Source organism: Cydia amplana, chromosome Z (genome assembly GCF_948474715.1).
Source record: "Cydia amplana chromosome Z, ilCydAmpl1.1, whole genome shotgun sequence".
NCBI classification, from domain to species: Eukaryota; Metazoa; Arthropoda; class Insecta; order Lepidoptera; family Tortricidae; genus Cydia; species Cydia amplana.
Window position 1 is genome coordinate 37,244,198 of NC_086096.1, and position 285,696 is coordinate 37,529,893.

General features: G+C 39.5%; 14 protein-coding genes across 19 annotated transcripts; 7 read left to right on the forward strand and 7 right to left on the reverse strand.

Annotated features, from left to right (window-relative positions):
- Positions 1 to 7,274: 7,274 nt before the first annotated feature.
- LOC134661237 (casein kinase II subunit beta) lies at positions 7,275 to 31,785 on the reverse strand. 3 transcript variants are annotated; one of them, XM_063517224.1, is made up of 8 exons: positions 31,643 to 31,785; positions 31,335 to 31,410; positions 31,155 to 31,257; positions 28,471 to 28,570; positions 27,828 to 27,919; positions 24,525 to 24,714; positions 24,295 to 24,392; positions 7,275 to 7,395 (listed from the first exon to the last, which is right to left on the reverse strand). In XM_063517224.1, the coding sequence occupies exons 2-8, from the start codon at positions 31,404 to 31,406 to the stop codon at positions 7,376 to 7,378; spliced, it is 675 nt and encodes a 224-aa protein (XP_063373294.1). In that variant the 5' UTR covers positions 31,407 to 31,410; positions 31,643 to 31,785; the 3' UTR covers positions 7,275 to 7,375. The 3 variants fall into 3 exon arrangements, with proteins under 3 accessions (XP_063373294.1, XP_063373291.1, XP_063373293.1); XM_063517221.1 differs by having other exon boundaries at positions 7,275 to 7,398; XM_063517223.1 differs by having other exon boundaries at positions 7,275 to 7,398; positions 31,583 to 31,726.
- Positions 31,786 to 33,255: 1,470 nt separating this feature from the next.
- LOC134661031 (glycine--tRNA ligase) lies at positions 33,256 to 35,788 on the reverse strand. Its single transcript, XM_063516931.1, has one exon. It carries the CDS (start codon positions 35,648 to 35,650, stop codon positions 33,452 to 33,454), a length of 2,199 nt encoding a protein of 732 aa, XP_063373001.1. The 5' UTR covers positions 35,651 to 35,788; the 3' UTR covers positions 33,256 to 33,451.
- A 336-nt stretch (positions 35,789 to 36,124) lies between these two features.
- On the forward strand, positions 36,125 to 55,472 carry LOC134661224 (homeobox protein extradenticle). 3 transcript variants are annotated; one of them, XM_063517197.1, is made up of 9 exons: positions 36,125 to 36,606; positions 37,384 to 37,536; positions 40,385 to 40,545; positions 40,889 to 40,989; positions 41,493 to 41,643; positions 42,424 to 42,520; positions 44,409 to 44,471; positions 46,708 to 46,897; positions 55,055 to 55,472. In XM_063517197.1, the coding sequence occupies exons 1-8, from the start codon at positions 36,348 to 36,350 to the stop codon at positions 46,887 to 46,889; spliced, it is 1,167 nt and encodes a 388-aa protein (XP_063373267.1). In that variant the 5' UTR covers positions 36,125 to 36,347; the 3' UTR covers positions 46,890 to 46,897; positions 55,055 to 55,472. The 3 variants fall into 3 exon arrangements, with proteins under 3 accessions (XP_063373267.1, XP_063373268.1, XP_063373269.1); XM_063517198.1 differs by lacking the exon at positions 44,409 to 44,471 and having other exon boundaries at positions 36,127 to 36,606; XM_063517199.1 differs by lacking the exon at positions 44,409 to 44,471 and having other exon boundaries at positions 36,127 to 36,606; positions 46,714 to 46,897.
- A 7,056-nt stretch (positions 55,473 to 62,528) lies between these two features.
- Positions 62,529 to 66,353, reverse strand: LOC134661753 (small ribosomal subunit protein uS12). The gene is made up of 5 exons (XM_063517936.1): positions 66,221 to 66,353; positions 65,719 to 65,878; positions 63,472 to 63,670; positions 62,958 to 63,037; positions 62,529 to 62,618 (listed from the first exon to the last, which is right to left on the reverse strand). Exons 1-4 carry the CDS (start codon positions 66,222 to 66,224, stop codon positions 62,969 to 62,971), a joined length of 432 nt encoding a protein of 143 aa, XP_063374006.1. The 5' UTR covers positions 66,225 to 66,353; the 3' UTR covers positions 62,529 to 62,618; positions 62,958 to 62,968.
- Positions 66,354 to 68,126: 1,773 nt separating this feature from the next.
- Positions 68,127 to 68,640, forward strand: LOC134660611 (DNA-directed RNA polymerase II subunit RPB9). Its single transcript, XM_063516379.1, has one exon. The coding sequence runs from the start codon at positions 68,220 to 68,222 to the stop codon at positions 68,598 to 68,600; it is 381 nt and encodes a 126-aa protein (XP_063372449.1). The 5' UTR covers positions 68,127 to 68,219; the 3' UTR covers positions 68,601 to 68,640.
- Positions 68,641 to 71,682: 3,042 nt separating this feature from the next.
- LOC134660702 (uncharacterized) lies at positions 71,683 to 101,749 on the reverse strand. The gene is made up of 41 exons (XM_063516482.1): positions 101,037 to 101,749; positions 100,420 to 100,543; positions 99,013 to 99,222; positions 98,420 to 98,482; positions 95,984 to 96,108; positions 95,283 to 95,485; positions 94,620 to 94,822; positions 93,992 to 94,191; positions 93,677 to 93,787; positions 93,519 to 93,629; positions 93,204 to 93,314; positions 93,047 to 93,142; positions 92,258 to 92,422; positions 90,599 to 90,768; positions 90,103 to 90,282; positions 89,765 to 89,935; positions 89,274 to 89,597; positions 88,767 to 89,090; positions 88,260 to 88,583; positions 87,753 to 88,076; positions 87,246 to 87,569; positions 86,908 to 87,062; positions 86,074 to 86,235; positions 84,885 to 84,948; positions 79,387 to 79,520; positions 77,475 to 77,615; positions 77,295 to 77,435; positions 77,111 to 77,255; positions 76,931 to 77,053; positions 76,751 to 76,873; positions 76,571 to 76,693; positions 76,391 to 76,513; positions 76,211 to 76,333; positions 76,031 to 76,153; positions 75,855 to 75,973; positions 75,671 to 75,815; positions 74,485 to 74,643; positions 74,215 to 74,331; positions 73,152 to 73,271; positions 72,349 to 72,533; positions 71,683 to 71,810 (listed from the first exon to the last, which is right to left on the reverse strand). The coding sequence occupies exons 1-41, from the start codon at positions 101,734 to 101,736 to the stop codon at positions 71,705 to 71,707; spliced, it is 7,194 nt and encodes a 2,397-aa protein (XP_063372552.1). The 5' UTR covers positions 101,737 to 101,749; the 3' UTR covers positions 71,683 to 71,704.
- Positions 101,750 to 102,288: 539 nt separating this feature from the next.
- On the forward strand, positions 102,289 to 111,378 carry LOC134661316 (xaa-Pro aminopeptidase 3-like). The gene is made up of 10 exons (XM_063517318.1): positions 102,289 to 102,433; positions 102,683 to 102,951; positions 103,514 to 103,663; positions 106,029 to 106,165; positions 107,308 to 107,537; positions 108,333 to 108,503; positions 109,151 to 109,257; positions 109,661 to 109,798; positions 110,550 to 110,670; positions 111,206 to 111,378. Exons 1-10 carry the CDS (start codon positions 102,400 to 102,402, stop codon positions 111,373 to 111,375), a joined length of 1,527 nt encoding a protein of 508 aa, XP_063373388.1. The 5' UTR covers positions 102,289 to 102,399; the 3' UTR covers positions 111,376 to 111,378.
- A 7,873-nt stretch (positions 111,379 to 119,251) lies between these two features.
- On the reverse strand, positions 119,252 to 149,740 carry LOC134661545 (amidophosphoribosyltransferase-like). The gene is made up of 14 exons (XM_063517676.1): positions 149,587 to 149,740; positions 140,395 to 140,507; positions 130,338 to 130,446; positions 129,315 to 129,461; positions 128,679 to 128,802; positions 127,988 to 128,118; positions 127,582 to 127,700; positions 126,642 to 126,677; positions 125,558 to 125,647; positions 125,144 to 125,302; positions 123,628 to 123,755; positions 122,930 to 123,151; positions 120,974 to 121,094; positions 119,252 to 119,404 (listed from the first exon to the last, which is right to left on the reverse strand). Exons 2-14 carry the CDS (start codon positions 140,501 to 140,503, stop codon positions 119,253 to 119,255), a joined length of 1,647 nt encoding a protein of 548 aa, XP_063373746.1. The 5' UTR covers positions 140,504 to 140,507; positions 149,587 to 149,740; the 3' UTR covers position 119,252.
- A 1,318-nt stretch (positions 149,741 to 151,058) lies between these two features.
- LOC134661697 (bifunctional phosphoribosylaminoimidazole carboxylase/phosphoribosylaminoimidazole succinocarboxamide synthetase) lies at positions 151,059 to 163,247 on the forward strand. Its single transcript, XM_063517863.1, has 8 exons — positions 151,059 to 151,092; positions 152,758 to 152,961; positions 154,803 to 155,060; positions 155,755 to 155,880; positions 156,698 to 156,783; positions 157,309 to 157,477; positions 159,053 to 159,270; positions 163,053 to 163,247. Exons 1-8 carry the CDS (start codon positions 151,074 to 151,076, stop codon positions 163,242 to 163,244), a joined length of 1,272 nt encoding a protein of 423 aa, XP_063373933.1. The 5' UTR covers positions 151,059 to 151,073; the 3' UTR covers positions 163,245 to 163,247.
- Positions 163,248 to 178,253: 15,006 nt separating this feature from the next.
- On the forward strand, positions 178,254 to 181,587 carry LOC134660703 (uncharacterized). The gene is made up of 4 exons (XM_063516483.1): positions 178,254 to 179,255; positions 179,634 to 179,940; positions 180,625 to 181,061; positions 181,564 to 181,587. The coding sequence occupies exons 1-4, from the start codon at positions 178,254 to 178,256 to the stop codon at positions 181,585 to 181,587; spliced, it is 1,770 nt and encodes a 589-aa protein (XP_063372553.1).
- A 12,494-nt stretch (positions 181,588 to 194,081) lies between these two features.
- LOC134661903 (small ribosomal subunit protein uS13) lies at positions 194,082 to 194,968 on the reverse strand. The gene is made up of 3 exons (XM_063518147.1): positions 194,846 to 194,968; positions 194,526 to 194,711; positions 194,082 to 194,382 (listed from the first exon to the last, which is right to left on the reverse strand). Exons 1-3 carry the CDS (start codon positions 194,846 to 194,848, stop codon positions 194,113 to 194,115), a joined length of 459 nt encoding a protein of 152 aa, XP_063374217.1. The 5' UTR covers positions 194,849 to 194,968; the 3' UTR covers positions 194,082 to 194,112.
- A 628-nt stretch (positions 194,969 to 195,596) lies between these two features.
- Positions 195,597 to 208,746, forward strand: LOC134661076 (importin subunit beta-1-like). The gene is made up of 10 exons (XM_063516979.1): positions 195,597 to 195,797; positions 200,171 to 200,412; positions 200,974 to 201,154; positions 202,946 to 203,205; positions 203,523 to 203,709; positions 204,118 to 205,259; positions 205,673 to 205,843; positions 205,957 to 206,082; positions 207,290 to 207,582; positions 208,530 to 208,746. Coding segments are annotated over exons 1-10 (2,661 nt in total). The 5' UTR covers positions 195,597 to 195,739; the 3' UTR covers positions 208,531 to 208,746.
- Positions 208,747 to 216,329: 7,583 nt separating this feature from the next.
- LOC134661539 (uridine-cytidine kinase) lies at positions 216,330 to 232,137 on the forward strand. 2 transcript variants are annotated; one of them, XM_063517670.1, is made up of 6 exons: positions 216,330 to 216,535; positions 219,351 to 219,610; positions 220,056 to 220,195; positions 222,499 to 222,596; positions 223,503 to 223,551; positions 231,953 to 232,137. In XM_063517670.1, exons 1-6 carry the CDS (start codon positions 216,350 to 216,352, stop codon positions 232,096 to 232,098), a joined length of 879 nt encoding a protein of 292 aa, XP_063373740.1. In that variant the 5' UTR covers positions 216,330 to 216,349; the 3' UTR covers positions 232,099 to 232,137. The 2 variants fall into 2 exon arrangements, with proteins under 2 accessions (XP_063373740.1, XP_063373741.1); XM_063517671.1 differs by lacking the exon at positions 231,953 to 232,137 and adding an exon at positions 225,279 to 225,452.
- A 13,544-nt stretch (positions 232,138 to 245,681) lies between these two features.
- On the reverse strand, positions 245,682 to 282,644 carry LOC134661796 (receptor-mediated endocytosis protein 6 homolog). The gene is made up of 33 exons (XM_063517986.1): positions 282,345 to 282,644; positions 279,162 to 279,385; positions 277,078 to 277,245; positions 275,083 to 275,295; positions 274,698 to 274,881; positions 274,047 to 274,238; positions 273,016 to 273,122; positions 272,476 to 272,610; positions 271,948 to 272,132; positions 269,756 to 269,873; positions 268,959 to 269,100; positions 267,961 to 268,064; positions 267,228 to 267,333; positions 266,036 to 266,159; positions 264,129 to 264,229; positions 263,088 to 263,189; positions 261,848 to 261,921; positions 261,325 to 261,448; positions 260,136 to 260,230; positions 259,260 to 259,442; positions 257,833 to 258,063; positions 257,166 to 257,375; positions 256,463 to 256,599; positions 255,681 to 255,843; positions 254,308 to 254,419; positions 253,652 to 253,884; positions 252,767 to 252,912; positions 252,546 to 252,635; positions 252,071 to 252,185; positions 250,593 to 250,740; positions 247,549 to 247,662; positions 246,200 to 246,361; positions 245,682 to 245,769 (listed from the first exon to the last, which is right to left on the reverse strand). Exons 1-32 carry the CDS (start codon positions 282,636 to 282,638, stop codon positions 246,218 to 246,220), a joined length of 4,818 nt encoding a protein of 1,605 aa, XP_063374056.1. The 5' UTR covers positions 282,639 to 282,644; the 3' UTR covers positions 245,682 to 245,769; positions 246,200 to 246,217.
- Between the last annotated feature and the right edge of the window lie 3,052 nt (positions 282,645 to 285,696).

The following is a 285,696-nucleotide window of genomic DNA, read 5'->3' on the forward strand; positions in this document are numbered from 1 at the left end:
GACGCGACGAATTCGCGGAGTGAGCCACGCCTGCCATGGTTCCCACTTCCCAGTACAATTTGACACTGGGTTAACGGTTTAACCCCGGGTCGATGGGATGGTGCAACTGGGCCTAAGTGAATCAACTTTTTTTGTTGCTATTCTGTCCCAGCCAGGCGATAATAGCATATTCGTAGTTTGACCCCTTGACAGCCAATGACGTCAGCTGTCGCGCGCGGCTACAACCCAATATCAACCTTCGTGCATTCCGATAAGGTTCATGAGGTAGGTAGGTTCATATATGCCGGATATTATATGTATTCAACTCTATTGACCGCTATTAAAGTTCAAATTTAAATAAATATTTTTATTAAATGCAGTAAGGGGACTGACCCAGGCGACCGTGACTTTGGCAACAAGTGACAAGAAAAAGTTGATTCACCCAACTCATCAAAAACTGTATAATAATTTAAATCAGAGAACATTGAGAAACACAGACCTTAGGGTGGCCACTAGACGCAGCATATAAGACAATCGAGGTCGTCACATATAAACGCTCCCATACAATTTTAGTATGGTTGCGCGACCGCTTAGTTTCAGTTGCGCCCACAATTACGACGAGTAGGTACTTGGTAAGTTGAAAATATTTACAAAAAATTAAGCTTACCTAAAGGGGCCCACTGATTACCAGTCCGCCGGACGATATCGTCAGTTAAACGCAAAAGGTGACAGCTCCGAACAACTGACAGGCCGATATAGTCCGGCGGACTGGTATAATGGTTATAATCAGTGAGCCCCTTTAGGGGTGTACCTGGACTTTTATAGTATAAAATAGCGTAGAATACAACTCAGTTGTGCTGCTCGATTCATAGCATTTTACAAGTCAGATTGCGCCTACATTTGGTGACCTTGTGCTATTTGTAGACGCATAATAATGCGGTGTCTGTGAAGTCTGTGGTGAGAACTAAGTTGAACTAACCTAATAAGAAAAACATTGTAGTATAGGTCGTTGATTCAAAGAATAAGTCGACGCAACCGTTCATCGCTAGTCAATGAACGAAAAGTTACGTTGCACCGATTTAACTAGTTGATTTTTCACAAAACAAAATTAAACTCTAACGTCAAGCAGTAAAGTCGATATCACATGAAAAATAACGGTTTTGAAAAATAGGTAATACTTTCTTAAGCAAGGACTGAAACGTACATGGTTTTGATAAAAAATAGAAAACTAATTATTTTGGGATATATTTGACGCCCCGCCACTGATGGCCATAGTCATTATTGTAATTCACTAGTTATAACACCACCGAAATTGTTTGTACAGTCGCCAATCAGATGTATCGGAGCGGCCAAGGTGGTCACAAGGTCATATCTGAGCACGCCTCTATTGTCAAGGCGTTAGAGTGCTTGTTCAGGTATTATGAACACCTTGGCCGCTCTGATATATCTGATGGCGACCATACAATGTTTGTACTTAGCTCAAAGTTGTGTTTAAATCTCAACTTGTATGAATCAATCAATCCCTCGGCCGACCACCATACTAAGTTTAAGCTATTGAAATTTAAATCAAATTATTTGAAAAATAGAGTTCATTTTCCTTTGTATATTAACACTGACTTAATATAAAAGAAATAGACACACAAAGCAGAACAAAAACGTCAACAAATGTGGATCCCAATGACGTTTCGCACCATTTGCATTGATGATAAAAACACTTACGTAAATTTTGAGTCAAGATAAATGTTTCGTACAGAAAAGAGCTTAATGTCGTAAGCATTAAGTATCAAATTTGCAAACATAAGTACCAACACTGTTAATAAATTTAGTCCGATGGCACTAAACGTAACGTATTTATGTCAAACAACGTCAAACGAGAATAATGAACGAATGGAGTCACTTTGGTACACTTTAATATGTATTACTGTACAGGAAAACCAATTGAAGTAATAAATAAAACAAATTTAATTTAATCGGGAGCTCAAATAAAATTAATTCGTGGTTCAAATTCAAACAAATTAAATTTTTAATTCGTATACGTCTTTAAATACTAATTTCCTTGAAATAAATTCTACTTATTAAATAACTGTGTATTTAAGATCTACATTTACTCATAGCACGGGTGCACGGGGACATTTAGGTACTGATTGTTTTTTTTTTATAAAGTCTACCTATACTTTATATAAAAAATCCTGTGGTTGTCACTGTGTTCAGACAGGTTTAGCATTTACAGTTAATCGATATAAGCCCTTATTGGTGGTGTATGTGTCGGAAACACGGAAATGGGCCGAACACACAAGTGCCGTTTTGCCTTGTTTAAAACTGCATCACCCCTATCTCTTGCTATAATTAAATAGCAGTCCACTTTGCACGTCGCATAGGTTTTCTTGGAAATCTTGAATTTAAACATAATATTATTCCTTATGAATTCCATATAAAAATATAAAAAAATATTGACCTCACATCGACTCATTAGATTTTTGTTCCTTGACATCCCTTCTTTGGTACTAACAAATTAATTTATTCAAAACCATAAAATTACCACCAGATTACATAAATTATGTAATGCTATCCAAAGAACTAACCGAAAGAAATACATTCCATCCTTTTTCCTTGTTTTATCATTGTTATTTTTACATATTTTAACGGCTCATTTCGTAATTGTTGACAACTTCACATTTGAGCGTTTCAAACAAGACTAAACGAAAAAGTGATGCGTGATCTGTTTTGACATTACTTTTGTGGGGCCATTTTTGGCGGCTGATTGGGTATCCAGTTCTTTATACTATATCAATGACCAAATCCATAAAAGGATTTTACCTACGTTGGGTAGTCCGTGTCCTTCCTAGGGAACGATTTGACTTTGCGTAAATGAGCGAGGCAGGACATGCATTAAAGATGCACCTCGCCCTGGAGTCCCGAAAACAGCACTTTTACCCGAAATCATCGATAAAATCCATGATTTAGTTTTAGCCGACCGAAGATTCAAAATACGCGAATTAGCTGAAGCCACAAACATCTCTTCTGAGCGGGTGCATTTTATTTTACACGACGATTTGCACAAGAAAAAGCTTTGTGTAAGGTAAGTGCCGCGATTACTGACTCCAGAACAAATGCGTATTCGCATGTGAACATCTGATGAAGATTTGCAGGTGTTTAAAAAAAATCCAACAGATTTTATTCGCCGTTTTGTTACTATGGATGGAACCTGGATCCATCACTACATCCCGGAGACGAAACATCAGTCGAAACAATGGGCTGGTCATGGTGAGCCAACTCCAAAGAAAGCCATATGCATTCCGTCTGCTGGAAAGGTGATGGCGTCTGTGTTTTGGGACGCAAAGGGATACTTTTAATTGCCTACCTGGCCAAGGGAAAAACTATAACTGGAGCATACTACGCATCACTTTTGGATCAGTTACAGGCGGCAATAGCTGAAAAACGTCCAGGTTTGGCAAAAAATAATGTGATTTTTCACCATGACTACGCTCCGGTGCATTCAAGTCGTGTCGCTGCACAAAAATTGTCGGAGTTACGATTGGAACTTCTTCCACACCCTGCTTATTCACCAGATTTGGCTTCGTCGGACTATCACCTCTTCCCGAAACTGAAAACATTTCTCTTAGGGCGAAATTTTAAGTCCGATGAGGAGGTTATATGGGAGGTCAATGCGCATTTCGAGGCCCTTGAAGAAACGCACTTCCGTGAAGGCATAGAGAAGTTGCAGACTCGTTGGGACAAGTGCGTAGAACTTCGGAGGGATTACGTAGAAAAATAAAATAAATACATTTGCAATATTATTATTTTTTGATATGAAACCAAGTTACTTCTCAAACAACCCTCGTATCTATATGTGAGCGGCTGAGGTGGTCTAAAACTGTACATCGATATCTTCATATAGTTTATATGTACCTATAATAATAAAAATCAAAAATAATAATAAAAACCTCAGTGCTTGTAATATAGACCATAATTATGAAGAATATTAAGTAATTTTTGGTTCAAAATTACTAAAACAATTGTTAATTAGCTTATACGTTTAATTCGTTTTCTTTACTTAACGTTTTTAACAAGTTATTAAAACATATTTAATAAAAAACCTTTACTTACTTAATAGTTTTTTTTACGTTAATTATTTCTTGTCTACCGCCACTGCGCCTGGTTGTGTACAAACGTGCTTTCTCTATGGCCTTAAATGATTTAAATTGTATAAAGTGCAGTTAAATGTGCGTATTATATTTCAAAACAAATATAGTTGTGTGTATTGCTGGATTACAGCACCTAAAATAATATCAAAATAAGGGCTCATTTAGACAACGCGAGAACTCGCATGCGAGTTTCATTACATTGCGCCATTTGATCGGTCGGTAATGTAACCTCAATGGTCCGCGATGTAACTAAAATCTCCTGTAATATAAAAAAAAATTGCCCTTAGTAACTTTATTTTTCGTTCCTCTAAATTTCTCCATGAGTGTATCACATCCTCTAGCATATTAAAGTTAGCTATTTTATAAAACGCTAATGATAACAAGAAATTTGTATGGAAGATTTTATATGTGGGTATAGATATTTAATCATGTTTTGGGTCAAAATCTTTAAGGGGTTTTGGCACTTTCATTCTTGAGAGTCGCCGCTTTCAATAGTCGCTATGTATGAACTGGTTACTGTTAAATTTAATTTAATATTTTTTTCGTGTATTAAATAAAGGAAAATCATTTGAGCGTTTTCAGAAAGTTAGTTAAACTAAAATATCTCTCAGCTAAACTAAGAGCTACAGAAATTAATTACATTTTAATCATACAGTTGATACTTATTTTCTGAAAACTCCTGGATGCCGTCCGTGAATATTGACAACTTTGCACCAAAATTTCAATATCTAATTGCTCACTTATGCATAACGTCATCTGTACTTGGTCATTGTATATTAGAGTTTGTAATGTAACAAAGCCGAGAATATACTAGTATATAGTGTTATTAGTCCTTGTGACATAATACTGTGAAATTAACTCTCACCCTCTGTATTTCCGGACCGAAGGTTTCAAGCACGTGAAACCTTCAAGAGCGTACTTCCATCTTAAATGCCGCATCGCTCTTGCAACCCCTCTGGACTTGCAGGTGTCCATGGGCGGCGGTCATTGCTTACCATCACACGGTTCGTCTGCTCGTTTGCCTCATTTTACAAAATACTTCTTCGAACTTGTTGAAAAAGCAAAGTTGTCAGTTTTGACGCTACACAATAACATAAGTATGACGTCGTCACATTTTTATCACCTGTCATGCTATGCGTCACTTTCGCACTTATATATTTGTTAGAACCATGTGACAGCCATGGTGACAAATGATAAAGAGCCGGCTATCTTAGCCCTACAGACGTCTTAGCCCCCATTCGCACGGGTGCTTTTTCAACGCGCGTTAAAAAAGCGTTTGAATGACACAAATGGATACATGTGTATTTATTCACACGACAGCGGTGGCGCTTTCTATCAAGCGTTGTTGGATTTTCGACTCTAAGCGTTGGTCGTTAAATCAAATTTAGCGTGTGGACGGATTCAAGCGCTTTTTTAACGCGCATTGAAAAAGCGCTCGTTAGTAGAGGCCTTAGGCTTTATAAAGGTTAATTTGGCCATAATGTTGTTCACGCGTTGCTGCCTCGCTGCCTCGACTTACATTTATTGTACATCAATATAATATCAATAGATTCTAACCGATTTCTAGAAATACAAAATGTCAATCATTTATTTATTTACATAAGATAAATGGATATAATTTTTATCGAATATTGTTTATTTATTTCTCATAAACATATATCACATTTCTTTGCCCTTCCTTTGTTTAGTTCTTTGTAGAGTTCAAGTTTTGCAGCCATAGAAAAGGGAGTGGGAGGTGGTATATTATTCCCTTTGGTTAGTTCCAGAACAGCAGCCATGGCACTAACGCCCACGCACGACGAGAGAGACGTAGGGAGTCACTCTTAGCAAGAGAGTAGCGATTATTTCCCGAAAATAGAATTTTACTGGAAGCAATATATCCATTCGCAAAATTTACCATTTTATTCTTTCTCACTAGCTTCCTATCCCGGAAGCATTTTTAACCAATTCGCATATTTTCCTAGTACATATAATTATATTTCAATAGCTTATTTTCCTAGTACGTTTTTAAACCATTCGAATAGTTTGGATAACTTTTCTGTAATGTAAATCAATATTGTTCAATAAAATATGTTGGTTCTGGCGCTCGCCGGCCGCTGCCGCGGTACGCTCGCTTCGCTCGCTCGGCTTCACGCACTGTTTTGGTCGCAGTTCACCTAACACACTCCTCGCTTCGCTCGTCATCGTACCTAACTAGGCTCTGTCAAATGACCCTCTTTAGTGATTGTAAACAAATAAAATATAGCGGGAAATTATGCGAATGGTTAGAAATCCTGTTAGGGAAATGATCTATTGAAAAATAAATATATAGGAAAATATGCGAATTGGTTAGAGATGCTATCGGGAAAGGAACCTATTGAGAAATTAAAAAGTGGTAAAATTTGCGAGAGGCAGAAATCGCAACTAGGAAAAAACGATTTTTGGAAAATAGTAGCACCACTCCTTAGCGATTGGTAAGTAGGTACATACCCGTAGCTATTTTAGAAATATATTTATAAAAATAAATCAAAACTGCAGTGTAATAGTGACACAGTATTTATCGATGCCGAATAGTCTTGCAGATGACTTTTCATACTTCAATGTAGAATCAGATATACTATTAGTATCCTATAATAATTATAGGATCGCGTCGTCTTAATTTTTGTATCACTATATAGCAAATTTAAACCTTCAATCGTACGCCATAAGGGTTTTTAGTGTTCTTTGGCGCTATCAGCACGCAACATCCAACGCTTAATTTTAACCTTTTCGTCGCCAATGACTTGATATAAAGTCAGTACATTTCGTGCCCCACACCACACACGCCACGACTTTATATGTTAATATACGGGTTGTTTACGTGAAATTTGTGGCTTGGCGTTGATGACATTTTACTACTTCATTGACGTGGTGGCGAAATGGTTAAGCATTCAAGGGTTAAGCCCATTCAGGCATCGATAAATGGGGTGACACCGCATACATAAAAAAAAAACTTTAAAAACTTTACAATTTATTTATATTAAAAATAAATAATATTTGTATTTTAATCTGTCAATATCATACATTAAGTGGGGGAGTGTAGTCCACGAAATAAGTTAAGAGTGTAGGTAATCTAAGCAATTCTCAATACTGTTGTTTTGGATTTACAGGACTGATTAACTATAAACGTATAACGTTTTAACTGAACGCTGTTGTAAATAGGAAAATATGTAGTACAGTGCAGTGATTGTGGGTCAGCGTCGGGAGTAGGTATCCGCTTCATCTCGTTACAATCATTTTGGAATCTTCGAATCTGCTGAAAAAAAATCTCCGTTCAAAATGACATTTTTGAACGTGTTCATTTCACCTTGGCACACCAAAGCGCGAAAAAGTATGTGACGCGTAACCCTTTGACCGCCAAAGACGTCATCTGTCGTGCGCGGCTACAGCCTAATATCAACCTTCGTTCATTGCGACATGGTTCACTATGACGCGCTGTACAAAATTAGCGTCTACAATTACTTGTCAAATATTTTTGCGCGTTTCGCTTTGCCATTGTAGTAGGTGACGACACTTCAGCAGATATTAGCCTACAGTCACCATCTAAGATAATTATTATCACTTGAGCTGTGTTAGCTATCCATACAAGGTTTATCTTATGATGGCCCGTATAAAGTTAATGTTAACTCAGTTAACAGTCGGTCTAGCATACGTTGCGTTCGCGCGCGCGACTCCATACATCTAGCGCGACTTCAAGTATGGACTCGCGCGCGAGAACGCAAGTCATGCTAGACCGTCAGGATAGGAATGTCATTACTGTAACGGAATTTTCTTATATTGCGACGACTTTAGGGCGTTTTTGACTTTAAACCAATTTGCCAACGACGTATATAGTTATAAGTATACACGCGCCGAGGCAAATAACAGTGTCGATATGTGAATCGCCTTAGGGCAGGGCCAAAATATGTCTACGTGCATTTAGACAAAAACAGTTTAGGTATATAGCAACTAGCTTACAGTGGCAGCGAAGGAATACGTGGTTAAAAGCGGATAGCAATAAAAAACCATCTACAGTTAAAATATTTATTGATTATCCGAACTGATACAACGGAACATAGGTATACCTACTCAACATAACGCGACTACAATAGAACAATTATCCTAGTCGTAACGTATATAAAAATAAAAACTTACGTGTGCTAGTCTTAATTAGATTTTCTTACTATCGCGTCTACTGGGGCCTCGGTATGAAACAGTTTTAATACTACCTACTGAATAAAGCCGTACGTAATATACCATCCTCACACTATTAGATAACGTAACAAAGTGGAGAGAAAGTGCCGGGATAACGCGAGGAAGATGATGATTGATGATGAATCTAAGACACTACATATATTGTATTACGCGGTAAACGCATTGTAATTTTTCATACATACCGTTAACGCATGCGTTCAACGCTGCGTTTATCGCATAATACAACCGCGCGCTTCATACCTACAACACACAAGGCCGTGTTTATCCCAATATTCGTAATTCATCTCGTTTCTTAACCTTTTGGACGCCAAGAACGCCTAAAGTCGTCGTGCACGCGGCGCCAAGGACGCTTATAGTTACGGCGTACTTACATATGCTGTCAATTATTTGATATACTTACCTATTTAATCTTGTCAAATAATTTAATAGTGGTGGGTACGCTTGCCGACGTGATCTTGGCTTGAAAGCGAGGTTTTTGTACATGACGAATAGCGTTCAAAGGGTTAAAATTGGCAGCCCGAAGTGTGTTGCGGGTTATGTGGGTGGATCAACTTTTTTTAGTTTTTCTGGCCCGTCAGCCAGGCGACAATATTAGCATGGGCAAAGGTTGTTCTGCTATTATATGCTACGTAGAAGACCCATTATGGAAAGGGTTTGTAACCATAAAAAACTATGTTTGGTTAAAACAAGGATTTTAAGAGTGACCATGGCAAAGAGTGACGTGAAAAAGTTGATTCACCTGTAAAATAGGTGACAGATGTATAGTGCATAGATAATATTTCCCATCGTTTTTTCACGGAAACGTATGAACGTGTCTTGCTATTTCAGTCAGTCTCGGTACAAAAAGTACTGAGGTTGACTGAAGTAGCAAGACAAATACGAACGTTTCCGAGAAAATACGATGGAAAACTATAATGCACTATATGCATCTGTACACGTGCACGCGCTGTTACTATGTACACAGCATTTCTAAAACAGGCACAATCACTCAATCAGACATAGACGCACTTACGAGGAACTTTGGTGTGGGTTAAAATTCAGCAAACTTCAAACTATATTGTAATTAAAACGGTGACATACCATCCCGTCCCCATTTCTACAAGGCTGCTATTTAACTGATCACCAGATTTAGTAAAATTTAATACCAAAAAAATGTATTTTACCACCCTAAAATAATAAATGATCACCAAAATTATAACTCCATTTTAATGTGAAATGATTACCAATTTTATTACATTTTACTATACTATTAAAGGAAATGACTCCAAACTAATCATTATTAACCCAAAAATAGTAAATGATTACCAAATTTCAAACCCCATTTTAATGTGAAATGATAACCAAATGACACCAAAATAATCATTGTAAAAATTGTAAAAAATCATTGACCACCAAAATTGTAACCACATTTTAATTAAATGTGCAAATATTTAATATATCGTTATCCTATTAAATTAATTAATCCACTTCGTCACCTTTTTCTAGTAGCATTTTATTTCTGTAACAATCGTAGTTCTAACAACCTAACCTAACCCACTTTTCTAGTAGCATTTCGTTTCTGTAAGGGTCGCAGTTCAAACCTAACCTAACCCACTTTTCGGGTTATTCCCACTAGTTACCACCAAGTTGTTACCAGTGGTAACTACTGGGAATTTTTTTCCCACCTTTTACCACTGGTAACTACTAGGAAAAATAATTCCCAGTAGTTACCACCAACTCGGTTTGGTGGTAACTACTGGGAATTTTTATTCCCAGTAGTTACCACCAAAATTTTGTTTGAGTTAAATTCGAATAAAAACAGTATAAATAGTATATAGTATAAATATAGGGTGATGTTAAATTACCTAATAAAATCACTTGAAAAATAATCTAAATGGATTTTTACATTTATCCTTATAGGTAAACCAGAACTTTGGGAGTATTGTCAAGAGGGCGCTCGTTTTGAATTTTATATAGCAACAATTTGTATAGTGGGGACAATGGAAATTGGCAGATAATTTTTGTTTTATTCCGACAACTTTAATAAGTGCGAAGTTTGATGTTTGGATATTTCTTCGGTTTTTACGCTTAAATAGCTGACTCGATTTAGATAAAATGAATAGCGTAAAGTCAATAAGTAACGCAAGAGTTAGGTATAAGTAAGAATTTATATAGATAATTTTACAAATAAAATTATTTAACGTACCAAATATGTTCTAATCAGCATAGTTGAAATCGGGATCTAAATATTCTTCAGTCATCAAGGAATTTGACTCGTTCTCAACACTATACTCAAAATCGGGATCTAAATATTCTTCAGTCATTAAGACATCAACGAAATCGTGACGACCTGACTATAGTGACATTTGTCTATAAGTTTGAAACTTACCCGTCAATTCAGATGCTAATTTCGTTATGTTTTCTAATGGAAGAAATTTCTCGGGCTAGGTTAGGTTTGAACTGCGACCCTTACGGAAACTAAATGCTACAAGAAAAGTGGGTTAGGTTAGGTTTGAACTGCGACCCTTACAGAAAAGAAACGCTACTAGAAAAGTGGGTTAGGTTAGGTTTGAACTGCGACCCTTACAGAAAAGAAATGATACTAGAAAAGTGGGTTAGGTTTGAACTGCGACCCATACAGAAACGAAATGCTACTAGAAAAGTTGGTTAGGTTAGGTTTGAACTGCGACCCTTGCAGAAAAGAAAAGCTACTAGAAAAGTGGGGTTATTCCCACTAGTTACCACCAAGTTGTTATCAGTGGTAACTACTGGGAATTTTTTTCCCTCCTTTTACCACTGGTAACTACTGGGAAAAAATATTCCCAGTAGTTACCACTAACTCAGTTTAGTGGTAACTACTGGGAATTTTTATTCCCAGTAGTTACCACCAAAATTTTGTTAGAGTTAAATACTAATGAAAAAAGGGTATAAATAGTATAGTATAAATATAGAGTGATTTAATAAATGATTATATTAGTGTTTTAGTAAACTGCCTTAAAAGTGACCAAAAATATTGAAACAGTTTAACCGGTACTAGTACAATAACTTGAATATATGTATAGGTGAACCAGGATCTATTGAGGGTGCGCCATGTTACGGAAATTTGTTGGTACTAATTTCTAGCAATGGCAACAATTTTAATAATAGACAACATCTACCCTCTATGATAGTTGTCAATATTGACAATGTAAACATTGCTTTGTCTAGTTTCGTGTGAATTATTATTAGACTGCAATAATCATGCCGAAAGTTTTAGATTTTACAAAGAAAAAAGTTGTAAATAGTGTGTATATAGTTATTTATTGGAAAAAAAACGTGCGCGAGAGAAATTTCTTCCATTAGAAAACATAACGAAATTAGCATCTGAATTGACGGGTAAGTTTCAAACTTATAGACAAATGTCACTATAGTCAGGTCGTCACGATTTCGTTGATGTCTTAATGACTGAAGAATATTTAGATCCCGATTTTGAGTATAGTGTTGAGAACGAGTCAAATTCCTTGATGACTGAAGAATATTTAGATCCCGATTTCAACTATGCTGATTAGAACATATTTGGTACGTTAAATAATTTTATTTGTAAAATTATCTATATAAATTCTTACTTATACCTAACTCTTGCGTTACTTATTGACTTTACGCTATTCATTTTATCTAAATCGAGTCAGCTATTTAAGCGTAAAAACCGAAGAAATATCCAAACATCAAACTTCGCACTTATTAAAGTTGTCGGAATAAAACAAAAATTATCTGCCAATTTCCATTGTCCCCACTATACAAATTGTTGCTATATAAAATTCAAAACGAGCGCCCTCTTGACAATACTCCCAAAGTTCTGGTTTACCTATAAGGATAAATGTAAAAATCCATTTAGATTATTTTTCAAGTGATTTTTGGTGGTAACTACTGGGAATTTTTATTCCCAGTAGTTACCACCAAAATTTTGTTTGAGTTAAATTCGAATAAAAACAGTATAAATAGTATATAGTATAAATATAGGGTGATGTTAAATTACCTAATAAAATCACTTGAAAAATAATCTAAATGGATTTTTACATTTATCCTTATAGGTAAACCAGAACTTTGGGAGTATTGTCAAGAGGGCGCTCGTTTTGAATTTTATATAGCAACAATTTGTATAGTGGGGACAATGGAAATTGGCAGATAATTTTTGTTTTATTCCGACAACTTTAATAAGTGCGAAGTTTGATGTTTGGATATTTCTTCGGTTTTTACGCTTAAATAGCTGACTCGATTTAGATAAAATGAATAGCGTAAAGTCAATAAGTAACGCAAGAGTTAGGTATAAGTAAGAATTTATATAGATAATTTTACAAATAAAATTATTTAACGTACCAAATATGTTCTAATCAGCATAGTTGAAATCGGGATCTAAATATTCTTCAGTCATCAAGGAATTTGACTCGTTCTCAACACTATACTCAAAATCGGGATCTAAATATTCTTCAGTCATTAAGACATCAACGAAATCGTGACGACCTGACTATAGTGACATTTGTCTATAAGTTTGAAACTTACCCGTCAATTCAGATGCTAATTTCGTTATGTTTTCTAATGGAAGAAATTTCTCTCGCGCACGTTTTTTTTCCAATAAATAACTATATACACACTATTTACAACTTTTTTCTTTGTAAAATCTAAAACTTTCGGCATGATTATTGCAGTCTAATAATAATTCACACGAAACTAGACAAAGCAATGTTTACATTGTCAATATTGACAACTATCATAGAGGGTAGATGTTGTCTATTATTAAAATTGTTGCCATTGCTAGAAATTAGTACCAACAAATTTCCGTAACATGGCGCACCCTCAATAGATCCTGGTTCACCTATACATATATTCAAGTTATTGTACTAGTACCGGTTAAACTGTTTCAATATTTTTGGTCACTTTTAAGGCAGTTTACTAAAACACTAATATAATCATTTATTAAATCACTCTATATTTATACTATACTATTTATACCCTTTTTTCATTAGTATTTAACTCTAACAAAATTTTGGTGGTAACTACTGGGAATAAAAATTCCCAGTAGTTACCACTAAACTGAGTTAGTGGTAACTACTGGGAATATTTTTTCCCAGTAGTTACCAGTGGTAAAAGGAGGGAAAAAAATTCCCAGTAGTTACCACTGATAACAACTTGGTGGTAACTAGTGGGAATAACCCCACTTTTCTAGTAGCTTTTCTTTTCTGCAAGGGTCGCAGTTCAAACCTAACCTAACCAACTTTTCTAGTAGCATTTCGTTTCTGTATGGGTCGCAGTTCAAACCTAACCCACTTTTCTAGTATCATTTCTTTTCTGTAAGGGTCGCAGTTCAAACCTAACCTAACCCACTTTTCTAGTAGCGTTTCTTTTCTGTAAGGGTCGCAGTTCAAACCTAACCTAACCCACTTTTCTTGTAGCATTTAGTTTCCGTAAGGGTCGCAGTTCAAACCTAACCTAACCCGCTTTTCTAGTAGCATTTCTTTTCTGTAAGGGTCGCAGTTCAAACCTAACCTAAACCCACTTTTCTAGTAGCATTTCTTTTCTGTAAGGGTCGCAGTTCAAACCTAACCTAACCCACTTTTTTAGTAGCATTTCTTTTCTGTAAGACCAAGACAGCCAGACAGACAGACAGGGGCTAGTAATTTTGGCATCATTTTACTTTATTTGGTAATATGTATACATTTTTTGGTAATCATAGTGGTTTAATTAGGTGAAAATATCGCATTAATTTGGTCTTCAAGATTTGGTGATCATTAATGATTTTTGGTAATCGTTCAATATATTTGGTATTTGAATACAATTTGAAGTGCAGTCGTAATTAAAACGGTGGTACTTTTGTAATTTTAGGCCTTATTTTTTTGGTGTTCAGTAATTTTTTTGGTAAGCATGATTTTTTTATTTAGGGTACCAAAGTATTTTTTGGTGGTCATTATATTTGTAGCCTTTCTACAATACATTGGTTATTCTACTGTCTATACCTGCGCAAGCGCAATGCCGTACAAATAACTTAACCCCATATTGGGGTGCCATTCCAGGGTACGGTCAGCAGAAACGACGAAGCGGGGGTGTCCAAAAAGGTTTACATACGCGATTATTCCCTTAACCTTTTCGACGCCACGTGTCAAACACAAAAGTTGTCATTCGGACGCCACGTCACCGAAGTGTCAAAACTGAAAATCAACTTTATGTATATGAACGTAGGTCTATGTTGGTCTGTGACGGTTTAATCCGTCTTTGGTGTTGGACCTACGGTGCGGATATATCGTCATTGGCGTCGAAAAGGTTAACAAAAAAGTTATGTTTTGATCATATTGACCACTTTCGTGATCGCCCGCTCAGGCACGTCTGTTGCTGAAACTCAACAAAACTTTTTGGGAAAATGCTCATAATGTAAATTGTAAAGTATCTTTTTTTGAGCCGTTGAGATGGGATGGAAACTGTAGGTATATTTTGCAGCAATAGTCCGCACACGAAGATCGAGGATTTTCCACGATATCATACCTCTCATATATCAGACCAGGTCCTACTCTCAGGTCAAAGTTCCTCGAGAATTCGCCCGCGAAATTGCACTAACGATCTCTAAACGGGCCGATTTTAATTATGCTGTCGTTATTTTTTAGCTGGTTTGAAAGCTTCTCATTCTAAACGGAACAAATACGAAATATAATAAACATGTCCCGAAAAGGGTTAGGATAGGTACTTGTATCGTTACTCAGATGAAGATTTTTAGGGCATACGTACATGTACAGGATAAATAACTATCTATCCACCTAAGAGCCACCACACACTAGCGTCTTTTGAGCGTCGGCGTCTAGTCAACGCTATGGAAAATGGCGTCGCTGCGCACAGTTGCGCCAACGCTGCGTCGAGCGGCAGCCATAGAGTTCACTAGATCCCGACGCTCGGGAGACTAGTGTGATGTGGCCTTAATTTTGTCGAAATCTGACAAAAAAAATCGGCAAAAATGAACTAATTTAAATATTAATTATAACAAGAAAGCCGGATACAACTAACCTACCAGCGTCTAAACTATGCGTACAAAATATTCAAAAATATACATGAACAAAACTACTACGGCAATCTACAATGTGTTGGATGTATTTAGTATTGTTATTGCTTCAATGTTACGCCCTTTGCCCCAGTTTCTAAGGCAGAGTATCAACTAGTTGAATTTCACTTTAATAATGTGCCAGACACAATAATTTCATTATTAGATGTATATTAACCCATTAAACCAGGGATCGGATACCGGTATTTTTTGTATGGGAACGGAAACGGTATTTTTTCGTTCTTTGCTAATTACTTCATTTCTAATTGGGCAATCTAATAATACGAAGTCGTAACCTAAAAACACAACTGAGTGCTACATTTCGAGTATAAAATAATTCGAAAAATATGGTTATTTCTGTTTTTGCAAAAAACCGGTTCCGATCCCTGCATTAAACGCCACGCTAAATGGTGCTAGTTCAGTGGTGTCACTCACGAATTCGAGCCAATCGTGCAGTCTAACGCAACTGGTTGCGGCCAATCGCGCGCGTGATGCGAACTCATCAACCAATCGCGTTGTGGCGTTAGACTGCACGATCGGCTCGAAATCGTGCGCGTGCTCGGAATAATAAACCAACAGGAACCGCCATTAACAGGCGTTCCCCTCTGCCAAAAGTCGGCGGCCGCCGGTCAATGAGGTTATATAAAACTAGTTGCCATACGTCATACGCCATTCAGCAAACGTCAGTCTAAGCGGAATGTTAGGAGCAGAAAATGCCGAATTGTAGCGTTTTCTCCTGTAAAAACCGATCGGAAACATCTAGCGTACTTACAAAACACGTTTCTTTTCATATGTAAGTACTATTACATGTAAATATTATGAAATAGTGCACTAATTTAGCAAAAAACTAAAAAACATTGTCAATCTGAAAGTGATACCACTTCATGGTACTAGATCTAATTTAGGGTAAAATTTAAAGAAGACTTTCTAAATATTCATTAGGTATACCTAACTTCTAATTTGCGTTGCTTATTGTTATATAATTTATATAACACATTATTTTTCTATAACACCTTATTTTTATATCAACATAATCCATTCAATGAAATAAATAGTATAAAATCATAAATAACGTGATATTACCGATATAGGGTCATTGTGCTAGTTTCCGTCCATGCTCTAGTTCGTCATGCTCGTCCACATGACAGATTAGCAAATAACATATTTGATATTTAATTTGCTACTTGCCAAATACATTTTTTATGTAGATAGATATATATGTTGTCTCGACATTAAGGATTGCATTAAGTCCAAATTTGTGCAGCAATGTAGATTTATATTCAATTTCGTCAAGTGGACGAAAACTAGAGCTGGACGAAAACTAACGCACCTACCCTACTACTGTTTGAAAATTCATTTTTCTCTTAGTTTCTATCGTATATTTTTTATTTGACACGTCCAATGTTTGTATTGCAATCTATTTATTTTAAGGTATTTACTGCCGTCATTTTCCATAAATAGGCACTTTTAATTTATTACTCTGGTATCACTCTACCATAGTTAGTGATGGGACACCATAAAAACCAATATCGATAAAATCTATATGAACATTATAAATATATTGTTATTTTGATTTATTTTTTTAGATTTCCAAAAGATGCAATAAATATTAAACATAAGTAGTTTTCAGCTTATCAAGCCATCGAAAACCTAAAAATATTGCAATATCAGTCACGTTTTAAATATCTAAGAACTGCATAAGTAAGTTTGTAATTCCATATAAATATATGCTATTACAAAGTTACTGTTGCAGTTCCTACAAATAGTAGGTAAAGTAAAGGTACACTACGATGTATGTACGATGTGAGTATGAATAAAGATGTGTTTAGTTATGATATGTGTATACATAGTATGGGTATGAGTACCCGAAAGAAGGACTGTCTACAAAAAGAGATGAGATCCCATGAAAAACATTAGTTTACACTACAAAAAAGTTTTGACATGTAATGCTAATGTGAAACCAAGTCGGATAAGATATCTTTTCTTTGTAATACATATAATGACTTGGCAATCGCATATAATGCTTTACTCTTACCGTACTCGTAAATATATGTAATGCTCAAACTGCAATTAGCGCTAGCGTTATGTTCAATTAGAATTATTTTTAATAGGTGACGATGATCCTTATGTCATTATGCAGCCGTGCGATGGCCAAGTCATTATACGTATTACAAATTAAAGATATCGTATTGATACGGTTTTAACACCCCCTGGCACTGATTAAAATAACCGACTTGGTTTCACATCAGCATTACATCTCAAAACTTTTTTGTAGTAGAAGCGTTGCGAGACTTGCACCTTTTTACATGTAATGTTTTTGATGGTTATAATTGACTAAAGCAGACAGTTAAAATTCAGTCAATAAAATATCGACAATATTATCGACAAGTCCCTCGCACTTCTACGATTACTTAGAACTGACATCATCTCGTTCACGGACAGGGTTGTCTGTGTTTGTTCTTGTATTTGTGTGAATATAGTTTGTGCTAGTGTTTGATAATTTTGTCGTGTGCGTGTGTAGCGACGAGTGTTTACATTATTTGTGTGCGTTCCTCGCCCCCCGTGCCGAAAACGGCAGAATTTTTCACATAGAAATTAGTGCGTGTCACCACTCCATATTGGATTATTACTCCGAGTACGCGTGACTCCGCTGTAGGTACTGGCACCATTCTTAGTGCCCGTAAGGCCCGTCTTTACGAAGTAATATATAAATCAATGGAGATTAAGTATTTTAGGTAAAATGTTTCTGTTCTAGTATATAGGCGTATATGTAGATAGACATATTTACGTACTATAGAGTAATATTGGTGTTTCTTTTCTATAGGGTGGCATAATTATAGATTAGCTTATACACAGGTAAATCGGCATAAATATGGTACATTTTAAAAGTATAGTTTACTAATAACGTAGGTTACGTCAACGTCAAAACAAGTATTTTAACTTAGTTTTTCTATCACGTTCAAAATATACCTTATACCTACCACAATTAACTAAAAAAGATACATACGAAAATGTTTAATAATCTAAATCAATTATCAACGACTACACAAACGAGATTAAAATGTTTTTTTTTGTATGTTCACAAAAAGGCCTGTTGCTTGGAATCTGAGGGACACATTTGTCCAAATTTGGTTATTTATACGGAGATGATTTTTTATTCTACATCCCGAGTGCCTGAGCCCCTGTAGGGCCTAGCATGATACACGAATATCGAAATTTCGGATAACGAAATCAGAGCTTATCGACATAATATATTGCTTTGGTAGCGCGCGGGCCTAAACTAGCTACGTAAATACAATGAAAGCGGATTCTTACGGACTTAGTAATAAAATGTATCCATTTTCATTGCTTTAGTACAAAGTATAGACTAACGAATAATACGACGCATAAAGAGCGAGGCATTTTAGGCGCTTCAGAGCGGATATAGAGGGCGCTGCACGTCTTACGTGTTATGGTAACTGAATGTACCTATTATCAAATCTTAACAACGGCGTGGTACGCCATCTAGTACATTTGCCAAAACCATTCCTATCATAGGTATAAAGCTCTAATGTGTCTTATTATTACCTCGTCTATGTTTTAATTAAAGTAATTAAACTACAGTACGCTAGCGTGTGCTAACGGTACGTTTGCACTATTTTATAAGAAAATTGCTATTTGCGTCATTCTAGGAACATAAGTAGAAACTACATTAGACATGCATAGTTGAAGATTACATACACGAGTGTCGCGGTAGAATTTGCTATTGCGAAATGTGAGTACAGAGTAAATAATGTTTTTTTTTTTCATACATTTGTTTTCAACCTTATTTTAATGAATATTATAAGGTCACTATTCAAATAACATTCGATTAAAAGACGTTAAGGTAAATAAAGGAATGGATTAAAATAAACTAGCTTTGATAAACCTAAGGGCCTACCGCGAACCACGTTCGACGTGTTGCCTCTCTGTCGCACTTGCAAATTCGTACGTAAGTGTGACAGGGAGGCAACACATCGAATGTGGTTCGCGGCCCTCTGTTTCGTAAACCTCTTTCGATCGTTGACGCTGGCGCCATCTAGTTTAAACCGATCAAAATTATATACAACTATGGATGTCTATTATACTTTTATCTATCTATCAACATAACACAACGATTCGAGCGACGTATAATCTAACCAAGGTATTTACTTTCATAAACTTAATTATTAGTCATATAATCAATTTTAATTACAAGTAACGTTTTATTAGACAAATAATGCTTTCTTGTTATATTCATAATTATTCCCGTGATCTTGGCGTGCCTGGTGCGTTTTCACAGGCATAACAAATATAGCAGTTACTAAAGCCGTAAGCATATTAACAGCGTTCAAACACTAAGGATTCTCTACTCAACCTTTCACTAAATATTAGTCAGTTTTTTCGCGCGGAATCGACGCCAGTGTGATAGCCGCTTAAGATTCTATGGAAAATTTGAATGAAATGTGTCGAAATCTTTGTCGCTTACCATAAAGACGAGATTTGCTTGTCTCTTTACACGAATAACCTGTTAAAGCGTCTTTATGGCAAGCGACATACCGGGACATTTTGCCGGCCGCGGACACAAATGCTTAGAACACGAAGTTCACATGGAAGTATCCTGCACAGCGATTCTATATTTTATTTACAACCTTACCACTTAATGCAGACGGTTTTCTAGTAGAGAACACACTCTAAGGTTGAAATGTAATTTACTTACTCAAGTCACAACTTCTCATCAACCATCTGGTGTGTTCCCTTTGTCACCGCCGGGCACAGATGGGAATAGGTGCATTCATACGAATTAGGGAATACTCCCGGTACTGAGTTTGTATGGCGAGAACCGGGAATTCCCGGTTCCGGTACTATATTTGTATAGAAAACCAGTACCGGGAGCACTCCCTAATACGAACCATTCCCATCTGTCCCCGCCTCATGTGTGGCAGCGGCCACGTGGGGAGGCGACAAATGGGAATATACTAACCATCCGAGTTAAGCGGTAGACTAAAGAGATTGGCATCAAATACACGCACACAAAGGGACACAAACAGTCAAAATGTTAGACGGACTTAAACAACACCCCACACCATGTATGGAAATGGAAATAAAACGCACATTATTAATAAATATACATGAAATTTTATTGCATATTATACATTAATTAAATGTTAAAAACTTAAGTATTGTTTTGCATACGTAGTGTGCGGTGTTCGTCATATAAAACTCGACTTGAGAAAGACGATCATACAAATGTCAATGTAATTCGTTCGTGCACCGTTCTAAGAAAATAGCATGTGATCCAATTTTAATTGTCCATTATCCAGTTAATTATATTTCTTTAGGACGGTGCCTGAGCATACATTGGTTGACATTATACACTAGGGTAACAACTAATGTACAGCGTCGTCTGGGCTGATTGGTCGACCGGATCCCGCACTTGTGATACAGTCGCCATCAAATATATCAGCAATATAACAGGATGCTCAAAACTGAAATCTGTAGCATCTTAGATAAAGGATGCTTTCAACTTTTAGCAATACTCATGGTGAATGTAATATGTATATACTGAAAATTAAAACCATGGGACCGACCCCAAAATCACAAAAAAATTGCAGTTTCGTACATTTTGGTCTAGGTCTCAGAATTATTTCTATAAAGGCTTGTGTCGGTCGCGAACTAAGAACTGTTAAGAATGAAATCCCGTGAAGGACCGAATCGGTCTTTAGGTCCTTTAATTCAGTGGGATTGGAGAGCGCTTGACTGAGTGAAACGGTTCAAAATGTCGCTAGCACAAGTGCGAATGAGACAAAGAACGACGTCCGCGCCAAAGTCCGAAATGTCAAATCCAATATTTTTCTATGTATTTAATTTTTGTTTATTGTGTTAAGCCTTTTAATGTTAAGGTGTTTTAATGTTTAATATCGACAATCTTATCGTACAACTTGAAATATATTTTTTCTACTCCCGTACTTTTATTTGTCATTTAAAGGGTCGTGCACACACCTTTAAACCCCTCTCTTATAGTTGTCAAGACAAGTCTTTAGTCTATTCCCCAAAAAGTATTTGTGCATACACGCAGTATCTTTTTGGCACTTTTACGATACTTCGTGTAATCACCACTTAAACAATATTGTATGGAATACATTGTTGCCAACCTAATTTTAATTGTCATTTCTGACAGATGAGTGAACCATAGACATCTTTTGGTTAATTTGGCTGTATCTCCTAAACCGTGCGTCGTAGCGCAAAAATAATCAAATTTTCGTTCCCCTTTGAAACCCGTAAGTAATATTAAAAAAACACAAAAAACTAAAAAAAAACTAAAAAAAAAAATAAAAAAAAGAAAGAAAAATGTTTATGGGTTGTATCTCCTAAACCGTGCGTCGTAGCGCAAAAATAATAAAATGTTCATTCCTCTGTAAGAAACCCCTAATTAATATTTAAAAAAAAAACAAAAAAAAACTTTATAATGCTGTATCTCCTAAACCGTGCGTCGTAGCGCAAAAATAATCAAATTTTCGTTCCCCTTTGGATCCCGTTTATAATATTTAAAAAACACGAAAAACAAAAAAAAAATAAAAAAAGAAAGAAAAATGTTTACGAGTTGTATCTCCTAAACCGTGCGTCGTAGCGCAAAAATAATAAAATGTTCATTCCTCTGTAAGAAACCCCTAATTAATATTTAAAAAAAAAAACAAAAAAGGAATAAAAAGAAAAACAAAAAAAAAACTTTATAATGCAGTATCTCCTAAACCGTGCGTCGTAGCGCAAAAATAATCAAATTTTCGTTCCCCTTCGAATCCCGGAAGTAATATTTAAAAAACACGAAAAACAAAAAAAAAAAATAAAGAAAAATGTTTATGGGTTGTATCTCCTAAACCGTGCGTCGTAGCGCAAAAATAATAAAATGTTCATTCCTCTGTAAGAAACCCCAAATTGATATTTAAAAAAAAAAAACAAAAAAAAATTATAGGGCTGTATCTCCTAAACCGTGCGTCGTAGCGCAAAAATAATAAAATTTTCGTTCCCCTTAAGAATCCCACGCACTGAACAACCTATCATATTAGGAAATTAAACAATCATCATCATCCATTTTTACTATTATTTCATTGCATTTCAAAGTAAGTGCTTGGTCGTAGAAAAAGTATTGTATGCAACGTTGTTTAACTGAGTCAAAAAATACTCGTGGCGTCTTTATTAACAATTTTCGGCTTCGCCTCAAATTGTTACTCACGCCACTCGCCTTTTTTGACCCCTCTTAAACAACGGTTGCATAAAATACTATAAGTTACCAAAGATTGGAAAAAAATCGAGTGTAAAACCAATTCATATTCATTCCCGGCTCCCAACAAGTTCAACGACCGACTGAACTAAAGGAACTAAAAGATCGAACTAGTTCATTTGACCGAGAGTGGAGTGCTCTCTGTAGTGAACGAGCAGGCACAAGCCTAATTTCTATCGGACAGCTATTTCTTTACGAATTCAGGGTAGGTCGTTCAAAAGGCTATATAGACCAGGATCTCTAGAAAAGTGTTGTATGCATAATTGTTAGACCGCAGTTGGACTTCTGATCCTTCTAGTAGGTCTCCCGGGCTACAAGAAACCTGATGTTGCCGGGCTGAAAAGTGGTGCCATTCCCCCCACCACCCCCTTGAAAATCCCCTATAAAATGTTCAGTCTTCGAGATTCTAATGGTTTTAATTAATTTTTAATAACTTATTCGTATTAAAATAAGCTGCTATAACATATACCGTGATATACAGCGTGGAATTTGACGACGGACCTTTCCGGAAATGGGAGATAGTTTAGCCTTAGCTCTATATTTTCTCCATAGAAACCATGTTAATATGGGCAACCGTTTCTAAATTATGGCCTTTTAAACATCCATGCAAAAAACTACTTTGTTCTAACCCTAACAGGTGACAGGGTCAACGAACTTACTTGTAAACAATCATTAGACGACAGAATATTATGTTAATTTGTTTTTCCATTCCTGGGTCTGCCTGCAATGCCGGTAAGAATCGTTTCAGGATTTGTCGAGACGATTATCTGTGTGGCTTTATTTGTTACATTTTTGGATGGAGAACTTGTGTTATTCCCTAATATTAATATGTAATACTAACCACAACATACAGATCGAGTAGTGACATCTGACAACCACTGACAACCACCCAAAAGAAAGTCAATCGGCATTTCAAGATGATATCGTAACCTCTTTCATCATAAAAAAATCTGTTTCCCTTACTTAGAATGCGGTCTAACAATTATGCATACGACACTCTTCTAGAGATCCTGGTCTAATACACATTCACGTCGCTTAGCAAAAGCATCACCAGGAGGAGGGGAGGGGGGAGGCCAAATATTACTTACAATATATGCCTCTTCTCCCCTTCGCCAGCCCTTCGGCGACATCAACTTGTTGCCCCTAGGTCCATCGGTTGGCGACGCTCTTGCTACTACAGCTTAATACTTCAGGCGCCTATTTTTAATTGACAATTAGCACCTGATAATGACAATTTTCTACACATTTCTGGAACGGTAACTAAGTTTACTTGTTGAACCAACAATTCACAAAGATATATTGTGTCAATTTTTCATTAAAATAAAGTCATAATTGTATACTTATTTAAAACTTTCGACTGTAAGACGAAGTGTATATGTCATAATCATAACGCTTAGCATGACTTGTGTCGTCTCGCGCGACTCTGTACTTGAAGGAGTTGCGCGCAACAATGCAATGCATGCTAAGCGGTCAGATGGCAATTGTCAGCAAGGTTTAATTCCATATATGAGATGGCGGCAGCGCAGCCCCGCACCCGGGGCCCCGTCGACCAATCAGCCCAGCCCAATGCTCAGTCTAGGGTCGTCAGCGGACAGTGCGCCTGAGAGCGCGCGGGAGCGCGGCGCGCCCCTAGCGTTTACCGTTGTTGTAGGAGAGGCACCGCAGCGGCGCTTTGAAGTTGGCCGCCGCTTGCTGCTGGATCTGGTAGGCGAGCGGGTGGATTTTGAAGCCGTATAGTCTGCAATAGAAACATGTTTATGGACCCGCTGTCTCATACCTCGGTAAGTAAAACAAATGAAATACATAAACTAATTGTAGTCTCTAAAATAAGCTGCCGTATCTTAAAAAACCACCGCTTTTATTAGCTAACCTCGGCACGAACTGCACGGTGGCCCGCTTGGGCCGGTACTCGGGGTGCACCATGAACACCATGTGCGGGAAGCCGGTGCCGAAGTAGGCGCCGTCGGTGTGGTGGTGGCGCGACGACTTCGGCGTGTACACGTCCATGCACTTCGGGCAGTACACCTTCACCATCGCCTCGCCGGGCACGTCGGACAGACCTGCTCGCAAAGTTTACATTGCATATCATACCCCGGGGTTGTGGGTGCGGGAATGTTGGCACACCAACAATAGGTTGAAACAGAAACTACAATTTTAACATTTCTATGTAGGTACATTTGGACCTTGCTAACTATTGTTAATTCATAGTTTGGGAACTAAATCCTAACCTGAGCTAAATCCACTTTTGTATTCACAATATGTGTTAGCAAAGATAATGAAAAACTTCAAATCATATAATTAGCTTATGCTAATACTTAAAAACTATGCCCTATGCTTATGCTAGTACTTATATACTAGCAGTGGCGGATTTGCAGTCTTTGCCGCCCTAGGCTCAGACCCTATAGCCGCCCCTTCAGCATCAGCACCCATCATATTGACTACATTTAGGTCAGGCAACGAAAAGGTATAGAGGGAAATGCTTGAGACACATTTTTAACTTAGTAACTTTGTTTGGACTTGTTAGGAGGTGAAAATATCAAAAGTCCCCGGCCGTAGCCCTTGAGCGGGGGTAGGGGGGTTTGATTTGAAGGTTCCATTTTTTCGGTTTTTCGCTTATAATATCTTAGAAACTATGCGTCGTTGTGACATGATCATTATACAAAATGAAAGCTGATTAAATTTGCTACAAGTTTTACACAGTTGTGTTTTTCGATAGGTATCTTGTTTAGTTTTTGAGATAGCCGTTCTTGAATGTCTATAATTTTGCATTAAATTTCCATCAATAATATTCACGGTGCTCACGAGAAAAGGAACCCGAAAGATTTTAACAGTGTAGCAGATCTGCGAAATCGACTCCACACTCGCGATTCGCGCACGAGAGTGTGGAGGGCCCTATACAAGCCCCCTCCAGACTATTGTGCATGAATCGCGGCGCGACTTCGCCGAGCGAACATATCGCGACGTTGTCGTATGACTCCACACTCGCAAACTTCTCGGTGATTTCGCAGTTTAGTTCGGGCCAAGATGGCTGAAAAGTATCAGCTGATCGAGTTTAACTGTCATATATCCAAGGCATCATACTTGCTGTAGCTACTTTTCCATTTTGTTTTGTTGTAAAAACGTAAAATACTTATAGCCGCTATATATAATAGAATTAATATTTATCTTGCAACTGATGAGCCAAAATAGTGTGTATTGTGGAGTCTTGCAAGTTCGCGCTTCACGCCTCCTTTGACGCTGACCGAAAAACCGACAAAAAACGGCGAACAAGGCGCGAAGGCGTGAACAATCTGTGAAATCGACGCCAGACTCGCGTTCGCGGCTTCGCGCCACGATTCGCGTACAACTGTGGAGGGCCCTCAAGATATCGAAAAACTGTACTAAATAAAACTTGTAGTAAATTTAATCAGCTTTCATTTTGTACAATGATCAGTCGTTAGAACTTAGAACGCATAGTTAGTGCATATGTAATTATGGGAAACAATATAATGGCTGTTGACTATTATGGCAGATGAAATTATGGCAAATGAAATTCTGGCAAGTGGATGTATACCGTTTCCGAGATATAAGCGAAAAACCGAAAAATAGGACATTCGAACCTCCCTCTTCCCCCGGCTCAAGGGCTACGCCCAGGGACTTTTGATATGTTCACCTAACTAGTTCAAACAAAGTTACGAAGCAAAAAATTGTGTTCCAAGCATTTCCCTCTATACCTTTTTTGAAAATTCGTTGCCTGGCCTAATTTTAAGTTATTTCTTGTTATCATCAGTGATTTTTTTGTCACAATTTGCCGCCCCTAATATCTCGCCGCCCTAGGCACGTGCCTACTGTGCCTTATGGCAAATCTGCCACTGTGTACTAGAACAAATTAAATTATTTTCAGAAAATATCTTAATTTGTTATTATTTCGAGTAGTCACACTACTATATAAATTATAAACTGAAATAAATGTCATATACTCAGAAAAAAGTGACCAAGTCTCTAGTAGTAGTAGTAGGGGGCGCCATAAGCCTTCAGTATGAAGTGCATATACTTGGAAAAATTCGACCTATGCCGCTGTCCCCCGGTGGCCGAGAGGTAACAGGCACCTGCCGCGATAGCAGAGGACGCTGGTTCGATTCCAGCCTGGGGCACTAGAGGCTTGGGTCACTTTTTCTGAGTATATGACATTTATTTCAGTTTATATAATTAGCAATTGTCCAAGTCTATTTATGTGCTGGTAATTAATCTGTTGACCTGTGATTACATGGTTTATAGACATGTGCAAGCTAAAGTTGTATGTCCATATACTATACATACTGTACTTCTAATAGCCATATAATGTTTTAGCAAGTATAATAGTTATAATTGCAAGTATAACGCTACGCTACTAAGTGTTGCTAAACTAAATAGGAACAAATAGCAAATGTACAAAATAATAATAATAACAAATAATTTATTTATCATTTTCTTTAAATGAGCAAGTCACTCGTCACTGAAACATGCTTTCTGAAAGAAATTTCTACATCCTAGGGAATAAATTTGTGCTCATCACATGTAAAAGTATTATTACTAACATTGTAGACATTTTTTGTCACTAACATATATGACCCAAATTATAAGGAAAAAAGTCTTCTTTCTCCCCTCAGGTTGGTAAAAACAGACTGGCAGGAATTTGCTAATTCAAATAGTTATATCATATTGTTGTCAAACATAGCACCTCTCTACAATGTCCCCATTGTTATACACTAAGTATTGTTAAGTACAGAACTGTCTTTTGCCGAAATTATTTACCTAAAGTTAAACTATACACAATAGAATCGTTCAAGCCTCTACGAGAGTTACCGCGTAAGGAAATGGCGTTTGTGTCTATATAAATATAAAAAGCATAAATTCACAGTGACCTTGTTCAGTAATTTAATGTCTCTATGTGTTGTTTATACATTGAAGAAAAATAAATGTATGAATGTATGGTCGCTCATTGCCCCGCTGGATGGTATGAGATATCAGTGCTTAAATTATCAATTTGTCTACCCCGTAATTTAATTTGGACTAATGTAGAGATAACCATTTTTTGAAACAAACATAATAAATTGGCTCTGGCGATTTTATACATATGCTTACCTACATAATTGAATATTTTCTCATTTATTATAATTCTCATATTTACAGTTAGAAACATGACAATACTTACCAAGCGGCAGCATAGGGTGAGTCTCACAGTAAACTCTGGGACAGTGTCCGAAGTCCCCGGCTTGGAATTTTTCTAACATCTGACCAATACCTCTGTTGACAACACATGATGATAAAGAAAATGAAATAATCCAGAACAGGAATTAAATAGAGAAAAGAAGAAGAGACGAAATGGGCAAAGCACAACATAAAAATATTTGTAATAAAAAGAGGTCTTGCTACCTCTGTTTTAATTTATTATAATAACATTAAATGTAATTTTGATAATTATCAGTACGTGATAATTGATAAGCAACTTAGGATAATTATAGAGATTCTTGTCATTCACAACAATAGTCCAATTACACATTGATACTGATCAATGTATAAACAGGCCCCATATGCCTAAACCCAAGTAGCAATGGTACAAACTCGCAATAACACTAATCATTGACCCCCTTATCCATAAACGCCCTACAAACCTCAATTAGCTAATAATCGTTTGTCGTTATCTGTCATTTTGACTTACGTATTTGTAAGAAAGGGATAAAACCTAATTTAACTAAATGAGGCCTGTAAAGTTTTATGAATAAGGGGGTGAGTATTTGATTATTATACATAAGATAAAAGTTATACAAAGTTAGGTCAATAGATATAGAACTAACCTGTTGGTCAATATGTAGCGGGCGTGTATCAGTCCATACAGTATCTCAGAAGCCTGCTCCACGAGGTCAGACTGGTTGGGATTATCATCCAAGTCGTCATCTGTAGAACCAACCACCAATATAACTTACTATCAACTAACATTAGTCAATAATGTTGTGAATAAAGCCACAATTGTCTTCACCTCCAATCTTTGGGTTACGAATTTAAGATAGAAGGGTTCATCCACATATTACGTCACAGCAACAGGGGGAGGGGTCATTCCAAGTGTGTGTACATATTAAATACCTATCTCCTTCCTATGAAAAAGTGTGATAAGGAGGAAAGGGTCTAAAAAATCGAAAGTTTGTGTGATGTAATTAATGGATGACCCCCAAATATTTGAATCACACCAAGCTAAATCTGCTGCTGCTAGCTAAGAAAAAGTATGGGGCATATGGTATTATACTGTATTTAAAATAAATTATTTAACACCACATGCATGAAATAAAGCACCAGATAATTATTAGAAAAATATAGATAGCAGTTATTTTTAAACACAAGTTCTATTTAATAAATTGTAGGGATGTAACGATACATGATTTTGCCGATACGATACCGATACCGATATTTAAAGTAAATAATCGGCGATACCGATATCGATAGCCTGGTAGTTAGTTAATAAATCAAATAAATAAATAATTATATCCTTTATTTGCATAAAACATACTTATGTTTAGTAGACACACGATCTTAAGAAGTGTGAGAAACTGAAAAATAAAAATAAAGAAAAATGCCAAATCAAAATCAAATAAACATTTTATTTAGGTAATCAATCATCCATCAAGTAATCAAAGCACAAGAAAACCAACATCAGTAATTAAAGTTCACGTTTGGTAGATTTTTGTTAAGAAAAAAAAGTTTATTTGACACATCAAGTTAAGATTGAGGTGAAGAATATTGTTGCCCAATGTTATGATATCGGGTGATTTTAAATCGGCGATGCCGATTATATCGGCCGATATTTCGTATCGGTATCGGTATCGTTACATCCCTAATAAATTGGATAAAAATATAAAATGTAGGCGAGTTAACCGTGACGTCAGGTTATAATGTTTCATATAAATTCCATATTAGCAAATTGTTTTGAGTTCTAAAAAGAAACTGATTTGACAAGTTGTAAATTACCCTATTGCCAGACCAAAAACAGCCTAGTGCCCACTAGGCGGGCTCCTGGCAGGGAATGTGTTGAATGTCAAGTTTCTATAAAAACATGGTGTTTTTAATGACACTAAACTGCGCTATGTCAAAGTTGGTGCAGAGATAGCTTAGATTAGTTGGACTCTTTAATTGCTTTTGCTGACCCTACATCAAGTTGGTGGGAAGTCAGAGGTTAAAGGCTCCATGTCTCCAGCAAACTTCCTGGAGTAGTAAAAAAGGAGATATCTTAAATATTATAGACTACTGAGAGTACTTAGGCTTTGTCCACAACACAGTGCCAGATTAACCAATAAGCAAAACAACAACGTGCGTAGGGCACCACGTCTAGGGGGGCACCAAAAACGTAGCCAAAAAAACGCACAGGCTGCATTAGCATTGCAGTCTTGGAGGAGTATGTACCTAAGTACATACAATATGAAACTTTTTGTACGTGTAGAAGTACCCATCTAATAACGAAGGGTCGTAGGAGTAAGAGAGTGAGAGCTCGTAAGAACGTCTCCAACATAGGCTTTTGATTTGACCATACACGGGGGCCTCCTCAAGCTCATGACCAAAAAATCTTGCCGTCGGGCTTGCGGCCAGCCGATTTTTTCGACATAATTTACCGATTTTATAGCGAATTATGCTCTCATGCACGCCAGATTTGTCGGCCAGGCCAAGTGGCTGCATTATAGCCGCGATCCTGCGACCTAATTGTCAGTGTTATAAGGGGCCCCGTGAAAGCCGAAACTAAAAGCATCCTATCAAGTCGCGCTTTCGAGAGTCGTGATTAAATAGATTAAAGATTCGTTTCCAAGCCACTCTTTTGCAGTTTGGCGTTAGGTCTTATGCGAGGCCTTCTCCCTCACGCCAAAGTCGATCTTATGTCGAACGGATCGGACGCTCCGGACGTCCAGCCTTATGCGGAGTAGAGCCTTTCGACCTCGTCCAGTAAAAATGTACAATTGTCTATCGAATTGCGTTTTTGCTATCGAAAAATTTTCGTGTCGCTACGCTCGCGTTTCAAATTCCGTGAAAAAATTATGTGACGAACGTCACTCAATTTACCAAGAAAATTCAATATAATCTTGTTGACCCAAGGGAGAGGGGGCACTATGGTCTAGAAATGCTTAGGGCACCACAATATCTTAATCCGGCACTGCCACAACATTAGTGTTAACATAACAACTCAAGGAAACTATATCATTTTTGTATATGACCGTTTTAAAACATGAATTTTTCCAAGCTTATCAAACATACATGACTGGCATATACAGTTGACACGAAAAAATCGAGTGACAACAATATCATGCACTGTAATGCTGACGATCTTCTAAGAAAATTACATAGTAATATTAAATTAATGAAAATGCTAATTGCAGTGCTCATTAGTCATGATTTTCAGTACATTTTTAAAATTGATACAAAAACTTCCCATTTTGAAATCGCATTACACTCAAAGATAATAAAATTACGGCAAGTAGGCAAAAATAAATATGGGTCTTACCAGGCTCAAGGTCCAAGATCATATCCAGGGCTTGTCTGTAGTGCGGCACTTGCTCGTTCAGCCCAGTCAGATTAAATTTATCATTAATATAATCCTCGTCCACCTAAAATAGAACATAACGATCAATAAGGACATTATCGTGCATTGATGCTCTCGGTTTCCCATGTTCTATTTACTCACCTCGCAAAAGAATTCGTTCCCCCGCAGCCCGCAGAACCATGAAATCCATGATACCTCCTCCGAGCTACTCATTTTCCTGGAACACACAAATATTCACTAACTTGGTTGTCAGTTTGTTGCATACAAAACCAACGCCTGACTGGCCACACTTAATCAAATTCGCATTCCTAAGATTGCAACGATGACTTGAACTATTAGACGGTAATTTCAAGTTTAATTTATAACGCAGTGTTTCTGGCAGGACTTACTTGGTCGTATTTGGCGGTTTATAACGTGTTAAACAGGGAATTAAAGCCGAGAAACCTCACCTTTTGGTACCTTGATTAGCCACGCTTGACGATCTCCTCAGAGGGAGACAATTTCATTCATTCACTATTTCGTGTAGTGATGCGGATATCCAGCTTTGTCTATGGTCGTTCACAGATAAAGTAGGAACGACACTAAAGTAAAATCGTTGGTGAAGCCATAACACACTACCGCACCGCACCACGACCTTGTGCGCCGCACCAAAAATTGGGAGCGGGAAGAAGCTCTTTCTCGCTCTCACTTATGAGTGCGACGCATAGTGACCTTAGTGCGGTGCAGTAGTGTGTTACGGATTTAAGATTGTACTTACTTGTTTATATTATTATATTTTATATTTTAAGTATTATTTACCGGATTTACCCCCTCGCGTCTAGAAAATCACGTATCGAAGTAGGTAGGTTGCTGTAAGCGATTTTATCTCTTATTACAACGGGGCAAACGCGTTTTTTTTTGTCGAAAATTGCCCGACAGTATGCGTCGGTCAGTAAACACGCGCTCTAGTTGTAACTCCTCGTTGTGGTTTGGTTATGGAGCGAAACATTAGTGTAAGACTCACGGAATTTTGATATAAAAAATGTAACTTAATAAAGCAAGCAAAGGGTATCCATTTCGATTTGGGCAAAAATGGTTTTATATGTCCGTCCCGTCCTGCTGTTCTCCTCTACATGTAGTAGATTTCAACAGATTCTCGTGAAATTTTGATAAATTGACTATAGCAGTTAAGATCGGTTTTCCTAGGATAGCGGTGCCGTCATATAGGGGCCGTCTCCATACTAAATAATACGGCTAAATATGGATGTCGTAGTATTTGTATGGAGACGGCCGCTATATGACGGCACCGCTTTCGGAGGAATCCAAAGGTTTATAGGGACAGGGGACGTCGATTTCCTCTTTATGCAGTTCTTTATGTATATAACGTAAATATACAGTAACTGTGTTTTTTTTAAGTGGATGTTATTGTTATGCCTTTCATTTCATCATAGATGAACTATTACGCGTATATGTGGCATTTCATTGAAGAAAGGTCCTTAAGATCGGTTTTCCTAGGATAGCGGTGCCGTCATATAGCGGCCGTCTCCATACTAAATAATACGGCTAAATATGGATGTCGTAGTATTTGTATGGAGACGGCCGCTATATGACGGCACCGCTATCGGAGGAAACCAAAGCTTTAAGGCTTCGTCATACAGGCGCGCTTTCCGGGCGGGGCGCGCCGCTTTTACATATAAAACGCTCACGCCCCGCTCGGAAAACGCGCCTGTGTGACGGAACCTTTAAGCTTCATGTGTAGAAGGACCTTTTCATCCTTGGAGGATAATATAACCAAATTTCCATCTTATGATCCATATGCATAAGGACTCTTTTCTGATAAAAAGGGCACATGAAATATAAGGACCTTTATCTAATGTAAAGCCACATATAATCTGCCCTAATGTTTCGAGTATTCTTTGCCGAATTTTTAAATTGCTTTTATAATGTTTAATTCTGTCTCGTAATCGTAATGTAATAGAATAGTACTTAATAGACCTAGAGTCAATTATGTTATATTTATCTGCTAGCTGTAAAACAATTATGTATGCTAAAAAACCTAGTAAAAATAGTAACGCAACAGGTCTTTGATGTAATTTTAAGTTTATTTGTAGACTGCAAAATAAATACAAAGATTGTTCCAACTGAAAATATGATTATGTAGGTGAAAATTCTGAAACAAATGCACAATTAAGCTTAAGCTAACACTATAGGAGAGTGCACCTCGATTGCGTCACATAGGACACTTGGACAAACATCTGTTTGCGTCAGAATGCCTCATACTACGCGGCCGCTCCCTTGGTCTCTTGTTGCTCGAATTTAGGGTATTTCCCCTCAACATCGGCCCACGAGATCTTGCTGTTGGACAGGTTGCGAACGGCGTTCGGGACGTCGGCTAGAGGGAGTCGGACCTGCGACATGCTGTCCCGCTCTCTCAAGGTCACCGTGTGAGGCTCCTTCGTCGTGTCAAAGTCGACGGTGATGGCGTATGGCACGCCGAGCTCATCTGTGCGCGCGTAGCGGCGGCCAATCGAGCCGGAGGAATCGTCCACTTTGTGGGACACATCTGCAGATGTTAGCTCCTGAGAGAGCTCGCGAACAAACGGTTGGAACTCGGCGTTGCCGCTCAGAGGCAGCACTGCACACTTCATGGGAGCGACGGTTGGGGGCAGCGCAAAGTACGTCCTCTGTTCATCACCTTCGCGCATCTTGAAATTGTGCTCCAACAAGCAATATAAAATCCTTCCAACCCCAAAGGATGGCTCAATCACACTGGGTATGATCTCTTCTACATGAACCGTCTTTTCAGACTTCTTGACGCTGACGAGATCGGCCGTAAGCTTGAACTCGCCATTTGGTGTAATGAGATTGTATGCTCTTTCTGCATTCAGTTCCTTCTGTAGTTGGTCCAAAGCAGCACTATCCATGGCTGCCAGGGTGTCATTGATTACTTTAGCATCTTTCTTGAAAGCTTTGCCAATAGCTGCTTTGTTAGCAACTGCTTCTACTACCACTATTTGTTTAGGAGCTGGCAGTTTCTTTTCAGCAGCTAATCTGACACCAGTAGCTTTAGTGTGTTGTGTCAAGTCATAGGCAGATCTATCAGCACAGCCGACACACTCAATCCAGCCATAACTGGACAGGCATTCTGCGTCCCAGCAGTCACAAGCATAGTGAGCCATCTCATTGCCCATATGCTGTCTAAACCTAAGCTTGTTAGCATCAATACCTACTGCTAACAGATACAAATGAATTCTGGCCATGAAGTAGCCAAGGGTCTCGTTGTTAACTGTACCTCTGGCCACAGCTTCTCCGATAGTGACAATTTCAGCCGGCCGCCCCTGCTCCTGGTTGTCGGCAGAGTACAACAGCATCTTAGTGTCCTTGACTGTCTCAAACTTGGGATGGTTTTTGGAGTCACAGAAGTGCTCAATCTCACACATGGTGAATTCTCTCACTCTGAGCAGGCCAGAGCGGGGAGAGATCTCATTTCTGAATGAGTTCCCAATCTGTGCTGCGGCAAATGGTAGGCGGCCCTGGTTGAATTCAAGGAGGCGTTTGAAATTAACAAAGATGCCTTGGGCAGTTTCAGGCCTGAGGAAGCCCTTGATAAGACCTGATGGGCCAATCTGAGTATTGAACATGAGATTAAACTCAATTGGTGGTGTCAGCTCATTCCCGCTGATTGGAGACTTCATATCAAACCTCTTCATCAGTGCAGCCATCTCATCAGCAGTCATGCCATCGAGCTTCACAAGGATGTCTTCAATCTCAGCTTTCAGCTCAGGTTTTGTGTTCTTCTCACTCTTGATCTTCTCTAAATGCGCCTTGATCAAGTGGTCCAAGCGGAAGCATTCCCCAGACTTCACATCTTTAGTCATCAGATCAGCAAATCTCTCCACATGCCCAGAAGCCTTCAGTACAGGCTCTGGTGTGAGAATAGAACAGTCGACTTCCAACATTTGCTCATGGAGGATGAAGTACTTCCTCCACAGCTGGATCATGTTGCTCTTCAGCGCGCAACCCATCGGCCCGAAGTCGAACTGACCAGTGATGCCCCCGTAGATAGCGAAAGATTGGTCGTAGAAGAACCTCCTCTTGATGAGATCTTCCATCTTGGCGCGATCGAAAGACTCTTCATTAGGCGCCAGCGCCAGTTCTTTATCTTCTAAAATTTTCTTTCTCGCTTTGAGCTCAGCGACGGCTTTCTTCACATCGATTTCCGGAGCCTTCTCTTCTTTCAGTTTACGCACTAAATCTCCCTGCTCTTTCACGCTCGCGCGGAGCGGTGCCAGAATCTCCTCGATCTTGGGGTCAGCCATGATTATTTCACGAAGAGGATTGGGTATTTTGATCTTCCTGTGGAACTTATTGCTGCCCCACTGCTGCAGCTGGTGCGACAGGCGGCGCGGTGCTACGACAACTGGCAAAAGTTTCCTAAGTACACTACACTTATGAAATAGGGAGGAAAAGTTTCTCATTTATATGAGCTGTGTGCGTTTACATATTATTAACATATGTTCGCCGGTAATTAGGTTTTTGTTCGCGTGGTGGCTGATGGTGAAAGAACGTGAGTGACGAAATTCATAAGCCACGTTCACGGTACATTCTTTTTCAACAGCTGTCAAATTTGTGCTGCGCTGCGTTCATGTGCTATGAAATTTTTGGTGAACAATAACCTTAAATCGGTTCTTTAGCAGTCCTGAAATTTGTGTTTTCATGTTTTCATTAGTAAAATGATCCATAATACAAACCACTGTAATTTCAAAATAAAAACAAAAGTGAGTAAATTATAAAGTTGTTGTATATTGGCAAATTGTATCTGCATCCAAACAGCTTTATGACGCGGCGACAAGCCATGAAATCAATTTTGTGCGTCTGCTGTATGGCAACATTTATTTAACCATCTCTTTCACTCTTTAAATCACAGCTTAAACAATAATGAGATGAAGCGTGATAGGAATAGTTTTAATTATTTGTTTTCTTTTCGGATACATATCTCAGATTTGACAGCACAAAGAAGTCGGCCATTTTATTGCTTGAGAAGCTGTAGCTTTTCTGCCGTCGGGAGACTGTTGTATTTTTTATCTAATTATTTTTATTAGGCAATCGTTTTAACAGCGTACAAATTGGTATACGTATTTAGTGTTTAAGGATAGAGTTTATTTACGTGAAGAGATGGACGATCCGAATAGAATGATGGCGCATAGCGGCGGGCTGATGGGTCCGCAAGGGTACGGGTTGGCCGGGGGCGAGGGCGCGCCAGCGGCAGGGGATGGCGAGGCTCGCAAGCAGGACATCGGGGAGATCCTGCAGCAGATCATGAACATCACGGACCAGAGCTTGGATGAGGCGCAGGCCCGCAAGCACACGCTCAACTGCCACAGGATGAAGCCAGCGCTCTTCTCGGTGCTGTGTGAGATCAAGGAGAAGACAGGTCAGTTGACAACTTATTCTTTACCCTAATATTGTCTTTGGAGTTTAAAAACGATATTTAACAATTGTTGTGTTTATTCTTCACTTGGACAAAAGCCCACGAAATGTTAATTCCAGTAGCTGCAGTCACCTGAATAGTTCAATGACTGTTGTTAACTGTCCTGTCCCAAGTTTTTATTACTATAGTGTGTTACGTGGTGGTTTACACGCATTGCTGCAGATATTGATGTCTACATGTACAGATATAATTATTTGGGCATCTATATAGCACTGGTTCCATATTATACCACTATGAGCCTGTTAGTACATGCACTGAAATCCTTATACATCTAAAATACCATGTTACTTTTGGTACAACAAGTTGGCCTAATTAAACTGTGTCAAGCATAGTTTCAAAGGGTATTTTTAGGTAACATTTTACTTAATTTTAAAGGTAGAGAGTCCAGTAGGTATTGTTTTGTATTTATCTTGTTTAAATAAGGCCATGGCCATTTTGCCAATAATTAGGTAATGCATGGCCACAACAGGAAATGTTTTGTAAATAAAAGTAACTCGAGCCATTTTTGAATGAAAAGTGATTTAAATAATTTATCTGCTTGACATAGTCAAATCCAGTAGCAAAATTGCCATGCTACATATATTGTTTATCACTTTTCTGTTCTCAGTTTATAATTTCAAATAAAATAGTAGTAAATATTCCGCTGATACTGCTGACCCTAATCAGTTTCGAGATCATTATCTATGACTCTATGTGTGATCAATTATTTTTTTCCTACAGTACTGTCACTCCGCAACACTCAAGAGGAGGAGCCCCCAGACCCACAGCTGATGCGCTTGGACAACATGCTGATTGCAGAGGGTGTTGCCGGGCCAGAGAAGGGTGGCGGTGCTGGCGCCGCTGCCTCCGCCTCCGCTGCGGCTGGAGAATGGGGTAATTTGCACTTTTGTATTACAATGGACTTACAACAAGACATTTGCCTTTGGACAATGTCTGAAACACATAGAATTGCTGAGTCTAGAACACACCGGCGTGTGTGCGTAGATGTGCATGTGCGTGTGCACTAAAATGGTGGAGCCCTGCACAGGCCTTTAATAATAATATTTTTTGTAGACATAATGGGGAAAATGGGTAGTTTAGAAATGCATAAAATATATACTGAATGCACTTTATGTGAAACTGAACACCAACATTGGCAAATTCAATCTGTTCAAATTTGCAGGGGTTAAAGGCAGATGAAAAAATATTGAAAGTTTATAGATTAGATTAGATATATTTATTTCTTAAAGAAAACGACACAGTATTTTACACAACAGGATAAAACAAAGGCTTTCATTAAAAGATCGTCAATTTAACATTAAAAACAGAAAGAAAAAATTAAAGAATATAAAATTTACAAATAAAACAATGTCATAATATAACTAATTAACATGTAGGTATAGTAACACAATATTTGTTTGCTCACAATCAACATAGGTTGCATAGGTTAGAATTGTTCTCTAATAAAAATGATAGTTATATGGGCTTTATAAGTGTACATTAATAGGGATGATGACACATGTTGAATTTTATAACAAAATCTATTAAAATAGATAGCAAATGAGCAATTTATCGCAATAATGTGGATATTAAAATAAAATATTGAAAAATTACAAAAATACAGGACCTGAAAGTTTCAGAATTTAAGTTTTTTTTAACTTCCAAAAACGATAAAAGTAAGGGTACCATTCGATTCCTTAAATTTCATCCAAAAAAATATTGTATAGCAACTATATACATAAACGCAATATTTCACCGACAAAAACGCAATTTTCTTGTTTTGTCCATACTACAAGATGGCCTCCTAGAGACCTTGACGTCACATTCTCTTCTCGTTTTGTTTAGGGCGTTTCGCGAGTGAAGTGCGACTGTCGGCCTTTGACTACAATTTCTGACTTTTGTGTTACTTTAATGCAATGGGTCCCATATAGACATTTGATCCTAAAAACAAACCCGATTGATTGATACCATAAATGAAAATTTGTCATGTAGCCTATTTATCTGCAAATATTATTAAGATTGGTATAGTGTAGTAACTTGTGTATTGTAACTTGTATGTTAGATTTGATCAGAGGCTGTGGCCATGTTATATTTGATAGGTCAAGGGTTGAACTCTCTAAAACAAATAAATAAGACCTTATCATATTACCTTTTCTAATCTAATTTAGTTCTACCTAGCAATTAGTATAAGTTCATGTTTTATCTATGTTTGATTCTTACTTTATTGATATGAATACTTATGCACTTTTCCTTTTGGTCTCAATGCTTACCTATTGGCCCAAAAAGGAGGTCAGTACTAATTCTACTATTACAGTGTCTGTATCATGTGAAATGAAGCCACCATCTTTCACTTTCATACATTCTGGTTTAATGTATGAAATCTATTCATTTTATAGTGCTGAAATAAAAGGATATGGGAATGGTAACAAAGATATTAGGCAAAATGGATCACCAAACCCTTTAAAGAAACTCGTCAAGTTAACATTTGATCAGATGAGACAAATATGGGAATTGCACAAAGGGTTACAAGAAAGGCAGAGGATATAAATAGATACATATTTTACGTTATATTTAGGTTATAGGATACACATTTGGTGGGCAACATGGATTAAGTTTATGTTAAACTAATATGCTTCATTCACATTATGTACCTGTGTTCTGACTTTCCTATGAAGCTGCAAAGTAATTTCTAATTTTCATATGCACTTTTTAATATACGTATTTATTTTTGATTTGTTATTAAACTTATAGAATCTGCAATTGAGGATATTAATAATTTGTCATCATTTTCAAAGTGCAATGTAACCCGAAAATGAGTGCTAATATTAAGTTAGCAGTGAAAAGTACCCTCACCCTTTTATAGATTTTTAGATTTGACATTTCCGTGGTTGTTAATTAGCGATGGAGTGCCCAGGTTCAGTTTCGAAGGTGTAAAGGCCGAACCACGAAATATACGCCAATCGCGCAGATGTAAGCGACGTGACATTATATACAATAGTGATGGCGTACGCTGCACACGCAACTGGTGTGTATCGGCTATAAGATGGGAGGTTTTTAAATAACTATTATTAATAAAGTAAGAAACAAATAAATTTCAATAAATACCACAACAGTTGTTGCTTGGCGATGGAGATGACAAATAAATATTTGGTTGCTATTTATTTAATAACAGAATTATGTAGTAGCAGTTAGAATAGAAAGTTTTACTATGTACATAACTAACAAATATAGACTGTAATTTTGGTCTGAAATAAATATTGATTGATTGATTTAGACGAATGCAAATGTATTTTGAGTTTACTTTTTTTGTAAAAATAATAAAAGTTCTTTAAAAAGGACTCCAATCTCTACAAAACTGTCCGGTCTCTAACAAGTTGAAAAGAACTCGAGTCTAACCTAATTAATATGAGTCTGAATGCAGCACTCGAGTCTTAACCACTAATAAATGGATGATCATGACTGAAAGTGTTATTACTCAGATTTGTAAGATCAACAGCACAGATGACATAATTCTGTCTATACATCTGATAATTTATTTATTGCTCTTGGCGAATTATTTTATAAAACATTAGCACTGACACTGACCCTCTATTCTTGATTGCCTAGCGATTGTATAGTCAATTACGATGATAGACCATTAGACCTATTTTATTATATCTTTTCCCAAACGAAAGTGTATTTCTAAAGGTTTATAACCCTTAATTTTACGTAACACACGTCTAACCTAACCCATCTATTGCAGACAACGCGATCGAGCACTCGGATTACCGCGCGAAGCTCGCGCAGATCCGGCAGATCTACCACCAGGAGCTCGACAAGTACGAGAACGCGTGCAACGAGTTCACCACCCATGTGATGAACCTGCTGCGCGAGCAGAGCCGCACGAGGCCCATCACGCCGAAGGTCAGTGACCTCTTTTACACGCAGATCTACTAAATGTACAAGATTGCCTGTCAAATATCTAAAGTGCGACCAAAATCGAAATGATGTCAAGTGTCATTATCAAGTTATATGTGTTTTTTTTCGATGTCCTGATTTAGTGTCCCACTACTGGGCTAAGGCCTCCCCTCATTTCCCCCACTCAACTCTGTCGTTTGTACGTTCCCGCGAATCCTGATAAAATGCGTCCAAGTCGTCCCGCCATCTCCTTTTCGGTCTATTTGCTAAATAAATGATATAATGCTAAAAAAAAAAACGATTACTCCCGTCAGTTGCAACGTATTGACCGTGTTGTCTGTATTGGCAGGAGATCGAGCGCATGGTCCAGATCATCCACAAGAAGTTCAGCTCCATCCAGATGCAGCTGAAACAGTCCACCTGCGAGGCCGTCATGATTCTGCGCTCCCGGTCAGTACACCATCAAATACAGCATCATAATTATACATCAGAGGGGCTACCGCGAAAACCGAATTTCCCAAATTGCGGGATCTTTCTCTTTTACTCCAATGAAGGCGTAATTAGCGTAACAGAGGAAAATGCCCGCAATTTGCGAAAGTCGGTTTTCGCGGTAGCTTTTAGGGTTTTTGGTGCGGGAATGTTTTACACTATGCACTAGCCAAAAAATTGTTAAAAACCAATACTGTTTTAACATTTCTAAACACATTTGGAGCTTACTATCTATTTTTATTTCATAGTTTGGTAATTATTTTACAATAAACAAAGTTATAAATACACGAAATCATTCCTGTACCAACAACCACGATGTATGATCATCATTTATGTTGAACCTTTTATTAGTCTACTTTATAGTTGGCCTTGGCCTAAAGTTTCATACATTACTAATAAAATTATTACAAAGAATAGTACTATTACAAAGTGTAGTTTTGTATATATAATATTTTCTCGTGTAGTTTCTTGGACGCCCGTCGCAAGCGGCGCAACTTCAGCAAGCAGGCCTCCGAGATACTCAACGAGTACTTCTACTCGCACCTCTCCAACCCCTACCCGAGCGAGGAGGCCAAGGAGGAGCTCGCGCGCAAGTGCGGCATCACCGTCTCACAGGTACCAACTTTATGATTCCGGTATTTTATCATTTAGTTCCCTACTCCTTCCAGTTTTATACGGGTTTGAATATAGAAATTGTGTCTAAAAATAACTGCTGTCTACATTTCTCTATTAACCTTCTAGTGCTTTGTTTCATGCATGGTGTAAAATAATTTATTTTTCTCAAAAATGGACGGCAAAGTCGACGTTGCCGGTAAAAAAATAGGTCGCGAAGTGCGTAGTTTATGGTCATTCAAAAAAATAAAAAGTTAAAAACATTGCAGTCTCGATTTCGGGACTGCAATGTTGCATACAAATTCCATTATTTAACGAGTTCCAAAGTTTTTAAAATTTTAAATGGCCATATCAAATGAAGGCATAGGTCCATTAAACAGCCAAACAGATGATCAGCACTCATTATTATAATGTTGGTACCGCGACTATTTAGGTATCTCAAATACGTTGGCGTATTTTCAGCAGAAAAATACACTTCTTTTTTTTTTAAAGCCGGCAAGCAAATCTTTTTAATGGTTTTACTTTTTTCTGTGAAAATTAGAACGTTGCTTCTGCAAAACATTTCTATTTCTTGCACCATTTTTGAGAAAAGCACTATATATGACTCGGCTGGAAGGCTACTTGCTGGCTTCGGATTCAATTAAACGGACTCCCAAGGTCGTCCGTTTAAAACGAATCCTCAGCCTGCAAGTAGCTACTTCCGAATCTCGACAATAATGTACTATTATACACTCAAATACCCTATTAGGCTCGCTATAATAATAAAACTTCCTACGTGTGCAGGTGTCCAATTGGTTCGGCAACAAGCGCATCCGCTACAAAAAGAACATTGGCAAAGCGCAGGAGGAGGCCAACCTGTACGCCGCCAAGAAGGCCGCCGGTAAGGGACAGCACTTCACTAAAGGGGCCCACTGATTACCTGTCCGCCGGACGATATCGGCCTCTCAGTTGTTTGGAGCTGTCAACTTTTTGTTCTAACTTCTTCTTCTTCTTCTTCCTCGCGTTGTCCCGGCATTTTGCCACGGCTCATGGGAACCTGGGGTCCGCTTGGCAACTAATCCCAGTAATTGGCGTGGGCACTAGTTTTTACGAAAGCTACTGCCATCTGACCTTCCAACCCAGAGGGTAAACTAGGCCTAGACCTAGGTATTGGGATTAGTCCGGTTTCCTCACGATGTTTTCCTTCACCAAAAAGCGACTGGTAAATATCAAATGATATTTCGTACATAATTTCCGAAAAACTCATTGGTACGAGCCGGGGTTCGAACCCGCGACCTTCGGATTGCAAGTCGCACGCTCTTACCGCTAGGCCACCAGCGCTTCAACTTTTTGTTCTAACTGACAGGCCGATATCGTCCGGCGGACTGGTAATCTGTGAGCCCCTTTACTGCCCATCAGTAGGGCTAAGATGGTCACTTTTTTATCATTTGTCATCATGCCTGTCACTTTCTTACAAGTATGTAAGTGCGAAAGTGACGCATGACATGACAATTGATTAAAATGCGACCATGATAGGCTGAACGTTCGTCTATATCTAGCGACGCCCCGCTAGCTTGCATTACCTGGATAGACTTGTCCACATAGAACGAGCGGCTTCTAGAGGATACTGCTGAGCGTAACAGATCGGCCTTTGTATTTTCAATCGTTAATAGCTAAATTTAACGAGGTGAAAATAAAGGGCAAAACTGAGTAATTTTTACTATGACTTCCATGGAAATTAAACGTCTTTATTTCGGGGTTGATAACCGGTGTCGGCTTTAAGAGCTTACCCCTCCGTCGAAACCCTTGCACAAATGTGCAAACTTTTGTATGGACTGACGTCTATCTGACATGGCTACTTGTACGTTACGTACAAAAAGCCATACATTTTACGTGCCCCTCCCCCGCAAAAATCGGCAGACTGTTTTGTACAGAAAATGACAGACAAGGCGTATCCAGTTACTAAATGCTCTAAGGACCCATATAATAAATGGCTCAGTATGACCTTCATATTCACTTCGCAAAATTTCGCTAAAGCTTGAAAAAACAGGCTCGCCCGCGAAAGCGTGAGGCCGCAATGCCTCGGGCAAGCCACGTTCACAGCTTCACACACTGAGCTAGTACGCGCGGATGTATCCTCGCGAGGCCCAATCTCTCTCGCACTGCGAGCGCATTGTGAAGCTACGTGATTACAGACAGATGTGCAAATTGAGGAAACATTCCAGACTTGGAAATTTCTTGAATATTTCACAGAAACGTAATAAATTTCCATTTAATGTTTAGGAAACTTTCAATCCCCATACAAATAATGTGATCAGTATACGCGATGCAGGTGAGCAGTACCTACGTAAGTTTTTCGCGAAGTGGCGCGATCGCAGAAACTAGATGTACGTTTAGCCTCGCCTCGTGTCTGACTGAAAGCGTGTCGAGAAAGCCAAGCGACTAGTGACCATTTTCTCATGCAAGAAAACTAAATCCACTTGCACTAGCCCTTTAACCCAATTTGACACTGGGTTAACCGTTGCGTTGCGTGTTCCATTTTCGAAAACTTTTGGCTGTGGCGGCGAACAATTATTTCATAACACGACATCGTGCCATCCGCACCGAAACGGTTAATGGTTTAACCGCTTAACCCAGGGTTAGTGGGATGGTGAAGGTGGAGCTAAGATGAACATCATCTCTTGTCGCTACTCCTACTCGCTTCTCGCTAAACTTCAGTGGTAGGATAAGTGAAGTTGTAGCTGTAAGTTATTTTTTATATAAATAGTAAAGTGATGGTTTTCACGCAGACTTGTCCTGGATCGGTGCCGCGCGCGAGCGCTCGCCCCCCGGCAGGGCTACTTCAAATTACAGTAAACGAGAATAATCAGTCATATCTAAACTATAACTCAATATATTTTCTAAAATAACCTTTAAGGAGTCTTTGACGTATCCCTGCATTTAGAAATTGGGGGAATGGAGCATTCCACTAAGTCCCTTACGAACGATACTCTTTTGATTTTACTGAGGAGGAAAACGAGTGATAATATGATATTGTAAGTTTTAAGCCAAGCCATAATACGAGTACACTTTGACAGTTAGGGCTCATTTAGACGGTGCGAGAACTCGCATGCGAGTTTACATTGCGTCATCTGATCGGTCGGCTGAATTGATGTAACCTCAATGGTCCGCAATGTAACTAAAATCGCATGCGAGTTCGGGCGCCATCTAAATCAGCCCTTACACCAAAAATACGCTTTGCATTATTTACAACAATAGCGTTCGTAAAATACACTATGTTTGAATGCTCCAAATATTGAAAAAGCTTCATTCATATTGTTTTAGCTAACATGAATTATACTTGTTCTTAGGCTTTTCTAAATAATGTGAATTGAACATATTTTATTCAAGACAATTTTGAATATATATCTTTGTTTTAGCTGGCAACTTTACTATATTTAATTAAAACTTTGTAGTATTTTTCAAACTGGAAGGGTACGCTGATAGGTTTCATCTCCATACAATCTATAACTTAAAAATGAGTCGCTTAACTTCAAACTCGGGTAAATCCATCTGTCAGATTATGCGATTTTGGTATTAAGAAAAGGTAATAGGGTAGATATTTGCTGAGAGGGTCGCATGGATTTACCCGAGTTTGAAAGTATCGTCTTGGGTCGTCCCATTCGTTTTTCATCAAGTTCTTAAATTAGTCCTATTCTGATTTCGTCACCCATTCTACATTCGTCACAATCGTCGGTGGCTTTCAATGTAGAATGCGCGACGAAAGCAGAATAGGACTAATTTAAGAACTTGACTAATAACGAATAGGACGACCCAAGACGATACCAGTTTGAAGTTAAGCGACACAAATGGCAAAATTGTATTGAATTTACATCTCATCATCAGCCTATCCTTCGAGTTTGAAAAATGCTATAGTAATACACATCCACAACTTAACACAGTTCTGTAACTAAAATTGCAGGGGCCCGTTTTTCAAAAGCTTGCAAGCGGATGTCACTTTTTGACAGCGTTTGTTAGAAAGGGACTGCCACTTGTATTACAAGTTACAAGCTTTTGATAAAGAGGGCACAGGTCATTGGTTAATATACAGGTTAGCCCAAAAATAAATTGTAATTATTACGCGGCATATTCTTGATAACTTTAACACGCGTTTGAGTTTGCGAGTTAAAGAAATATATTTTGAAGTATTTGTTTAGTTAAATGATAGTAGTTTTAATTTTTAATGACGTTGTGTAAGTAAGAGAATATGTTTCTAAAAATGTTTGTCAACGTATTTTTGGGCTTCTGTACTAAATACATCATTCATCTTGCTTTTGTAGTAAAAAAATACAGATTGGCTTGACCAATTGGGACAAGCAATCTGTCATTTTAGTATCACAGTTGTAAGAACAAGTCCGTTGACATTTTTGGCGGTCAAAGGGTCCAGTCCCAATCCTTGGGCACAGTATTATAAGGTGTCTGTTGGACCCAGTAGTCCAATTTCGAACAATTTATAATCCTCGTTCGAAATTAAAAATCTTGAACACATTTGCTTGCGCGCAGTGGTCCGCCCGGGCGCCCCCTTAGGCCCACTTGCACCATCCCACAAACCCGGGGTTAAGCGATTAAACCGTTAACCAAGTGTCAAATTGTACTGGTAACCATGTTAACTCCAAGTTTAACCGGTTAACCCCGGGTTAGTGAAATGGTGCAAGTGGGCCTTGGAAAACTTGCGCACAATCTGTCGCGTCGTCACTTGTTTTTACCCGAGGTCCGCTCATCTTTAGGGTTCCGTACCCGAAGGATAAAAAAGGGACCCTATTACTAAGACTACTACTGAACCGTGCAGATAGCTAGTTGTTGAAATTTTCACAGATGATGTATTTCTGTTGCCGCTATAACAACAAATACTAAAAACCAAATAAATATTTAAGTGGGGCTCCCCTACAAAAACACAAACGTGATTTTTTTGCCTAATGGTACGGAACCCCTTTTGCGAGTGTACGACTCGCGCTTGGCCGTTTTTTGTTGGAAGTTGGATTACACACTGTGTGCATGTGTACACTGGCTTGTATGTGGAGTGAGGCTACATGAGGACGTTCTCCCTAGCCGCAGGCGCGTCCCCGTACTCGATGGGCGCGGCGTCCGGCACGGCGACGCCGATGATGTCCCCGGCGCCCACGCAGGACTCCATGGGGTACTCGCTGCCCGCCCCCGGCTACGACCAGCCGCAGCCCTCCTACGACGGATCCATGGGCTACGACCCCATGCACCAGGACCTCTCGCCGTAGTCGCCCAGGTCACTATCACCATAAAGTAAGTATAGTATAGAGTAATCGGCCCATACAAGCCTCGCTTAGTTCCACAAAAATCCAAGAGATGTCACTCAGAGCACCATTGGGCCTAAATATATATTTGTGTTATTTCAAATCTTGCCAATTTTTAAATTAACATGTATAGTTCTAATTTATTTAGCATATTACAACAAAAACCTTTTAAAACATCCATTTACACATAGTAAATCGACGCAGAAAAAAATAAATAAATAATGGCATGAACTATTCTAAGCGCCATCTATCGCATTACTAGACAGTTAGTTTCTTGCCGTTGTAACACACTAAATAGCTCGATTGTTTGAGAAAGACTATCAATAGATGTCACTGTAGTAAATCCTCATACTTTATGATCATATCACAGACAACATATCAACATTATTAAGTAATAAATAATATAATTTTTCTCAAAAATGGACGGCAAAGTCGACGTTGCCGGTTAAAAAATAGGTCGCGAAGTGTGTAGTTTATGGTCATTCTAAAAATTAAAAAGTTAAAAACATTGCTGTCTCGATTTCGGGACTGCAATGTTGCATACAAATTCCATTATTAAACGAGTTCCAAACTTTTTAAAACTTTAAATGGCCATATCAAATGAAGGCATAGGTCCATTAAACAGCCGAACAGATGATCAGCACTTATTATTAATATAATGTTGGTACCGCGACTATTTAGGTGTCTCAAATACGTTGGCGTATTTTCAGCAGAAAAATACACTTCTATTTTTTTTAAAGGCGGCAAGCAAATCTTTTTAATGGTTTTACTTTTCTCTGTGAAAATTAGAACGTTGCTTCTGTAAAATATCTCTTGCACCATTTTTGAGAAAAGCACTATATATGACTCGGCTGGAAGGCTACTTGCTGGCTTCGGATTCAATTAAACGGACTCCCAAGGTCGTCCGTTTAAAACGAATCCTCAGCTTGCAAGTAGCTACTTCCGAACCTCGACAATAATGTACTATTGTTCTTAGAAACGTGATAATAATTAAAATATATTAAACCTACATGGTATCATCAGCCACACTGTTAAGTGTTAACTGTACCGATGTACAGTTAGGAGTGTTGCTGTTTGTATATTAATTTACTTAACCTTACGCATTACAAAATTGTCCTCATATAGCTATACATATATTTTAGGACAGTCTTACACTAATCGACCTACTTGGTAACAAAACATTGTAAATTCTTGAGTAGTTTGAATAGCAGGGCAGGTGACAAAAACTTGCTCAAAAGCATAGAAGGTAGCATCCTATAGAAGTGGTGTACGCGTGCCTCCGTGAGGGACAAAACATGTAAATTCGACCAATCATAGCGTCGCATTGCGCCGCTATGATTGGTCGAATTTATTTGTTATGGTGGGCAACAAATGAATTCGACCAATCACGGTGGTCAATTTACGGTGGGGAATAAAACAAGATGTGAGACTGTGACAAGGACAAACAATAATAGCGCTTTCGCTGCTACTCCTACTGAAAGATACATAAGACTATCCCGTTCTGTCAGTTATCCCCTGCTTCTATTCATGCTCAAAAGAGAAGAGACATCCGACATTTAAAAAAATATCCCTATATGTATGAGAGCAATAATACAATGTGTAAATGTAAATACATACATATCTTATATTTTATGATCATATCAAAGCTGGAAGTCCTAGGTTCGGATCCCCCTAAAAGTGTATTAATATGGTGTCCCATGGTGGTGGCCCATTTGTCCCCGCCGCCATACAAGAGGTGTGGACAGATGGGAATAGATATAGACCATTAATATATACACACACAATTAAAAAACAAATAAATGTCCTATGAGGATTTGAACCCAGGACCTCCTACTTCATAGCACATAGCAGAGCAGGGTCACTGTCACTACTGACTAGCTAGGAGGCTGTAGAAATAATATACAATTTATATATATTTAAATTAAGTACAGTCAGCGTCGTATAGTAGGTCGCATCCAAAGTATTCAAATAGTTCAGTACGCCATACAAATAATATGGTGTACCGAACTATTTGAATACTTTGGATGCTACCTACTATATGACGCTGACTGTACTTATATAACAATTAACAAATCAGACTGGTAGCCACAGTTTAATGGCTAATCTAGGATTAAAACTTTAGTGGCTTGCCATTATGTTCAAAACATTTAGCTTCATACCACATCAAATATTTAAGTTTACCGCCATTGCCCGCCAGCATTGAACAAATTGGTTGTTAGTGGGTAGACAAAATAAAGTCACTACCATGTTAAACATTGAATTTATTAATTGTATTTTATTATTTTTAAGAGAATCTTCATAGCATGTGTCTGTCCGTTGAAACAGGAATCAATCTCAACCATCTTCCACTCAAAATATTTTACTTGTGGTACAGTCGCCATCAGATATATCGGAGCGGCCAAGGCGCTCACAAATATCTGAACACGCCTCTATTGTCAGGGCGTTAGAGTGCGTGTTCAGATATTGTGAACACCTTGGCCGTTCCGATATATCTGATGGCGACTGTACAGAGATGCATTGACTATTTCATCTTCACTCTCTTGTTGCATACATTGTAACTTCTAGTGGCTAGAGGCTGGGTCCTGAAATCAGAAACATATTTTTTATATATAAAATGTAATAATATCACAATAAAGTTTAATACACATTGCCTTCACATTGGAGTCTGTTTGCAAACACTAACCATTGTATAGATTTAGACCAAGAAAAGTATGCAGCGATATTGATCGCCTGCGCAGTACATGTGTTATTTTAAATGTCAAACATCTTTGAAATTATGACGTACCTTTCTTCTTTCTTGCTCTAACTCTAAATACTTTGGAATCTTTTGCTTGCTCGGGTATCAATATTAGCATGGGGGGTTAAAATAAAACTTGACAATAGTTATTAGTGGGCAAGGGGGCAAAGCAGTTGTTTAACCGCTCATGCTAATGTTGATTCCAGGGCAAGCAGAAGATTTGAACTATGAGCGTAGCGAGTGGTTCGAGAAGTGGAATCTTGAGCGTTGTGAGAATTCAAGGCACGAGGGTTAAACAAACATTGCCACCTAATGAAACACAGAATTTATCACCATGCCAATGCAGGGAAAATACCAACTATAAAATACCAAAAAAATCAAATCCACATGAACATTATAAAGAATTTATAATTCAAAATCATCATTTAAAAGTAAATTCTACCAGCTAACATAAGGAAACTCAAAATTTAGATCTGATTACTTTGCCCCACATGTGGGATAAATCATAAATGCAATTTTCTCATTAGTATTTGAACAATCAAGGGGGCCTTTACCAGTTGGTGTGGTGATAAATTATTTAATTAACCTTTGTATTCAAAACAAACTTACCTGAAGTGTTAATTTTTTATCAATTTTATCATTTATTGGCAAACAGTAGACACTGTCAGATTAATATGTAGGTTTTACCATTAGTAGTGTTCCGTTACTACATCGGCAATTCACGTCATCATCACAGGTCTTTTCGTCTATTGCAGACGATTTATGCATTGCTGTTTAGACAACGGGTTTGGTGATTGTGGAGGCCGATGCGTGAGCGGCACGACCTCCCACATTTTGGGCACATGTCACGCTTAGCACAGTCTTTAAAGCGCCACATCGGTCTTCCAACTTTCCTTTTAGCATACCTACGCAACTGCACCAAGCAAGACACGTCTAGGTATTCTATTCACGTACTTGTACTATAGTTCAAATGAAGCTATAATATGAAATTAATAAGTTTGTATAAACAAAGCAAAGGCAACCAACAAACGCGGTGCCGCTTTGTGGCGACTTGACTATTTGACAGTTTATTTTTAGTGTTGCCGTTGAAAGTTCTTTCTTGTCCCTAAATAGAGCTTTTATGATTTATTATTATACAATATTATTAGTTCAAATAAAATATGATATTCCAAAAGACTACAAATAATATTATATAGTACTTAAATTCCAAAATAATGATAATTATGCCTCAGTGTCCATTTCTGAGGGCCTACCGCGAACCACGTTCGACGTGTTGCCTCTCTGTCGCACTTGTAAATTCGTACGTAAGTGTGACAGGGAGGCAACACGTCGAACGTGGTTCGCGGTAGGCCCTCAGCTTTTTTAAGGAACAGGCGTATAACATTACCCTGAAGTAGGGGACTAATTTTAAAATAGCAATAATCATTACTTGATGCCGTTTTTGACGTTTCTGTGCACGCTGTTGTCTGTCTATACTTATAGGTCACATAATTAGTGATACAAACACCTGCCTGGTCAATATACGCAAAATTAGATATATTTATTCTAATTATAACAGAAAAAGTTTATTAAAACAAACATTAAATGCTTTTGTATAATAATTTCAGGTTTGATAGGTACGGGTTTTGCCATGGGAGAAGTTGAAAAGGAACGTTATGAAAACATATCTTTGTATGTATAGGTACTAAGATGGTACAAATCATGTACAAATCTGTTGCTTAAAAATAAAAGCACGACGCGACGTTGCCAAACTGCTATGAGTTACTGCGAAGCGAGTCCAGTTTAACTCGACAACGTCGCATCGTATTGTTACAATAGGGTATTTTCGTACTAGTCAAATCAGTTACTTTTTTATAGTTATTGCAATGCAACTTGTATCGTAAATTTTTAGAAGGCACGATAAGAGTGAATTGAGCATGAATTGAGGTATTTTATCTCATTAGGATCGAAAGAGCTCGTGAATTTGAGTACAAATAACACAAAAGTGGCAAAAAAGATCACAATATAAAAAATGGCAAAAAATAGTAGTTTTCGATATAAGTGCGAGAAGTATGTCATTTTGCACGAGTACCGAGCTTTCGATTTTTCCGGAAATATACTGAGGGGCTACCGCCAAAACCGAAATTCGCAAATTGCGGGGATCTTTCTCTTTTACTCCAATGCAGGCGTAATTAGAGTGACAGAGAAAAATGCCCGCAATTTGCAAAATTCGATTTTCGCGGTTATAGCCCTGTCACTTACAACGGATGCCTTTGCTTTGATATCTGGTGGCGTTAAATTAACTCCAAAATCGTCTGAATCACTCATTTTTATTTAATAACTTATGCTTTCTTGGCAATTACTTACAAACATAAATCACTTTAAATGTTGAATAAAAAAGGCGGGAAGGGAATAAAAAAAGTTTTACTTTTAATTGCCATTTTTTTCAATGTGGATTCTGTTGTCACTGTTGTCAGCATTATGCCAATTGAAGAGAAATTGTATTATTAAAATTAATAAAATTAATTTTCAGAACATATAATTATACATGGTCAACCAGATCTTGACAGTAGAAAAAGGCGGCAAATTTGAAAAATGTAGGCGCGAAAGGATATCGTCCCATAGAAAATTTGAATTTCGCGCCTTTATTTTACTGACAAGATTTGGTTGACCAGCTATATGTAGAAAAACATGAATCTTTTGTTATTTCATTATATTGATATATATCTAATTAATTACATTTATATTAAGTGTATAAAGTGTATTGTACGAACGTCAGCTTCATTCTGTCGCGCGTTGTTCAAGTAATACTATTGGGTCTCGAATAATACTCCTTTATGCCCAATCGCGCGTTGTTCAGGTGGGTCATTTATAAGCGGGTCTCGCATAATACTCATTTATTTAAAATGTATCAATCAGATTACTTTTTAGCACTAGTGTAAAAAAATCAAACTTTACGCACGATTTGCAGCTACAAAAACTAAACTTTTTGAGCAATTGGATTAAAAAAATATAAAGAAACGCTCAAGTACCAGTGGCATGGTGGCATATAGACGGACTTACGCCAGTAGTAATGTCTAATCCTTTTGCCATGCACCAATGGTAGCATGCGCAAAATTATTATGACAGGTATTTATTTTCAGCCGGTTTAAATAGTTTCGGCAAGACTTATGTAGCATTCTTATAATATATAAATACTAGCTGAGGTACCCGGCTTCGCTCAGAGAGTTGACATGTGAGTGTGTGGTAGTTGTAAAAAAATCAAATGGCCCCAATATTACAGCATATTCCACAACATTCGAGAGTGTTCTGGAATATTCTATAATGATCTGGGATGTTCTCCAACATTCGACAACATTTTCTGAAATGTTGTGGAATGCTCTCGAATACTCTCGAATGCTCTGGACTGTTCTAGAAACGTCTACGTAGAAACGTTCTAGAAACGTAGGGCGAGTGAACTGCCCTTATAAAGCACCGTCCTTCAGGTAAACACAGGAATCTTCTTCATGGAAATACAAAATAGTCCACAATGTTCTAGAACTATCCACAACATTTCAGTCTGTTCTGGAACGTTCCACAATGATCTGGGATCCTGGATTCTAGGCTATATCCGAATATTCGACAGCATTCCAGAATATTATGGGTCGTTGTCGAACATTCGAACCTCACGACGGATCTTGCTTTATATACGCCTACCAATGGTAGATCCGCTCTGACCCTACAACAAAGGCTTTCGAATGGTTCAGAATATTCCAGAACATTCGGAAGTGTTCTGGAATGTTCCACAATGATCTAGGATGTTCTCGAACATTTGAAAACATTCCAGAATGTCCTGAAATGCTGTGGCATGCTCTTGAATACTCTCGAATGTTCTGGACTGTTCTAGAAATGTCTAGCCTCCGAGACCCGAGACACCACACCAGGTACAAATTTTTGTAGGTATATATTTCACGATCTATTCTGAACTTTCGTCTATTAAGTTAAGGTTCAAAATTCAAAAACAATACGACTGCTTCTGGTCCTGCGTCTGGGGGAAACTTTCAGCCCTTATATCTTCAAAAGCACACGCTTCAGGTAAAAACGGGAAACTTGTTCATGGACGGGAGATAGAGGGCTACCACACCCTATAACTTCCTTGATCGTATCGGGGTTCATTTCTGAGTTTTAGCGGCACGCACATTGTACACTTTCTTTTATAATATATATTGATTATCATCACCACAGTATCGTTTTCCGAAATTACTTTATGGTTATACCGTTTGGCTACGCTATTTCTCTGTACCCTGCCTCTCCCTTCCCTCCCTGTACTCCTTAAGTGCCCGAACTCTCTTTACTCATACTGAAAGATACATAAGACTATCCTGTTCGGTCATTTCCTTCCACCCCTCATGCTTGATCCAGTTTTAAACTAGATTCATGATTTATTCAATACGCTATAAAGCGACATCTGTTGATTACTTCTAATCGTTGGCAACGACATATGTCTACTAACTTTCAATGAAGACGTATAGATGTCGTTAGGAATTCTATGATTTGGATGTGACACAGCGCCATCTTGTATCCATGATAGGCAACAGTGCTTTTTCAGTGACGCCATCTGGTAATGGTGCGCTTTTAGGCGGTCACATTTGAATGTATGGGATAGCAGCGTCTGTATATATGTAGTCTGTGCTATCACATGTGGTACACACAGGCGCCTAGCCAAGATGACAAACTTACCTCGACAAAGGGCAACGAAATGAAAAATTATACTACGAGAGGTCACGTTACGATTTCCAAAGAGAATAGAGTGAATAGAGAGTTACTGTCGCTCGAAAAGATTGCACCTTACCTTTGGCCTACTCTTGGGTAGATGGCGTTAATTTCAATATTTAACAAATTAACACATATCAGTGAAAGAATAAGGGTCAAAGTCAAATGGCGTTCTAACAGTTTTAATCTTTTGTCAAAAGATGGCAGTGAATTTACTGTGGCTTCATAATTTACTTTGACAATCCGCCTCTATTTCAAATTCTCTTTGCTATTTCTGTAACTTATTTAAGATTAAGATTGTCACCTTGGCTAGGCCCTAGGCTGCTCGTTGCCCACACCCGGTTACAATCAGCCGCAGGCTTCCTACATTCATTATCGAAACGTAAAAGTATACAGATAAGTTCTATATAAATACAGCCTGTGAAATCAAATTCAACTGCACAGCAATAAGTAATGTACCAGACTCTGTCTCTGTGTAAGCAGAAGTCAGGTTATTACGAATATAACGGTTCTGGTTCTTTGTGATGGTATACCACGAGACATTCCTTTCTTTAAAACCTATGTCGCCTAAATAGTTTATTTAAAACTTTATTTAATATTTAACAAAATTGTTATTTAATTCATCTGTCAAGATATTAATGACACATTGTTTATTTTTCAGGCTCCGGATATTATTCACTTGCGCAGCTTCCACTGAATTGCCATTTACGTAACTCTACTCTAGGTCCCTAACGGCTCTGAAGCCCTAGCATAGTACATTGTATACTGTAACTTATAATACTTACAAACTCACATGTAGCGTGCTATTTTTGGAAAGACATGTAATTTCACCTTGTCTCACGTTCGATCCGACAGTGTTTATTTATTCAGTTTCGGACGCAAAAAGTACTTAAAAAACGTATTTGTACCTCAATTGTACTGTAAATGGTTGTTGCGTGGACTTTCATGCACAGGCCGTCCTTAAGTGGCACTTCCGTGCTCGAAAGCGCCCTGTTGAACAACATGACAATTGTCATCTGACAATGACAATTCGCCGTACATTGCTTGTCCAAGAAGAAAGTATTGAAGGTAGATACCGTCATTATTTATCGACCGAAATGTACTTAAAATTGTCAGTGTCAGTTGACAATTGTAAGAGAGGTGAAACAGGCGACTCTGCGACTAGTCGTATCACGCTGTTAACGGTTATTCTGAAAACGTTTGCAGAAACAATATCACTACTGATCGTTTAGAGACTGGTCAAAATATGACACGTCATTATAATTAGTAAATATGTAGCTAACTCGGGGCACGTATACTAAAGTGATGATTATTATTGCAGCTTAAATATGTGTATTGTATTTATTTATACATGTGCTCATTGTAAATCCACTATTACTATAAAGAGGTTTGATACTGTTAAAACACCACAATTTAAAATGTACTTCACCTTGATTTAAACAATTATATTTAAATAACTTGACAACTGACAATTACTTGACAACTTACAAATTGTCAGATGACAATTGTCAAATTAGAAAAACGGAAGTGCCACGAATAGTCCTTTATTATGGTATTATTTTTTTATTTCGACCAGTGAAATCGGAAATTATTGAAAGTTATTATTTGGCAGTATTAGTAGTGATCACTACGGATGGGGTCGTTTAATTTTGTCTTTCTGTACGGTGGATATGATACGATATGTAGATGTAAGCTATCTTATAGTGATAAGTGTTTGGATAATTTGTGCTGATTCGGCGTAGCGGCGGAGCAGTGGGACTGACTATACTTTTAGAAGTACCAATACCGTACATCAAAGATTATGTTTGAAATGTTTTTTTTTTTACAAAATTGTTTCATATTTTTCAACAGATACTGTAATATACTATTTATGAAAATGTTTCAAGCTAAAGTTATTTTCAACGATTAATATATAACATACGATTTAAATAGGGTTTACCCTATCCATACGGTTACCTTATTCATACGATATGTCCGATTGCTCCACCGCACGCCGTGTCTTCTATTTGTGTGCAATTTTAAAGCGCACCGTATTCACTAGAGTATTTGCAATGTAACAATATGATAAAACATTTGCAATATAAAATGACATTCAATATATGGGCAAAAATGTCAATGCATTTCAGTTCCATAATCAGACAGATCGAGCAGGCTCGTTTTAAAACTTGATTTACATTCAGGTTTTTGTTTAGTTTAGTTAAAAATAATGACAAATAGTATTTTTTTCATGCATTGATTATGTTGTGCCGCGGGCGGGGTATATAACTAAAACCAAACATATAAACACTATTGTGTCGTTCTTTAGACTCTAGTGGTTATGGTTGCGCTGAATTTTAAATATTTTATTATTGTAAAGGTTGTGCCTATTAGCTCCGATGCACTTGATTTGTTCATTCAACAGACTGTAGCTCAACTGACTTTGACCATAAACATGTATACAATTTTTATATACAAAAATATGTACCACGCTGTTACATGGCATTTCCTAGCCCGTATTACAAACAAGGGTTAACCCTTTGAATATATAGCACGCCATCGTAAACCTTATTGGATTGCATTAAGGTTAATATTAAACTGTAACCGTGCGCGTTTGTGGACATCTTTCGCGATCTAAAATTTAAAAGTGTTGCTTTGTAGACATGTTTATGAACGTGACTGTACCTACGACTCTTCTTCAACCGCCTCTCTCGAACTGTTCTTAGAAGAAAGAGAAACAATGTCAATCTCGGTCTCAGTCAGTTGTGCAAAGATCGTTTCTTTGGAAACTTGGTCGTACGGCTAAGGTAGGAGTTGCGAATATCAAACGAAGTATTTTATTATCATGGCGTTTTGACGAGCGGTGTGATGCTAACATTCTAATAACACTATGGTGGCAAACCACAGTAATTATTATATTATTTATGTCATAATTTCATAGTTCATAACTCAATTCTTCTCTAAAATTAAAAGGCTCCAGCTACTTATGTCGAGGTCAATTATGATGGGAGCCCGTTTGTTATTTTGTTACGGTTCACGATATTAAGAAAAACAAAAAAAAACGTAAAAGGCCGTTCGCCACAGTGGTTTGCCATCTTTATTAATACCATAGATACATATATTAATTAGGTATACGACGCAATAAGTATTGCATTTGACCGTTTAGTTGCTACAAAAAGTATGACGGAGTACAGCGACATTTATGTCAGATGTACATTTTTGTCCAACACTGCAATTAATCGTGGCTATCACAATAAAAGCAACTACCGGGCAACATCATGCTTTTGTTTGCGACCACACTTTTGACATTGGTGTAATCATCTTAAATGGCAGCCACTGTTTAGAACATAGAGAAATAAGTAAGACAAGAGTGCTCACTCCATACATCAGCTCAGACTATTAATTTCAGTGTCTACATCTAGCATCGAGTAGCGGAACTATCAGTACTGCTACTTGACAATAGATGTAGCACCGACCGGAAAGTCTTATGCTGTTGAGATAAGACTTTCCGGTCGGTGCTACATCTATTGTCAAGTAGCAGTACTGATAGTTCCGCTACTCGATGCTAATAGTCTTTTTGGTACTAAAACTGATGTATGGAGTGAGCACTCTATGTATTTTTTTCTCTATGGTTTAGAAGAAGAAATGTATGAAGATAATAATGATGTAGCCGCGCACCGCTCGCCGCCTCTTCCACTCGGTGCTAACGTATACTAGCACAATTTTTATTTAGCTATAATTTATCCTGAATCCGTTCACTATCCGCACGCCGCGGAATAGATTATCATTAGCGTATTGGGACTATAGCACTATCCTGCCACTTCCTGCACAGCCCACTGCTCAAAATATTATAATTAAAACAAATTGTTTTGCCTCATTTAAAAACGTGATGGTATGCGATTGTTGTGTGTCCACGTTTGCAGCTCTATGGGGTATTCACTCTTTTGAAATATAGTTGGTCAAACCAAATTGTTCTTATTTGCTGAAAGAACAAAAAAAACTATACTCATCCTTTTCTTTTGGGTCCTTACTAGTGTAAGGCAAATATAGTATGATTATATCCGTCTATGTTTGAAATGAGACAGTCCTTTGGCAAACTATAGAACCCCATTGTATGAAAATCCCATGGTAAGGACTGGCCACCAATTTTCATTATATGAAATCGGTATCCATATAATAAATATGAAATATAAACAATAGGGAGGCATAAGAAAGGTGAAAGGATCTCATTTTGGATTCAGAATAAGGCGAGATTTTAATAAAATGTAAATCAAATTTTAGCTTGATTCATTTCTATTTAAATTTTACTGCGATTTAAAATATGGATGTGAAGGTGATAGTGCTATAGTTCCCACTTTTATTATTATGTTAGTCTCACTTCAATTAGATTTAGAATCGGACTTGAATCCTAGCATTAAGTTGATGTGTTCTAAAACATTATATCTGAGACAGTATACGAATAACGACAAATTTAAAAAATGTTTAAAATTTTCTGAGGTTCGATGTTTTGCAACTGCGCCGCCTGGGCGGGGAGGCATGTGACTCTGTCGCCTGTCGTTGTGATTGTACAGTGCCGGGTACTTGTAGTTAGATGCTAACTATGTGTTATTTATGTCTATACACTAATTTAAAAGCTCTACGTACTCTTTACTTATTTACTCTTTGGCTTAAAAGCCTCGCATCCAGGCCATAATTGTAAAAAAAGAGACTCATGTTTTCCCTGACGATTACTTTTTTAGAGAGGCCATAGACACATCTGAATGTTACTGAAATCTGCCGGTCAGAAATATTTTTTGGAGCACCAATTTGAAGACTTTCACTATCCAAATGTGTCTGTGGTAGCCCTTATGGTATTTTTCTACTACACTAACGCCCGATGGGCTTTGTTTTTTGTTTAGGTACAAGTACCTATTTTATTGTATATTTGTTTAAATGCCCGGCACTGCCGTGTGTAATAATTAGACTACACCCTGTACGAGGCGACGCTACACCATGTATACGATGATAAGTTCAACGTTATTGTGACCATCAGATTTGATTCAAATACATTTTTGTGTAGTTTAGCCGGTTGTTTTAATTGATTTTTCTTATTTTCTTGCGATAACCCGCGAATTCCGCGGGACCACTCATACAAATATGATAGTGGATAGTGTCACGCACACGCCAACATCGGTTGCAAGCTATATGGCCCGTGACTTATACATATACGGGGCACGGACTGGGATGTCCGGGATGTCTTGGCGTTCAAAGGCTTATTATAGCATTCATTGCCAGCGCCAACAACGCGCTACGCTTGTTGCCGTTTTTCCGCTTTGCAAAGAATGTGAGAGCTGGAGTAGTTATTTGAGGTAAGCTGAAAATTTGTCTCGTACTTCTATGAGAGGTTAGGAAAAAACTTTCACCTCAGCAGCTCGAACAAGGGTACTTTGCTACTTAAAATCAGTGAGCAAAATGCCATTTTGCTCACTGTTTTTAAGTAGCAAAGTACCCTTGTTTGAGCTGCTGAGGTGAAAACTTAATTGTTGGTATATCTTAAGAAAACATGAGTGAATAGGTAAGTGATGAAGAAGGAATACATTTTTCGGGTTCTCTAATATGTTCTCACTGCTGAGGTGAAAAAGTTTTGTGAACTACACGAGATCAAAGTTATTCACATCTCGTGCGCTTTTGAGTCCCTTACTACGCTCAAGATTCTAAATTAGATTCACTCGCTACGCTCGTGAATCTAGTATAGAATCTTTCGCTTGCACGGGACTCAAAATAAGCACTCGAAGAAATATCAAACTTTGATCTCTTGTTATACAAATAACTATTTCACCTCAGCAGCTCGAACAAGGGTAGTTTGCTACTTAAAAACAGTGAGCAAAATCGCATTTTGCTCACTGAGTGAGACAAAATGAACAAAATGCGATTTTGCTCACTGTTTTTAAGTAGCAAAGTACCCTTGTTCGAGATGCTGAGGTGAAAATTTAATTGTTGGTATATCTTAAGAAAACATGAGTGAATAGAGGTAAGTGATGAATGAATACATTTTTCGGGTTCTGTAATATGTTCTCACTGCTGAGGTGAAAAGTTTTGTGAACTACACGAGATCAAAGTTATTTACATCTCGTGCGCTTTTGAGTCCCTTACTACGCTCAAGATTCTAAATTAGATTCACTCGCTACGCTCGTGAATATATTATAGAATCTTTCGCTTGCACGGGACTCAAAATAAGCACTCGAAGAAATATCAAACTTTGATCTCTTGTTGTACAAATAACTATTTTCTACTCGTCGACTGCAATGCTTGAATTAAGACTTCGTATACCATAGTGAAATCGCATACTTTTTTCACTATGGGACCCCAACTCATTTATAATATTTATTTAGATACAGTTTAGTCAACTATAATATTCATTTCGATACCGTTTAGTCAACTATAATATTCATTTCAATCTCGTACCTTTACTTTACTCATTATATCACGATTGTATAAAATACTAATAAATGTAGGGGTTGATTTAGCCCCGCTATTACCCTTCAGTTCTGAGTTAGGATATGATAGAAGTATAATATGGTGGAAAAATGAGACAAATTTTCAGCTTGCCTCATTGACCCCCCTTTATCGCACCCCTGGTGTGATGTCACATACCTCCATATCTCCATCTTTCGAGAAAAGGGAACTTATTGTGGAATGAGCTCTCTTTTCTCGAGGAATTTCCTCCCGCCCGCTGCTGGCTGTGGAGCCGGAGCGTCCGCGGGAGGAAATTCCTCTTAAACCGCACAGTGCGCGACCATTTAGGTTCAAGGGTGTGAGGATAAACACTCTGCCTACGGGCCCTACGGCGAGCGGTGCAGTGATGGCAATTAGCTGTCACCGTTGGCAACTAGGCATCATGTCAAACAATTCTTCAGACAACAGCTCATTGTACCTACAAGCTGTAGAAAACAGACAAGGAGGCAGTCTCCTTATAGACTTATAAAGGTTCAATTCAATATCGCTTGTGAGTTTGGGATCGTAAACTATTTATACCTACGTGCAGGGCGCCTTTGGACTGATTCGACGGGTCCAAGGTGGCATCCAGGTTCTCCTGCCCAAAGGTGACAGCAGTACTCAATATATGGGGTCTGACTTGCGACTTACATTAAAATACATATAGCAGTCTACACCAGAGTAAAGTATCGCCTCCCTTTATTGAGCACACCGAGTTTTTATGGATACGAGCGCAGCCTACCCTGCAAGGTGGCTACGAAATTGGACGTCACTGGAGATGTCGACACCGAGGCTCCCAATACTCCCTGACATGGGAAGGGTTGTGCCTTGAAAAATAGGGTTTTCTTAGCGGTAAACGCACAAAATTGAGTCTTGGCAGGCGTGTCTCACTCCGCGATTTCGTCGCTTTGCTACAGGTAACTAAAAGTACATCCGTTCAGGCTCCAATTTTGGGGAAAGCCATAAGCCGCGCGTGGCGCTGTCGCCACCTAGCGGCCATATCTGTGCAGATCGTAACAGACTCGTTTTGTTAGAGAGTCAGTCTTCTGTACTTAGTAGTCTAGTACTATTATTTATTGTGGTCTTGGTGGGATTGAATTGGCCTAAATTGTCCCGCTCCCACACCGAAACCACAGATATATATGCCGAAACTGGATAGAATGCTCTCGATATCTGCATGACACAGGTTTTTCACACCACAGCGATTAGGAATAAAAATATATCCATAAAAACGATTATCCTTGCAAAAACTAGTTAACAGCTTCGAGGAACTGTCGGAAGCCCGTTGTTGCTCGAAGGTTAACATCTATGTTAACAGCGAATAAAAAAATAAAACCATTGTTGGTTAGATGTAAATAACATTTCCCACGCCGTGTCAAACAAAAGCTGTCACTCAGACGCCACATCATTGAAGTGTCAAAACTGAAGCTGTACTTTATGTATATGCACGTAGGTCGATGTTGCTCTGTGGTCTGTGACCGATTAATCGGTCTTTGGCTTTGAACCTACGGGGCGGATATATCGGTCATTGGCTTCCAAAAGGTTAAAGTGACGTCACAGTTTGTGAGGCCCCCTCCCCCTTGTCACAACTGTCATTTTCTTGATAGCTCGTGTGACGTAATTAATGGATGACCCCAAAGGGTTTGCCCTACGAAGGAATAATAAAACTGCAAATAAAATACATCTTTGTAGTACGTAGAACAGTTTATTCTTACATACATATTATCACTTAACCTACAACCTATGTCTCGGACCCAGCCGCAGGTTATAACTGAAACAAGGAAAAATATGTTAATACTTCTTAAAATAAAATTATGTATTGTTAATGTAGTGGCTTCCGGTCAGTAAAAAAGGTTACCTCATGGCATTCAGTAGTAGCAAATACATAATTTATGACATCACTCAGGAAAATTAGGGATTCGTATATCTAATTATGGTGTCAATTTATCCTCTTATTTATTGAAGACTTATTTTACATTGAATTGTAAAAAAAGGAATAGTCATCTATGTCTATGGTCATCCTATATTAAATACTATAGGTAAATACTAATCTGTCATGGAGTGATCACTATATGAGTAGGTATGAAAGGGAAAAATGGTAAATTTTACCTGATTCTTCACCATCTTACGATCTTGGCCTCTCCTTCTTTTCTTTGTACAGAGCTAGGAGGGATACGTTGGCTACCTTGACGACCTGTGAAATAAAGTAAGCAGTCAGTATTAACTTAATTTTAACCATATGTGGTTCCACGGGTCAATCCTATATTGTTAATAAGTTTCTGTAATAACTTGATTAGAGAAGGCCTGCAGTATAATTATCATAATCTAAATTTGTGTAAAGACAATAAAAAACCAGTTTTGTTATAGTAAATATCACTTATTTCAAGGAAGGCCTTACACAAGATGAACAGGACATTTTATCTCTTGCATATCAAGCTATCATTTGAATTGACTACGTAGAAGCAAGAGGGAACAGCCTATATAATGTTGAACTATTAAAATCACTGGATAGTTTCGCCGGATTCCCATTACCTGGAATGTGAGGTCCTAAAGTAAATCCAGCGAAACAAGAATGCGGCGAATCGGGAACTAACCACTTATAACCTACGAAAGCTAGTTTTCACGCACCTTGAACCTGACTCCGGGGATGTCACCAACGGCGTGCCCCTTCCTACCGAAGCCCGCCACTAGGACCTCGTCGTTCTCCTCGATGTGGTTGAGACAACCGTCGCGGGGCACGAACGCCGTCACCTTCTTGCCGTTCTTGATGAGCTGCACCCTCACGCACTTGCGGATGGCGGAGTTGGGCTGTTTGGCTTCAACACCACTGTGGAAGAGAGCACATGTTAATATTGAAACTATCTGACAGTTCACTCTAGGCATATTACAAGCACTGGGGAGGGGGGCAGCAAAGATGACAATCGTAGATAGAAAATGCAAATTGAAATGCAATGAAACTTTGAATCCATGTGACTTTCATTGCATCTGTCATATGTACGATTGTCACCTTGGATAGGCCTCTTAAACCAATTGCCAAATCTCCACTTTGATAAGTCAAAGCGAAACGAGTTAAAGTAGTTGCAGTCCGTCTGTACCGGCCCTAATGCATGTGTATAACAAGATAAATGGGTACTACACTGCTAGCATTCATATACATACTTCCAAAGACAATCATATGTCCAAACATATCTAGCCATTAAGGTAGTAGTGTACAGAGAGATCAGATATACAGGAATACGGGTACTAACATCTGTCCTGTTCAGGTTTAAATAATATGCTGGTGGTGTAATTAAAGCAACAACCTCAAGCAAATTCCTTTAAAAGAGACTATGTAAATTTGTGCGATCAAGTCATGAAATAACAGCATCGTTGAAAATGTCGGAACTTGCATGGTTATTTATTATAGACATAAGAACAAAAATCTAATAAAATATATATTATGTATATACTTGTGCTAAATTAATATTGTCACAATTTGTCCTGTATGACAGAGGGATTAGTTGTTTAATTGTTAACGAGTCAATTACCTAACTTTTGGCACTTCAGAATTATTTAACCCAATTTATACAGATGCATTGCAATAGTAGTAAAGAATTAATTTCGCATTGGTTAATATAAAGCAGAACAGGGATATGAAATGTATAAAAAAAACGGTTAAAATGTGTAACAACAAGCATATTTCAACTGCACATTCCAGTCAGGCACAAAAGTTACTGTATACTACTACTTAACAGTAAAATGCCACAGCAGGTAAAAATGTCCATTCAAAACATGATAGTTAAGCTCGAGACTGGCCATAAAATGGTAGTTAAAATTAAATTGAAGCCGCAATGGAAAAAGGTAACAAGCACAAGAGCAGGTATAAAAGGTACCTCATTCCTGGGTTAAACCTAAAAAAAGGGCCAAGATCGGAGACGCCACGTGGGCGTAATAAGGCCAGGTTATGAACGCGATACTACAATAAATATTACGAACACGTGGTATTACTACGTGAAATTACGAGTTATGTTTTAAAAGAAGCATGGTGCAACTCTAGACACAGATCAGCCTAGATTAACCTAAACTAAAATAGCCACATTGGCGGTATTTTAATGAATGAATGTTACTACATATATTGTAGTGGCAATGTAGTGTACTTGAAATTTAAAGACAAAGTAAACAATATAAACATTTTGTAGTGCTTTGTTACTAGAATTGATAGTTGTATTCGTAAAATAGCATTTTGAACGAAATACACTGACTGAACAAATAATTCAAGAGATTGAGAAATTGAGTGCTCTTTCAACTAACTAGAAGTAGCAAATACAGGAACATTAAAACCGTTAAGATTCAAAGCATAATTTAAACTTGGGAGTAACTTTACACAAAATGGCGACTATTAAAAACTACCTTCCTAGAAATGATTCAGGATCGTGATTAAGCGAAATGAAATGTACAACTTTCCAACAGTTAATGGCATTGCAATTAAGCAACTCGTTAGAAGTAATTACAAGTCATAACTAATTGAAATTACTCTGCATGTACAAGCTATATGCAACAAAAAAAAATCGATAATGTAGCACGCGACAAGTGTAATGTGTTTATTTACTAAGCTTTCAAACAAAACGCACGAGAAATTGGATACAAACACGGGTTCACTGACCTGATGCGTGGAATCCGGAACCGTAGAGGCCGGGGGCCACCGCTCGCAGTATTATCCTGTGATTGTATAGGAAACACATTCACAGGAATAATACCACGCGCGGGAGCCCCGGAGCGCCCGATGCCGCCGCCGGCCCGCAGCGTCGCGCAGGCGCGTCGTAACATTTTCTTCACTGGCCCAACCTAACACCAAATAACAAATTCACATCGATCGAACATAAGTAGGTTACTCACACTTTTTCCAAGACGATGCCCTTAGCGTGTGATGCACCACCGAAGGGATTGGCCTTCCACCTCGTCCCCATGTGGGCTTTTTTGTAATCCTTGTCTGCCCATCGCTGCTCTCTGCGATGGTTCACGTGCTTCCGCGCCGTGCGGATTCCCCTCGGTTTACCTGAAAGTTCGAGACGCCGGTAACTAACACGTCCCAACCAGGAAATTAACACACGATACTATCTATTACAATACTTCAGCCGAAATTATAGTGTTACACCTCCTAAACAGAGCCGCGAATTCAGGATGCAAATAGATTACTTTTACACCACGAGAAAAACATGTCGCCGCCATGGCCGACTCAGTACTAGGCGTGCACATAAGTTAAAATACCGAAATAGTATGCTTAATGAAATTACAAATTCGCAGCCACAATATAAATACTCTTACAAAACACTTAATAACACGTTAAAATAAAAATATAATCAATAAACTAAAATAAAACCACAAAACTGCTCCTTACCCATTTGGATAGCACGACACCAGTCGGCTACAGATGGGAAAAGAAATTGTCAGCTAGACTGCGGCGTGAACTTGACAAAGCTGCCAACAGAACAAACAAAAAAATAGGGCTGCCAGCGTAAAACTTTTTTTACCCTGCTACATATGTAACGGTTCCGGTTTTTTTTATCTAAGTACATAATTTTTTTGTGTTGTAATTTGCTTTTTATAAAATACACCAATTTTTTTTTTTTTTATAATTAGTTTAATGAACAAAATTATTTAATTTCATCATATTTTTCGGTCTCATAATCCGGTATTTCGAGATTCCGGTATTCATGCCCTAAATTAAAGTGTGATTGAATCCTACCTATAAATATTTCATTAGTCCGAAGAGACAGGCAACAAATTAAAATAAGTTTTTGGCAAAACTTTCATTTTTGGTACAAGCTTTTATCGCTGACTGTACTTTTCTTACGACAGACAACTAATGAGTATTAGACACAATTCTAAAGACCCCTAACGCAATTAGGATGCGTTGTTTCATCACAGAGTTCCTATGGCCACCTCCTGTCTCCAGCATCAGTACGGATATGATGGTCGTTCTTGTTTACGTGACAGCGTGATAAAACGGTGTCCGTCACTTTCTTTCCCACGGTGTTAAACAGTGACAGTTATTTTATCACGAGGATAAAGATGGATAAAGCTATCCATAATAGGCTGGCAGATCAGCTCGATGGTACCATAATATTGCATTGTCATCCGAATTACATGTCTATGCAAAATTTCAGCTCAATCGGAAACCGGGAAGTGGATCAAATTTAACTTGCAAGATTCCATTACATAGTTACATACAGGTCGACCTAATAAAAGCGTGTTAAAATTGTAACCTCTTGTAAGATTGTATTTGTATTTGATTCCATAGCTGCCACCAAAGACAGTGGCATAGGCGGTGTGGGCATAATGACCTTGTGGATGCACCATAATATGTACCAAACACTAGTGTGTAGTGTGGTGTGTGTTTGGCTATATCTAGATATAGCTGGTCAACCAAATCTTGTTAGTAAAAAAAGGCGCGAAATTCAAATTTTCTATGGGACGATATCCCTTCGCGCCTACATTTTTCAAATTTGCCGCCTTTTTCTACTGTCAAGATCTGGTTGACCAAGTATATATGGTGGGTATATCATGGAATATGCTGTTACAAAATCACAACCACGTTAATTCTAAATTCTATACTTCCAATAACACTTGATATCATTCAGAGTTTCGTCATTGATTTGATAAATATTTTAGTTGAGAGTGCTAGTTCATTATGCTATGCATGAACTGTAAAACTAACGACCAATCTGTATTTTTTAGTATACTTATCAGTGAGAATTTGACGTGGATTGGTATCCTAAAATGTTAAATATGTAATTTTTACTACTTGATCGTAATTTCACTTAACTATCTATACTCTGAGATAGTAACGTAACATTGGTAACAAGAATGGATTACACTTAATATTCTGATATCACATCGGCTGTTTTTAGTCGTACTTATACACAGCCAAGCTTTTGAGAGCTTTAGAGAATATTATGATGGTATGTTTTTTTTTCAGTTATAAGATTGTAGTTATTTATTAATGAGCTATTTTAAAAGATATGTAAGTAAAATAATATTTCAACTACATTTTGTCAACGTATTTTTCGGCCTACCAGTAATGTTATTATAGGGTAATTTATTAAAAAAAATCCCCGCGTGTTGGGAGAAATAATGTAATGGGTAACACTAATTTGTCTATGCTATTTTTATTTTATTTTTGATAACGAATAGGAAGCTTTATGGATACCCTTTTCACTTACACGTGTAGATTCAGCTTAAATCATAGACAAGCTAAACTGTCAAATTGTCAATGTCAACGGTTGACAGCACAGCGTTATTAGAAATTGGCTTGTGTTGCTGTTGCGTACCTACTAACTAGTTTTTTCATGATTTTTCAATAATTATATTGTTATTCTGTTTAAATACTAGCGAATATGACGTTGAATTTGGCTAGAAAAGATGGTGGGCCTGGCTACGTCGGCATTCAATTTTGCCAAGAATGCAACAACATGCTTTATCCGCGCGAAGACAAAAACAACAAAGTTTTACTGTATGCCTGCAGAAATTGTGACTACAAGCAGCTCGCCGACTCCAACTGCGTGTACGTGAACAAAATTATGCACGAAGTGGATGAGCTGACACATATAAACCCTGATGTGGTGAGCGACCCGACGCTCCCGCGTACCAAGGATCACATGTGCCCGAAATGTAACCACCGAGAGGCGGTGTTCTTTCAGGGCCAGACCAGACGCGCCGAAGAGGAGATGAGGCTGTACTACGTGTGTACGAGCTGTAAGCATAGGTGGACTGAGTGAACATTGTGGGCTACTGTAATTTTAAGAATAAACTGTTTTAGAATACCTTGTTGTTTTATTATAGAGTTATTTCTTAATTGAAAGCATTGCATCTGACATGCTTCAATTTTATGGACAAACTGAGCCCACGTATGTTTCTAAGCATACAAATTTCAGGGTCTAGATTTCATAATGCATTGCATATGTTGCGTTACGTGGGCTCAATTTGTCCCTAAAGTAGTCAATTCTTTGTATGAAAACTTGATAAGATTTTTTATTACTCATTTTATCCAGAATTGTGTTTTACTGCACATCTGAAAGGTTAAGTACAGCAGAGTACTGTGCCCCCGTGTGGTTGGAAAGCGCACACGTGGCGAAAGTGGACACTAAACTCAATGACACCATGCGATGCATCACCGGAACCATCAAGTCTACCCCCACATACTGGCTACCAAACCTGAGCCACATCTGCGTAGGAAGCGTGCTTTAAGGAGGGAAACAGAAAAGATCATCTCAACTGGCTCACTACCCATTCATAGGGATTTCTGTAACCCACCTCACCAGCGTCTGAAGTCCAGAAAACCCGCATATAGCCAGAACCTCTCCAGTTTCAATATTGCAGAGGCTTGGGAAAATGAATGGGCCGACACCAATGCAAACTCGAGAATCGCAAGCCCTACAAGTCAACTTCCAGGGTTTGACCTCCCAAGAAAACAATGGTGTCGGCTTAATAGACTCAGAACGGGTCACGGCCGATGCAACTACTTTTTGCAAAAGTGGGGGTGGAGGGACTCAGCTCTGTGTGATTGCGGCAAAGAGGACCAGACTATGGAACATATTATCCAGCGCTACCCCCTCCATTCATACCAAGGGCCACCAGAAGATCTGCTGTATCTCACACCCGACGCAACTGTTTGGCTCAGCACCCTGAATGTTGATGTTTAAATTTTCGTTTTAATTTTTTTTTCTTTTGTATATTATTGTAAAAATATGCCTATTTTTGTATTTATGCCATATGATTAAATAAAAATAAGTAAGTGTAAAAGTGTGTAAATGATATTAGACAAACAAAATAAAACAAATTTAATCATACTTCATTATTGTATTTTCATTATTTTTTTTTTTAGTCCCTTACATGTCTATATTACAATATAGAAAAGGTGAATTGAGATATTTTCGATTAACACATTCAGTGCCGAAAACCCTACTATCGGGTATTTTATTTATGATTTGTTCCCAGGCCGGACAAACGGATAATCAGGATCATGGTACAGTTGAAAGTTTCAATTTATGACCTATTTTGTACCTTGTCACAGTGACAATAGCAAGTTCTATTGAATGACACTTTAAACCTTTATATGACGAAATTTTGTAGCCTGGCAGGGATGTCTTGTTTGGCTGGGAGGCAATTAATGAATGTGTTAAACTAAGCTTCTACAAAAACTATGAAAATAAAATTAACACAAGTGCTTTATTAAAAGTGATAATTGATTTAAAAATAAATACAAAGCTAAATCGACACTCAATAATCAATACATATAAGAACAATAACCTAACAAAAATACGCATTGTCTCATATTGCCAATGTCAACCAATGTATATAAAATTACTAGAAATATTTTCCTTATGAATATTTTACTACATTTATGGTATATTAAATTATTAAGCGTTTTCTAACTCTTACAAACGTCTTATTAAACACTCCTATACAATTCCTAAACAATGCTACTATGTATTTCAATTGGTCTTCTCTACAACATACATAAAAGAAAAGCACATGCCAACCGACAAACTCCGCAGGTAATAATTAACACAATACAAAGGCCATAAATTTATTACACGGTATTAAAATAAGCACGTTTTTTAGGGTTCCGTACCCAAAGGGTAAAAACGGGACCCTATTACTAAGACTCCGCTGTCCGTCCGTCCGTCCGTCTGTCACCAGGCTGTATCTCACGAACCGTGACAGCTAGACAGTTGAAATTTTTACAGATGATGTATTTCTGTTGCCGCTATAACAACAAATACTAAAAACAGAATAAAATAAAGATTTAAGTGGGGCTCCCATACAACAAACGTGATTTTTGACCGAAGTTAAGCAACGTCGGGCGGGGTCAGTACTTGGATGGGTGACCGTTTTTTTGCTTGTTTTGCTCTATTTTTTGTTGATGGTGCGGAACCCTCCGTGCGCGAGTCCGACTCGCACTTGGCCGGTTTTTTACAACTTACAGTAACCATTTGACGAAACCTGCGTGAATGAATGTTTTGTAGGAATGGTGCATATTTTGATGAAGCGTGTAAGGCCAAGAACGCACCACGATTTTTTGTCGCGCGATTATTTTGTCGCAGAAATGCAACGTATGTGTTTATATGCCAGTGCGCGCACATGCGACAAGAAAATATGTATTACGCGCTTGGCCTAACACCGCAACAGTTGCGGATGTTTTTGCGCGATTATCTTATAATGATATTGCCGAAGCCTGCGTTTCGCCTGTCTGTAGGGTGGTATTCCACCTGTTCAATTTTGTTGTAGGTGTTTTGTCTCACATTTTGTTTGAGAGAGAGAGTGAGACGCCATGAGATTGGACAGATGGAATACCACCCTTAGTGGTAGACGCAACTGATATAGGGAGTAGCATAGAACCTGTCAGATTTTTGACGCGAGGCGTAAATGTGAAGTTTATGCTTCCGATGTAGCCCACAAGATGGCAGAACCTACTATGCACAAGAAAACATACGGGAACGGTAGACAGCAGCACTTGTGATGTGTCAATGTCTTGGAGGATATAATCAAACGGAGACGCCATGTCTGTAATTTTCTGTACAAAACAGTCTGCCGATTTTTGCGGGGGAGGGGAACGTCAAATGTATGCGTAACGTAAAAATAGCCATGTCAGATAAACGTCAGTCCATACATTGTGTATGACCGTTGGCCGCCTATTTTCGACAGAGGGGAAAGCCTGTTAATGGCTACTCCGTTTAGTTGTATCCTCCAAGGTCAATGTACATGATTATGGTTCCGATTCAGGCCACAAGATGGCAGACGAAGAGGTAAGCTAACGCGTGTTGATTTTGATTGTGATTTCTGCTCCGTCTAATAGTTGAGGTGAGCTGTGGTACCCGGCTCACTCGTCGTCGGCGGCCTGGTGCGGATACCTGCACTCCGGGCTGCCACACTCGCATTTCATCCACTTGGACTTGACCGACCAGAACTTGTCGCCGTAGTCGAAACTGGAAGGGAAATTTATTTATTCATATTTAATATCTAGCGGCGCACCATACAAGACAAATTGGCAGTCAAACTTGAATTAGAATAAGAATAATATTTATTTAAAAGAAAAAACCTTATTCAAAATTATCAATGTCCTGTGGCCCTACACTAGGCTCTGCCTGTCACTTGGTAGCCAGAGTCGTAATTTGTATGCTAAAGGTTAAGTAATAAAAACTGATCTAATAGGTAATGTAATAGAGAAATTAAGTAATTCAAAGAAAGTAAAAGTTTGTGTATGAGCGTGTGTGTGTAAGGCTACAGAGATTGTAAGCATGTAAGTGATTATGTGTTTTATGGCCCTATTTATTATTATTATTGGGGTGGTATCGGGCCTTTGAGTGTCACGTCGACCAAGTATTGATCTATTGTGACGGCCCTTTAAAGTTCATTACTAATGCCCGTTGCATCCAGAAAATTACAGATGCTTTATTATTTATGGCCCTAGAATATAGGTTGTAACCGAGTGTAACGCGGACAGTGAGCCACGCGTGCACTCACGAGAGCTCCTCGCCGGGCGCGATGTCCCTGGTGGCGAACAGGCACACGGCCGGCAGGCGCAGGTCGCGGCTGCCGGTGAACACGCGCACGGGCGCCAGGTTCGGCCGGCAGCTGTGGTTGATGAAGCGCGCCGCGCTGCCGTAGCGCGCCGCGTCCACGCACAGCTGGACTTTGTACTCGCATTGCTGTGGAGAAACGAAAATTATTGAAACATCACACAACGCTTATTGGCAGGGTCAAATGATGGTCCCTATTACAATTCACTTCAAGAAATTTGTTTTTACCGTATTCCGTTAAGCTATTCCGTTTAAGTGTCATTCTATGGAACTTGTTAACTGTGTAAACGAAAGTCACTAGTAATTAAATCCATATTTTTTTCCAGTTTCAATTTACGATCGTATATTTCTTTGATTTTCAATCGTAGGAAATAAGAACATCTGCTTTTGATTGCTGAAACTAAAAGTAATCGCTGTTTTGTCGATGAAATTATCAATTTTGTTCGTTGTTCGACAAAAACGCTAGTAGACGGAATAGTCCTTATGACGGAATTTGCCACATTGAACTCACTCATCAATTCCAAAACATTTTACGTGACAGCTACTAAAAATAAAAATGAATTGTTTATATGGAATAGCCGACGCGATAGTTATATGACTAAGGGCCACTTGCACCATCTCAAGAACCCGGGGATAACCGGTTAAACCGTTAGCTCAGTGTCAAATTGTACTGGTAACCATGGTAACTCCAGGTTTAACCGGTTAACCCCTGGTTAGTGAATGGTGCAAGTGGCCCTAATAGACTACCTCGAGTAGGTCCGGCTTCACGTCCAGCGCGAACATGTAGTGGTCGGGTGAGCGCGTGTCGGCGTGGCCCATGCTGACCAGCTCCCCGCAGTACGTGGCCACCGGGGACCCGCGGAGGACCTTTATACAAAACAATAGTTATTTGTACAACAAGAGATCAAAGTTTGATATTTCTCCGAGTGCTTATTTTGAGTCCCGTGCAAGCGAAAGATTCTATAATAGATTCACGAGCGTAGCGAGTGAATCTAATTTAGAATCTTGAGCGTAGTAAGGGACTCTAAAGCGCACGAGATGTAAATAACTTTGATCTCGTGTAGTTCACAAAACTTTTCACCTCAGCAGTGAGAAGTGAGAACATATTAGAGAACCCGAAAAATGTATTCCTTCTTCATCACTTACCTCTATTCACTCATGTTTTCTTAAGATATACCAACAATTAAATTTTCACCTCAGCATCTGCATCTGCATCCTTGTTCGAGCTGCTGAGGTGAAAAATAAATCGTATGTCCAACGAGTCGCCTATAGAACCTTTTCTTGTGAAGTGAATACTGCTATCACAAAAAGAGTTATTATTATTCTTTATTCTTTAAATAAATACAGGTATAAGTTTACAGCTCTAGACATGCCAAAACACTTATACTGTTAATACATAGTCATAACTTATGTAGAGATTAAAAAAAAGCATGAAACTATACTAATTTACATGGGTTGAGTTTAAAAACATTCTGATACTATGTTGTAAGGACGGCCACTTGTCTGCGAATATGTCTGCGTTTTGGACTGTAGCTAAGAAGTTATTGAGTAATTCTATTGCTCGGTACGTGGGTGCGTTCGAACCGTGATAGGTGCGAACATTTGGATATGCGAAAAGGTTTCTGGCTCTACGTGCACTTAGCCTTACTGCAGCTATGTAGTTGTCGGGGGTAAAAATACGCATACGCTCCAGAACGGATGGGTTGTCAATATGATTTCTTAGAAGTAGACAGTAGTGTAAGGCAAGTTGAACGAAGCTTCATGAAAAAAGTAAAAAGTCGGTTACTTTCACTATAAGTAATAATGGTACCTTGGCCGTCGCGCGGAGCCCCCAGCCCTTGGAGCCGCCGGCGCGGAACACGCAGGCTCGGATCATCATGGACCCGTTTTCCGTGGCCCGGGTCACTACCGAATTCGTGCACAGTTTCTGTAAAAAAAGGAAATTCTAGACCGAGAGGCAATAATTTTACACCTTTAAAATGGTTAGAACGTTGTGAAATGCGTGCAAAATAAAGAGCGTGCAAAATATACGCCCCTGTACTACGAGACTGTGTTTCTATCTCGTTATCGTTTATCTCACCTTGTTGCATCCACAAGTGTGGTTGCATTGGAACAGCATGGGCGGTTCGTGGTAGGGGAAGTCGGGTACAAGACGGCCCTTGTGGAACCACCGGCGCACACCGAGCAGCTGGCACGAGCACGTGTCCGCGGAGCACGTGCCGTCCGTACACGTGCAACCCTGGGGAAGAGTCAAAATGAATAAGAAAAAAAACTTTTGGAGTACATAATTTTCAGCTGAAAATATACGGATGTGTTGTAAAAGTAGCACATTTGTATCGCTGTAACATTCACTCATGGCGACCCTACTCTTTTGGTAGCCCGACAGTATACGAGTAGTTTGGTATACGAGCGAAGCGAGCGTCTTCTAAACAAGGTCAAGGTCACCACACAGAGGAACAATTTGACTTGTAAAATTCTACGATTCGAGAAGCATTCCCGAGTCGTATTTTACATCATTTTATTTTATACTATGACAGCCTACGTACTTTCCTAAAGTTCACGAAATAAGGGGTCGCGCATCCATACTAAATTTGTGTGGAGCGTTTATGTGGGGTGACCTCGATTGTCTCATGTGCTCCGTCTATAGTTCGTTTTTTAAGGTTTCGTACCCAAAGGGTAAAAACGGGACCCTATTACTAAGACTCCGCTGTCCGTCCGTCCGTCCGTCCGTCTGTCACCAGGCTGTATCTCACGAACCGTGATAGCTAGACAGTTGAAATTTTCACAGATGATGTATTTCTGTTGCCGCTATAACAACAAATACTAAAAACAGAATAAAATAAAGATTTAAGTGGGGCTCCCATACAACAAACGTGATTTTTGACCGAAGTTAAGCAACGTCGGGCGGGGTCAGTAGTTGGATGGGTGACCGTTTTTTTGCTTGTTTTTTGTTGATGGTGCGGAACCGTCCGTGCGCGAGTCCGACTCGCACTTGGCCGGTTTTTTTAGCATTAGGAACAATTAGAAAAACACTTTTGATAAATAAGTCACGGCAAATATGTATGTGAATCATATACGATTATTTACTTTTTTTTTGCTTTCATAAGTAATAGTTACTGTTTTTTAAAAAGTGGTTTTCAATTAAAAGACACGTCAAGATCGCGTAGTTTTTTTCTAATGCTAAAAAAACGAACTATAGTGGTTGAGGTGGTCTACATGTATATGCCGCTGTTGTTAGTAGACTAGTGTTGGGGCTAGATATGAACCTGCAGTGTGTCGATGGTGTCGTCGAGGTCGACGCGTCGCGGCGTCACGTGGCGCGCCACGTACGTGAAGTCCGCGGGGGCGGGCGTGTCGTCCACCTCGTTGACGCACGGGATGGGGTGTGGCTCTCGTTCGTTGGATATGTCGCTGTTAGTAGACTAGTGTTGGGGCTGGATATGAACCTGCAGTGTGTCGATGGTGTCGTCGAGGTCGACGCGTCGCGGCGTCACGTGGCGCGCCACGTACGTGAAGTCCGCGGGGGCGGGCGTGTCGTCCACCTCGTTGACGCACGGGATGGGGTGTGGCTCTCGTTCGTTGGATATGTCGCTGTTAGTAGACTAGTGTTGGGGCTGGATATGAACCTGCAGTGTGTCGATGGTGTCGTCGAGGTCGACGCGTCGCGGCGTCACGTGGCGCGCCACGTACGTGAAGTCCGCGGGGGCGGGCGTGTCGTCCACCTCGTTGACGCACGGGATGGGGTGTGGCTCTCGTTCGTTGGATATGTCGCTGTTAGTAGACTAGTGTTGGGGCTGGATATGAACCTGCAGTGTGTCGATGGTGTCGTCGAGGTCGACGCGTCGCGGCGTCACGTGGCGCGCCACGTACGTGAAGTCCGCGGGGGCGGGCGTGTCGTCCACCTCGTTGACGCACGGGATGGGGTGTGGCTCTCGTTCGTTGGATATGTCGCTGTTAGTAGACTAGTGTTGGGGCTGGATATGAACCTGCAGTGTGTCGATGGTGTCGTCGAGGTCGACGCGTCGCGGCGTCACGTGGCGCGCCACGTACGTGAAGTCCGCGGGGGCGGGCGTGTCGTCCACCTCGTTGACGCACGGGATGGGGTGTGGCTCTCGTTCGTTGGATATGTCGCTGTTAGTAGACTAGTGTTGGGGCTGGATATGAACCTGCAGTGTGTCGATGGTGTCGTCGAGGTCGACGCGTCGCGGCGTCACGTGGCGCGCCACGTACGTGAAGTCCGCGGGGGCGGGCGTGTCGTCCACCTCGTTGACGCACGGGATGGGGTGTGGCTCTCGTTCGTTGGATATGTCGCTGTTAGTAGACTAGTGTTGGGGCTGGATATGAACCTGCAGTGTGTCGATGGTGTCGTCGAGGTCGACGCGTCGCGGCGTCACGTGGCGCGCCACGTACGTGAAGTCCGCGGGGGCGGGCGTGTCGTCCACCTCGTTGACGCACGGGATGGGGTGTGGCTCTCGTTCGTTGGATATGTCGCTGTTAGTAGACTAGTGTTGGGGCTGGATATGAACCTGCAGTGTGTCGATGGTGTCGTCGAGGTCGACGCGTCGCGGCGTCACGTGGCGCGCCACGTACGTGAAGTCCGCGGGGGCGGGCGTGTCGTCCACCTCGTTGACGCACGGGATGGGGTGTGGCTCTCGTTCGTTGGATATGTCGCTGTTAGTAGACTAGTGTTGGGGCTGGATATGAACCTGCAGTGTGTCGATGGTGTCGTCGAGGTCGACGCGTCGCGGCGTCACGTGGCGCGCCACGTACGTGAAGTCCGCGGGGGCGGGCGTGTCGTCCACCTCGTTGACGCACGGGATGGGGTGTGACTCTCGTTCGTTGGATATGTCGCTGTTAGTAGATTAGTGTTGGGGCTAGATATGAACCTGCAGTGTGTCGATGGTGTCGTCGAGGTCGACGCGTCGCGGCGTCACGTGGCGCGCCACGTACGTGAAGTCCGCGGGGGCGGGCGTGTCGTCCACCTCGTTGACGCACGGGATGGGGTGTGACTCTCGTTCGTTGGATATGTCGCTGTTAGTAGATTAGTGTTGGGGCTAGATATGAACCTGCAGTGTGTCGATGGTGTCGTCGAGGTCGACGCGTCGCGGCGTCACGTGGCGCGCCACGTACGTGAAGTCCGCGGGGGCGGGCGTGTCGTCCACCTCGTTGACGCACGGGATGGGGTGGGGCTCGCGGCCGTTGGATATGTCGCTGCGGAGGGTAGATATTATAGTATTGGAGGTAAGCGGAATACTTGAAAACTAAACTAGATTTTTAGGGTTCCGTACCTCAAAAGGAAAAACGGAACCCTTATAGGATCACTCGTGCATCTGTCTGTCTGTCCTACCATCCCCCCCCCCTTTATCTCCGAAACTACTGGGTCTAAAATTTTGAAAAAAATACACAAAATAGTTCTTTACCTATAGATGGCAGGAAAACCTATTAGAAATGTGCAGTCAATCGTGAGTCGAACTTAATGTACGGAACCCTTGGAACGCGAGTCCGACTCGCACTTGGCCGGTTTTTCTAAGTTAACTAAAGTGACTAAATGTCGTCAAATGTAAAAAAAAAGTATTTTTAGTGGCGTTTCCACACTGCCTAAACAGAGACTGTGTTATGATAACTTGTTTAATATTTGAATGTACTACGTAAAAATACGGTACATAATATGAGCGGTGGGGCCGTTTAAAATCCATTAAATATTGGGACTAATAATTATAAAATGAAATAGATATCATACACTACAGAAAAAGTGACCAAGTCCCCCGGTGGCCGAGGCGGGAATCGAACCCGCGTCTTCAGCTTAGCACCACCACTAATGGATAAATGTGAAAAACGTATATAGGTATATATCAGGGATGTTGCGGATGCTGATTTTTTGACATCCGCGGATGCGGATGCGGATATTTAAAGGCTCACATCCGCGGATGCGGATGCGGATGTCAAGATTAGGTACTTAGAAAACGTCAAATATTACATTTTTAGTATGTTTTTATTAAAAAAAACGAAACGTTTATATTATATATACGTATTTGAGCAAGAATATAGGTGCGTTATATTTAATAAACAGTAACTTGGCCGACTTTCCTGGATCTAGACGATTTCGTTATAGGTAATGACGAAATTACCTAGCACTTACGCCGCCGCTAAGACGTTCCTGTACCGACTTGTTTGATATCCGCATCCGCATAAGCTCCGCATCGATTTAATGCGGATGCAGATGCGGATATTGAAAATAATGCGGAAGTTCCGCGGATGCGGATGCGGATGTTCGCAACATCCCTGGTATATATTGACCTAAGCACTAACAACGGCTAACGTCCTGACCATTAGACCACCCGGGGCCCGTTTCTCAAAAGCTTGTAACTTGTAATACAAGAGGATGTCACTTTTTGACAGCTGTTGTTAGAAAGGGACTTCCACTTGTATTACAAGTTATAAGCTTTTGAGAAACGGGCCCCCGGTCAACATTATAAATTCAAAAGGGTCAGACGTAGTTATTTCATTCAATTATCGACGTAATGTTCTGGATAATAAGATTCTGATTGAATAAGTCTGTAAGAACCTATAATGCTTACTTTACCTATAATGCTATCAAGTGCAACGTAGGTACCTGATACTAGCTCCTAATGGTTAAATTTCTTTAGAATAAACATATTATTATATAATATAGCATAGTACTAGAAATAAGATTGTATTTAAGTATGTTACCTGTTAACAAACATTCCATCGGCGTCACAGTTCTCTGACCGGTTTTGAACCTTATTGCACTGAGACAAAGCCTAACGACTGGGCAGGTAAGTGTATTGCCGATAGTACCTACTTAATACCTTACACAGTAGATTAAGGAAGATTGTTGAGTGCTACCGTTCGCCAACAAACTGTCATGCAGTTTGGCGAAAGAAGATGTGTAATGTATTGCTGTGTATTTTTTTATTGAGTAAATAAAAAAAAAAACTTCATCGCTAAAATTCCTACTAACCTTGACAGCATCTTGTACCGCGTGAGTTGCTCTCTCGAGGCGATCGCCATCTGCATGTTCAGCGAGATGGCGCTCTGGCACTGCCCCGAGCACACCTCCACCGGCAGCTCGCCCGCTATGTTCTCTACATCCGTCTGAAAGTATCCAACAAGATCGCCTTAAGAGCGCTCCAACAAGAAAAGTCAAAATAATGCAAAATTGATGATATTCCTCGATGACATTCAGTACTTTAGGGTAATTATTAGAAACAATGAGTACTTGTTACGGTAAAAGCGTCTTCTTATCTTTAGGAATTACTTTTTAAATATTAGAAAAATAATTTATTAAATTAGTAATGATTTTTTTTCTGATGGTCGTTTCCGAAAAACCACGTCTAGTACTGAATTATGAGCTCGTATTTGTAAATGTTGAGAAGTTTACTCTGGTAAAGCTGGCTATTTTGTATTACTAATACCCTGTACATTAGGAATTACTTTTGACATTTTTCCTAAATACCTTTGAGAAAGAGAAAATCGAAGAAAAACAAACTCAATTTTCTCTCCGAAACAAGTGTCAATTCCTACGAAATTCTACTTAATATCGAAGTCATTTTCATACTCAAGCAATCTACAGCGTTTGCTTATACTGATGGTATACATTAGTGTTTATGAAATTCTACTATAATTTTTTGGCAATTTTTTGAAAACGACTCTAATATTACCGATGACGCGCGGTCGTGAGCTCAGTGCCGCGGCAGAGCTTGTAGAGGTAGGACGTGTGTCGGTCGGCTCCGCACGTTTTCAACGGCGACGACGAGGTTTTTTATCATTGTGTGCGGCAGGCGCCGTGTAAAATGCTATACTGTGTGCGTGACAGTGCGTGTATACGGCGACTGAGAAACTTTGATCCTAGTACTGTGTATTTGGTTTTATAGTATAGTATGTAACTACCGGACAGCATTAAAGATATTTGAAATGATCTGATATTTTATAGGTACTAAATTAAAAAATGGCTGAATACAAATGCTTTTGATGACATGTCAGAATCAGAATATATAGGTCTGATGATGGAGCTGGGAGGTGGTCACCGGTACCAATCAACCATGCAACTAAACCACTTCGTGTTTCGGCTCGTTTGATTCGTCTCAACAAGATCTTTGACACAAGATAGGACTCAGGGTCTGATGATGGAGCTGGAAGGTGGTCATCGGTACCAGTCAACCACGCAACTAAACCACTTCGTGTTTGGGCTCGTTTGATTCCTCTCAACGAGATCTTTGACACAAGATAGAACTCAGGGTCTGATGATGAAGCTGGAAGGTGGTCAACGGTACCAGTCAACCATGCAACTAAACCACTTCGTGTTTCGGCTCGTTTGATTCGTCTCAACAAGATCTTTGACACAAGATATAACTGAGGGTCTGATGATGGAGCTGGAAGGTTGGCACCGGTACCAGTCAACCACGCAACTAAACCACTTCGTGTTTGGGCTCGTTTTATTCCTCTCAACGAGATCTTTGACACAAGATAGAACTCATGGTCTGACGATGAAGCTGGAACGTGGTCAACGGTACCAGTCAACCATGCACCTAAACCACTTCGTGTTTGGGCTCGTTTGATTCGTCTTAACAAGATCTTTGACACAAGATAGTACTGAGGGTCTGATGATGGAGCTGGAAGGTGGTCACCAGTACCAGTCAACCATGCAACTAAACCACTTCGTGTTTGGGCTCGTTTGATTCCTCTCAACGAGATCTTTGACACAAGATAGAACTCAGGGTCTGATGATGAAGCTAGAAGGTGGTCACCAGTACCAGTCAACCATGCAACTAATCCACTTCGTGTTTGGGCTCGTTTGATTCCTCTCAACGAGATCTTTGACACAAGATAGAACTCAGGGTCTGATAATGAAGCTGGAAGGTGGTCAACGGTACCAGTCAACCATGCCACTAAACCACTTCGTGTTTCGGCTCGTTTGATTCGTCTCAACAAGATCTTTGACACAAGATAGTACTGAGGGTCTGATGATGGAGCTGGAAGGTGGTCACAAGTACCAGTCAACCATGCAACTAAACCACTTCGTGTTTGGGCTCGTTTGATTTGTCTCAACAAGATATTTGACACAAGATAGTACTGAGGGTCTGATGATGGAGCTGGAAGGTGGTCACCGGTACCAGTCAACCACGCAACTAAACCACTTCGTGTTTGGGCTCGTTTGATTCCTCTCAACGAGATCTTTGACACAAGATAGAACTCAGGGTCTGATGATGGAGCTGGAAGGTGGTCACCGATACCAGTCAACCACGCAACTAAACCACTTCGTGTTTGGGCTCGTTTGATTCCTCTCAACGAGATCTTTGACACAAGATAGAACTCAGGGTCTGATGATGGAGCTGGAAGGTGGTCAACGGTACCAGTCAACCATGCAACTAAACCACTTCGTGTTTCGGCTCGTTTGATTCGTCTCAACAAGATCTTTGACACAAGATAGGACTCAGGGTCTGATGATGGAGCTGGAAGGTGGTCACCGGTACCAGTCAACCACGCAACTAAACCACTTCGTGTTTGGGCTCGTTTGATTCCTCTCAACGAGATCTTTGACACAAGATAGAACTCAGGGTCTGATGATGGAGCTGGAAGGTGGTCAACGGTACCAGTCAACCATGCAACTAAACCACTTCGTGTTTCGGCTCGTTTGATTCGTCTCAACAAGATCTTTGACACAAGATAGGACTCAGGGTCTGATGATGGAGCTGGAAGGTGGTCACCGGTACCAGTCAACCACGCAACTAAACCACTTCGTGTTTGGGCTCGTTTGATTCCTCTCAACGAGATCTTTGACACAAGATAGAACTCAGGGTCTGATGATGAAGCTGGAATGTGGTCAACGGTACCAGTCAACCATGCAACTAAACCACTTCGTGTTTCGGCTCGTTTGATTCGTCTCAACAAGATCTTTGACACAAGATAGTACTGAGGGTCTGATGATGGAGCTGGAAGGTTGGCACCGGTACCAGTCAACCACGCAACTAAACCACTTCGTGTTTGGGCTCGTTTTATTCCTCTCAACGAGATCTTTGACACAAGATAGAACTCAGGGTCTTACGATGAAGCTGGAACGTGGTCAACGGTACCAGTCAACCATGCACCTAAACCACTTCGTGTTTTGGCTCGTTTGATTCCTCTCAACGAGATCTTTGACACAAGATAGTACTGAGGGTCTGATGATGGAGCTGGAAGATGGTCACTGGTACCAGTCAATCATGCAACTAAACCACTTCGTGTTTGGGCTCGTCTGATTTGTCTCAACAAGATCTTTGACACAACATAGTACTCACAGGGTCTGATGTGCAGCTGGAAGGTTGTCATCCCAGACACGAAGTGGTTTAGTTGCATGGTTGACTGGTACCGGTGACCACCATTCAGCTCCATCATCAGACCCTGAGTATCACCTAGTGTCCAAGATCTTGTTGAGACGAATCAAACGAGCATAAACACGAAGTGGTTTAGTTGCATGGTTGACTGGTACCGGTGACCACCTTCCAGCTCCATCATCAGACCCTGAGTATCACCTAGTGTCAAAGATCTTGTTGAGACGAATCAAACGAGCTCAAACACGAAGTGGTTTAGTTGCATGGTTGACTGGTACCGGTGACCACCTTCCAGCTTCATCATCAGACCCTGAGTCCTATCTTGTGTCAAAGATCTTGTTGAAATGAATAAAACGAGCCCAAACACGAAGTGGTTTAGTTTCATAGTTTACTGGTACCGGTGACCACCTTCCAGCTCCATCATCAGACCCTGAATATCACCTAGTGTCCAAGATCTTGTTGAAACGAATCAAACGAGCTCAAACACGAAGTGGTTTAGTTGCATGGTTGACTGGTACCGGTGACCACCTTCCAGCTCCATCATCAGACCCTGAGTCATATCTTGTGTCAAAAATCTTGTTGAAATGAATCAAACGAGCCCAAACACGAAGTGGTTTAGTTGCATGGTTGAATGGTATCGGTGACCACCTTCCAGCTCCATCATCAGACCCTGAGTATCACTTAGTGCCAAAGATCTTGTTGAGACGAATCAAACGAGCTCAAACACGAAGTGGTTTAATTGCATAGTTGACTGGTACCAGTGGCCACCTTCCAGCTCCATTATCAGACCCTGAGTGTCACCTAGTGCCAAAGATCTTGTTGAGACGAATCAAACGAGCCTAATCATGTTACTACATGGTTGATTGGTATCCGTGACCACCTTCATCATCATCATCAGGCTTCATCATCAGATGCTTAGTATCAGCTCGTTTCTAAACTTAAGATAAAAAAATACAAATTAAAGGTTTTATTATATAGCTAAAATAGTTTCACTATACAACCTATACCATATGCAATGACGAAAAATGAAAATAAGCGAGTACCTAAGTAAGTACGTATAATTTCTTTCTAGTAATAATGACCTACATAAGTATGTATATTTGCACTGGATTTAGTATTTTCGTACCAAATAACATTTTTAGGACTTTGATATTAAAGTACAGTTAGTGTTGTTATGATTGATTTCAATATGCTTCACGATCGGATCAAGAATGTTTAATCCATCATTGTAGTGCGACCGAGGGAAAATGCGGTGGAAGGGTTCGGCGACCTGAGATCGCGGGGCCTGCCGCAGCGCGTAAAATACCTAAACTCGCTCATCCCCGAAATGTAATAGCACTCTTAAGTATAGCGAGATTCGCCAATTACATCGTACCGTAATAAAGGTAATAAATGTGTTGTGATAGGCAGATGCGCGTATCTACACGTAGCTCACGTAGTACACGTAAACCACGTAGTGGATGCTAAGCGAATTAATATACAGATAAAACACCTCTCCATCCGATAAGGGTTTTCCTCTTCAAGACACGTAGGTTAACGATATATATAGTTGATCATTAGAATGACTAGGGAGATTAGAGTGTACAAGCTGGAAGACAATACATCTGTTAACCTGTATACTGTGTTTGGTGAACCAACCCTACCACCCTGGCCCTCCGGTTACTTCAGTGTATTATGACTATTATGAGATGGTCAGATGAGAGCAACTTCAGTTGTCTGACCGATAGATGCCGCCAGCGTCTATGTATTTGCTCCGTGACGTAGTTTCCTGCTTCCATGCGAACAGGCGACTCGCCATGACGTTATTGCGTCAACCGTTCTGACCGACGGCCCGTATCTTTCTTTAAAAAAAATTTGCTAGCGCGTTGAATAGGGACAAAACTTAAAATATCATTTACCTGACAATTACTTAAAGAATATTCACACAAAATGTATCATTTGATTGAAAATGATAGTAGATTTTAGCAGTTATTAAGATTTTGTCAAGTAAATTACATTTCAAGTTTTGTCCCTATTCACCCCAGTCATTCATATTCACCCCGGTTGACAGTACCTTGAAAGTTCATTGATTTAACTATTTTGTTTGTTTAATTCTGTATGGGATTTGTACGCTGATTCTGGCATTTGGTGGAGTCATAGGGGCACTTACCCTGGCTCCGTGTGCCAGCAATATCACGACGCACGCGTAGTGGCCTTGCCTCGCGGCCACGTGACTGCAACAAGTGGAAATATGTCACCGTCAATAATAACTTTGCAGACTAGAATTAAACAAAGTACCACAGTGTAAAAAGTAACAGTGGATCGACGCCTTTGACGTTTGCGTAAATGCCGACACGGCACAAGAACACGGTATAGGGTTGTGACAGACTTTTACACAACTGCCCAAAATAATAATAAATAAATAACCGCCATGTAGGATGTTGATTCGACGAGCATTGTCCCGATAGTTGTTTCAGTGAACGGTCTAATAGCGAAGAGTCTCGACCAACATCTTGAGAGACTCTCGCTAGGTGGTTGGATCAAGGGCCAGATGCAGAAGGCGGTGATCTTGGACACGGCGCGGATAGTCCGCCGGTTCCTCTCTCTGCGGCCCTGACCACCGGTAGCTTGTGGGCCTTGCCCCGCTGCCGGCGGCATCCTAGGTTAGGTTTTTAGGGTTCCGTACCCAAAGGGTAAAAACGGGACCCTATTACTAAGACTTCGCTATCCGTCCGTCTGTCACCAGGCTGTATCTCACGAACCGTGATAGCTAGACAGTTGAAATTTTCACAGATGATGCATTTCTGTTGCCGCTATAACAACAAATACTAAAAACAGAATAAAATAAAGATTTAAGTGGGGCTCCCATACATCAAACGTGATTTTTGACCGAAGTTAAGCAACGTCGGGCGGGGTCAGTAATTGGATGGGTGACCGTTTTTTTGCTTGTTTTGCTCTATTTTTTGTTGATGGTGCGCGAGTCCGACTCGCACTTGTTTATAATGTGTTTATATATGTATTTTTTATTGATTTGTAAGTGTTTTTATATTTTACTTTTATATTCATATTATAAATTACCTAACTTAAGATGAAAAATAAATAGAGTGATAATAAATAATAAAAATAAAAAAGCTTAAATTTCTAGTAATTGAAAAAAATGTAAGCAGGTACATCAATTATATAATCTTAGCTAGTTATTTAATATTATTTATTGCATTGTTTCTATGTCAAAATTATGATTAGATATGTAAAAAAAAAGAAACTTTGTAGCCCTGTAGGTAGTACCGAGCTACTAACAATGGCGATGTATGCAGCTCGGGTGCGCGCGCGGTTGTTTTCTAGACTGTGAAAGCACTCACAGGGGGGTGTCCCTGTGCGCGTTGACGGCGGCGACGGCGCGCGGCGCGGCCTCCACCAGCAGCCGCAGGCAGGGCGCGTGGCCGGCCAGGGCGCACCAGTGCGCGGCCGCGTTGCCCTCTATGTCCGTCGCGGTCGGCTCCGCGCCCTGCTCTAGCAGCAATCTGGTGACAGAATACAAAAATATCTCATTTATTTCATATTGTATTGTCATGTACATTAGATGTTACATTGTATATGGTCAGATCATGACACCCTGTTAGGGCACACAATAGTATTATTATTCTATTCTATTCTAAGCTAGTCTCATTTTGGTATCAAGAGATTGAGGTATCGTGCTTGGGAGTCTAAAAAAAGTAAGCTATAAACTTAACGGACCTGTATATCATCGCTCGTCTCGTAATTGTTTCGTTTATTTCTTATTTCGTACTGTTCTACAGTACAATCACCCTATATAATCCAGTACTAATGCTGACACAAAAGAACCGAATTACTGGAAGTTAGAGCAACTCGGAATATTATTTTGATATGTTATTTTCTTAGTATATCGTAGAAATACATTTTACTAAAATACTAAATTCATAGAAAATTCTACTGTTATCTGAATCTTATTAGATCTTAGACATTTATGAAGAAATTGAAGTGTGATAATATAAGCGCACATAGTAAATATTAAGACATAGAATCATCATTTGTACCCCAATTAAGTGCCGGATTACCGGGTGTATCGGACATTCGAATCCGGCAAGATTGTCAAAATTTCACTGTATAACATATACACACTGTATGTACTGTGTATTCATGCTTCCGCGGTCGCGATGGTGGCCACACTGTACCTGACTACGGCTGCGTGTGAGTGCTCCGCCGCCCACACGAGCGGCGTCCAGCCGCCGTGGTCGCGCGGGTCGACCTGCGACCGCGCCGAGCTCAAGATGGCGGCGCACGCCTCCTTGTGCCCGTAGCGGGCGGCCGTGTGCAGCGCTGTGTACCCCTGCCACACTGTACCTGACTACGGCTGCGTGTGAGTGCTCCGCCGCCCACACGAGCGGCGTCCAGCCGCCGTGGTCGCGCGGGTCGACCTGCGACCGCGCCGAGCTCAAGATGGCGGCGCACGCCTCCTTGTGCCCGTAGCGGGCGGCCGTGTGCAGCGCTGTGTACCCCTGCCACACTGTACCTGACTACGGCTGCGTGTGAGTGCTCCGCCGCCCACACGAGCGGCGTCCAGCCGCCGTGGTCGCGCGGGTCGACCTGCGACCGCGCCGAGCTCAAGATGGCGGCGCACGCCTCCTTGTGCCCGTAGCGGGCGGCCGTGTGCAGCGCTGTATACCCCTGCCACACTGTACCTGACTACGGCTGCGTGTGAGTGCTCCGCCGCCCACACGAGCGGCGTCCAGCCGCCGTGGTCGCGCGGGTCGACCTGCGACCGCGCCGAGCTCAAGATGGCGGCGCACGCCTCCTTGTGCCCGTAGCGGGCGGCCGTGTGCAGCGCTGTGTACCCCTGCCACACTGTACCTGACTACGGCTGCGTGTGAGTGCTCCGCCGCCCACACGAGCGGCGTCCAGCCGCCGTGGTCGCGCGGGTCGACCTGCGACCGCGCCGAGCTCAAGATGGCGGCGCACGCCTCCTTGTGCCCGTAGCGGGCGGCCGTGTGCAGCGCTGTATACCCCTGCCACACTGTACCTGACTACGGCTGCGTGTGAGTGCTCCGCCGCCCACACGAGCGGCGTCCAGCCGCCGTGGTCGCGCGGGTCGACCTGCGACCGCGCCGAGCTCAAGATGGCGGCGCACGCCTCCTTGTGCCCGTAGCGGGCGGCCGTGTGCAGCGCTGTGTACCCCTGCCACACTGTACCTGACTACGGCTGCGTGTGAGTGCTCCGCCGCCCACACGAGCGGCGTCCAGCCGCCGTGGTCGCGCGGGTCGACCTGCGACCGCGCCGAGCTCAAGATGGCGGCGCACGCCTCCTTGTGCCCGTAGCGGGCGGCCGTGTGCAGCGCTGTGTACCCCTGCCACACTGTACCTGACTACGGCTGCGTGTGAGTGCTCCGCCGCCCACACGAGCGGCGTCCAGCCGCCGTGGTCGCGCGGGTCGACCTGCGACCGCGCCGAGCTCAAGATGGCGGCGCACGCCTCCTTGTGCCCGTAGCGGGCGGCCGTGTGCAGCGCTGTGTACCCCTGCCACACTGTACCTGACTACGGCTGCGTGTGAGTGCTCCGCCGCCCACACGAGCGGCGTCCAGCCGCCGTGGTCGCGCGGGTCGACCTGCGACCGCGCCGAGCTCAAGATGGCGGCGCACGCCTCCTTGTGCCCGTAGCGGGCGGCCGTGTGCAGCGCTGTATACCCCTGCCACACTGTACCTGACTACGGCTGCGTGTGAGTGCTCCGCCGCCCACACGAGCGGCGTCCAGCCGCCGTGGTCGCGCGGGTCGACCTGCGACCGCGCCGAGCTCAAGATGGCGGCGCACGCCTCCTTGTGCCCGTAGCGGGCGGCCGTGTGCAGCGCTGTGTACCCCTGCCACACTGTACCTGACTACGGCTGCGTGTGAGTGCTCCGCCGCCCACACGAGCGGCGTCCAGCCGCCGTGGTCGCGCGGGTCGACCTGCGACCGCGCCGAGCTCAAGATGGCGGCGCACGCCTCCTTGTGCCCGTAGCGGGCGGCCGTGTGCAGCGCTGTGTACCCCTGCCACACTGTACCTGACTACGGCTGCGTGTGAGTGCTCCGCCGCCCACACGAGCGGCGTCCAGCCGCCGTGGTCGCGCGGGTCGACCTGCGACCGCGCCGAGCTCAAGATGGCGGCGCACGCCTCCTTGTGCCCGTAGCGGGCGGCCGTGTGCAGCGCTGTGTACCCCTGCCACACTGTACCTGACTACGGCTGCGTGTGAGTGCTCCGCCGCCCACACGAGCGGCGTCCAGCCGCCGTGGTCGCGCGGGTCGACCTGCGACCGCGCCGAGCTCAAGATGGCGGCGCACGCCTCCTTGTGCCCGTAGCGGGCGGCCGTGTGCAGCGCTGTGTACCCCTGCCACACTGTACCTGACTACGGCTGCGTGTGAGTGCTCCGCCGCCCACACGAGCGGCGTCCAGCCGCCGTGGTCGCGCGGGTCGACCTGCGACCGCGCCGAGCTCAAGATGGCGGCGCACGCCTCCTTGTGCCCGTAGCGGGCGGCCGTGTGCAGCGCTGTGTACCCCTGCCACACTGTACCTGACTACGGCTGCGTGTGAGTGCTCCGCCGCCCACACGAGCGGCGTCCAGCCGCCGTGGTCGCGCGGGTCGACCTGCGACCGCGCCGAGCTCAAGATGGCGGCGCACGCCTCCTTGTGCCCGTAGCGGGCGGCCGTGTGCAGCGCTGTGTACCCCTGCCACACTGTACCTGACTACGGCTGCGTGTGAGTGCTCCGCCGCCCACACGAGCGGCGTCCAGCCGCCGTGGTCGCGCGGGTCGACCTGCGACCGCGCCGAGCTCAAGATGGCGGCGCACGCCTCCTTGTGCCCGTAGCGGGCGGCCGTGTGCAGCGCTGTGTACCCCTGCCACACTGTACCTGACTACGGCTGCGTGTGAGTGCTCCGCCGCCCACACGAGCGGCGTCCAGCCGCCGTGGTCGCGCGGGTCGACCTGCGACCGCGCCGAGCTCAAGATGGCGGCGCACGCCTCCTTGTGCCCGTAGCGGGCGGCCGTGTGCAGCGCTGTGTACCCCTGCCACACTGTACCTGACTACGGCTGCGTGTGAGTGCTCCGCCGCCCACACGAGCGGCGTCCAGCCGCCGTGGTCGCGCGGGTCGACCTGCGACCGCGCCGAGCTCAAGATGGCGGCGCACGCCTCCTTGTGCCCGTAGCGGGCGGCCGTGTGCAGCGCTGTGTACCCCTGCCACACTGTACCTGACTACGGCTGCGTGTGAGTGCTCCGCCGCCCACACGAGCGGCGTCCAGCCGCCGTGGTCGCGCGGGTCGACCTGCGACCGCGCCGAGCTCAAGATGGCGGCGCACGCCTCCTTGTGCCCGTAGCGGGCGGCCGTGTGCAGCGCTGTGTACCCCTGCCACACTGTACCTGACTACGGCTGCGTGTGAGTGCTCCGCCGCCCACACGAGCGGCGTCCAGCCGCCGTGGTCGCGCGGGTCGACCTGCGACCGCGCCGAGCTCAAGATGGCGGCGCACGCCTCCTTGTGCCCGTAGCGGGCGGCCGTGTGCAGCGCCGTCATGCCTTCGGGGCCCTGCAGCGACAACATAAAATATAAGTTACACTTTAAGACGAAAGTGGATGATATCAACATTATAGAAAATATTTTGATACAATTAGATGTAGGTATATTAACGCATTCACCGCCAGCAACCCGTCAGGCGGGTGTACTATCCGTAGTCGCTTTTCGCTGCATACGGTTTTTCTCATGTTATCGGCTACGCTCGTAGCAAGCCCAGCGCTTTTGCTAACATAGCTTAGCACTAAATGTGTTAAGCTATGCTAGCAAACTATCCCCACCTTCGTTTTGTTTGATTTTTTTAATTATTGTTAGAAGAGAACACACTCACAGGCAGGTTGGCGTCGCACCCGGCGGCGACCAGGTACCGTATGACCTTGAGCAGCTCCTCGTCGCTGCCCGTCTCGCTCTTGTCGTCTTCCTTCTCGCTCTCTGGGTCCGCGTCCATTTCCACGTCTGAGTCGGTGTGTTTTGGCTTCGATTGGGTCTTTTTGGAGAGCGCTGAAAGAATTCTATTTTAGATAAAATATTGCAAATTGGTCACATATGGGTGTAGTAACATAACAAATAGCTAGACGATGGTATACAAAGGGTTTCTTGCATTTATAGGTAACTAGCGACCCGCCCCGGCTTCGCACGGGTTACACAAAACCTTACCAAATTATATACCTAAACATTCCCCAAGAATCACGCTCTTGATAGGTGAAAACCGCATGAAAATCCGTTCAGTAGTTGTTGAGCTTGGCACCTTTGACAGAGACTAGTGGGAGACTTCCGAGGATAGGGATACGTGGAAGAATAAGAGCCTTTGCCCAGCAGTGGGACATTATCGCAGGCCTTTCCGTCTATTGCAGACGATTTATGCATTGCTGTGGGACATTATGGGCTCATAATAACAATAAGTGAAGTGAAGAACAAAAAGCGCTGGTGGCCTAGCGGTAAGAGCGTGCGACTTGCAATCCGGAGGTCGCGGGTTCGAACCCCGGCTCGTACCAATGAGTTTTTCGGAACTTATGTACGAAATATCATTTGATATTTACCAGTCGCTTTTCGGTGAAGGCATAGAGGAAAAAATACATAGAATGCTCACTCCATACATCAGTTCAGACTATTAATTTCAGTGTCTACATCTAGCATCGAGTAGCGGAACTATCAGTACTGCTACTTGACAATAGATGTAGCATCGACCGGAAAGTCTTATCTCAACAGCATAAGACTTTCCGGTCGGTGCTACATCTATTGTCAAGTAGCAGTACTGATAGTTCCGCTACTCGATGCTAGATGCTAATAGTCTTTTTGGTACTAAAACTGATGTATGGAGTGAGCACTCTATGTATAAATAATACTTCTCTATGGTGAAGGAAAACATCGTGAGGAAACCGGACTAATCCCTAAAAACGGGCCTAGTTTACCCTCCGGGTTGGAAGGTCAGATGGCAGTCGCTTTCGTAAAAACTAGTGCCCACGCCAATTACTGGGATTAGTTGCCAAGCGGACCCCAGGCTCCCATGAGCCGTGGCAAAAATGCCGGGACAACGCGAGGAAGATGAATAACAATAAGTGATTTCACGCGAGCTAGCACGAATAGATGTAGAAAGAAGAACCTCTTTTATATTACTCGTAGTCGAACTTCTTACGCGAGAAACGGTTTCATTAGAAGAGCATGCAGGATGTAGGATGATAAATTTCAAAATTTAGATATTTTCAATGTAAAGTTTAGTAGTTTCAAACGACTGACCTTGAAGTGTATTAATGGGCTTTAATTAGATAGTTATTAGTCAACTCTAAGTGCACTTTTAGTTTGTTATTATTGTAACTTCAATTTAATTTCAACTTTGAAATCTATTTAGTTTAGTACTACTTATATAAGTTATATGGTTAATATATATTCTAATTAAGGAAACTGTAGGTCTATAAGTCTGATAACCCTTCATTGTAATAGATTCTGTTTGTTTCTAAATAAAGAAAATTAAATTAAATAGATAGGCCACCTCTGACGGCGCACATGAGCGGTGTGAGGTCGCGCTTGTCCTGCGCGTCGAGGCTGGCGCCCGCGCACTGCGCGAGGTGCAGCGCGGCCAGGTGGCCGCGGCGCGCCGCCGCGTGCGCCACACCGCCGCCGCCCGTCACCGGCTTGTTTATGTCGGGGCACGACACTGCAATACAACATTACAAATTACGATTAATATCATTACGTAACATATGACTTTATACTATACTTCGTTTTTTTAGGATTAGAAAATTGGTAAACAATCTTGATGTGTCTTTTAATTGAAAAACACTTTTTAAAAATCAATAACTATTACTTATGAAAGCAGAACACTATAAAAGATCGTATTAGATTCATAATTGTAACATATTTACCGTAACTTATTTTTAAAATGTGTTTTTCAATTAAAAGACACATCAAGATTGTTTACCAAATTTCTAATCCTAAAAAAAACGAAGTATAATAGAATAGGCTATTTGACTACCAGTCAAATCAGTTTCTTTTTTCGAACTGTCAAAACGATATTGCTACTATAGAATTTATATGAAACACTAGCGTGTGACGTCACAATCAAATTACCTACTCTTTATAATTTTATACACGTTTTAAAATACAAATTGTGTCTAAAAATAACTACTGTCCACGTTTCTCAATTATTCTTCTGGTGCTTTATTTCATACATGGTGTAAAATAATTTATTACAGTCAAATACCCTTTTGCTCGGCCAGCGTAATTGAAATACTCGATTTAGACCCTCGATCAAACATCACATGGCGACCCTGCCACTCACCTATCATAGGCAACAGTTCATCAGCCTTAGCCCCCGCTAGTATAGCGGGGTAAAGATCCCCGCGTCCGTAGCCGTAGGGTCCCGTGTCCGCAGACCCTCGATCACATCACCTAGTTGTAGGGTCATTATAACGTTACATGGCGACCCCGCCACTCACCTATCATAGGCAACAGTTCGTCAGCCTTAGCCCCCGCTAGTATAGCGGGGTAGAGATCCCCCGCGTCCGTAGCCGTAGGGTCCCGTGTCCGCAGACCCTCGATCACATCACCTAGTTGTAGGGTCATTATAACGTTACATGGCGACCCCGCCACTCACCTATCATAGGCAACAGTTCGTCAGCCTTAGCCCCCGCTAGTATAGCGGGGTAAAGATCCCCGCGTCCGTAGCCGTAGGGTCCCGTGTCCGCAGACCCTCGATCACATCACCTAGTTGTAGGGTCATTATAACGTTACATGGCGACCCCGCCACTCACCTATCATAGGCAACAGTTCGTCAGCCTTAGCCCCCGCTAGTATAGCGGGGTAGAGATCCCCCGCGTCCGTAGCCGTAGGGTCCCGTGTCCGCAGACCCTCGATCACATCACCTAGTTGTAGGGTCATTATAACGTTACATGGCGACCCCGCCACTCACCTATCATAGGCAACAGTTCGTCAGCCTTAGCCCCCGCTAGTATAGCGGGGTAGAGATCCCCCGCGTCCGTAGCCGTAGGGTCCCGTGTCCGCAGACCCTCGATCACATCACCTAGTTGTAGGGTCATTATAACGTTACATGGCGACCCCGCCACTCACCTATCATAGGCAACAGTTGAACAGCCTTAGCCTCCGCCAGTATAGCGGGATAAAGATCCCCGCGTCCGTAGCCGTAGGGTCCCGTGTCCGCAGACCCTCGATCACATCACCTAGTTGTAGGGTCATTATAACGTTACATGGCGACCCCGCCACTCACCTATCATAGGCAACAGTTCGTCAGCCTTAGCCCCCGCTAGTATAGCGGGGTAGAGATCCCCCGCGTCCGTAGCCGTAGGGTCCCGTGTCCGCAGACCCTCGAGATCCACCGTCAGCGTCGGCAGTAGTTCTGGAGGGATTATGGGGTCTTGTTCTAAGCTCGCGGGGTCCAGCGTGGAGAAGCCGAGGTATGCTGGTGTGCTGTAGAAGACAGATTGACGAATTGGTGAAACAAAGATATGCCTTTTATCTGTTAATTTAAAATTACATTAGTGTGCATACTATATGTAAAGTCATTAAAATGTCAGTCTCGATCAGGTCAACGAAACATTTCTTATGTTTATTGTAACGCTACGCAATCCTTCGTCCTTTTTTAAATGAAAAATGTTTTTCTTGCGTCCTTGGGAAAACCTTTGGTATTTTTGTGAAATACAATATTTGACGTTGTCAAACTGCGCGCTGTAAAGCTGAGTCGCTCGCGGCACAATATCTAAGTACAGTCGACGTCAAAGATATATTTACATTTTTCGCCTTATTACAAACGATTAAGGTGCAAAAGTGTAAACATATCTTTGACATCGACTGTACACGTGGGGTCATTTTTGAGCTTTAGTTACAAATAAACTTACCATTGCACCCTCTGATCGGGTAGGAACACCCTCTTATTGGAGCATTTAGCGGTGATCCGCACTCTACGGCACTCCCTATTGACAGGTTGCCATCGGTAGGAGTAGACGCCGCAGTGCGGGCACCCGGGCTTCTGTTTGGGATCGTTGGAGATGCCGCAGTCGACGTGGAAGTAGTGGTTCCTGTTGCAGCGGTAGAACACGCCCTAAGGATTGAAGGTTAAACATTTAAACCCTGATAACGAAAACTTTGCAATAAGATACACTTAGATATCCCTATAAGCTCCAAACTTCATCAAGTAGCACTCACCTTCACTTTCAGTATTTTTTTTTATTTATTTATTGGTTCACCAACAATAGTTTACACTATATAAAGTACAACAACAAACGTTTTGAGTAATTATGCTAAGCGTAACAATTACTTATAGGTAGACACCACTTGCATTGACTAAGGTTTGATAAATAAGGCTAATTTCTATGATATTTAACCAAATTAAAAATAATGTCCACACTTGTATACCTAATTTCAAATTTGTATGCCTGCCGGCGAAACATAGCGTTCTCAAATACTTTTTGTACCTATCCAACACTGTTACCTATGTTTACAAATAAATAATTTGTCTTGTCTTGTCTTGTCTTGGCTCGCTTCGCTCGGAGCGCACCCACCTGCGTACAGAAGCAGCCGCAGGCCGCGCACGCCATGTGCAGCCGCAGCTGCCGGTTGTGCTGCTCGCACGCGAGCACGTAGGGCGCGCGCGGGCCGCTGCGCACCAGCGGCGCCAGCCCCGCCGGCGTGCGCAGCGCGCTGTGCGAGCAGCCCACGCGGATCCCGTCCACCAGCTCCACGGCTTGGCAGAACACTGGCTCCGCTATATCAAAGATAATTTGAAATAGAGGTGGATTGTAAAGTAAATTATGTATGCACAGTTGAAATTAACCCGACAGTAGGCCAAAGGTTATGGCGCCATCTCTCGAAAAGATTGCACCCTACCTTTAGCCTGCTGTCGGGTACATGGCGTTAATTTCAATATTTAACACAATCAGTAAAAGAATAAAGGTCAATGTCAATTGGCGTTCTAACAGTTATAATCTGCTGTCGAAAGATGGCAGGTAATTTACTGTGCCTACATAATTTACCATTCACTCACCCAGATTAAACCTGGAGTTACCACGGTTACCAGTACAATTTGACACTGTTTTAACGGTTTAGTGCGTTAACCCCCAGATTAGTGGGATGGTGCAAAAGGGCCTTAGCTGTATAAAAATAAACTTTCAATTCGTCTGGGTTAGCCTTGTTCATAGCTATTCCAACTCTTCATCCGGACACGATAATTTGAAAGGTAATGTAGTGAGGTATCAACACTGACCGTCCAAGTCTTTAGGCGAGGCGTACACGTTGCTGGTCGCCTCGCAGTAACAAGTCGCCGTGACACCAGACTCTTCATCCGGATATTCAGCCTCCGTATCATCGGCACCCGCCGGGTTCCTACTGCTGAAAAAAAATACTATGAAGCTCCCGTGAGACAAACATATTAAAATTATTTCGAACGGGTTACACGTCAGGCGCTCGATCATTAGTCGCTGCTCCTGATGAAGATTCTCAAAAACGAATCGAAAACTGTCTACACCGTGTATTCAACTTAATAATACGTGAGCAGACTTAGACCAAGAAAAGTCTGCAACGATTTTAACAGCACACGCAGTGCAAGTGTTATTTTGTACGTCACAGTTCTATGAAATAATGACGTATAAATAACACTTGCACTGTTTGTGCTATCAAAATATTCAAAATCGTTGCAGACTTATCTTAGTCTAACTCTATATATGTAGGTAACCCGTTTACCATAATTTTAATATGCTTAAAAAAGTCTATCAATGTAGCCAATATGGGAGTGTAAATAATTGATATGGATAATTTCAAGCAATGGTGATGATCATTTGTATCTAGCCCAGCAATTTTATACCAAAGCGGCGTGAAGCCCTGCTTTCACTACGAGTATCCCGCCTTATACGCCATATCCTGAATGCCACCTCGTTAGTATAAAACTAAAAATAGTTAGATAAGCTTACAACAGAATAATAAATAAATATTATTTTATTCCGACTTTAGTGATCAATTTGACCTGAACGACACGATTTTATATAACCATACCACCAATATAAAATACAATCAACAACAAAGGAATAGGTAATGTCTATAGCCAAAGAACATTTTCACCTCAGCAGCTCGAACAAGGGTTCTTTGCTACTAAAAAAACAGTGAGCAAAATCGCATTTTGCTCACTGAGTGAAACAAAATGAGCAAAATGCGATTTTGCTCACTGTTTTTAAGTAGCAAAGTATTTGTTCGAAATGCTGAGGTGAAAATTTAATTGTTGGTATATCTTAAGAAAACATGAGTGAATAGAGGTAAGTGATGAAGAAGGAATACATTTTTCGGGATCTTTAATATGTTCTCACTGCTGAGGTGAAAAGTTTTATGAACTACACGAGATCAAAGTTATTTACATCTCGTGCGCTTTTGAGTCCCTTACTACGCTCAAGATTCTAAATTAGATTCACTCGCTACGCTCGTGAATCTAGTATAGAATCTTTCGCTTGCACGGGACTCAAAATAAGCACTCGAAGAAATATCAAACTTTGATCTCTTGTTGTACAAATAACTATTGACTATAAACAAAACACATCACAAAATCGCATTATTACTCTTCGGCGTGTAATTAAGGCACACCGGATGCGTGTGCGTAGACGTTCACGTGTGCGTTGTAATATACAGATAGTTATAAGAAACGGCACACCGCTGGCGTGACGTGTGCGTGCAAGGCTCTAACATTATAGCGCACACGCACGTGCACGTCTACGGACTCTAGGATAGTTTTGTCACGAAAATTATCCTTTTACACAGCCAAAGAAGCAAACTAAGTACCTAATAAATACCCAAGTACCTAATAATAACCTAAGTAAGTAAGTAAGTAATAAGTACCTAAGTGCCCAGAAAAAATACCGAATACCCGGAAGCGAGTGTTAGTAGCAGTGCGATCTAAACCAAGCGGGAACCTATGAAACACCGTGAGTTACTGACAATGATTTTATATACAATTGGCCAAAAATGTAAACCGCGATTTTTTTTTAATTACAGAAAGACATTATTGAAGAGATGGTATTCAAATGTTTTATTAATTAATTAAAATTTTGTAAGCGGCACGTGCATCGCCTGATAGCACAGAGTATGGAATGTTATCATAAATGTCAAACTTCTATGAAATTATGACGTTGCAAATAACACTTGCACACTCTCTGCTATCAAACACGGTGCAGAGTTAGCTTAGCCTGACTCTAAATGTGGCTGCGGGATAAGTGTAACTGGCCTTCATAACGGGGCCTGTTTACTCATTGATTAGTGATGAGTGCAAGTTCAGTTCATACATTTGCCACTAAACGCAAGTAGCAAATGTATGTATTCACATTAAACACTAATCAGTGTGTAAACAAGCCCTAATGTAAAGGCCAGACACACTTGCCCGTATTAACCTTAAGCCCCGTCTCCATATCGCGCGGCAAACCATCGAACATTGGCTCGCGCGGCAGCCGCGCGCAATGGATACCGGGCGCATCGAGTTGGCTCGCGCGGCAGCCCGGTATTCATTGCGCGCGGCTGCCGCGCGAGCCAATGTTCGATGGTTTGCCGCGCGATATGGAGACGGGGCTTTAGCATATTCGTATAAATAAATAGCGAGATAAAAATGTGTACAAATTAGTTTACATTCCTGGCCGCTAGTTGTACGCTGTTGACATCGGTTTACCTTTCGGTGTCCGACAAGTACTCTACACTCTTAGGTATCCTTGATGAGCGTCGCGGCTGTGATCTGTACGAACGGTAAATAATCACATAAATAAATACATAGATATATGTTATATAAGATTTGGTCAGTTCAGTGGCGTAGCTAGGCGTGGGCGAAGCGGCCCCTCGCTCACGGCCTTCCACTTATGCCAGGGCGACTCTAACGGGAAACGCTGTTGATTATCGCGATGATTGACTCTTTTCATACGACCACACTGATAATCAACGGTGCTTCCCGTTAGTGTGGCCCCGGCATTATGGGGCCCGCAGGCCAGCCCTTTTTATTACCTTGGAACATACACATTGAAAAGAAGGGGCATCGCAGATGCTACTTCGCCCACGGCTATATTAGTACACGCTACGCCACAGGATTTGGTAAATAGTAAATCTAGTGAACGGCGACAAAGCCGCTCGGATTGCGATATTTGCGATGTAGCTGAGATGTGAGACAGACTGTTGTCAACCCTAATTTTCAATTTGATTGATGACGGGGTTTGGTCATCTCAGAGTCATCCTCTATTGCTAAAACAAGCACATAATATACATGCTACTCACTTCCCGTCTTCTGTCATCTCATCATCCTCTCCATAGCCCGAGCACAGCCTGGTGGACCTCCGGGGCCTCTCGCCGCACGACGCGTCCGCGGCGCACAAGAACTCGTCGTCATCACCCTCGTCCTCGTCGGAGCCGGTCTCCGCTTCGGCTAGTTTGCTGATGAGCTCTTCGTCCAGTTCCTCATCTTCTAGTTCTTCCATGTCTTCGTCTCTGTTGATGTATAATATGTATTGGGCATTTAAAAAAAAACACTGCTCAATGTCCCAGACACATAGTTGTTGTTCACGTCATGACTATTCCAAATTTTAAACCTATCCGGTACATATTTAAACAACAACCAACAAATATAAAGGAAACAAAAGCTATAAACATTTTTAAAACCAGGCTAAAACTACATATCAAAAATTAATAAATGCAAAGCCGATATATATATATATAAAAAAAAACAACATGTCCATACCTACTTTATAATAACTATTAACTATTTGGGATTTCAAAAGAATTATTGCATACTATTTTATTTTATTTTATGTTTTCTTCTACCCCAAATCTATATTTATCGGTAAAGCACATTCAGCACTAATAAGTACCTAAACTAAATATAATTATAATAAATATATAAATAATATTTCTGCTTATAATAGTTGTTAAATAATAGTTATGCAGTTATGCAAACACACGTAGTAGGTAATATATTATTCTAGTCATTAAAATGAATAAAAAACAACTTTCTGTTTTTTAAATTATTACTTTACACCATTTTAAGCCAAATTTACATATACTAGAAATTATACTATTAAATCATTGTTAACAATATTAATATATCAACACGCGTAATACATAAATCTAGTCATATAAATAATAACAATGAAAGGGTTTTTTTAATAATTACACTCTATTTAATATTATGACTAAAAATAAATTATAAGTATCTGGTTGCTGTGTGGCTGTCCTGTCCTGGCTTCCGCGGGCCGGATTGGAACGCTTCGCGGGCCGGATTTGGCCCGCGGGCCGGGGTTTGGAGAGCCCTGCCATAAACAATGAACTACTGACTGCAAACTAAGGCATCATACTTGTATCAACCCAACATTTCTGCAGTAACTGTGTTTTTTTATATAGGAAGTAAACGAGCAGACAAATCAGGTATGGTAAGCAATTACCATGGACACCTGTAACACCAGAGGGTTTGTAAGTGTGTTGCCAGTCTTAAGGGAGCATGCTTTTTCCTTGAAAGTTGTATCGGGCCAGATACCTAACCTCCTGAGACCCAGAAGCAGTTGTTTTGTTTTTTAATTTGGAACCCTTTTTGTTACACACAATGAAAGTTTAAATATATTGAGGAATATGGCCAAAATATGATATCAGGTGGGTAAATAAAGTAAAGTATCAGTTAAAAGATCCAATGACCTGTCTTCAGCCTCCTGGCTGTCACTCAGGGCAGCAGGGTTGATGGCCCGGAGCCCCAGCTCACAGAGGTGTTTCAGTTTCTTCACATTGTTTGATTGTACCTCCGTCTCCTCTGTCTGGGATTCTGCAAAGTATTAAGTATAGTTGGTCAAACCAATTTGTCAGTAAATAAGAACAAAAAGAACTATAATACTCATCCTTTTCTTTTGGGTGCTAGTACTAGTGTAAGACAATGATCATTATCAAAGAGAATAGATAGTATAGAGGGGTCCTGTCACAGTAAATTTTGTAGTCACTGTAAATTTACTGACATCCATCCACACATGATTAAATCTCAAAATGAAAATGTATAAAACTATCAAAAAAATGTATATCTATGGATAAATGATTTTATTATTTTTATATAACCCACCCATGTTCTTTCACTGATACCGTGTTAAATTTTTTAAATATCAAACAGTGCCATCAACACCATCTAGCCAAGCATAGACCAAAGGTGTGTACACAATCTATCCGAGAATGACTTTTTCTTGATTTCCAAAACACGATTTTTCCTTAGACTTCTGAGAGATCGGAGTTACATATGTCTTTGATATTATGAAACAAAATGAAAGTACCTTCCAGTTCCATCTCTTCTGCCTCAATATCTTCTTCCTCCTCAAAAACCTTCCCAACTTTCTTCTCCTCCACAGCTTCAAAGCTCTTCCTCCGCGCCGACCTGCGGGTCATCACACCCTCCTCCGACCTGTCTATAACAATATGCGGCTGAGACTGCAGCCACCTCAGCTCTTTATTCCCTAGTACCTTAGGAGTGGGTTTTATTTGTCTAGAGGGCCTCTTTGGAGGTCCAGGGTCATTATACTTCTCCTTCCTAGCTATGGCGTTAGCGATGACGTTATCAGAGAACTCCTTGCTTCTCCGACGTGTGGAGCGTTTGGGAGTGCTCCCGTCGGAAGCTTCCTCGTTCTCCGACACGCTGCTTACAGCTTTTTCTTTCTTGGGCGACGTAAATTCTGCCTCCTCTTCAGAATCCCACATAACGGGTATTCTGATGCGAGTGGAACGCCGCGGCGAGATTTCCTCTTGTTTCTCTTCGGCTGAAACTATTTTCATGTTGCTAGAACGCGTTCCTGTCTTTTCGGAGCGAAATGTGAGCACTATTCGTGGTTTCGGATCCTCTTCACTTGCCTTCGGTGTCGTGTCAGATTTGTCCAGCTCGGTCTTCTTATTATCGTCAGGCGCTGCTAGCATGTTGCTAGAGCGCTCGAGGTCGGATTGGGCCTCGCTCTCGCACTTTTCATCCACGGGCCTTTGCATATCAAAACAAAATACTTGTGAAGGCCTTCACTTTCTTCATATGAAACACATACTTTTTCGCGACGCTAACATCATGAAGGTGAAAAACTAAACTATATAACGCTAATCTTGATTTATCAATGATCCACTTACTAAATAATTAATAATGTAAATCTAAATATCAAACAAAAAACACAAAATAAAAGTTGATTAGAGACATAAACAAGATAGAAAGTGTCATGTCATAGACAATTGGCGTAAAATGAGGTATAAAGATGATTTTACACTTACCTCAAATTTGCTTCAGTGCCGCAAGGTGTGAAATGGCTAAAAGCTACATTATTATAGACGGGCGTACCAGACTGCAACCTTGGTCCGGTTAGCATATTGTTTGGTACAGCATTATTCTTGCTCTCACATAGCTTACTGCGTCTTTAACGGATGTACGGTGGATCACCTTCCACGCGATCGAAGAGATACTAGTCGCGTCCGGTACGCCCGTCTGTTACAACGTTTATTATGAAAATATATTTGAATATATATTTTTACGCTAGCAACACTTTATTAAACGTCAGTCACAAACTGTTCACATAGCACCAAAATTCTTTCGTATTCTTCCACTGGCCCAAATAAACAAATTCCTTTCTTGTATCCTCTATTGCTAATTATTTTCAATTGAACACAATGCATAATTTTCGGAAAACTTTATTTAATACAGGTATGTCCTAATTATATAGGTTATATTTTCTATGTACAATAATAATCCAGTAGAAACGTATATTTTTTGGAAAAATCTCGTAAATTACAGGAATTTACTCAGTATTTCGGTCATCGATAGAGAGCAGTCATAATTCTTGATCAATTACATAAGAAATAATGTAGTTTCCTTCTAAAATACAGAAGAAGTTAGTTTACGCAACACACATGGAGTTGCGAGAAAAAACTTTTTATTATTTATTTTTTCCAGTTTCGAAAAGCCGAAGGAAAGTATGTGGGAAGCCGGAACAGATAATAAGACGCATGTCTGTCATTGATCATCCTTCTGATGAAAAAATGGTGTCAAAATTTCAAATACCCAAAGGAATAATGGGTCAGCCTACGTTTCACACTCACCCTCATCTGATTGAGCCAGATTTCCTAACTTGCGGCATCACACAGATGGAATACAGAGAAAGACGGGAAACATTGGTGCAGAAATTAGCCGCTGAAGTTCAAAATGAGCATCAGTCACATATAGTAAGTAAATTAATATAATTTCCGAGGTAGGAGTGCTTTTTAAAGATTTTCAGTACTACCATGTCACTAGAGTAAAAAACAAAGCACATTCTTGACTAAAAATACTATCTATACATTTTCATGTGATATATCAAGACTGAAAAGATCATGGTAATAAAAAAAAATAACAGCAGCCCGTAGATGCCTCACGTGACCAGAAACTGGCAGCTACTTCAGCCAGAGAATAAGTCTAGCCATCCAAAGAGGTAATGCTGCCGGCCTCTTAGATACCAAACTCCACAGAGGCAACCAGGAGCGTTTTATATTTATAAGTTAATTTTAAGCTTTATATTATTATAAATAATAAATAATTAATAATTGCGTAAATAATAAGTATAAACTGTATTTATCTATTTGTTATTATATTTTATCCTCATATAAATTAAAACATTGCCAATAATATTACAAGTATTCTAGTGTACAATTGTGTTATCATTTATTTCTAGCTAACAAATAAGAAAACAATATATTCTTTAATTATTCAAAGAAAGACCCTTTCCTACTTGTATTTGTACATTTTCAGATAGTGATACCAGCGGCAAACAAGCAATACATGTCGGACAAAATTCCATATGTGTTCCGACAGAATTCAGACTTTTTTTATCTAACGGGCTGCTTGGAGGCTTCCGCAATACTAGTCATGGTCAAACCTGCACAAACTGACCACTTTAAGGTAAGTTAACTTTGTTTGTGGCTTTCTAACACAGAGGGGTCCTTATGCTTTATCTGCAATAAGGACCTTTTCATCAGAATTTCTATTGAAATTTCAGATGGAAACATCCTTATTGTACTTGAAGCATAAGGACCCTTCTGTGATGGAAAGCCACATTTATTAACACATTCACTGCCAGGGGGCGTAATTTACTATGACAGTGAACGCATCTATGTGTTGCTGGCAGTGAATGTTTTAAACTGTAGAAAAGCATAGCATACTCATACTAATTAATTTTTACAAGATTGTTTTGTATTTGGTTATTCAACTTTCTCTTGTCACTCCAAATATACTTTCTTAAAAAACAAACTGCAACAGTGTTGTTGATAATGATAACTGTAACAAACATTTGAGTTTGTGTATCAAAGCTACATCAGAATATTTTGAAGATAATACAAGTTGTTTGTGGTTTTTAATGACATTTATTAGAGACCTAAGTCAATTTAGGCTAGTAATTTATTTATTTATTTATCTATTTATTTAGGCTAGTAATTATGTGAAGCTATACCGTTTTTTATGTAACATACGAGCACAAAATGCCCTGTCTCACAGCTAAGTGTTATCACTATTTTAATATGAATAGAGGCCGGTAGCTTGAACATGTCATGCTCGCTTAAAAGTCTTTGCTTACGGTGGCGTCGTTGATCGGGTCGCCACTTTCCCGAATGAAGGTTGAGGGAGGCGATGGCTGAGATACGCGTCGTACTCGTGGACGGGTGCTGTTTGTGGAGATGGATAGGTTAAAGCTAACACAAATAAATTTAGTAACTTTATTTTTGAATTTAATTGCAGTGAGACGCCTCATTCGGTTCTTGTATGTTTCTTTTCTCTTAATGAATGTGTTAATTATACAGGATTCTGACTCTTGGAGACCCTATACATCTCTATGGATAATTTGATAAACTAATAGTTTTTTTATGTAATTCAACATTAAGAGATTATACATTTCTAAGTAATTGTAATACGTTAGATTGATTTGGTACTTGCAGTGAGTTGTATTTTATAATTATTGATGTTTTTTTTTTGTTTGTATGTAAATTCAATGTTTACGTGTAAAAGTGCCCTTGTGGCCTATTTGCTGAATAAATGTTGAAGTTTGAAGAATTTTGTACAATATGTGTAAGTAAGAAAAGTATTCTTAAAAATTGTGTGTCATCATATTTTTGGTCCAACCTATCGCATCCAATTTATCGCAAACTCAGTACTTGCATAAGAAAAATCGTTTAAATAAAGAACAAGATAAATAATTGCATAAGGTTTTTCATGCAAGTACTGCACCGGCGATAAGCAGGGCAGTGTAGTGATGTTTTCCTGGGGCCCATTTCTCGAACGGTATTAGTCTAATATTATTAGTGTGTTGCCGTGGTAACCCATACGATTTGACAGTTCGTGGACTAATAATACAGTGAAACCTGGATAAGTGAGATCTCAAGGGACGAGCAGATTTGTCTCACTTAAAGAGGTATTCCACTTACCCAGGCTCTCAGTTAGCCAGGTACAAATAAATGTCTGTCTCATTTACAGAGGGTCCCACTAATAGAGGTGAGAATAGAGGATATATTTCAGTTATAGAGGTGGTTAATAAGGTATTTTGTAATTATCTTTATAAATAAATAAGGTAAAATAATCCTTGTCCCTAAATAATTTTTAAGTCTGTTTAAATATTTCTTTGAATTTATTTTGAATGATTCTCCAAAGGATATATTTTTCAATTAAATTTGATACGGACTTCATTGCGTCTTAGAAGTTTATTAAATGAAAATTTGTTTATTCGTGTTACTATCAAGATTTCAGCTTTCGTTTCGATAGTTTTAACTATATAAAGTACCTAAATGAAACTTAAAGTAGTTTAGACACAGTTAAGCACATGCGGAATTTGTTGATAGACTAAGATTTAGTAAGAATACGGAAATTGATCTATAAAGTCCAAGTTAGAGAGGTCATAGATTGACGTTATTTCAGATACAGAGGTCAATTACTATTAAATTCTAAAAAAACCATTAGGAAAATGTGATCTTATAAATATAGTCTCAGTAAAAGAGGTAAAATACACTCTCTGTCTCAATTATAGAGGTAAATGTGACTTTAAAATCACAACAACTAATCCCAGTTATAGAGGTTCGTTTTTTCTCACTAACAGAGGTAATTCAGTGTTAAAGTGTCGGGACCGCACCATGAGTCCCAGCTATAGAGGTTTCTCACTTATCCAGGTCCCACTTAACCAGGTTTCTCTGTATTAGTCTAATACCGTTTGAGAAATGGGCCCCTGGTGTATTGTTTCCTGTAGTAGTCTAATCAATACCACCATCATGTTGTATCCCTCCAGTCGATCCTGTTCGTGCACGAGAAGGACGAGCACGCGGAGCTGTGGGAGGGCCCGCGGACCGGCTGCCACGCGGCCGCGCGCCTCTTCGCCGTCGACGAGGCGCGCCCCGTCGGCAACTTTGCTAGCTACATAGCCAAGTGCGTACTGTTAACTTTACTCGACACGTTACAACATTGGGTGGCCACTATCGTTATAGGTCACTACATAGTAATAGGGTGTTTGAATTTTTTTTATGAATGTTATTAGTTGATCAGGTTTCTTTTGAGGATAAAATGTCTGTATGAGACCCATTGTCTTAAAGCAATGATGGTCAAAGTCTGGCACCCGCACTTTACTGAAATATTGCGTTTATGTATATTGTTGCTGTACAATATTATTTCAAGGAAAATCTAAGGAATCGAACACCATTATTTTTTCCTATTTGGAAGTTTTTTTTTCGAAAACTTAAGATCTTGTATTGTTTTAATTTTCCCATTTATTTTTTATGTTTCTAATATATTGTAATAAAGTGCTAATTTTCTATCTGTTTAACTAGATTTAGTTATAAAATTCAACATGTGTCAACAACCCTATTGGCCATTACTAACAAATCAGAAAGAAACAAGCCAATTGAAGCCTTATTGTTAAGAGCAGCCAATTACTATGTATTGGCCTATAACTATAGCAGTCACCCTACCATTTATCGCTTTGAACGCTTTATGTCATAAACACAAACATCACTTAAACGCAATGGTCCCGGGCGCAAGGGAGCTAATGTAAACCTTACGCGTAAGGGTGAAGGTTATTTTTTTTAAGGAAGGAAGGAACCTTTGAACCTTGTCGGAACGCACGAAGGTTGATAATGTTGATATTGGGTTGTAGCTGCGCGTCAGTCGGTCAAAGGGCGTCCGGGTCACGTGGGCGGGTGTAGGTAAAATGTAAAATCCGTCGCTCACGTCCGCGCCAGCTAGCACACGCCCAAAGGGTTTGTTGTTAAGAGTTGCAAGAATACAACTGCCACCATACCATACAATTGAAGTTACACTCTCATCATGATGATGATTCTGAAATAACATGAAATTTGGTAAGATCATTCAAATAACATATATCTATATCTATGTAGGTCTGGTATTACTTTTCGTTGCTAATCGTAATACAAAGAAAATAGGGTGAATAGAAATTTTACATACCTACACAATTTTAACTTATTCTTTGTATTAGAATTCGTCAAATCCCCCGTTTTTGCTGGCAAAAGTTCTAGATATAACACGACACCCCTATAATCCGCCACACTTTTCAGAGTAGCCTCATCCACGCGCCCCTCCATCCTCTGGAGCCCCCGCGACGCCAACCGCGAGGTCAACGACCTGCTGGCCCCCGCGTGGCAGGCCGGGGCCTCGTCCGGGGACCCGCAGAAGGCCCTGCACGTGATGAGGTCCATCAAGAGCCCCGCGGAGAAGGAGCTCATGAAGGAGACGTGCTATATTGGGAGTCAGGCTATTAATATGGCCATGGCGGTCACTAAACCTGGTGAGAACAATAGCCACACATTTTTCGAACTGTCAAAACGATTTTGCTACTATGAAATTTATATGAAACACTAGCATGTGACGTCACAGTCAAATTACCTACTCTTTATAGTTTTATACGGGTTTTAAAATAGAAATTGTGTCTAAATATAACTGCTGTCTACGTTTCTCTGTTAATCTTTTGGTGCTTTATTTTATGGTGTAAAATAATTTATTTTAAATACAGTCAAAACCCTATTCGCTAGATCTAAATGGCAAGTTTTTATTAATGGTATCAGTCGATCAGAGCTGTAACTGCGAAAATCGAAGTTCGCATATTGCGGGTATTTTTCTCTGTCACTCTAATTACGCCTTCATTGGAGTAAAGGAGAAAGATCCCCGCAATTGTGAATTCAGTTCTTTTTAGGGTTCCGTACCCAAAGGGTAAAAACGGGACCCTATTACTAAGACTCCGCTGTCCGTCCGTCCGTCCGTCCGTCCGTCTGTCACCAGGCTGTATCTCACGAACTAGACAGTTGAAATTTTCACAGATGATGTATTTCTGTTGCCGCTATAACAACACTAAAATACTACTACAAATACTAAAAACAGAATAAAATAAAGATTTAAGTGGGGCTCCCATACAACAAACGTGATTTTTGGCCGAAGTTAAGCAACGTCGGGCGGGGTCAGTACTTGGATGGGTGACCGTTTTTTTGCTTGTTTTGCTCTATTTTTTGTTGATGGTGCGGAACCCTCCGTGCGCGAGTCCGACTCGCACTTGGCCGGTTTTTTTAAAGGTTAAATATATTTCCAGGCGTATCCGAGCACTATCTGACCGCGGTGCTGGACTACAGCGCTCGCGCCTCGGGGGCGGAGCACCCCGCGTTCCCGCCCGTGGTCGCCGGCGGAGCCCGAGCCACGCACATACACTACGTCACCAACAACCAGCTGCTTAACGCCGAGGAGATGGTGCTGGTGGACTCAGGTACAGTACTACCTGACCGGTATTATAGACTAGTTGACAAGATTTGTAAATATTTTTTTAAATTATTTTTTTAATGGTATCAATCTATCAGGTTTGTTTTGAGCTTCAATTCTCTATATGGGATCCATGCAATGAAAGAAATACAAAAGTAACAAATGGTAGTCAAAGTCCGACAATCGCACTTTACTGACGAAACGCTCCTAACAAAATGGCAACACACCGTGACGTCACTATTGCTTAGAAGCCGTTTTGATGTATGTAAAACAAGTAAATTGCAAATTGCGATTTTGTTAGTGAAATATTGCGGTCATGTACATACTCGTAGTTACACAATATTTGTTATACAATATTTAAATGTAAGGAATCAAATGGTACCATTTTTTTTTTCGGAATTTAAATCTCGTGTTTTTATTATTATTTCAATTTATTGTGATAAATTGCTCATTTTCTATCTAGTTAACACATTCAGTGCCGAAAACCCGACTATCGGGTATTTTATGATTTCGTTCCCAGGCCGGACGGTACTACAGCTTAATGTTACGACATTTTTGTGGCCTGGCGCGGATGTCGTTTTTAGCTGGGTGGCAATGAATATGTTAATTAGATTTAGTTATTAAATAAACATGAGTCAACATCCGTATCGACAGGCAGCCAGCGCTGGCTATACAACTCGGACATCTCCCGAACGTGGCCGGTATCGGGCAAGTTCACCAAGCACCAGAGAATACTGTACGAGCTCATTCTTAATGTTCAAGTGAGTGAAAAATCCGGAATAAATATACCTATTTTTTAATTTTGTTCATTTCTATATCGTTACTGATCTGTAATATTCATAGGAGGAGGTGAGGTATTTGCCTTATAATATGAGTTAAGGCATGTCAAATTATAAGGTAAACAGCTTGCCGACCTCTGGTAATATCAGACGTATAAGTTTTTTTTTAAATTTCATTATCAATACGCGACCTGCAGCGATCTATATATTTTTTATAGTGTGTCAAAGAACTGTCTCATTTCAAACATAGACAGAGAGAATCATACTATCTTTGTTCCAAAAGCACCCAAAAGAAAAGGATGAGTATAGTTTTTATTGTTCCTATTTACTGATAAATTGGTTTGACCAACTATATTTTAGTTATCTATTTTATGTCTTGTTACAGAAGCGGTTAATACAAATACTAGGCGAGCACCGACCAGCACTCGACCAGCTGTTCGACTCGATGTGCAGGTTACTAGGCAAGCATCTGCAGCAGGAGGGGATACTACCCAGGAACATAGACGGAAACGACCTCATAGGTGTAAGTGGCTTTGTATACTAGTGCTTAGTTATTCTAGGAGTGTACTCCTATCTGTGCTCTTTGGGAACAGATGGAAATGATTTCATTCCCGTCTGTTCTTGGATCACAGACGGCAATGAAACTATTCCTATCCGAACAACACAACATATTGGAAGGAATTATTAACTTTAGTAGGGACACGATGATACACCGTTATAGACTGGCATCGACCAACATTAGATCAGCTGTTCGATTTGATGTGCAGATTACTAGGTAAGCATTTGCAGCAAGACGGCATACTACCCACTCTACCCAGCCAAATAGACGAGAACGATCTTGTAGGCGTAAGTAGTTTTGTATACTAGGTCTTAATTACCTAGTGGTTATAGATTCTAGAGGTGTATTTCTATATGATTCTTTACCATTTGTGCCCTGTGGGAACAGATGGAAATTATTTCATTTCCATTGAATAATTTTACGGTTTAGACTCACTTGTTTTAAGTCACTCGCGCGACATGTTTCGGAGAGCCTAGGTCTCCTTTCTCAAGCACTAACAGTGCGAGCAGCGTTCACGACGGCGGTGTATCGCGTACTCAAAAAAAAATATTACGTAAAATGATTCAATGTTAGTATGTCTCACAACAGTTTAAATACGATTATTTCATTTCCGTCTATTTTCGGATCACAGACGGGAATGAAATCATCACAATTCCTCGATTAAAAAAGGAATATTTCTTCAACAGTCTCTGTAATATGAATGTGAATGTTTCAGAAAGCGTACCGCCTGTGTCCGCACCACGTGTCCCACTACCTGGGGCTGGACGTGCACGACACGCCGCTGGTGCGACGGCACATGCCCGTCAGGACGGACATGGTGGTCACCGTGGAACCTGGTATGTTCATTTTTTTGGACGCCACGCCTATCGTGTGCGGCGCGCCATCGTGAACCATGTCGGAATGAACGTAGGTTGATATTGGGCTGTAGTCGCGCGCGTCAGTTGACGTCTTTGGCCTTGGAGGAAGTTATTGGCGGTCAAAGAGTTAAATAAGGATTTTGGTTTGGAAGGGGTATGGTATGGTGAATTCAATGAGGGTAGATGTAGGACGAACCTTAAACTGAACAGATGTAGGGGCTCAGTATTAGCCTTTGGGCCCTTTAATCCTAATACCTTAAGTCATTTATAAACGTGTCAAATCTTGTATAGGATAAAGATAGTTTATTATTCAAGTAGGCATATTACAATGCGCTTATGAACGTCAAATAAAGCTACACCGGCTCCAACCCTACACCAACTGCCTACAGGATTTAGATCCCCCCTCAATTGGAGGAGGGTATCCCAATATGGGACTGGCAACATATTAGCAAATTAAATTGGATTTACGCAAATTTTAGAACCACTAGTTTTAAAAGGATCACGTTTATTCCAGGCATATACATTCGTCCGGACGACACGTCAGTGCCTCCGGAATTCCGGGGCATCGGCATCCGGATCGAGGACGACGTGCTGATAACGGACGGGGAGCCGCTGGTGCTCACCGCCTCCTGCCTCAAGGAGCCCGACGACGTGGAGGCCGTCGTGGGGAAACATAGCCTGTGACCGGACTATGTCACAAAACAGATACAGTACAGAAATCAATCTACATACAAAGTGCGCTCGAGCAACGCACACATAGACACTGCTCACGGACACGATATCTCGGACCGGTTGGGACCAGTACGAGCGCGAGTGCCAACCGCTTGAGACACGCGCCTGTGAACTTTTTTGTGCAATAATGGAGAAACAAAAAAGATGTTATTATAACTGTTCAATGGACGGTTGTTTAAATTCAACAATAAACGGTGAATTGTCGTTTTTTAAACTACCAGTGGTTTCAGAGAGGTAAGTAGGTGTCTGCTTGTATTTCGATGGTTTGTTTTAACGTTAAACAGAACAGTTAGGTAGGTAGGTAAGCACCCCGCCCCGGCCACTACTAGATACGAGTGCCACTATCACGAGTTTTTTGTGCATAAATCATAGTTGACAACCCTAGAGCGACCGCCGAGCGTAGGTATGAAAAGTGAAGTACATACATGTGATTGACTTCTGTACTGTATCTATTTTGTGACTATGTGGAGCCAGGACTCGCGGTCACCACACATTAGTCTTGGTAGCCAATGAATTAGAATAACTAAGTGTGACTAGAACTCAAAAATTATCCCAAATGCAGAAAAGAGGAAATTCGAAACGAGTGGCGATAAATTAAAACACGACCGAGGAGTGTTTTAAATCGACACGAGTTGCGAATTACCTATTCGCACGTGTATCGTACAACGTTTTACAGTACACATGGCACTTTAAACGTTCGACATGCGCACGGAAAGTGCTATTTCCCGCTTTAGTTCGGGAAAGTAGCACCATATGTACCTACTGTAATTTCTTTATACCATTTGGAGACTGACTTTTGTACCTTCCAAAGGTTTTTTATATTAGCACAATTTTTACGTTATTCCTCCAATACTGGCCAATATGCAGTAATGAAAACGGGTAATTCTATACGAAGTAACGAGTATTACTACTTTTCTAATATTGAACATATGGATGAGTATACATATTTATTGAAATTTTTGTGATTAGACAAAAATCACTTTAATTACAAACTTGTAAGGGCCTCTACGTGTTGGCTACGGCTTCGCGCACGCCTCCCAAATGTCCGGAAGACCATTGATCGGTGATGGGAAAGACATACAAATAAATTAGGACCGTGATTTTGTGTACAAATTACCAGTCTGTATTTTTAACTGTCTCTGATGTAACGTAAAGTGTGACGTATTATGTCTTCCAGAGGGCAATGTTGCACTAAAGTGGCAATGTTACAAATTACAAAACAATATCCCCGTAAGGCCCCTTATACAGGGACAATTGTGTCATCTAACTTCAAACGCCTTAAGCTTTGGTTTCCTCCGATAGCGGTGCCGTCATATAGCGGCCGTCTCCATACTAAGTAATACGGCTAAATATGGATGTCGTAGTATTTGTATGGAGACGGCCGCTATATGACGGCACCGCTTTCGGATGCTACCAAAGCTTTACTGAGGTTGACTGAAGTAGCGTAACAAACACGAACGTTTCCGAGATAATACGATGGATAACAATTATGCACTACATCTGTAAATTCGGTAATTAGTGGGCATTGAAGTAATTGGAATTTTAGATGTTTGACCGTTTGCCGACTCAAATCATAATGGGGTTGGCAACTGTCAAAGGTTTGCATAGATGGCGCCATCATAGCTTGCCCCTTTTCTATGAGATTTGGCTTAAAGGGCTGGCATCTAGGGCATTAAAAAAACAAAAAAATACGCAATTCTAGGGATTAAATACTACTTAAATACTTCGACCGGCCAACTCCATTTGAAGTGAAATGTAATGGCGTTATTCATAAACGCGCTACAAGCCTCTATTAGGTACGAATCGTTTGTCTTATTCTGCCGTTTTGACTTATGTATTTGTAAGACTGGGATAAAACATGAAGTAACTTATCGAGGCTTGTAAATGCCTATGAATAAGGGGGTAAGAAGTTCCTCTGAAAACGTCCTCTGGTATTAAAAATTAAATTATACTTTAGTTGTATAGACAAACAAATGTATTAGGTATATTTAAGTAGCCAGAAAATTGTGTAAATAAATTGGAATATACACATTTCAACACTGTTTTTTTGTTATTTACGACTTCGTGGGTTCACTGGGTTTTGCTGCATACAGCAGGAAATATCAATCGCGAAAAAAATGCTCAGAAGTACTTCAGTCTTATTTAAGTGGCCAGTTCAGGATCTACAGAAAAGAGTATCGCTATGAAAGCAACAAACTACAGGACAGTTGTACTACCGGTCTGCCGTTATGGTCACTAGTACTACTGGTAGTACTAGTGACCTTAGGGTGTATTATTTGTACTACCAGTTGAACTAGATGGTAGTACTACTGTCCCAGAGGGACTAAAATTCAGTCAGGAACTCAGGAGCCTAAAGATCGGTTTTTCTAGGATAGCGGTGCCGTCATATAGCGGCCGTCTCCATACTAAATAATACGGCTAAATATGGATGTCGTAGTATTTGTATGGAGACGGCCGCTATATGACGGCACCGCTTTCGGAGGAAACCAAAGCTTTATAATAAAGCTTTATAATACATTTTAGATGGTAAGTGTGAAGAGATTAAATACAGTATTACTTTCGCATATATATATTTATAATATTTAATAGTAGTATTAATAGGATAAATGCCCAGAAAAAAAAACCACAATTACAAATAAATGATTTTATTCATTCTCAATAATAATAGTTGTAAAGTGGTACAACAACTTATTCTATACCAATAGGGTGGAATGTACTTAATTTACAGCTACTGTCAAGTGATCGCACGTAACGCGTTTGCAATGTATACTCTATTAGCCAGTTTATAGAGTTAGAAATATAAAAATAAAGAACGAAAAGCATGGCAAAAAAATACGACTTAATTTTAAATAATCAATCAGTAAAAATAATGTTATACCGTGTAACTATTATGGTCCATAACTTAAGCAAAACATGTAAAAATTACAAGTTGACACGATAATTAATTTAATATATTTATTAAACATTAAAATCCATGAATCTTAATGTCAGATCTAACTATTCGAGAATTAGATAAGATCAATTTTAGTACCTATAGTCTAAGGCATATGCCCGACAAACGGAACGAGTCACCGACCAATAGGGGTCACAAAACCGTGCGTATTTCTAGAAAACCGGTTTTACGGTTTTTGTGCAACAGCAAAACCGGGTTTCCGGGTTTTTCGGTGATTTCGATTTTACATATAATTTGTAAAATGAGCAAGTGTTTTTAGGATCAATGCTTTATTAGTCTTCCACGACATTTCTATTTACTCTATCTTTACCAAGACCATAAAATTCCATCAATAAAGTTTTTAACCTCATGGTCAGCAATTCTGAAACGGAATGCCTAAGCAAAATATTACGTGACAACGGGGTTGACATATTCCTCTTTCAGGAAACACACACCGCTGATATACCGAACTCCCTAAACGAGGTAAGTTACAACTTACAAGGGATTTCATTTGGTTGCGGCCACTACATCAGTTGAGGATATAAGAAATCTGATGGGGGAGGCGATCATGGACTGGACATATAGGAACAACACTTTCTTAGCCATTTCTAACAAAGGCAAAAGAACCTGAAGGAACAAAGAAGAAAAAACAACTACACATAGTAAATTTTGCGAGATTGACTTTTGTTATAATTACTACAATCAACATTTTTAACTAGAGATCAACGAGCGTTCCTACTAAAATGTTATTTAAACTACGTATTACAGGTAATTAAGGGATATTTAGTGAAAATAGTAAACAGTTTTTTATATAATACGTATACATACGAACTTCGTATAATGTATTGTGTTGTTCTAAAATCTAAATATAATAACAAACTCTGAAGTAATTGTTGCTCATCAATATAATTACACTATGTTCATAAAACTGTAAAATCGAAAACCTCGAAAAAGCCGGTTTTATCAAAGTCAAAACCCGGTTTTGGCAATTGGCTGAAAACCCGGTTTTTTCGATTTCGGTGAAACCGGGTTTGTGACCCCTACCGACCAATGATTAAATGCAAATGATGCAATGCACATACCATCGCCCACACTGTTAACGGACAATTCGCAAACCTTATTACAAAAGGTATAAGGTTCACCGATGGACAGTTAAGGGCTCATTTAGACGGCGCGTGAACTCGAATACCATTTTAGTTACATTGCTGACCATTGAGGTTACATCAATTCAGCCGGCCGATCAAATGACGCGATGTAATGAAACTCGCATGCGAGTTCTCGCACCGTCTAAATGAGCCCTAAGACTGTAGCTGTTTGTACGTTTGTTGAAAATAAACGACTTCTAACCGCTTTATCGCCGCTGGTTAGACGGTTGCCTAAAGGCGCAGCATCACAGTATAAGGAATAGTACTACCGTGGCGGCATCACAAATCACTGTACAGTCTGCATTAAAAGTAAGTATGTATGTACTCGTAACTTATCATACTACGCATCAAAAGAATCTACCATTCTCTAATAACATCAGACTGTGACAGACACTTTTGAACGGAAATTGTAGATATACGGGTGTGGCCTGCAACAGAAGCAAATAATTCAAACGTAACAACAACTTTAAAAAAATATGAAGTCTTTTAACTTCCTATTTTTCATACAAAATAAATATTATTATCTTCAATAGACGCCAGTACGCCAGTATCATTGTGATTGACGCTTCTTGTCACGCCTTAAACATAACTTATATTAAACTTTAAAGTGTATTAAAAAACAAGTTATTTTTAAAAGTCGCTGAATAAATGTTGGTCAGTATGAGGAGTAGTACAGACTACAGTTTAATTTTTTGCTTGTATTACGGGCCACACCCGGTATATCTTTATTTGGAAAATTATTCCTTAATGGCAGATGGTACTTATTTTTAGTACACATATACAAGTTTGTGTAAGAAGAATTTTTGAGATGTCCGAAGGTAGTAATGTTCTGTAAGTTATGTAACATTCGGATATCTAAAAAAATTCCAACTATAAACGCATATCAAAATTGCCTAAGTCTTCAAGATTTGACACATGATTATTATACGCGTTCTTGAGCAATTTTAATATACATCGACACAATTATTATGCAAACAAACTAAATTATTATATTACCGTAAATATGGACGTACAATATTATATAAACAGGAATCAATTTGAGGATTACCCTTATAATATAGTTATAATTAATAAAAAATATATTACAGTAAAATTTTGCTAGCACAAGATTAATAGTTAGTTTTTTTTAGTATTCAAAGACACGTGAAGATCGAGTAGTCTTTTTCTAATGCTAAAAAACGAACTATAATCCCTGATGGTTACACATTAATTAGTTCATACATTTGTTACTAAACATAAACATTGTGTAAACAGGTCCTTAAAGCCAGTGACAGAAGATACTAAATTGTACAACAAAAAAACCTGACACTCCTGACAGTCGGTTCGTCGGCAACATCGTTGCCAAACCCCCGACACCCTGAAACAAGTTTGTTTTTGAATTTATAATCTACTTCTCAGTCTCAGGAGGTTAACAAACAACATTTTACTGTAATCAAGAATAATAAAGGCTGTCCCAAAAAGAACGCAAGATTTGAAATTGATGAAAAACACTTTTTTTTTTCGTTATAATATACATAAAATAGGGTTATTTGTGGAACGGGTCACTGTTTGGTGCGCATTTTGGGCTGGAGGCATTATTGGACCATATTTTTTTCAAAATGAGGCCGGTCAAGCAGTTACTGTTAATGGAGCTCGATATATCGCGACATGATAACAAGGTTTTTTATAGCCGAATTAGAGGATATCGATGTGGAAGCAATGTGGTTTCAACAAGATGGGCCACTTGCCACACAGCCAGAGAAACGATGCAATTACTGCATAAAACATTTCCTAGTCGTGTGATCTCTCGATTCGGTGATCAGAATTGGCCCCCTAGATCTTGCGATCTTCAGACTTCTTTTTATGGGGTTATTTAAAGTCTAAAGTCTATGCTAATAAGCCCACAACCACTCATACTTTAAAGGAGGAAATTCGACGCTGCATTGGAGAAATTCAGCCGCATCTATGCAAAATCTCTAGAATGGTACGGCTATACAACTCCATCCCTAACTCCAAGAGTATAGATATACTTAATGATCCAGAGTTAAAATTCAGAAACTCAATTGTCTCGCATCTAAATAAGTCAAAATAAGTCGCATTAGAGGAATGTTCTCTACATTTCATTGCATGGTACTTTACTACTATTTTAATTCTGTCTGCATGCTTACATGTTTTCTTGTTTATATTTCTCTACATTATGTAAATTTAAGTAACTTTAAGTTAATTTATTCTCAATTATTTTAGTTGTTTATATGTATACTCTCTTTATACATACGTGATATGTACGTGTGTGAGCTGTGGTCACCTATAAGTGGCTAAGCATCTGTTAATGTTATATGTCCTTTTTCCTATGTAATTGTGTAGATGTATTAACCGTTGGTGATCCTTAAATAAATAAAATAAAATAAAATGGTCATAGATTGTGTGAGTGCGTATGTGCCAGCAAAGCCTAGGAGGACATTTGCCTGACGTATTATTCCACAAATAACCCTATTTTATGTATTTCATGATTTTATATACAAATATATTATAACGAAAAAAAACGTGTTTTTCATCAATTTAAAATCTTGCGTCCTTTTTGGGACACCCTTTATAAACAAAAATAATGTCTATTCATTTAAGTCGAAACCAGCACGACAAATCTTACTCTAAAAAATACGTGTTATACTTAAATAGTATACAAGGCACAGTGTAAAAATAAGGCACAGTGTAAATGGAAAATGTGTACAAAAATGGGTTGTAAATTATGTACTCTGTTTACATTTAGGAAACAGTAAACGTGGTCTAGTTGTACTTATGCATGTCTCTTAAACAGGCTCGGATCCCTTTTAACACGTTGACCGCCAAGTAAATATCAACCTTCGTGCATTCCGACAAGGTTCACAAAGACGCGCGCACGATAGGCGCGACGTTCAAAGGGCCAATTCTAAAATATGTCTTGTACCAATCCTGGGTTAGCCAGTTATCCGTTAACCCAGGTTACATTGTACTGATAGCTACAGGTTTAGCCGGTTAACTCCGAGCATAGAGAAAAAAAATACATAGAGTGCTCACTCCATACATCAGTTTTAGTACCAAAAAGACTATTAGCATCTAGCATCGAGTAGCGGAACTATCAGTACTGCTATTTGACGATAGATGTAGCACTGACCGGAAAGTCTTATGCTGTTGAGATAAGACTTTCCGGTCGGTGCTACATCTATTGTCAAGTAGCAGTACTGATAGTCCGGCTACTCGATGCTAGATGTAGACACTGAAATTAATAGTCTGAACTGATGTAAGGAGTGAGCACTCTTGTCTTTATTTCTCTATGCTCCGAGTTAGTGGCTACCCTGGATGGCGCAAGTGGTCCTAAGAAGGTAAATGGGTCCGAGCCTACCCTAGAGTCACAGTATACTAAGAACAGTAGTGAATCTAAGGCCGCTCGGCAAGTTATTTACCTACTCTTGCGTTGGCGCTTAGGGTTGTCACTTTTATTTTTAGTTAAATATTATTTGCGTATTATGAGTAGCACTAGGTTTCTATTTATATAATATAATGAAATGTTCTATCCATTCAGAAATGAGGTATAAATGAAGGCCGGTAAGAGCAGGCAAATGCGAGCGTAGTCGAATGCGCGCGATCTCAGTCGCGGTACGGCCCACACTGCCGCCACCGTATTCCCCCGTATATTATGCGAATGTGTGCGTGGCAGCGCGTGCGTACACGGCGCCCGGCGCGCACGCACACATTCAAGCCGGCAGCGGCACACTGTTCTCGTACTGTGCTAGAGCTCACCAGTCGGCCTCGGGCAGCCCCCCGGGGTAGTCGCCGGTGAGGCAGGCGGTGCAGTGGCCGCCCACGCCGTCGCTCGGCGTCGACTTCATGTTGTAGTGGATGGCGCTCACGAGCCCCTCCACGCTCAGGTACTCCAGACTGTCGGCGCCTGGAACGAATCACGACTTGATTTGGTAGTTGTAGTTGTATTCGACGACCGGTCTGGCCTAGTGGGTAGTGACCCTGCCTGTGAAGCCGCGGTCCTGGGTTCGAATCCCAGTAAGGGCATTTATTTGTGTTATGAGCACAGATATTTGTTCCTGAGTCATGGTTGTTTTCTATGTATGTAAGTATTTGTATATATTATATCTATCGTTGTCTGAGTACACACAACACAAGCCTTCTTGAGCTTACTGTGGGGCTTAGTCAATTTGTGTAAAAATGTCCTATGATATTTATTTATTTATTTAATAATTGTTGATGTATTATTATTATTATTTTGCTTGTATGTAAATTCAATGTTGACGTGTAAAAGTGCCCTTGTGGCCTATTTGCTGAATAAATGTTGGAGTTTGAAGTTTGACTATGAAAAATGCTCTATTTTTAACCTAAACGGCCCACCATGCAAAAAAGATGAATTTGATACCAATATGGTTCAATTTATTTTGTTTTGAAACAAAAGAAAAGCAGTTGCTTTTCTTTTGTTTCAAAACCATAAACCATTGACCATTAACCATTTGATAAACCATTTTTAATTGGAACGGAGTTCCGTTCCAATTAAAAATGGTTTAAATTACAATATCTGGGTGACCGAGCTTCGCTCGGAAAACATACAAAAACTCGAAAATGCGCGTTTTCCCAGAGATAAGACCTAGCTAGATCGATTTTTTGCCCCCGAAAACCCCCCCATAGCAAATTTCATCGAAATCGTTACAGCCGTTTCCGAGATCCCCGATATATATATATATATATATATATACCTTACCCCTTATACCTTTAAACGAGCAATTCTTGTTTATTTATTCATTTATTTATATATATATATATATATATATATATATATAAATCTAAATAAATGAATAAATAAAGCAATAAGCAAGCAATTCTTGTTTATTTATTCATTTATTTATATATATATATATATATATATATATATATATATATATATATATATATATAAATCTAAATAAATGAATAAATAAACAAGAATTGCTCGTTTAAAGGTATTAGATACATTAGATTGAAGCGAGTACTACGGGTTGGACCTTACGAAGATAATGCTTTATACCGTGTGCCCGCGAGGGAGAGAATAAGGGCTCATTTAGACGGTGCGAGAACTCGCATGCGAGTTTCATTACATTGCGTCATTTGATCAGTCGGCTGAATTGATGTAACCTCAATGGTCCGCAATGTAACTAAAATCGTATACAGTTCGCGCGCCGTCTAAATGAGCCCTTAAGATCAGTTTTCCTAGGATAGCGGTGCCGTCATATAGCGGCCGTCTCCATACTAAATAATACGGTTAAATATGGATGTCGTAGTATTTGTATGGAGACGGACGCTATATGACGGCACCGCTATCGGAGGAAAGGAAAAAGGGAATAATTAAAAAGTAGAAATCTAACTACACAATTCAATCGGGTTACCGTCGTTCAAGTGACAATCGCACATTGGCACAGGTACTTTAAAGGACGCTATTCTGTGCACCCGTGGTATAGTTGTGTAGGTAGGTACTAACCGACATGTTTGGCGAGCTTCGGCGCCTCCATCTTGTTGGCGATGAGTTCCTCTCGCGTCGGTATGTTGATGCCCATGTAGCATGGGTACTTCAGGGGCGGGGACGCTATTCTGATGTGTACCTGTTAAATTATTATGAATACATTAATACCTATATACACATTTCACCTGCTTATGATCTTACAGATTCACACGTTACCCCTATAATTTGTAAAAAAAATGTTCAGTCCGTCTAATAAGTTGACTGCACCGACTTGAATATAGGACAAAGTGAGTCAGTGTCCTTATAAACGGCATATTTTATCACAGACCTGTCATTTTCGCTTACACTTATAGTAATTTGACATATGTTTGACATTCACGATGAGATTCTGACGTGACACAATGGCTTGCAGAATTAGCTTGGTCTTACTATAGTTGTTTAAAACTTTTCATTTTAACTTGTACTTTATAGCGCGACTTAAGTCGTGTCTGGTGACTTTATCAGCCGCCAATAAGCAAAAAACGTTTGCAACTGACGTGCTCTGACATGACACCCAACTTACCCAGACTAGTTTAAATTATAATCAGAGATCGGACAGATTGGCGTCATTGCTCGCAATAATGTGGACATGACTCCAAATTTGATTAATTAAATGATTAATCATTTAATTAATTTCTTACCTGAGGTTTAATTTTGATTCCTAATCAATGAATAACACAAGGATTTCTTATAATGTAAATTTATTTAAAAAAAAAACAGTGTTTTCCAAATTTTCTGTAGGTACTCATTTTTTTATATCAAAATAATATTTAAGTGCTATTTATTGAATAGGGAACAAAATTAAATCAAAGGTAAAAAATTAATTTAAATAATTAAATGATTAATTATTTAATCAAATATTGAGTCATGTCCACATTATTGCGAGCAATGACGCCAATCTATCCGATCTCTGATTATAATCCACTTTTACTCACCTCAGCGGCCCCGGCGTCTCTCAGCAGCTTAATGATCGGTCCAATGGTGTTCCCCCGCACTATGGAGTCGTCAATAAGCACGATGCGTTTTTAAATAATTAAATGATTAATTATTTAATCAAATATTGAGTCATGTCCACATTATTGCGAGCAATGACGCCAATCTATCCGATCTCTGATTATAATCCACTTTTCCTCACCTCAGCGGCTCCGGCGTCTCTCAGCAGCTTAATGATCGGTCCAATGGTGTTCCCCCGCACTATGGAGTCGTCAATAAGCACGATGCGTTTTTAAATAATTAAATGATTAATTATTTAATCAAATATTGAGTCATGTCCACATTATTGCGAGCAATGACGCCAATCTATCCGATCTCTGATTATAATCCATTTTTCCTCACCTCAGCGGCCCCGGCGTCTCTCAGCAGCTTAATGATCGGTCCAATGGTGTTCCCCCGCACTATGGAGTCGTCAATAAGCACGATGCGTTTTTAAATAATTAAATGATTAATTATTTAATCAAATATTGAGTCATGTCCACATTATTGCGAGCAATGACGCCAATCTATCCGATCTCTGATTATAATCCATTTTTCCTCACCTCAGCGGCCCCGGCGTCTCTCAGCAGCTTAATGATCGGTCCAATGGTGTTCCCCCGCACTATGGAGTCGTCAATAAGCACGATGCGTTTTTAAATAATTAAATGATTAATTATTTAATCAAATATTGAGTCATGTCCACATTATTGCGAGCAATGACGCCAATCTATCCGATCTCTGATTATAATCCACTTTTCCTCACCTCAGCGGCTCCGGCGTCTCTCAGCAGCTTAATGATCGGTCCAATGGTGTTCCCCCGCACTATGGAGTCGTCAATAAGCACGATGCGTTTTTAAATAATTAAATGATTAATTATTTAATCAAATATTGAGTCATGTCCACATTATTGCGAGCAATGACGCCAATCTATCCGATCTCTGATTATAATCCATTTTTCCTCACCTCAGCGGCCCCGGCGTCTCTCAGCAGCTTAATGATCGGTCCAATGGTGTTCCCCCGCACTATGGAGTCGTCAATAAGCACGATGCGTTTGCCGTGCACGTTCTCCGAGAGCGCGCCGAACTTCTTGGCCACGCCCAGCTGGCGCAGCCGCGTGGAGGGCTGGATGAACGTGCGGCCTACGTAGCGGTTCTTGCATAGGACCTCCATGAAGGGAATACCGGACTGGTGGCAGAATTAACATGTTATAGGCATTATGGTTATGGTGATTAACCCCTTGAACGCCACGCCTGTAGTGCCAAGTAAAAATGAAATACTTTCTCTTAGCTCATAGTAGGTGCACCATCTGACAGAAGGCATGAAACGGAAATAATGAAGAACAGAAGATAGTTAAAACAACACTGTCCATGAACAACACATTATTCATTAAACTTGACTTCTTTGCGGATGCAAATAACGCTTGTAGAATAGAATAGTTTATTAATCGTAAACATACAGACAATACACATATTTACACACTTGTGCGTTGCTGACAATTTTAAAAATCTGTTCACTCTTTAACTCCAAAATTGTAGAGAAAAGGGATTAAGGGCATTACAATGCATACTTACAAGGACTCAGATATAATTGTTTTCAAATTGTATTATGTTTAACCTAATAAACTTTATTCATTTTTTTCATTGATATAGCTTTATGCATACCTGTCTAGCGTAGCCGTGCGCCGCCGCGGTGCCGGACTCGGGCACGGACGACACGATGTCGGCGTCGACTGGCGACTCGCGCGCCAGCATGCGGCCGCACTGCATACGCGCAGAGTACACCATTTGACCTGCCGACACGTTGTATAATGAGAGCAAACAAATACATACACTTAGAATAAATTTAAAAGTGGAAAAATTACTGTCTTGGGTGAGACTTGAACTCACGGCCTCTGGTCTTGGTGGCTCAGATGGCAGAGCGCTGGAGTATCTATCCAGAGGCCGTGAGTTCAAGTCTCACCCAAGACAGTAATTTTTCCACTTTTAAATTTATTCTAAGCTTAATAGCATCGTTCGCAGACGTTTCTGCTTGTTAAAAAAAAATTAAAAATACATACACATCTACTAAGGTAAACGTACTAGTGCTCGACATGATAATGCCCAACAGATGACACCCTCCACACCTCTATTGACAATGACTTAAGTTTCAAGATGACATGTACTGGTTACGCGTCGAGCACCAGTACGTTTACCTTAATATGTGTGTGAGGTAAAGTTAAGGTATATATTTTTTGGGGATTATTGATTGATTTCGGTAACTAACTTAACCTAACCTTCGAAAATAAGTCAGCGCACGTGCAAGTATGTATATGCAGAACGCCTGCTGCTCAAGCCACTACGTGCTAAGCCTCCACTGCCAGGTCACATAAGACACCCACTTCAGTCCTAAAATACTAACCTTCGAACATGGAGTCGGCGCGCGCGAAGTACACATACTCGAATATACAGAACGCCTGCTGCTTGTCGGCGGGCCGCTCCACCACGTCCACGGTGCGGACTCCGTGCCGAGACATCTCCACTATCAGGTCATGTATCTCAACCCTAGTGTACTAACCTTCGAACATGGAGTCAGCGCGCGCGAAGTACACATACTCGAATATACAGAACGCCTGCTGCTTGTCGGCGGGCCGCTCCACCACGTCCACGGTGCGGACTCCGTGCCGAGACATCTCCACTATCAGGTCATGTATCTCAACCCTAGTGTACTAACCTTCGAACATGGAGTCAGCGCGCGCGAAGTACACATACTCGAATATACAGAACGCCTGCTGCTTGTCGGCGGGCCGCTCCACCACGTCCACGGTGCGGACTCCGTGCCGAGACATCTCCACTATCAGGTCATGTATCTCAACCCTAGTGTACTAACCTTCGAACATGGAGTCAGCGCGCGCGAAGTACACATACTCGAATATACAGAACGCCTGCTGCTTGTCGGCGGGCCGCTCCACCACGTCCACGGTGCGGACTCCGTGCCGAGACATCTCCACTATCAGGTCATGTATCTCAACCCTAGTGTACTAACCTTCGAACATGGAGTCAGCGCGCGCGAAGTACACATACTCGAATATACAGAACGCCTGCTGCTTGTCGGCGGGCCGCTCCACCACGTCCACGGTGCGGACTCCGTGCCGAGACATCTCCACTATCAGGTCATGTATCTCAACCCTAGTGTACTAACCTTCGAACATGGAGTCAGCGCGCGCGAAGTACACATACTCGAATATACAGAACGCCTGCTGCTTGTCGGCGGGCCGCTCCACCACGTCCACGGTGCGCACTCCGTGCCGAGACATCTCCACTATCTCGCCGGGGAGCACCTCGCGTACGTATCGGGCGCCTGTCAAGTGATCAATCCTACAGTGAAAATGTTATGGGACAATCGGAGGAATCGACCTAGTCCCAAAGCGGTCACGTGACTTCGTTCCCTTTCCTCTTGGGGAGCATCCATTGATTACGCGAGGTTATTTAGTTTGATGAAATTGAAATCATTTTCAATTGGTATAGGTAAAGTTGCATTTGTTTTGTTAAGTAAATTTTTAAACAAAGCAAAATCAACTCTATTTCATGCAATAAAGGTTCAAATTTAACTCACCAATAGACAAGAAGCCGCACGATTCTGACGACACCACCCAACCTTCCGCTTTATCGTCTATGCCGTTCTTAGAGCTGCCGTTCATCAAAACTGAAATAAAAATAAATATAAAACATACTTTATTCATAAACACAAACACAGAAGAGATATACATATAGGTACACAACTACACACAGAAATATACGAAAACAACTAGTAAGGGGAAAGTGTAGCGAAATGGCATGATGGCGACATTCAGCGCTGCAGGCAGAGGAAAATGGGGACTATGTTTGTAAGGAGAAGCGGTCACGTGACGTCGTCCCCTTTCCTCTCTTCTGTCTACATTTCTCTATTAATCTTCTGGTGCTTTATTTCATGCATGGTGTAAAATAATTTATTTGAAATACACAGTCGAATACCCTATTCTTCGCGCTCTGCTACGACTAATCCGAGCAATCATTATGGCACAGGCTAATAAGCGAGAAAGAATTTGCGTCATGCGAATCAAGTATTCGGGAGGGACAACCTTCGGTGTCAAACATTGGTTATGTTAGATTACAGGAATTCCGTATCTTTCATTGTCAAAAAAAAGCGGTTTAATATCAAACGGTAATCATCCCAAACATAGTATGTTATGTTATGTTATTATTGCATGCAAAAATGAAAACGATACCACCATAGCAACTGCAATACCAACTGGCAGCCGAAATCATAATGAAATCCGGAATTCTGGTATCCATGCCCTACTCTGCACTGACTTGGCAAGTTACAGAGTGTAAGTGAGATCAAAAACAAGTACCTTTAACCTTTTGAACGCCAAGAACAAGGCGTCGTAACTAGTCGTGCTCAACGCGCCAAGGACAACTATAGGTGTTATGGCGGACGCTGTCAAAGTAACTAACCTTCACACAAATAAGGTTTACATTAGCTCGCTTGCGGTAGGGACCTTGGCGTGTCAGTGACGTTTTTTTATAACGTAAAGCGTTCAAAAGGTTAAAAACATGAAGTTTATAGTGGCGCCACCACACTATGGCGCTGTTATCTTACAATGCTATTGTTAATAAAAACACTAACATAATGTTATTGATAATGGAGCATGCTTTACCCTCGTTATGGCGTTCTGATGAGTTTTTGTAGGCATCTGAAAACATTCAAAGTGGTCATGACATGCTTGTGATAGTAACACTCCAGTAATACTGTACGTAATGATAAAAAATAATTAAATTAACAGTCAGGAAGTGTAATGGTCTTACGGTAGATGTCGCTAGGCGCGCCCCTAAGGCGCATGTGACGGATATGGTAGAAATATTCGCTGTCAACAGGTAAGTCACGGTAGCTTACTTGGCAGTGCGGCGGGCTGGTATCCCGGACTCGCTAGTTCGAGGGGAATTGCCCCAAAATGGTAGGATTTGAGTGGGACCCCGTGCAATGATATTTTAAATTGAAGTATCATGCATACATGTACACAGGTCAGTATGAAACCATTTGATGAAAACCTAATTACACTATTATTTTAGTTCTATAACTAAACTAAAATAATATAGACGTTATCACAAATTATTAGGTAGTGTAGGCGCGAATAAGTCATCCAAGTACAAAAATGCACTACCTAAAGAGGACATACATGGGCATTTAGTGATATTCAGGCGATAGTTCATGTATTTTCTTATCAGGAATACATAATAAGAAACAGTTGCAGAGATGGACAGGTTCCAATTTGGGAATCGACAATTTCATCACCGTGGCATCACCGTGGCATTTTCGGATCTAGAAACCTTCAAGAAAACGTACTCCCATCTTAAAGGCCGGCATGGCCTGACCTTTAGCCCTTCTGGTGTTGCAGGTGTCCAAGGGCGACGGTTGGCATTTTCAATGTCAAAGTCTGGTCATGCCATCATTAATGTCATATTTCTATGAAAATATTAAGTTTATAATGACACACCTCACTTTGTTTTATCATAGTTACCTAGACGGACTTTAACAGCTTACCATCAGGCGATTCGTGTGCTCGTTTGCCTCCTAGTTATATCATAAAATAAACTCACACGAGGAGCCTAGGGGCAGAATCTTGCCGAGGCAGAGCGGCCGGTTGCCGTACGGATCCCTCACGGCGTATATTTTGTCTTTCAGCATTATCACCAGAGAGTAACTGAGGGGCGCCAACCTGACGAACAAATTTAATTTAAATAAATTAATAACACATTTTGAAATCATGCGAAATACAGTTACACTTAAGAATGTTACGAGTATTAGCTACACTTAACTGGTATTTATTCTTACCGAACTTAAGTATAGGTATTTAGTGTTATGGGCGCCACAGGCGCCTAGTAGTCAAGTATCGTACTCAGAAAGTGACCTATGTACCTCGAAAGTGACGTCCTCAAAACCTGACCTCTTTAGAAAGTGACCCATTCCGCCTAAAGGGTTTGTATGGTATATAAAATGCTATACCTCATGAGCTGGTTGATCCTGGCCGGCCAGTCCGGGCCGTTGGTCTCGCCCTCGGGGGGGTTGAGGCACAGCGCCTGTGTGATCAGCTCCGAGTCCGAGTGTGTGGAGAGGCCTACGCCTCGGCCAAGTACCTGAGAACGGAGAAATAAGATTAATTTGAGACAAAGAATTTCAAATTTTGTATCGTGGTCGTGGGTGTCTGATACCGAGTTGCAGTGGCTAGGAATCTCGGATGTAAGGTCGAAAAGAATATTATTATTTACCAAGATCCACTCACCATCTTCCAGACTGGAGCAGTTGACGAGTTCGCCGTTGTGAGCCATGGCGAGCGCGCCGTGTGCACTACGAACGGTTGACAATTCACCTCAGACGCCACGATATCTACTTACCCTCCGGGTCTTGAGGCGAGACAGCCCAACAGAGCCCTCTGTACCACTGAGGTACCATAGAGAACAGATTAGCTACACTCACCATCTTCCTAAGACTGGAGCAGTTGACGAGTTCGCCGTTGTGAGCCATGGCGAATTCGCCGTTGTGAGCCATAGCGAGCGCGCCGTGTGCACTACGAACGGTTGACAATTCACCTCAGACGCCACGATATCTACTTACCCTTGGGGTCTTGAGGCGAGACAGCCCAACAGAGCCCTCTGTACCACTGAGATACCATAGAGAACAGATTAGCCACACTCACCATCTTCCTAAGACTGGAGCAGTTGACGAGTTCGCCGTTGTGAGCCACGGCGAGCGCGCCGTGCGCCGTGTGCACTACGAATGGTTGGCAGTTCACCTCCTCAGATGCTGCTGACGTCGAGTATCTATAGAAAATGAGAGCTATTTGAATCTAACAAGGTCAATTATAGTCTGGCAAATTAATTAATTCTACGTGACATCATAAACGTATAATGAAAGTTAGTTTTATGTCAGTTTTCGATATTTCAGCGCTATTGCAAGCAGTTTCTCATGTTACCAAGCCTTCAACAGAAGTGGCCTAAATACATATTTTTTTTTTATTAAAATGGACATAAAATGTTTTACTATGAACTAAAAGGTGAAACACATAAATACACGAGTTTATCATATAAATAAGTTATTTACAGTTTTTTTACTTTGTTTACAATATAGGCCACTTGATTTCTTACTTACGCTATGTCCTCTAGGTATGCATACAAGGAGAAAGTTTATACTATTAAATTAAATATCTATAGCGATATGTATAACAGTTATTTGTTTTACAAGGATAAAACACAAACAATTTCACCACACCAAACCAACGCGAGGAAAATAAACACACACACACACACTGCACACACAAAAACTGTGAACTGACCTAGTGTGACCAATACCGAGGTTCCCTTTGAGCTTTTTCATAGCCTCGTCGTTGAATATGTTGTTGATGAGGCCCATGCCCTTGTGAGAGTTGAATGTGCGGGCGCTCTTGCCCTCTGACGTCACGATGCCGGCCGATTCTTGGCCTCTGTAAACAGTAAACAATAAAATAAATTTAATAAATATTATAGGACATTTTACACAAATTGACTAAGCCCCACGGAAAGCTCAAGAAGGCTTGTATAACTTGTGTTGTGGGACTTGTGGGTACTCAGACAAAGATATAATATAATATATACATAGAAAACAACCATACAACAGGAACAAATATCTGTGCTCATCACACAAATAAATGCCCTTACCGGGATTCGATGCCAGGACCGCGGCTTCACAGGCAGGGTCACTCACTAGGCCAGACCGGTCGTCATCGTAAGTAAATATATACGTCAACTACTCGTACGACCAAAAAAATGTTTCGGTACACGCTTCAATCCTTTGAACGCTACGCCTATCGTGTGAGGCGCGCCATCGTGAACCTTGTCTGTATGCACGAATGTTGATATTGGGCTGTAGCGGCGCGCGACAGTTGAAATCTTTGGCCGTCAAAGGCTTGGTAGCTAACTGTACCCTATCTATTATATTGCTGGTTATATTCTAACCTTTTAACTCATTCATTGCCACCCAGCCAAACAAGACATCCGCACCAGGCTATATACAAAAATGTCGTCATACAATAGGGCTCAATTAGACTCGTATACGATTTTAGTTACATTGCGGCCCATTGAGGTTACATCAATTCAGCCGACCGATCAAATGACGCAATGTAATGAAACTCGCATGCGATCTCTCGCACCGTCTAAATGAGCTCTAACGCTGTAGTACCACGATCCCGACTATCGGGTCGTCCGGCCTGGAAGGAAACGAAATCATAAAATACCCGATAGTCGGGTTTTCGGCACTGAATGTGTTAAATCGGTCAGATCGATTCGTTTTTCACCGAGGAGTGTCCTGGGAACAAACTAACCTGTGCTGGAGGGCGACTAGTCCCAAACAGATGACCTGCCCCACGTCCACCTGCGTGGGCCACTCGCCGGTGCCGATGGCGCCGAACACGCCGCATTCGTGTGTGAGTCCTGATAACAAACGGTGTTATTCGATAGCAATTTCCCAAAATAATGTTTCGTCTATTATTTATTTATTACAAAGAGATAAAACAGAAGCATACAAGTGAAGAACAATGTAGACAGAATAAACATAACTATATAGATTATGATGTTTCCTTGAGCATATCTCACCGAGAACATAAGTTATGAGCGATGAGCGATGATTGAGGTGTATTAGCGACTATTGTAATTTTTTTATTTGTTATCGATTATTTTTCGTCAGATTTTAATGAAATTTGTAGAGCTCGTTAAGGATGACTCAATATAGACCGGGCCGGGGCCGGGCCGGAGCTTCCGGCGCTCCGTTTGCTATGGAAAGCACCACGTGATCACCGATCAGCCGTCATAGAAAATGACATGTCGCACGTCTAGGCCCGGGCGCGGCCCCGTCTAGCGTGAGTTATTCTGAGCGGATGAGGTGGATCTATTGCCTAATGGCGTTATTCATAAACGGCTGCTAAATGATCTTCGTTTGTCCCTATCTGTCGCTATGCCATAGAGAGGTACAAACGACGATCATCAGCGGATTAACTTAGGAGACGTTGATGAATAACGCCGTTAGTCCATAAAGATGATAATAGACATTAAATAGTGTTCTGAATACTTTTTATGGCGCCTCTTGTTTGCGGTTTTTAATACAATAGACTCTCCTTCCTTAACTTGAAAACTAAACACTACAAGTACAAGTATATATACGTGATTTAAATAAATGCCGAGACTTTCTCGATCACTCATAGGTTATTGTGCACAATTGATCTCGTAAATGAGACCTAATGTAAGACAAGAGGCATAGGTAGCTTCATTCAACATTATCATATAAACCCACGCCGGTTTTCATGAATCCAACCTATACAGCAAAGATAATTTAGTATAAAGGGTTCAGTAAATTTTGTAGTCACAGTAAATTTACTGCCATCTTTCGACACAGTACTTTTAGAACGCCATTTGACTTTGATCCTTATTATTTCACTGATATGGGTTAAATTTGTTAAATATCAAAAAGTGGCGCCATCTACACGAGTATAGGCCGAAGGTAAGGGGCCATGGCGGTCGGAGGGTCGAGCGAAGGCGGTTTAAGGTAGACGTCCACAGGGCCGCATCGCAAGCAACGGATTTTATAGAAAGACTTTCTATACAAAGAATACTAACGTCTGTTGACGTCTACCTTTAGTCCATTTTAAGACAATAGGGTATTTTATGCAGGGATCGGATACCGGTATTTTTTGTATGGGAACGGAAACGGTATTTTTTCGTTCTTTGCTAATTACTTCATTTCTAATTGAGCAATCTAATAATACGAAGTCGTAACCTAAAGACACAACTGAGTCATACATTTCGAGTATAAAATAATTCGGAAAATATGGTTATTTCTAAGTTTTTGCAAAAAACCGGTTCCGATCCCTGATTTTATGTATTAAAAATAAGTTAGGTATTCTACGTCATGCATGAAATAAAACACCAGAAGATTAATAGAATAACGAAGACAGCAGTTATTTTTTAGACACAATTTTTGTTTTAAAACCCGTATAAAACTGTAAAGAGTAGGTAGTTTGATTGTGACGTCACGTGTTAGTGTTCCATACATAAATCGTTTTGACATTTCAAAAAAAGAAACTAATTTGACTAGTAGTCAAATACATACGCTATTCTTACAGTGAGTCGGTCTCCCGTGTAGCGTTTGGAATAGCATTGGACTCTTTTATGATACAAATCTAAACAAAAGGGCACAAGTACAATTAAGTTAATATGTCCATAAACTCTTCATATTTACAAGGAGCTCTAGACTGTACGCATGCGTGAGGCTATTGATCTAGGTTGCCTAGGATGCAACGGGCTGCATCGATCAGGATTCCAAGAACTTCGGGAATATGCCAATATATTACAAGCTTTACTTTATATAATTTGCTCGATGTACAAACAGCAACACAATACCTATAACTTGCATCGACTTGGCAAGCGACAGAGTGTGAAAGCGTCATAATCCCATAGAAATAATCAAGTTCTTATGGCGCTGTTACACTTTGTCGTTGCCCAGTCATGCAGAGTCCTACCACGCCAAATTTTCATGCGTAATGCTACGTCAAGTATGACGCTGCGTCACCGCAAACAACAGATCTAGATTGTTGCTTACGCTTGCTTACGCTTACATTGTAGATATACCTATGTGATACTAAAACTGTAAAAACTACGCATTAGACCACTTAGCATCACTTAATATTTGAACTCTCGCTTGACATAAGGGGATGTAAGACCACGCAAGTAATAGGTACACGGTACAGTCAAGTGTAAAAATATAGGTGCATATAACTTACTCAAAAATATGTCCCATAGTTCTTAATTCGCTGACATAAGAGCTATGGGACATATTTTTGAGTATGATGTGTGCACTGATATTTTTGTTTACACAAAGTCAAAATATACTTTATTCATGTAGGCCTAGCAACAAGCACTTATGAATAGTAATTAAGTGTTACATATATATTATCTTAAGCTAATCATCAGAGCATTTTATGTTAATATTATTCCATAATAATATTGGATTAATATACAGATAAAATTGCGAGAAAAAACACTTGACCTAAGCCTAAGCTAAGCGGCCATATATGGACAAAGTTTATCGCATGGTTGACCGTCTTTATTTGCCACATGGCGAACCATATCACGTTAGATTTACGAACTTCATGATGAAATTCGCCGAGGTCAGATCAGGTGACCCGCGATAAGCCTATGGGACAAGCGAAGCGTCTGGTTGACGTAACTGGTGACCGAAGAGCTGGCGGCTACCTCGCACAACGTATCAGCATTGCGATACAGCGAGGAAATATCGCCAGCATCCGTGGTACAATGCCTCAAGGGCCTATCTTAGATTTAAGCTAGTTTTTAATTTCTTTTAGTAATCTCTTATCACTGTATACATATATCTTGTTTGGGTCAAATTGGTATTCAAGGTCTTGTCGACCGGCTGTTCGGCTATCTGCCTCGTAACCATGGCGATATGTTTTAAATAGCCGATAATGATAAATTATGTAAAACTTGCTCGGAAACAGCAAATAACCCTTTAGACCCAATATAGACCTTCGTGCATTGCGAACTTCGTGCGATCAGGTTCGCGATGACGCGATATGCGATATGCGTGACGGTCAAAGGATTGATTCAAAATGTTGACTAGGTTATACAGGGTGCCATTTGAGTCGTGATCAGTAATATGTTTTTCTAATTCCATAAACAACGAGCAATTTAATGCCCCTACTCTTACTAAAATCAGACAAGATTTTTTTTTTATTTTTTTGTTTATTTTTTGTCATTTATTTTACTTTTACAAGTGGCAATGTGGTATTTAAGTAAAGTAAATTCTTTATTTGCATTAAATGTGGTTAACAGTAGGTCTTATTGTAATTATAAGTGTCACACATTTAGCCGTATATAGCATGCAAAAATATGTACAAATACATCTTAATTAAATCTATTTACATTTCATGCAATCTTTTAATCAGTCAACAACTGTGATAACAAATAAAATGATAAAATAATAATAATAAAATGAAAATTTCATTAGCTAGTGTGGAAGTCAAAATATTCATTAATATTGTAAAAATTATTATCTAGTAGCCAGTTATACAATGTCCGTTTGAATCTTTTTATATCAGAAATTTCCTTAATATCTAATGGTAAATGATTAAAAACTTTAATTGACATTATGTGACAGTTATTTTTAAATAATGTTATTTTTAATAAATTAAACAGCTTTGTAAGATATATCAAATGAAAAATTAAGTAAATTTTATTTCTAACTGGGACAAATTACAAAATTGATGTCAATGACAGTTCCGATTCAAAGAGGCGATTCAATTTACTAATTTAAATATCCTTATAAGCCGTTGTAATATCCTAAATCCACTTATAAAAGTAAAATAAATGACAAAAAATAAACAATAAATAAAATAAAAATCTTGTCTGATTTTAGTAAGAGTAGGGGCATTAAATTGCTCGTTGTTTATGGAGTTAGAAAAACATATTACTGATCACGACTCAAATGGCACCCTGTAACCCTAACTTATCTTCTGAAATTGCAATGTTGAGGGAAGCCACGCACTTATTTGTAGAAAGAATAGAAAATACTATAGGTACTTTTTAATTATATCGTTGTCTGAGTATCACACTACAACACAAGCCTTCTGGAGCTTACTGTGGGACTTAGTCAATCTGTGTAAGAATTACAGATAATATTTAAAAATTTATTTAAAAAAAAACAACGGGTTGCACTCCGGGAGTGCCGGCAGAAGTGAAAACTCAATGACATTGTAACAGTTTTTAGATCAGGTCACGTGTCCATCTTACGTCTTATGAATCTTAGGGTCACGTGACCTGTCACGAGTTTAACATTTTTTCCCCATCACAAAAAGTGCACAGCGCCGCTAAAGAAGTTTTCACTTCAAAAATGAGCAAATGTGTAGAGTATATCACTGCACCTTATAAAACTAAGTCCCCCGCCCGCGCATGTCTGTTTTGTGTATTCGAGATAAACTCAAAATCTACTGAACGGATTTTCATGCGGTTTTCATCTGGTTTGTGTATAATTTGTTAACCACTGCGAAGCCGGGGCGGGTCGCTAGTGTACTTATAAATCTATTTGGATAAATATCCGGGGGTGGCAGATACTTTTAGTGCGTTGGTTCATCCGCAATTATTGATGCTGACATTGCTGACAGTACCAGTAATAGTCAGATAGGTGGATATGTCACCGTAAAATGGTAAACACTCGTCATATTATAATCTCGCTAGTTATAGCCTGACCAGTAATATATATGATAATTGTCAAGAGGGCGCTGTTATTCTCATGTATAGGGTGACAATTCAGTGTAGTATGAAAAAATTAGTTCCAGTGAAATTCCGCAACATGGCGCACTGTCAATAGATCCTGGTTCACCTATACATTATAAACTGACGGTAGGGAGATTATAATCTAACCTAACCTAACCTACGTTAGATTATAAACTAACGGGTTCACAATCTTACGGTGTCAGATATAACACTTTAGGGAGTCTAGGGGATGGAATAGCTAGTAAAGTGTTTCGTTGCCAAGTCGATTTCTCTAAACGGCAGACACACGCTATTTTGGACCTAATACACCATTTATAAAGCTCATGTTACAAAAACGCTTTTCATAAATACAATGCACTCAAGGTCGGCGTTATAAAAGCGACCTTATTGGGAAAATACAAGGTTGGTATTTGCATGTATTTATCTGTTTATGCAGATTGTGATAGAGGTCCTAGGTCCAGGCTAACAGGCAGGGCGCATGCGACTAGTACGTGCAGTTTCATCATATGACTGTTGCGACGTAGTTTGAGTACTTTCTACATAGAATTAGAATAGACAAGAACAACTGTCAATCTTCAAAAGTGCGACCAAAAATGAAATGCAAGTGTGTGCGTAAATTGTCTATGTGAGATCAAAAATAGTGATGTCATGTTACAACATATTAATAATCTGTCGGTGTTTGATTGCTTTATCGACTACTTTTTCAAATGTGTTATTTTAAACGTTAAAATTCTACGACATTATGATGTATAAAATAACACCTGCACTGCGTGTGCTATCAAAATCGTTACAGCCTTATCTTAGTCTAACTCAGCGGTTCTCAATCTTTTTTTTTGACGGAACCCTTTTGGAAAGCGAAATACTTGATGGAACCCTACAATAAAACAATAGTTTTTAGAAGTGTATTTTTTTATTAATAAGCATAATAATTATGCTTATTTTATTATTCTAAATTATTCTAAATTCTTGCGGAACCCCTGCAGGGGTGTCGCGGAACCCTACACTTTGAGAATGGCTGGTCTAACTCTTACTGTGTTGGAAAGCGAAGTTTAAATATACTGCTAAACATCTGCACCTTCAAAAAGGTATAACAATCGTTATTATTTGAAGTCGGTTATAAAGGTTAATATCTTAATTATGTCTTGTGAAGAAATTATTACATAGCTATTAATATACCGACAAGTTATCGATACTGTCATCTGAACATTTTGTCAAGCCCTAGCGTAAACTAACAGTTTATGTTTTTACACAAAATATTTTAAATTATTGAGTAATATGATAAAATATTAGCACACAAAGGAAGAAAAACTTATAATCAACTGTATAAACCGGCTTCTTACACTTTTTATGCTGTTAATTTGACAAAATATCGTTAAGAAAATTTCGCTCGGAATATCATTATTCCTCTGAAATAAGTATTTGCTAGGTTTATTTGGCTCCGTGACACTGAAATCCGGTACACTACAAGACACTATCTTCATTGTATTACTTTATCAAATAGTTTTCTTCCGAATTTGTGTATATTTTTCAAATTGAAAATTACGGTGATACGCTCTTGGCCGTCCGCGGCCGTCGTCAAACTCAAAAATGGTCACGTTTTCTCATTTGTAGTCTGACTCTTTCGCACTCATGCGATGTTCATATACGTGATGGCTTCCCTTTCGCACACTTCAGCTGTCTGTCAAGCGCGAGCGCGAAAATGACAAGTCTGTGACTTTCTATGAGAGCGTGGGTGGATAGTACAGGTGAAGGCAGCAGGGAAAGTTGATCGTATGTAAATTTACTATTTTCGAACGGAACTGGGCCGGCCACGTCTATCGCATGGGCTAACATAGCCACCAAGTGGACCCCAAGCTATAGTTTCATTTAATAGTAATTTTGTTGACAGAAGTAGGGTAGCTATATGGCTATACGTCAGGATTTCCTGTAACGTGTCAGGGTTTTTTAGATACCGCAACTAACCTTTTTGAGGTAGGTAGATAAACGATTGGAGTTGGCTGGAGGATTTTAGAAGAAAAGACCGTCCAGGAAATGTTATAATTTTTAGGATGATGTCCGACATTTGTCAGGATATTAATTATTTTTTTAACAAGCTTTTATTAGGTCGACCTGTATGTAACTATGTAATGGAATCCAAGGTAACTAATTTAACCATCTTCCAAGGATCGTAGCATCATGAAAATTGGCAGCTGTATGTAGTTCTGATGACAATACAATAATATGATACTGTCGAACGGATCTGATGATGGAGACAGGAGGTGGCCATAGGAACGCTCGACCTGTATGTAAATAACATGTAAATTGTAATGGAATCTAAGGTAACTAATTTAACCATCTTCTAAGGATCGTAGCGACATGAAAATTGGCAGCTGTATGTAGTTCTGATGACAATACAATAATATGGTACTGTCGAACTGATCTGATGATGGAGACAGGAGGTGGCCATAGGAACTCTGTGATGAAACAACGCAACCTAATTGTGTTAGGGGTTTTTAGAATTGTCTCGATGAGTATTAGTTGTCTGTCGTAAGAAAAGTACAGTCAGCGATAAAAGCTTGTACTTACCAAAAATTAAATTTTTGTCAAAAACTTATTCATAAGGCTACTGAAGATGTTCAAAGTTTTAAACCCCCAAAAGATGTTCTAAATATGAAAAACCGGAAGGGGTTTTTCATATTTAGAACATCTTTTGTGTCACGATCACGACCGGCCAACCGATCCGAGTAGATTTGATATACTGCCATCGATTTCCATCATAATTAACAGAGATGCTGTATATGCAAGCGTGCCCCCTACTGCATTGCATGTAATATATACTTACCCCCTTATTAATAAACGTTTACTAAAGTTAGCAAGCCGATAATAATCGTTTGTCCCTTTCCATCATACCAATACGTCGGACAGGGACAAACGATTATTATCGGCTTGTCAACTTTAGTAAACGTTTATGAAAGGGGGTTAGACTTTACCAAAAAACGTGTAAAGTCTGTGCGGAAAGAGAAGAGGCGTGAAATGTATGTGATCCAATACATTCTACGACTCTTCTCTTTCCGCACAGACTCTACACGTCGTAACAATATGTTTTTACTTCAGTTTAAATGCTACATAAGCTTCGTATCTGTTACATAATTTACATAATATTAACGTGTTTCGTATCTCAAATCTTGTTTATTATATATTCTTCACTTTGAATAATATGGCTAAGGGTTTTAACAAAACCTGTACTTGTATAGGCCATTTCTATTGTACAGATTTAACACATTAATTCGCTTATGCTTATGTAAAAAGAACAATAATTCGCAATGCAGTGTACAGAAGTTTTAAAACTTTAAATTTCACACACGGTCTGGCCACGACATTGCGCGACTGGCTTATTCGGCTAAGTCGAAAATCATAGGTGGGAACGAAAGGTCCGATCGCTGTTTCACTCCAACCTATGGTTGTCGCCTTAGCCAAAGCCACTATCTGCATAAACACATACAAATACCAAGCTTATATATTCCCAATAAGGTCGCTTTTACAACGCCGAACTTGAGTGCATTGTATTTAGCCAAAGCCAGTCGCGCAATGTCGTGGCCAGGCCCTTAACAGTACACTATGTATATCAAATTAGATATTAGCGATATGCAAAATGGCGTCGCTGCGCAGTTGCGCCAACGTTGCGTCGAGTAGCAGCCAATACAGTTGACAAGACGCCGACGCTCGGAAGACGCTAGTGTGGAGTGGCCCTTACGACGTTTAAGACCGGGACAACGTCACACTATAGGCGTACCTTTTAACACAGATCTAGAATGACGCTTAGTCATTCATAAGACCAATTGCTTTTGAAAGAGCAGTGTAACACTAGACCGACCTAGATGTTCGCCGACCTTAATGGGCACTGGATTTAATTCCTTCGACATAGTAGATATATCCATATACAAATAGTAGGTAAGATAGTATTTCGTACCTACCAATAAAAAACTATTATATTCTACAGAAAGCGCTCGAAATAGGAATTACCAGACAGGTTGTTTTCTGTAGCCTATGGTTTCATTCTGCAGATAACTCCATAATCATAGTCTGCAGTTTGGAAAGAGTCGTGGAATGTATTGGGTAATGTATATACATATTATACATTCCACGACTCTTCTCTTTACACACAGACTCTACTCTAATATAGTTTGGCAAGCCATTTCCGTCAGTAGAAAAAGGCGGCAAATTTAAACGGTAGGCGCGAAGGACTATTTAAAAAAAATCGCGCCTTTCTACTTATACTTGGTCAACCAGATCTTGGCAGTAGAAAAAGGCGGCAAATTTGAAAATTGTAGGCGCGAAGGGATATCGTCCCATAGAAAATTTGAATTTCGCGCCTTTTTTTACTGACAAGATTTGGTTGACCAGCTATACAAAGTAGGTTTGCCAGGTATATTTGTCTTTTTAGGGTTCCGTAGCCAAATGGCAAAAAACGGAACCCTTATGGATTCGTCATGTCTGTCTGTCTGTCTGTCTGTCTGTCCGTCCGTATGTCACAGCCACTTTTTTCCGAAACTATAAGAACTATACTGTTGAAACTTGGTAAGTAGATGTATTCTGTGAACCGCATTAAGATTTTCACACAAAAATAGAAAAAAAAAAAAATTTTTGGGGGCTCCCCATACTTAGAACTGAAAGTCAAAAAATTTTTTTTCATCAAACCCATACGTGTGGGGTATCTATGGATAGGTCTTCAAAAATGATATTGAGGTTTCTAATATCATTTTTTTCTAAACTGAATAGTTTGCGCGAGAGACACTTCCAAAGTGGTAAAATGTGTCCCCCCCCCTGTAACTTCTAAAATAAGAGAATGATAAAACTAAAAAAATATATGATGTACATTACCATGCAAACTTCCACCGAAAATTGGTTTGAACGAGATCTAGTAAGTAGTTTTTTTTTAATACGTCATAAATCCCCTAAATACGGAACCCTTCATGGGCGAGTCCGACTCGCACATGGCCGCTTTTTTTTTAATTCGATCTCCCGGAAGCTCGCCTGGCAGATAGATCCTATTCGATTGCATGACCATGCATTTGCATTGATTTGGCGTGTTTAACCTCATTAATTAAAAAAACTTACCAGATTCGACGGCACCCCTGCCATGCCTCTTGCTTTTAATAGTGACCTCCCCCTCGCACTGGCAGTTGTCTGCTAGCCTCTCTTCACACGATCCCTTTGGACCGTCCATGATTCTGCAACAAATTTAAAAAAAAAGTCAGCAAGTAGGGCATATCTTTTAACAAAATTATGTTTAATACATTGTACGAAAATGTAAAGAAAGCAAATGTTTTTCACTTCTTAACAACTCCATGTGAATTTTACGTAAATATAAATTAAGCTTTATTCAATGATTTATAACTCAAGATAGGTTATAGGCGTTCCAAAATTGAAGCGCTTAACTTGTGACAAATTGGACAAGTTGCCTTTAGTCGCGGCTGGACAAGCGAGGAATGTGCACGTGCTAACGAGCTCGCGCACACCGAAAGAGAAAGGGTCGACCTTATGTTTAGCAACGAGTGTTGTAAAGATGGATGGAATGAGAAAATTAATCAAAAATAACAGATTTCTTCGTAGGCACAGAAATAAATATGGAAGTATTTTTTGTGCTCCTTAAGTATGAGTATAACCTATCTATGGCTATATAATATCATTGGCTTTATTCAGCAAAAAATATTTTAGTTCTTAAAGTTTTTTGTTAGTTTTGTTACACTCCTAACGATATGGAGACTATGGAGCAGCATAAATATACGACAGCAGCTTAAAAAATATTCACCTTTCAAAAAACCGCTTGGATGAATTAATTTATGCAACCAAAATTTATAAATTATAAAAAAAAAACACTGCACATAAACTGTCAGTTCCACACACGTCCGTCAACTTCCGCTTTAATAAAAACAAAAGCGCGTTCGCGTTTCAAAATTCCAAGATGGCGGGCTGACGTCAAGATGGATAGTGAAAACAAGACTCGTGCGTAGTGTTTTATATTGAGATGATGTGTTGATTAGGAGACCTAATTCGACGTCACTGGACACACTGATAAACAGTTAATTTAACATAATTTTTATTATCCAGATAAGAGACGTCGGTGGACGTTGGGTACCCTTGTATTTTGGGGTCTCGTAATTACGTAGGTACCCAAACGATCTAAAGTCTATTTTTTATTCGGTAGACTAAAATGACATTTTATATTATACTTCGTTTTTTTAGCATTAGAAAGAACTTGAAAGAAAGTAAGCGATTTTGACATGGCTTTTAATTGAAAAACACTTTTTAAAAATCAATAACTATTACTTATGAAAGCAGAGGACTATAGAAGATCGTATTAGATTCATAATTGTTACATATTTACCGTAACTTATTTTTAAACTGTGTTTTTCAATTAAAAGACACATCAAGATTGTTTACTTACCTTATTTCTAATGCTAAAAAAAACGAACTATAGTATGAACATCATGTGTCATTTCATACTATGAAATGTCATTTTAGTCTACCGAATAAAAAAATAGACTTTAGTTAACTGGGGCGAATAGGGACATCGGGGTGAATATGGATAAAACCGAACATGAAATATATCAAAGAAATACCATCTGACCTTCGAATCCAGGGGGGAAACCGAATTTTATGGGTGTTAGTACAGTTTCCTCGCGATTTTAAAGATTTTTTACTTTTTTGCGAATCAAACATGCAATAGGTAGCTTATTAATCGCTTTATTATTACTTACTTAATATTACTACTTAATTTTACAGTGCATTGTTGTTAGCTGTAATGCTGTAAAATTTGATTTCAATAAATATCAAATATCAATCACATATCAAATGTTTTCTTCCACCAAAAAAAGCGATTGGATTTAAATATGGATATATATTATAAGGATCCTGACATTCCTACCAAATGTTTATTGTTTTTTGTTTCTCTATACCCTTCGAAGACAGTACGTATAGAAAACGCTGACACAGTATTACCAGAAAACCTTTATGTCATCTTATTTCTGTGAAGTGGACAACAAACTGTTCAACAAGCATATAAAGCGCTGATGCCTGAAATGCGGCAAGCAAAATAAACGTTGGTGTTATGCGTAATAATTGTTAGCAGAAGAGCTTGGGTAAATGATAAAGATGGTGAATGAACGAATAAGTGAATGTGATACGATATACTTATCGTAAGGCCCAGTGGCCCAGCCGTACAAGAGAAAGGTCCAAAATTTGCCAGTGAAATTTGAACCTATAATGTACGTAAAATAGAGTTCATTTTGTTTTGAAATTGAACAACGCAAATGCAACTCTGTTCCAATTGAACATGATTCAAATTTCATGGTTCCTGTGACGTCTAGATTCCCTTGTATTACAAGGTGATAAATAAAACTCAGTTGGTCAGTCATGTGCTTTGCGCCCGTCTGCACGCCATGACAGTTGACAACAGAATGTCGACTTGCAGGTAGTTCGCATTGCACTTTTATTGTGTAAACGTGTAAACGTCACAGTTCCTACCATGAAATTTGAATAATTTTCCGTACCATGCGCCTTAGGAGTATAAAATAGATATATCTTGAAGAAACAATTTGTTTGAACTTGAAACTAATTTCAAAATCCTGACTGTATGATAGAATAGAAATGTATGAAACCATCTGCAAGAAACCTATAGGGTAGTGGTGGGCAAAGTACGGCCCGCGGGCCAGCTCCGGCCCGCGAATGGATTTTATCCGGCCCGCCGCCGGTCCTATGAAATAATTAATATGTGGCATTGGCCCACGATTCAAAAATAAATCGCAAATCAAAATAAATTTAGGCTACAATTCTGGCCCTCCACTTAAATTTCCTAAACTTTCTGGCCCCCTATGAAGAAAGTTTGCCCACCACTGCTATAGGGGCTACTGCGAACATAAAAATTTGAAGTTTTGTGTATTTGCCTCTCTGTCGCTCTTGCGTATTAGTGCGATAGAGGGCTATAGACAAACGTCGCGATTGCCAATATTTAGAATTGTTACCAAGTCGCGTTATATCATGTTTAGATGTCAGTGTCACCAAGTTCATGGTCGAATATATTTTGCGAGCAATTTTGACTTCCGTTAACAACTTCTTAGATGAGATATAAATTTATTTCGATAAATACGAATGTATCGTTTAACTAAAGTGTAACAGCATTGACTTAGCTGATTTATTTGTAAATATATATTTTTGCATAGCTCATTTTAGGGAGAGGTACACTGATTTCTGTAAAGATACAGTAGGTAGGTAGGTGTATTTGTAAATACTATCTCAAAATTTCTTAAGTCCTCTCGCCATCCCGAAAAATTTTGCATTGCTGTCGTCATGTTGTTTATCTTCACCGAAAAGCTATCCAACCTCGTAAGTCGTATTTGTACAAGTACAAATTAAATTCTAGTTTTGTACTCATATAGAAATAAAAGTTCCAAATTCAAAAGCGCCAAGATTGCCCTGAGTCCTACGAGCCTAAAACAAAACTAACTGTATTAGAAATTCGTTAAGGGCGTTCGCTCACTGTATTTATTTATTAGCGATCATTGTAAGGTCAGGGGGCAACCCGTACAAACAACTTGACCATTGATGAACCCTATGCAATTACAATAAGGTCTACGTTGACATTGATAAAACAGCACGCAAGCGGCGCCGCTATGTCATCATACAGCGGGGGGTCTTTTATCACTTGTTCACTTGACACCCGTACATTTCCAACAAACAACGATAAATAGAACGATAAACTGTATTTATACTGAGATGATGCAAATAGTTTTGAAAACAATGTGACGCTCGAGACACATATAGATTCTGCAGAGGGGTGATAATACTGATAGAGTAGCCCAGCTGGCGGATCGCAAGAAAATATTTACATGAGGCCTCTAAGTTGTCAATATTTTCTTTAGTGGTATCTACCACCGGCCACAATATTTCCAAACTTTATTAAAAAGGTATAAGTTATAGTAGTTATACCAATGCGTCAGTTGAGTGAAGTTGCTGTTAATACTTGTTTTTTTTTTCAATAATAGGTTTTGTAGTGGTATTATGATGCAAGATAGAGTCGGACCAAGCTAACTCTACATGATATTTGCAATAACAAAGTGTGGAAATGTTATTATTAATGTCAAATTTCTATGAAAGTATGACGTTCACACGTGACACTCCTCCACTTTGTTATGTTCGTTGGTGCAAAGTTAGCTTAGATTAGACGGAACAAACAAATTGCCTTCAAAACAATGTGAGAGGGAGACATATTGTGAGTCCAAATGAGCATTGAGAAAGTACGGAAACTGAACAGGCGAATCGGTTGAAAATATTGACAGTATAGATTGTCTGTTATTGATTTAAAAAAAAGAGTAAGATGATGCAAAATAGTTTTAGATTTTAACAATGACGTAGGCTACATCTATTTCTGCGAATAGGGTCAAACATTGTTAGCATTGAGTTGAGGTCTACTGAAATTTGATGCAGAAATTAAGACATGGAATTGATATCTTCTACATAAATAATGAGAAAGCAAAAAGAAAAGTCAAGTCCGATAAAAGATGACTCACGTTAGACCGGGCCGTGTCCGGCCCGGAGCTCCGGTTTCTATGGAATGCATCACGTGATCACCTGTCATAGAAAAGTAAACGCCGGAAGCTCCGGCCCGGACACGGCCCGGTCTAACGTGTGTCATCCTTAAACCCGTAGCATAAGCCATGAATAAAACACCTACTGGAGATGGTGGTTTGATTGATCCCAATCTCAGTCTTAGGGATTTGTACACTATTTCTTTAGTAAGTACCGTCAACCGTGGTGTATACTGTATAGGGATGGCTGGGGTGAAATGGCAAATAGGGAAAAAACTTAAAATGTGATTCACCTTATAATTTCTTAACAACTAAGTACCTACGAAAAATGTATCATTCGATTGAAAAGTTATTAAGAAATTGTCAGGTAAATCACATTTAAAGTTTTGTCCCTATTCACCCCCGCCATCCCTATTCACCCCGGTTGACGTTATATGAATAATGACAAGTGAAAAACTTAGGTGACACGCGTTTTAATATAAAACATGTATTTTTATCGACTAGTACTAGTACTCCGACACTTTCAAAACGATTGTAAGGCGCATTAGGACAACTTCGAAACCGGGGAAATTTTGAAAATGGCAAATACATATTTATAAAACCATCAGAAGCATTTCATACTTTAGCAACACTTACGCTACCTACCTATACTGCACCGCTTACCAAGGCATCTTGCTTACTGTTGCTATAGATATAGAGTACTATAGAGTATTGCAGAATATCCCAAATTACAAGTGGCAGTGCCAATTGTAAATTAACTTAAGCACATCTATTTATAGATACGAAGCAACCGGCTCAGTTAAATCACTATCTTCTAGCAATAAATGGGCCAATAACGTGACCCGCCAAGATAAGCCAGCTACAGTTCTACTCGTAGACCCATCAAACTGTATCAATAATTGTCAGATTCAAATTAATTAATTTATATTAGAGGATATTAAAAAAACTGGCCATTTCCTAATTTTTTCAGAAAAATACTCTTCATCCCTACTTAAATCTGCAATCGGCTGTTCTAGCCATAATCAGATGGCTAATATAGGTGCCTATTATTTTAATTACACAGCAATATACACAACCAGTTCATGATTATTGATCAGAGGCTATCATTATGGCTAATGACATTCGAGTTATCTGGCGAAAATGCTATAGTTTACATCACAAAGTAGGTTATGATGTAATATCTTGCTAGTATTAATGTATCTCTCTGTAATGGCTCCAGTCAATATTGTTAACAAAGGTCATGTTGATGCAAAAATAAGAATCTATTTTGAAGTATTGTTCAAAACGTTATCCCGTTTCAAAATCGTTTTTAATGTGTTAAATTCATAGAAACTTGCCGACAAGATAACTTGAGATACACTGATCTTAATAAGTACCGTCAAGCGGGGTGAATAGCGACAAAACTTAAAATGTGATATATCTGACAATTTCTTACAAATACAAATAATTTATTGAGAAAAGTATAGTACAGTGGTTGCTCTTAAAGACTAAGAATTTATAAAGACAAGTGATTTACAAATGCCTGAACTAGGATTCCCTGTGTTTCAGGCAGCGATATTAACTATTTATTAATTAAAATAACTACCCACACGAATTATATCATACAAAATCTACTATTATTTTCAATCGAATAATACATTGTGTGGGTATTTTTTAAAAAATTGTCAGGTAAATCACATTTTGAGTTTTGCCCCTATTCACCCCGGTTGACATTATTTGTAATAGTGTACATTTTACAGAATAATTATTTACTCGAAGTAAATTGCATAGGTATCACTTTGAATAATTTTACAGTTTAGACTCACTTGTTTTAAGTTTAGTATGTCTCACAACAGTTTAAATTAGAGGTAAGTATAGCACTTGTTTTTAAAGTTAACCACCACAATTTTTTTTTTAACATAAAGCTTAAAAAGTATTTTCTGTTACTCCCATTGCTTATAGACTCCATTACCACTTAATCAAATATCTTAAGCAGTTTGGGCTACAGTTTACAGGACAAATTCCAAAGAAAACATGGATACAAATTACAAACATGCATAAATATGAAGAATCCTTGCTTCTACAGTCTGTGCGGAAAGTGTATGTATGGGGCCCAATAAATTCCATGACTCTTCCCTTTCCGAACAGAGTCTATCTCAGTTGGCTAAAGTATTCTATATAAAATAGCAGTTTATTAAATTTTCAACACAATAACTGCTTGTTACAAAAGGCATGAAGCTGGCGCCATCTGTGGCATCCCCTTTCATTCAATGTTTCTAGGCAACCTGCCTCTCCTTTCTATAAACCCTAGACTGACCCTTTCCCTCTTTGACTGGAGCCTTTTCGAAAATGCTTAATGCTATTATTATATCAACTGTCGCATGGCTGGCAGAAAGGCAGAATAAATAACAGAAGAGTCAAATCAGATCTAAACATTTAGAGTTACATACTAAAAACAGAATACTGAAATCAAATTTGATAATTGGACACTAAACTTTAAATGTTCGTAAGTAGGACAAACGAAGTACAATTTATAAAGATCGTAGTGTTATTAATTTTATTAACTTTAGATAAGTGAAATAAATATGGTCCAGTTAAAACGTACTTTATAATAAATATTTATACATTAAAGTAGTGGCTGATTGTGTATGCAACATATGGCACTCTCATATTTAACCAAAAATAATAAAAATAAAAATATACCCAGTACTCTTCCGATGTTTGTTGATTTTAACCACAAATGATCCAGTTTTACTCAATGTTACATTAATTAACGCATTAGATTATGTAAACTTCATGATATGCACACTAATTTGTGTTAAAATAATTATTTAAATAAACAAAACACTAACCATTTTGTTATGAAACTTAGAAAGTTGAAACCACATGGCTAAAGTTATGTAGCATTGCTTGTCTTCTGTCATTTTGACATTACAACATTAAAATTAGAAGGCGTGGAAGGGCATTCACTTTTGGTCGTTTGAAGGGCAATATAACTTGGTCGTATAATACACTCGGCGTCACGGAAATCGCACACCCACTGATTTTTGTTTCAAACGAATATAGCTCTTATCATATGTATTATACCCTATCAATATTAATATCATTTAAAAGCACAATTAATAAGCTTTAAAACATGAATAAAGCATTTTCGGAAAAAATAATAATAATCACGAAATTATGCCGTTCTGAAAGAACACCTAGAATACGCGTTGTAAGGGTCGCTAGTTGCGTTACCTTGGATAGGTTTAAAAGGGGGGGTAAAAGTGTGATATGGGTCATTCGGCATCCAGAGTTCACAGGGGTCATCCCGGAACAGCTGGAGAAAGAAGACACTCCAAGAAAATGGATACCACGGAAGCAGTAGCAGCTCAAGCAGTAGCCCTGGTGGATTTAGGAATGACGCAGTCTGCGGTTGCTCGGCAGCTCAACATAAGCCGTTTCCGAGTTCTACGAGCAGTTCAGCGATTCCAGAGGACTAGAAACTTCACCAGGAAGCCTGGACCCCGAGGACAAATCTGCACTTCCGAGAGATACGACCGCTTTATTGTGTCGACGTGTTTGCGGGACTGTTTCTCCGACGCTGTCCAGCTGCAGCAGGAGCGACCAGCAGTTCGGAGAACGGTGGTGAGCGTCTCTACAGTAAGGAGAAGGTTGCGGGAGAAGAAGATCATGCCCCATAGAGCGGCTACGGGTCCCAAATTGACGGCAGAGCTTCGGCGAATCAGACGTTAATTTGCTCGCGAACACAAGGATTGGACGGTCGACCAATGAAAGGATATCCTCTTCTCCGGTGAGACCAGGGTGTGTCTTTTCTGCAACGATAGGCGCAGAAGAGGGTACAGGAGGCAAGGGAAATGTTATTCACAGACCTGTCTTGAAGAAACCGTCGGATACGGAGGAGGATCCTGTATGTTTTGGGGTGGCATTTCCCTCGCCGGCAAAACCGAGCTCGTTTGTGTTTCCGGCACCGGTGGTGGTCGAGGCCAGAAATCCATGACTGCTCATCGGTACATCACAGAGATCCTGGAGGATCATGTGGTTCCATACGCCGAATTTGTCGGTCCTGGGTTCACATTCATGCAGGATAACGCCCGCTCCCACACAGCGTTGATTGTTCGGGACCACCTTGATCAGGTTGGGATCACCGTTATGCAGTGGCCAGCAAGGAGTCTGGACCTGGATCCCATAAAACACCTTTGGGATCAGCTAAAACGGAAGGCGCGGTCACGTGATCCTGCACCTGCGACCCCTGGAACACCTTCGAGATGCCGTCATTGAGGAGTGGGATGCTATTCCTCAAGAGCACATCGTGACTCTCGTGAGGTCCATGAAGGCTCACATGGAGGCAGTAATTAAGGCCACAAGGGGCAACACTAGGTTTTAAGTTTAGTTTTAAGCATTTATATTGCAATATTTGTTGATTTTATTGTGTTTTAATTTGTTGATTTTTTTGCATGAATATACCATTTTTATTTCTTATTAAAAATAATGCCTTTTTTTTACTTTTTACGAACTTTTGCATTGTTTTTAAATGAAGGATTAAATTCTCTTTAAAATGAACCCACACGCTCATACTTTACCTTCAACAACATAAGGTTTATAACGGCTTGAAACAAAAATCCGTGGGTGTGCGATTTCCGTGACGCCGAGTGTATAAAATAAATTTCGACAAACTTGTTCTCAGCTGATCCAAGGATTTTAAAGTAGCAAACAGTGTCAAATAATGAATAAATGTATTTACCTTTTTTCTGAAGCAAACTGTGGGACTTTTAACTAGTTGTAAGTAACTTCGATTCGTTGCGTAGCGAAGCGACTTCTGCGTAAGTGTATCAAGAAATTAATTGATTGAATAGTAGTTGTATTTGAAGTTAACGTGCGACGGAGATAATCATCTTAAGAGAGCGAAACAGCAATATATTACGCCGAGTAATATATCTTGATACTTTAGCACTTTTGTTGTTGTTAGCAAGCAGTTAAATAGGTACCTCTGTCTAGAATCTTAGTGTAATGTCTATTAGTATAAAAAATCTTTGAAGTTATGATCACGTAGTGAGTGCGTTCGTTGCGTGGCGGGAAACAAAATTATTATACGTAACTAGGGCTATTACCGCGGAAACCGAAGTTCGCAAATTGCGGGCATCTTTCCCGTTAACTCCAATAAAGGCGTAATTAGAGTGACAGAGAAAGATACCCGCAATTTGTTCTTGGTAGGCAGGCCCTCAGTTAGTAGGTAAGTACCCATAAGATATAAGTTCACGCAGAAGAACTTATATCTTATATCGTAGTACAACTAGTACATAACTACATACCTAGGTAAAACATTAGAGTTCGACCAAAATAAGTTTAAACGTCAAACTTTTGTGAAATTATGACGTATGAATAATATTTGCACAGTCTGTGCTGTAAAAATCGTTGCAGAGTTATCTTGGTCAAACTCTAACTATGAATTTTATTAACCCTTTTGAATGTATGAATATAAATTACTCATACAATTTATAAATATACATAATGAATGAATGAATGAATATTTTTATTTCGTGTAACACATGGATGGATGGACACATATTTTACATTAGGTATACATTTTATAATATGTACTTAATTACTATTCACTAAAAACTAAATGTATTTCATCATATAATATAAATTATTAAATAAAACTCTAAGAACTACTTGGTATAAAAAGTAGATCCAATAGTGTACCTGTTTTTTTTTTATTAAAAAATCAATATATATTTTTTGTTAATATGTACTTAATTTTTTTTTTGTTAGCCTGGTTTAGTGTCCCACTGCTTGGCAAAGGCCTCCCCTCCTTTCCTCCAATCAACCCTGTCGTTTGTATTTTCCCGCCAATCCGGATAAAATGCGTCCAAGTCGTCCCCCCATCTCTTCTTTGGTCTGCCTGAACCCCGGCCTGCGCCATCGACGGTGTTCCGTGGGTCCCACTCGGTAATCATTTTATAATACTTAATTATAATTAATTTTATAATACTTTTTTATATTAAATAACAAGGACACGCGTAAAAAAAAGTCTAAATTAAAGTACTTACTGTACGATATGTCACCAGCTCAAGTATCAAGTACTGTTAGTCGCAACGCTTCCTTATCAGACCGGCTTGAGCTGCGCGAGAGCACGTGGTGTTTATGCTGACCAGAACTTTATAAAAGGTTCCCACTCCGGCCTGCTCCCATCGTGCTGCCATACACTCCACGCTTCGAAACAAAAAAATGGCGCAACCTAAAGAAGGTAAGTTTAAAAAATATACTTTTGTTTTCTATTATGCGACCAATTTTGATGCGCCGGTTTGAACTGGAAATCGCGACTTTCGTGGCACGTTGTACTTGATTTTGCCGGGTTACCATGTGCGATGTATTGTATGGCCTTGTTTTAAATTAGTAAGTACCTACATGGAGTTTTTTCATTGATATCATTTAATAGTGCCATTGGTATTTACTTACGCATAATTCGGACCTATACTATACGACCTTAAATTTGATTACCCGCCATTTTTGTGTATTTTTACGTAAGTCAGTAAAAATTCAAATCTTATTGGTTGGATATAAAATAACTATGATATTTCACGTCAATGTATGTAATGTATTTCCAAAATAGGATTACCAAGGGCGCAAAGTTATTTACCACTAGTACCACTACGGCTATCGATTGAGACTCGATCAAACGAGAGTGGAATCCTAAGCGTTGCGAGGTTTTAAGTTACCTAGGAGTGGAAACACAAATATTTTCATATCAGCGTCGCAAGCTTAATACTGGGTGTAAAACATTTCAAATCTATTACAAATTAATGCTATTCTATTAAATATTTATCATTCAAAATATAGGCATCTATAAAAAAGCCTTTTCGAGCGAGTGTGGTAAAAACATTCCTTGGGCTATTTTAAAATTATAAACATTAAAATAAAGTAATCATTCTTTTCCATACAAACGGAGTTTCGTTCTCATTTTAAAACTACGTGTTGGATTGTAATGATTGTAATGAAACATTGCACATACAATGACATGAGGTAGGTCTGTAAGGCTTTACTACGGGAGTGTGACACACGCTTGTGCGAATTATTGTTAGTGCGACGTATGATTAGGCGATTGTACGACATGTCATTTGTGGGAACTATTGTTCGTGCGAAACATTATTAGGCGATGCACGACTATACGATGTGCCGTTTGAGCGAATCATCGCGAAATATAAATCAATAGGTAGGTTAGGTTCGTTAAGATAGCTTCAGATGCCCGAAGGGCAAAGCGCCCAGAAATAGCTCCGTCTAGTTCAGTTGTAAAGGAAATGTTTTTTGAGAAGAAATAGTGTAAGTGCTGAGACCATGTTAAAAATAAATTACCTGTAGACCCACAAATACTGTCGTGCACTAGAAGTATTGTCGAGCCGTAATATGTCACACAATTTAACTTCGATCAAAAATACTGCTGGACTATAGTTTGGTGGAATAGTGATATGTCGCACAATATCACTTCGCACAGAATTGCAGTGTCGTTAAAAAAAAATATGTCGCATAATCGTGCATCGCACACTTGGGGTCGCACTTATGTAATAATCCCGGTCCGTAATCAGTTTATACAGCTCCAGTTTATAAAACAAACGAAATCGAGCTAAAACAAGTTGTGTATGAAAAACCTAAATTAATCGCTGTATTTTTTTAACTATGGTATCTGAAGCTAAATACATAAACTAGTTACAGACATAGATTTACCTTATCCTATTGTAAGTACAAAGTTTCAGAGCAAACTAGCTACTCCTTTTAAAATGAGAGCGTATAACTTCTACGTTTGCATGGAGAACCCAGCTTGCCGCCGGGGACCCTTAAGCGATATATGGCGCGGTAAGTAGTTAAGTTTTTAAGAAAAATCGAGCCTCCAATCAAAATAATTGTTTTTTTCCAGTCGCCGGCTACAAGCTCGGAAAGCTGATCATCGAGGGCAAGACGAAGCGGGTGTTCGACCTCCCAGAGGACCCTGGACACTGCCTGTTGATCAACAAAGACCGCATCACAGCCGGCGATGGAGTCAAGGCCCACGATCTCGAGGGCAAGGCAGCCATCTCCAATCAGACCAATGCTAAGGTCTTCGAGATTCTTAAGGCTGCTGGTAAGAAACGTGGATTAAGAAAAACACTATTTGAGCGTCGGCGTTTAGTCAGCGCTATGGAAAATCAGCCATAGAGTTGACTAGACGCCGCCGCTCGGGAGACGCTGGTGTGGGGTGGCCCATAATGTCACAGTTCACTCGTCTATCTCGAGAGGCCTAGGGCATTGCCTGTTGAACGAGGACCGCATGATGGAGTCAAGGCGCACACTCGAGGGTAAGGCGGCTATCTCCAACCAGAGTAATGCTGTGTTCGAGATTCTTAAGGCTGTTTGTAAGTGAAACGTAGCTTTAAAACCCTACTACAATGTCATAGATCACTCGTCCATCTTCTCTGTACTCTGATTTTACTCTGTGCTGTGATTTTGGTATGAAACTTATGTGATCGCTTGAATAAGCAGCATAGCCCTTGGTCAACTAGGGTGGTCCCGAAGAGTCGTTAATTAGGAAAAAATATTAGCTAACAGCCGTTGTTATCTAAGTTCATGTGGCAGATCACACGTGATCAGTACTTTTTGTTGAAAGTCGCCCGCTTCCACCGCCAGACTACCCACCTACCAGAGCCTTTTGATTGCGGCCGAGTTATAAATATGAATTTATTGATTAAGATGAAATGCTATTATTATTGTGTAAAAATAACAACTGAGTGCAATTACGAATGTAGTAAAGTGCAGGCTAGAATCATGAATAGGAAGAATCCCGATTGCGTTAAAATAGGCTGTATGGAATCACGGATGTAGTAAACTGCGGTTGCGTCGAAAAAATATTGTGTAGAATCACGAATAGGAAGAATCTCGATTGCGTAAAAAAAAAACAAATGTGTGGAATAACGAATGTAGTAAACTGCAGTTGTGTGGAATCCATATTGTATGGGAATCATCACGAATAGAAAGAATTGCGTTTGTGTTATCGATCACATAATCCAGTCCAGACTGAAATAGTAAGACACGTTCGTACGTTTCCGTGAAAATAAGATGGAATTAATTATTATGCACTACAACTGTAGACCTTTTAATTTGTCTTTGCAATATGTTTACACATTACATTAAGTATTATACTCTCTGTACATATTTATTTCCGCATGTTGTGCACCGCTCAACGTGAAATAATTTATTTTGATTACATCTATTGTATTAATATTATCGTTGTTATTGGCAACCCGACCTCCGACCTGACCGATAAGCTACCAAGGTTGGTTGCATAAGCTTGCAACTTATCGTAACGATGTTTGTTGTATAATGACGCTTTCGTCGCTTGTCAATGTAATGATATTGATGGAGTGTAATGTTTGTGGAATGTTCCGTTTATAGCGGGGATAAGACATAAGTTATTAATGGTCGCGGCAGTATTGATGTGCCGGCGGAAAGATGTCATCGAAAATTCCAAGATGATAAACTTTGGACAGAATAAATTTAAAAGTGGAAAATGGGCTTGGGTGAGACTTGAATTATTCTAAGCTTAATAGCATCGTTCGCAGACGTTTCTGCTAGTTAAAAATTAAAACTTTGGACAGATCTCACTTGGGGAATGTAGTTATTTCATTTCCAAAATGATATTGTTATCTCGTTCCGCCGAATGACTGCTGAATTAGAATTCCGAAAACTCCAAATAGTGCGCTATTTTCTATAACGACTTAACATGCAAAATCGTCATATTCAAGAAGACCTTTTGACCTGCAGGGCTAAGATGGCCGGTTTTTTATCATCTGTCATCATGCCTGTCACTTTAACAAGTAGGTATGTAAGTGCGAAAGTGACGAATGACAGGTGATAAAAATGCGACCATGATACCGCCGCTACAGAGAAACGCAAAATTGTCTTGTTAAACAACTACCGTTTTTTCAGGTATAAAGACGTCCTTCGTCAAGCTAGTCTCCCCTACAACTTTCCTCTCCAAGAAGTGCGAGATGGTCCCCATCGAGTGGGTGACCCGTCGCCTAGCAACCGGCTCCTTCCTCAAGAGGAACGAGGGTGTTCCCGAGGGCTTCAGGTTCACGCCGCCGAAGCAGGAGACCTTCTTCAAGGACGACGCCAACCACGACCCGCAGTGGTCTGAGGAGCAAATTGTGTGCGCGAACTTTAAGATCAACGGGCTTACTATTGGTGAGAGTTTTTTTTTTTTTTACGGGGAATTCAGATACATACCTACATGTGACTACTGACTCCACTGTCCGCCCGTCTGTCTGTCTGTCTTCAGGCTGTATCCCATGAACCGTAATAATACTAATAATTGTATTTCTGTGGCCGCTATAACAACAAATGTTAAAAAGTACGGAATCTTCGGTGGGCGAGGCTGACTCGCACTTGTCCGGTTTTTCTAAATTAAACCTCTCGCGTCAAATGACGGTCCCTCTGACAGTCCCTTGAAGTATCTTTTGCTTGGGCTTAATTTACAAAATAAGTGAGGGAAGTTTGTTTATTATTGCTTAACTAGTTACTTAATATCGCATTTCTAAATAAATCAATGTGCTGAACTTCCACAAAATGTGTACAAACATTTTACGTGACAGCTATAGATAGAGATAGAGATAGAGAGATAGAGATCTTTATTTGCATACCATTGTATAGATGTTACATACATGGACCCTGGAAAGGGTGTAGCAAAAATTAGGTAGTTCACAATATCACAGTTTGCTTATTATTACTTCTTACTAATTATTAACATTCTTATATATTTTCAAAATTTTCTATAGAAACCATCATTCGAATCGAAGCGAGTGGTTATAGTGTAAATCTAACACCTATACCCTATTCAGGTCCAAAAACTTACTAAAGTTCATTTTATTCCACATATCAGGTCAGGATGAGGTGGATTACATGAGGAAGTGCACCATCCTGGTGTTCGAGATCCTGGAGAAGGCGTGGGCGCTCCGCGACTGCGCTCTCATCGATATGAAGATCGAGTTCGGAGTAGACAGTGAAGGTGAGTTGTTTATAAAGTGCTGAAAGTAACTTAGAGAGCGCCCACAAAAATAAACATTATAACTATCCACACACAGAAGCCCCCGGTTTCATGTGAAGTGTTAATGTCATGCCTAAAGTGTCATTCAATAGAACTTGCTAACTATATGTAAACCACGGAAGAAAGAAAGAGCGTGCCGCGCTTGTGATGTAAACAAACCGCCATACTAAAATTGACACTGAATGTCAATTTACTAGTAACTTTTGTTTACAATTTAGACTAAATACACATTATTTTATTAGATCTAAGTATGTTCAAATGTACCATTAATGTGATGTTAAATAAAGTTTTTCTATGTCTATGTCTAGGTATGGGTACTAATATAAATATTATAAGTTTAAGTTTCCGGTTTAGGCCACAAGGCTTCCTTTTCTCGGTTATTCTTGTAAAGAAGTTCCTGTAAATAACTACACTGCAGCATTGTTGCTATTTGTGAAATTTCAGCTCCTAGCTCAAATTTTTATAGAATTGATCGTACAGTATGTAATATTTTAAAATAATGTGGGTTGCTCCCAGCGTGCGTACTATAATCTTATCGAAGCTACGCCCAACACGGGTAAAGTACCAACTTTGTAATTTTCGTATGAGTTACGTCAGTGAGATACGTATTTTACTATCTAAATGGTGCGTTTTTAACCTCTCGGCACTGAATAAAGATGCTGACCAAATTATTATCAAGATTTTTTTGCTGAACACGACTCAACCGAGGTTTCACCGTGATTTTTGACCTACGAAAGCTTAAACGTATTAGGTGTTAATCTGTTTTTCTGTTTGCCAGGCAACATCCTCTTGGCTGACGTGATCGATTCTGACTCGTGGAGGCTCTGGCCCTCAGGCGACAAGAGGCTCATGGTTGACAAACAGGTACGTTTTCACCTTTTAGCAAATCCGTCGCCAGGAGGAACCAAATATTACATTATAGAGTCTGTGCGGAAAGAGAAGAGTCATAGAATGTATTGGATCCCATACATTTCACGAGTCTTCTCTTTCCGCACAGACTCTAGGTACCTACACACCTAGGTACAACAATATAAGCCCATCCCACCGGGCCCTCTCCGCTTGGCCTTTCGCGATAGCTGCGACGCCCTTGCCTTTTAGAGTCAGTCTAAGTTTGGCAACGTTATATTTTCATATAGAAATTTGACAATTAGATACAATATGATCCTTACGCTCAGACATAAACCCCCTTATTCATACATAAGACTTAGCAAGCTCTTACAAACCTCGGTAAAATTTGTTTTTTTTCTAATGCCAGGGCCACACTAACTGGAAACGCCGAGAAATCATAAATTATTTATTTGCCCGTTAGTGTGGCCCCGGCATAACAAACAGAAATGAATGACGATAAACGGATAAGCCTACCAATCTAGGAATGTTGTATATCTACAGGTATACAGAAATCTGACCAACGTCACCGCGGCCGACCTCGACACAGTCAAGCGTAACTTCACCTGGATCAAGGACCAGTTGGACCACTTGAGGCCGACCATCCACCACAAGGTGGTGGTGTTCATGGGCTCACCCGCCGACCAGGAGCATTGCTTGAAGATCGCCAAAGGTAAGCTAGAGCTGTGTTAGCGAACATTTCTGTAGAAGGGAGGGGTCTTGATGACTGGTGATAACTTCATTATGGATAAATGATCAGTTAGACCACTTGAGGCCGACCATCCACCACAAGGTGGTGGTGTTCATGGGCTCACCCGCCGACCAGGAGCATTGCTTGAAGATCGCCAAAGGTAAGCTAGAGCTGTGTTAGCGAACATTTCTGTAGAAGGGAGGGGTCTTGATGACTGGTGATAACTTCATTATGGATAAATGATCAGTTAGACCACTTGAGGCCGACCATCCACCACAAGGTGGTGGTGTTCATGGGCTCACCCGCCGACCAGGAGCATTGCTTGAAGATCGCCAAAGGTAAGCTAGAGCTGTGTTAGCGAACATTTCTGTAGAAGGGAGGGGTCTTGATGACTGGTGATAACTTCATTATGGATAAATGATCAGTTAGACCACTTGAGGCCGACCATCCACCACAAGGTGGTGGTGTTCATGGGCTCGCCCGCCGACCAGGAGCATTGCTTGAAGATCGCCAAAGGTAAGCTAGAGCTGTGTTAGCGAACATTTCTGTAGAAGGGAGGGGTCTTGATGACTGGTGATAACTTCATTATGGATAAATGATCAGTTAGACCACTTGAGGCCGACCATCCACCACAAGGTGGTGGTGTTCATGGGCTCGCCCGCCGACCAGCGGGCTCAGCACGGTTCCATTTTTATCGACTATCACTAAGCCCGTCACTTTCGCACTTACATACTTGTTAGAACGTTACAGGCATGGTGATAAATGATAAAAATGCGACCGTGCTACTAGGGCTGGAGCATTGCTTGAAGATCGCCAAAGGTAAGCTAGAGCTGTGTTAGCGAACATTTCTGTAGAAGGGAGGGGTCTTGATGACTGGTGATAACTTCATTATGGATAAATGATCAGTTAGACCACTTGAGGCCGACCATCCACCACAAGGTGGTGGTGTTCATGGGCTCACCCGCCGACCAGGAGCATTGCTTGAAGATCGCCAAAGGTAAGCTAGAGCTGTGTTAGCGAACATTTCTGTAGAAGGGAGGGGTCTTGATGACTGGTGATAACTTCATTATGGATAAATGATCAGTTAGACCACTTGAGGCCTACCATCCACCACAAGGTGGTGGTGTTCATGGGCTCGCCCGCCGACCAGGAGCATTGCTTGAAGATCGCCAAAGGTAAGCTAGAGCTGTGTTAGTATAGAAGACGGGGGTCTTGAAGACTGGTGATAACTTCATATGGATAAATGATCTGTTGGACCATTTTTAGAAGATTTCCAGATATAGGATTTTTATCTGCCACAATGAATGTGATAAATGCTTAACGCCCACTTGCACCATCTCATTAACCGCCGGTTAGCCGGTTAACCCTGGAGTTACCATGATTACCAACTTACCAGTACAATTTGACACTGGGTTAACGGTTTAACCGCTTAACCCAGGGTTAGTGGGATGGTGCAATTGGCGCTTAGTAATATAATCATCGACTTGAAACGTTCTAAAAATAAAATGTAGACTAGATAATAATAAACCACGTATAAAACAAGTGTACCATTTCCAGCGGCGCGCGAGCTCGGGCTCGACGTGGACCTCCGCGTGACCTCCGCCCACAAGGCCACCGAGGAGACCCTGCGCATCATGCAGCAGTACGAGGACACGCACGGAGCCCTGGTGTTCATCGCCGTGGCCGGCCGCTCCAACGGGCTCGGGCCCGTGCTGTCCGGCAACACGTCCTACCCCGTCATCAACTGCCCGCCGCCCGCCGAGCGGCTACCACAGGTAACACACCAATAGGTTTCGCATAATACAACCGCTAAATGATAAAAATTAAACGATTAAGATTTTTTTACTTATCAAATTAAAAGAGCGGACTTTGAGCGGATATTTTGTAGGTAACCTTGGGAAAATAAATAAATCGTAATTTAAAAATTAAAAACATACAAGTTAATTCAGTATTAGGACCATGCAATTTATGCGGCTAAATATCTAAACAGACAGTTTAACCCAGTATTAGAGTCTGGCTAATGATAGTCGAACCTGTAAAAACGCGGCCTGTCCTGGCCTGTAGCCTTTAAAGAGTAATAATGACGGGCAAAGTTGAAGGCTCGAGACCTCAGGCCCCTCCCCCTACTAGATGGTGTTCTCAAATTACGGCACCTATGCAATTAAAACTGCACGAGGCCATGCGCTTGACGGGGAACGGAACCCTATGGAGGAACCTGGTCCTCAACAGAAGGACATGATGTCACGATCCTCAGTATTGAGGGACCGACTGAAGAAGAAGAAGAAAAACGCAGCAATTTCAAAAAATCTGTAGCAGCCGGCTCTTTGATTACAAATTATCGCATAATTAATAAGATAAGATAAGATAATATTTATTCATTTAAAACTTATGCTAATTTGATTGATACAATGGTAATTGTAATCTAAACTAAGCTTTTAAATAATTTTCATATTCTAGAAATATAATATCCTTAATACGTGCCTAAACACATGTCAAAGTGTGATGTTATGTAGGTTATACGTGAATTTAATTCCAGTCTCTATTAATACAAGATCCTTTATGGTACCCCTTATATATAAATACGATATACGATAAATCACGTCATGCTCCGTGGAAACCCCACTGTCTGTTTTGTGATTTATTGAAACGTAATGCTGATGTACACAATATGTACTGAATTAGTACATACTTAAAAAAAATTGTACCTCAATAGATCGAGAGTACAATTAACTCAATTCGGACTTGCTGTAGAGCATCTCCCCAGCAACCCCAAAATTTATTTAAAGAAAATTCACGTAAATACTTACTTTTTAGCAAATAAGACGCTGAAAAAAAATTGTACTGTGGTTTTTAACGTTGAATCAGTTAGCCATGGCTAGTTAAATTACCTAATTGTCGCCAGGACGCAAGCGCCTCCAGCCGACTTCTCAAACGTACGAAACTTTGTATTTTTATATACAATGGGATACACACATTTTATTTATGTTATGAACTTGGTTTCTGGTGAAAGTTCCAATGTTATTTTCCAGGCTTTATTTCAAACAATTATCGCACACTTTCAGGGGTCAGTCAGGGCAGCAAAGTTTGCAAAACTTTGTTTTTTAGCTGTCTCATTCACCCCCCAAAAGTGCCCCCTATGTTTAAAATTCATTTAATTACGTTACATGTCCGTCTTTGGGTCACAGACTTACATATGTGTACCAAAATTCAACTTAATTGGTTCAGCAGTTTCCGTTCCGTTCCGTTTTTTCCTTTTGAGGTACGGAGCCCTAAAAATAATTAGGTACGTTTATGATCAATGCGCCATTGCTGGTTGACAAGAAAACATTGGAACTTTCACCAGAAACCAAGTTCATAACATAAATAAAACGTGTGTATCCCATTGTATATAAAAATACAAAGTTTCGTACGTTTGAGAAGTCGGCTGGAGGCGCTTGCGTCCTGGCGACAATTAGGTAATTTAACTAGCCATGGCTAACTGATTCAACGTTAAAAACCACAGTACAATTTTTTTTCAGCGTCTTATTTGCTAAAAAGTAAGTATTTACGTGAATTTTCTTTAAATAAATTTTGGGGTTGCTGGGGAGATGCTCTACAGCAAGTCCGAGTTGAGTTAATTGTACTCTCGATCTATTGAGGTACATTTTTTTTAAGTATGTACTAATTCAGTACATATTGTGTACATCAGCATTACGTTTCAATAAATCACAAAACAGACAGTGGGGTTTCCACGGAGCATGACGTGATAAATCAATATCCGACTCGGCGTCCTAGCTCAACTGCGGGGGGGGGCATATTGTCAGGATACCTGTTTATTTACCTAAAATCTGGTCCCGGGTGTGGGTTCCTAGTACCTAATATGCTTCACATATACATACACCGCACTACCGATTTACACCGAGTACCACTCATAGGTTAAATTTTACTTGTACTACTGAATATGGCCTTTGTTCTTCCATAGAATTTATTATTTTGGAGATATTTCAAATAAATTATCCGTTTCCTTAATTACTATGTGATTTTCCTGAAATTTCCGAGAACATTTCCAACTTTTTGAAACTTTCCGTAACATGAATAGTCTTTATACAGGGGGTCTTGCCAACCAAAAAACAAGGTCCATGATCCTTTAGAATTTCATTTCGATTATCATTGCATCCATGACTTACACGTTTTAGACGCTCTTGTTCCATTTGTAATACTTACGACATTGATATAGAATAAAGAACTGGATACCCAATCAGCCGCAAAAAATGGCCCCACAAAAGTAACGTTGAAACAGATCACGCGTTACTTTTTCGTTTAGTCTTGTTTGAAACGCTCAAATGTGAAGTTGTCAACAATTACGAAATGTGCCGTTAAAGTATGTAAAAATAACAATGATAAAACAAGGAAAAAGGATGGAATGTATTTCTTTCGGTTAGTTCTTTGGATAGCATTACATAATTTATGTAATCTGGTGGTAATTTTATGGTTTTGAATAAATTAATTTGTTAGTACCAAAGAAGGGATGTCAAGGAACAAAAATCTAATGAGTCGATGTGAGGTCAATATTTATTTTTATTTTTATATGGAATTCGTAAGGAATAATATTATGTTTAAATTCAAGATTTCCAAGAAAACCTATGCGACGTGCAAAGTGGACTGCTATTTAATTATAGCAAGAGATAGGGGTGATGCAGTTTTAAACAAAGCAAAACGGCACTTGTGTGATTGGCCCATTTCCCTGTTTCTGACAACCAATAAGGGCTTATATCGACTAACTGTAAATGCTAAACCTGTCTGAACACAGTGACAACCACAGGATTTTTTTGGGTTATTTCCACCAACTCGCTTTGGTGGTAACTAGTGGGAATTATTTTTCCCAGTAGTTACCAGTGGTAAAAGGTGGGAAAAAAATTCCTAGTAGTTGCCACTGATATCAACTTGGTGGTAACTAGTGGGAATAACCCGAGTTTTTTTATAAAGTATGGACTTTATAAAAAAAATCCAATCAGTACCTAAATGTCCCCGTGCACCGTAGATCTAAAGTACACAGTTATTTTATTTAATAAGTTGAATTTATTTCAAGGAAATTAGTATTTAAAGACGTATACTTACTTATTAAAAATTTAATTTGTTTGAATTTGAACCACGAATTAATTTTATTTGAACTCCCGATTAAATTAAATTTGTTTTATTTATTACTTCAATTGGTTTTTCTGTACATACCTATTAAAGTGTACCAAAGTGACTCCATTCGTTCATTATTCTCGTTTGACGTTGCTTGACGTAAATACGTTACGTTTAGTGCCATCGGACTAAATTTTTTAACAGTGTTGGTACTTATGTATGCAAATTTGACACTTAATGCTTACGACATTAAGCTCTTTTCTGTACGAAACATTTATCTTGACTCAAAATTTACGTAAGCGTTTTTATCATCAATGCAAATGGTGCGAAACGTCATTGGGATCCACATTTGTTGACGTTTTTGTTCTGCTTTGTGTGTCTATTTCTTTTATATTAAGTCAGTGACTTACGACTATTCTCTCAAAAATTAAATTTATTTATTTTCCAGGACATCTGGTCCTCTCTCTCCGTGCCCTCCGGCCTCGGGTGCGCCACGGTGATCTACCCCGACAGCGCCGCGCTCATGGCGGCGCAGATCATCGGCCTCCAGGACTACCTCGTGTGGGGCCGGCTCCGCGCCAAGCAGCTCGACATGGCAGCCGGCCTCCGCCAGGCCGACAAGAAACTGAGAGGCCTTTGAATATCAACAATTTGAGCGCGTCACGGTTTGACGATAGGTTTTAATTTACTTTTAAGTTACGTATCCAGTTTATATAGTTTTGTATCTCACATTCCATAATAAACGTTATAGTTATTAATAATGTTTTTGTTTACTACCACAACCGTTACCAAAAAAAAAATCTAAGTAGGTACCTACCCTACATCATACTAAACTAGGAAGTGGCAGTATGTTATGTACCTAATTTATAAACTAGTTAGTTAGACCAAGCTAAGTTGGCAGCGATTTTGATAGCACAGATTGTAGTAGTGTTATTTTAAACGTCATTATTTCACAGAAGTTTAGTTTATGATATGTGCTAGTGCTGCACTCTGGCGGCAGAACATTGCAGTGATACCCTCAATAGATTCAGAATATTAATTTCAGATTTGGTCGGGATGTGGTATGGATGTAGTAGAGAAGAAGGGAGACAAAACAGCCACATCAATAGGTACATGAAAAGAAATGAGAGTCACACAGGTAAGTTCAAACATTTATTGTCCCACCCACTTTAAATATAGGTAAACATACATATAAAATTAAATCACAACATTAATACAGACGTTAATTGACACAAAGAAGTTTTTACACAAACCCCTCGTGTCGTTCCTTAGTAAAAGGGCTTAGCGACTTTAAGCCATTCGATGCTTCAATAAAAAGCTTTACGGTCCCTTTTTCTTAGAGAACGTCATTTTTTGGCTCATGATAGAATTACGACTGGAAAAACACCTCAGGGGTAACAAACTTTGGTCCGATTATATGAATACAATATAGGTACATAATAAATAAGTTTAACCAAATTGATGAATGCTTCGAGCAACACCGGCTTCGTTTTGTTAAACTTTAACTTTCCGGTGTTGCTCGAAGGAAGAATGGCACTTGAAAAGTCCAACCCTTTTGTTAAAGCGCGTATGTATACATACACTGGGACGTTACGAGTAGGTCGTGAGTGGGTCGAACGGGACGTAGCTAGGTCAATGTCGCATTCAACTGTTGACGTATGTAACAATGCTTTTTTATAACCAGAGGACAAAGGTCGGTTTAATTTATTTATTTATTTATTTAATCTTTATTGCACATAAGAGAACACACTGTACAAAAGGCGAACTTAATGCCATAAGGCATTCTCTACCAGTCATAATATGGGTAAGCTATTTGCCTTATATTTATAATATGACGTATGAGATGTCAATTATAAGGTAAATAGCTCACCCCCGTCGGCCTCTGCCTATAACATGGCGATGCCCAATAATCGGCTTAGTGTTAAAATAAATGCGCACTTTTCGAATTTAGGTACTCAGGTTGCCGCTTAAATTACACACTAATTTTTTTTATTACTTATAACTTGTTAAACTTTAACAAAGAGTTAGTTATCCTCAAAAATTTAAAAATACTCTTATAAGAGTTGATCTCGATTAGACTTGAATAACCCCTGTAAGCAGAATCACAATTTTATAGACCCGCTGAAACAATATAGGCACCTACATATTTCAGATAAATAATGTTGTATGTAGATATGTGCTTAAAAACTATTTGGCATTGCCATAATTAAGGTTTAATTATAGAACATCAAACATTGGTACTTACAAAGTATCTTAACATTCTTAACTAAGGACAGTTTACACTAACCCGACTGCCGCTTTCGGCAGTGCATATAAACGGACAGTCTATTGTCAAACGCAGCAGTCGACTTCAGAAATGCGCAGACAACAAAATGCTCTGCGATTTTAGATAATTGCCGTATATAGGTAGGAGCAACAAATTCAATGGATCTAATCTAGAAAATGGTTAGCGCTCAAATTCTCTTAAATATGTAAAGTTAATATAATATATTTATAATAATTACGTCAAATGTAAAGGTTTGTGAAATCCGACTTAGCATCAATCACATTTATTTTTTAATTAATGTTACATAGGTACTAAAGTAGCTAACTCGACTAGAGTTGCTTTAATTATAAAGACCTTAGCCATTGGACATTTTGGACAAACCCTGAAATCCCACGTAGGGTTACTTCTCAGAAATGCTCTAATGTTAATATTTTTTTAATTACAACAAAACGTTTTCTGTGGTCACAAGTCAAAATCTTATTAGTTTCATAGATAAAAAAGGTAATCAAAACGGTCGAAGGTTTCATACTATGTATTACCTCAGGAGCTACTAACAATACAGTTGTTCCAAAGTAAAAAATGGTAATTTGTTAATTTCTTCGTAACCACTACACCGATTATTATGATATTATATATATACTTTGTATACTGGTTTTAAACACCCTAATTCATATATATGTACCTATATTTCTGCTTTGTCCAATGGCTAGGGACACCCTGTATGTATATAATTTCCGATATCGAGTATTAGCTTAAGTATGCTTTGTCAAACGACTGTCTCATTTCAAACATAGAGATAATCATACTATCTTTGTCTTACACTAGTACTAGCACCCAAAAGAAAAGGATGAGTATAGTTTTTAGGGTTCCGTACCCAAAGGGTAAAAACGGGACCCTATTACTAAGACTCCGCTGTCCGTCCGTCCGTCCATCCGTCCGTCTGTCACGAACCGTGATAGCTAGACAGTTGAAATTTTCACAGATGATGTATTTCTGTTGCCGCTATAACAACAAATACTAAAAACAGAATAAAATAAAGATTTAAGTGGGGCTCCCATAGAACAAACGTGATTTTCGACCGAAGTTAAGCAACGTCGGGCGGGGTCAGTACTTGGATGGGTGAAGCGTTTTTTTGCTTGTTTTGCTCTATTTTTTGTTGATGGTGCGGAACCCTCCGTGCGCGAGTCCGACTCGCACTTGGCCGGTTTTTTTTGTTCTTGTTTACTGACAAATTTAGTTTGACCAACTATAATAAAATTCTCCAATGACAAAAGTCCAAATAAATCCAAGAAGTCAAAATGAATCACAGAATATAATATGTATTTTTGTCAACATATTATTAGTATATCTACTCATTATATTAGAAACGTTAAACGTTTGAATTACACTAAACTACGAGGGGCGTTCAAAATATTTTCGGTATTGATATCTTACAACCTCTTCTAAAATTTCTTTCGTTACTGGCCGCTAAGGTTTATTCATTGACATTAAAAAAAAGTATAATTCGAACCGAGATGTTCTTTTGTTTTTCTGCAATTGCTGAACAAACATGAACATCATGTGGGAATTGACAATGTTAACTAAATCAGAACATCGATGCGTGATAAAATTCTTGACAAAACAGGGTAAAAATCAAAAAACCATAAAAGAGGAAATGGATTGTGTTTACCGTGAGTCTGCTCCTTCTTTATCTACTATTCAAAAGTGGTCAAGCGAGTTTAAACGTGGAAGGGAGAGTGTTGAAGACGACCCTAGACCTGGCCGGCCTGTAGTAGCTACTTCACAAGAAAATATTGATAAAGTGGAAAAACTTATATTGGAAGATGGTCGAGTGAAGGTAAAATCTATAGCACAAGTAACCAATCTCTCTATTGGTACCGTACATGATATTATCCATGACCATCTTAATATGTCAAAAGTAAGTGCAAGATGGGTTCCGCGAATGCTGACTCGGCTTCAAAAAGACATGCGTGTAGCTTGTTGTTCCGATTTTATTGACCTGTGCGGTGAAAATCCTGATGAGGTGCTGCAAAGAATAGTTACTGGAGATGAAACCTGGGTTCATCATTATGACCCAGAGAGTAAACAAGAGTCCATGCAGTGGCACATTAAGGGTTCAGCTCATCCCAAGAAGTTCAAGGTCATCCCTTCAGCTGGCAAGGTCATGGCCACGATATTTTGGGATTGTGAAGGAGTATTACTGATCGATTATAAAGAAAAAGGTGTAAATATCACAGGACACATACGCTAACATTCTACGTCAATTAAAGGATGCAATCAAAGAAAAGAGGCGAGGAAAGTTAACCAAAGGTGTTATGCTTCTGCATGACAACGCCCCCGTCCATACTGCTCATATTGCCAAGGCAGCTATTGTTGAATGTGGGTTTGAAACTGTTACTCACCCACCGTATAGTCCGGACTTAGCCCCCAGCGACTTCTTTTTGTTCCCCAATCTTAAAAAGGATCTGCGTGGAAATAAATTTTCCGATGATGAAGCATTGAAGGCGGCAGTGGAGGAGCATTTTTACACCAAAGATAAAAAATATTTTTATGCAGGATTAAAAAAAATAATTGATCGATCTTTTAAGTGTATGAACATAGGGGGGGAGTATATTGAAAAATAAAAATATCAAACTTTTCGTACTTGTTTGTTTTCATTCTCATACCGAGAATATTTTGAACACCCCTCGTAGAAACAATTTGTATATTTTTTTTGGAAAGTAGGCCCCTAAGATCTTTTTAAAATAATGATTAGGAAACACTTTTATTATATGAACTGTTCTAAAATTTACGGCATTCTTGTGAACTCTCACCATTATAAAACGTTTGCTAAAAGCACCTTGCTGGTTTCAACAGTCTTTTCATACGTCATACGTACCTAAAACTGAATACATTTATTAAGTGGATAAATAATAATAACATACTTAATATCTGGAAATCTTGCACTTTAGAGTCTGTGCGGAAAGAGAAGAGTCGTGGAATGTATTGGGCGCCATACGTTCCACAACTCTTCTCTTTCCGCACAGAATCTACCTACATGGGTATCTTATATTAAAATATCCATTAAGATGATACCACAAAATAGATACAGTACTTACTTTATATGAGACATTCAAGTATGCTTAAAAAATTAAGTATTAGACTTGAGTAAATATGTAGAATTTTCGATGTTATATCGAATTACGAGCTTTACCGGATTATTTATGAGCTTATTTTAAATTGAAGTACATATTTATATAAAATAGAACAATCTTGAAGAACAAAGATGAGGAATGTTTCCTAGGTAAATATAATTATTAAAAAAAATTGTCATGTGTTACGATTTTAAAACCTTAGTATGACAGATAACACTTAAACACACATCGATTTATATTTATGTTTTAATAGTATCTATAACTAACCCCTCATTGAACATCACATTGGTAGTTGATTGATAGTTGTAAATTGTACCTAAATACTTGACACAACCTAGCGTTTCATGTTAAATAAGTAACATGAAAAAAAAACCTAACCTAACTGATGAAGGTATAAGACAGCGTATGCACAGCCAAAACTCGATAATTTTAATTAAATTAAAAGTATATTTGTATTAGGTTAAGAACTGCCTTTGAAACGTATCTATAACTACTACCTACACAGAAATTAATTACTTAAGTTTATTGGTTCTAACCTTTATATAATATTTTTTTCCTAACACAAATACATATATAACTATCTATTCTCTTTGCCTAACATTGCGCCATCCGTAATTTAAATTTTCCCAGGTAATACCTTCTAACCTTCTAGATATTGAGCTCTCATACAGTAGCAGACGGAAAAATCTGGACTTATGGAGTTCGCTCTAGTCCTTGTTAAACAATTATATAGCGCGTCCATGAAAAGACCTTATACATCGTTATACAAACTGTGATACTTGATATGATAACGTTTACAAATAATTAGAATAGGTACTATAGGACCAATCGCGTCCGGAACACCACGCTGCGCTCTAGAACTCGCATTGCTGACGTTCAACGTCCGTTTTTGAAGTGCAAAGTAAGCCTTTCCGAGGTGTGGTAAATGACATTTCATAATATGAACATAAAATTAGATATCATAAAATAGACTTTCGGTAATTTAGGTAAATCGGCAGGGCCGCCATGATGAGAAAAAGGCTCCGTCTGTCGCTTATCGCGCACGCGCATGCTGTCAGCAAATCTAATTTCTAATGATTTACATTATAAATCAGCCTTAAAATCCTTTCTTTTAACCTTTTATAACTTTATAACAATTTCAGGATAAAGCTCTTTGGAAATTCATTACGACATAGGTAGCAATACTACTCGATTCTTACTATAATAGCCTTGGATTGATTGACAATATATGGTAGTACTTAATTTTAAAGTCGCCATTGTATGCATTTGGCAAGGGGTTAACATACGACATACCTAAGAGCGCGCTTTTACAAGTATATAGTAACGGCACCAGTCATGGGACATTTAAGAGGAAATTTTGAGTATTTGTGATATTTCCCTGATACATGTAAAAGTTCTACCGCTTAGCTTGTTAAAAGATGAATATCCTATCCTTCTTTCATGTTTCAGGCGTGTTGTATCAAAGATACTGCAGTTAGTTTCCACATAATTAATAAATTAAAAGTATGGTTTTTTTCTCCAGTCATGGACACCAAAGCTCCAGTAATGGAACCCCGGTAATGGACGTGGATCCAGTAATGGGCCCCCTATAATGGGCATACCCTATCAGTATAAGATATTGGAATAGGGAATAAGTTTTTGGCAAAAAACTAGTTATTAGTCATTTTTGTCACCCGATTGCATTGTCATCCGATTTGCATACGTATCCAAAATTTCAACTCAATCGGAAATCCGAAAGTGGCTCAAATGCCATTTCCAAGATTTGAACCACACTAACTAATACAGGATGGATTTTCTTTTTGGGTCAGTGAGGGCAGCTACCAGATCCCGTGCTGCTACGAGAAAACGGCCTTAGAAGACCTTCCCTCGATTTCAAATTAATGAAGATTGGCTTTTACAGATTTTGGAAAAAACATACAGGGTGCGAGGAAAAGGTAATTTTTGACAAACTTTTTTTTTGATGCCAATCGATCCCATTCCTATCGAGGATCAAAAGCTTGTATGGAACAAAAAAAAATTCCGGCTAGAAAAGCCACAAATCGAGGAAAACATTTCCCATACAATTTGTATGAAAATGAAAACTTATATTTTTCACATGCTATTTTTGTATGCCAATCGATTCCATTCCTATCCAGTATCAATAGTTTTTTTGGGGTCAATGGAAAAAGTTTTTATTAATTTGTGGCTTTTTAGTACATTATCGTAAGTTGACCCCAAAGAAACTATTGATACTAGATAAGAATGGAATCAATTGTCATAGAAAAATAGCATGTGAAAAATAAAAGTTTTGATTTTCATACAAATTGTATGGGAAAAGTTTTCCTCGATTTGTGGCTTTTCTAGCCGGAATTTTTTTAGCTCCATACAAGCTTTTGATCCTCAATAGGAATGGGATCGATTGGCATCAAAAAAAAGATTGTCAAAAATTACCTTTTTCTCGCACCCTGTATGTTTTTTCCAAAATCTGTAAAAGCCAATCTTCATTAATTTGAAATCGAGGGAAGGTTTTCTAAGACCGTTTTCTCGTCGCAGCACGGGATCTGGTAGCTACCCTCACTGACCCAAAAAGAAAATCCACCCTGTATACAAACTAACAGGGCAAGTTAAATAAAATTTTGTAAAAACGATATTAATTTATCCGAAGTCCGAGAAGACCTCCTGACATAGTTCGTACGAGTAACTACATTATACTTCTGTATTGTTTAAACATGAAATTACGCCATAGCAAGCATCATTATGTAAATTATCCCATCATAGGAGGTATGCAGTTTTACAGCTCCTACAATGGGATTGGGCAAAATACTACTATTTTTTATACATCTCTAGAGTCACAACATAATGTGTTGTATACCTTATCTCATGGTAAATGCAATTAACAAAACACATTCTAGTTTACACCAAGTAATAATTAATTACAATTTAATATATGAACTCACCTCTCTTAGCGAAGTTGTTAAGAATTCTTACTGGTTATTTTTTCCAGTGACACGACAACTTTTGGGTTGGCGCCAATTTCTTAAAAATTAACCGAAATTAATAAAAAGTCAAACTTAAACAGCTCTATGACTCTTATTTATGGTAAAATATTGCCAGTGTTTATAAACTACTTTTACATACTTATTTTAGAGGATTTGTGGTTTTATGTCCCATTACCGGTTCCACGTCCATTATAGGGTCCATTACGTTAATTTGGCTGTATTTCCGTGATATCCGTTAGGAGAAAAATTGAGTGAGTCTGATCATTTTTGTATGTATTGTAATACTTTCGTTATTTATCGTTCGTTCGTTATGATAAATACCTACGTAAGTAGGTATGAATAGATTTTTGACTAGGGGTTTGCTAACAAAAAACTTAAAAACAAACAATGGGTAAATTGCATCATAATTATTCGCGTAACGATCGAGTAATATAAAATGTCACATTTCCACTGGATCAACTTCTAAATTCGACAGGCGACAGCCACTAGCAGGAAAATTAAATTATACTATTAGCCTTTCAAGTGGCATTTATGTCATACTAGCTGTTGCCCGCGACTTCGTACGCGTGGATTTGTATATTGGTGGTTATATATTCTACATTAGCTTAGAACAATATGCAGCAAAATATTGCAGTAGGACGGTTAATCATTTGTTAATTATTAATATTATACAACGCATGAGACTTGTCTTTCACGACCTACGAAGTTTCTAGCCCCTAACTAAATAAAATTGTTCTCGACATAATCCATCTAAACCCCCTTTAGAAGATTTTCATGTCATCTATTTAATAAAACCTACTAGAGTCGCACCAAGAAAAGTCTGCAGCAGATTTGATAGCCCACGCAGTGTAAGTGTTATTTATACGTCATAATTTCATAGAAGTTTGACGTTTAAAATGACACTTGCACTGCGTGGGCTATCAAAATCGCTGCAGACTTTTCACGGTCTGACTCTACCTAACTACCTATTTACGAAGTTTGAAGTAAATAAAATTTGAACCCTATATAAACTTTCAACCCCTTTTTAACCATTTTAGGGGATGAATTTTTAAAAACGCTTAAATTACTTTTCTTGTATTCTAATAATATGCCTCTGTACAAAGATTCAAGCCCCGTTCTCACAAAAATGTTTGAACTCCATACAAACTTTCAACCCCTTTTTTCACCACCTTGAGATAAAAATTTTCATTAACGCTGAAATTTTTTTTTTTTCCATTTTAAAATAATACCGTTTTATGGAGTTTCAAGTTCCTAGCTTAAAATAAAATTTGAACCCCGTACAAAATTTCAACCCCTTTTTAAACCTGTTGGGGGATGAATTTTACAAAACGCTGAAATTATTTGTATTGTCGTCTAATAATATCCCCAAATACAAAGATTCAAGTCCCGCGCTCGAAAAAATGTTTGATATCCATAAAAACTTTCAACCCTTTTTTCACCACCGGGGATTTTTAGGGGATGAATTTTCAAAAACTCTGAAATTAGTTTTCTTGTATTTAAATTTAATATCTATTTGCAAAGTTTCAAGTTCCTAGCTTAAAATTAAATTTGCACCCCAAGACGAACTTTCATCCCCTTTTTAACCCTCTTAGGGGTTGAATTTTCAAAAAACGTCTCAATCACTTTATTTTGTGATCGGCTATTATGCCTTTCAAAGAAGTTTCAAAGCATTTGTAATGGATTCAAACTTTCAACCCCTTTTTAACCCTGTTAGGGGATGAATTTTCAAAAACGCTGAAATTACTTTTCCTGTCTTTTAATAATATCCCCAAATACAAAGATTCAAGTCCCGCGCTCGAAAAAATGTTTGATATCCATACAAACTTTCAACCCTTTTTTCACCACCTTAGGGGATGAATTTTCATAAACGCTGAAATTAGTTTTCTTGTATTTAAATTTAATATCTATTTGCAAAGTTTCAAATTCCTAGCTTAAAATTAAATTTGCACCCCAAGACGAACTTTCATCCCCTTTTTAACCCTCTTAGGGGTTGATTTTTCAAAAAACGTCTCAATCACTTTATTTTGTGATCGGCTATTATGCCTTTCAAAGAAGTTTCAAAGCATTTGTAATGGATTCAAACTTTCAACCCCTTTTTAACCCTGTTAGGGGATGAATTTTCAAAAACGCTGAAATTACTTTTCCTGTCTTTTAATAATATCCCCAAATACAAAGATTCAAGTCCCGCGCTCGAAAAAATGTTTGATATCCATACAAACTTTCAACCCTTTTTTCACCACCTTAGGGGATGAATTTTCATAAACGCTGAAATTAGTTTTCTTGTATTTAAATTTAATATCTATTTGCAAGGTTTCAAATTCCTAGCTTAAAATAAAATTTGCACCCCAAGACGAACTTTCATCCCCTTTTTAACCCCCTTAGGGGTTGAATTTCCAAAAACGTCACAATCACTTTATTTTGTGATCGGCTATTATGCCTTTCAAAGAAGTTTCAAAGCATTTGTAATGGATTCAAACTTTCAACCCCTTTTTAACCCTGTTAGGGGATGAATTTTCAAAAACGCTGAAATTACTTTTCCTGTCTTTTAATAATATCCCCAAATACAAAGATTCAAGTCCCGCGTTCGAAAAAATGTTTGATATCCATACAAACTTTCAACCCTTTTTTCACCACCTTAGGGGATGAATTTTCAAAAACGCTGAAATAGATTTCTTGTATTTAAATTTAATATCTATTTGCAAAGTTTCAAGTTCCTAGCTTAAAATGAAATTTGCACCTCAAGACGAACTTTCATCCCCTTTTTAACCCCCTTAGGGGTTGAATTTCCAAAAACGTCGCAATCACTTTATTTTGTGATTGGCTATTATGCCTTTCAAAGAAGTTTCAAAGCATTTGTAATGGATTCAAACTTTCAACCCCTTTTTAACCCTGTTACGGGATGAATTTTCAAAACCGCTGAAATTACTTTCCTGTCTTTTAATAATATCCCCAAATACAAAGATTCAAGTCCCGCGCTCGAAAAAATGTTTGATATCCATACAAACTTTCAACCCTTTTTTCACCACCTTAGGGGATGAATTTTCAAAAACTCTGTAATTAGTTTTCTTGTATTTAAATTTAATATCTATTTGCAAAGTTTCAAGTTCCTAGCTTAAAATGAAATATGCACCCCAAGACGAACTTTCATCCCCTTTTTAACCCCCTTAGGGGTTGAATTTCCAAAAACGTCGCAATTACTTTATTTTGTAATTGGCTATTATGCCTTTCTAAGAAGTTTCAAAGCATTTGTAATGGATTCAAACTTTCAACCCCTTTTTAACCCTGTTAGGGGATGAATTTTCAAAAACGCTGAAATTACTTTTCCTGTCTTATAATAATATCCCCATATACAAAGTTTCAAGTCCCACACTCACAAAAATATTTGATCTCCATACAAATTTTCAACCCCTTTTTCACCACCTTGGGGGATGAATTTTCACAAACGCTGAAATTAGTTTTCTTGTTTTTTAATATAATACATTTTTAGAAAGTTTCAAATTCCTAGCTTAAAATAAAACTTGTACCCCATACAACCTTTCATCCCCTTTTTAACCCCCTTAGGGGTTGAATTTTTCAAAATCGCTCCTTATCTCTTGTACACTTTATAAATGCAACCTAGTGTGCAAATTTCAACTTTCTAGCTTTTGTAGTTTCGGCTCTGCGTTGATGAATCAGTCAGTCAGTCAGTCAGTCAGGACACTTGCATTTATATATATAGATTTGAGTTGCTGGAATTTCGATTTTATTTCAATGAATCGAATTTCAGATTTAAATGACTTAAATTATCCGGAAGCCGGTTCCTGCCACTTGAAGAGGTTGGTAACTGTCGAATGCAGCAGTCTACCTAGTGTAAACGCTCTCTTATAGAAAAACAGTAGCTTTGATCTTGTTTCAAAAGAAAAGAAACTACTTAATGCTAGGCTAGGATAGTCTTAAAATTACAAGAAACACTATTTCAAATTTAATTTGTTTAAAAAGTTGTTTGTCAGTCTTAGATAAAAGGATATTAATACTTATTGGCGCGTTCTTGAAATAACAAACTTATACAACATGTAACTAAACAATAGGCACCTAACTAAACTTACTGCAAGGTATAGGCCCTGCGTTTAGGTACCTACCTAGGTTTAGTTCGATGTGCCTAAGGTTTACGGCATCTCTTTTCTGCATCAAGCACTTGGTTTTTAATACCAATTATAGTAGGAGCTTGAAATCAAGCTCTTCTTGGCTGCTCACAGAGGCGGTCGTAGCTTCGCCGGACTTCGGAGGTTTAAAGTTGCGTATAATTATGCATACCTCTTCATCAGCTTTGGATACTTGCTCGTCAGTGCCAGTGAGCATGAGCTGAGTGACAGGTTTATTCGACCGGCGGTGTTCTACATTGATCTTTGCACCAGTTTTCTTTTCTATTTCTCGGATTCTTCGGCCTTTTTTGCCGAGGATGCGGCCGATCTTTTCAGTTGGGACACAGATAAAGCGTACTATTGGTGTCGCTGCGCGCTCGCGATCGAGCGCGCGCTGTTTGTTCGCAATCTTAGCTCGACGGCGTCCCGTTGTTGGGTTTGGTGGACTGGACGTGCGGACTCCTGTCGATGTGGACGGCGCGTTGATATCTTCGGCGAGGTTAAACAAACGGTCGTCGTCCACCCACTGTTCCCAGCAGTCTTTGATGACGCCGTGAGCAGGTAGACAGGCTGATGCTCCGCCTTCTTCAGAAGCCTCCGAGGGGTCTTTTCCGTCCATCAAATCCGTTAATTCGTGACCTAGTTCTTCCAGGCGGGTCTCCCTTACTGTTGTCCGTGGGCATTCCGTTAAAGATGTTGTCTTATATTCAATTTCTTTGTTACTTGTATATTCGTTGATTAACTCGTCTGCTTGCAACTTATCGTAGTCAGGCGGAGCCTGAGAATCAGATACGTCGGAGAGCTCGCAGTCCGAGAGATCAGGGCTAAACAGCGGGTTCGCTTTAGCGGCTGTGGCCGCAAATTGTTCTTTTTCACCTACTTCGTTGCTTTTCTCCTTAATATTAGTGGACTCATCACTATCCGTTTTTCCTTGTTCTTTATCCATAGCTTCCTGAGAGGCAGTTTCTGGACTTTCTGGGCCTCTATTATTTTCCGAGTTTGTCTCTGGCGGTGGTTCTGGTGTGTTAAACGCAAACGCAAATTGCAAGTCACCGTGGCCGTTCTGCGGCCCGGCTAGTTTCTGAAGCTCGTGAGCCCATCTGATCCGTCCGTCGGGTCCTGGTGCTCTTATAGGTCCGTGGACTCCGTGGCCATGCAGCGATCTTTGGAACTCGACATAATGACTGTACTGGGCAATAAAGTCCCACAAGTACCTGGGGGGGCCAACACGAAGTAACGGAGGGATGATACCGGGGCCGAGTGTGCCTCGTTGGATGCCCTCTGGCGCTGATGATGATCCAGCAGCCCCTTCCGCAGCTGATGGCTCTAGCGCTGAGTAGGCTTCCGGAGTGGAGACAGACAGTTGAGGGCCAGGAGGATCAGGAGGATCCGGCGGCTTCTCATTAATGTGAACCTCTATGCCGTCATCATCTTCCTCAGTTGTATCGTCATCGGTACTGCCTACATCCTCCTCCAAATCTATTATTTTCACCATTTTTATAAAACTGAACTTAGAACTAAATATTTTATTCAATTTTACAAGCTGAACTGGAACCGGATTAAAACCAGGATAATTTTTTATTTTATTGGGCGTCCAGATGGGACAATGTTTCGCAGAATCTGATTAAATTTAATTTGTATCTACCGATCGTCCGGGCGCGACTGGCACAAGTGCCTATGGCACTACCGTCACAGGAACTGAAGCTCGGACTGTAGTGAGTGCATAGTAGCACAACAGCGAAACACAAACAAGCCGGACCGGCAAATTCACGTGTTTTAAAATGTGCCCTTTTAAACGGGGCGCACTGAGTTCAAATAGTGATTTTCGCAACAAGTGCGGAAGCAGTGGGGTGGGAGCGATATTTTCCTGCCAGATCGGAAATACTGAATATCGGGTTAAACGGCACGAGAATATTATAGCCTGACCAGTAATATATGATAATTGTCAAGAGGGCGCTGTTATTCTCATGTATAGGGTGACAATTCAGTGTAGTATGAAAAAATTAGTTCCAGTGAAATTCCGCAACATGGCGCACCCTCAATAGATCCTGGTTCACCATAAAATAAGAAAATCTGATTCCATTAAATGAATACGTGTTACCCCCGGTTTAAACTCTCGCGCGAGCCACGAGACGAGCCGCGAGACGAGCCACGAGACGAGAGTGTAAGCGGTGGGCTCGCGGCTCGTCTCGTGGCTCGCAAGCTCGTCGAGCTAATATAATTTAAACACTAACGGCACGGCATAAGGTTTATAATCGAATGACAAGCTGAACGCGAGTGTAAACGGTGGACTCGCGTCTCGTGGCGCGGCTCGCGGCGCGTCCAAAGAGTAGTATAATATATATATATATATATATATATATGAGAAAGAGAGCCCTCTCGTGGAACTTTTTTGTATCCATTATGAAGCGCCATCTGTAAATCTGAACACAAAACATTAACGTCAATATTCATACCTACAGGGCCTGTTTACACATTGATTAATGTTTAATAATGAGTTCATACATTTGCTACAAATGTATAAACTCACACTAAACATTAATCAATGTGTAAACAGGGTCATATATAATTTGTTATATCAAGAGTTTTGCTCTTCTTACCCATTAATCAACAACTTTATTATAATATTTGCTTGATGTAAGCTATATATATTGGCAAGCAGATATTTTAAAGTCCAACAGGTAACGTAAATACAATACAATGATATCCAAGAATGATTTTTGTTAGAATGTATTGTCCTCATATAATTTGGTAGCATCATGTGTAGAGCCCTTACACTATGCCTGTAGCTTTTATGTCTATGCATGTTATCTATGGTTTAACTCTCTTCCATTCTGTCAGCCATAGCGATAGGATCTATTTTTAGATTCATTAATTTTTCTAATATATATTATTACCATTTGACGATTGCAAGCTGTACGTTATTCTGAGAAATAAAAGGACCGCTTCAATATTACGTGAGTTATCATTCCAACGTCTTCAGCCGGCCCCTCGCTCCCATCTCTGTGTCACGCGGTACAGACGCACTGCTAAGACCCAAGGATCTTCAACAGTTTATGTGCCCAGCCCGACAGGTAAATCAAATCCGTTTTCATCCTACGTCTGTATTATCGGCGTGACCTGGAATTACGCGCTGAGCAACCTACCAACATGCCACCGCATGGTGATGAGGTTATTGATAATGTTACACCACCGGTTGCGAACACGCTGGGTGCTTCGACGACAGCGACAAGTACGTCGACGCTAATGTTGGGTGGCGCAGGCGTGATGGAGAAGCTTGAGGGTGCTGGCAATTTTTTAAGTTGGAAATTCACTATGAAAATGATGCTCACACTGGAAGGATTGTGGGACCTCATTGTGAGATTGGATGATACGCCGCTCACGGGCTCTGATGTCGTGCGCGATCAGCGCGCGCTGGCCCGTCTGTGTTTAGGCTTAAAACCTGGGTTATACCAGTATGTTCGAGACGCCAAATCAGCAAAAGACGCTTGGAAGAAGTTGTCCCACGTTTTTGAGGATCGCGGCCTGTATAGGCGCGTACTACTCTTAAGACAGCTGCACCGTATTGAATTTTCGCACTTTAGTTCAATGTCTTCATATATTGAGAAAGTTATGTCTCTTGTACACCAGTTGTCAGACATAGAGAAGACTGTTGAAGACGAAGAAATTGCAGAAATACTGTTAAGTGGATTGCCACCAGAATATGACTCGCTTGTTAGTAACCTAGAGACCCTGTGTTTGACATCCAAACTTTCTAGCGAGGTAGTGAGAACTAGGCTGTTACAAGAAGAGCAGAGGAAGGACTCCATGAATACGTCTTCGACTTCTACTACTTCAGCGTTTGTAAGCAAGAAACAGATCACATGCAAATATTGTGGGAAACCAGGACATGTGAAGGCTAAATGCTTTAAGCTGCGACGTGAGAAGATGGCGAAGAAGAGGGACAACAAGGATCAACATGCCTCTGCCTACCTAGCCCATGCTGCTGCCGCTGAATTGTTTTTGGACTCGGGTTCATCAAATCACTTAGTGAAGGACAAGGAGTTACTGTGCAATCTTAAGGACACTAGTGCGCAATCAATATCAACAGCAAATAAACAACAGATGACCAGTACGAGCGCAGGAGAGCTGAACCTCGTTATGAACAATAAGGTTAGACAAATTAAAAATGTTATGTTTGTCCCCAGTCTGTCTGTAAATCTCTTGAGTGTTTCTAAATTATGTCAAAATGGTTTCATTATTGAATTTAATGCTGATGGTTGTTTCATATATGATGAAAATAGTAGAACTTCTGGCAATTATTTAGCGAAAGCAAACTGTACTAATGGCATTTATAAATTAGAGGGTTCTGTATGTAAAGGTAACTTGCCCAATAGGATGCACTCTTTGCTCCTGCAAGAGAGGCAGGAGACACCGAGCGCAGCAGTCGCTACCTCTGCGGCGGCAAATTTGTTTCATTGCCGTCTAGGCCACTTGAACATTGCAGGTATGAATAGCTTGAGAAAGCATGTGTGTGGTGTCGTGTTTCAGGGTGATGCTTATGACAAGTGTGAAGCTTGTCTTAAGGGGAAGATGGCCACCAAGCCTTTCCCTAAAGCCAGCTCAAGCAGGACTACCCAACCGCTGCAGCTCATACATAGTGACGTTTGTGGACCATTACCAGAGGCAAGCTGGGGTGGGGCGCGTTACCTGGTCACCTTTACCGATGACTTCACAAGGAAGACCTTTGGATACCTCATGAAGAACAAATCGCAGGTAATGTCCCATTTTGTTCAATTTAAAGCCTTAGTGGAAAAGCAACTAAATTTGCCTATTAAATGCTTACGTTCAGATAATGGTAAAGAATACTGTAATTTAAATTTTACTGAGTATTTGCAAAAACATGGTATAATTCACCAAACCACAGTTCCTTATTCGTCTTCCCAGAATGGTACGGCGGAGAGAGCATTTCGTACTTTATTTGAAAAAGCGCGCTGCATGTTACAGCATGCGTCCTTGGAAAAGCGTTTTTGGGGAGAGGCCATCATGGCAGCCATATATTTAAAAAATAGGTCTCCCACAACTGCTTTGTCCGGACGCATTCCTGAAGAAGTTTGGTCTGGGTCTAAGGTGGACCTCAGCCATCTCAGGGTGTTTGGCTGTATGGCTTATTCGCTTGTTCCTAAAAATAAAAGGGATAAGCTAGACGCTAAGGGGAAGGAATATATATTTGTAGGTTACAGTGAGACTTCTAAGGGATATCGACTAGCTGATCCCTTATGTCCTACTAAGGTGATTATCTCTCGAAATGTAGCATTTATTGAGAACAAGTTCAGAGGTTCCTATCCTCAACCTTCAGAAGCTGACAGCGAAGAGCAAATAAATATTTTTAACTTTGACTGTGACACAACAAAACAGAACTGTGATAAAAATATTAATGAATTTAATCCTAATAATAATGAATTAAATTTTAACAATGATCAATTATGTGTAAGTGATAGTGAAAGTAATGATATTAACGGAGATAATATTTCAATTTCAGATGGCGTGTACTGTACTGGGAGTGAGGACGAGTCCGAACCCGCTGGTTTGTCTGCAAGCGAGGACGAGCTCGACCCCGCTGGGCTGCCTGCAAGGGAGCCAAGCTCCGAGCCTCTAACTTCGCCATGCGAGACCACAGCTCGGGATGGTGCCGCGACTGGTCCTGTGACTGTCGCTTCGCACACCGGTCGGCCAATCCGCTCTACACGTAACGTACAACCTCCGAGATTTTCCGACTATGATATGACTGATAACAGTTTTATGGTCTTTGAAAATCCTTTTATCTCCGAACCACTTACATACAACGAGGCGGTGAATTCAGCTCATAGTAAGGAGTGGCTGGAGGCCATGACGCGTGAGTACGACGCACTAGTTGCCAACAATGTGTGGGAGCTAGTGGATAGACCCGTAGATAAAAATATAGTTAAATGCAAATGGGTATACAAAGTAAAATATGATGCATCTGGTAAATTTGACCGTTTCAAAGCTCGTCTAGTTGCCAAAGGTTTTACTCAATGTAAAGGTATTGATTATAAGGAGACTTTTTCACCCGTCGTACATCATTCTACTATGCGAATTCTGTTCTCAATTGCTAATCAATTTAATTTAAATATAGACCATTTAGATGTCGCCACAGCCTTTTTAAATGGCGATTTGAATGAAACTATATTTATGGAGCAACCAATAGGTTTTTGTGATAAAGATCCTAATAAAGTTTGCTTGCTTAAGAAAAGTATTTATGGCCTTAAACAGGCGAGCAGGATGTGGAATTGTAAAATACACAATTTATTATGTAAACACAACTTTGTTCAATCTAAATGCGAACCGTGTGTCTATATGAGATGTTCTGGTAATGATATTGTAATAATTGCTTTATACGTAGACGATTTTTATGTATTTTACAGTCCAAACAGCTCTAATAAAAGTTTGTTGGTTTCAGTTCTTGAAAAAGAATTTAATGTAAAGAACCTAGGAGAATTAAAGAGCTGTTTAGGTATTAATGTCACTAGGGATAGAGTTAAAGGCATTTTAAAACTCGACCAAAGTGAATATATACGTAAATTGCTTGTTCGCTTTAATATGCAAAATTGTAAGGCCGTATCTACACCAATGGAGGTCAACTGTAAGCTACTGAAATCTAAAAATATTGATAGTTTACAGGATGACATTTACAACTATCGTCAGCTGCTTGGATGCCTGATGTATCTGTCCGTCTGTACGCGACCAGATATATCTTATGCATGCAGTCAGCTGAGCCAGTTCAATAACTGCTTCGATAGGACTCATTGGCTGGCAGCTAAAAGGATTCTGCGTTATTTGGCAGGAACGATTCAGTACTCTTTATGTTATCATAAAAGTAAGAATTGGTTTTTAAATGCCTTTACTGACGCGGACTGGGCCAATGATGTGACCGATAGGAAAAGTTATACTGGTTTTGTCATTAAACTCGGAAATGATACGGTCAATTGGGAAGCTCGTAAGCAAAAGTGCGTGGCATTATCATCATGTGAATCGGAATACTTAGCTATAAGCGATGTATGTAAAGATGTCACATTTATTCAAAATTTACTTTCTGAAATTTTACCTACACAAAGTCAGGAAATTCAATATGTTGTTTATAATGATAACCAGTCCGCACAAAGATTGTTGCATGTTAATGAATATTGTCATAAGCGTACGAAGCATATAGACTTAAGGTTTCATTATGTCAAGGATCTTATCAATAAGAAATTGATTGATGTTAAGTACATGCCTACTGACAAAATGCTCGCAGATGTTTTAACTAAACCGTTATCCAAGGTCAAGCACGAGCGTTTTGTCACAGCAATGAATTTGATATAAGCATTTGTATTTGTAATATGTGCCATGTTTGTATTGTACTCTTTTTGAATGTAGAGTCACATAGAGGAATGCCTTATCAAATGTAGAGTCACATAGAAATATGGTAGAGTCACTTAATGTAGAGTTTTTTTTTGTGATTGTTTTATATTCTGCATTTGGTTATTTGCATTGAGTACAATAAGGGGAAGTGTTAGAATGTATTGTCCTCATATAATTTGGTAGCATCATGTGTAGAGCCCTTACACTATGCCTGTAGCTTTTATGTCTATGCATGTTATCTATGGTTTAACTCTCTTCCATTCTGTCAGCCATAGCGATAGGATCTATTTTTAGATTCATTAATTTTTCTAATATATATTATTACCATTTGACGATTGCAAGCTGTACGTTATTCTGAGAAATAAAAGGACCGCTTCAATATTACGTGAGTTATCATTCCAACGTCTTCAGCCGGCCCCTCGCTCCCATCTCTGTGTCACGCGGTACAGACGCACTGCTAAGACCCAAGGATCTTCAACAATTTTAACAAGAAAATTATAATAAAGTAGCTTATTAAATACCGGATAAAATAAAATAACAAGGTAAGTATAAATGGGAAAGAAAAGATAGTTGATATTTTATAATTTAAAATTCAAGAGTTTATTACACAAGTCACATTTACCTATACAGAAGTTTGTCTACTACACATGTTGATATCACATTTACATGATGATAACATGGCAACAGATACAAATACCTACAGGAGCCAATACCTGGGTAAACATAACGTTATTGTATTGCTGTAATAAACTATATTATACAAACTAAAAGATCACTTCACTAAAACTCCGAATTAGTTTACAATTGTTTATTTTTGAGTTTTAAATAATTAATAACAATATAAATCTCTTATGCCATCGCTTGAGTTTTTCCTCTAAATCGTGATCTCCTGTCAATGTCATTATTGTTCAAAACCGCGGCAAATCTATCTGTCACCTGTCATACATTTAAAAATAAAACTGAAAGATATAGTTTGTCAAAGGACTGTCTCATTTCAAACATAGACTGAGACAATCATACTATCTTTGTCTTACACTAGTACTAGCACCTAAAAGAAAAGGATGAGTACAGTTTTCGTGGTTCTTACTGACTGACTATCCACAACATCTAACAAAACGTAAAAGAAAACATCGCAACTGATACATGTACAGGAGCCAATACCTGGGTAAACATAACGTTATTGTATGCTATAAAGTCCTGACTGACTAATATCAAAGCTCAGCCCAAACCGTTTGACCTAGAAAACGGAATTATTGGCAATCGGCTGTTTAAAATTAACGCATTCACTGTCAGCAACCCGCCAGGTGGGTGCACTATCCGTAGTCGCTTTTCGCTACATACGGTTTTTCCCATGTTATCGGCTACGCTCGTAGCGCGTAGCAAGCGCTGGCACCGAATGTGTTAAGGGCTCATTTAGACGGTGCGAGAACTCGCATGCGAGTTTCCTTACATTGCGTTATTTGATCGGTCGGCTGAATTGATTTTACATTAATGGTCCGCAATGTAACTAAAATCTAATGCGAGTTCACACATGAGCCCTAAGTTTGGAGACGTGAAAGGTACTGCCTCATCATCTTCCGCGCGTAACCCGGGCTTTTTGCCACGGCTCAATGGGAGCCTGTGATCCGCTTGTTAAGTAATCCCATGAATCGGCGTAGGCATTAGTTTTTAAGAAAGTATCTGCAAAAGGATTTTGATGCGATTTTTTGATAGAGTGATTCAAGAGGAAGGTTTATGTATAATTTGTTAACCATAGCAAAGCCGGGGCGGGTCGCTAGTTAAAAATAAATTATGGTGATTGAATCCATTTTTATCTAGAAAGAAAATACCTACAGAAAATACAGCTTTTATCGCTAAGGGCCCCATCATACTGGCGATTAGCGAGACTCACCGAGAAAATCCTAACAAACACAATTATAGGTACCTATATGTATTGCATTGTCACCCGACTTACTTAAGTACCTATGTGAACTTTCAACTCAACCGAATGATGGGAAGTGGCCCACTTCAAGTGGGTCTAGTTTAGCTTGCAAGATTGCTGCAGTAGGTTGGGCCATGCTCAGTGTAAGGCTCCGTAGTTACCTTCTGTCAAAAAAAAAAGTCGGCATCATTGATTTTTGTATCCATAGGTACCGAATTGCAGCTTTCTAGCACTAAGGCGCACGGCACACTGCATCCGATTCCGACGCGAGCGGGATGTGGCTATAATACGCGCATAGCGTTGTCTCGCTCAAAAATCAGAGCGACGTGCTAATCGGGTGCAGTGTAAATAGTGTAATGCGCCTTACGATCACGTAGCAAAGCCACGGACGGACAGACACAGACAGACAGGCAGACAGACAGATATAGCGAAACTATAAAAAATTATGCTTCCTCGGTATGTATCTAGTTGACACAGAGCCCTAAACAATGAAAAATATTACACAACTTTGGGAACAAATCAAATTATTTTAGGAAGCGCTGATGGCCTAGCGGTATGAGCATGCAAATTGCAATCCGGAGGATCAAACCCCGGCTCGTACCAATGAGTTTTTCGGAACTTATGTACGAAATATCATTTGATATTTACCAGTCGCTTTTCGGTGAAGGAAAACATCGTGAGCAAACCGGACTAATCCCAATAAGGCCTAGTTTACCCTCTGGGTTGGAAGGTCAGATGGCAGTCGCTTTCGTAAAAACTAGTGCCTACGACAATTCCTGGGATTAGTTGCCAAGCGGACCCCAGGCTCCCATGAGCCGTGGCCAAAATGCCGGGACAACGCGAGGAAGAAGTCACATACTATTTCAGTTTATAATGAAATAAAATAGAATGCTCTTTTTTCATTTTAATATCATGAATATATAGAAACCATCAATACCATCATATACCTGGTACAGAAGCAAAATGAAAGGCGTGCTGATAGCCCATTCTAGGAGCAAAATGTTGGGCGCTGGATGGATGTGCCTGCCCTGGAAGTATCATAAAGCTTATTTTTATAAAAAAAAAACTCCAACGTAATTTAATCGCTAGACTCTTCTGTAGACTTAGGTATCATCAAAACTAAGTATACTTTTTTTTTGCAATAGAAAGAAGGTAAGCGATCTTGAAGTGTCTTTCTTATTAAAAACACTCTTGAAAAATAAGTCACAGCAAATATGTAGGTAAAAATTATATTATAAACTAGCGACCCGCCCCAGCTTCGCACGGGTTAACAAATTCAAAATACATAAACCTTCCTCTTGAATCACTCTATCTATTAAAAAAAACCGCATCAAAATCAGTTGCGTAGTATTAAAGATCTAAGCATACAGAGAGACAGACAGACAGACAGGGAAGCGTCTTTGTTTTATACTATGTAGTGATAATACATAAATGGGCTATTTTATTCAAAGTTGTCCCCTACACTTTTTTTTTTCAAAATTGGGATATTTTGTGTTATTTCTACTCAGAATCATGAGCTCTTTTGATCCTAATAGGAGAAAAAAAGTGTCCCAAGATTTCCATACATTTTTCGATCTTTCCATTCCGAAACCGCCATACAAAGTCTATGAAAAAAAGCGGCCAAGTGCGAGTCGGACTCGCCCATGAAGGGTTCCGTAATTTATGACGTATTAAAAAAAACTACTTACTAGATCTCGTACAAACCAATTTTTGGTGGAAGTTTGCATGGTAATGTACATCATATATTTTTTTAAGTTTTATCATTCTCTTATTTTAGAAATTACAGGGGGGGGGGGGGGTGACACACTTTTTACCACTTTGAAAGTGTCTCTCTGTGAAAACTTCAATTGTCTAGCTATCACGGTTCATGAGATACAGCCTGGTGACAGACAGACAGATGGACGGACAGACAGACGGCAGACGGACAGACAGACAGACGGACAGCGAAGTCTTAGTAATAGGGTCCCGTTTTTACCCTTTGGGTAGGTTAGGTACGGAACCCTTAAAACAAATCAAGGACTATCTGCAGGGCTTAAATCACCCCTTAACCCCCTAGCCTCTCAGACCATGAGTCGTCAAGCCCCAACTCCTCAACCCCCAACCTCAAACCCCTCAAACACCACCCTGACTTCAGACTTCACCTCCCACACCTACCCTTCACCTCTCAGTGTCTTTAGTCATTTCCAATACCTACTACCTACATCCAAAATCATAATAAACCTTTCATAAGAGGGAATTAAGTTCCACATATAGTCCGTGGTCTTTATCATAAGGTGCACTCAATCAGATTGGTAGTTTTCCAGAGTACATGCTTGAGTTACTTTATAAGACACCGAAATCACCATACACGTGCCTTTCAAAATCAAGGAGTTGCCTCAATTCCTCGTGAACTCCATCACCATCACCTTGGAGGTAACTTCTTTCAAGTAAAAAACATCATTATCTTTATCATTATTCATTATCATCAAAAAAATCATCATCGACTTCAAGTATGGACTCGCGCGCGAGAACGCAGCTCATGCTAGACCGCCAGGTTCACTTCATCAAATTGGTGGTTTGCGAGAGAAAATTCTCGAGTTGCTGAAGAAAACAACCAAATCACCATACACGTACCTTAAAAATTGAGGACCTCCTTTCAAACTAAAAATAATTAAGTACTCAAATCGAATCACGGATGTCGGAGTAAGTAATCGGCGAACATACAAACAAATAACCGCAACGCAACCGAATACAGAACCTCCTACTTCTGGGAAAGGAAGTCAGTTAATAAAAAAACCGGCCAAGTGCGAGTCGGACTCGCGCACGGAGGGTTCTGCACCATCAACAAAAAATAGAGCAAAACAAGCAAAAAAAAAACAAGCAAAAAAACGGTCACCCATCCAAGTACTGATGCTTAACTTCGGTCAAAAATCACTTTTGTTGTATGGAAGCCCCACTTAAATCTTTATTTTATTCTGTTTTTAGTGTTTGTTGTTATAAATTATAATGGCAACAGAAATACAACATTTGTGAAAATTTCAACAGTCTAGCTATCACGGTTCGTGAGATACAGCCTGGTGACACACGGACGGACGGACGGACGGACAGCGGAGTCTTAGTAATAGGGTCCCGTTTTTACCCTTTGGGTACGGAACCCTAAAAAGACACACAAAGCGGTTTATTCTCCTATGTTAGAACAGGCGTGGCTCACTCCGCGTCATTACATCGCGTCACTACGAGTACATGCGGCCTACGCCGATTTTGGTGTCTAGCCATAATACGCGCGCACCGCTACGGAACGGACGCCAGGGCTAGTTGCTTAGTAAACTGGGTGCCTAGCCAAGATGTCTATTTTTACCCTTGTCTTAATTATGTTCTATAATTGGTCTTAATAATATCTTTCTTACTGCCAATTTATCTCAAATTTATTAGTGCACTAATTAGAAACAACTTCAGCTCCAGTAGAAAATTTAAAGATAGATATCAATTGTAGGTATTCCTTTTTTCCTACCTACCTATTACACACACACACACACACACACACACACACACACACACACACACACACACACACACACGTTCTTATTATTCTATTGCATCTTAAGTAAGCCATAAAATGATAACAGATGGACTGAGACATCACTGAGTTACCTACTTTTATTAGTACAGTTAGTACGTGAGTGAAAGGATCGTTATTTACCTGGGGCAGAAGTAGCGAAATTAAAGGTAGGTTGATTGTTTATTTCAGGAGAAGTATGTTGGGCGCTGGAGGTGCCTGAAAAAGCTTATTAAACGTATGTTTACACACAAACTTTATTTTAAATATACATATTTAGATCATTTCAACGAGGGTGCGAAGTGTTAGGGTAGGCAACGTGTACGTACGTAACACCTCTGAAGTTTCAGGTATCCATATAGGCTATGGTGACTGCTTACCATCAGGCGGGCTGTATGCATATTTGCCACCGACGCATTATTTAAAAAAAGCCTTTCAATGGGTGGAAAAACAGTTAGGTTTGTTACGCAGCTACCAAATCCCGAGCTAAGTACTGTACAAAATATTTACTCGACCGCGTGATTCTTGGGGAAAGTTTAGGTGTATAATTTTCATTTCTTATGCTCTGAATGAGGGTCATTGTTGTTCTAAAAGGTGTGCAGAAAGTGATACGTTTCTGCACTAGAGCATTAACACAATCACTGCCACCGACGCACATGTGCGTCGACCGTCATACAAGTTTCTTCCTAGGCCACTCCCCCTGGGGCCCCTGGCAGTGAATGCGTTAACTTTCCAAGGACATTTTTTTATATAAGCAATTGAAATTTAGTTTTAAATAGATTTGCAATTTCCATTCTGATTTTTAACCCTCCATTCCATAAATAACGATTTTTTAACCTAAATTGTTAATTCAAAGGTGTTAATTGAAATTCAAAGGTGTATGTGAAGTCCCCAATCCGCATTGGGCTAGCGTGGGGACTATAGCCCAAGCCCTCTCGCGCATGAGAGGAGGCCTGTGCCCAGCAGTGGGACGTATATAGGCTGAATTATTATTATTCCTTTATTTATTTAGCTTCTCAGTTTAGGTTCTTTATAATATGTATATAAAAGTAAAATATAAAAACACTTACAAAACAATAAAAAAGCGGCCAAGTGCGAGTCGGACTCGCCCATGAAGGGTTCCGTATTTAGGCGATTTATGACGTATAAAAAAAAACTACTTACTAGATCTCGTTCAAACCAATTTTCGGTGGAAGTTTACATGGTAATGTACATCATATATTTTTTTTAGTTTTATTTATCATTCTCTTATTTTAGAAGTTACAGGGGGGGGGGGACACACATTTTACCACTTTGGAAGTGTCTCTCGTGCAAACTATTCAGTTTAGAAAAAAATGATATTAGAAACCTCATATCATTTTTGAAGACCTATCCATAGATACCCCACACGTATGGGTTTGATGAAAAAAAATTTTTTGAGTTTCAGTTCGAAGTATGGGGAACCCCAAAAATTTATTGTTTTTTTTTTCTATTTTTGTGTGAAAATCTTAATGCGGTTCACAGAATACATCTACTTACCAAGTTTCAACAGTATAGTTCTTAGTTTCGGAGAAAAGTGGCTGTGACATACGGACGGACAGACAGACGGACAGACAGACAGACATGACGAATCTATAAGGGTTCCGTTTTTTGCCATTTGGCTACGGAACCCTAAAAATACATATAAACACATTATAAAAAAAACCTAACCTAGGATGCCGCCGGCAGCGGGGCAGGGCCCAAGCTACCGGTGGTCAGGGCCGCAGAGAGAGGAACCGGCGGACTATCCGCGCCGTGTCCAAGATCACCGCCTTCTGCATCTGGCCCTTGATCCAACCACCTGTCGAGAGTCTCTCAAGATGTTGGTCGAGACTCTTCGCTATTAGACCGTTCGCTGAAACAACTATCGGGACAATGATCGTCGAATCGACATCCCACATGGCGGTTATCTCGTGAGCCAAGTCCAGGTACTTACTGGACTTGTCCTTCTCGGCTTTCACGAGATTCTCATCATGGGGGATGGTGATGTCAACGAGCACGGCCCGGCGTTGCGCTCGGTCTATTATCACAATGTCAGGCTTATTGGCTACAATAGTCCTGTCAGTGATGATAGATCGATCCCAATAGAGCGTGGCAGGACCATTCTCGAGAACTGACGCAGGTGAATACTTGTAGTAGGGTACTTCGCGGTCCACAAGGCCGTATAGAAGAGCAAAACAAATAAATTGTTAATTCAAAGTATCCTCTAGAAACAGTAGAAAAATGTACACTCAGTCATGTTTTTTTAAATCACATGTATTTTACTTTCCTCGTATTCGAAATGAAAAGTAGAGTGTTTAATTAACAATCTAGTTATGAATATGGATGGTTTGTGATTTACCTGACGTAGAAGCAGCAGAATGAAAGGTGGCCTGAATGTCAGTTACAGGAGCAAAATCTTGAAAGGTGGTTGTGCCTGAAAGTGTATTAAAAATTTGATTGTTTATTGTTTAAATTTTATTGCACCAACAAAAAACTTTGCATACCAGTTCAATTCCGCGATCCGCTAGGCGGGTTTTCTGTGTGTAGTCAGTTTTGACTACATAGACCTACAATCTTTCTCATGCTGTTGGCTACGCCTACGCTCGTAGCGCGTAGCTCGCGCTGGCAGAGTCATCTGCAAAGAAAGGTAATCTCCCTGCATAGAAGTTAGTATGAAAAGGTGCTAAGCGAATAAGTACATACTATTGCTGACTGTACAAAGGGTATATCATATCCAAAATTGTTGCATAATTTCAGTTCCACATTGTAGGTGCATTGTAAATTACAATCGTGGACAGCTTTTGACAACCTGTCTGGCCTAGTGCGTAGTGACCCTGCCCTGAAGCCGATGGTCCCGGATTCAAAACCGGTCAGGGAATTTATTCGTGTGATGAGCTCTGACATTTGTTGCTGAGTTATGGATGTTTTCTATGTATTTTTAAGTATTTATATATAAAAGTTTATACATATCGTTGTCTAAGTACCCACAACACAAGCGTAATTGAGCTTATTGTGCGACTATTTGTGTAATAATGTTCTGTAATATTTATTTATTATTACATAGGTATTTTATTTATTAGTACATGCTATTTTTTGATAATTATGAGTAAAAGTTTAGCATACTTAGTATAGTGATTTAGACTTGAAAACCGTCATCCGTCAGGTGGTTATAGTGTTATTATTAACTTACCAAGTAGACATAGCGTCGGTACTGCTATTGCATTCAGTCGCTTAAAGCGATTTTTATGTTCATCTGTAAAATGAAGATCACAAATCCTCTTCTTCTTATAAAATTCATAATCTGACGGGGTATCCAAATTGCCCCCAATAAGCTTAACCCAAACTTTAAAACGATCAGGGTATTTGTCTGGATTTGGACAGACGTGCATCACCGCATCTGAAATAAATTGATTGTGGACTTCGCGGAGACCTCTCTGCTCTCGTATCATACACGGCTGATATAACACACAATTGACCACGAAACACAATTACACGCAGCAGGTCGGGAATCTACCCGCCATGGTTTTTTCTGAATTTTCTTGTAAAGTTCTCAGCGACTGTGATGGCGTATGAAAACTTTGTTTCTTTTAACATTGTATAACCGAAAGTATTTTTTATTTATCTGAATTATGTTGTAGTACAATAAATACGAAAATATTATATTTTGAGTTTTATTTGAGAAAAGATGTTTTTTATTGTGACAATCGCCTCCATGGCAACGATGGCCATAAAATACTCTGTTCTATTAAATGTTTTTTGTTTGTTGCATGTCCTAGATACGAGACTTTTAAGACGTTCTGAGGAAATAAAATGTAGCCATATTTAAAAAAAAAGTTTAGTGTTCAATGATAAAGGTGGCGCTATTTTTTTGAATAAAGGGCTTTATATGTGACTGTCCCCCCCCTGGGGTAAGTACAGTCCCGTCTAAAAATATTGATACGGACAAATATGTATACACAACCTTATTGTTCATAATATTTTGTATACATTTTTTGTCACTTTGTACATATCCATATTTTAAACTTGACTGTACATAGAAAACAGATTATACTGAGCATTGATATAGTATAAAGAACTGGATACCCAATCAGCCGCCAAAAATGGCCCCACAAAAGTGATGTCAAAACAGATCATGCATTACTTTTTCGTTTAGTCTTGTTTGAAACGCTCAAATGTGAAGTTGTCAACAATTACGAAATGTGCCGTTAAAATATGTAAAAATAACAATGATAAAACAAGGAAAAAGGATGGAATGTATTTCTTTCGGTTAGTTCTTTGGATAGCATTACATAATTTATGTAATCTGGTGGTAATTTTATGGTTTTGAATAAATTAATTTGTTAGTACCAAAGAAGGGATGTTAAGGAACAAAAATCTAATAAGTCGATGTGAGGTCAATATTTTTTTATATTTTTATATGGAATTCATAAGAAATAATATTATGTTTAAATTCAAGATTTCCAAGAAAACCTATGCGACGTGCAAAGTGGACTGCTATTTAATTATAGCAAGAGATAGGGGTGATGCAGTTTTAAACAAGGCAAAACGGCACTTGTGTGTTCGGCCCATTTCCCTGTTTCCGACATATACACCACCAATAAGGGCTTATATCGACTGACTGTAAATGCTAAACCTGTCGGAACACAATGACAACCACAGGATTTTTTTTATAAAGTATAGGTAGACTTTATAAAAAAAATCCAATCAGTATCTAAATGTCCCCGTGCACCCGCGCTATGAGTAAATGTAGATCTTAAATACACAGTTATTTAATAAGTAGAATTTATTTCAAGGAAATTAGTATTTAAAGACGTATACTTACGAATTAAAAATTTGATTTGTTTGAATTTGAACCACGAATTAATTTTATTTGAGCTCCCGATTAAATTAAATTTGTTTTATTTATTACTTCAATTGGTTTTCCTGTACATTACTACATATTAAAGTGTACCAAAGTGACTCCATTCGTTCATTATTCTCGTTTGACGTTGTTTGACGTAAATACGTTACGTTTAGTGCCATCGGACTAAATTTTTTAACAGTGTTGGTACTTATGTTTGCAAATTTGACACTTAATGCTTACGACATTAAGCTCTTTTCTGTACGAAACATTTATCTTGACTCAAATTTTACGTAAGCGTTTTTATCATCAATGCAAATGGTGCGAAACGTCATTGGGATCCACATTTTTTGACGTTTTTGTTCTGCTTTGTGTGTCTATTTCTTTTATATTAAGTCAGTGATACTGAGGTCTAGTCTTTGAGTTATAATTGTTTGGCCTTCATTTCATGTCTGGTCAAAAATTGTGGGTACAAGCACCTCAGTTGTGCTCTATAGAGCAGCAACATTGTTCTTAAAAAAAAAAGCAGAGGACTTGAAAATTTGTTTAGGATCCTCTTCATATGCCAAGAGTTTGAACTGTAGTTTGTTAACGACTTATTAAAACATTTACTGTATAGGTATTTTCTTACTCATATGGAGTACCAAGTCCAAAACATGTCTAATCTTACTCTGCAGTTAGTAATTACAATGCACTGTTATCAATGTCAAAGAAATAACTGCAGCTATGATTCACCCCCAATAACAAAAAGAATGATATATGAACATTGTTTTATGATTTTATACAAAACTAATAATATCGTTTGCCAATTTAACCTTTTGGAAAAATATTCTTTTATCTACTATATCATCCGGGTAGGTCAGCTAGCTAACCATGTCACTAAGGAAGGGCCCTATCACACTAGCGATTTAAAAGCGAGGCGAGCGCGCAACGTATTTGCCGCGAGTGCGCAACGATTTCGCTCCTATCCCAGTATGTCAAGCCCCGTCTCTGCCGTCAGCTGGCTCGCGAGCCAACCCGGTATCCATTGCGCGCGGCTGCCGCGCGAGCCAATGTTCGATAGCTTGCCGCGCGATATGGAGACAGGGCTTCAGGTTAGTACGCAGCGAAATCGTTGCACGCTCAGTTCACTTTCAACTCGCTCGCAAATCCTAAACTAAATTATTGTTAGACTTTTTAACTTATGCTAGCATGAATTACATGAATATGTTAAAAGAATGATTTTGCGTCTTTTAATACACTGATACTGACATGGTTAACTAGTCTTCAATAAAAATACAGTTTTGGGGAAATATTATATTTATTTTACAGTTTACTTCTTCTTAGACACACCAACAGTACGTCCTCTCCTGCCGGTGGTCTTGGTGTGCTGACCACGCACACGCAGGCCCCAGTAGTGACGCATGCCCCTGTGGGCACGAATCTTCTTCAGCCTCTCCAAATCTTCACGGAGCTTCGAGTCCAAGTTAGAGGAGGTCAGCTGGCTGTACTTGCCGTCAACAATGTCCTTCTGTCTGTTCAAGAACCAGTCGGGGATTTTGTATTGCCTTGGGTTGGACATGATAGTGATGATCTTTTCTACCTGAAAGTAAATAAGTCTTTAGTATGACAAATGCAAGAATATTTACGTATTGTTAGGTAAGTGGGGAGCTGGAGGTACTTGGGGTACATAAACCCAGGTAGTAGATCAAGAAACCTGCACAAACAAGAAGCAAAAATCGGTACCTCTTCCTCGGTGCATTCTCCAGCACGCTTGTCCAGGTCAATGTCGGCCTTCTTCAGGACGATGTTCGAATATCTGCGGCCAACTCCCTTGATGGCCGTCATGGCAAACATAACTTTACGTTTGCCATCGATGTTCGTATTCATAATACGAAGAATATGTTGAAACTTGTCCGGAATTACGAGCGACTGCAACAATAAATGTTTTTGAATAATCAGGAAAATATGCATACACACACATCATATCACTGCCTAAGAGTCTCTAAAAATAAAATAGAACAATTTTCACTTCACGATTAATTAGAAATTGAAGGATTATATACCATTTCGGCGAATTTAATATGGCCAAACGTCCGCAAGCACTCTACAACAACATGAAAAGAACGTCAAAAAACGTCAAAAATGGATTGTCAAAGCTGTCAAAAAATATTACCAGTTAAAATCAGTGTCTATGGACTTTTATAATTAAAATTCCTGTTCACTGTCAAACATCGAATATAAATGCTGGTCAAACAAATCTTGTCAGTAAAAAAAAGGGGCGAAATTCAAATTTTCTATGGGTCGATATCCCTTCGCGCCTACATTTTTGCTGCCTTTTTCTACTGACAAGATCTGCTTGACCAGCTATATCTATTTCATGCAAATAACATACCTTGGTGACCTGGTATGTTATTTGCATATGTACAAGGATACAAGGTCTGGTACGCCCATATCTTACAGCTTAAAAAAACAAAGGATTTTCGTACAATCTATGATATATATGATTTTTTAAATATCTATGAAAAATATGATGTTTCTTCTCAGGTAAAATAAATGAATGGTAAACTGCCATTCAAAAAAATAAAATATACTATTATTTTATAGCACTTTTTTAAGCCTACCGCAGCATACCGTATGTTTCTTCTCAGGTAAAATAAATGAATGGTAAACTGCCATTCAAAAAAATAAAATATACTATTATTTTATAGCACTTTTTTAAGCCTACCGCAGCATACCGTTATAATAAATACCGCTTAGTGATTAAAAATTGTTTGACAGTGAACAGGAAATTTATTTGTCAGCATTATTTTTCTTCAGTTACACGTTTCAATTTTGAATTTTATTTTAGTGTGGTAACATCAATAAGTGAGTGTTCTTTCGTCGTGTGCCGGTTTCCTCAGATTTTCGGCTCCCATATTTATCATTACCTTGAATTTAAGTTAGAACACTAATACAAGATGCATACCGAACCGATGTTACAACTTATACAAATATTAGAAAAGACGATATCTCCCGGTAAGTAATCATATTACTTACAATACAATGAGCATGGCGTTTCTCAGTATAAATGTCAACCACTGTTATCGCCTAATTTTGTCTTGCACACAATGAACACTACTATTTCAGTTCGATATTGTTGAAAATGCCGACTTACGATGATGGGTGCACGTTACATTTCTATCAAATTTTTTTGGTTAATGCTATTCCATTATCGTTGTGAAAAGGAGATTTAAAAGCGAATGGTACCTACAAGTTTTTTTTTAATGGTCCGTAATGTCTGGAAAACCAGTTTGTTTGTCAGTAAAAAATGGCGAGAAACCTAAGTCGCGCCTAGAATTTCTATACAGACAACTATACGAAAAAGCACATCTTTTACACGACAACAAAAACTTTGACTCAAAATAATTCTTAGAAACATTTGTACCTAATAATTTAGTTGCGTTGCGCGGTAGATCACAATTTCATTCATTGCTAAAGCTAAAACGGGAAAGCAGTATAACAGTAAAGCCCTTGCTACACGGTCGCCGACAAGCCTTCTAACCGTCTGACCTTGGTCTGTCCTTGATCAGTTTTGGTCAAATTTTGTTGGAAACAACTGTCTACACGGTCCGTCCAAACCAAGGCCACGCGGTCTGAGGGGCTTGTCGGCGACCGTGTAGCAAGGGCTTAAGCAAGAAAGAGCGTGAGGTCTCGTGCGGTTCTGTCAGTTATCGGCGCGAATTCGTACATTTCCGTAAGCCGCGCGCAAAGCGACGCGGCGCGAAACCGCCAAACCGAACCGAAGTTTACCGCCAAGTCGATCTCTTTAATTAAGCCCATGCGAAAGTGAACCTTAAAACTCATGTAATAAGTTTCATTTTACTTTACCTGTTCGTACCAAGTTTTGACTTAACTCTATGAGAGTAAAGCCCTTGCTACACGGTCGCCGACAAGCCCCTCAGACCGCGTGGCCTTGGTCTGGACGGACCGTGTAGACAGTTGTTACCAACAAAATTTGACCAAAACTGACCAAGGACAGACCAAGGTCAGACGGTTAGAAGGCTTGTCGGCGACCGTGTAGCAAGGCTTTATAGCCCTTGCTACACGGTCGCCGACAAGCCCCCAGACCGCGTGGCCTTGGTCCGTCCCGGACCGTGTAGACGGTTGTTTCCAACAAAATTTGACCAAAACTGACCAAGGTCAGACGGTTAGTAGGCTTGTCGGCGACCGTGTAGCAAGGGCTTTGAGCCCTTGCTGCACGGTCGCCGACAAGCCCCTCAGACCGCGTGGCCTTGGTCTGGACGGACCGTGTAGACAGTTGTTTCCAACAAAATTTGACCAAAACTGACCAAGGTCAGACCAAGGACAGACGGTTAGAAGGCTTGTCGGCGACCGTGTAGCAAGGGCTTCAGACTCGACTCAATAATGGCGGCAATGTGCATGGCAACATTTTTCTTATTAGGGTTCCGTAGCCAAATGGCAACAAACGGAACCCTTATAGATTCGTCATGTCTGTCTGTCCGTCTGTCTGTCTGTCTGTCTGTCTGTCTGTCTGTCTGTCCGTCTGTCCGTCTGTCTGTCCGTCCGTATGTCACAGCCACTTTTCTCCGAAACTATAAGAACTATACTGTTGAAACTTGGTAAGTAGATGTATTCTGTGAACCGCATTAAGATTTTCACACAAAAATAGAAAAAAAACAATAAATTTTTGGGGTTCCCCATACTTCGAACTGAAACTCAAAATTTTTTTTTTCATCAAACCCATACGTGTGGGGTATCTATGGATAGGTCTTCAAAAATCATATTGAGGTTTCTAATATCATTTTTTTCTAAACTGAATAGTTTGCGCGAGAGACACTTCCAAAGTGGTAAAATGTGTCCCCCCCCCCTGTAACTTCTAAAATAAGAGAATGATAAAACTAAAAAAAATATATGATGTACATTACCATGTAAACTTCCACCGAAAATTGGTTTGAACGAGATCTAGCAAGTGGTTTTTTTTTTAATACGTCATAAATCGCCTAAATACGGAACCCTTCATGGGCGAGTCCGACTCGCACTTGGCCGCTTTTTTCTTAGGGTTTGGAATTGATTCGCGTTAGTACAATACAAACATCTCTTTCCTCAATATGTCAAACGAAAGTGACGCAGCAACAAATCGAAAAATCGACTTACGGTACACTCACGTCGGTTTAGTCGACTTCAGGCCCATGGTGTAATAATATACTCCGCCTGGTACTCTCTTCCGAGATTCGCGAATGACCTAACTGTCACTTGCCTACGTCATCATGCTGTTTACAGGTTCTCAAACTTTAAAATGTGGGAGAATTTTAACGGTGAAAATTATTTTAACGGCATTAATTTTATGTTATTCGTGTAGAAACCACAGACATACAATTCGCGCTCGCGCTTGACAGACAGCTTAAGTGTGCGAAAGGGAAGCCATAACGTATATGAACATCCCATGAGTCCGAAAAAGTCAGACTACCAATGAGAAAACGTAACCACTTTTGAGTTTGACGACGGCCGCGGACGGCCAAGAGCGTATCACGATAATTTTCAAATTGAAAAATATACACGGATTAGGACGAAAAGTATTAAATAAAGTAATTCAGTGAAGATGGTGTCTTGTAGTGTGCCGGATTTCAGTGTTATAGTGCCAAATAATCCAAGCAAATACTCATTTAAGAGGATTTATGATATTCCGAGCGAAATTTTCATAACGATATTTTGTCAAATTAACAGCGTAAAAAGTGTAAGAAGCCGGTTTATAAAGTTCATTATAAGTTTTTCTTCCTTTGTGTGCTAATATTTTATCATATTAGTCTATAATTTAAAATATTTTGTGTAAAAACATAACCTATTACTTTACGCTAGGGCTTGACAAAATGTTCATATGACAGTATCGATAACTTGTCGGTATATTAATAGCTATGTAATTATTTCTTCACAAGACATCATTAAGATATTAGCTTTTATAACCGACTTCAAATAATAACGATTGTTATACCTTTTTGAAGGTGCTCATGTTTAGCGGTAAATTTACACTTCACTTTCCAACACAGTAAGAGTTACATTAAGATAAGTCTGCAACGATTTTGATAGCACACGCAGTGCAAGTGTTATTTATACGTCATAATGTCGTAGAATTTTAACGTTTAAAATAACACATTTGAAAAAGTAGTCGATAAAGCAATCAAACATCGACAGATTATTAATAATATCTGGGCGACCGAGCTTTGCTCGGAAAACATACAAAAACTCAAAAATGCGCGTTTTCCCAGAGATAAGACCTAGCTAGATCGATTTTTCGACCCCCAAAACCCACATATAGCAAATTTCATCAAAATCGTTAGAGCCGTTTCCGAGATCCCCGAAATATATATACATATAAATAAATAAACAAACAAGAATTGCTCGTTTAAAGGTATAAGATATTGTAACATGACATCACTATTTTTGATCTCACATAGACAATTTACGCACACACTTGCATTTCATTTTTGGTCGCACTTTTGAAGATTGACAGTTGTTCTAGTCATATTAATTCTATGGTAGAAACATAGTAAAATAAAACAAATCTATACTGCCCTTTTCACTCCTACTCTTACAGTTCCGAATAGAACAGCCAAGTGCCAACCATTTTCGTAACAAAACATTAATTACCAAGCTTACGACGTGAAAAGTTTGGAAAACACTGCGACTGCTGACACTGAGCGAGAAGGAAATAACAATTAACACGCGTTCGACAAGGATGACGGTCAGGGACAACATGGCGGATTGTCAAATGTGACAGCGCTATCCTGTGTTGCCAGTAGTGTAAACAGAATTACCCGAAAAATTTATTTCGTGAATCGGAAGATATTGCTAACGAATAATTAAAAATGACGTGTTATTGTAAAATTTAAGATAAAATACATATAAATGAAAATTATAAAGAAATATTTTAACTTATTAACCATAGATATAATGTACCCATGTAACATGTTATGTTGAAATAAAGTGGTAATGTTATTGTGACGTAGGTAAGTGACACTCTGGGAAGAGAAGACCATGTTTTATTAGACCATGTTCAGGCGGTCTAGCACAACTTGCGTTCTCGCGCGCGAGTCCATACTTGAAGTCGCGCCAGATGTATGGAGTCGCGCGCGAGAACGCAACTCATGCTAGACCGCCAGGCCTAACTCGGTTTGAACCGGTTTGTGAAGTCGAACCGTAACATCGCTAAGTTGAAGCTTAATGCGCGTTAGCATGTTGAACTCGAATTATAAACTTCCTTGGAAATACACACATAGCTTATCACTTAATTCATAACCTCACTTGATAAGGCTGATGTTTTGTACCAAAGAAATCTGACATTAACCTTTCTAATTTCATAATAATTATATGAGTAAAATTGTATATTCCAGATCGAAATGAGTTGGAAGCAGCAGAAAAATACCTTGACCATGCAGCGGCAATAAACTTCACAGCATTCATCAAGAAGCTGTCAAATGTGCTGGCACAGGGTGGCAACAGTCAGGTGGCGCGCATGGCGGCCGGCCTGCAGCTCAAGAACCACCTCACATCCAAAGATGCCTCACTCAAGCAACAGTACCAGCAGAGGTGGCTTGCCCTACCAAACAAAACTAGGCAATATATTAAGAAAAATGTAAGATGGCATAATGGAGCAAGCATATTATTCTTAGTCCTTTTATCACTTGTTAGACGTTCACACAAATCTGAGCCCAATCAGCTTTTTTTGAACTGTCAAAACAATAGCCATTATAGAGTTCTATATGAAATACTAAGTGGCCTTTAAAGGCAAATTACTGATTTATTAAAATGTTCCCAAAAATTCTATACCACAATTGTGTCCAAAAATGACAGGCTTATGGTTTTCAAATAAAAGCCAAAAGATTGTCAATTTAATTTAAAATCAATGGTGTAGGAACTATGGGGTTGATTTATTTTGTTTTTATGATCAAACATGGTTTAAATTAGATTGAAGTAATAAGTACTATACCTTAGCAGGATAAAATTTATTTGGGGCTGTTCATAAATTACGTCATCTATTTTTGTCAATTTTTGACTCCCCCCCTAAAATCATCCAAAAAACCATGATTCGAATGACCTTGTTTCCTCCTACGTCATGCTACCATCATCCAATGTCCAGACCCCCCTAGACCAATTTATGAATAGCCCCTTTCAAGCTTTTAATTTGTTTTTATAGATCCTATTAGCAACTGGCACTGAAAACACCCGGCCCAGTTCTGCGGCGCAGTGTCTTGCATATGTGGCGGCGGCTGAACTCCCGGTGGGCCAGTGGAATGATCTCATTCCTAACTTGGCGGAAAATGTTGTTAATGCTCAGTCTACTGAACTAAAAAAGGAAGCCACTCTAGAAGCCATTGGTAAGTAAATTTGTTATACAAAGCAGGAAATGGTGGTAATTTTTCTATTTCATGAAATTAAGAAGTTGACTGAACCTTGTTTAGGATGTAGTCTGGGAGGTGATGGATGGGCACAATGATTTATGGTTATGGGAGTCAATTCTATCTTTGGGCATAGAGAAAAAAATACATAGAGTGCTCACTCCATACATCAGTTTTAGTACCAAAAAGACTGTTAGCATCTAGCATCGAGTAGCGGAACTATCAGTACTGCTACTTGACAATAGATGTAGCACCAACCGGAAAGTCTAATGCTGTTGAGATAAGACTTTCCGGTCGGTGCTACATCTATTGTCAAGTAGCAATACTGATAGTTCCGCTACTCGATGCTAGATGTAGACACTGAAATTAATAGACTGAACTGATGTATGGAGTGAGCACTCTTGTCTTACTATATTTCTCTATGCTTTGGGACAAACTTATTAAATTGCACTTCTTTAGACAAGGTTTGTCTTTATGAACTGCTAATGATAAAAAAAAATTCTTGGAATTTATAAGCACATAGTAATATGGCTTAATTGAAGATCTTTAACTTTGAACTATCTCAGGAAAGAAAAGCTTGGGGTCTTTATTCACATAAATAAATAAAAAAGCGTTTTCTGGGTAACCGAATATTAACAATATAAAATGTTAGTAACCTAACCTAGGATTATCCTAATTTAAAGTTTAAAGAAAATTACACCAAAACCATCTTGAGAGTTATAGGTCTCTTCCAGATTGTTATTCACATTATCAATATTTTAAAACCATGAACCATGACAAACCTTACACATATATGTGAAGGAGAGGTGTGTACTGTGTAGTCTACCATCTAGCACAGCTACACTACAGACATACAACTCTTAGTGGTTGGACCACTTGGGTTTCTGGGAGGACCTGAAATGGTCAGCAAATTTAATAACAGTTATTCCACAGTAGTTAGTTAACAGTTATACGTATTTATTTCCAAACAGTTTCCTTGGAGAAAAATATTTGTTTTCCAGTGGTCTTTTGACACCTACAAGTTAAGAACTATATATATTTGCATAAATGAATCTGTGCATTCATATCTTGTCAAAATCTTTCAATGATACTTATAATTATCAACTAAAGTAAACATAGAGTTGTTCTTTCACTTCAGGTGCTTACAGGAACCATCAGTTAAGAATCATTGCCGTACAAGAAAAAATTATAAGAATTTAATATAGTCAACTCAGATTTGACAAAGTGCATATTTGCATAAATGAATCTGTGCATTCATATCTTGTCAAAATCTTTCAATGATACTTATAATTATCAACTAAAGTCAACATAGAGTTGTTCTTTCAATTCAGGTGCTTACAGGAACCATCAGTTAAGAATCATTGCCATACAAGAAATAATGATAAGAAATTAATATAGTCAACTCAGATTTGACAAAGTGCTAATATTATCTGCCCAGACTTGGACAGTGTATATAAAAAATAAAGAAAAATAAAAAAGCATTTTATTACTGGTTATCATTACATAAATGATAAAATATTTGTAATCTAACTTATGATACTATCTTCTTCTTCTCAGCATATTAGCATCCACTGCTGAACATATGCCTCTGTCATGGATTTCCATGTTGTTCTGTACATGGCGGTTCTATGCCAGTCGTCTGACCATCTGGCTCGTGGATTTCCATCCCTTCGGCTTCCCAGGTCTCCAGAACAGTACTCGCTGGCCCCATCAGTCGTCATCCCTTCCACATATACTATGGACAGTGTATATACCTTTTTTAAATTGCAGGTTACATTTGCCAAGAAATTGATGCTGAAGTGCTAACGGAGCAGAGTCACCACATCCTAACAGCCATTACCCATGGCATGCGGTCCACGGAGCGCAGCAACCATGTGCGACTGGCCGCCACTCAGGCTCTGCTCAACTCGCTTGAGTTCACTAAGGCTAACTTTGATAAGGAAAATGAGAGGAACTTCATTATGGAGGTTGTATGTGAGGCTACACAGTCTACTGATATGAGGATAAGTGTAGCAGCGCTTCAGTGTTTAGTAAGTATGGGTTTCTATTTACATGTTTAAAAAGATGAGTAAACTAGCAATTTCAGGAAATTCTTAGAACCATAGTGGGTATATATTTATAATCAGGTAGATTAAAATATTACTTGTATGGGACACTAGAATTTAGGTAATAGATTGAACCTTATAAAAGAGGAGAAAATAAATACCAATTAACTGGTACAGCTCTAGGTTTATAAATGTATCCTTGTAAATCAAATTTTTATATCCTATGATCCCCTATCCCCGATTTGTTAATCCCAAAAAAAAAACATTTTTAAGGAAACAAATAATTATACAATTTTTTTTAGGTCAAAATTCTATCATTATACTACCAATACATGGAGCCATACATGGGCCAAGCACTGTTCCCCATCACCCTGGAGGCGATGAACTCGGATGTCGACGATATATCACTGCAGGGCATCGAGTTCTGGTCCAACGTCAGTGACGAGGAAATTGACCTCGCCATTGAGGAGGCTCAGGCTGCCGATGCAGGTAAATATCCTGAACAACATTATATATTGCTGAATCAACTTTTTCTTGTTGTTATTCTGTCAGCCAGGCAACAGTAGCACAGTTTGTTAGAAGAGCTCACAGTGTGAAAGGGCTTATATCTATCACAAAACTGCATGTTTGGTTAATTTAAATACGTTAATTTAAGGGGTGACAAGAAAGTGTTGTCTTTGAAGGCTAATTGAGAAACACACTGATTCAATCAGATTTTTCCGATTTTAGTATTTTTATCACCTCTATTTTCTGATAAATCTCTTACTCGAGGAAAATAATAGTGATCCTATAAAGGTTCGGTTTTCTCTTTTTTCCACGGCAGTGGAAAACAAACTGTTGCTTGTATATGTTAAGAAAAGGCATTTCGTCTTTATTGATCCCTTTATTGATTATCAGGTCGTCCTCCAGTACGAACCTCGAGGTTTTACGCGAGAGGTGCTCTACAGTACTTAGCACCGGTGCTAATGCAAAAGCTCACCAAACAAAATGACACTGATGATGAATTCGATTGGAACCCTTCAAATGCCGCCTCGGTTTGCCTGATGCTCCTGTCCAACTGCTGCGAAGACGAGATCGTTCCACACGTCCTGCCTTACATCAATTTAAATATCAAACATGAAAATTGGCGGTTCAGGGAAGCCGCCCTAATGGCCTTCGGTTCTATATTAGGCGGTCTTGAAATTAATACTCTTAAACCTCTCGTCAAGAAGGCCATGCCGACCCTCATCGAGGCCATGTACGACTCCAGCGTCGCCGTGCGGGACACGGCGGCGTGGACCTTCGGAAGGATTTGCGAAATCGTTCCAGAGGCAGCTATCAATGAAACTTATCTCAAACCCTTGCTCAAGAGTCTCGTCAACGGACTAAAGGCTGAACCTCGTGTCGCGGCAAAAGTTTGCTGGGCATTTACGGGATTAGCGGAGGCCGCGTACGAAGCCGCGGACTGTGGCGACTCCAACCAGCCTAAAACTTACTGTATGTCAAAATACTTCGACTTCATCATTGAATGTCTCTTGGAGATCACTGACCGCCAAGTCGACGCCCAACACAACTTGAGATCTGCCGCCTACGAGGCGCTCATGGAGATGGTCAAGAACTCGCCCTCGGATTGCTATATCACCGTACAAAAGACGACGATGGTTATTTTGGAGCGACTGCAACAAGTCCTACAGATGGAGAATCATATTTCTAGCCAAGCGGATCGCTCGCAATTCAACGATTTGCAGAGCCTTCTGTGCGCGACCCTTCAATCTGTTTTACGTAAAGTGACCCCTGAAGATGCGCCGCAAATATCTGACGCCATCATGACGGCGCTTCTCACTATGTTCGCGAGCAACGCCGGCAAGGCTGGAGGCGTTACAGAGGACGCTCTTATGGCCGTCTCTACCCTGGTCGAGGTGCAAGGAGAAGGTTTCCTAAAATACATGGACGCCTTCAAAAGATATCTCTATGTTGGACTTAAGAATCACCAGGAACACCAAGTATGCATAGCTGCTGTTGGATTAACTGGAGATATTTGCAGAGTACTGAAAAGTAAGGTGAGTTGAGGATCAGAAGTTAACATCTTAGACCTCTCAACTAAGAAGGATTGATAAAATTATAAATTCTGCCTGTTGTTGACCTTTTAACCGCCAGAGTCTGATATATGACATTACATAGCCAGCTCATTTCGCCACAGTCTGATAAATAAGACAAAGATCAGATTTGGTTTTTACAGCACATTTATAACTCCCGTAACTATCCCAACCTTACTCTGCGTGTTACAATTACTGTCGATGGCGACACGAGCACGCTCGATCAAAAATTGCTGGCGGTTAAAAGGTGGTAGAGTGGTTGACATTGACATGTCGAAAAGCCAGAGAGAGAGGGTTCTATTCCTAATCATTTCTACCAGTCACCCGATTTAATTTAGTATCTGTGCCTTGATGTTAACTAGTGGCTTGTGTGGCAGGCACTCCCCTACTGCGACGAGATTATCCAGCTGCTGCTGGAGAACCTCTGCGACCCGACCATCCACCTCTCCGTGATGCCGCAGATCCTGTCCGTGTTTGGAGACATCGCTCTGAGCATTGGACCTGATTTCGCCAAATACTTCGATGTCGTCATGCAAATGTTGCTGCAGGTAATTAATACAATATTATGTCGCACAATTTAGATGGATACTGGTTTTTTTTGGGGACGGTAAGCGCAGCCGGCAATAATTAAGTGTGTTTAAAAAAATGAAATCGGTTACAGGCCAGCAACGCGCAAGTGGACCGTAACGACTTGGCCATGGTGGAGTACTTGGGCGAGCTGCGCGAGAGCGTGCTGGAAGCGTACACCGGCATCATCATTCAGGGCCTGCAAGGAGCAGGCGGACAGGTACAAACAAAGGTCAACTGTTTACTGCTGTTTTCGTAGTATTTACTATTATTTGTTTTGTCGTTATTACTTAATTCTTTTAGTAGGCAAATGATAAGTAAAAAACCGGCCAAGTGCGAGTCGGACTCGCGCACGGAGGGTTCTGCACCATCATCAAAAAATAGAGCAAAACAAGCAAAAAAAGCGGCCAAGTGCGAGTCGGACTCGCGCACGGAGGGTTCCGCACCATCAACAAAAAAACAAGCAAAAAAACGGTCACCCATCCAAGTACTGACCCCGCCCGACGTTGCTTAACTTCGGTCAAAAATCACGTTTGTTGTATGGGAGCCCCACTTAAATCTTTATTTTATTCTGTTTTTAGTATTTGTTGTTATAGCGGCAACAGAAATACATCATCTGTGAAAATTTCAACTGTCTAGCTATCACGGTTCGTGAGATACAGCCTGGTGACAGACGGACGGACGGACGGACAGACGGACAGCGAAGTCTTAGTAATAGGGTCCCGTTTTTTACCCTTTGGGTACGGAACCCTAAAAATGTGACAGACATCTAATAAGATATAATAATAAGATTTGATATGTAACCGTAATGTTTAGACATACATTAACTATAAAAAGACTTACTGAAAGTTTACAGATATTTGAACTAAAAATGTTACTATAATAGGGATGATGACACATGTTGAATTTTATAACAAAATCTAGTAAAATAGATAGCAAACGAGCAATTTATCACAATAATGTGGATATTAAAATAAAATATTGAAAAATTGCAAAAATACAGGACCTCAAAGTTTATAAACTTTAAGTTTTTTTTTAACTTCCAAAAACGATAAAAGTAAGGGTACCATTCGATTCCTTACATTTCATCCAAAAAAATATTGTATACCAACTATATACATAAACGCAATATTTCACCGACAAAAACGCAATTGTCTTGTTTTGTTTTGTCTACAAGATGGGCGATGACGTCACGGCCCCTGGCCGTTTTGTATAGGGCGTTTCGCGAGTGAAGTGCGACTGTCGGCCTTTGACTACAATTTCTGACTTTTGTGTTACTTTAATGCAATGGGTCCCATATAGACATTTGATCCTAAAAACAAACCCGATCGATTGATACCATAAATGAAAATTAGTCATGTAGCCTATTGGCCGCTGTCGTCTATTCATATTATAATAACGCTCACTGTTGATGCATCTTTCGACAGGTGCGCGCGGACCTGGCGCTGGTGGAGCCGCACGTGAACGCGATCGTGAGCTTCATGATGGCGGTGGCGGTGGAGCCGGGGCGCACGGACGCGCACATGTCGGCGGTGGCGGGGCTGGCGGGCGACCTGTGCGCGGCGTTCGGCGCGCGCGTGCTGCCCGTGCTGGAGCAGTGGCCGCTGCTGGCCCTGCTGGAGGCCGCGCGCCGCTCGCGCACGCCGCGCACCAAGGCGCTCGCCAACTGGGCCATCGAGGCGATCCGCAAGCTCAAGCAGCAGGCGCCGCCCGCCAGCTGGTCAGTACCCGAGCCCGAGCGTTGGCAACCCGCCACTGTTACTTAGGCCGCTTCCTCGGGGCGAGTGTGGCCCATCATTTCCAAAAATATTTTTTTCTTGGTGGCGATTTCTCCGTTCCCATATTTTTCCAGTGAAATTTCTTCGCTTTGTTTTGTTTGCCATTATTTCTATTTTTGAATAGCCATTGGAAAATAATGGGTAAAGGGAAAATTTAGTTTATGAAAAAATTTCTACGTAAAATAAAATAAAGCGAAAAAATTCCACTGGAAAAATATGGGAACGGAAAAATCGCCACCAAGAAAAATTATTTTCGGAAATTATGGGCCACACTCCTCGGTGCGATGTCGAATTTTGCAATCGTTCCGCAACATTCACGTCTGTGTGTTGGAATGCGAAGAAGCGCCCGGGGATCAGGAAGCGGTCTTAAGAAACGCAATTATTTTACATCTATGTATCTCGACTGAAATCTAGCATAACTTATTCCGATTTGTCTTCCAGTTTTTCAACAGATATAATTATTTCCTAAAAGGTTTATCTCTAATAATTTCGATTACTAAGTTGTGCACATAGTAATAATATATACAATACGACTGATTGCAATTTGATTGAGCTGTACTTTCAATTTAACACGTTCCCAGTTTGTCGACGTCGTATGCCTACGGTAAGTCTCCGCGAGTCCAGTGCGCGTATAGTCGGTTAGTTGCTTCTTGTTTCATAATAAAGTGGACTCGTATATTATTATATATTCTGATTCTTACGGTTTGTCCTTCATTTGCTTGTTGATTGAATTCTGACTTCAACATAAGGTCTAAATATAAAAATACAATAATTAGCCCCCGGATAAAGACCATCACAACACACTTTATAGGCACAATACTACATCTTTATAATATAATGTTGTGCATAGCACCTGGAAAATTAATTAATGAAGACTTTCTGCTTCCAGATTTGAAAAAACGCTATATAAAAGCGACGTAATGCAGTTTCAAACCACCTGCTGCTGGTAAACAACTCAAATGTATGTCAGGTTATATATAGCGTCTTTGGTGTCATTATTCATAAGTCGTTAGGTGCATTCGATTCCGGGCTTTTTTCTTCCGGTATAATTTCACTAGACTGTATATTATTTTGGGGAATTAAGTCTTATAAGCTGATTGTGTGCGCTCAATACCTAATTTTGTAGATTATATCAATGACTATTGTAAAAAAGAAACGTGAGAAAAGTAGTTTTAGATTTTTTTATAAGTAATCATTTATTTATAGATGATTACTGGTAGTGACGTTTTTTTTTAAACCGTGATGATAGTGTTTATGCGTAGTATTTTTTTGCGTTTATTAACACTGCTTTCTCTGTTTCTTATTTTGATTAGTTTGTCGGCTATGTAAGTAGTTGACGCGTAAACATAGGGAAGAGGCAATGGCAAGCCTTCACCTAAAATGCCGATTGTGATGGGTGAGGGAACTACCCTATGTTTATTTTTTCCTGTAGTGTAATTTCTATCGTCTTGTAACAGTTATACTTAAGTAGGCTCTAGCGAGTTATATACCCCTACAAAGTATTATGCAGATGACATTATATCCGGATTTAATTTAAAGTAGTAAATGATATCAAGTCGGTAAATGATCGACATAACGCCTGCGAACAGTGCACCTGGCGCGGTTTACTATTCGGAGTAATTTAAGTACGCATGACTATAGTAATCTTTCCATGTTAATCACTTTAAATACAAACAGTGGCTGTGGTATGTTTACTTATGTGAGAAAAAAGTGATAGTGAATATAATTTGAAAGCGCGACAGTATGAAAGAGGACGAATGTTATTTTAGGCATGCACATGTGCAAGGGATTATGAATTTTATAAATTTATTACTAATTGTGTTTTGTAACAGTGCGAAAAGGCGTATGAATGATCGAGAATGCATGTAAAAGAAGACGAATGGATGATTATCACAGATCTTTTGTAAACTAAGGCATGTGTCGATCTTAATGGAGAGATGGATTATTGTATAAGGTTCCATCAACTTTAATTGAGACAGGAGGCCGCCATATTGGTGATAGCTACTTGTTCATCACAGTACTCGTCTACCAAACAACAATACGATATTTGGTTTTAAATAAAACTTATTTAAACAATATGCATATTATTTGTAATAAAACAAACCATTTAAACTTAAGGTTCTCTTCATACTCGTAGCTAGTATTTGTGGTGAGTAAGTAGACGCTGCCTTCGGATCTCGAGCTTACACTATTTATACATATGTAATTAATATCGTTTCCTTGCGACATTGAGTAAATAATAATAATCAAAATAATAAAACGTTTATTCAGAGATCTTGCTTACAACTAATTACATATATTCTTCTGCCAAAACCACAGAGTGGTTTGTTGGCAGACGAGGCTCCTTTCTGTATATGCAAGATGCAAGCTAGGTAGTTGATAGGTAACTTAAACTTAGGTATCTACTTAACCCTTTACCTCATGCGCAGCCCTATATAGCAACTATTAAAGTTCATTTTTAAACAAATACTTTTTATTTATGACATGAAGTAAGGGGTTAACTCTATATTCTTAGCGTACAGTAAAAGAAAATCAAAATAAAGTAAAAATGTAACGTATTTTTTTTAATAAATAAAAAAAGCGGCCAAGTGCGAGTCGGACTCGCCCATGAAGGGTTCCGTATTTAGGCGATTTAAGACGTATAAAAAAAAACTACTTACTAGATCTCGTTCAAACCAATTTTCGGTGGAAATTTACATGGTAATGTACATCATATATTTTTTTTAGTTTTATCATTCTCTTATTTTAGAAGTTACGGGGGGGGGGGGGACACACATTTTACCACTTTGGAAGTGTCTCTCGCGCAAACTATTCAGTTTAGAAAAAAATGATATTAGAAACCTCAATATCATTTTTGAAGACCTATCCATAGATACCCCACACGTATGGGTTTGATGAAAAAAAAATTTTTGAGTTTCAGTTCGAAGTATGGGGAACCCCAAAAATTTATTGTTTTTTTTCTATTTTTGTGTGAAAATCTTAATGCGGTTCACAGAATACATCTACTTACCAAGTTTCAACAGTATAGTTCTTATAGTTTCGGAGAAAAGTGGCTGTGACATACGGACGGACAGACAGACGGACAGACAGACAGACATGACGAATCTATAAGGGTTCCGTTTTTTGCCATTTGGCTACGGAACCCTAAAAATTGCTTAGTTTCTTTTTAAATGTTTGTTTTGTCATCCTTGTGGTCTTTAAATCCGACGGTAACTCATTATAGATCTTAGGGACTAAATATTTTCTACTTCTCTGGCCATAATAATTCGTAAAACTAGGTACCAGCAATTTATTACTATCTCTGTTTCTTATTAACCTTTGATTGACAATAGGTATTTTAAACTCATCATTACACATTTGTTCTAGAGCTAATACTAACTTGACTTTTTCATGGACAGTTAAAATATTACATTCTAAGAAGAGCTGTTCATAGGTAGTACTTTTACATTTTACATTTTGTGGTGGCAATCTATTGTTGGCCATGCGACTGATAACTACTGAACCGCAACTTTAAGAATAGGAATATCAAATACAATGAGTTTAAATTAAAACCATGGATATTAAGTCTGTGAAATCAGCTCAATTTGGTACTAAGCTAAATTATTTTGTTATATCAGCGACGCAACAAAATCACATATTTTAATTAAATATAGGATAAACTCCCTTAGGTAGCATTGTCCGATTGACTAGTCCGATCAATCGGAATACGAATATTTTTTTTTCCTGTTGGCTCGATTGATCGGACTATATGAACTTCTCAAATCCTGTCAGTCCTACTATCGGAGTAATGGGATTTTAAAAGTTCGTCTAGTTCGATCGATCGAACCACGAGGTTGTTCTTTCTTCCTGTTGGATCGATTGATCGGACATAACCGTAGACTTGATATTTTGCTAAGTCCGGATGACACATAAAGGTTATCTAATCTTAACTCATTACTAGACACTGGCATTTGATAAACTTTTCTATATTTTATTTGATGCGATGTCAGTTCATAATATCAACATCTGATCAATGTCAATTTATTGAACCGGACGGACGGAAGATGGAGGAAATAATAGATCACAACAAAATTGTATTCTTACGCCGTAAAGGTGGTTGCGTACTACTGAATAAAGGGCATCAATACCATAAAAATAAAACGTATAATAAAGGGCCGTCAGTATGGACATTCTGTAATAAAAAAACACAAAAACCATAACCTACCGGTCGGACAAACAGGAAAAATAAAAATTGTGTGATCGGATTAAGAGGATTTTTCAAGCTCTCGTGGCTCGATCCATCGAACTAGACGAACTTTTAAAATCCCATTACTCCGATAGTAGCACTGACAGGATTTGAGAAGTTCTTATAGTCCGATCAATCGAGCCAACAGGAAAAAAAAATATTCGTATTCCGATTGATCGGACTAGTCAATCGGACCATGCGACCTAAGGGGATAAACTAGTATGTCATCGGTGCGTATCTATTTTTGAACAATTCTAATAATGGTGGTTTGGAATCGCTATTTCGATAATAATTTTTCATCAAACCATCGTCCATCACCTTTTGTTATTTAGAAAAACATAGCAAAGTAATCAATCATGTTCGTTTCCTTAATGCGTTGCTGGTTAGATTTATGTTCAATATTAGGTATCCCATATCTTTTTTTTTTAAACCTGCCAACTAAAGTTGCAACTACACAACCGGATAATTTGAAAAGCAGCAACTAACTAATGAAAATGTCGGTGAATTTTGGTGCTACTTGTGAAGAAAGGAAATGATTAATGGGCCAAAACTATTTGAATTATACGTTCAAATATAATCTTTGTTTGCGGCAATTCAAGTAATTTGGTTATTAAACTCAGTACTGTCTTGTGTGCGTCAGCTTATTTTACAGGCTAGTTACTTCTAGTATCTATCTCGCTCGTTACCGAGATGACTGTCCATAAACTAGGTACATATGTAGTTTACAAACTTCGTGTTACCTGTTTCTTAACATAGTCGATTCTTGGTTACCTAGTTTTATGAGTAATGTAGACTAATTAAGCGATGCTCATTTTTACTTTTATGTAGTTCTTCGGTGCAGGTCGCTGAGTAGCACAGGTATGGTATTGATATACTTACCTACTTATTTATTTTAAATTAGTCATAATCCTGAAATGACTGTCATAAAATAAAATAAATAAAACAGAAATAAAAAATAAACAAAAATAAAACCAAAATAAAATAACTTAATATAATATCTTTTTTTTTTAAAAGGGAACCGCCTTCAAAAAACCAGTCCACTGAAAAGCACAAAATAATTTTTATATGGCACCCCTATACGTCTCCAGTCCCTATCCCGTCGTAAAGCAAATTTCTGCCAAAAAGTAATTAATACCTAATAATAAGAAAATTAATAATCATCCGGGTAATTACTTAGTTTTTGCAGTCGGTGCCAAACCAAAATTTTTGAGAACCGATATTTTAGACAACGAAGAACTGCACTTAATTGCATTATAAATTCTTGTAGGTACTACTTACTCGTATTTTTTTTGTTGATTGGTAGTAAAGAATATTTTTGTTGGTTTGGCACCGCCTTCAAAAACTAAGTAATTACCCGGATGATTATTAATTTTCTTCTTATTAGGTATTAATTACTTTTTGGCAGAAATTTGCTTTACGACGGGATAGGGACTGGAGACGTATAGGGGTGCCATATAAAAATTATTTTGTGCTTTTCAGTGGGTTGGTTTTTTGAAGGCGGTTCCCTTTAAAAAAAAAAAAGATATTATATTAAGTTAAAATTTATTTTGGTTTATTTTTTATTTCTGTTTTATTTATTTTATTTTATAAAAGATATTATATTAAGTTATTTTATTTTGGTTTTATTTTTGTTTATTTTTTATTTCTGTTTTATTTATTTTATTTTATTTTTTACTTTTTAGTGATAGGTAGGTAATAATAATAATAATAAGAAGGACAAGTCCAGTAAGTACCTAGACTTGGCTCACGAGATAACCGCCATGTGGGATGTTGATTCGACGATCATTGTCCCGATAGTTGTATCAGCGAACGGTCTAATAGCGAAGAGTCTCGACCAACATCTTGAGAGACTCTCGCTAGGTGGTTGGATCAAGGGTCAGATGCAGAAGGCGGTGATCTTGGACACGGCGCGGATAGTCCGCTGGTTCCTCTCTCTGCGGCCCTAACCACCGGCAGCTTGAGCCTTGCCCCGCTGCTGGCGGCACCCTAGGTTAGGTTTTTTTGTAATATGTTTATATGTATTTTTTATTGTTTTGTAAGTGTTTTTTATTTTACTTTTATATTCATATTGTAAAAAAACCTAAACTAAGAAGATAAGTAAATAAAGATCATAATAATAACGCCACGCTCTATTGGGATCGATCTAAGATGTAATTATTTTTGAAAAGATGTGTCCCGCCGAGTTTGTTGCCGGTCCCATAATGGGATACCCTCCTCCAATTGAGGGGGGATTTAAATCTTCTCGGGGCAGAGGTGTAGGGTTGGAGCCGGTCTACCTAGCTTTATTTGACGTTCATAAGCGCATTGTAATTATGCCTACTTCAATAAACTATCTTTTATCTTTATCTTTATCATCACTGACAGGACTATTGTAGCCAATAAGCCTGACATTGTGATAATAGATCGAGCGCAACGCCGGGCCGTGCTCGTTGACATCACCATCCCCCATGATGAGAATCTCGTGAAAGCCGAGAAGGACAAGTCCAGTAAGTACCTAGACTTGGCTCACGAGATAACCGCCATGTGGGATGTTAATTCGACGATCATTGTCCCGATAGTTGTTTCAGCGAACGGTCTACGAGGGCTGTTTGATAAGTACCCGTTTTCCAAATGTATTAATATCACGGAACCGAAAATATCTATACAATCGTTTTAAGCCATTTTTCAGAGGTGGGATTTTTTTTAAAAAACAGCATTCTTTTGTTTTTTTCTCATTTGACAGCGATTCAGTGAAAGCGTGAACTTAAAATTGTGAAAATGGAGAAAGAGCAGTATCGGTCTGTAATTAGATTCTTGTTTTTGGAAGGAAAAACATGTGATGAAATAAAAGTAAGAATGCAAGTTGTTTACCATGAATGTGCTCCTTCTATGACAACCGTCAGATACTGGTTTAACTAGTAAAAGCGGGGGAGAACAACCGTCTTTGATGAGGATCGCCCAGGCCGCCCAATTGAGGTGACTACAGACGATATGGTTAAGAAAATTGAAAATATCGTTTTAGCCGACCGCCGAATTGAACTTCGAGAAATCGTTGATGCTGTAAATGTTCCAATCGAGCGGGTACAAAACATATTAGAAGAAAAATTGGGTATGAAGACAGTATCGGCGAGGTGGGTGCCGCGTTTACTCACGGAGGAGCAAAAACGGAACCGACTGACTACTTCGGAGCAGTGTTTGGCCATGTTCAAACGTAACCCGAAGGAGTTTCTGCGTCGTTTCGTGACCGTAGACGAAACGTGGGTCACCACTACACCCCGGAAATGAAAGGGCAGTCGAAGCAGTGGATTTTACCGGGTGAACCTGCTCGAAAGATAGCAAAAATCGTCCCAACGGCTGGAAAGGTCATGGCGACCGTTTTTTGGGATTCGCAGGGTATTATACATATTGAGTTCTTAGAAAAGGGGAAAACGATAACAGGGCAGTACTATGCCAATTTATTGGATGAATTTTACGCTGTGTTGAAGGACAAACGACCCCATTTAAAAAATAAAAAAGTACTGTTTCATCACGACAACGCACCAGCTCATTCGTCTAGAGTTGTGATGGCTAAATTAACACAATTACGCTATGCCCTATTGCCTCACCCCCCGTATTCTCTAGATTTGACAGTGTAAAACCCTAACCTAAGACCCTAATTGAATAAAAGAATAATAATAATAATGTGAGCCTATATACGTCCCACTGCTGGGCACAGGCCTCCTCTCATGCGCGAGAGGGCTTGGGCTATAGTCCCCACGTTAGCCCAATGTGGGTTGGGGACTTCACATACACCTTTGAATTTCTTCGCAGATGTATGCAGGTTTCCTCACGATGTTTTCCCTCACCGAAAAGCTAGCGGTAAATAATAGTATTTTATGCAACCGTTGTTTAAGAGAGGTCAAAAAAGGCGAGTGGCGTGAGTAACAATTTGAGGCGAAGCCGAAAATTGTTAATAAAGACGCCACGAGTATTTTTTGACTCAGTTAAACAACGTTGCATACAATGCTTTTTCTACGACCAAGCACTTTGAAATAAAATTGTAAATTTAACAAATATTTTTAATTCAAGACGTAGCAAAAATGGAGGGTACGGGCGGGAAAAGAATGAATGAATGAATGAAATTAAAAAAAAAAAACATGTCTATGGTTCACTTATTTGTCAGAGATGACATTTAAAATAAGGTTGGCAACACTGTATTTCATTCAATATTTTTTAAGTGGTCATTACACAAAGTATCGTAAAATCGCCAAAAAGATACTGCGTGTATGCACAAATTCTTTTTTGGGGCATAGACTAAAGACTTGTCTTGACAACTATAAGGTAGGGTTTTAAAGGTGTGTGCACGACCCTTTAAATGACAAATAAAAGTACGGGAGTAGAAAAAATATCAAATGATATTTCCCTTCCGCACAGACTCTAAACCGTTTGTCTTCTAAAATTCATCATCGGTGGATCTGCTCTGTGGTAGATTGGAAAGTTGGCAACATTTTCTCAAATGTCATGTCATGTCAGCAATACTGCAAGGCTGCCGTTTTGCTGCGCGTCGTGCCACTTCTTCAATAAAAACAGCAAGAAAATTCTATACATTTAAGAAAATGACTGACAAAACGGTAGATTTTACTACTCCGAATGGGTTGGAGAGCAAAACTCCGTTCCTGATCGGCGTCGCAGGAGGCACAGCCAGCGGCAAGGTGAGGCTAGGCCACATTGTTTTATTATTGATTTTCCATTTTATTCCCTACCAAATACAGTTACGTAACGGTCAAAATAAGAGATGAGATGCCGGCGCGATGATTTAAGATTGGTCTTAGACCAGTTTAAGACCATTTTAGAGGATTTAAGTCGAAATTATTAACATAACCTTTCGGAATGTAAGGACTGCGATGTTGTAGCGTCAGAAAGATAACATCCGTCGTTCGATTGTTTTTTGCACAATGTATCGATATGGTACGAATTGAGAGCATTGTTAAGAGGCTGACTAACTTCATAATGCTTTAATACATCAGTACAACTATTCATTTAAGAGTAAATACACACGGCACACAATCTTAACAAAATCAACACATGGAACTACATAATACATATATGTTGATCGATTCATATTGCCTCTGTTTAGGACAGACCGCCCTTTCCCATGTCAGGGATATAGAGTAGTGTGTGTAGGGTTTTTGGTATTTAGCATACCTACTACTATTCGTTTTTAAAGTTAAGTGTAGTTTGAAATTGAAGACTATTATGGGTTGGGTATAAAAAGAAACTACACTTGGCAGACGGGGCTCTTTGGTTTTTGAGCCGTGCTAGCGAATGGTTGTCATAAGACGAGATTATTGTGAATTGAAACAAGACAAGAAAATAAATGGATAAATATCTTCAAGGGTGTTGTTATTTTACACTTCAGAAGTGTGCAGAACGTAAGTACATGCCTACTGCTATTATTTATTGATTTAGTGAGATAACTGATAACAACATGACCCTTATTCTGAGCTTTGAGATAATTAAATATACAAAATTCTAATGGATTACGTAAGAAATATGGTACTGGTAACATTTTTATTTAATTTAAATAAGTATGTTATGATGATTATGATTATAGGCTATTTAATTGCATGTCAGTTAAACTTAGGTTAGTTGACCCATAAATGTAATTAAATGGACATAATATCAATGTAATCATAAGAATATATGCGTCAGTTGGTTGAGAATTCAAAGTAACCACCATACCACCGACAGCTAGGCATAATAAATGTTCAGTTAACAAAATCAAGTACACGTGTTCTTCCTAATAAATAGATACTTGACGGTAGTTACTTCTTTTGCTACTTACCTACCCACACACATGTGGAAGTTAGGCAGAATATGTCAACACGTGGGTCTTGATATATGTGTTGGTTATGGAGTGTTAAAGGGTGCCTTAATTTTCATTATTTTTTTCACTACGGCGCATAGTTTCCGAGATAAATTGATATTTATGATTTAAAACCAGGTCTCGCAAATGAATTGATGATTTTGAGTTTTGATTTTGATCCTTAATGTTAAAATTTGTGGAATATAAATAGATGGCTACTATGCAAACGGGGCATTAAAGGGGGTTTGAATTGTGCAATATAATAACAATTATTTTTCACTGGAGTAAATTGAGTTAATAATTTCTAAAATCCTCCTTCTCCTTTGAATAGGGTAGAATCTTTTAAGTATCTTGGCCATGTGGTTACCTCTGACTTGAAAGACGATGCCGATATTGAGCGAGAGCGGAGGGCGTTGTCTGTTAGGGCAAACATGGTGGCCCGCAGGTTTGCTCGGTGCTCTGCTGAAGACTTACCTTAAAAGTCTCTTTAGAGCCTTTTGTACAACATTTTACACGAGCAGCCTGTGGATCTCATATACGCAGAAACAGTACAACGCCCTCCGTGTACTGTACAACAATGCCTTCAGGATGATGATGGGGCTGTCTCGCTACTGCAGCGCATCGGGGATGTTTGCTGACGCTAGGGTAAACTGTTTCTACACCACAATGCGGAAGCGGTGCACATCCCTGTCGCGTAGGGTGCGGGACAGCTCTAACATTATCCTGAGGGCATTTGCGTCAAGGTTTGACTGTCAGTACATAAACCATTGCCATATGATACATGTACTGACAGGCAAGCCGATATACTGTATGTAAATTTGTAAATTTAATTTAATCTAACTTAATTTAATCTAATGTAATTTAATTTAATCTAATTTAATTTAATTTAAATGTATAATTATGGACCTGGTCTGAAATAAAGAATATTATTATTATTATTCTCTTTATTTATCTTTCATCTTAAGTTAGGTTTTTTTATAATATGAATATAAAAGTAAAATATAAAAACACTTACAAAACAATAAAAAATACATATAAACACATTATAAAAAACCTAACCTAGGGTGCCGCCAGCAGCGGGGCAAGGCCCAAGCTGCCGGTGGTCAGGGCCGCAGAGAGAGGAACCGGCGGACTATCCGCGCCGTGTCCAAGATCACCGCCTTCTGCATCTGACCCTTGATCCAACCACTTAGCGAGAGTCTCTCAAGATGTTGGTCGAGACTCTTCGCTATTAGACCGTTCACTGAAACGACTATCGGGACAATGATCGTCGAATCAACATCCCACATGGCGGTTATCTCGTGCGCCAAGTCTAGGTACTTACTGGACTTGTCCTTCTCGGCTTTCACGAGATTCTCATCATGGGGGATGGTGATGTCAACGAGCACGGCCCGGCGTTGCGCTCGATCTATTATCACAATGTCAGGCTTATTGGCTACAATAGTCATTATTATTATTATTATTATTATTAAAAAAAGATTATTGACAAACCTGGAAACAAACAAACCAAGTAGTTGGTCAAAAAATATTTAACAAAATAATTTGATTAGTTCCCTAGTTTTTAGAATCTAGCTTGGGACAGTCAAATTTTCTATATTATGTTTATTATGTTATTTGCAAAATTAATGTAGCATTTATCTATGTGATTTTGTTCCTCCCAGTCAACAGTATGCCAACGCATAGTAGAAAAGCTTGGGCAACAACACAAGGAACAGACAGACAGGCGCGTGGTCTGCATCAGTCAGGACTCGTTCTACCGAGAACTTACACCCTCGGAGAGGCTCCGCGCCGAGCGGGGGCAGTTCAACTTTGACCACCCAGACGCCTTCGATGACAAGAAGCTGCTGGCGACACTGAAGGCAATACTGCAGGGGAAGAAAGTGGAAGTTCCTGAATATAATTACATCACCAATTCTATTAGGTCAGTAAATATTAATAAATAAATATTTTAGCCTTTTAGGACATAATTGTACATAAAACTAAGCCCCTAAGTAAACTCAGTAGGGCTTTTCATGTGTTGTGTGTACTCAGAAAACACGTTAATTTAGTCACCTCCAATAATTTACGAGGTGAATAGGTCATACTAAGCAACGTTTACTATGGGACAACCCCGAAATCGCGATAAAAAATTGACTCTCCCATCTTCTTCTCTTCTGCTCAGCCTATTTGCGTCCACTGCTGAACATAAGCCTATTTCATGGATTTCCATGTTCTGTACGTGGCAGTTCTATGCCAGGTCGGCCCTGCCGTCTTTCTAATGACTCTCCCATACAAAATTTATTGGAGAGTCAATTTTTATGTATGTATTTATACACTGTAATAACCATAAATTAATAAAAACATCTAAAACTAAATTTGTTTGTTAGCGACCGGACACACACAATCTACCCCGCTGACGTGGTGCTCATCGAGGGGATCCTGGTGTTCTACTTCCCTGAGGTCCGAGAGCGGTTCCACATGAAGCTTTTTGTTGACACTGACTCCGACACCAGGTTGGCGAGGAGAGGTAACATTACGTTCTGCTGGAAAACTCTTAATAACTGATTTTATGGTGTAGTTGATACGGGTAAGTGTGGCTGCTGGGTAACTGGCAGAGATGTGAAAAATACTTTATAAAAAGTATTTAAATACAAAATACAAATACTTCCTTGATATACTATTTCAAATGCAAAATACAAAATAGTTTTTGAATTTGTATTTAAAATACAAAATACGAAATAGGTATTTTCAAAATACTTTTTAAAAATACAAATACTTTGCGATAAAAGGTACTCTGAATAGTGAATACCTAGTCTGAATTAAAAAGTATTACTTGCCATGTTGCCTTGGATTTATTACTCGCGGATTTAATGAAGTGATCATTTTGTGACCGTTGCGTTAAAGTCAAAATTTTCTTAAATCTAGCATTATATAATTTAAACCTATCTTTATTCTGGGCAGTGGGACATAGACGGTACTCCCATATTACTCAGAATATCCGAATTGAAGACTCTTTATTCTTTGAAAACAGTGTGTCAATCAGTCCTCTATCTAAAGTGAAAATTTCTAGTTGTTTGCTCATATTAACCGCAAGGATGATGGTTTATAACGGACAAATTTTAAAAGCATTAATTTAGATTTATAATGTTTTACAGCTAGTATAATGCCTCTCGTTAGTGTGATAAAAACGTCGTCGTGATAAAAGTATTTTGTATTTTGAAAATAGGTCCCAAAAACTATTTCAAATAAAATACAAAATAGTTTTGTTCAAAAGGTATTTAAATACAAAATACAAAATAGGTATTTTGCATTTTGTATTTGCATTTTAAATACAAGTATTTCAAATAAGTCACATCTCTGACTAACTGGCCTTAATCTGGGGCCTGTTTCCACATTAATTCGTGTTTATTGTGAGTTTATTCATTTGCCACTAAACGCAATAAGCACTGTATTGACCTTAGGTATTTACTAGTGATGTACCGACTATTAATTTGGCCGACTAGCCGACTGATCGGCGCTCGGATGACCGATTAGTCGGCCGACTAGTCGGCTAGTTGACCAGACCAGCTATCATGGTCGTATTTTTATCACCTGTCATGCTATGCGTCACTTTCGCACTTACATATTTATTAGAACGTGACAGCCATGGTGACAAATGATAAAGAGCCGGCCATCATAGCCGTACAGATCATTAGTTTGGTATGAGTTCGGTTCAAATGCACTAAAAAACAATCGTTTTACCCTTTCGTCGCGCTATTTATCATAAAGTAACGCTAAAAAATTAAATAAAAAAATCCTAAGGTTATATTTCATACGGCGACCGCACAATCGGACATAAAAAAAGCGGCCAAGTGCGAGTTGGACTCGCCCATGAAGGGTTCCGTATTTAGGCGATTTAAGACGTATAAAAAAAAACTACTTACTAGATCTCGTTCAAACCAATTTTCGGTGGAAGTTTACATGGTAATGTACATCATATATTTTTTTTAGTTTTATCATTCTCTTATTTTAGAAGTTACAGGGGGGGGGACACACATTTTACCACTTTGGAAGTGTCTCTCGCGCAAACTATTCAGTTTAGAAAAAAATGATATTAGAAACCTCAATATCATTTTTGAATACCTATCCATAGATACCCCACACGTATGGGTTTGATGAAAAAAAATTTTTTGAGTTTCAGTTCGAAGTATGGGGAACCCCAAAAATTTATTGTTTTTTTTCTATTTTTGTGCGAAAATCTTAATGCGGTTCACAGAATACATCTACTTACCAAGTTTCAACAGTATAGTTCTTATAGTTTCGGAGAAAAGTGGCTGTGACATACGGACGGACAGACAGACGGACAGACGGACAGACAGACAGACATGACGAATCTATAAGGGTTCCGTTTTTTGCCATTTGGCTACGGAACCCTAAAAAGCGACCACAAGGTCAATAATTTCGAACAAAAGTTTTTGTAAGCACCTAAATAAATATTTGAATTTACCGAGCATGCATTTTGTGGTAGTTTCTAAAATTAGGTTATATTTCCAATTGAGCCATCTATTAAGCATGTTATGTGTGCCACTATTCTCCCTTGAACATAACACCAAGAACATAGCAGCGTTATTATGAAAACCACTTGGTACAATCAGCAGCAATAGTTCCTAAGCGGGCGAGGTGTTCAAAATGATCTTGGCACGACTTTATTGTCAAGAGAATAAGAGCGCGTCAAGGTAATTTTGAACACCTCGCCCGCTTAGCAACTTCTGCTGCTGATTGTACCTACCCAAACAAAGCTGCAAGCTTCGGCTGAACCATTCGTTTCTGATACGTTAATTGGTCGTCCAGTGCCGCGGGACATCATGGAGCGAGGCCGCGACCTGGAGCAGGTGCTGAACCAGTACATGAACTTCGTGAAGCCCGCCTTCGAGGAGTTCTGCTTGCCGGTAAGTACAATACAATCATGATGATGATCCTTCCGGCCGATATTGGCCATGGCGACCACTTCGACTCCTAGTTTGCTCGGCGCTCGTGCGCCCGAAGATGGCTGACGTAGCCGATGTTCGAGGTGAGCCCGCGCGCACATTGAGGGCACGTGAGGACACCAGCCACGTAGTGGTAGTGAATGGGAGCAGGCTGGCGCGTTTACAGCTCGTCGCGCTTAGCGTATAATACAATCACTATACCTTATGAAACAATAAAGTCCCCCACCGCGTCTGTCTGTTTGTGTGTATGTATGTTCGCGATAAACTCAAAAACTACTCAACGGATTTTCATGCGGTTTTCACCTATCAATAGAGTGATTCTTGAGGAAGGTTTTGTGTAACACTTGCGAAGTTCGTACGTTTCCGTAAAAATACGATGGAAAATAATTATGCACTACATCGTCTACATCTGTAATGATATTACAGGGTGCCCCAAAAAAATCTGGTACCTAATATTTTTACCTCGGCATATTGTTGATAAGTTTAACAAAACGTTTATTTTAGAGCCAACCTGTAGAATGATGAGTACTATTAGGCAACAAAATTACCTTTTCCAGTGAAAAATGGAGTTTCCGTTGAGCATAAAATGAGTTATAAGCCGGTATCGTCAATTATTCCCTGATGTGTCCAATGTACCATCAGCCGCAAAAGTGCATGGCGACTTTATCAATGAATTCATTCATAATTTCTTCATGCAATTTCGCTGCTCACTGTATATAGATTATTTTATCATTTCAAATCATACGTATTTTAGTATGTGAGGTGTACAATAAAGAGTATTGTATTGTATCATAATCATAAAAGATTAACATTTGTTAGGGTGTGTTTGTAGGGGTCACACATTAATTATTTCCCTTTCTATTGCAGACCAAGAAATTCGCTGACGTCATTATTCCCAGAGGCGCTGACAATATCGGTGAGTTACTTTTACTACTATCACTTCTCATTTTTCAATAGGGGGCTGTCTATAAATTACGTCATATATTTTTTACGATCTTTGACCCCCCCCCCCTCCTAAAATCATCCAAAAATCATGCTTCGAATGATCCCGTTTCCTCCTACGTCATGCTACCATCATCCGATGTCCAGTCCCCCCCCCCCCATTTGAAATGACGTAATTTATGAATAGCCCCTAGGCGGGTCCACACAGAAGGAGCCACGGCTGTAAACGTGCCTCGGCCACGTTGCCTCGGGCGAGGCACGTCTCCACCGACCGAGATGCTTCGCGCGGCAATCTCCTCGCGAGGCGGGTGTGTGGACCCGTAGTCCGTAGGTTAAAAACTAAACCAACCTGAACTGACCCAACCGTGGAATTAACTGTCGCCAGCGGTATTTCTGGATCGATGCGACCTTCAAACCTTCAAGAAAAGAGCGTAAATTCAAATCTTAAAGGCCGGCAACGCATTTGCTACCCTCTGGTGTTGCAGGTGTCCATGGGCGACGGTAATTGCTTACCATCAGCGATTAGACTGCACGTTTGCCTTCATTGCGAGTAAAAGAGAAAGATACTCGCAATTTGCGAACTTCGGTGTTCGCTGTAGGCCCTCTGTATTGGACGACAGCGCAGCAGCGGCGGTCGCGTTAGCGTAAGTGTAAGGCCTGAGTGGACGCTCGAAGCGGAGCGTTCGGCGGGGCGTTCAGCGTGGCGTCGGGCTCACGCGTGATGTGAGCAGCGTGCACTAAGGCCGCTCCTATACGCTTGCATTTGTTTAACATGCACGCCGCGCGCCCCGCCCCGCTGCACGCCCAACTCGAGCGTCCACTCAGGCCTTACACTTAGGTGATTACACCTTTAGGGCGTCGTTATTTATATCGGTCGTCGGTACAGGTCGAGAAGATAGTGATAGCACCAATCTTATGCTACCATCATTTAATTCACTACGATCTTGACGCAAAAAATGCCGGGATAACGCGAGGAAGAAAACATCTTGATCTTGATTGTCGTGGTTTCACTTTTTAGGGAGCCTTCGCGTGCTGTTTTTCAGGTTCTTTGTCGCCATTTTGCTCCAGTGGCCCGAAGCATTTACCTTTATTTCGGACGAGACAGTTATCGCGGGACTCGAAGCGTTAAACAACTAAAATTAAATCTGGGCTCTGGCCTGTGTTGCGCAATATTGGTAGTGATGTCGCGAAAGTTTGATGTACTCCGGCCAATCGTACCAACGTGTCAACCTCTTGAATTTACCATACAATGTGTTTCTCTTACGTATTTATTTTATATGGTTTGTACATTTTTAAAAAGATTATATGTGATTATATGTAAGTTTTAGTTCTAAGGATATTATAACAACGGTAAGTAGCACAAAGTCATAGCCACTGCAATGAAATGAAAAGCATAAAAAAGGTTTATAGTTAATTATGTACTATTTAACTAGCCGACAAAATTAAATGAATAGTACTTTTCAACCACAGTTTTATAGACTTTATAACGATAATAAAAATTAGTTACTAGCATTAATCACCAAATGCAATAAAAGCATTCCTATGAAATAAAAAAAAATCGAACTCTACTGACCACCATTTTGTTGTAAACTATTCATAAAATAGTTGTTCGCAAGTAGTGCCCAAATTGCAGCGGCTATGCCTTAAGTAGCTGCTAAACCGGACCTTACTCCCTCCACTCAAGGTCCATTTTTGTTGCAGTGGCTATTGACTTGATAGTGCACCACATATGGGACATAATGTATAAGAAGCGGTCGCCGCCCCGCCTGAACGGGTGCAAGCACGAAGAGGAGAACGGGGCGAGGAGGATGTCCGGCAGCTCCGAGGACACGCTGAGTCGATAGGGGGAGGGTGGGGACTTTTGAGATGCACCAGGGTGAAGGGAGACTGAATAGTGGCAGTTTCATGGAAAGTTTACGTTACCGATGTCTTAAAAACAAATAAGTGAGTAACCTAAATAAGAACACTTCACTTTAAAACTCCGTTGACACATACGCCTGGAAAAGGGTTTAATCAAACATTTAAAGGTTCCGTCACACAGGCGTGCGTAAACGTGCATAAGTTGCACATCTTAAGTGAGATACATTTCAGTACATATCTTGGCATAACCAACCAACGCAAAGACCAGCCCACAAAGCCGCACATACTAGCCCTATGCTGCATCTCGAAAGTCGCGTAGTTTAAACCTATTTTAGGTACCTACTATTGTTGTATGTTATAAGAGTACGTGTGATTTTTCAAATTACATGTTTTTTGACGAAAATACTTATCTACCATACTTTTGTTTAACAAAGTCCCACAGATATACAGATATCTCAGTAGATATATGGATATCTTTAAAAAAATATGTTTAAAGATCACATATAAATGAATTAAAGGACATTTAGCACCATATGCAATGGGCAATATTTTTTTATATTAAATATTAAAATTAATCTCAATCACTTAACCAAATTTTTAGAAAATAATGACCTATGTTTATTGAGAAATCACAAGTACGCAAGCGTCCCAGTAATATACCTATAAATCTGTATTTGTACTACCTTACTTATTTACTTAATCGTATGTTACGTTATGTAGGCCCTTATGTGATGAAATATATTATTATGTGCAATGCTTACAACCAACTAGCTAATGCTATAAATTCGGTGAAATAATTTTATAGTACAATATGTACATGATGTTTTTTTTTTACAATCACGCAAGTTTTTTATTTGTATACACCCACTATACACCTAAGCAATGTATTTTTTATACAAAATTCCCAGCTAAGACTGCACACTAGGCGCCGCTTATATTTTACTTTTAGGTTATCTTTTAGTTGTTAATCTCCTTGCATTTCTTGAGGAAAGCATTATGCGTCCGATATTACAACTATTTGTACTTTTTAGGCCGTTTAGCCCAATATGTAATCCGTAGTCTAATGTTAAGGTGTTGATTTGCGTATCAGTTATGTGTATTTTTAAGGCTGATTTTAATTTAGTATTAGTGACCTTTCCTTAAATTTTGATACAAGTTATGCCGCATAGTACGACTTTTGCATCAGAAAACAATGGACTGAATACCGGCATTATTTTAATGATTATAAAATACCACAATAAAACACCATCCTGTTTTGGTATCCCGCTTGTTAGTTAATGTTTAATGTTAAAACGTTTTATATCTTTAAAATACCATGAAAAGATATTTCCTAAATGCCATTATGGATAAAAAAATAGCGAATGTCAAGTAACATTTTGATTCTAATGAATACTGGTAAAGGTTCTCCCAGAAAATATTATCCAACATTGTGCACAATTGTTAATATACATTTGTATAACTACTACTGCCAAACGAATAGCATTTCATTTGTTTGTTCTGTATACATTTTTCAATCTTGTCTGCATTTACGTTGTTTTGTTATTTTTATTACGTATAACCACTTTAAAATAGGTTATGGAGTAAAGTACACATCATTTTATCCTGGTGCATTAATTTAAAATCGCCCAACTTTAAACTTATATCTTAACTTTGCCCAGTTACAAGTGCAAGTTTGTCATTCAAAACACGCCATAAATAATTTTGCCCGACTGCGGGGCGCAAAAGGAGGGTAATGTGTGTAGTGTATTGTCGTTCCTTTCCAATTTTGAGCTAATCTAAATACCCCGGGTATTAATAAAGTAAAAGTAAAAATAAAAGCAAAATTAATGTTATTTGTCGGTGCTATTAAAGTATACCGGAACTATTCCAACGTTATAGTACTTATAGTTTAAATTCATATTTAAAAGATTGTAATGCATTTGCCTATATTAAAATATATAGGTACACTAGTTCAATAGAAATGTGAACAAATATTAAAAAAAATACCAACGATGTTTTCACTGAAATAATAATTATCATATATTTTACATATAAATTGAGTGAATAAATTGAGATTTAAGCATATAAACTGTTGATCATGATTGTCCTTAAAAGTGCGAGATTACGAAGTAATGAACGCGAATTGGTTTGTTTACCTACATTATTCACAATTTCTATTGAACAACTTTACATATTATTACCTACCTATATTAAATTGGTGTGTTGTCCTCAATTGTCGCCTAGGTTTTATTGCAATAACGTTTTGTGACATATCATTATTAGTTACTTAAATATAATTGCAGATTTGCAGAATTTCTAGACCTTACTGAGGTAGAAATTTCTCACCAAATCTTTACAAAATAGATATCTTTATTAAATATGTACCTGTTACCTACAGCAAGTTATTTCAGTCGAGTAGAACATATAAGAAATAATAAATCCTCAATTCATACCTATATAACTAAATAAATAAAATCGGAATATTTACTTGATATTTAATCATTTTCGCACAAAGTAATACATATAATTTTTTCGAAGTTATATTTCGTTTTACTAAGATTTTTCTTATGAACTACGCAGATACCAACATGAATTGCTAGATTGACCGAGCTCAAACTAAACAACTAGCTTACATTGTGCTTACTATAAGTATAGTCTATAAGTGGTGGTGGTACTTCAATTGTCCGAAGTCCGAACAGATTATATTTACTAACAAAAAAATTAAGTAATTCTTTGATTGTTGTAAATTACACAACTCTTATTTATTTTATTTATTAGGAGAACAACAGAGTAAAATCTACATAAATTAGATTAAAAACTAACTTACATACTAAACATGCATTTTCCTCCCCAGCAGTTCTCACCGAGATACACAGTTAAATTCAGTTTACAATTATTAATAGACATTTTCTATTGGCACGAACCATTAGTAAAAAACAATTTGTAGTATCTTATATCTTAAGGCTATACTTACCTACTTATACCATTAACTAACAGTCTTATTTTAAACAATTGCTATAGATGGAACAAGAATAATATAATTGTTTCAATTTATTTTAAGGGATTGGTTATATTCTTAGGAAATATAGGTTAAGTGTATAACTATTATGTATATTGGTATTGTCGTATTTTAAATACTGTCGCTAATGAAAGCATATTATACATGCATTGGCGTTTCTTCAATAGAAATCCTGTGAATGATTGTGATAATTTGAAAAGGTTAGGGTATTAATTTTTACAAAAGATATAAATTAGAAATAGACTGTCCCAAATGTCCGGGCAAAGTTAGACGTTCAGGCAAGGGACACTTGGAAGCCCATAAGGCAGCGTTTCCACCAGAGATATGCGAGGATGCGTAGCGAGGGATGTGTTAAGAACCATTAATCATTTGCCGAGTAGAGCTGCGCTGAGCGAGGATAGGTAAATGAAGTGATCCTATTGGTTCTTAACAAACACATCTCTCGCTACGCATCCTTGTACATCTCTGGTGGAAACGCAGCCTAAAGGCCTGATCCTACTACTAAAACCTTGTTGCTATGTTACTATTTTTTATTTTATTTGTCTTTTAACAGACACAATGTTACACAATGACACAACGGCATAGCTCTGATAGTTATGGTCTGATATTAATAATTTTTGGATAGAATACACAGTGAGTATATTTGTATAATGTGAGTACAAGTACTCATACTCATACATACGAAAGATCTTGTAGACGGTTTTATCCACATTACCACATTGACCTTATACCTTGTATAAATTTGACACTGTATAGATAGATTTTGATTAACTTTGTTAACTTCCCTTTATCACAATTTTCTTTGTTTTTATTATTACAGTATAAGAAAATGTTACTTTAGTTGGTTTATGTTAATCTTAGTTAGTGACTTTTGCTATAATGTCTTTCGCGTGATTAGGTTACGCGTTTTTAGTTTATAACTTTATATGTTATATTTCTCGGGATGTATACGTATTAAATGACAATTTGTACTGTATGAAGTGTTATCGAGGGTCGACTGTGTCTGTGGCATCAGGCATGTCTTAATCCTATGTGTTAGTGGTCAAAAATAGTGAGTTTATACCCGAATATGCACAGCCTCGCTAAGATATTGCCGCGCGAAGCTGTTCGGTCTGTGTTGGTGTGTGCCTCGGCCGCATTGCCTCGGGCGAGGCACGTCTCCACCGACCGACCTACCTCTTAGAGCAGAAAAAAACATGCTCGGCATAAATGCTAAAAATAATCAGAATGTTCGGCCAGGATCCTTATGTAACACAAGAGGGACCTTATGTAACACTTTAATCATCAGCCTATGTATTCCACAGTAGCTCTATTTTCTAAACTTGTTCGAATTGGTAATTTGTAAATTAGACGTGAAAGTATATTTGTCATTTAAATGAATAAATACACGACGATTAACATTAAATTATTATAGTTATTCCTTAGAGGAATTTTGCTTTTAAATAATTTTTCAAAAGCATTCAAACTTTATTGTTTTAGTAATGGAGACCCAAATCCCGTAGATACAACTAAGCTATACAATTGCGTCAATTAATTGTTATACTTTTAAACATAGGTACATACACGTAATAGGGGACCGCGGGACCTAAATTCCGTATAAGTCATTCACAGGTCTTAATTCGAATAAAATAAAATAGGATTTTTTTTATCAACAATCATTTTATTGAAAATTAACCGACCTGTTTTTTATTGACTTTGTCACCATAATATTATGTATGTAATATGGAATGTTTTGGAAAATATAGATAATCATACACAAAGTCATTATCAAACTAAACACTATCAAACACTACGTAAATTGTAGTAATACAATACAACCTCAATGAAGACTTCCACTTTTGTACTAAGTACTTTTGCGTTTTTGTAACTACAGATTTACGTTTATTATAAGTAATAGTGTGCGTTGTTTTCGTAATTTATGTTGTTACAAATTTACCCACAAATGTCCATGTTTCGTTTATGTTCACGTCAACATTGCCCACAATTTCATAAAACAATTTTGCATAGCGTGTCTGTCCCAATTTTAAGACTCAAGTATATCTATTTGTTCGAACTTCGAGGCATTTAGTTTTTTGTATCCCTTAATAAAGTGTGCAACCTATTAAGTAGTATTATTTTATTTTATCCTTCCCATTTTAACACATTCACCGCTGAGCTACGGTCGTAGCGCTACGTCGTAGCCGATGACATGGGTTTCCCGGTATGTAGCGGAAACAACGTGTCGATATTAGCGCTGAATGGGTTAATGAAATACAAAGTCTCTCTAATGAAAGTGGAATATCGCCAAGTTTATTTTTGCCTATACACTGTACTGTAGAAATTTAAGCAAACATTGATAATGTGACGCATAGTCTATTTTCATTCATTAGTCAGACTTAAAAAAAAAGGAATTATAGCTGGTCAACCAAATCTTATCAGTAAATAGGAACCAAAAAAACTATACTCATCCTTTTGGGTGCTAGTATGAATCTCTCTGTCTATGTTTGAAATGGAACAGTCCTTTGACACACTATAGCACGAGGATTTTCGGATATTGACCTGCCTGTTCCTATCCATAGATTAGTATATATTAATTATATTGCTGTCCCGCTCGCACAGTGTCATCAACTGCCGGCTGCAAGGGCGAGTTCAATGTACGAAATTCCTTGTGTACTATAAGCGTCGTTTCTTTAGTAACTTAGTAATTCTCGTTTTCGCAAATGATGTGATGCGAGCATTAGTGTGAGAAATCCTCACACTAATGCTCCCGCCGCCGGCCGGAATGCCGGATTGATTATTCTATTGGCAATGTGCGAAGTCACAGCCATAGTAAAGCAATACACAGCATAAAACAACATCGTGTGACATGTTACCCTACTGGGACAAGCCCGCTGTCGTCCAGCAGGTACAGTCACCTGCAATAATATGTTCGATAAATATATTCGAAGGCCGCAAAAATTTCATCAATTTCGAAATTATGGGCCATAGTTTTAGATACCTCCTGGATAAAATTGGGTGGTTAATTTTACCGGTTAAGGTATAGTACCTATTCAGTTCGATGTAATTTAATAGTTATTTGTACAACAAGAGATCAAAGTTTGATATTTCTTCGAGTGCTTATTTTGAGTCCCGTGCAAGCGAAAGATTCTATAATATGTTCTGCGAGCAAAATGCGATTTTGCTCACTGTTTTTAAGTAGCAAAGTACCCTTGTTCGAGCTGCTGAGGTGAAAAAGATTTTAAAACATGTTCAATTGGATCAGATCGGATCGCTTTTGCTTCGATTCGTTCCATTTTTAAACAACGCAAAATCAACTCTATTTCGTACAATTTAGGTTCAAATTTCAGTGGCAAATATATGATGTTTCGTTTGTATGGCTGGGCCTTAGGAGGATAGGTATATTTCAAGTTAGATTATATTCTATCCGTCATATGAAAATGAAATATGCGCTCGTGTGCTCGTGTCCGCGTACGACGAAATTACCTATTTATAAAAAAAATATCGCTGGCTTTAATGACGAACTTGCTTTTCTTTCCAGTGGCGATCGACCTGATAGTGCAACACATATCGGAATTTCTGAAACGGAACGTCAGGGAGCATAACTTCCTGGGTATGGATTACCCCGGGTTCTGTCCGTCGGTTCCGGGCAGCCCGCAGCGAGGGAAGAGCGGACGGCCACACTAAACCGAACGATTTGTGACTGAGTGCTGTGACCAAAGTCGGAGGCAGCGTAAGTAGGGTTGTGACACGTTCAGTGAAGCGTCGGACAACTGGAAATCTCCAGCTTATAAAGTGCGTTACTAACTCCAATCACATAAAGGCTGGCGATGGCAACAAATCAAGTGCGTGTTTCCATTTTAAAGAAATATGATAGATGCTGTTACCCCGCCTTCTGATCACGTGATATTTGAACTGTTAAATATCGTTTAAATAACTTTGTTCTACTGTATTGACCATCGTAATAGAAAGTTAGAAACGTTTAGAAGTAGATCTAGTATTAATTAATGAGTTTGGCCTCAAACCCTAAGCTGTTAAAAAAAGGCATTGATCCTTTTGCGCACCGCGAATTTTCATTAGTGAGAATGATCGAGCCCATTTAAAAGACAATTTTAGCGTTCTACTTATATGGCTCAAATCAGTGCCGGCCCGAGCCCTTGATCAGGGTAGAGCGAAATCGGGTTTTGGCGCCCTTCGTTGAAGTTTTCAAGAGTATTTTATTTTTTTGGGTAAAAGTAGATTAGGTAAGAATATTCGGAGGTAACAAAAAGCTGTTACATAAATTTGAGCAAAAAAAAAACAACAGGTTGCACTGCGGGAGGGGTGCGTCTTATTATTTATACCAACATTTGATATAATCTAATTTTAATATCATTCACAATATATAACACACGTTAGGGATATCAACAAAAAATATATATTTATGACATATAATGTAGAAATTATCTAACATACTTCGTATATATTAGTATAACATATAAACTATAGTAATTATATAACTTATAGTAATTATTACAAATAAAAATACTTGAAATAACATATATATAACATAATATATAAATGACATAAATACCATCCAGATTATACATAAGATCAAACATGTAACTAACTAAATAAGTAGCTTCTACCGGTTGTTCTATACTAAAGCAGGTCTTTTATGACCCGTAAAACGAAACTGCTCCCAGAGATAGGTAGGTTAGGGTAATTTTTTTTATGACCCTAAAAACGAAACTGCTCCCAGAGTTAGGTAGGTTAGGGTTATTTTTTTTATGATCCTAAAAACGAAACTGCTCCCAGAGATAGGTAGGTTAGGGTTATTTTTTTATGACCCTAAAAACGAAACTGCTCCCAGAGATAGGTAGGTTAGGGTTATTTTTTTTATGACCCTAAGAACGAAACTGCTCCCAGAGATAGATAGGTTAGGGTTATTTTTTTTTATGATCCTAAAAACGAAACTGCTCCCAGAGATAGGTAGGTTAGGGTTATTTTTTTTATGATCCTAAAAACGAAACTGCTCCCAGAGATAGGTAGGTTAGGGTTATTTTTTTTTATGATCCTAAAAACGAAACTGCTCCCAGAGATAGGTAGGTTAGGGTTAGGTTAGGCGTATTACTGGGCGTTCTGAGCAGTATTAATTATGTTTTTAGATATACTAAATAATATACTGTATAATCGTTCGACTATGTAATTGTTATGATATCTAACATTAATATAACATGAAATTATGTTCATTGAATGTTATTTCAACACAAATTAGACATTTTAACATTATATAAGTCAAAATTTATATAATCCAAAACATATATTATTCAAAATTATACAAAATGAGCGCATATGTTGTGAATTTTATATTTAAAATTTGTATATTTTATATTACTTACCCCTCCGGGAGTGCCGACAGAAGTGAAAGGTCAATAACTAGTCCAAAATGTCTGCAGCACTATGTATAATTTCTATTGAAAAACTTTAGTTCCGAAATTGCTGGCCAGTGAGCTTAAATTTGTAGCGTTCATTGTTTAAAATTCGAATATAAATTGTAAAGTTACCTACATGGTCATGATATTTTGGAGTTTTGTTCACCAGTACTAGAGTTATTTTTTATTAGCGATTTCATCAAGATGTAGCTTTATTGAATTATATTTGAGTGATATAAAGTTAGAATGTAACTGTGAGATCCTCGTATTTCAGCCCGTACAAGATTAGAATCTTTTTCATGTAATGTCCACGTAGTGATTATATTCTCTTTGTTGCTTACTGGCGCGTTCGAAGGCACTCCTTCAACGCATCCAGAATGCTTGTGCCCGTTTCTGTTTCCCCATCCCTCCACGTACTCATGTCACCCCTTATCTTAACAGTGGTAAGATGTTGAAAATGGAAGCACGTCGTTCGTTGCATTTTGCGACCCTACTTTTCGGTGTAGTAAAATTCCAACAGCCCCAATACCTTTTTAACAAGTTGTCGTTCTCCTCCCGCCCAATGAGAGATGCCATTCGACTTCTCTGTCCGAGACGCGGCGGTTGCGCAGCGTTTCGTGGCAGTTTTCGCTATTCTGCCACGAAATGCTGGAACAACATACCCCCTCCAATACGTAACTTAAAAACATTACATACTTTTAAACTTAAATTTAAACAATATCTTTTCAGCTTGCAACTGCCGTGTTCTTAGCGTTCCATGCAGCTTAGCTATATAATTTATTGGTAGGTATATTTTACTTACTTCCGGCGTAATACGGTGCATAAAAGATTTTTTTTTTTTTTTTTTTTTCTTTTGTTGGTTAAAGCCGTCAATCGTTGCCTTTTCTGTAAACCTATTTACAACTACCAACTCACCTATTTTATATTATAATTCTTTATTTATTCGAGTTCCCTTTTTTATGTATATATGCTCCACTATATTTAATATTATACTAAATACATGCTTTGCCTGACTATATATATTTACATATTCCCAACCCACTCACTTCCATATCAAATTTCACTTTGTTTCTTTTTCTTTGTCTTCATGTATAAGTTTGTAATTTGTGTTAAATATTAATTAGGTACTGAATCACATTTTGACACTGCCTTTACTGTTCTGAGCTATCTTCTTGCCCTGGGCTCCACGGAAGACCAGCGCTATAGCATATATATTATGTTACAGCATATGCTGAGTGGTGTCCATTTGTAGCCTCTATAGCAGCATCAATACTACGATTATTATTGCATGTTAGTTTAAGCTACTAATAGTTTTAACTGTTTAGTGTATAAGATCTTCTTTCTTAAATGTATATGTGTGGTGCTGTATGTAGATGGTTTTTGCAATAAACGTTTTTCTATTCTATTCTATTCTATTCTAATGTCATTGAGTTTTTCTTTATTGATTTAAATGCTTCGATCAACACGGGCTTCCGACAGGTGGGAAGGGATAGGCCCAAGCGATATCTTGACATTCAAATTATTCTGCCATTATTCGCGGGGGGAACGTGCACACAGTCGCACTTGTCACACACTTGCATACAAAATCCAATCTGTAATGACGACACAAATACATAGAAAATGACACCCTACACAGACAAATCTTGCACACCTCGATCTGTTTTTGTGTACGGACGAGTCACAAGTGTCACAACACGCACACTAACACATTTTCGTCAAGAGATGAGAAGTCGGATTTGTTGCTCGACCGATCCGCAATTTGTACTGGGCGAGAAAAATCGATAAATCCAGCAATTACATGAGACTAAAATATAATAATTGTGTTTAAATATAATTAAACGTATGACATGTAAAAAAAATATTACGTGTGAAATGTAACACCTTCTTTTTGTGAATTTGGTGTCCCCGACCTCTTTTTACAACAAAAAACCGAGCAATTAGGCATTTTTTCTGCTGCTGTGTTCACTCGCGCGTCTGGACTCGGTCTAGTTAAAAATCCGAGCGCAACTAGTTTTATTACCCGCGCTAGATCAGTTGATCTTGTATATACCTAGGCAGAGGGGAAATAGTGCGAATGCCGCATCCCTTCCGTGTTGATCGAAGTTTAAATGCCATCTAAACCCTACGGTCACGTGATCGCCTTACGCTGTCTCGAGTTTATCATTTTTCCCCACCTCAAAAAGTGCCCAGCGCCGCTAAAGAAGTTTTCACTTCAAAAACAATGCCTTTTGTTTAACGCCTTACGGGTTTGAGGCCAAAAAAATATTTTAGATAGGTAATTCATACTATAGTTAAATAGACATCATACTGGACTACTGTATTCTATTAGATAGCGTATTCTACCCTTTGGCGATGGTCACTATAGCATGGCTGGACGCGGTACGTATCGTCCTGCGTAAAAGGAATAGTTGTATCAATTGCAATAAATACCAAAAGCCTTTTTTTATATTAAGTAAGGGCTTTAGCCAAAGAAGACGTTGCTTTTCGCAATCTTAAAATAATCTGAATTTCACTTAGATACGCGATTAAGTCCCGTTGTATAATTTAATAATGTGTAAAAATCGTGAAAGTTTAAATCAGTGTTAATCTGAATTTCGTTGTCAAAATTACATTTCTAGTAGAAATGGGATCTGACGGTGATATTTACATATGTCTGTACTAAATTATTTTCGGCTCTGTACTATATCATAACAAATTCCACGCATGTAATGTTCTGAAGGCTCAACATACTCTGATAACCTGTAAATTCAACTCTACTTATCATAATAGTCGTAATAGTATGTATAAATATTAATTTTACTGCGGCCCTGAGGAAACCGATTCAAGATAAGTGATTGATGAAAATAGTTATTTGCGATACAAATGCGAAAAAGAGGAAATTCGAAACGAGTGGCGATAAATTAAAACACGACCGAAGGGAGTGTTTTAAATCGTCACGCGTGGCGAATTACCTATTCGCACGTGTATCGAACAACGTTTTACAGTACATATGGCACTTTAAAGTTTCGACATCGCACGAAAAGTGCTATTTTACGCACTAGTGCGGAAAAGTAGCCCCATATATACTGTAAAAGATTATTCAGCCGCAATAAATTTGAATTGATACCTATTGCAGTCGCTGTCAGATAGTACTGGAGCGGCGGATGTGCTAGAAATATCTGAACACGCACTGTAACATATGCGAATAACGCCTTAACAATTTCAAATATTTATGAGCACCTTGGCCGATATATCTGCTGGCGACTGTACTACATGATATTTTTAAATATGATGAGTCGTTCGTTTATAGATTTCTGCACTAGATACTTATAAAAAATACCTCAAGTAAATAACATTCTAAAATTATTTTATAACAGCACCCCTTATAAACACGCCTGCACTCTACCTTATGCTAAGTATGTCTACTTGCTTTCAGAAACTAATTATTTAGAATAGAGTTATTTATTGTGAATTTTTTGAGGCTAAATAGTTGCCAATAATGTTAAGAGTTTATTAGGTTTTAGGGAAACTTGTATCGCCTATTTATATAGCTACTGTTTTGAATGCCGTATAAAGTGGTGTGGTGTTTTTATAATTCTGAAACACAATTGTATTATCTTATGACGAGATACACGATGTTGGTAATTTTGTAGGACTGTTAGAAATCTAATTAATATATTCCTCGAGAAAGTGGATTTGAAAGTCATTATAAATGCATGAAAAGGACTAAATAACTTTTACGCCAATGCTGTAGGCCTAGCACAGGAGCGACGCGATAGTATCTCGCCCGCGAGATACTCGTAGACTATCCCGTCTTTTGCTAACTGTATTGAATAGTATTGATTCGAGAGGGCCGGAGGTCTATCTCGCGGGGTAAATACTCTTGCGGTGCTCCTATGTGAAGCCTTCTGAAAGATAAACTATTTTTAACTTATATCTAAGAACTTACACATGACAACACTACAGTAGTTTCCTCCTAAAATAAAAAAATAACAAACGCACGACTTCACTACATATCGGCGCAGACGATTTACTATTCTTGCATTGCTAGTCAACTTTTGATTAAAAATTTAGATGCTCAAGCATTAATTGCTTATTTATTAGCCAAAGAGAGAACTTAATTGTAAAAAAAATGGTTTACTGTAGTGGTTTGGGTGCTTTAAGGTAACGTAAATAACTCCAACATTGCCTAGATATACCTTATTAGCTTTTAACTTCAAGACATAAACTTGTATTTTTATTAATTTATACTCGTAAAAGTAGCAAAGTTTATCTCCTGGGCAAAGTTGAAACTTACGTTACATCAGTAGCAAGGACCCTACACTAATGTTTCACTACACTTTAGGTAGGTACCTATTGAGTCACACGAACCATTTTAAAACGACATTCTGAAATAACACGAAGACATGAACATCCAAGTAACATACATCTATGTCTGTTACTAGTTGTCGTTGCTAGAAATTGTAAGCCAAATAAATAGGGAATATTACGCGAAACTCTGCGTAGGGGGCGCCACTACCACGATTACTCACAATCTGAGGGTCTACCGCAAACGAGAGTCGAACTGTTGTTATCAAACCTTTATCATCCTTGCATATTCGAGCGATAAAGAGCCAGATAGCCGAGTTTCGACTTTCGCGTTTCCCGGTAGGCCCTTTGTAAACAAACCGCCTTGATGTATCAATTGTCATATTTTATTGTCTGAAAATTTGTCTAAAAACAGTTTAAGGCACAGTGTGTATATAAGTTACTCTATGGTTTACGATGGGTTCTAGTGCTGCACTCTGGCGGCAGAACATAGCAGTAATGCCCCCTACTGGAGCGAGTTCAAGTTACATACAAAACTTAGTACCAGACATAGATACAATATGTTACGTAAATATTCATGCCAAGTTTGATGTAAATTAAGCACGTTGTTTTTAAATCAGAACTAATCGGAGCGGTTATTTGGCCGCGTGTTCGTGTGAGTCGTAATGTGGTTTCTTTGTTAAATTGGGTAAGCAGAGAGGAATTTAAACTGTTGTGAGACATACTAACATTGAATAATTTTACGGTTTAGACCGTAAAATTATTCAAAGCAGAGAGGAGATTAAAAATAAAATATATTTAAGTACTTCACTAGTTTTAGTGTCACTATGTTACTCTGTGTCAGTAGCTTTTGGTTGTGTATCGTAACAAATAACATATGTTGATCGACGTTGATTTTTACGAGTTTATTTTGTTATTTATATCTAATTATATTAAGCAGATGCTTTATTTATTTCGTTGTAAAGGTGTATACCATGATAAGTTACTTATTACCTTAAAAATATATTGTATCGGAATAATTAACTTTCGTAGTGGACTGCTTTTGATTAGATTTAATTTTTCATAGTAGATAATTTAATATTTTATTTTAGTTTTGTATTTTTGCTTTGTGACAACATGTTTATTTTTGTGCCGTAATTAAATATAATGTATATTATAAATATTATAATCTAGAGGTCCAAACAGAGATTAGAAAATTAAATTATAAAGTCAAAGAAATAAGTATATCATGTGGCGCCACTTAGTGCACCTGCTGTGTACAACACAGTGCTTTTGCTACTTTAGCACGCCATAATATAAGGTCCATTGGGGTAACTTCAAAAGCGGGATATTATTGAAAAATAAAAAAAACAATTATCTACTAAAAACTAAAAGCACTTTCGGCGATAGCAACAGTAAACAAGATGCCTCGGTAAGATTCGCAGTAGCGAAAGTGTTGCTAAAGTATGAACTCTTCTGGTCTTGATTTTCATTACCACGCTTTCGAAGTTATACCAATGCACGGGCCATATTGTATAATATTCCCTATCTTCTCGGAGCCCAAGTCAAAAGGATCAAATCTCGTTGACTCTTTTAAGATTAACCATTTCGATTCAAATATCCTTAACTTTCGGCCTTTTTTGATTTTTTCTGCCTGCCTGGGTTGTGATGCAAGACGTCACAAGAATTAACTTATTGACAAAGGTATTGCCAAAGAAAACTATTGATTTCGTTAAATATTCTCCTAGTTATATTAACGTGTGTCTAAATTATTTATTACGCCATTGTTATAGCTTATTAGATTTTGTTTGTTGTTAATGTTTCCTACTCATTAGAGAAATGGCATTGATTTTGCGCAATTGAAATGTGTGTAATAGTGGAAAAGAAAGCCGAACTAAAAATGATATGAGGTACCTATATGAGGATATACATGCGGATTTGTTTGACTTCTAGCGTCCCATCGTCCTAATACTATTACTATTTAGGACCATCATTCGTCGCGATCCGTATTTAATTATAATTAAATTTAATAACAATAACTTTTCCTACTTTTTGCACATCCGTAGTAAGGTCAATACCGGTAAGAGCTGGCTATCAGATTTGGGCCTGTTTAAAACACATTTGTTAGTGTTTATTGCGAGTTGCACATTTGTATGAACTCACAATAAACACTAATTAATGCGTAAACAAGCCCACATGTGAAGGCCTGCTACACTTACCCCTATTGACCTAACAAGAGCTACAATCTATGTTACATAATAGAAACAATCGAATATACTAAATAAGGCCTAAACTATTTATGTTTGTAGTTTTAGTCTGTATTGTTAATCAAAATCTAACGTGCCTATATTGTTTTGTTTGTCCCGCATCTAATCTCTAGTACCCAACGTACTTACTAGTTGTAAAGTATTGATTCATGTAACACAAATTATTGTACAAATGATTATTTTGAATAAAGCTATTTTGTTTAAATATCGGTTTTGTGTTTATGCTTCAATTCCCAGGATCATCATTGAGAATACTTGCTTTTAGAGTCAGACCAATCCTTTTCAAGTTTTCCATTTTTAAAACAGTTTAAGTAATTTCCGTTATTGAACTTTTTCAACTATTTATAATCTACCCGAAACTTGCACTTCAATATTAATATTGTGAATATCTTATTTAACTGAGGTATTTATTTACTTGCTAAACAGAATAGTAATAACAGTTCGTAAGTCCTAATACAGGATGCTGCCTGTAACAGGGGCAATAAATAAACTAGGCTGTACTCCTCAAAGTGACCAACATATGTTCAGCAACTTTTGAAAATAACTCATGTTTTGATTTTTTATACACTTTAAAGTTTATTCTAAGACGCAATGTATTGCGAATTTTGTTATGTTTAAAGCGTGAAAAGTAACGTCACATACACTGATGTCAGCGTACACTGAAGTCAATATTTATTTTATATGAAAAAGAGGAAGTCTAAAGGATTCATAATTTTTAAAAGTTATTGAACAAATGTTGGTCAGTTTGAGCCTTGAGAGTACAGCCTTTGGTTTAATTTATTGCTCCTGTTATAGGAAGCACCCTGTATATTTTTTTATAGACTTGATGGAACAGGTCAATAAAAAACATATTGAAACATGATTATTTATTACTAAATATTGGTAATTCATTGCCTGGATTACATAATTAATATTCTCTAATTAGCAATACATATATACATCTAACAAAAGGCAAGATTTGAAGTTCATGAGTCCCACCTCTTATGCAATACAACTGCATCTTTGCCTTTCCGGCAACTTTGCCCACGTTTATTCACAAAGGAGACAATATTCGCATATTATTATATAAATTAAATATTAAAAAACACATAATTGAATGAATAGTTAGGTAAAAACTGATGGCATTATACATATACACATAAAAAAATTGTCACAGATTTTCAACGAAGTACGTCGGTGGTGTATTTTTATTTGTCCCCGCCCCACGTGACCACCACCAGACATGAGGGGGGAACAAATGGAAATAATTCTGAGGAATCCAACTATTCCCATCTGTGCCCGGTGTGGATAAATGGGAATACACCCGGTAGGTCCTCTGGGCTGGGCCGATCGGTTCCAAAAAGTAATTGCAATGTAAGCGCGCCGCGGACGCCGCGCGATTGTAAAATTATACTCCATGTGAGGGGCCTTGACCGCATAGCAATATTACCTACCAAAATATGCAAATTTTTCCCTATTTTGATAGGTAATATTGCTGTTATATTTCTTGCTTGCACATTTGGAAAGCCATATCGAGCTCGCGTCGTTGTGAAATGCGAGCCTGTAATTTTTTTTTCTACGAACTTATATCTTGCCTGCTGCCAAACAAAAAGGCATACCGATCTTAAATCATTCGAGTAAAAATACATTTACTAGATTTCTATCTCTTTCTTTCCAAGAGGGACCATCGTACAACCGATTGGGATAGAAATATAGACTTCTTTCTGGCGTACGACACCCCCTGCTTAATATATAGCTTCTCTTCGTATATAAATATATATGTACAGTGCGTGATATAGTCTTTAATACGTCTACATAGAAGAATAAATGTTTGTTATACATTTTTAGTACGTATATCGCTTAATATGTATGTATCTACATTACTTATGCACGCTTTCTACCAACTAGAACTAGGCGGATCCGGGCGCACTCTACTAAATTTAGGAAAGTTTCTATGCATATATAGTTACATTTAATATTTAAGGTGCAGTAGGTTCATCCGGCAGAGTTTTTTAAACATCGTAGCGGTTTTTTTGATCACACTACGGTTGCCAAAAATTTAATAAGCCATCTTGCGGCCTTTCTCTAGTAACTTCATCAATTAGATAGTTCTTGACTCTCCGTCGATAAATAAAATCACAAACATGGGTCTAAAACGCACCTTAAAAATTTGTAATAAATCATTATAGCACAAAACATAAAAATTGATTCTAAAATGTGCAATTTTACTTAAATTAAAATTCAAAAATCAAATTATTCCGCGATCCCGGGCTCGCACAGCCATCTCGCCCACGCTTACGCCCAGTGTGAGTAGAGCCTGAACCCACGGGGCCTTAAATGTAACTCACGACCGGGATGTAATGACTGTAAAGATCGGTTTTCCTAGGATAGCGGTGCCGTCATATAGCGGCCGTCTCCATACTAAATAATACGGCTAAATATGGATGTCGTAGTATTTGTATGGAGACAGCCGCTATATGACGGCACCGCTATCCTAGGAAACCAAAGCATAAGTTTAGTAAGGTGCGCTACGGCTTTGCCCGGTGGTAGAAATCGTATCTTAGAGTATAGTCGCGGCTGCGATAAACAATGACCTTTTATGGACAGCTGTCGGGCTAGGCTAGCACATGACGGGCGCGACAGTATGTCGCCTCGAGATAGACTACTCGTCGCTCTTTAATTAATACAGTTTGCAAAAGGCAGGTAGTCTATGTCGCGGCAATCATGTGCTAGGCCTACTGAAAGAGTAGTTATAATAAAATAAAAGCAACAATTATTTTTTATATGAAATACAATCGCTTCAATCAATCAACTTTAACTACCGTCGTGAGATTGAAACACGAGTGTCTATGTAAGGGCCGACACAGACGGACTGCAATTTGTATTTGCAGTCCGTCTGTACCGGCCCTAAATTACGTTAATGATAGGTATGATCATATGCAGAGGTCGACCTTCTTCGGGTGCTCAATAACGCGACCATCACCTTGTAATCTCCAACCTGTTACTAATTACTTCAATATAATTTGAAACCAATTTCAATTTGAACAAAGTTGCATTTCTTTTGTTTCTTTCGATTACCAAACGAAAAGAAATGGAATCATATTTTCTTCACTATTTCGACGAACTTAATCCAGGAGCCATGTTAAACCCCGCTTTTCTCCTGCGAGTATTAATATCGTAATAAGTTAATAACAAGTCATTGCTGAACGCAGCCACTAAACGGTCTACTGCAGCTATGCCATAGAAAAACAAAACTATAAAGCTTTTATATATAAGTATACAATACCACCTGTCATAGAATCCTTATTAGATTCGCGGGCTCCAAGTTACTGCTTAATTTTGTTTGTGACACACTTTTATCGCTGACTATACTTCTTATCATTTGCATGTCTATAAGGTACTTCTCGAGACCTTTTCAATGAGCCTAAACTCGATGTGTTTGTGTTTTTCCATCGAGGAGGTCCTTTCGATCCGTCAGATCAGCTCCATGGTAGCATATTATTGTACCCTGTCAAATTTGCGGCCACATTAATTTGCACTCGTCTTAGTAAGGTCAATAGGGGTAAGTGTGGCTGCGGGATTACTGTGGCTGGCCTTCACAATGGGGTCTAATATTTACACATTAATTATTGTTTTATTTTTTAAGTATTTATGAACTCGCAATAAACAACAATCAATGTGTAAACAGGACCTATTATGAAGGCCAGCCACACTTATCCGTAGGTATTGACTTTATATACTTTTGTGACCTAGAATTTTCATGGCTATAGTTCGTTTTTTTAGCATTAGAAAGAACTTGAAAGAAGGTAAGCGATTATGACATGTCTTTTAATTGAAAAACACTTTTTAAAAATCAATAACCATTACTTTTGAAAGCAGAAGACTATAAAAGATCGTATTAGATTCATAATTGTTACATATTTACCGTAACTTATTTTTAACATGTGTTTTTCAATTAAAAAACACATCAAGATTGTTTACCTTATTTCTAATGCTAAAAAAACGAACTATAGTGAGTATGTAATATAACGAAATAATAATTTGGTATATTTACATTTTTGGCAACTTGTATTGTATATATTTTATTTATAATAAAAAAAACAACGAAATTTTTTCAATGCGCAATGGGTTCAAGGCTTTAACGAAGTAATTAGTTTAAGCATTTTTTCTATGGCATAACTGATTAATATTCATAATCAACAATTTTCTAATCTAATTTCATAATTATTGCCTACAATTACAACAAAATATCTAAAACAATTTGCTACGACAAAGAAGCTTCGTTTAAAATCAACTTTCGAGACTCTTTTAATAAAATATTCGAGCCAATATGGTTCTTGTCAGGCGTAAAAACTTTTTCTTGTCAAATAATTCTGTTTTTTTTTATTACACACGGTCGCCATGTCGGTCCGCCATATTGTCATTTTCTTTTTAGTCGTAGCATATTACTTTGTGATCAACATGGTGTTTTAATATTAGAGTGCGAGAGGGAGCGCCATTTTGAGAGTATGCCTCTCTCGCTCTTGACCGCTCTCATGTGACGACATGGAAACTGGCACGAAATTAAATAGATTCGATTTATAACATTAACATAATTCTTTGATTTATTGAATTTAATTTACATTCGACAGGATAAATTGTTTTTTTTTTGTCATAACAGAAATAATGATTTTATATTTAAAAACTTCACAATACATAATAACTTAATGGTTACACTTATATTAATTACTAGCCATCAAACAAAAGCAAAACCATTTTTAGTTAAAAAAAGCGGTTAAATGCAGTTGTCATTCCAGTTACCGAATCATCACTTGTTGTTGTTCAATTACACTTGAGTGCACTAAAATGGTACACAACAGTACTCTGGTCTACTTACGATAGCTCTAAACGTATGTACTTGTGATGTACATGTTATCACTAATATAAAGCATTTTTATAATAATTTACGGGTTCACCAGACACAGGTATTATTTTAGTTGTTAATTATTTCCGAAATCTTTTCCAATATTATATAAACTTTCCGCAGCTTGGATATCTATAGTACGGGCCCCAATGTGTGACCACACGTGTTAAGGCCAGAGCACACCGGCTAAGTGTGCGTAGACGTGCACGTGCGCGTGCGCTAAAATGTTGGAGCCGCACACGCACACGTCACGCAAGCGGTGTGCCGTCTCTCATAAGGATCTATATATTACAACGCGCACGTGTACACAGGCCTGTGTATACTTTATCTACTGACCTTGTGACTACAGTTCAGAATATATAACATAACCGTCATTTACAGCTGTATTCGGCCGTCGTATGTGGCCAGAGTCCACACATCGTGTCACTACTGCGAGTAAGCAACGTTGCTATAATAATCATACGGTGTGAGGCCTTTCTCTACGAAAAACGGGATACCACTGCTTTTCTGATTTCTTCCCACGCCCATTCTGTAATAGAACAGTGTTTTGTTAAGTGATATTATAGTAGTTTATGTGACTGTGCTACATAATGAGAGGTATGCAAATACGAGTGTGATACATACTGCTCTATCTACACACATACTCGTATTATAAACTTTCTATGATGTGGTCAAATTAAAGTCGTTTGTTTTTCAGAAACGTTTGAAATTTTAATGTGATTATTAAATCGATATCGAAATTATTATTATTCAATGAAAATTTTCACGGATACGAAATTAGTTGTAACATAACTATCTATTTTTATGCTGGCCGTAATTTGACGTTTTTTAATAAATCATAGAAAATGGCAACCAATTAGTGTTTTAGGAAATACATTAAAGCCATATATAAAAGTCACTAGTCAGATATGACAGTCAGTCTGACTTTCGACAGTTGTGTTGACCGGCGACATGTGTACCTGGGGCCGCACAGCGGGCTAGGAGTCCCCGTACTCCATGGTCTTGATGTACGCGACGGCGGAGCAGAAGTGCGTCCACCAGTACAGCGCGGGGCCCTGCAGCGACGCGCCGCCCAGCGAGTTGACGAAGTCGATCGTCGAGAGGAGCGAGGGGGGGTTGACCTGCGACATTGAAATGATACGGGTTAATGGGGTTGGTAACTGTCAAAGGTTTGCATAGATGGCGCCATCATAGCTTGCCCGTTTTTCTATGAGATTTGGCTTTAACCCTTAAATGCATAGTGATGCATTTATACACACAACATAAACATCAAATGTTATGCATTATTAAACAAATTCTATTTATTCTTGTATATTATTTCAATAGTAAAACTAATAAATTTTCCGAATTATTACATAAATTTACGCAGTATTTTAATTTATAAAAGTTACATTTGTTTATAGACGAAATATCGGAAAACTTGGAAAAACCTGAAAGTTGATGATTTTTAGTATGTGATTTTGGGCAGATTTTTCGGGGTTTGTAATTATTTTATATTTACAAATTTTATCATAGGAACATCACAAATAGTGTACCTTTCTGTTGGCAGTTAAGATTTTTCCTATACCCCTTACTAATAGCTATATATTTCCAAAAATATGATTTAGACTATGCAACTTTTAACACTGATTTCCCAGTGAAAATCGATGATATAATTTTTTTTACTATTTTTCCTAGAAACGGCAAACAATTATGTGATATATATATTAATTTCGGGCAAAACGAAAAAATCATGTATTTAAGGGTTAAGGGCTGGCATCCAGGGCATTAGAAAAACAAAAAATTGGCACAATTCTAGTGATTGACAAGGCAAGCTATGATGGTGCTATCTGCTAAATACTTCGACCGGCCAACCCCATTAACAAAAACATCCGTCTATAACTAAAATTATGCAATAGGGAATATTACGCGAAACTATGCGTTGAGGGCGCCACTCTCACAATCAGTCACAGTCTACCGCAAACGAGAGTCGAAATTTTGTTATCTAACCTGTCTTATCACTCTTGCATATTCGAGCGATAAAGTGGCAGATGGCTGAGTTTCGATTTTTGCGTTTCCCGGTAGACCCTATGTAAACAAACCGCCTTGATGTATCATTGTCATATTTTACTGTCTGTGAAAACTTGTCAAAAACAGTTTAAGGCACAGTATGTATAAGTTACTCTATGGTTTACGAAAAGCGCTAGTGCTGCACTCTGGCGGCAAAACATTGCAGTAATACTCCCTATTGAGAAGACAACTTTTGAGCTTCATAGCGGCTGGCTTGAATGTGGGAATGGTTAGCCTACTACCTACTAAATGTACGTACCTTGAGTATAATGAACACGAGGACGGGCGTGAGGTCGTCCGCGGCCGGCGCCGAGCCCTCCGTGAGCCCGAGCACCGCCATCACGCACGTGACGCACCGCATCACGCACTGCAGCTGTTGACCGGTAACGCTACTTTTTATTACAGGGTGTAATCTAAAACGTGATACAAGATAATCAAACCTGAATCTTTTCATGATTTTGAACAACTTTTACTATGGGGTCAATTTTGTAATATTAAAAAAAAATTGAGCTGTTCCATAGAAATGGTCAAGGAGAGGTAGACAAAAATGTATGGCAAAGATTTTTTTTATTGTTAATTTACAAAGTTGACCCCATAGTAAAAGTTGTTCAAAATCATGAAAAGTCCAGGTTTGATTATCTTGTATCACGTTTTAGATTACACCCTGTATTATGCTACCTAGTACAGAAAACTTATTACGTGCTTATTTTAATGTCGTCTAAGGGACGGTTGCACCAACCACAGTTGACTGACTGACTTTAACATCACCCAGAAGTGGTTTAATGAGATTTCCCATACAATAACATTTTCCGAACTCTCTAACGGTGAAATACGGTTTGGTGCAACCGACTTTTCCGCGCGAGATAATTATAGCGTTCAGGAGCAGGGATGTTGCGGATGCCGATTTTTTGACATCCGCGGATGCGGATGCGGATTTTTAAAGGCTCACATCCGCTGATGCGGATGCGGATTTTTAAAGGCTCACATCCGCTGATGCGGATGTCAAGATAGGTACATAAAAAACGTCAAATATTACATTTTAGTAATTATTATTTAAAAAAAACCGGCCAAGTGCGAGTCGGACTCGCGTTCCAAGCGTTCCGTACATTAAGTTAAGTCCCACTCACGCTTGACTGTTAATTTCTAATAGTTTTTTTTGGCTAATGACTAAATTACCTAGCAGTCTAGCACTTACGCCGATGCTAAGATGTTCCTGTACCGAACTGTTCCACATCCGCATCCGCATTAAATCCGCATCGATTTTATGCGGATGAGGATTCGGATGCGGATGTTGAAAATAATGCGGAAGTTCCGTGGTTGCGGATGCGGATATTCTCAACGTCCCTGTTCAGGAGTACGCGCCACTGAGTTATAGTTAGTTGAGCCCCTCCGTCGCACATCGTACGTAGGAACGTGCAAAAACGCGGCATCTGGACGCAATAGGGTATTTGACTGTATTTAAAAGAAATTACTTTACGCCATGCAGGAAATAAGTAATTTAACGTAAATAAATGTATTTTTTTTCTTTCTTCCAAAAAAAGCACCAGAATATTAATAGGGAAACGTAGATAGCAGTTATTATTAGACACAATTACTATTTTAAAACCCGTTTAAAACTATAAAGAGTAGGTAATTTGATCGTGACGTCACATGCCAGTGTTTCATATAAATTCCATAGTAGAAAAATCGTTATGACAGTTCGAATAAAGAAACTGATTTGACCAGTAGTCAAATACCCTATTCAAACTCGGGTAAATGCAACTATCACATTTTGCAATTTTGGTTTTAAGATAAGGTAATAGGGTATAGTTTGTAGCTTTCTAGTAGACCCCGAAGGCTTATCCTATTGTCTATTGTTCAGTAAAATCGCACGTGCTACTTACCTGCAAAAAAGGGTCCTAATTATTCTATTTGGCACCTGAGCGCGGGCTAGTCCAACGCTCAAAAAACCAGTGTAGGTGCGCTCTCCGATAACGCGCCTTTGTTACGCATCTCGATGACACATTTTAGACTGGTTCTGTAGCGTTCGACTCGCCGGCACTCAGTAACCGAAGTACCGATTTTTTATGCAGGTGGTTGTGGCACGTGGCACGAGCGGTTTTTCTTAACAATAGACAATAGGATTAGCCTTCGGGGTCTATTAGAAAGCTACAAACTATAGATACCTTAGTTAGTCAAATACCCTATTTAATAGGCTACATGACTAATTTTCATTTATGGTATCAATCGATAGGGTTTGTTTTTAGGATCAAATGTCTATATGGGACCATTGCATTAAAGTAACACAAAAGTCAGAAATTGTAGTCAAAGGCCGACAGTCGCACTTCACTCGCGAAACGCCCTATACAAAACGGCCAGGGGCCGTGACGTCATCGCCCATCTTGTAGTATGGACAAAACAAGAAAATTGCGTTTTTGTCGGTGAAATATTGCGTTTATGTATATAGTTGGTATACAATATTTTATTGGATGAAATGTAAGGAATCGAATGGTACCCTTACTTTTACCGTTTTTGGAAGTTAAAAAAAACTTAAATTTTGAAACTTTCAGGTCCTGTATTTTTGTAATTTTTCAATATTTTGTTTTAATATCCACATTATTGTGATAAATGGCTCGTTCGCTATCAATTTTACTAGATTTTGTTATAAAATTCAACATGTTGGTATGATCCGTATTATAAATAAATAAATAAATATTAGGGGACATCTTACACAGATCAACCTAGCCCCAAACTAAGCAAAGCTTGTACTATGGGTGCTAGGCGACGATATACATACTTATATAGATAAATACATACTTATATACATAGAAAACATCCATGACTCGGGAACAAATATTTGTGTTCATCACACAAATAAATACCCTTACCGGGATTCGAACCCGGGACCATCGGCTTCACAGGCAGGGTCACTACCCACTAGGCCAGACCGGTCGTCTGAAGTCATCATCTTCCTCGCGTTGTCCCGGCATTTTTGCCACGGCTCATGGGAGCCTGGGGTCCGCTTGGCAACTAATCCCAGTAATTGGCGTGGGCACTAGTTTTTACGGAAGCGACTGCCATCTGACCTTCCAACCCAGAGGGTAAACTAGGCCCGTATTGGGATTAGTCCGGTTTCCTCCCGATGTTTTCCTTCACCGAAAAGCGAACTGGTAAATATCAAATGATATTTCGTACATAAGTTCCGAAAAACTCATTGGTACGAGCCGGGGTTCGAACCCGCGACCTCCGGATTGCAAGTCGCATGCTCTTACCGCTAGGCCACCAGCGCTTTTTTTCTGAAGTATTGAGCAAGTATTAGGGCACCTTGTCCCGGGGGGTGCGGTAGACGGGCAGGTGCGCGAGCAGCAGCTGCGCGCGCGCGTACGGCGCCGCCCACAGGTGGCGCGCGCCCACGCCCGCGCGCGCCGCCGTCAACCCCGCGCCGAGCCGCCGGATATGCTCCGACACCACTCTGTTTCACAAACACACACTAATTAGTTTCAAGTTTATTTGTAATTCGACATTTAGAGGCTTTATACATCTCTATGTTAGTTTGATTTGATATTTACGGCTTAGTTGTATTTTATAATTATTGATGTGTTTTTTTTTTGCTGTATGTAAATTCCATATTGACGTGTAAAAGTGCCCTTGTGGCCTAATCATGCAATGTCTTAATAGGTAAATAAAATCATATAAATCAAAATGTATAATTAACATAGTAAATGATCAAATAGGTACGTCAATTTCATAGAGTGTAAATAAAAGTATGCTTAGAATTATTTTATATAAGAAAGACATTATTTTTCATTTTATCTGTAAATTCATTGATTGAGTAAAATGGGGTACGGGGATTGAGTAAATTAGAGTCTGTGCGGAAAGAGAAGAGTCGTGGAATGTATACTTGGTCAACCAAATCTTGACAGTAGAAAAAGGCGGCAAATTTTAAAAATGTAGGCGCGAAGGGATATCGTCCCATAGAAAATTTGAATTTCGCGCCTTTTTTTACTGACAAGATTTGGTTGACCAGCTTTATCTTCCTAAAAATAGAACGGGTCAACGACAACTGCATAAAGGAAAAAATGCCTTTTATTTTGACTGTCAATGCCGGTTTGAAGTAACGAAAAATTCTAATATTCTAATAATCTCAGATTGTTTTAAATGACTAATAGCGACTCGCCCCGGCTTCGCAGGGGTTACATGAAACCTTAAAAAATTACACACCTAAACCTTCCTCAAGAATCTCTCTATTGATAGGTGAAAACCGCATGAAAATCCGTTCAGTAGTTTTTGAGTTTATCGCCAACATATTACAGACAGACAGACGCGGCAGGAGACTTTGTTTTATAAGGCCCATATACACTTGTAAGTAAATACAGACACAGCTTTGTATATTACAGAATGAGAGATAAATATCGTCTTTTCTAACAAATAGATTTGTCCCTACGTAAGTAATACCATAGAGAAATATAGTAAGACAAGAGTGCTCACTCCATACATCAGTTCAGACTATTAATTTCAGTGTCTACATCTAGCATCGAGTAGCGGAACTATCAGTACTGCTATTTGACAATAGATGTAGCACCGACCGGAAAGTCTTATCTCAACAGCATAAGACTTTCCGGTCGGTGCTACATCTATTGTCAAGTAGCAATACTGATAGTTCCGCTACTCGATGTTAGATGCTAATAGTCTTTTTGGTATTAAAACTGATGTATGGAGTGAGCACTCTATGTATTTTTTTCTCTATGGTAATACTTACAAGTTTATCTCAAGCTTTAGATGTAGTGATATTGTATACTCACTGGTCGCGGCCGTAGTCGCCCTCGCCGATGGGGAAGAGCACGTTCAGGTAGAGACGCGCGAACGCGGCGCGCTCGACGGTCAACTCCAGCACCTCTATTAAAGTCGCCGGCGCTCCTGAAAATTATCATACCTGTGTTCTCGGATCTAGAATGACACGGTTAAAGATAATTGAAGTCGCAAGGGAAGCCATCACTTCTTAGCGCCTTCAAAAGCGGCCGCTTAAATGTACCAAAATGTAATGTTAGCGGACTAGATAATACGAAAAGCTGTATTGAATCGTACCTATCGATGGGTTATATTATATCTTGGAAAACACAGTTACAGAAGCAAATAATTTACGCAATCACATGTTATTTCTGAATACTTCCAATGACACATCATATCGATTTTGGTCGCACTTTTGACACTTGACAGGCGATGCATTGTAGATCTGTGCAGATCAATGCATTATTTTTATCTCAATGAAGTTCTAACCTTCCCACGAGGGGTCCGCCTTGACTTCGGCGACGAGGGTCTTGATATTGGCCATCAGTCGTTTCGCCTTCTCGTCCATCACCTCTCCTCCTGCACGGGTGAACGCATTATTAAAACATAATTATGTTAAGGACCAACAATTCTGTAATAAAATCGAAACTTATCCACGACTTGTCCTTTCCCGGCGTCTGCAATAATGTCTTATTATCTGTGGTACTAGCCATTGAGCGCGGCGTGGTTGTTGTGCGCGGAGTGGTGGCGCGCGAGCCGCCGCAGCGAGTTGCCGCGCTCGAGCTGCTGCAGCACCCGCGCGGCCGCGGCGGCGCGCGCGCACGCGCTACACTCGGCGCGGACCTGGTTAGTTTGGCTGGAAGTAACAAAAGAGGGCGCTCTATAAACAATTATCATTTTTATCTATTAAAAATGTTCTACTCGTTCTATCAGCGATTTCAACGTATATCTATAGGCTTCTTCTATATTGTTTTTATAAGATAATTAATCCTTAAAGGTCGTACTGGAGGTTTCTTCCGCCCAATTGCTGAAAATCACCTTTGTTTGTTTCGACTGTGAAACTAAGGGCACGTTTTTTTCTTAGACTTCACTTAACTCTTCTAAGTGCCAGTTGCACCATCCGCACTTGACAGACTGATCAACGTGCAACGTCACCCGGCGCGCCGCGGTTGTTTTCTATGAAACTTTCCATACAATAAAATTTAGCGAACTCTTTAAAAGTTGGGCGCAACCGACCCTAAATCTTGCCGCTATCAATGACTGTCCGAAGCCTCAATTCAGGCGGTCTAGCATAAGTTGCGATCTCGCGCGCGAGTCCATATTTGAAGTCTCGCAAGATGTGTAGAGTCGCGCGCGAGAACGCAACTCATGCTAGACCGCCTGGTCACTTCTACGTCCCTTGATCGACTTACCGTCTCAGAGCGTGAAGCGTATGCGTCAACGCAGCCCGGAAGCTAGCCAAATACTTGGCGTACGGCCGTCTTGCATCTAAATCTGCACGCAAAGCTGCCGCTATCCGCTCGCAAGAAGCGCCCGACGCCGCTAACACCCGGGCCACTTCCACCATCCACCTAGACATCAAGTAGTAAACTTACCGTCTGAGAGCGTGAAGCGTATGCGTCAACGCAGCCCGGCAGCTAGCCAAATACTTGGCGTACGGCCGTCTCGCATCTAAATCTGCCCGCAAAGCCGCCGCTAGCCGCTCGCAGCGAGCGCCCGACGCCGCTAAGGCTCGAGCCACTTCGGCCGCTTGAGCGGACGCGCCGGTTTCGGAGGCGGCCGCGGCGGCGGCTCGCATCCATTCCACCAGGGATGTGCTTGTGCAGCGCTGTGGAAATATTTTGTAAGTGTTATTCTGTATTTTTTTATCTTTCCTAGTACAAAACTTTTGAACAAAGTCCACGGTTTATACTCGTATCTCTTGAACGTCAAATACATTCTGCGATTGAAACAATTCCATACGTCAAGCGTCCAGATAGACATACATACAATACATAGATACATTATGTCGTAAAGTACAATAGTCTATAAACAGACTAAACTGAAAATGCAGGCTTGTAAACGAAATGGCCTTTAAAGGTCACTCGATTATCAGTCGTATCAATGCAGACGTTAGATTCGAAATGGAAAGGTTTAAATTTTACATTAGCACGACACGATATGACAGAACTACCTACAATACCTTCTTCATTAGATGATTCATTGTCAACCTTATCATACTAGTCAGTAGGTTCAAAATGGAACATCTTACATTGGGCACGTATTCTGTACACAACAGCTCAGGGTTGGACAGCACGAGCCGCAGTTTCTTCTTCATACTGTTGAACACCTCGGGGTCGTTGAGATCCAGTACTCCTTCGCATCTAAGAAAGAATAATGGCGTTATTCATAAACGCGTTACGGGTCTGAGTTAGCTATGAATCGTTTGTCTTTATCTGTCATTTCGACTTATGTATTTGGAAGAAAGGGATAAAACATAACTGTAGTTCGTTTTTTTTTAGCATTAGAAATAAGGTAAACAATCTTGATGTGTCTTTTAATTGAAAAACACATTTTAAAAATAAGTTACGGTAAATATGTAACAATTATGAATCTAATACGATCTTTTATAGTCATCTGCTTTCATAAGTAATAGTTATTGATTTTTAAAAAGTGTTTTTCAATTAAAAGACATGTCAAAATCGCTTACCTTTTTTCAAGTTCTTTCTAATGCTAAAAAAAACGAACTATAAGCGCGACTTGCACCATTCTACTAACCCAGGGTTAACCGGTTAAACCTGGAGTTACCATGGTTACCAGTACAATTTGACACTAAGTTAACGGTTTAACCGCTTAACCCCGAGTTAGTGGGTTGGTGCAAGTGGGCCTAAATCAGGTCCGTAAAATTTTATGAATAAAGGGGTTAGTTTTTCCATGTTTGTCCTTGCCGATTCGATTTGTTTTAGAGGCCGGATTGTATGGCTTTTTGATCTTGACATAATGTAGCACTGGAATAGACAAATAAATGTGTCTACTCGTCTTCTTTAATCCTTAAACTAGGATTTCATAGTTTAAACTACAACGGCATACTTTTTAATGTTGGATGCTCTGACATTTCTAACTGAACGAATATTCATTATGCAACGATATACAGTGTGGAAAGATAAGTCGGGCCCTGGAGGGAAACTACCTTAAATCCTTAAACTGGCTCATTTTACTTAAAGGAGACATTCCTTTATTTTTAAAAAGAAACAAAACTGCATTCAAAGATTTTCTAAAACTCGCTTAACTCGCTCGGGACTCGAACCGACTAAAAATTCCAAAAAATAAAAACTCGCATTTTTATTCTACTAGTCGACACAGTTAATGTTAATGATAACATTTCTCCAAGAAACATTAGGTCTTAAACTCGTCTGTCGAAGAAAAAATCCATAAAATGTAATATTTAGTACTCAAGATTTTTTTAGACAAGCCAAATTGAAGAAAAAAGAAAAATACTTTGAATGCAGTTTTGTTTCTTTTTAAAAATAAAGGAATGTCTCCATTAAGTATAATGAGCCAGCTTAAGGATTTAAGGTAGTTTCCCTCCAGGGCCCGACTTATCTTTCCACACTGTATAGAAGTATAATATGAATGATAGTATACCTGTCCTGTATGTCGGGCACGTCGGACACGCGCCGCTGGGCGCGCCGCCGCGCCTCCCCGGAGCTCTTGCGCCGGTACTTGGCGAGGATATCGTCCGAGCTCTCGGCGGGCTCGGCGCGCGGCGCCTCCGAGCGGAGCGCCTCCTCTTCCGCCAGCTTTATGTCTGCTCATAGATAATACCACATGGTCACAGTGTAAACAACACAGTAGGGTTGTCACAGACTTTAAGGCCGCGTAATCAATACTACAGATGGTCAAGCAGATCTTGTCAGTAGAAAAAGGCGGCAAATTTGAAAAATTTAGGCGCGTAGGGTTATCGTCCCATCTAAAATTTAAATTTCGCGCCTTTTTCTACTGACAAGATTTGCTTGACCATCTATAATATTATATGTAAATGCGAAAGTGTGTATGTTTGTCTGTCTGTTACCGCTTCACGCTTAAACCGCTGAACCGATTTAGTTGAAATTTGGTATGGAGTGAGTTTGAGTCCCGGGGAAGGACATAGGGTAGTTTTTATCACAGAAATCATCCTGTAAGGGGGTGAAAAGGGGGTGGAAGTTTGTATGAGGAATCGATAAAAAGCAGATTGGATATAAAATAAGCTACCTAAATTACTAAATCCAAGCAGACGAAGTCGCGGGCAAAAGCTAGTAATTTAATAAGACACGCTAGCCCTGTAACCTGTAAGTAGTACCGAGCTACTAACAAAGACGAAGTATGCTGCTCGGTTGCGCGCGTCAGTTGACGTCTTTGGCGGTGAAAGGGTTAAAGACGCAGGTTACCGTTCGGGTGCTGGTGCGAGCGGCCCTTGGGCCGGCTGAACATCTTGATCTTGTGCAGCAGGTTGCCGCCGGAGCGTTTCACGTTGTTCTTCAACTCGTCCAGGTTGCCCACGAGACTGTCTTCTGTTAAACGCCGTCTGGAATACAACGTAATATACAATATTTTGTTGGCAATTTGAGAGAAACTGACGCGTGGCAAAACTTTCAATTATTATATTTTACTCGTAATACTTTTTGCAAAACGCTTCGCTGTTGACTGACTAATCTGTTTGTTCATAATTCATAATTCTTTATTGCAACCATGGTACAGTATAGATGTCAAGTATAAATGTACAATGTCTCACATGGACCCTGTAAGGGCACAGCATAGCTTACTTATAACAATATTATTATATTGACATATTATTATTAATTTGTTTGTATTATATGTAACAAAATTATATTGTATGTATTACATTATCTCAAAATCAGGTTCAAATTCCTAATAAATGTATTAAAATAGCTTAATAAATGTACAATATTCATATAATAAGATTAATTTTTAGTTATTATTTAGCTAAGTATTTATAAATGTCATTGTTTTAATTATAATAAATTATTTAGAATATCCTGTAGCATTATCATCGAAAAAGTCCTTTAAGTCGTAATAACATTTATTTATTAGAAAGTCTTTCAACTTTGTTAAGTATATTATAGTGTTTACCTCTGACTCTTCTCAGCTGTAGCATCGAAGCTGATGCTCTTGGGTATGGCTCCGGTGGAGGCGGGCTTGACGGGCGGGGGGCTGACGCGCCGCTCCGTCACGTTCTCGGAGTTGACGTCCTGGCTCGAGCTGCGGTCGGACACTGACGTCTCGCTGTTGACCGACAGCGTGCTTAGGGACATGTTCGATGTATCGCGCTTCTTTTCGATCCTGGAAAGAATATTAGTGTTACAAAATACAAAATCGTTTATTTGTCCAACATAGGTATGAATAGTACATAAGTACAGATCTTATAATATTACTGTATCACTATGTTGTGCCGTGAGGCGTACAATTTTTTATCATTAATGGACTGTGATTATATACATGCTGTGGTGCACAGTTACCATTAATTATAGTCTAACAAAAATTCGCTTACACTATAATATGTTTTGTCAACTAAATATTTAAATACTTTACTTTTAAAACTTGTCATATCTTCTAAATTTCTTAATTCATTCGGAACGTTATTAAAAATTTGAGGAGCCATTCCAAATATACTTATATGTTATAGGTAGGGTTACCACACGTCAGGAATTTTCCTGAAATGTCAGAAATTGTGGCAGTTTACTACGAATTTTAGTTTTTTTTTATTATGTACCCAAAAAGGTAATAAGCTTTTTCATACCTGGAAGACGATATGCTGACAATACTGGTCCGTATCTCCGATTTGACGATCCTGGACACATTGTTGACCAGGTTGGCCGAGGTGGATATGGTGGCGGACGACATCCTGGTCACGAGGTCGGTGATGGCCGAGCGGTCGTCGTTCCGTTCCGTGTCGATGCCCGAGTCGAAGCGACGGTCGTACTGGGAGACGGAGAGCGCGTTGAACGAGCTCTCGCTGGAGTTTAGAGACCTGTGGAATGAGTTGCAATCAATGTTTTTTAGGGTTCCGTAGCCAAATGGCAAAAAACGGAACCCTTATAGATTCGTCATCTCTGTCTGTCTGTCCGTCCGTATGTCACAGTCACTTTTCTCCGAAACTATGAGAACTATACTGTTGAAACTTAGTAAGTAGATGTATTCTGTGAACCGCATTAAGATTTTCACACAAAAATAGAAAAAAAAAAACAATAAATTTTTGGGGTTCCCCATACTTAGAACTGAGACTCAACATTTTTTTTTTTCATCAAACCCATACGTGTGGGGTATCTATGGATAGGTCTTCAAAATGATATTGAGGTTTCTAATATAATTTTTTTCTAAACTGAATAGTTTGCGCGAGAGACACTTCCAAAGTGGTAAAATGTGTCCCCCCCCCTGTAACTTCTAAAATAACAGAATGATAAAACTAAAAAAATATATGATGTACATTACCATGTAAACTTCCACCGAAAATTGGTTTGAACGAGATCTAGTAAGTAGTTTTTTTTAATACGTCATAAATCGCCTAAATACGGAACCCTTCATGGGCGAGTCCGACTCGCACTTGGCCGCTTTTTGATTTTTTTGTGAACCCTCTAGTTCATACGAAGCCATACGAGTATATGGCAGTTATAAATAGGGAAGTCTAATGGCATCTATTAAAGTTGAATTTTAACAATTATTTTTTTATGACAAGCACTAAAGGGTTTTAAGAGGATAGCGGACGACCACTTCTCCACTCAAACGTATTCCCTATTTTCCTCCCTAGATATTGATATTGTGGAAAATATTTTTTTTCGAGTTATGATTATTATAAGAGTTTGGAGCAAAAATAAAATGTATTACAAATATTTAAAAGCTTTTTTAGGGGATGTTTCCGGTAAACGACATAGTACAGTTTTTATTTACTATTGAAGACACAATAACCACTACCCAATACCTGAGTCATTCTCTAGATTTGTGCCTCCGGCTAAACTCCGCCAAATCATACTAAAGTCTATTTTTTATTTGGTAGACTAAAATGACATTTCCTAGTATTAAATGACACATGATGTTCATACTATGAAATGTCATTTTAGTCTACCGAATAAAAAAATAGACTTTAAATGTATTGAGTGTGTGAGTGTAAAATGTAATTTGAGAATGACCCACCTATGGCGCCTAAGTATGGCCTGTAGCATGCCTTACCTGTCCATAATATCGTTTTCATCGTAAGTCTTGGAGGTGCTGGGCATGTCGTACTTGCAGGGGGGGAAGGGCCGCTCGGGCGAGTGGTGGGGAGGGGGGAACGAGTCGTCCACCCATTGGCTGGTCGCGTCCGACTGGCTGTTGGCCGCGCCTTCCAGCGTCGACTCGGATTGGCTGGTTTCGCTGTGGAATAAAATAATAAGGCAATATAGATGTCTCATTTCAAACATAGACAGAGAGAAGCATACTGTCTTTGTCTTACGCTAGTAGTAGCACCCAAAAGAAAAAGACGAGTATTTTTTTTGTTATTATATACTGAGAAAGCAATGAAACAAAAGAAATGTTACTTTATTTGGCTTATGAAATGTTCTGATTAGATTGAAGCGTGTAGGGTCGACTACAAAGAGATGTATCCACTTTTTCACTTTATTACAATGCAGTAAGGTGAAAAAGTGCATACCTACTGTACATTGTAATGCACATTGGGCCTTACGAAGTTAAGCATGTAACTAGACTTCATTTTATCTTCTTAAGGCTCACGGTCTTAGGTATAGTAGGTACACTTATTCAGTCCGATGAAATTTAAATCATATTCAATCTGAAAAGAGTTGTACACATTTGTTTTGTTTCATTCAATTTTCATACAAAACAAAATCAACTCTATTTCCTACACTATAAATTCAAATGTCAAAGTTAGGTAACCTTGATTTTCGAGTCTGAAAGAGTTTTTTTAGTAAGAATACTTCCTTATCGGCCAAGGTGCTCACAAATATCTGAACACGCCACTATTGTCAAGGTGTTCATATATTTTTGAGCACCTCGGCCGCTCGGATAGGTATACCTGATGGCGACTGTACAAACGGTAGACCGTCTTACCCGTTCTGTGGCCCGTAGTCGAACACGTCGGGCAGGGGCGCCGGCGCGGCGGCCCCGGGGCTCTCGGGCGCCGACGTGGCGTAGCAAGTCATCACCTGTGCACAACAAAATACGTGATGCCGGAACCACACTTCGCTATGCGTTATTTGTTATGCGACTACGCTGTATTCGCTCAAATATTTGTTATGTGAGCGAACAACAAACACGGCATCCACACTTCGTGCCGGTGTGCCAAACTTGGTGCCGGTGTGCCAAACATATGTGGTGCGTTTTGACTTTGAAAAGCGTAAGCGAGTGAATGAGTGAACGAAGTGTGGGCAGTCGAGACGCATATTCGGCTTATTCGTGTCCTTTGAAGTGTGTCAAAAAACCGACAGGTGGACGGATAGGCGTATTTGTTATTCGCGCTTATGCGTTATGCGGGCAAATATAGCAAATATAAACGAATGAACCCTCCACACTTCGTCGTATGCGGCAGTCGGCCGAATAACGCGCATAACAAATAACGCATAGCGAAGTGTGGTTCCGGCATTACACACTATACATTTACATTATTTCATTAAACTTAGCAAATCTTCATTCCAGATAAGTCAGATAACTATACTACTATAGAAGATCACAGAATCAGAGATTCTAAACTTTTTCTGTGAAGTTCTATTGTAATTGTAAACTGCAATACTGTTTCTTTTTACAAGTGATGACGTGAAAGTCGTGGATAAATTAGGTGGAAATGTTGTCTATGATATTTTGTAATTGCGATTAAATAAGGTCACGTTTGTAATACAATTAATTACATTAATTTGCTTTCAAAAGTAATAGTTACTGATTTTTGAAAAGCGTTTTAAATTAAAAGGACACGTCAAGATCGCGTGGTATTTTTCTAATGCTAAAAAAACAACTATAGTGTGGAGTGGCTCTAAAGGGTTAGTAATTGAATATAACCATAGACTAGGAATCCTCTAGACGGAGTTTAGAGCAATTATTTCATGAAACCGATGCTGCCAAAAATACGGGGGTGCGGGGGGACGAGGTGAGCTAATCCAGTGCCGTGATTGGTTCGTTCAAAGACACGGATCAATCACGGCACGGGATTGACTCGAAGATGGAGTAAAACTACCGTATAAGTGGCAGAGGGGGTAGCGTTACTATGCTCAGTCTAGAGGATGTCTTGTCTGTGAATATAACTCACGGGATATCCATTGACGAGTATACTCTTCCTGTTCTCTGGGTACATGGGTGCGGCGGTGGAACCTAAGTCGAGCTCTGCGCCGCGCGATAGTTGCGCTGTGGCGGTTAGGTATCCGCTGCCGGACCTACAAAACATCCAACACGGATAGCATGGGTGCGTTTTTATCGCCATGCGTCACTTTAGAACTTGCGAACTTGAGCACGGGTGGTGAAATTAGGTTATTTAAAATTTTCATTCACATATTTTACTTTTTGACTATTTTTACGCATCTCTTTTTATTATGAATTCAATGCTTAATCTACATGTTTAGGTGCGCAACTGCGAAGTTAAGGTTCCCTACGGTACATGTTTTTGCCACAGTGTAAAACAATTACGATGTATGCAGCTCGGGTGCTATTGCTGTGTCTAGACGGCTACATCGAATGACTGTATTGTTTTATAGACTGTGCTTTTGCCAACCCTGATTTCCAATTAATTATAACATTCATACGAGCGTGTGCTTGTTCCATTACGCGCGACTTACCTGTTCGGTTGGTAGCGGCGCGGCGTGTGCTTCGGGCTGTTGCTCACTTCCGGTTTTTTGTATGCGCCGTTCTGCTGTAGAAATATAAATCCATACTTAAATAATAAATAAATAAAGATTATGGGACCATCTTACGCAAACCCACTTAGTCCCACAGTAAGTTAGATATAGATTTTTAGCTTATAAGATTTTTTATTATTGTATGTATGTTAGTTTGTAAGGTATGTATCTATGGGCCTTAGTTGCCTGACAATAAATGATATTTGATTTTGATTTGATCTGATTTGATAAAGGCCGGTTCTAAAGCACTAAGTATTTGTAGCCGCCGTGCAGGTCAGGAGCTCGACGACTCAAATAAAAAGCTTTAAAGTAAACTGATGTAATCTTCCAAAGATACTGGTTACAAAGGATTCTTGCCAAAACGGTTAAATGTAGAAGTGGTGTAGTTATTGTATGAAGGCTGATGAGAGAGAGATTTGCAATATTTGATCAGTACAAAAGGTGGTTTAAATTTAGGTGCCTCTAATTGGCCGCGATACAAAGTATGTGGAGCGCTCCTATTGGTGCTTAAGAAAAAGCTTCCGAATACTAGCCGAGCCCGACGGCCGCGTTTAGCTACTGCATTAGGAATATAGGTATTGAGATTTTATACAAATATAAAGGTTGCGTTCGCAACAGTATTCTTAAATAAAGCTCAAACAGCTTGTGTTGTGTGTACTCAGACAAAGATCTAAAATCTAAATCACTACATAGTATAAAACAAAGTCGCTTCCCGCTGTCTGTCTGTCCCTATGTACAGTCAGCAGAAATAGTTGCTAACCGGGTGAGGTGTTCAAAATTATCTTGACGCGCTCTTATTCTCTTTACAATAAAGTCGCGTCAAGATCATTTTGAACACCTCGCCCGCTTAGCAACTATTGCTGCTGACTGTATGCTTAGATCTTTAAAACTACGCAACAGATTTTGATGCGGTTTTTTTTAAATAGATAGAGTGATTCAAGAGGAAGGTTTATGTATAATTTGTTAACCCGTGCGAAGCCGGGGCGGGTCGCTAGTAATATATAAATACTAAAATACCTAGAAAACATTTGGGTAATTTTCAAGACTCAGCTATTTATGAAGCTACACGACACTGTATACATAGAATTAACTTAGGGTGGTATTCCACCTATCCAACTTCTTGCGTATTGCGTCTCACATTTTGCTTAATGAAAGAGTAAGACGCAATACCCTTAGGTACCTGATTTTGTTTGATCGGCACTTGCTCCTCCTGCTGCGAAAGCCTCCTCGGCCATGAGGTGTCGGACCGCGCCGCGACCGACACGCAGTCGTCCGTGTCCACCTGAAACAGACCTTATTGTTATACGCGTAACGTAACTTATAGCGTAACTGCGGCCTCGCGGCTAGCGGTGGTCTCGCACACTGCCAGAGTTCAAGCAGTGAAGTTGTTTAATAAGTTGCCTATCGAGTTCAAATCTATAACATGTCATAAGAAATTCAAATCGAAGCTAAAAGTATATTTTTCTACTCCAGCACTTAAATGTGTCAATTAAATGACTGACAGTGATATCTAAAGCAATGTCATTTGAATGATTTGTCTATAGGCTCATAAGACGACTGCTAGCAGTCATCTTATGAGTATAATACAACTGCTTTATTTTTTTTAAAGATACAAGTTCCGATCATCTTGATTGAAAGAGGTATGTTTTCATTTACAATAATAACTCTTTTTTTTTTTTAAATAATAACTCAATTTTTTTTAAATAATAACTCTTTTTTTTTTTTTTTGCTGCAGCTGTCAAAGAAAAAGTAATGTATGCAACAGCTCATAATTGCTCGACTACGTCTCGTTTTGTAACTTCGACCCTTGAATTTTAAGAACCAATTATGAGCTGTTGCATAAACTACTATTGTTGGAAAATAAATACTATAGTGTTGATCAGTTTTAAGTAAATATTATTATTCAATGTTAAATTATGGACAAATTTTATTGGTTTTTGACATATTGTAATTTTATCGTTCTATGTATTTTAATTAGTTTTAAAAATAGGCTCAATTATGTATTATGACTATAGGTATTATTGTAAAATTGTAAATGAATATTTGTAAATTGTAAATAGGCATGATTTATTTAGATAATAATGTAACATTCAGACACAATTGTATTATTGTTTATGAATAAATGAAATGAAATGAAATGAACGTATAAAATCGCACGCCGCGGTTCACAGCAGGGGTTGTCAATCTTTTTGACATTCAAATGAATTATTATCTAATTTACCTCTGTGTTCCGATCACTGTCCGACGCGAGAACGTCCATAGACCACGCGGACTCGCTAGCCGTCTCGGACACGTCCGGAGCATTTGTGTTAGCCACTACGTCTGTAAATTTAATGAACATGTACATGTACAATTAGGGAACAAATCAAATAATTTTATAATTATATGATTTGTGTTTTTTAAGTAGTCAGTAATCACATACAAATCAAATGTTTGTGATGGTGAAGCTTTACCCAAATTGATTGATAACTCGGGAATACTTGTTCGCGCTCTTGAAACAAATAACCACCCATGATTCAAGTACAGTCACAGACTTTCATTGTTGATGGGTCAATCAACTATTTCTTGTTGTTATTCTGTCCCATCAGCGAGGAGACAATAGTTACAATAGTAGCATAGATTGTTAGAAGAACTGCTGTACCATGTTCTACTAACATGCTCAGTAGATGTCCCATTATGGAAAGGTCTTATAATTACCATAAAATGCAAGTTTGGTTCATTTAAATACGAAAAACCTAGAATTTTAAGAGTGACTCAGGAGACCGTAACCATAGCAACGGGTGACAAGAAAAAGTTTGGCTGTCAAATACTAACAGTATAGTAAACCCTAAAGGGCTCAACAATGGGGTTGGCAACTTTCAAAGGTGTGCATAGATGGCGCCATCATAGCTGGCCCCTTTTTCTATGAGACTTGGCTTAAAGGGCTGGCATCCGAGGCATTAAAAAAACAAAAAAAATTGACACAATTCTAGGGAATGACAGGGCAAGCTATGCTGGCACCATCTGCTTAATACTTCGACCGGATCCCATTAAAGTCCGTGACTGTACCTATGTTATAAGTTTCTACAAGTTTTTCAGTCATCCCTACACACTAAATTGACTAAGGTAAGAACGCTAAGCAAGAAGAATTTGGTACATTGACGTCATCGACTTCGCTATTTCGGGAGTCGGTTTCATTTTGTGTACTCACTCTGATTAACGGCGACCAGCGTGTGGTCGCAGGAGTCGCCGATGGTCTCCGAGTCGGAAGCCAGCACGTCCGTGCTCCACGTGTCCGACATGATGCTAACACTCTCGTCGCCTTCCAGGAGTTTGTGTACTCACTCTGATTAACGGCGACCAGCGTGTGGTCGCAGGAGTCGCCGATGGTCTCCGAGTCGGAAGCCAGCACGTCCGTGCTCCACGTGTCCGACATGATGCTAACACTCTCGTCGCCTTCCAGGAGTTTGTGTACTCACTCTGATTAACGGCGACCAGCGTGTGGTCGCAGGTGTCGCCGATGGTCTCCGAGTCGGAAGCCAGCACGTCCGTGCTCCACGTGTCCGACATGATGCTAACACTCTCGTCGCCTTCCAGGAGTTTGTGTACTCACTCTGATTAACGGCGACCAGCGTGTGGTCGCAGGTGTCGCCGATGGTCTCCGAGTCGGAAGCCAGCACGTCCGTGCTCCACGTGTCCGACATGATGCTAACAGTCTCGTCGCCTTCCAGGAGTTTGTGTACTCACTCTGATTAACGGCGACCAGCGTGTGGTCGCAGGTGTCGCCGATGGTCTCCGAGTCGGAAGCCAGCACGTCCGTGCTCCACGTGTCCGACATGATGCTAACAGTCTCGTCGCCTTCCAGGAGTTTGTGTACTCACTCTGATTAACGGCGACCAGCGTGTGGTCGCAGGTGTCGCCGATGGTCTCCGAGTCGGAAGCCAGCACGTCCGTACTCCACGTGTCCGACATGATGCTAACAGTCTCGTCGCCTTCCAGGAGTTTGTGTACTCACTCTGATTAACGGCGACCAGCGTGTGGTCGCAGGTGTCGCCGATGGTCTCCGAGTCGGAAGCCAGCACGTCCGTACTCCACGTGTCCGACATGATGCTAACAGTCTCGTCGCCTTCCAGGAGTTTGTGTACTCACTCTGATTAACGGCGACCAGCGTGTGGTCGCAGGTGTCGCCGATGGTCTCCGAGTCGGAAGCCAGCACGTCCGTACTCCACGTGTCCGACATGATGCTAACAGTCTCGTCGCCTTCCAGGAGTTTCTACAATAAAAAATGACATTGGTTATGGCGTGGTTGCAATGCCTAGAATCTGGGTCGATCGCCACATCAAAACGTGTCGATTGTCTCGTAAGGTCCGTCTAAAGCTTTGGTTTCCTCGGAAAGCTATATGAATAGCGGACGCAAAAAGACGGCCGTCTTTACGGTGACGACGTGTGGAAAATCATAACACACCGTCAGCCACCAAGGTTAAACGAAACGTATCCATGAGAGAAAATGGACGACCTTAATTCAGCTTTAATAATTTACTTGGAGGATGAACTATCATCAGAAGAGGAAAATAATCGTAGTGCGGAAGATCATTTATTCAAACCTGATTACAGTACAGAAGGGGCATTTGAGATTTTAGTACAAATGGCTTCACCGCTATCAAAGACGTTCACGAAACTATCGACACCGTCATGACGGCCGTCATGCAAATGGCGGCACCGCTTTTTGACGTTACGGTGTCAATCACCGCCCTTTAGGAAACCGCGCCATTTGGTTTACATAGACACCGTTCTAGTGACGTCATTCACCGCTATATTACGGCCGCTATATGACGGCACCGCTTTCCTAGGAAACCAGAACTTATGTTCCACGTAACTCTTGTGCCATTTACACCTAAGCTGCGCGAGACTTGTACCCTTTTTCACTAGGGCCACAGAATTGCGACCTAATTTTGTCTTTATTCATTTTGTACCATATTGAATGGGCCAGTCTGTTAACTAAATTACAATTTGTAAGTCCCACGGATGCAATACCTATCGCACTCGCGATTTCATACAAAAAAATTAAAAAGCAAAATCCCCTGCGACTTAAAAAAAATTGGACATTGTGGAAACTATAGTGGAAATGTTCTAAGTGTAAGGCCTGAGTGGACGTTCGAGTTGGGCGTGCAGCGGGGCGGGGCGCGCGGCGTGCATGTTAAACAAATGCAAACGTATAGGAGCGGCCTTAGTGCACGCTGCTCACATCACTTGTGAGCCCGACGCCACGCTGCACGCCCCGCCGAACGCTCCGCTTCCAGCGTCCACTCAGGCCTTACACTAAGATTACACGGTGAAATACCTTGATCTCGAACTTGCAGAACTTGTCCTCGATGTCGTTCCTGGTTTGCTTGAGCAACTTGGCCTGCGCGCTGTTCGCCTGGCTCACTGGGACGTTTTGCGGCAACCTGTACAATATTACGGTCTTTAGTAAGTCTAAGTTTATCCCTTTGAACGCCAAAATAAATAATTCAAAATTAAAAAGCTTTTATTTCGGACAAGATATCTATATTACAACATAAATAAATTAAAAACAACAACAATAAATTGAATAATTTTAATTGACGCGCGCGGCTACATTCCAATGTCAACCTTAGTGCACTCCGAAAAGGTTCACGATGCCGCGCCGCGCACGATAGGCGTGGCGTTCAAAGGGATAAGTCACAATGATGTCAATATAAATCCTAAGGTCCCGGCTTCTTGCCACAGCACAGGGAATAATAAAAAAAAATACTGCCAAGTTCTAGGGCAACGGAAAGTACCCTATACATTTTGATTCCCTTGAGGGTGTCGAAATACACGTTTTTTGGGGTATAAACGGCCATATCTTTTTTTTACGTTAACTTAGAAGTTTGATTTTTCACAGATTCAAGGGACTATAGACCCGAGTATATGGTTTAAATTTTAACTCGATACCTCCACGCGTTCCCGAGATAAAGTCTTGACAGACAGACGGACGGACGGACAACAAAGAGATCCTATAAGGAATTTTTCCTTTTGGGATACGGAACCCTAAAAACAGTGAGAAAAGTTACCGTCTGGCCGGGTCGCCCGCCGCGTCTCCGTCTGTGACTTGGGAAGATGGCGTCTCGCGGCCAGAGATGTTGGGGCTGCCGCGGCCGCTCACGTTGGCCGATACCTGCGTCAACATTTCAACATTAATTATTTTATTTATCTTTTCTTTTCACGTTGAAAAAATAATATTGTTGAAAGAAATAACTATGGACCAAAGCTAGGGCGGTTTTAGCTGATATACGTCACAGTCAGAGACGGTACGTTGACAACCATGTCACAGAATAAATAATAGTACTAGGTACTGAAGGTTCACTCTCTAACAAAATCTGTTTATTACGAGAGATATAAACGCAAGCGCGAGCAGGCGTCCATTCCGTTGTGGTGCGCGGCAACTGCTACTGCTAGACACCAAAATCGGTGTGGGCCGCATGTACTTGTAGCGACACGACGAAATCTCGGAGTGAGCCACGTCTGACCATGGCTACGAGTGACGAGAAAAAGTACTACCCACCCACAAATTAGAGATGCCCCGAATAGTGGTTTTGGCCGAATACCGAATACCGAATATTCGGCCCCTCTCTCTGCCGAATACCGAATATTCGGCATGACATGCGAACATTTTGAGTCACAATTATTATGAAAACTGATCGCTAACAAAGCTTAACGTTACATGACGTTAGCTAAGATATATTTTTGTTGAACAGCATTAATGAATAGAGTCAAACAAAACAAACTCATGATAAAAATAAAATGTTTTTTAATCAACAAATGCTCAAAAAAGGGTCTTCGTATTTAACAACTTTCCAAGAACACATTCTAAATATACCTACATTAGTTTTTGGTTATTTTTATTGTGCAATTTTTCTTTTTAAGTACGTGCAACAGATATTCGGTATTCGGCCGAATAGTAGGCAACATTCGGCCGAATACCGAATATTCGGCAAAGTGGCCGAATACCGAATACTTGCCGAATATTCATGGCATCTCTACCACAAATCCGTGCGGCTAGTGCACTCACCATATCGGACAGGTTATCGTTCTGGTCTTCCGTCTCCAGCTCCAAGCTGGACGTCACGCTGTGGTTGGAGGCGGCCTCCGACACCGCTTCCAAGTTGTCCGACGTGTTGCCTAACGACACCTCGTCGTGGGACACTGAGAATCTGAAATATACATAGTTTTATTAATATACTGCTATATTATATTATGTCCGTCTGGGCGTCCCAGATACCGCTGAAGTGACGAAGCGCAAAAAGACCTGTCCGCCCTCGGAGTACCCAACTGGCGCGAAGTGGCACAGAATAGGGCAGAGTGGCGCTCTCTTGTGTCAGAGGCCAAGATCCTCTTTGGGTCACTGAGCCAGTGATGTATGTATGTATTATATTATGTACAGTCGCCGTCAGATATATGGGAGCGGCTAAGGCGCTCACAAATATTTGTACACGCCTTTATTGTCAGGGCGTTAGAGTGCATGTTCAGATATTGTGAACACCTTGGCCGCTCCGATATATCTGATGGCGACTGTACCATCGCCCGCACTCTTAACTGTCCATCAGTGGACCGTATGCCTTTTGTAATAAGGTCCACCGATGGACAGAAGAGTGTCGCTGTTTGTACTAAGAAAAAATAATTTACTGTTCTGTCTGTGCTGTCAATGAGCAACAAATGTTCGGTTTGTGCTTTTGTAAATATACATAAAAATAGTTCGTTATTTGTAAATATTCTGTGTTCGTGTGTCTAGTTTATTACATACTGTACAGCAAGATTTTTATGCGTTCTGTTCATCACCGGTGGCCCGATAGCCTACAGTATACATACCTCGTACGTTTCTGCACGGGGGCTCCGGGCGCGGCCGCCAGCGCGGAGCCCGCGTCCTCCGCGTCGCCCTCCGAGCCCCCGCAGTAGCACTCCAGCACCTTCGACTCGGGCACCAGACCTGAACGCAAAAGAAATTCATTTTCCGCCATTTTTAGGGTTCCGTACCCAAAGGGTAAAAACGGGACCCTATTACTAAGACTCCGCTGTCCGTCCGTCCGTCCGTCTGTCACCAGGCTGTATCTCACGAACCGTGATAGCTAGACAGTTGAAATTTTCACAGATGATGTATTTCTGTTGCCGCTATAACAACAAATACTAAAAACAGACTAAAATAAAGATTTAAGTGGGGCTCCCATACAACAAACGTGATTTTTGACCGAAGTTAAGCAACGTCGGGCGGGGTCATTACTTGGATGGGTGACCGTTTTTTTGCTTGTTTTGCTCTATTTTTTGTTGATGGTGCGGAACCCTCCGTGCGCGAGTCCGACTCGCACTTGGCCGGTTTTTATATGTAAAAGTGGCGCGCCCCGTTCACGCGCCTGTGTGACGAACAGAGATGTGACTTATTTGAAATACTTGTATTTAAAATGCAAATACAAAATGCAAAATACCTATTTTGTATTTTGTATTTAAATACCTTTTGAAGAAAACTATTTTGTATTTTATTTGAAATAGTTTTTGGGACCTATTTTCTATTTTCAAAATACAAAATACTTTATAGTAGGTAATGGGTAATGTAGGTAAGAGTTACAATCTCTTCTGATGTTACAATCCTGGCAACTCTCTCATTCTTTTAACATGGAACTGTTGAATCTGTTTAGTAACGTCGCACATGACCACAAGCGTAGCGAGTGGTTAAAAAAGTGGAAAGTGTTGCGAGGGTTTCAAGGTACAAGAGGAGAACAAACTTTTCTGCCCTGATGAAACACCAACGAGACGTTTTCATCACACTAACGAGAGGCATTATACTAGCTGTAAAACATTACAAATCTAAATTAATGCTTTTAAAAATTGTCCGTTATAAACCATCATCCATCCATCCTTCCGGTTAATATGAGCAAACAACTAGAAATTTGCACTTTAGATAGAGGATGATTGACACACTGTTTTCAAAGAATAAAGAGTCTTTTCAATTCGGATATTCTGAGTAATACTTTTTAATTCAGACTAGGTATTCACTATTCAGAGTACCTTTTATCGCAAAGTATTTGTATTTTTAAAAAGTATTTTGAAAATACCTATTTCGTATTTTGTATTTTAAATACAAATTCAAAAACTATTTTGTATTTTGCATTTGAAATAGTATACCAAGGAAGTATTTGTATTTTGTATTTAAATACTTTTTATAAAGTATTTTTCACATCTCTGGTGACGAAGCCTTAAGGATGGTATTTTATCTGTCCAATCTCATGGCGTCTCACTCTCTCTCTCAAGCAAAATTTGAGACAAAACACACATTAGACAAAGAAATTGGACAGGTGGAATACCACCCCGCATGTGTCGATGCGTGTATTTGAATAGTTTTAATGCTACCAAAAGCATATATGAAGCATGTGTAAATCATAGTGAACCTTTTGTGACCATAGATAGCTGTCTCATAATAACAATGTGTACAATCGGCAGACATAGAAATTTTCCTGGCAAAAACGCATGAGACATCAATAGGGGATGTTACTGCCATATTCTGCCGCCAGACTGCACCACTAGCACCCATCGTAAACCATAGAGTTACTTACACTTACTGTGCTTTAAACTGTTTATAGACAAGTATTTATAGACAATAACAAATGGCGGGACAACCTTGATACATTCTGTGTGGAGTGGCGGGAGTGTGCATTGAACAGAGTCAAGTGGCGGGGAAAAGGGGAGGCCTTTGCCCAGCAGTGGGACACACTAATAGGCTAAAGAAAAAAAAAATCACAAACAATAAAAAATTACATTGATACAACAAGGCGGTTTGTTTCCAAATGGTCTACCGGGAAACGCGAAAATCGAAACTCAGCTATCTGCCTCTTTATCGCTCGAATATGCAAGAGTGATAGACAGGTTAGATAACAAAAGTTCAACTCCCTCGTTTGCGGTAGACCCTCAGATTGTAAGTAATTGTAGTAGTGGCGCCCCCTGCGCAGAATTTCGCTTAATATTCCCTATTGTTTCAATCAGGAACAAAGTATATAGTGAATATAACGTACCGACGTAGTCGCTCTCATCCTGCCGAGCCATCTGTATGACGTACACCTCGAGCTCTGGTTCCGACGTCTCGGTCGCGAGCGAGGTGTTGGAGCTGCCGCTGCGAGGCAGCCGGGGTTTAGGCACTTTCGCCAGAATACTCTTCTTTTGCGTCTCTGCCGCGTCCGCGGGTTGAGGCGGAGATTGTCTGAAAGATAACGTAGTAGGTTACAAGTTGCTCTGAGTTCTCACGACTCCAAATCCACCATCTAAAACATTTTTCAAATACTTAGTCGACAGAAAATTTCCATATGTATAATTATCGAAGCTGCTCGCAATAAATCAAGCTTGTATTTAAATACGCCACTGAGCTAGTCTGTATTAGGCGTCTGAGGATGGTATCCCATCTGTCCAATATCTTGGTCCAATGTGTATTTGCGTCTTACATTTTGTTTAATTAGAGAGTGAGACGCAATGCAGATTGGACAGATGGAATACCACCCTGAGGCAGACGTATGACCGTGCTAGTTGGATGGTAAGGCTGGTGTTACCTCGGCTTGCCCAAGTCCGGCATCTTCCTGAGCAGGTCGTGTAGCCTGCTGCGGTAGTTGGGCTCCATGGTCTGCAGGAGGGCGGCCAGGCTGGACGCGCAGGCGTCTGAGGTGGACGTGTCGCTGCCGGATTCACTGCTGTAAAATAAAATGTATTATGTAATTACCTATTAATTATCAAACAGCGAAGTGTGCTCAAAGACTGGCATTGAGGAAGAAGGCAGGAAGAAAGTAGTCATAGAATGGATGCTTACTACAAAGAAGCTCAAACTAAAACGTGACGTAACAGTAACAGAACATACTCGTACAACTTAAGACACTTTTTCGTTGATAGACTTTTCAAGAGTGAAGTGAGTCTGAGTGAAGTGATCCCAAAAGAGTCCAGTGCCCTGTTTATTAAAAGCTTGTAACTTGTAATACAAGTGGAAGTCCCTTTTTGACAGCTTTAATTAGAAAGGGACTTCCACTTGTATTACAAGTTACAAGCTTTTGATAAACAGGGCACTGATCTGTGATAAAAAGCTTTTTTTATGTATTTACCTGTAAGCAGCGGAATCGGCGGGCCCCGACCCGCTGGACATCTCTTCTGACGTCACGCTCGGCGTATTGTTGTTCAGCTTTGAGGATATCCGCTTCAGGAATGTTATCTGTGTGAGAAAGGTTTAGTTTATTTCTGTAGTTTGAAGCGCTTGGTTCTTGTCAATCTCAGTAAGTGATGGCTGCCGTTTTTGTGTTCACCAGTTGGCGCCACTGTAGATGGAGGTTCAGAAAAACAGATTTCTAAATTCTTCTATGCTTATTTTTATAAAATCAATACGTTCTAATTAATACAAAGTCTAAATTTGCCGTTTTTTCGACCTGTTTAATTTTGCATATATTTTAGATGACACTTTTTTTAAACCATTAACATTTATTGAGCTATATCTATATGTACCACAATAAGAAGTGAAAACTCGCGATAAAAAAGCTTGAAACCCCCAAATCTTCTATGCATTTGACATTTTGAATGAATTAAGCGATTTAGTCCGTTCGTTTCTACATCCTATATCGGATTGGACATTTCCCACCACCTCCTCATGGTCTTTCCTGGCTCACGCCGTACAGACCGAATCGTGGGAGCCGTGTAACGGTCCGGCTGTCCGTGCCCCGCTACACGTTGCTTCCTGACTCCCTATAAAATCTTAATGATCGGATCGGACAGTGTGAAACCGCTGTTATAGTTTGTAGCTTTCTAATAGAGCCCGAAGGCTAATCCTATTGTCTATTGTTAAGTAAAACCGCTCGTGCCACGTGCCACAACCACCTGCATAAAAAATCGGTACTTCGGTTACTGAGTGCCGGCGAGTCGAACGCTACAGAACCAGTCTAAAATGTGTCATCGAGATGCGTACAAAGGCGCGTTATCGGAGAGCGTACCTACACTGGTTTTTTGAGCGTCGGACTAGCCCGCGCTCAGGTGCCAAATAGAATAATTAGGACCCTTTTTTGCAGGTAAGTAGCACGTGCGGTTTTACTGAACAATAGACAATAGGATAAGCCTTCGGGGTCTACTAGAAAGCTACAAACTATACCAGGTGATGCAGGTCCTGCTGCGAGTAGAGCGCGGTGGCGGGCGCGCAGGGCGCGTCGGTGCGGGGCGCGGCCGCGTCGGCGGGCGGCGCGGGCGCGCGCGGCGCCAGCGCGTCCCCGCACACGCCGTCCACGAGCGCCCACACGCACGAGCGGGGGAACAGCGAGTACAGGTCCGAGAGCTTAGGGTCCACCTGGAACACAGGAACATGTTACCATTTTAGACCCACTTGCACCATTTACTAACCCTAGGTTTACCGGTTAAAACTGGAGTTACCAGTACAATTTGACACTGAGTTAACGGTTTAACCGCTTAGCCCCGGGTTAGTGGGTTGGTGCAAGTGGCGCTTAAAAAATCAAGGATAAAATGAACATTTATGCCAGAGCTTTAACTTACTCTGATTTGCATTTCGGTTGCGAGGAAAGTATACAGAAATATCAAATATTTAACGTATTTATACAAAACTTAAAAAAATAAGTACTAGTACGCGCACGCAATCTGCATGAGACCTCATGAGAGAGATGCGTCGACCGCACCGTGCGCCTTAAGGTTAAGAGCGGGGCGTATGAAGCGGTTCAGAAAAAGGCACCGTCCTGTTCACCGACAATATACCTTATCGCGAACACATAAGGTCCATCAAAGCGTGACTCACCTCGGTGTGCTTGCTGAGGCACAGGACCTGCAGAATCTGCGCGATCTGCATGAGATTAGTGCGCGCTATGTACGAGACGGGCGCGTCCACCACGCCGTACGCCTCGGGGTTCAGGATCGCGGGGCAGATGAAGTGGTTCAGCACGAGGTCCGTGCATAGGCCGTGCAGCTCGCTCTCTGGCATTCTGTACAACAAGTAAAGTTACTATAACGTGGATAGCGATTTTTGTTACTGGATAAAGGCAACTTATTTTAAGTCTCGTAGTATAAAAGTGCTAGTATTTTATAACATTAATTTTACAACTCTTCTAGACAGTCAATAACTCTTCCGATTCCACTTTTTTGAAGTTTTCCTTAACTTGCACATTTGTAGTTGATGCACTTACCTTGAGTGTTGTTTGATGAGATGCACGCTCTGCTGTATCAGCCACGCTATAGACGCGGGGAAGTTGGCCCAATGTTCGCGCAGCGACGTAATGAACTTGCTGGTCAGCTGGTACAGACGCTGCACGATCCATTTGCGATAGCGCGCCACCTTGGCGTTGTACTCAGCCGTGTTGGACTGGCCGAACTTCTTTACGCGGTCTTGGGGAGAGAATCTGTGGACAAGATAGTGAATACCACACATTTAAGCTTTTAGTGTATTTTATTATTGTGAAAGTATTTACGCATTCGCTATTGTCATCCTTTTATGCGGACTATTATAAAACTTGTCATACTTACGGCTCCATGGCGCGGTCCACTCTAACCTAAACAGTCTACCCCACATTAGGGCGCGTGTACACGGTGCCCTTATAGTCCCCTATCACTGTCTCCAAAGATATAGCGGTATTACCAAGTCCCAGTCACAGTTTAGGATCAAATACAAATACAAATATTTATTGATAACACCAATGTTACATGTCAGAAGAATTAGGTATACATTGTATAACTATAACTTATGTTGTTACATAATATAAAATTAATTTCATTATCAGAAAAAAAGTCAATTGTCAATAGCAATTTCTTGCATCATTTATGTGCATGGCAACTCAAAAAAGTCCCCCACGCTGTACAAAGTTAAATCAAGCAGCCACTTGCGTAGTCTACCTCTAATGATCCCACATTATAATCCCCAAAATAGTCTCAAGTAAAATAATCATAGTACCAACGATAAATAAATGAAACTATGTATTTGTAAAACTATGTATAATAACCAATTTGGCAATAACATAAGAATACAAAAACACAAAGACTAACCCCCTTATTCATAACCGTCTGCTAAGTTAATCAGCTGATGATCGTCGTTTGTCCCTCTCTATGGCATAAGGAAAGATAGGGACAAACGACGATCATCAGCTGATTAAGTTAGCAACCGTTCATGAATAACGCCATATAGCTTTCTGATGTTATAATACTAGCATAAGAAAAACAATATAATTATCTCTGCCTATGCTGGACTGTCAAGCAACTCTTACCAAATTATCATTCTAAAACGTAGTCAACCCTAGCGTTGTTTCACCGGCGCGTTCTGATAATAACCCGGTGAAGGTCGCCCCATTGTATTAGTAATGTGTACAGACTCACTGACGTCACAAGTCAGCCGGCCACACACACTAGGTTATAACCGATGGTTATGCCTGCACAGTTCACTTGTGCAGGCATAACTGAACGTGTGTATGACATGACTCCTTGCCTGCGCAAGCAAAATTGAAAATATCAAAATTTATATTTTTTGCCTGTCGGTTGTGCTTGCGCACTTCGCTTGCGCAGGCATAACTGAACGTGTGTGGCCGGCAGGCTTGATAGGCTTCAGTTATTCAGTGATTGCCGAGGGGATAGGTCGCACGTCACTGTGCAACAATGTCGTCTCGCAAACGAAATGCAATTGTACAGGATTTTTAGTAGATATTTAGGGTTCCGTAACCAAAGGGTAAAACGGGACCCTTTACTAAGACTCCACTGTCCGTCCGTTCGTCTGTCACTAGGCTGTATCTCATGAACTATGCTAGTTAGACTGTTGAAATGTTCACAGATGCTAGTACAACAAATACTAAAAAACCGGTCAAGTGCGAGTCGGAGTGGGGCTCCCATATAACACATGATTTTTTTTCCGTTTTTATAGATAATGGTACGGTACCCTTCGTGCGCGAGTCCCACTCGCACTTGGCCAGTTTTATTATTTTTAAGTGTGGAGTGGATTCATGGTTTGTATGCGTGTATGGCTGACGAAATATAAACCTAATAGCGCTATTGCGTCTACGTCAACCACCGCTACCGGTGCCATGATGGTTTGAACTGAGAGTTTGTGCAGGTTTGTCGTTACGTGTGTGTGCCCTATGGAACTCGGTCGTGCCTGTCGCAAAACCTAGTGTGTGTGGCCAGCTTTATTAGAGACTCACCGCTCCATGGCGCGGTCGGGGTGGATGTCCAGGAAGAACTCGTCCTCGTGCAGCGCCGCCATGACGGGCGCGTTGAGCGCCGCCACCAGGAACTGCCGCGCCGGCGCGTGCCCGTCTCGGAACACGCCGTATAGAGACGCCAGCGCGCATTTGCCGGAGCGGAACAATCTGGAACAGTTGGGAATAGGCTAGGTGGTGAGTTCTTAGTCGAACAGGTTTGTTTTGAGGATCTAAAGTGTCATAAATTATAGTCTAAGTCTGACAATCGTACTCTAGGCAACGTACTCGCTACGCTCATGGTTCATTTACGCCTAAACGGAGTCTTTCGCTTGCTCGGGTATCAATATTAGCACGAGGGGTTAAACAACAACTTTACCCGCTTGTAAAACAAATAATAAGTATAATATAAAGTCGCATAGGCAAGTACTAATTTAATGTAAATTTGAATAGGTATATTCAAATTTACAAGTAACTTGTACTTCTGCACTTTTATTTAAGTACATAAAAATTACAAAATAGATCAAACCGATGTGCTGGATGTCCACTTTGTTAACTGGCAATTCGTAGACCTTATCTCAGAGAATCCAAGAAGATATAATCTAATGAATAGAATCAGGCGTTACTTTGCGGAAATTTTCGCGGATTAGCAAAGTAATAATTTGGTTTTAATCAGTACATAGTATAAAACAAAGTCGCTTCCCTGTCTGTGTGTCTGTCTGTATGCTTAGATCTTTAAAACTATGCAACGGATTTTGATGCGGTTTTTTTAAATAGATAGAATGATTCAAGAGGAAGGTTTATGTATAATTTGTTAACCCGTGCGAAGCCGGGGCGGGTCGCTAGTTAGATATAAATATAATCTAACAATTCGCTAGGTGCACGACTGGTGCTGCCCTCATTTTGTTGGCTTTTCTACGTTAAATCTTATAGAGTAAAATTAGTTCAAGCAGCTGCCGCTAGTACTAATGTGACACATTCCATAAGACGACCTGTGTTTGTGACAATCAGCGCCACTTCTCCCTCCACCGACTTCGCACATAGCCAAAAGTCAGGTAAAACTATTGCAGTACAACTTCGCTTGGATTGTTAGCTCTCAAGGATCGCCATTGGCAGGGTAAACTTTCGCATAGCAAAACTAAGAGAAATAGAATTTCTAGTATTGTAATACGCTTAGAACTCGAAACTAAGCGTGACGAGATAAAGGCCAGACCACCTGTGGCTATCACATATAATAACTGCTGCTGCTGGTGCTGACCTGCAGCGAGTGTGGCCTGCTCATTTGCTGCAACGATTGGCTACGTCAGTCACCTGAGAGCGCACCAGCGACGCTCTCAGCGGTAGAAAGCAGTCGCTGTGGCCGAAAACGACGAAACGAAATAGGAAGATGCACCGATAGCGTAGCGGTGCCGGATTCCAAATCGAAGGTAGCGAGTTTGAGTGGCCCCTCGTAAAGTCAGGGTATTTAATATCGATACGGACAAAGTGCCAAAAATATGTATGTGTTACGTTACATTGATAAATGGACTAAACGTGTTAATATATATTTTGGTATATTGTGAGAATAAGTTTTCCAACGCATATTTTTCTTCTGCCGTGTCCAGACGAGCTGGGCAAATCGACCGATTTGATCAGGAAAATAATTGGCGCCAATCTCCAATTTAATCACTAATTTAAGATTTATGGTGATATTTCCCTCTAAGTTAAAAAAATGCTCCAAAACGAAAATACTAGTCACAAATTGGTATTTTTGCGTCCGCACCCCATTTTATCGGTAATATCGGTCATAATCGGCGGTCGAATTCGGCGAGCCAAATTGGCGTTTGCGTCCGCACGTTCTGATTTGATCGGACAATTTCATCAGATTGGCGAAAAATTGTCTCGTCTGGACACAGCTTTACTATATTGCGGTTAACATATCATTTCAAGTGGGCTAGCCTATGAGACGAAGGTGTTTCCCTTTTAAGCAACCAGGCTGTCAGAATGCACAGCAACAAACAACTTATTTAATAGATGCATGTATCTACACTGTCAACAGTTAGTGAACCTTATTACAAACACATAAGGTCCAATAAGCAACAACTCACTTCCTAGGATCCCCAGACGTGGCCAGCTGGTGTTTGAGCAGCGACCTTATGACGGCCAGCAGCCGCGTCCGGTCGGCCGGGAGCCGGCAGCTGCCGTACAGCCCGGCCACTAGCGCGCACGGCAGAGTGGGGGGCATGTGCTCTTCCCCCAGGAGAAGGCAGAGCGAGACGAGGTGGGGGGAGTCGCGCAGCCATCCTAGCAGTTCGCCGAGGGCTAAGGCTTCCTGTGAAAGAAAATACTCGTTTAGACGAAATATACAATATTAGAAACAAGGAATTTCAGCATCTTTGAAAATTCATCCCCTAAGAGTTTACTGAGAAAAGTGATAAACAATTTTTAAAATTCAGGGCATGCATTTCGTGCCCACAGATCGATAACCAATTTGCATATGAAACCATGGTCGCTGCCATTCATAATTAATCGCTTTCATAATTGAGCACTTAGCGAACCAACTTAGAACGTTTGGCCAGTTTAGAACTTACCCTTAACGAAATAAGGAATGTAACCGGTAGCAAAAGCAGTTGTAGGCACCTTTCTCTTTTACTCCAACTAGGCGTAATTAGAGTGAGAGAGAAAGATGCGCGCAATTTGCAAACTTCGGTGTTCGCGGTAGGGCCGCTGGTGGAGGCCGGACCTACTATTGCGCCATCTAGTGTCAAAGTCAAGTTTAAGTTATCTATTTTAGCCACGAGGTGGCAGACCCTGTACCACACGGTATTGTATGCACTCGTACTCGGCAAGGGCATGGCGCTCGTTAATGAATTATATATGACGTTTGTATTATGGCCGCACTTTCTGCAAGGTTGCCTTCTGTACAGTCACCTGCAATAGTATGTGAGACAACAAAGGCCGCAAAAATATCTGACACGATCTTATTTGCAGAGCCATAAGAGCATGTCACATATTTTCGCGGCCTTCGAAGTGTACCATATTATTGCAGGTGAGTGTACTATGACTGCGTTGATGTCTTTTTTGGGCAAATTATCTATGTACATTTTAAAGGATAATGCTTTACAATATTTACAATGCATCAAGCTACAGTTAAATAAAGTTTGCCAATGTACTTTTTATGCCAATGTAAACACACTCTTAATTAATGCTAACTATACTTGCTGCCATAGGCTGTTGACTGAATTTAAAAGAAACTATTCCACACCATGTATAAAATAAAGCACCAGAACCTTAATAGAGAAATGTAGACAGCAGATATTTTAAAACACAGATTCAATTTTATAAATCGTAGTTTAACTTGACTTTGACGTCATTTGATAGTGTTTCATATAAATTCCATCGTGACATTTCGTTTTGGGAGTTCGAAAAAAGAATCTTATTTGACCTAGTTAGTCATCAATCAATCAATCAATCAATCTGTGCTTACGCAAAATAGGCGTAATAGGCGTAGGCGTAAGGATATAGGCGTATTAACGCCTATATCATTTCGATATGAAGTTTAAAATTATTGTGGGAAATATATTACCTCTGCCATATAAACACTTAAACAATCCTTATTAGAAGATCAGAATTTTTCTGGCAAAACATAAGTATTGTATATTAATCATGATCATGAGAAACAGGAAAACCAATTCAATTACAATTTGAAGAAATAATAGATGGCCAAACCAATTTGTCAGTAAATAAGAACAGAAAAAACTATACTCACCCTTTTCTTTTGGGTGCTAGTACTAGTGTAAGACAAAGAAAGTATGATTCTCTCTATCTATGTTTGAAATGAGACAGTCCTTTGACAACCTATATATTGAGTGGACTAAAATTACTACAATGTTAAAAGGATGATTGAATTAGAAAAGCAAGCATGATGAGTATGATATTATTAATCTACCCGTCAATGCACTTTAACAGCAAACTTACCCAAATATGAATAATTAAACTATTGTCCGAGCAAAACATGCATATAGTCACAAATAAAATTTTCAAATTTGAACAGGGTTTATAAAAAATTTATTTAATACTTATTATACAATAAATTTAATATTTATATCTAAAATTACAAATTAAAATTATAAATTAAAAAAAAAGACAACGCTTCAAGTCGTTCCCGGCGCAAAGGTGCCCATGATGCTCGCAGCATTGCCACGCTGGATCACCAGGGACAGCCTTTGCATGAGGAACGACTCGGAGCAGGGGCCTTCCCCTCCTAAGTCGCGTGTGAAGCGTTTCGCGTCGGCTCCCCAGCAACCCGCCGTTTCAACTGCGAAAGGGACGATTATGTAGGCAGGGGAGAGGGGATCATATTTACGACGCTTCACATCCGCTTGTGTTTCCGCTGCCGCTCCGGCCACGCGTGAGGTACGGCTGACATGGGAGGCGGCGAAGGTGCTGACGCACATAGCGTCCCATACCAAACACCGCCCCCTTTCCCAAGGTACCAAAGTCAGGCCATCAGGCCGTTTACCGTCGGTACGACTAAGACCTGGTGGCTCAAGTACCGATGGCACACCAGCTGATCTAAGGGCCCGCTGGATCGTTTGTAAAATATCTATTGATGGATTGGATATTGATCCTAGTGGATAGCGCTGTTACAACCGGCGCATATCCTATATCGCTAGATTAAATCCTTATAAATAAAAAGTCATGATTGCTTGGTAGGGTGACCAGCAGGCTGTGGACATAGCCCCTCTGGATAACATTGCTGATTTGTTGAGATTACAATGAAAGTGACGAGAAATATGTATGTGTAACACACAGAGACCCAAAATGTTTGTTGAAAAATATTCTGTAGTGTACTTTCATTTAAATTAAAAATGGCTGACTAAGAAGTTGCAGGTTTGTCACCCCTGCCATGTTCTCCAAATATATTAATCATGGTTGTGGCATAACTATAGTATAGTACACAATGATAGCTTGTGAAATTCAATCCATACCATAATCAACCTTATGTTTATATTACAATGACACCTATACTTAGTCATATATCAATGTGACTTAAAAAGTGGGTGGATATGTAGGGCAGTGCAACTATTACATGTTTTTAACATATTTTAACTTAGAATACTTAGTTGAAAGTACTTGAAAGTACATAATTATTGCTTTGATGTTCAATTTAGATAAGTTTTTAAAATTAAATTCATAAACTTTCACAATTTAAAAACAATGTTGAATAAATTTGATTCTTGAGTGCTATAGGTTCTAAGCTTATGAAAAATATAAGTAAATAAACTGACCTTGTATTTGAGTACTTTGTATACGTCTACGAAGGTAGTGCCTTCGAGGGAGCTGGCTCTCTGGCAGGCCGCCACCGAGTCGGGCTCGCACCGAGAGTTTATCAGGTCCGTGAGATTCTGTCGTTGTTGAGAGCATATCCAGGCAGCCTGTAGCAATTCTAAGGCACTCTTCTCCACTTCCTCGTTAAGGTTTTGCAGCAACTGCCTTTCTGAACTTATAAATATCTTCTCTCGAGTCAGCTGGTTGGCCAACTCGGCGATATTTAAGCAATCCTCTGTCGTCGACTGCATCATACTTCTTTACAATAAAATATATTACAATTACACATATCGTAAATAGTTTGATTTAGTCTAATGCCTGCTTACAAGCAAATAATGCGATATACGATAAATGCAAGCGAAGTGAATGAATTGAATTGAATTGAATGGCACTTTCGTTAGTTTCGTTCTGAAGGAAGTATACGTCAAAATGCGGGTGTGAGTGAGTTTCGTAGGAAATGAGCAACTAAGAATGTGTGAGAGTGAGAGCATGATGACGAGCTATCTTTCTTAAAGTGTTCATCAATTCATCATGTTATCAAAGAAACTTATTAGCGTAATGAATTACGAATCATTCTGAATAAATAATGTCTTTAGGTCGTATAGGAAGTGAATCTTTTCAGGATCAAAAAAAATTTTTGGTTGCCCAAGTAAACCACTGATTTAAACGCGCGTTAAAAAGCGCTTGAATCTGTCGGCACTCTAAATTCGATTTAACGGCCAAGGCTTAAAGTCGAAAATCCAACAACGCTTGATAAAAATCGCCACCGCTGTCGTGTGAATATAGCTGGTCAACCAAATCTTGTCAGTAAAAAAAGGCGGCAAATTTGAAAAATGTAGGCGCGAAGGGATCGCGTCCCATAGAAAATTTTAATTTCGCGCCTTTTTTTACTGACAAGATTTGGTTGACCAGCTATAAATACACATGTATCCATTTGTGTCGTTCAAACGCTTTTTTAACGCGCGTTGAAAAAGCTGCCGTGCGAATGGGGGCATAAAGCTTTGGATTCCTCCGAAAACGGTGCCGTCATATTAAGCTTTGGATTGACGGTGCCGCCATATGACGGCCGTCATATAGCGGCAGCAAAAGACGGCCGTCTTTACGGTGGCGACATGTGGAAAGTACCACGGCGTCATAACACACCGTCATCCACCAAGGTCAAAGCGGCAAATTTGAAAAATGTAGGCGCGATGGGATAACGTCCCATAGAAAATTTGAAATCGCGCCTTTTCCTACTGACAAGATTTGCTTGATCATCTATAATTTACTTGGAGGATGAAATATCATCAGAAGACGAAAATAATCGTAGTACGGAATCATTTATTCAAATCTCGTGTCATTTATTCAAAATGGCGTCACCGCTATCTAATAAAACGTTCACGAAACTATCGACAGGGTCATGACGGCCGTCATCTTACGTTACGTTGATAATCAACGTAACGTAACGCCGTCTAGGAAACCGCGCCATCTTGTTTACATAGACAACGTTCTAGTGACGTCAGTCAACGCTATATAGCGGCCGTAATATGACGGCACCGTTTTCGGAGGAATCCAAAGCTTTAAAGCTTTGGTTTCCTCCGATAGCGGTGCCGTCATATAGCGGCCGTCTCCATACAAATACTGCGACATCCATATTTAGCCGTATTATTTAGTATGGAGACGGCCGCTATATGACGGCACCGCTATCCTAGGAAAACCGATCTTAACGGCCGCTATATAGCGTTGACTGACGTCACTAGAACGTTGTCTATGTAAACAAGATGGCGCGGTTTCCTAGACGGCGTAAAGCTTTGGATTCCTCCGAAAACGGTGCCGTCATATGACGGCCGTCATATAGCGGCAGCAAAAGACGGCCGTCTTTACGGTGGCGACATGTGGAAAGTACCACGGCGTCATAACACACCGTCATTCACCAAGGTCAAAGCGGCAAATTTGAAAAATGTAGGCGCGATGGGATAACTTTCCATAGAAAATTTGAATTTCGCGCCTTTTCCTACTGACAAGATTTGCTTGATCATCTATAATTTACTTGGAGGATGAAATATCATCAGAAGAGGAAAATAATCGTAGTACGGAATCATTTATTCAAATCTCGTGTCATTTATTCAAAATGGCGTCACCGCTATCTAATAAAACGTTCACGAAACTATCGACAAGGTCATGACGGCCGTCATCTTACGTTAAGCTTTGGTTTCCTCCGAAAGCGGTGCCGTCATATAGCGGCCGTCTCCATACAAATACTACGACATCCATATTTAGCCGTATTATTTAGTATGGAGACGGCCGCTATATGACGGCACCGCTATCCTAGGAAAACCGATCTTAACGTTGACAATCAACGTAACGTAACGCCGTCTAGGAAACCGCGCCATCTTGTTTACATAGACAACGTTCTAGTGACGTCAGTCAACGCTATATAGCGCCCGTAATATGACGGCACCGTTTTCGGAGGAATCCAAAGCTTTACGTTACGTTGATTGTCAACGTAACGTAAGATGACGGCCGTCATGACGGTGTCGATAGTTTCGTGAACGTTTTATTAGATAGCGGTGACGCCATTTTGAATAAATGGCACGAGATTTGAATAAATGATTCCGTACTACGATTATTTTCCTCTTCTGATGATATTTCATCCTCCAAGTAAATTATAGATGATCAAGCAAATCTTGTCAGTAGGAAAAGGCGCGAAATTCAAATGTTCTATGGGACGTTATCCCTTCGCGACTACATTTTTCAAATTTGCCGCTTTGACTTTGGTGGCTGACGGTGTGTTATGACGCCGTGGTACTTTCCACATGTCGTCACCGTAAAGACGGCCGTCTTTTGCGGCCGCTATATGACGGCCGTCATATTACGGCACCGTTTTCGGAGGAATCCAAAGCTTAACGCCGTCTAGGAAACCGCGCCATCTTGTTTACATAGACAACGTTCTAGTGACGTCATTCAACGCTATATAGCGGCCGTCATATTAAGATCGGTTTTCCTAGGATAGCGGTGCCGTCATATAGCGGCCGTCTCCATACTAAATAATACGGCATCCATATTTAGCCGTATTATTTAGTATGGAGACGGCCGCTATATGACGGCACCGCTATCCTAGGAAAACCGATCTTAAGCAACTAAAAACTTTGAAAATGTAGTATGTAAATACTATGTAACTTGGTAAAGAAAGCAAATGATTGACATAATGAATGGGAATAATACATTATTTTTACGATCAGAACATTTTTGTACTTTATAAAGGAAAAAATATCCTAAGCACGCAATGTATTGCGAATATAGCTGGTCAACCAAATCTTGTCAGTAAAAAAA

What these genes read in the sequence shown, in the direction of transcription:
- LOC134661237 (XM_063517221.1), bottom strand. Translation starts at nt 31,406, where the DNA reads ATGAGTAGCTCGGAGGAGGTATCATGGATTTCATGGTTCTGCGGGCTG. An exon ending in GGAACGAATTCTTTTGCGAG is followed by an intron (nt 31,258 to 31,334) that starts GTGAGTAAATAG and finishes GTTCTATTTTAG; the next exon opens with GTGGACGAGGATTATATTAA. An exon ending in CGCTACATATTGACCAACAG is followed by an intron (nt 27,920 to 28,470) that starts GTTAGTTCTATA and finishes TGTTGTCAACAG; the next exon opens with AGGTATTGGTCAGATGTTAG.
- LOC134661031 (XM_063516931.1), bottom strand. Translation starts at nt 35,650, where the DNA reads ATGAGAAACTTTTCCTCCCTATTTCATAAGTGTAGTGTACTTAGGAAA.
- LOC134661224 (XM_063517197.1), top strand. Translation starts at nt 36,348, where the DNA reads ATGGACGATCCGAATAGAATGATGGCGCATAGCGGCGGGCTGATGGGT. An exon ending in CGCTGCGGCTGGAGAATGGG is followed by an intron (nt 37,537 to 40,384) that starts GTAATTTGCACT and finishes CATCTATTGCAG; the next exon opens with ACAACGCGATCGAGCACTCG. An exon ending in CGCCGCCAAGAAGGCCGCCG is followed by an intron (nt 42,521 to 44,408) that starts GTAAGGGACAGC and finishes GTTTTCACGCAG; the next exon opens with ACTTGTCCTGGATCGGTGCC.
- LOC134661753 (XM_063517936.1), bottom strand. An exon ending in GGCATCGTCTTGGAAAAAGT is followed by an intron (nt 63,671 to 65,718) that starts GTGAGTAACCTA and finishes TCTCTTCCACAG; the next exon opens with TGGTGTTGAAGCCAAACAGC. An exon ending in TCCCCGGAGTCAGGTTCAAG is followed by an intron (nt 63,038 to 63,471) that starts GTGCGTGAAAAC and finishes TTTATTTCACAG; the next exon opens with GTCGTCAAGGTAGCCAACGT.
- LOC134660611 (XM_063516379.1), top strand. Translation starts at nt 68,220, where the DNA reads ATGACGTTGAATTTGGCTAGAAAAGATGGTGGGCCTGGCTACGTCGGC.
- LOC134660702 (XM_063516482.1), bottom strand. Translation starts at nt 101,736, where the DNA reads ATGCAAAGGCCCGTGGATGAAAAGTGCGAGAGCGAGGCCCAATCCGAC. An exon ending in GCTCATGTGCGCCGTCAGAG is followed by an intron (nt 90,769 to 92,257) that starts GTGGCCTATCTA and finishes GAATTCTTTCAG; the next exon opens with CGCTCTCCAAAAAGACCCAA. An exon ending in ACACCATCGACACACTGCAG is followed by an intron (nt 76,154 to 76,210) that starts GTTCATATCCAG and finishes AACGAACGAGAG; the next exon opens with CCACACCCCATCCCGTGCGT.
- LOC134661316 (XM_063517318.1), top strand. Translation starts at nt 102,400, where the DNA reads ATGCATAATTTTCGGAAAACTTTATTTAATACAG. An exon ending in AGCTCATTCTTAATGTTCAA is followed by an intron (nt 109,258 to 109,660) that starts GTGAGTGAAAAA and finishes GTCTTGTTACAG; the next exon opens with AAGCGGTTAATACAAATACT. An exon ending in GGTGGTCACCGTGGAACCTG is followed by an intron (nt 110,671 to 111,205) that starts GTATGTTCATTT and finishes CGTTTATTCCAG; the next exon opens with GCATATACATTCGTCCGGAC.
- LOC134661545 (XM_063517676.1), bottom strand. Translation starts at nt 140,503, where the DNA reads ATGGACGGTCCAAAGGGATCGTGTGAAGAGAGGCTAGCAGACAACTGC. An exon ending in CTCGGTATTGGTCACACTAG is followed by an intron (nt 128,803 to 129,314) that starts GTCAGTTCACAG and finishes CATTTTCTATAG; the next exon opens with ATACTCGACGTCAGCAGCAT. An exon ending in GAAGCTCGCCAAACATGTCG is followed by an intron (nt 119,405 to 120,973) that starts GTTAGTACCTAC and finishes GATTCGTTCCAG; the next exon opens with GCGCCGACAGTCTGGAGTAC.
- LOC134661697 (XM_063517863.1), top strand. An exon ending in GATCAACGGGCTTACTATTG is followed by an intron (nt 155,061 to 155,754) that starts GTGAGAGTTTTT and finishes TCCACATATCAG; the next exon opens with GTCAGGATGAGGTGGATTAC. An exon ending in TTGCTTGAAGATCGCCAAAG is followed by an intron (nt 157,478 to 159,052) that starts GTAAGCTAGAGC and finishes TACCATTTCCAG; the next exon opens with CGGCGCGCGAGCTCGGGCTC.
- LOC134660703 (XM_063516483.1), top strand. Translation starts at nt 178,254, where the DNA reads ATGCCACCGCATGGTGATGAGGTTATTGATAATGTTACACCACCGGTT. An exon ending in ATGCTTACGTTCAGATAATG is followed by an intron (nt 179,941 to 180,624) that starts GTAAAGAATACT and finishes TTTCAATTTCAG; the next exon opens with ATGGCGTGTACTGTACTGGG. An exon ending in ATATAGTTAAATGCAAATGG is followed by an intron (nt 181,062 to 181,563) that starts GTATACAAAGTA and finishes TGTTGGTTTCAG; the next exon opens with TTCTTGAAAAAGAATTTAAT.
- LOC134661903 (XM_063518147.1), bottom strand. An exon ending in GAGAATGCACCGAGGAAGAG is followed by an intron (nt 194,383 to 194,525) that starts GTACCGATTTTT and finishes ATTTACTTTCAG; the next exon opens with GTAGAAAAGATCATCACTAT.
- LOC134661076 (XM_063516979.1), top strand. Translation starts at nt 195,740, where the DNA reads ATGCATACCGAACCGATGTTACAACTTATACAAATATTAGAAAAGACG. An exon ending in GGCAATATATTAAGAAAAAT is followed by an intron (nt 200,413 to 200,973) that starts GTAAGATGGCAT and finishes TTGTTTTTATAG; the next exon opens with ATCCTATTAGCAACTGGCAC. An exon ending in TCATGCAAATGTTGCTGCAG is followed by an intron (nt 205,844 to 205,956) that starts GTAATTAATACA and finishes AATCGGTTACAG; the next exon opens with GCCAGCAACGCGCAAGTGGA.
- LOC134661539 (XM_063517670.1), top strand. Translation starts at nt 216,350, where the DNA reads ATGTCAGCAATACTGCAAGGCTGCCGTTTTGCTGCGCGTCGTGCCACT. An exon ending in TACATCACCAATTCTATTAG is followed by an intron (nt 219,611 to 220,055) that starts GTCAGTAAATAT and finishes TTTGTTTGTTAG; the next exon opens with CGACCGGACACACACAATCT. An exon ending in CACCAGGTTGGCGAGGAGAG is followed by an intron (nt 220,196 to 222,498) that starts GTAACATTACGT and finishes TTGGTCGTCCAG; the next exon opens with TGCCGCGGGACATCATGGAG.
- LOC134661796 (XM_063517986.1), bottom strand. Translation starts at nt 282,638, where the DNA reads ATGATGCAGTCGACGACAGAGGATTGCTTAAATATCGCCGAGTTGGCC. An exon ending in CCGGACTTGGGCAAGCCGAG is followed by an intron (nt 272,133 to 272,475) that starts GTAACACCAGCC and finishes GTTATCTTTCAG; the next exon opens with ACAATCTCCGCCTCAACCCG. An exon ending in TCTGCAAGTTCGAGATCAAG is followed by an intron (nt 266,160 to 267,227) that starts GTATTTCACCGT and finishes TTTTTATTGTAG; the next exon opens with AAACTCCTGGAAGGCGACGA.